The sequence below is a fragment of the Antechinus flavipes genome, chromosome 3, assembly GCF_016432865.1.
Source record: "Antechinus flavipes isolate AdamAnt ecotype Samford, QLD, Australia chromosome 3, AdamAnt_v2, whole genome shotgun sequence".
Classification (NCBI taxonomy): domain Eukaryota; kingdom Metazoa; phylum Chordata; class Mammalia; order Dasyuromorphia; family Dasyuridae; genus Antechinus; species Antechinus flavipes.
In genome coordinates, this window is record NC_067400.1 from 345,582,253 (window position 1) to 345,870,610 (window position 288,358).

The 288,358-nt window shown below is 33.6% G+C and overlaps 1 protein-coding gene across 1 annotated transcript; it reads left to right on the forward strand.

Annotated features, from left to right (window-relative positions):
• Positions 1 to 46,345: 46,345 nt before the first annotated feature.
• LOC127557230 (sorting nexin-29-like) lies at positions 46,346 to 207,052 on the forward strand. The gene is given in 3 exon segments (XM_051990627.1): positions 46,346 to 46,465; positions 205,699 to 206,319; positions 206,321 to 207,052. Coding segments are annotated over 3 exon segments (1,473 nt in total).
• Positions 207,053 to 288,358: the final 81,306 nt, after the last annotated feature.

Genomic DNA, 288,358 nt, shown 5'->3' on the forward strand with positions numbered 1-288,358 from the left:
CTCTTCTCCAAATTATATTGTTCTAGTTAGAAATGAGCTGGAGAGATCACACTATTATAGTCCCCACTTCAAACAGCCAGAAAGACATGAGGAGCTGTTCAAAATATGCAGTATGAGGAGCCTTCTAACAACACTGACAATTCCTAGATAAATGGTATACTAGAATCAGAAATCAAAAGCTTGGAAGCTGTCTGGATCAAATTCCACATTTATAGATGAATAGACTGAGGCCAATAGAGGTTGACTCATCCATCCTAATATTTGAGGTTAAACTCATGCTGTTCCAAATATTTATTTGTAAACTTGTTGCATTGGCAAATATGCTTGGAAAAATCAAATTTTTTCTGCCTTCTACATTTCTAGATTACAGTTTAGTATTCAAAAAGCTCTTAGAGACTATACTTTAATGGTAAAATAATATTAAATACCAAAAGAAAATACAAAATTACATGAGAAATGTATTTGTTACAAAACAAAAAATATACATATATATATATATATTAAATGAAAGCAGGGAGGTTATTACTTTCTTTCTTTTCTTTTTTTCTTTCTTTCTTTCTTTCTTTCTTTTTTTTTTTTTTTTTTTTTTTTTTTGGTGAGGCAATTTGGGTTAAGTGACTTACCCAGGGTCACATCTCTAGGAAGTATTAAGTGTCTGAGGTAGGATTTGAATCAGGTTCTCATGAATTCAGTGCCAGTGTTTTATCCACTCTACTTTCTAGCTGCTTCAAGGGAAGGTTATTATTGACCAGGTAGTGTTATTATATGTGTAGTACATTATGTATTTATCACATTTGTCCATTTAAACAACTCTTTTAAATACCTGCTGATCTGTAAAATAGGGAAACTGGGGGAAAATGTCATATACTTTATCAATGGCAAGTTTTGAATTCAAGTCTTTTTGATTCAAGACTGCTTGATTCTTTAAATCACCTAGCTGCCCCTTCTCAGAATATGCTATGTCAAAAAGGTGGCATGTAAATTGAACTTTAAAAATTAGAACTCAATAGGTGAATTAGCTAGGATTGCCATGGATAAAGGATTAAAAGCTCTCTTTGGAAAGTATAAAATTGTTCTGTTTGTCTAGGGCCTAAAATAATCATAGATGGTAAAATAATATGGAATAAGTTAGGTAAGTAGAGTGATACCAGATTATAGAGAGCATTGATCATTATGTAGATAATATTGAACTCCATTTATTAAGCAAAGATTGTCAAGTATTTGAATAGCTATTTTGTTGATGACTAAATTAATTTGTTCTGTATTGCTGCTACCTGTAGAATTAAGATGGGTAGACATTATATGTAAAATGATTTCAGCTAAGTATAAATCTGAACTTACTAACAATTAGAACTATTCTTCATCAAAAAAGAACTATATCATAAAAAAAGTAATTTCTCTGATATATACAACTATCTTAATAACAGATGGATGATAATCTGGCAGAAATGTCACAGAATAAACTTCTTCACTGAATGAGTGTTGAACTTCTGAAGAGATATTCAGCTTAAAGAATAATAACATGTGCTCTTTATATACTACATTAAGGTTTATCAAATACTTTCTTTACAACAACCTTGTGAAGAATGTCTGCAAATGTTAATTATCCCTATTTTCAAGTGAGGAAATTGAGTCTCAGAAAATTTTGGTGACATACCCATGGCTTACATAGCAAAAGAATTTCAGATCCATAGTTTTTATTTTCTACTACACCTTAAGATTCTATCATTTTAAGAATTAAATTCACTTGAGTTTAATAATTCAATTTAACAAGCCTTTACTGAGACTAATTTTTTTTTTGATATACATGAGGCAATCAATCAATCACTAAACATTTATTATATGTCAATAATATTCCAGGTATCATGCTAGGCAGTGGAGCTAAAAAGATAAAAATAATATAGGATGTGCCCTGCAAGAGGTTTCTATTCTATTGTAGTGATAATTCAAAGATATTCTGACATAAGTACATTTTTGAATAGGACATCTCATCTCAAATTTAAAATAACTCATTTTATTTCTTAATGATGACTATAAATATTTACAAAACTAAAATCTTCTTAAATTATCTATTATGACTAAAATTTTAGAATATTGACCTTTTCATCTCCACCAATGTGACTCTCTTACAGCTTTTCTATCAGAAAGTCTTAAGTAGGCTTAAGTTATTTCTAACTCTCCCCAGGTTAATTTGCTTTTGAGAACCACCTGGAATCAAATATGCAAGATCAATCTCTATTCAACAATAGAATTCTATTCAAGTATTTCAGGAAATACTTTTCTATCTCAATGAAATAAAGGAAAGTAAAAGGATTATTTTATTTATAGGATACAACATTTTTTTTATTTAAAACTTTAATTTTCAAAGATATACATGGATAATTTTTTAACATTAACCTTTGCAAAACCTTGTGTTCCAATTTTACTCCCTTTTCTCTACTCCCTCCCCCTAGAAAGCAAGCAATCCAATATATGTTAAACTTGGTAAAAATATATGTTAAATCCAATATATGCATACATGTTTGCAGCATACATGCTGCAAAAGAAAAATCAAATCCAAAAAGGGAAAGAGAGGAGAAAAAAAATAATAAAATGCAAGCAAACAACAACAAAAAGAGCAAAAAAAGTGCTATGTTGTGATCCACATTCAGATCCCACCATCATCTCTCTGGGAGTAGATGGCTCTCTTCATCACTGAACAATTGGAACTGGTTTAAATCATTGAAGAGAGCCATGTCCATCAGAATTGATCATTGTGTAATTTTGTTATTGCCATGTATAATCATCTCCTGATTCTGCTCATTTCACTTAGCATAAATTCATGTAGGTCTCTCCAGGTCTTTGTGAAATCATCCTGTTGATTGTTTTTATAGAACAATAATATTCCATAACATTCATACACCAAAACTTATTCAGCCATTCTCCAACTGATGGACATCCACTCAGTTTCCAGTTTCTTGTCACTACAAAAAGGGTTACCATAAACATTTTTGCATATGTGGATTTCTTTCCCATCTTTAATATCTCTTTGGAACTTCCAGCCAAGATGGTGAAGAGGACACACACATCTACTTAATCTCCATTTTACTCTCAGAATCTATTTCATGACAAGCCTCAGAATTAGTGCTTGACTGGGGAAAAAAACCCACAAATAATTACAAACAGAAGACATCCTTGAAATTTGCCAGAAAAGGTCTGTTTTTGTTCAAGGGCAGGCATGGTTAGATCGGGCACAGGCTGAGGGTATGTAGCAGTAATGGCAGCAAGAGCACGGCTCACACTGAGCAGACCAGAGGAGGGTGGGGTGTGATCTCAGCCATTTCTACAGAAAGAACTTTAACACAGTGTGGCCATTTTGTCTTGGTGACAAGCCTGTAGACCAGCAGAGAAGCTGTAAACACAGGAGGTAAAGAAAAAGCTAGGGTTTCTCAGGACCTGGCTACACCTACCTAGAGTGTCTCAGCATGCTCTCAGAGTCTCAGAGCCTCAGCACACAGACACAGTGTAGCCACTGCTGTTCTGCCAGTGCTTCACTGCTGCCCCCCATACTCTGTAGAGAAAGTTTGGTAATACCATCCAGCTCCCCTTCCCCCCCCCAAAAAAAAATCAGACTTCATTTGTTTTTTGTTTTTTGTTTTTGCTAGTTTGTCTTCTTTGTATCTTCTCTGACAAAATGAGCAAAAAAAAAAAAATTAAATGTACTCTAACCATTAATAGCTTCTATATGGATAGAGAGCAGACTTTAAACCTTGAGGAGACTAAAAACAGACTGTCTCCAGATGAATCCCCAAAAGGGGATATTATCTGGTCCTCAACACACAAGACTCTTGTAGAAGAAATTTAAAAGGCTCTCACAAGAGAGCTAGAAGAAAAATGAGAAAAGGAAAGGGAAGCCTGGCAAGAGAATCTGGATAAGTCTTCCCACTCATTTAAAGATAGATTGGATAAAGAAATCAAATCCTTGAAAAACAGAATTAGTGAATTGGAAAAAGAAAATAGCTCTTTAAAAAATAAAATTGGCAAAACGGAAAAAAAATTCCATAGAACAAAACAACTCACTTAAGAACTCAATTGGACAATTAGAAAAAGATATTAAAAAGTGAGTGAAGAAAATAATTTATTGAAAATCAGAATTAAACAAATGGAATTGAATGTCTTGAGGAGACACCAAGAATCAGTCAAGCAAAACCAAAAACAAAATGAAACAATGGAAAAAATGTCAAATACCTTCTTGGGAAAACAAGAGACCTGGAAAATAGATCTAGGAGAGACAATCTGAGAATTATTGGACTCCCTGAAAAATATGATGAAAAAAAGAGCCTGGACACTATTTTCCAGGAAATTATCAAAGAGAACTGCCCAGAAGTTATAGAAACAGAGGGTAAAATAGACATTGAAAGAATTCCTCCATCACCTATTGAAAGAGATCTCAAAATCAAAACTCCAAGAAATATTGTGGCTAAATTCCAGAACTATCAGACCAAGGAAAAATACTACAAGCATCTAGGAAAAAAAAAATTCAAATACAGAGGAACCACAATAAGGATTACTCAGGATCTAGCAGCATCCATATTAAAGCATTGAAGGGCCTGGAATATTACATTCCAAAAGGCTAAGGAAGTTGGTATGCAGCCAGAATAACTTATCCAGCCAAAATGAGCATTTTTTGGTCCATGGAAGAAGATGGACATTCAATGACATGAGTGTAAAATGTTTGCATTTTTGTTTTTATTCCCAGGTTATTTTTACCTTCTATATCCAATTCTCCCTGTGCAACAAGAGAACTGTTCAGTTCTGCACACATATATTGTATCTAGGATATACAATAACATATTTAACATATATAAGACTGCTTGCCATCTAGGAGAGGGGGTGGAGAGAGGGAAGGGAAAAATTGGAACAGAAGTGAGTTCAAGGATAATGTTGTAAAAAATTATCCATGCATATGTACTCTCAATAAAAAGTTATAATTATGAAAAAAAGAAAAAAAAGATCTCTTTGGAGTATAAGCCCAGTAGAAACACTGCTAGATCAAAGAATATGGACAATTTGATAGCCCTTTGGGGATAGTTCCAAATTGCTCTCCAAAATGGTTGAATTACTTCACAACTCTACCAACAATGTATCAGTGTCCCAGTTTTCCCACACTCCCTCCAGCACTCAGCATAATCTTTTCCTGTCATCTTAGCCAATCTGACAGGTGTGTAGTGGTATCTCAAAGTTGTATTAATTTGCATTTCTCTGATTAATAATGACTTGGAATATCTTTTCCTATGGCTAGAAATAGTTTCAATTTCTTCATCTGAGAATTGTCTGTTCATATCCTTTGAACATTTATCAATTGGAGAATGGCTTGATTTCTTATAAATTAGAGTCAATTATCTATATATCTTGGAAATGAGGCCTTTATCAGAATCTTTGACTATAAAAATGTTTTCCCAGTTCATTGCTTCTTTTCTAATCTTGCCTGCATTAGTTTTGTCTGTACAAAACCTTTTAAAACTTAATATAATCAAAATTATTTATTTTTTTGTTAAATAAAGATTTCCAGTTCTTATTTGGCCACAAATTAAAAGGATTATTATTTTTTTTTAATGACACTAAAAAGATTAAGATCTTATAGAGTCTGTAGAATTGCAGCAGATGTATAACACAGGAAGAGTCTATTCGCTGTATTATACAATTTTCTGGGTAGTTAAAAAAGAGGTTTTAAGTTTATTTAAATAGATTTTTTTCTTTCCCTTTATGAACAAAAGAGATCTAATTCTAGTTTGCATAATGTCTCTGTATGTATGTGTGCATTCTCTGGTGCATATATGTTTTTGGAAAGACTAAATGAGAGAATGTTGAAATACTCATGATAGTTACCTGGATTGGGTTTAAGACTACCCATAACCAACCTTCTAAGAGGAATTTAAAAAATGAATAGTTCTGAATGAAATACATGTTAAAAGAAAATAATGGAAGATTAGCTTATCTGTATGGGTTGATATAGAACAGTTATTTATTTCCTAAACACAAGAGAAATGTTTAAGATGCAAAAAAAAAAAAAAAAAATAGAAGTGATTGACAAAGTACTATAAAATGAAACATTAACCTATAACTCCCATTGTACTTTACTGTGTGATTTATAATTAAAAAACATTAAAACATGGGTTATATAATGAGTCTGTCAAATAGGCATTCCACCTTCTCAGCCTGAACAACTCTGACTGAATTTATGCCTTTTGGAAAACCAGACTTGGGTTCATTCATCTGTGAGTGGTCAGTTCCTTCTCTAAGGAATGTTCTAGTATACAAGGAGCACCTTTAACAGTATAGTTGCTACCTACTAAAAGACCCAGGAATTCTTCCTGCCCTACACCCACCAAAGAAAGGAAGAAAAAATAAAAGAGGAATAAAAAGGCCCCTTTAACAAAATTGCTCTTTACTCACCAATATTTAGGGAAAGAAACACAAAGCAGAAGAGGCAGCCTGAAATCCAAGGCCCAAATTCAAGCCTACCCCATAAAGGTAAATTCTAATTGCTATTTTTAAATAGCTACAATAGTCAACAAGAGGAAAGGTTTTCCTGAAAAGCCTCAGAATGAAGTCCTATGCAACATGTTTTGGAAAGAAGAAAAAAATGAGAACAAGATTTTCTGTATCTTAAAATCAACCAAATGGTCAATTCTTCCTGCATCAGTGCCAATTCTCTTTTGACCCTTAACACTCCCCCTCTTCTATTAAATCGAATCAAGGGATTTCTGTATAATTCTACAGAATTAAGTTCTACAACATAAAGCCCAAGAACATATATGTCTCAATAGAAGTAGCCTGCTAAGTCCAAATCACCCAGTATGATCCAGTGGCCTATACTCTATTCCAATCTCCCCTGTACACTTGCATCTAAGTCAAAATAATTTCATAGAATTGTATTCTAGGAGTCAGATACAACAATGGATGACATAGTCAAAGTTCTGTGGTAATGATGCATTAGCGGGGAAAAACCCCTAATTAATTGAAATTAGGCTAGGTTTGGCTATTAGTACAATTTCATTTCTATCTAGTTAATTATTTCATACAATGATTCTTGCTTTTTCCAGAAGTACATAAAGAGAGTTTTAATTCTTAAGTTTGAATGTATCCAACCCTCTCTCTTTCTTTCAATACTTAAAGCCACTGGAATTGCTTTCATTAAAGAATATTTGCATATAAAGAACAAGTATTATCTAAGGGATTAGAGATGAATGCAAATCTTAAAGAAAAGTAAATGCTTCTCATTAGGCCTTCTAGCAGGCTTTTTGTTAGGCTTTTTATCATAATAAGTCTTTTAACAAATATACTCAAAAAGGGGAAAAACACAACAGGAAAAAAATACTTTTTTATAAAAATAGTACGAAAACTTTCTTACAAGAGCATTCCCAGAGAATAGTTTCTTGTAAGGAGGGAGAAGAAAGAACATCAAGAAGAGAAGAAAATAGTCAGTTGGTTTCCAAAAGATTAGAAAAACTGATATAGGCCAAACCACTGAATTTTGGAAGTGGCTGAAGGAAAACGAAGCAATTCCAAGTAAATGGAATAGTAGCTTATTTATTTGGCATGAAGAAGAGGAGAGGGAGAGATTTAAAAAAAAAAAATCTGAGTGTATGTTCCAGATAAGTGAACAAAACCATCTGTTCCTAATTTTGTATTTGTAATGAAAATCTTTCTAAAATACAATTCACAATTTCTTGCCTTCCTAAACAAAAGCTATTGAGCAACATTTCATCTTTTATTGAAAACTCACATTTACTGAGTGACTACCTATAGAAAATTTTTCCCACTTATATAATTGACTACCTATATAATTCTTTTAGCAATCATGCTTGGCCTGTTGAATTCTCTTTACTGGTGCTATAAATGCCTTATTATAATAATGTCTCTTTAAGTGTCTTATGTCTTGCTTCTACCACCAGATAAATGCTCCTTGAGGACAAGTACCCATTCTAATATCACTGGAGCACCAAGTTGGAATGTTGGGGTACAGAAGCACTGAATCCCCAAAATATATTGGAGTCTCAGTGCTCTTCCCACACAGTCCATCTGTTGAAGGATAAAACATCTTAACAGCATTTGGGGGTCCCCAGGCTGGTGTGCAGGTTTTGTGAAAGAATTTGCAGTTGCAGCCTCCAAGTTAACATTAGCAAAGAGTGTCTATTGATACTGAGTGATTCTCAGTAGCCTAGGAGCCTGATTAAGAAGACAGCAGAGCTTTGAGACAGAGTTCAATCTTATTTGGTCTCCTGTAGCTCAGAGCCAGGGAATGATCTGCAGAAGAACCAAGGGTGGTGGTCTAGGTGGTGTGGTTTGAATGCTTTCAATCCCTGGTGGTCATGGGGTTAGTGGCAATAAGACAGCTGTTACAATCCCCTTAATCGGTGCAGGTTTACAAGTGAAAGAATTCACTTATTCATGAATTATTAATTGCAAAATGAAAGTTTATTGTTGGATAGAAATCTGTTTTTAAGGGGACTGACTTCTACAGTGGCAGAGTTATATTTGGAAATTTAGTTTTGGCACTGAGAGAATGCTCAGTGGGTAGGGTCCTAGCAAAGTGCATGGGCCATCTGTGTAGCAGCTTAGCTCTAGGAAGCTGTTGTATTGGGTATCTTGGTAGGGGCTGGGACAGCCTGAAAGGATCAGATCAGGATTTTTCAATTGAATGAGAATTTAAAATTTCTATGAGAGTTGATTTGCCCCTGAATAGTATTGCTTCTCTTATCCTGGGAGGATGGGGTCTGTCTCTAGATTTCTTACAGTCTGAGAGATCCTGATCTCTGAGATCAGAAAATCTCTAAAATAATAATCTTAAAAGGAATAGTTTCCCTCTCTCTTCATATGGAGTAATTTCCAGATGAACTAAGGGTGGAAGCTGGTGGCCTAAAGAGTAATCTCCAGGTTAATTAAGGGTGGTGAATATTTTAGGAGTTCCTGGAGGCTAAAAACTAAAGAGTGATATCCAGGCGAATTAAGGGTAGAAGTGGGGGTGAGCCAGAACTAGAAGATTCAGGGTTTTCTGATCCAGACCTCCCACAAAGATCAAGGGACCAAAGAGTCCTAATATAGCACATGGAATGTTCAAAAGCAGGAGTTGATTTCCAGACAGTGTCATGAGGTGTCTCAAAAGAATTTGAAGGCTTAGACTATCTTTAAATCAAAAGGTAAAGATTTTATTTTGCTGCCTATAACAGGTAATTTCCAAAAGGGCATTTTAGTAAGGGAGGACTAAGTTCCCTAGCAGAACTTACCATTAACAAGAGGGAAGACATTATAATAAGTTAGGGCTGAATTCCAAATAAACTAGAGACCCCATAAGGTGGTTTTTTTTTTAATTTTTAAATTTAAATTTAATTACTTAAAATTTAAAAAAAAATAAAAGTAATTAAAAAATAATTTTTAAAGTTAGTCATTTTGATGCTGAGTAAGTGGGCTAACCTTAAAAGGAGTTAGCAAAAATAAATAAATAAATAAATAAATGAAGTAAGTTATTTTACAGGAGAAAAATAATCTTTGGGGTTGACATAACTTGGTCATTGTGACTGGGTACAGTAATTATGGGTATAATGCCGGAGAAACTGAGCAAGATAGAGATTAGAGAACAATTTAATAGTTTATTAAATGGAGAGATTTATTGGGACCAAATGGATCCATGGTTTGGTCCCAGGGCTGAATGAAACTATTGTCTCAAAGAATCCAGCCCTGAATGTAAGAATCAAGATTCTTTTATAGGGGTAACAAGAACAATGACATAATGGGGGAGGTACCTGGATGGGGATGATCTAATGGGGGGAGGAACCTAGGATGAGGATGACATAATGGAGGCAGGCATAATGGAGGGAGGTACTGGAGAGGCTCCTGATATTCTAATGATGTTTAAAATGGATAAAGACCTTTATCCTATTAAGCATTAAGAGGGAATAATTATAGCCTAAGGTCTCAGATATAAGACCTTTATCCTATCAAGCATTAAGAGGGAATGGTTATAACCTGAGGCAGAGGAACTAAATAGAACAATTAGGGAAACTGGGTCAGGACATTAAAAGAGAACTGTGGCACAACATTCCACACTCTCTCTCTCTCTTCTAACTATTCACATCTTTGAATTACCTTCCTCTATAAAGTCTTATCGTAATTTTGACCAACCCTATGTGAAGTAAATAGACCAAATAAAAAGCAAAATCCAGCTAGAACAATGCAAGGACTTATGGCAAGGACAAGTCTCTCCCTGATAACCCCAGAATAAATCAGCAATACACAAAGCTCCTTATTTCAATCATATCAGGTCCTCTGCAGTTGGGGAGCATATGGACAGTTCCCTGTGAGTTAGGTCTATGGTTATTTGTGCCTGATTCAGCCTCTGGTTACAGAACAGCAGGGCTCAAGACAATTGTGCTGCCCAGTTAGAGGGGCAACCCACTCCAGGGAAGAAGGGTGAGGCTTGGAGTAGCTCCACCTGTCCCCTACCAGAGGAACAGGCAGGGTTGCAGAAAGGATCAGATTTCTGAGCAAATTATGCAGTTAGACCAAGGCAGGCAAACCCCAAACTTTTAGAGGCCTAATACAAAATTTCAAGGTCCTTTTAAATATACTGAAATACTAATTAAGGACCTGGGGTAACAGGAGTGGAGAAACAGATCAGAGAGACTGTGAGTTCCAAGATAGGTATCTGATATCTGGTTATTTCTAAAATATAATACCAAAAACTGAGTCTGCCAGGGCAATTCAAACAGAATAAGGAATTTCAAAGTTAAAGCATAACTAGCAAATCATAGTCTAGTAAATTTAAGCAAGGAATGAAAAATAAAAAGAACTGCTTAAAGGACTTCCAATTAAATCTGAACTAGTAAAATAGGGGGGTGGGGCAGAAGTACCTAAGAAAATACACCAGTTTCCCCAATTTCCTATTTCTTCCCCCCCCTTTTTTTTTATGGAAAGGAATTATCAAATAACCATCCCACATATACATCATATACATATACATATACATAGCAGACTAAAACTCTCAAACATAACAGCAATAATGACACAACTTCAACAATTTTCATCCCAAGTCTTAAACACAACAATACAGTTAAAATTTTAACAATTCAGCCACTTTTCCACTCCCCCATATCAGTCTAAATTACATCAGGAGCAGGGGCGATGATTTTCTCAAAAACTGCTTCCTGCTGAAGATGGGCAGAGATGCTCTGTCCAAGGAGAGGGATGAGCATAGTGTGGCATGCTGATAATCAAAGCTTGATCTAGGTCCTAGAAACAAGTCAGTGTATCTGTAATTTGTCTAAATATAGAAACAAAAACAAATCTAATAAAGAAAGGTTAGAACAGTCTGGGATAGAAAGACTGGTGCACAAGGACTACTACAAGATGTGGCCTCTCATTAGTTATAAACCTTAAAAAAAGTTGAATATCAAGACACAATATCTAGTAACTGATAGATGACCAGACTAAATACTTATTTGGTCAAGTATTTAGGATATAATGATTACAGATAACCAGGTATAACATTTAACCAGATTGGAAATAGCAAGGTATGACATAATTGAATTGCATTAACAGTTTCTTATTGACCATTGCTCTAATTATAGAAATCAGTTCCAGGAGGAAACAATGCAGTGACATATTAACTACAAACCCAAGAAATTTTACCTCCAATAACAAATCCCATTAACCAAAGTTTTGGATAAATCCTAACCAGATATTTACCATAACCTTATATTTATACAAATCGGTTAGCTACTTTTAGCCAAGAACCACGTGGCTACAACATTATTAAGAAATGGCTGGAACAGTTGCGGGGCGGGAGAGGATTCCACATGGCCATCCTTCCCCCCACTCTACCTCCAAAGAGGCAGGGGAAGGGAAGGTGAACTAAACTGCAGCCCAGGCTAACTAGATGCTCCATACCTGAAGTAGCAGAGAGCAGTGGAGGGATGGGAGGAGAAGATTCCATAAAACTCACATGGATTTAAAGCATAACTTACAATGTTATAATATAGGTAACAAACTCTGAACCAAAATACAGCTTTAAATTCCCAATAATATAAAACTGCTTTTCCTATCTCATTGCAAATAATGAAACAGCAGTTTCTTTCTCTTCCTCTGGCCCCATGTGGCCATTATTCCCAATGGATTTATCCTAAGCTCCAACTTGGCCAGAGTTGGAGCCTTCAGAAAAGTCAGATCCTTTTTGCTGCATGCTTTACCTAATTAGAGGCACATGACCGCTTTCAGGCAAGTTAACAGTACTTCTTTAACAAGCTCTTGTTCTTTTGAGATGTTATACTTAAAGATAAATGAATCTAACCTGAATAGGCAACAGTAAAATTATTTCCCACAATTTTAAAACTGCCAAAAAGAATACTCAGAACAAATCTGGCATGCAAAGGCAAACTAGTAAATTTCCCGAATTTAGAATCATCCTAAAATTCCTAATCAAATATTTTCTCCAGCTGGAGTTCAGTATTGAAATAACCAATTCCCAAACTTGATCATTGTTCTTAAATTTAACAGGGCTCTTAAATTAACAAAACAGACAAACAAATCACACAGAACACAGAATACACATAGACTGCACAGTAAAAACATTTAACACAGACCAGGGGCTATCTGGAAAGAATAGCCCTGAGGGAAGTTGTCAGCTCCAGTCTTCCCTCCCATAAATCCACAAGGAGCCTTTTTTTTTTTTTTTTTTTTTTTTTTTTGCCAGATGGTGTCTTAATAAGACAGCCAGATTAATACTCTGGAATGCCCAGAGTTGTGCCAACTGGCACACAGATGTGTCTTAGACACCCAGGTAGGGTCCCCTGCATCCAGAAGACACTACTCCCAAAATTTATGCCCTTCTATATTTCATAATTCTGGGAATACAGATGCTAGCATACAGAACAGAATACAACAGGTCTTATACAGACAGAACAGAGCAAGTCTTAAGACTTAACCAGATGGTACCTCAGAAGGTACCCAGACAGACTTACTATCCTGTGGGCAAAATGGAGGTGTCTACCATCAGGCTGTTGTAGCTGGAAACTGCTCTTTTTCCCAGAGACTCTGGGAGCCCAGCCTCTCCAGGCCAAGAATTCAGCCACCTCTGCCCAAGGCAGAGACCAAAAAGTCTCTTATCTCTAACATCTCAGTGGGGCCTTCAAAATGTAACATTGGAGAAACTGAGCAAGATAGAGATTAGAGAACAATTTAATAGTTTATTAAATGGAAAGATTTACCGGGACCAAACAAATCCATGGTTTGGTCCCAGAACTAAATGAAACTACCATCTCAAAGAATCCAGCCCTGAATGTGGGAATCAGGATTCTTTCATAGGGGTAACAAGAACAATGATATAATTTGGGAGGTATCTGGATGGGGATGACCTAATGGAGATAGGCATAATGGAGAGAGGTACTGGAGAGGCTCCTGATATTCTAATGATGTCTAAAATGGATAAAGACCTTTATCCCATTAAACATTAAGAGGGAATACGTATAGCCTAAAGTCTAAGATATAAGACCATTATCCTATCAGACATTAAGAGGGAATGGTTATAACCTGAGGCAGAGTAACTAAATAGGACAATTAGGGAAACTGGGTCAGGACATTAAAAGAGAACTGTGGCACAACATGGGGTCATGAAAATTTTGTCAATGCAATGAATTTGATAAGGAATTTAACAACAGCCTATTGCAACAAGGACAAGATAATCAATGCCTCTCCTTGCTTGTCTCAGGGAATAATTATGGGAATTCAACTAGAGCCCACTGCAACAAAAACCCACTTAAATTCCATTTAAATTCAACAAAAACCTTCTGTCAACATCTCTCCCTTTGATACACACACACACACACACACACAAACACACACACACACACACATATTGCCAGTTAATCAGCAAATAAACGTTTATTAAGGGCTTATTATCTTTTAGGCATTGTATTTTGTAAGTCTTGAAGATGTAATTAGAAGCAGAAGTCCATCCTCAAGGCACTTACAAACTAATGGGGGAATAACTTTATGCAAGAACAACAAAAACTTAATCCAGAATAAATAGGAAATGGTAGAGGAAAAGCAATAGAATTAAAAACGATTGAGAAAGAATTTCTGTAGAAAACAGAATTTCAGTTGGGAATTAATGGAAGTCAGGGAAATTAATATATGTAGTTAAAGAGATTAGAGTGTTCCGGGTGTGCCACAGTTTCCTTTTATTGTTCTGCCTCAGTTTCCCCAAAATGTTCTCTCTCAATCCCCCTGATTGCAACCCCCCTTCCTAACCATTAGGACTGAGATACTAGGGCTTAGTATGCCTTAGTATACCTTAGATACTAAGCCATAAATTGCAGATAATTTACCTAGAGATATGTAAGAATATCTCTTGTTCCAGACTTTCTGTCTCTAGTTTGAATACCCTCTTCACTCCCAATGTATCAGAATTTGTGGACCTACTCCAATCCTGTCAGAACTGAATTGATGATCCCTTCCTGGAAATTCCTGCACTCAACAGTGTTCAGACTTCTCCCCTTGCTTTTTTCTCCCCTGATTGTTAGAGCCATATAAAAATCATTGGAAAATCACATGTGATACTGAATTCTTTGAGACAAAAGTCCAATTCAGCCCTAGGGGGAGGAATGGATTCTGATCTGCCCTTCAGAAAATCTCTTCCTCTCAGAAATTCAAATAAAATATTTTTAAAAATCTCTAATCTCTATTTTTCCTCAGTTTCTCTGGCTTTACATTCCAATTATGAAGGACAGAGGAAATTATCAGAGCTGAGAGATGGAGTGACTTATACATAGAATAGCAAGAATGGACTCAAAGAGGATGGGGTAAGAAGTAATTTATAAGAAAGCTGGACAAGTATGACAAGGATTATAAAAGACTTTAAATTTTAAACCAAGATTTTGTACTTAACCTTGGAGGTGATAGGAAGCCAGTGGAGGTTATTGAGTATAATTCATATGGTCAGACCTACACTTTAAGGAAATTTCTTTGATAACTCATTGAAAGATGAGATGGAATGGAAGGAGACTTGGGGCAGACGTATTCATCATTAGTCTTTTTAGTCCATGTATAAAAATAAAATTAAAGGATAGATTAATAAAATTGAAAAGTAAGAAAACCATTGAACTAAATAATAAAACCAAGAGATGGTCTTACCAAAAATCCAACAGAATACATAAGCCTTTGGGTCATTTGATTAGAAAAAGGAAAGAAAAAACAAGATTACCACCAGCAAAAATGAAAAGGATGAATTTATCACCAATGAAAAAGAAATTAGAGCAATAATTAGGAGCAATTTTGTCCAACTTTATGCTAATATATCTGACAATCTAATCAAAATGGATGAATATTTACAAAAAAATATAAATTGCTTAGATTAACAGAAGAGGAAATAAATTACTTAGTGACATTTTTAGAAAAACAAATTGAAAAAGCCATCAATGAACTTCTCTTTCCCCTTTATAAACCCATCTTCTTAATGTTTTTTTTTTTTTTTTGTTTTGTTTTTTTTAATATAGCTTTTTATTTACAAGACAAATGCATGGATAATTGTTCAGCATTGACAATTGCAATACCTTTTGTTCCATTTTTCCCCTCCTTCCCCCTGCTCCCTCCCCCAGATGGCAGGTAGACCAATACATGTTAAATATGTTAAACTATATGTTAAATACAATATATGAATACATTTCCATACAGTTATTTTGCTGTACAAGAAGAATCAGACTTTGAAATAATGTACAATTAACCTGTGAAGGAAATCAAACATGCAAGCACACAAAAACAGAGGGATTGGGAATGTGATGCAGTGGTTCACATTCATTTCCCAGAGTTCTTTCCTTGGGTGTAGCTGGTCCTATTCATTACTGAACAATTGGAACTGATTTGGTTCATTTCATTGTTGAAGAGAGCCATGTCCATCAGAATTGATCATCATATAGGACTGTTGTTCTAGTGTATAATGATCTACTGGTCCTGCTCATTTCACTCAGCATAAGTTCATGTAAGTGTCTCCAGGCCTTTCTGAAACCATCCTGGTAGTCATTTCTTACAAAACAATAACATTCCATACCACAATATATTCTCCAATTGATAGGCATCCACTCAGTTTCCAGTTTTTTGGCCACTACAAAGAGGGTTGCCACAAACATTTTTACACATACAGATCCCTTTTCCTTCTTTAAGATGTCTTTGGGATATAGGACCAGTAGTAACACTGCTGAATCAAAGGGTATGTACAGTTTGATAGCTTTTTGAGCATAGTTCCAAATTGCTCTCTAGAATGGCTGGATGTATTCACAATTCCACTAACAATGTATCAGTGTCTCGGTTTTCCCACATCTCCTCCAACATTCAGCATAATCTTTTCCTGTCATCTTAGCCAATCTGATAGGTGTATAGCAGTATCTCAGAGTTATATTAATTGCATTTCTCTGATTAATAATGACTTGGAGCATCTTTTCCTATGGCTAGAAATAGTTTCAATTTCTTCATCTGAGAATTGTCTATTCATATACTTTGCCCACTTATCAATTGGAAAATGGTTTGATTGCTTATAAATTAGTCAATTATCTATATATCTTGGAAATGAGGCCTTTATTAAAACCTTTGACTGTAAAAATGTTTTCCCAGTGTATTGCTTCCCTTCTAATCTTGCCTGCATTAATTTTATTTGTACAAAAACTTTTCAATTTGATATAATCAAAATTTTCTATTTTGGGATCAATAATGATCTCTAGTTCTACTTTGGCCACAAATTCCTTTCTCCTCCACAGGTCTGAGAGGTAAACTATCCTATGCTCTTCTAGTTTATTTATAATCTCATTCTTTATGCCTAGATCATGAACCCATTTTGACCTTATCTTGGTGTATGGTGTTAAGTGTGGGTCAATGCCCACACGTAGAGTTTCTGCCATACTAATCTCCAATTTTCCCAGCAGTTTTTGTCAAATAAGAATTCACCCAAAAGCTGGGGTCTTTGGATTTGTCAAACACTAGATTATTAAAGTTATTGACTATTTTGTCCTTTGAGCCTAAACTGTTCCACTGATAACTGATTAATCTATTTCTTAGCCAATACTAAATGGTTTTGGTAACCACTACTTTATAATATAATTTTATATCTGGTATAGCTAGGGCATCTTCATTTTATTTTATTTTTTTCATTAGTTCCCTTGAAAGTCTTGACCTTTTATTCTTCCAGATGGATTTTGTTATTTTTTCTAGGTCATTAAAATAGTTTTTTAGTCTGATTGGTATAGCACTAAATAAATAGATTAGTTTAGATAGTATTTGCATCTTTATTTGCTTGCCCTACCCAAGAGCACTTAATATTTTTTCAACAGGTTAGATCTGACTTTATTTGAGTGGAAAGTGTTTTGTAATTTTTCTCATGTAGTTCCTGATTTTTCCTTGGCAGATAGATTCCCAAATATTTTATACTATTGGTAGTTACTTTAAATGGAATTTCTCTTTGTAACTCTAACTGTTGGATTTTGTTAGTGATATATAAGAATGCTGATGACTTATGTGGGTTTATTTTGTATCCTGCAACTTTGCTAAAGGTGTAGATTATTTCTAACAGCTTTTTAGTACAATCTCTGGGGTTCTCTGAGTATATCATCATATCATCAGCAAAGAGTGATAATTTGGTTTCTTCATTACCTACTCTAATTCATTTAATCTCTTTCTCAACACTTATTGCTGAAGCTAGTATTTCTAATACAATATTGAATAGTAATGTTTATAGTGGGCAACCTTGTTTCACTCCTGATCTTATTGGGAATGGTTCCAGTTTATCCCCATTACATATGATGCTTACTGATGGTTTTAAATAGATGCTACTGATTATTTTAAGAAAAACTCCATTTATTCCTATATTCTCAAGTATTTTTAATAAAAATGGATGTTGGATTTTATCAAATGTTTTGTCTGCATCTATTGAGATGATCATATGTGTTTTGTTAATTTAATTATTGATATAGTCAATAATGCTAATAGTTTTCCTAATATTGAACCAGCCCTGCATTCCTGGTATAAATCCGACTTGATCATGGTGTATTATCCTGGGGATGATTTCCTGTAGTCTTTTTGCTTGTATTTTATTTAAGATTTTAGCATAAATATTCATTAGGGAGTTTGGTCTATAGTTTTCTTTCTATATTTTCAACCTGCCCGATTTAGGTATCAGTACCTAAGTACCTATGGTACTGATACCTAAATTCAGGAAGAGCCACAACAGAGAAAAAAAAAATTACAGATCAATCTCCCTAAAGAATATCAGTAGAAAAATTTTAAATAAAATGTATGTATATATATTACAGCAACTCACAAGCAGAATAATAGAGAAATTTATGCCAGGAATGAAGGAATCTACTTCAATATCAGGAGAACTATTGCTATAACAGACCATGTCAATAATAAAATCATAGAAATCAAATGATAATCTCAATAGATTCAGAAAAGCCTTTTTAACAAAATTCCTATTTAAAACACTAGAGAACATAGGGAGTTTTCCTTATAATACTAAGCAACATCTACCTAAAAACCACAACAAGAATTATTTGTAATGAAAAGAAACTGGAGGCATTCTCAATAAGATCAGGGATGAAATAAAGATGCCAATTATCACCACTATAATTCAATATCATACTAAAAGTGTTGACTTGAACAATAAGAAAAGAAAAAATAAATTAAAGGAATTAGATAGAATGTTCTGGTTTAGGTTTCTGGAGGTTTCAGGACCAGCCTTGTTTTTAGCAGAATAATCAACATGAGAACAGTCTGTCTCCTTCACCTGGGGGCCGGGCTATCTTTCTGGAGGCCCTCTGGAATGAGTCTTGCATTCAGTGGAGGCATGCAGGAGGCAGGAGAACCACCACAAAGGTTTCTATCTTGAAGTCTCTCTGAGTCCAAGAGCTTGAGCTCTTAGTGCTGAAGAAAGAGCCTTGGCTGGGAATCTGATGACTTCTCTTGATATTTGCCTCTGTAGCCTCAAGCAATTTGTTCATTTCCCTACATCTGTTTTTTTCTTTCTTTCTTTCTTTTTTTTTTTTTTTGAATAAAATAAGGTATTTTGGATTTGTTATTCTCTTCCAGCTCTAAATTTATGATTCTATGATTTTCTAAATGACATAAGTCCTTTCAATCTTTAGATGTAGGATCTTATGTAGTTATAATCTTTAGTGATGGGGGTAAAACACCTGACTACACTACAAACTAGAGCATAAGTGAATACAATTTAAGTGGAGGTATTTATTATACAACTACTGTGTGCAAAAATAAAATAAAAGATATTATTGGTGGGAAAATAAAATCACCTTGACAAGGTCAGTCTTAGGGGGGGCAGGTATTGAAACAAGAAGTGATAAGTAAAGGTTGATAATGATGCTCTAAAAGACTTGTCTGCATGTGAGCCTTAGAACACTTTTAGCATCTTCTGAGAAGAGGTACTTAGCTTCTAGCTGAAGCATATTCTGTTCTTTACTCTTTCCTGTAGTCATTGTTCAGCCATCAGCAACTCTCTCTGTATGTTTATAATATTATTTTACATTTATTTTAAAATTTACCATTTTTAGATAAATGCTATATTGGAGATAGACAAAGAATCACAAATCAGGACTTGAGAATTCTACTTCTACTAATTCTTATGAATTGGAACCATGAAATAGTATTGAGACAAGGAACAGGAAAGATAAGAAGTATAAGAACTGTCCATCTGAAAAGACTTCAGGAAATATTTGTTTTTTAGTTCCATGACCCCATTTGGGGATTTCTTGGCCAACATACTGGAGTAGTTTGCCATATCCTACTCCAGTTTATTTTATAAATGAAGAAACTAAGATTCAAGTGATTTTTCCAGGGTCACAAAGCTTATCTGAAACTGAGATTTATGCTGAGTAATTTTATTTATTTATGAATTATCTTTTGTTCATCAGGACCCTAGTTATTTGCTAGATAGTGAGCTAGTGATGAATCCTAGGCATAGTAATAGACCAAAATTGAATACAGCTCTTGCAACTGCAATTTCAGCAGGTATTTCTTCTATATCATATGCTTCCTTGCCTGAATCTGATCCCCTACATTCAGGGAAAATTTTTCAATTAAAAATCTCCCTCACCCATCTCCACAAACTCTAGTTTGCATGTTGACTTAGAACTAGGGATCTTATTTGGTATCAGCTCTTTCTTATTTTGAATTTTTAAAATATTAATTTTTAGTTTCAAATTCTTTTCCTCCATCTATCCCTCCTTCACCCAATGAGAAAACAAGAATACTAAAGTATTGTTCAAATGAACTCAAGCAAAACATAAGTAACAGTATTTTTTTTAAATAGCTTTTAACTGAACTCTACCTTATAAAGTTTTAAAAATGTCTATGATTATTAGCCTGGCAAATTATAGAAGACATAGAAATGTTATTCATTTTCTTTTTAGTTTTTAATTAAAGCTTTTTATTTACAAAACATATGCATGGTTAATTTTTTGACACTGGCCCTGACAAAACCTTTTGTTCCAGATTTTCCCCTCTGTCCCCCCACCCTCTGCTCTAACTGGAAGATAGTCCAATATATGTTAAATATGTTAAAATATTATTAAATTTAATACATGTACACATATTTATACAGTTATCTTGCTGCACAAGAAAAATCAGATCAAGAAGAAAGAAAAGGAAACAGAGAAAGAAAACAAAATGCAAGCAAACAACAACAGAGAGAGTGAGAATGCTATGTTGTGGTCTACACTCAGTTCCCATGGTCCTCTTTCTGAGTGTAGATGGTTCTCTAAACCACTGAACACGTGGCACTGATTTGAATCAGCTCATTGTTGAAGAGAGGCACGTCTGAGCACAATGATCTCCTGGTTCTATTTATTTCACTTAACATCAGTTCATGTAAGTCTCTCCAGGCCTCTCTGAAATAATCCTGGTGGTCATTTCTTATAGAACAATAATATTCCATAACATTGATGTGCCATAATTTATTCAGCCATTCTCCAAGTGAGGGACATCCACTCAGTTTCCAGTTTCTAGCCACTATGAAAAGGATTGCCACAAACATTTTTGCCCGTGAGGATTTCTTTCCTTCCTTTATGATCTCTTTGGTATATAATCCCAGGAGAAACACTACTGCATCAAAGGGTATACAAAGTTTGATAACTTTTTGAGCATAGTTTCAAATTGTTCTCTAGCATGGTTGGATCTGTTCATGGTTCCACCAACAATGTATTAGTTTACCAATTTTCCCACATCCCCTCTAATATTGGTCTTTATCATTTCCTATTATCTTAGCCAATCTGACAGAGAGTGGTATCTCAGAGTTGTCTTAATTTGCATTTCTCTGATCAATAGTGATTTGGACACCTTTTCAAATGACTACAAACACTTTCAATTTCTTCATCTGAAAATTGTCTGTTCATTTTCTTTGACTATTTATCAGTTAGAGAATGGCTTGAAATATTTGAAATTTGAGTCAATTCTCTGTCTATTTTAAAAACAAGGCCTTTATCAGAACCTTTCAATGTAAAAATGTTTTCCCAGTTCATTGCTTCCCTTCTAATCTTGTCTGCATTAATTTTGTTTGTACAAAAACTTTTTAACTTCATATAATCAAAATTATCTATTCTGTGATCAATAATGATCTCAAGTTCTTCTTTGGTCCCAAATTCCTTTCTTCTCCACAGATCTGAGAGGTAAATTATCCTAAGTTCTTCTAATAATGTTTCTCATTTTCAGAGTCTGTTTCTGTTACTACTAATGCTTAATTAATTTAAAAGAATAGAAAGAGCTGCTCATTATCCTTTGTCTTGCCACAACATATTTAATCTGAAGACAAATTCCAGATAGTATGACCTCTCTAGATGAGCCTGGATCAGTAAGTCTACATTGAAAACTAAATGACTGGAAGAAAGATTTAGAATCTTGGTAGTAATGGTCTAAATTACTAAGAATTACAGGATGGGAACATAGTTCTATCGGTGATTTATAATCTAAATGCTCTGTTGTAAATCTAAATGGACTGAGTTCTAATATGGAATTGTGCAGGGTGGAAGGGAGAAGGTGAATCAGAATAATCTGTTCTTTTTCTTATTGTAGGAATACAAATGGTAATATCTGGCTTCTAGAAAAAAGTGAGAAGGATTGGTGCAAAGTTTACCAAAGGCTCACACACACACACACACACACACACACACACACACACACACACTGTTTTTGTTTTTGTTTTGTAGCATTTATTTTTTTAAATAACTTTTTATTGACAGAACCCATGCCAGGATAATTTTTTTACAACATGATCCCTTGCATTCACTTCTGTTCCGATTTTTCCCCTTCCTCCCTCCAACCCCTCCCCCAGATGGCAAGGAGTCCTACACATGTTAAATAGGTTACAATATATCCTAGATACAATATATGTATGCAGAACCAAACAGTTCTCTTGTTGCATAGGGAGAATTTAATTCAGAAGGTATAAATAACCCGGGAAGAAAAACAAAAATGCAAGCAGCTTACATTCATTTCCCAGTGTTCTTTCTTTGGGTGTAGCTGCTTCTGTCCATCCTTGATCAATTGAAACTGAGTTAGATCTCTTTGTCAAAGAAATCCACTTCCATTAGAATAGATCCTCATATAGTGTCATTGTCGAGTTATATAATGGTCTCCTGGTTCTGCTCATTTCACTTAGCATCAGTTCATGTAAGTCTCGCCAATCTTCTCTGTATTCATCCTGCTGGTCATTTTTTATAGAACAATAATATTCCATAACGTTCATATACCACAATTTATTTAACCATTCTCCAGTTGACGGGCATCCATTCATTTTCCAGCTTCTAGCCACTACAAACAGGGCTGCCACAAACATTTTGGCACATACAGGTCCCTTTCCTTTCTTTAGTATTTCTTTGGGGTATAAGCCCAGTAGAAACACTGCTGGATCAAAGGGTATGCACAGCTTGATAACTTTTTGAGCATAGTTCCAAATTGCTCTCCAGAATGGCTGGATGTGTTCACAATTCCACCAATAATGTATCAGTGTCCCTGTTTTCCCACATCCTCTCCAACATTCCACATTATCTTTCCCTGTCACTCTAGCCAATCTGACAGGTGTGTAGTGGTATCTCAGAATTGTCTTAATTTGCATTTCTCTGATTAATAATGATTTGGAGCATATTTTCCTAAGGCTAGAACTAGTTTCAATTTCTTAATCTGAGAATTGTCTGTTCATATCCTTTAACCATTTATTAATTGGAGAATGGCTTGATTTCTTATAAATTAGAGTCAATTCTCTATATATTTTGGAAATGAGGCCTTTATTAGAACCTTTGACTGTAAAAATGTTTTCCCAGTTTATTGTTTTCCTTCTAATCTTGTTTGCATCAGTTTTGTTTTTCAATTTCAATATAATCAAAATTTTCTATTTTGTAGTCAATAGTGATCTCTAGTTCTTCTATGGTCATAAATTCCTTCCTCTTCCACAGGTCTGAGAGATAAACTATCCTATGCTCTTCCAATTTATTTATAATCTCATTCTTATGCCTAGGTCATGAACTCATTTTGATCTTATCTTGATGTATGGTGTTAAGTGTGGGTCAATGCCTAGTTTCTGCCATACCAATTTCCAATTTTCCCAGCATTTTTTGTCAAATACTGCATTCTTATCCCAAAAACTGGGGTCTTTGGGTTTGTCAAACACTAAATTATTAAAGTTATTGGCTGTTTTGTCCTTTGAACCTAACCTATTCTATTTATCAACTAGTCTATTTCTTAGTCAATATCAGATAGTTTTAGTAACCGCTGCTTTATAATATAATTTTAGATCTGGTACTGCTAGGCCACCTTCATTTGATTTTTTTTTTTCAATAATTCCCAAAGGCTGATATATTGGAGTTTGTGATTTGCAGTTTGATCTATAAATAGTGTGGCATAATAAAAAACAAACAAACAAACAAATAAACCACTAGGTTTGAAGTAAGAAGACTTAAATTTGTTTATATATTTTTCCTTGTTACCTGTGTGAGTTTGAACAAGGTATTTAACTTCTTTGCTCCTAAATTTCATATCTGAAAAATAAAGGAGACAGATTAAATATTGCTTAATATTAATCTATTCTTAAATTCTATAACAAATTTTTATGGAAGTCTCGTCATACTATTTGTTTCAGTAGATCTATAATCATATTCATGTTGGGGTACAAGTTATTTTCAATTACTTTAAAATTGGGTGGACAAAACAGTGCAAAATCTAGCTCCACATTTGACATTCAATTCTTTACATTGCCATATTTTATCTTCCAAGTACCAATGAGGGAATAAATTCCTATTGATCTCTTCACATTCAACTTTAGTTCCCCAGATATTTCAATAGGGAAAACCTTTTCCCAGCTTTGCAGGAATCTCCAAATTTCTAAATTATCTGCATTTTTTTGCAGTCCAATTCATAGTCAAAACAACTAAAACATGTATTCTATGTAGCAGAAATAGAAACAACAAAAGTACATATCTAATTTTTGCAGTTCCTATATACAACTACAAATGAGAGAAGTGTTTTATAATAGCAAGGGACTACAGTTAATACATCAATAAGACTGAGTGTAGAAGCAGATTTGTTGTTGAAGAATTGAATACCGATTTAATCATCTAGAATATGTGTAACAGAATTGTTAAATGTTCATGTTTAAGAACTGAAACTGGGGAAAGCATTAGAGTAGGCTATGAAGACAACATGGCAGACTCACAAATAAGCCAGATCCAATGGACTGGATAATCAGCATTTTAGTTTCTTCAGTTCCTGCCATTGTGAAAATGGCAGAGTCATTGACGTGGCCAGAAGATTAAATGAAAGAGAAACATGAGCAATGAAGGAAAGTAGTTCCTTATTTGCTAAGTCAGTGATAATAATTAAAGAATAAAAATGTATAAAGGATGATCGGTCAAGATCATAACAAGTAAGCTTGACATCAGCCCAAGGAGGAGAGATAGTTTTGGGTAGTGGAACTGAATTGAAAATAATAGCTCTTGTAAACATTTGTCTAGAAAGGGAAAGTAAGGCAGTTAATTCCTTATTTAAAAGGTTGACAATGAGTTTTGGTAACTTCTTATGGGACCAATTGTTAGGGGACGATTTTTAAGTAGTTAAAGTTAATTCCTGAACCTTGAGCAAGATGGCTGAATTAAGTCAGGAAGCTGCTTGGGCCTTCCCAGATTACCTCATAAACCACATGAAATCAAGTCTCTGAACAAAGTCTGATGGAATGAAATCACTGGAACTCAAGATATATTGGAAAGACTTCAATAAATGTCAGTGTCATTGGGATAAAAAGGGGTTGTTCAGGCCAGCTCAGAAAATATCCAAGAAAGCCAAAGAGAGAGTAATCACAAAAGATCAGCAACTGAGATCCTCATTCCTGGCTCAGTAGCAATTCAGACCAATTGGATAGCCTCTAGTTCCAGTAGGTCTATCACCTCTTTTAACAAAATAATAAACAAAAAAAAAGGGCCCTGTGCTCAAAGACAAAGTGCAGAGCCACACAAGAAGTTTAGGAAAGTCTTTCCCCCTTCTCCCTCACCCCACCCCGCTCAAGGAGCAGAACTTGTCTTTAGGAGTTAACAATAGGGAAAAAAAAGAAAAAAAAATGAGAAAGTAATAGAAAAGTACCCTAATCATAGAAAGCAATGGTGACAGGAAAGACCTAAACACTAACTCATACGAGAACAAAATGCTTACATGGGAAATCTCAAAGGGTGATGTGAATTAATCTCAAGCCCAAGAAGCTTGAGAAGCTTGAGAAAGCAAGAGGCTTTTTGAAAGCACTTATAAAGGATTTTAAAAGAAGCTTCTTGAAAGCACTTATAAAGGATTTTAAAAGCAAAATAAGAGAGATAGAAGAAAAATTGGGGAAAACAAACAAAACAAAACAATACAACAAGAGGTATGCAAGAGAAAGTCAACTGCTTGGAAAAGAAAGCACAGAAATTGACCAAAGAAAACAACTTCTTAAAAATAAATTTGATGAAATGGATAAAAAAATTTACTGAAGAAAATGATTCCGTAAAAATATAATTGGTGATGGGGCAGCTAGATGTTGCAGTGAATAGAGCACCAACCCTGAAATCAGAAGAACCTGAGTTCAAATCTGGCCTCAGTCACTTAACACATCTTACCTGTGTGACCCTGGGCAAGTCACTTAACCTCAATTGTCTCAGCAATATATTTGGGGGAAAAAAAATCCAGTGAACTACTCCTTTAAAAGGCCAATTGACTAAATGCAAAAGGAGGTTTAAAAAAGCTAAGTGAAGCTAATATTTCACTAACAATTAGAATTGGAGAAATAGAAGTGAATGACAATGAAAATTCAAAAATCAGTCAAACAATTTTTAAAAATGAAAAAAAAAAAATACAAGAAACTGTAAAATACCTCATTGTAAAAACAGTTGACTTGGAAAATAGATTCAGGAGAAAGACTACCTAGACTACCTGAAAATCATGATGGGGAAAAAAAAAGAGCTAGAAAACATTTTTCAAGAAATCATCAAGGAAAACTCCCCTGATATATTAAACCCAGAGGGCAAAATTGTCGTTTAAAGAATCTACCAATCACTTCCTTAAAGAGGTCCCAAAATACAAATGCTAAGGACTATTGTAGATAAATTCCAGAATTTTCAGATCAAGCAGAAAATAGTGCAAGGAGCCAGAAAGAAACAATTCAAATATCAAGAAAGCACACTTGGGATTATCCAAGACTTAGCAACTTCCACATTAGAGTATCAGAGAGCCTGGAATATGGTATTCTGGAAGTCAAAGGAGTCTAGACTACAACCAAGAATCAACTCCCCAGCAAAATTAAGCATTATCTTTCAGGGGAAAAGAAGAGATTTTCAAACATTTCTGATGAAAAGACCAGAGCAGAACAAAAAATTTTATCTCCAAATAAAAGACTCAAGTGAAGCATAACAAGGTAAACAGAAGAAAAATGTTTTTTTAAGGTTAATATGTTTACATATTTATATGGGAAGAAGATACCTGTAATTATTGAGTATTGTATCTTTGTCAGAGCATTTTGAAGGGCATATACTTAGAGGGTATAGTTATAAGGTGACTTTAAATGTGATGATTTAAAAATAGAAATTAGGGCATTATATTAAGAGAAGAGGAAAAGAGAGGGAAGATGTTGTAAATTATGCCACAGGGAGAGCCATAAAGCACCTATTGTAGTTGATGAAAATAAAATAAGCAGATGAACATTCTTTAAACTTTAATCTCATCAGATTTAGCTCAAAGAGTAAATAACATACATATTTAGTTTGGTATAGAAATTTGTTTCATCTTATAGAGTAGTAAGAGGGGGAAAGGAAAAGGAAAGGGGAAGACTAATAAAAGAGAGAGCAGACATAAAAGGCAAAAGGGATAAGAAAAGTGAGGCTGGGAAAGATTAACAGAGTAAAGGAGGTGGTGGGATCATAAGCAATATGAGAAGGAAAATGAGAGAAAAAATATAATTTGTAGAAAAATAAGATAGTATAAAATACAGAATTAATACTTTTAACTATGAATGTGAATGTCATGAAGTCTCCCATAAAAAGAAAACAGGTAGCAGACTGGATTAAAGCCAGAATCCTACAATATGTTGTTTACAATAGACATATTTGAAACAGAAATAAACATTCAGGGTAAAGGTAAAATACTGGAGCAAAATCTAGTATTTTTCTTTTCTTTTTTAAAATATTTTATTTTCTGTTGTAATAACTTTATATTGACAGAATCCATGCCAGGGTAATTTTTTTACAACATTATCCCTTGCACTAGCTTCTGTTCCGATTTTTCCCCTCCCTCCCTCCACCCCTCCCCTAGATGGCAAGCAGTCCTATATATGTTAGATATGTTGCAGTATATCCTAGATACAATATATGTTTGCAGAACCAAACAATTCCCTTGTTACACAGGGAGAATTGGATTCAGAAGGTAAAAATAACCCAGGAAGAAAAAAAAATGCAAATCGTTCACATTTGTTTCCCAGTGTTCTTTCTTTGGGTGTAGCTGCTTCTGTCTATCATTTATCAATTGAAACTCAGTTAGGTCTCTTTGTCAAAGAAATCCACTTCCAGCAGAATACATCCTCATACAGTATCGTTGTCGAAGTATATAATGATCTCCTGGTTCTGCTCATTTCACTTAGCATCAGTTCATGTAAGTCTCTCCAAGCCTCTCTGTATTCATCCTGCTGGTCATTTTTTACAGAACAATAATATTCCATAATATTCATATACCACAATTTACCCAGCCATTCTCCAATTGATGGGCATCCATTCAATTTCCAGTTTCTAGCCACTATAAACAGGGCTGCCACAAACATTTTGGCACATACAGGTCCCTTTCCCTTCTTTAGTATTTCTTTGGGATATAAGCCCAATAGAAACACTGCTGGATCAAAGGGTATGCACAATTTGATAAGTTTTTGGGCATAATTCCAGATTCCTCTCCAGAATGGTTGGATTCGTTCACAATTCCACCAACAATGCATCAGTATCCCAATTTTCCCACATCCCCTCCAACATTCATCATCTTTTCCTGTCATCTTAGCCGATCTGACAGGTGTGTATTGGTATCTCAGAGTTGTCTTAATTTGCATTTCTCTCATCAATAGTGATTTGGAATACCCTTTCATATGAGTAGAAACAGTTTCATTTTCATCATTTGGAAATTGTCTCTTCACATCCTTTGACCATTTATCAATTGGAGAATGGCTTGATTTCTTATAAATTGAGTCAATTCTTTATATATTTTGGAAATGAGGCCTTTATCAAAAACCTTTACCTGTAAAAATATTTTCCCAGTATATTGCTTCCCTTCTAATCTTGTTTGCATTAGTTTTATTTGTACAAAAGCTTTCTAACTTAATATAATCACCATTTTCTATTTTATGATCAATAATGATCTCTAGTTCTTCTTTGGTGACAAATTCTTTCCTCCTCCACAAGTCTGAGAGATAAAGTATCCTATGTTCCTCTAATTTATTTATAATCTCATTCTTTATGCCTAAATCATGAATCCATTTTGATCATACCTTGGTGTATGGTGTTAAGTATGAATCCATGTCTAGTTTCTGCCAAACTAATTTCCAGTTTTCCCAGCAGTTTTTGGCAAATAGTGAATTCTTATTCCAAAAGTTGGGATCTTTGGGTTTGTCAAACACTAGATTGTGACAGTTATTGACTATTTTGTCCTTTGAACCTATCCAATTCCACTGATCAACTAATCTATTTCTTAGCCAATACCAAATGGTTTTGATGACTGGTGCTGTATAATATAATTTTAGATCAGGTACAGCTAGGCCACCTTTATTTGTTTTTTTTTTTTTTTTTCATTAATTCCCTTGAGATTCTCAACTTTTTGTTCTTCCATATGAATTTTGTTGTTATTTTTTCTAGATCATTATATATTTGTATGGAAAGTGTTTTATAGTTTTGTTCATATACTTCCTTACTTTTCTTTGGCAGATAGATTCCCAAATATTTCATGCTATTTTAAATGAAATTTCTCTTTGTTTCTCTTGCTGTTGGATGTTGTTGGTGATATATAAAAATGTTTCTGATTTATGTGGATTTATTTTGTATCTTGCAACTTTACTAAAGTTGTGGATTATTTCTAATAGCTTTTTAGTAGATTCTTTGGGATTCTTTAAGTATACCATTATATCACTTAACACCACATACCAAGATAAGATCAAAATGGGTCCATGACCTAGGCATAAAGAACGAGATTATAAATAAATTAGAGGAACATAGGATAGTTTATCTCGCAGACTTGTGGAGGAGAAAGAAATTTGTGACCAAAGATGAACTAGAGACCATTACCGATCACAAAATAGAAAATTTTGATTTTATCAAATTAAAAAGCCTTTGTACAAACAAAACTAATGCAAACAAGATTAGTAGGGAAGCAACAAACTGGGAAAACATCTTTACAATTAAAGGTTCTGATAAAGGTCTCATTTCCAAAATATATAGAGAACTGACTCAAATTTATAAAAAATCAAGCCATTCTCCAATTGATAAATGGTCAAAGGATATGAACAGACAATTTTCAGATGAAGAAATTGAAACTATTACCACTCACATGAAAGAGTGTTCCAAATCAATATTTATCAGAGAAATGCAAATTAAGACAACTCTGAGATATCACTACACATCTGTCAGATTGGCTAAGATGACAGGAAATAATGATGAATGTTGGAGGGGATGTGGGAAAACAGGGACACTGATGCATTGTTGGTGGAGTTGTGAACGAATTCAGCCATTCTGGAGAGCAATCTGGAATTATGCCCAAAAAGTTATCAAACTGTGCATACCCTTTGATCCAGCAGTGTTTCTGTTGGGCTTATACCCCAAAGAGATACTAAAAAAGGGAAAGGGGCCTGTATGTGCCAAAATGTTTGTAGCAGCCCTGTTTGTAGTGGCTAGAAACTGGAAAATGAATGGATGCCCATCAATTGGAGAATGGCTGGGTAAATTGTGGTATATGAATGTTATGGAATATTATTGCTCTGTAAGGAATGACCAGCAGGATGAATACAGAGAGGCTTGGAGAGACCTACATGGATTGATGCTAAGTGAGATGAGCAGAACCAGGAGATCATTATATACTTCGACAACGATATTGTATGGGGATGTATTCTGATGGAAGTGGATTTCTCTGACAAAGAGACTTAACTGAGTTTCATTGGATAAATGATGGACAGAAACAGCTACACCCAAAGAAGGAATACTGGGAAATGAATGTGAACTATTTGATTTTTGATTTTCTTCCCGAGTTATTTTTACCCTCTGAATCCAATTCTCCCTGTGCAGCGGGAGAACTGTTCGGTTCTGCAAATATGTATTGTATCTAGGATATACTGCAACATACCTAACATATATAGGACTGCTTGCCATCTGGGGGGGGGGGGAGGAGGGAGGGAGGGGAAAAAGCGAAACATAAGTGATTGCAAGGGATAATGCTGTGTAAAAATTATCCTGGCATGGATTCTGTCAATACAAAGTTATTATTAAATAAAATTAAATTAAAAAAAAAAAGTATACCATTATATCATCTACAAAGAGTGTGCACAGTAGTCCACATTCATTTCCCAGTGAAATAGAACTGGTGACATAGGAAAAGATGAGAACTCCCTAAAAAATAGAAATGATGAAATGGAAAAAAAATCCAATGAGCAAAGCAACTCCTTTAAAAGTATGGTGGAGTGGAGTTGAGATAAAGGAGAGGAGATATGTCTTTTTCTGAGCTCTCCCCACATCCTTCACACTAACAGCAAATCGATCTTCTGAATTAATTTTAGAGTGACAGAACCCAGGAATAGTGGGAGTGTAAGAAATTACTAGCAGAAGATTATTTTAAAGATCTCCAGAAAAGGTCTGTTTCAATTGGGCACAGAGGAGCGTAGGCCAAGTGCAAGCAGGCTGAGCACAGATGCCAAGTGCAGGCAGTGCACAGTCTTGGGGCAGTATGGGCTCTACACACTGGAGAATTTATGGAAAGGAATCTACAGCAGTGTTGACTACTCTGACCTGGTTTCAAGCCAATAGATAAGCAGATTAGTTATAAGAAATTTAACACAAATACAAAAGATGAATAATGAAATGCCAGAATTACACAGAATCTGGTTGTTTTGTTTTTGCTTATTGATATAGACAATAATAGTAATAGTTTTCTTAATATTTCCTAATATTGAAGCAGGCCTGCATTCCTGGTACAAATACTACTTGGTCATGGTGTATTATCCTAGGGATTACTTTCTGGAATCTTTTTTTCTAATATTTTATTTAAAATTTTAGCATCAATATTCATTAGGGAAATTGGTCTATAATTTTTTTCATCCTACCTTGTTTAAGTATCAGTACCATGTCTGTGTCATAAAAGGAATTTGATAGGAGTCCTTTGTTCTCTATTTTTTCAAATAGTTTATATAGTATTGGAGTTCATTGTTCTTTAAATGTTTGGTAGAATTCACATGTAAAACCATCTGGTCCTGGGAATTTTTTCTTAGAGAGTTGATTAATAGCTTGTTCTATTTCTTTTTCTGAAATAGAAGTAAACAATTTATTTCTTCCATCAATCGATATTTTTGTAGGTATTTTTCCATTTCACTTAGGTTATCAAATTTATTGGCATAAAGTAGGGCAAAATAATTCCTAATTATTGATCAAATTACCTCTTTATTAATGGTAAGTTCTACTTTTTCATTTTTAAGACTAACAATTTGATTTTCCTCTTTCCTTTTTCTAATCAAATTTACTGTGTTTATCTATTTTGTTGTTGTTTTTTCATAGAGCTAAAGCTTAGTTTTATTTATTAATTCAATAGTGTTTTTTTTTTTTTTTTTTTAGTTTCAATTTTATTCATCTCTCTTTTTATTTTTGGAATTTCAACTTTAGTGTTTGACTGGAGGTTTTTAATTTGTTCCTTTTCTAGCATTTTTAGTTACAAGCCCAATTCATTGACCTTGTCTTCCTCTATTTTATTCAAGTAGGCCTCTAGAGATATAAAATTTCCCCTTTTACCACTTTGGCTGCATCCCAAACATTTTGGTATGATGTCTCATTATTGTCATTTTCTTGGGTGAAATTATTACTTGTGTCTATAATTTGCTGTTTCATCCAATCATTCTTTAGGATGAAATTATTTAGTTTCCAATGATGTTTTGGTCTATTTTCCCCTGGCTTTTTATTGAATGTAATTTTTATTGCATCATGATCTGAAAAGAAAGCTTTTACTATTTCTGCCTTTCTGCATTTGAATTTGAGGATTTTGTCCTAATATATGGTCAATTTTTGTATAGGTTCCATGAACTGCTGAGAAGACAGTGTACTCCTTTCTGTCTCCATTTAGTTTTCTCTAAAGATCTATCATATATAACTTTTTTAATATTCTATTTACCTTTTTGAATTCTTTCTTATTTATTCTGTAGTTTGATTTATCTAATGCTGAGAGTGCAAGGTTGAGATGTCCCACTATTACACTTTTGCTATCTATTTCTTCTTGCATCTCTCTTAATTTCTTCTTTAAGAATTTAGATGTTAGGTGGGTGGAGCCAAGATGGCAGAGAAGGCACACACAACTTTCTAAGCTCCTTTTATTCCCCTCATAACCAACTATTAAATTCAGCATCAAAAATAGCTTCTCACTGCTTAAATTCATGAAGATTAAAATCACACAACTTACCAACTGAAGATAATCTGGAAGATCCCCAGGAAAGGTTTGTCCTGAGGGGCCAGGAACAGACTAGCGCTGTCAGCAAGAAACTAGCTTCCTGAGCAGACCATGGGCAGGGGTGATCTCTGTGGCTAGAGAAGTTATAGAGATGACTCTGCTTAAGCTAACAGCTCTGCCTTGATTACAAAGCAGTAAACTGGCAGAGAAATTAAAGCTTAAAACAGGGGGTACTCTAAAAAATGCCAGAACCTAACAAGATCTGGCTGTAACCACTCAAACCCGGAAGTGACCCAGGCAGACCCTTAATACAGCCCTGCAGCCACATCCCATAGTTTGGGGCTTTTGCAGGGGCAATTACAAAGCTGTACTGCAAGGGGGTACAGCCTTAGCAGCCTCTAATCTGCACAGTGGGGGGCTCAGCCTGAAGCAATAGAACTTCCCCAGCAGACTGTGCTTTCTGGGTCAGAGACACAACTGGTCCCTGCAGGGCCATTCAATGCTCAGCTGTTAATACCCATAGCCCCAGGATAGGCTTTGGCTTGGGATAGTAAAACTCTCACTGCTCAGCCTCTAGCCCCAGGGCAGTCATTATCCCACACAGTGGGAGTTCTTTGCAGGGGACTTTCCCAATCAGCTCTGCAGGCCTGAGTTACTTCCTTTCCAGTACCTCGCTGCTTTTTGTAGCTGGCTGGCAGGACAGCTACCGTCCATACATCTATCACTGCTTTACAGAGGAAGCTGTTAAACTTCTTGCTCTGAAGGCAGACCCTACAGGCTTTAACAAAATGAGTAAAAAAATCAAAAGGACAATTGATAGTTTCTATACAGAAAAGAGCAGCTTTTCAACCTCGAAGAGACTAATAGCAGTCTCCAGACAATTGTTGGATCCCAATACAAAAGGCTCTCCTAGAAGAGACTATTAAAAGTCTTAAAAGAGAACTGGAAGAAAAATGGAGAAAGTAAAGAGAAGCTATGCAAGAAGCAACAACTTCCTAAAATGTGAATTGGAAAAAGTAAAAAAAAAAAAAACAAAAACAAAAAAAACAAAAAAAAAACAAAAAAAACTCCCAAGAATTACAGGGAAACAAAATTTGTGAATTGGAAAAAGAAAATAACTCACTAAATAAATAAATAAATAATTAAATTAAATTAAATTAATGAAATGGAAAAAAAAATTCCATAGAGCAAAACAATTCATTTAAAAACTCAATTGGACATATACAAAAAGAAGTAAAAAAAAAGCTAATGAAGAAAATAACTCACTAAAAATCAGAACTGAATAAATAGAAATGACTGATTCATTGAAACATCAAGAATAAGTCAAGCAAAACCAAAAAAAAAAATTAAAGATTGGAAAAAAATGTCAATTATTTACTTGGAAAAACAACAGACCTGGAAAATAGATCTAGGAGAGATAGCCTGAGGATCATTGGCTTACCTGAAAATTATGATGAAAAAAAGAGCCTACGTACTATTTTACAAGAAATCATCGAAGAGAACTGCCCAGATGTAATAGAACTAGAAGGTAAAATAGGCATTGAAAGAATTCATTGAACACATTCTGAAAAATACCCTAAAATAAAGACTTCAAGGAATATTTTGGCCAAATTTCAGAAGTTTCAGACTAAAGAAAAAATATTATAAGCAGTCAGGAAAAAACAATTCAAATACTGAGGTGCCACAACCAGGGTCACGCAAGATCTGGCTGCCTCAACATTAAAGGATTGAAGGGCCTGGAATCTGATATTTTGAAAAGCAAAAGAACTTGGAATGCCGCCAAGAATAAACTACCCAGCTAAGCTGAGCATTTTTTTTTTCCCCATGGAAGAAGATGGACATTTAATGAAACAGAGGAATCCCATTTGTTTCTAAGGAAAAAATAGACTTAAACAAAAAATTGACCTCCAACAACAGGACTCAAGAGAAGTAGAAAAAGATAAAAGTAACTCATGAAAACTGTATTGCTATTGTGGATATACATTAAAAACTACATGTATAATTTGATTTTACTGATACAACATGAAAAAAAGGAAATAGAAATGGAAAGGGGATAGTGTCAGAAAAAGGGAAAGGGGAGATAAAAAGAGGAAAACTACATGTGATGATGAGGCAAATGAAACCTATCATATCTGAGGGAATTTAGAGAGAGGGAGGAACATTGTGTGAATCCTCCTCTTATCGGAGTTGGCTCAAGAGGAAATAATTGACATTTTTTTTTTAACAGAGAATCTCCTCTCATCTCATTAAAAAGTGGGAGAGGAAAAGGGAAAAGAAAAAAGAGTATTAAGAGAAGGATACAAGAAAGGGGAAGGCATTCGAAGGGAGGAGGAAGGGATCCTAAAGAGGGAGAGCTGCATGATGTAAGTTTAATACTAGGGAAGGGTGGAAGTGGGGCAAGAAAGATAAAAGCATAATCTGGGGATATTAGGATGGCAGGAAATACAGAATTAGTCATTTTAACCATAAATGTGAATGGGAAGAACTCTCCCATAAAGAGGAGGCAGATAGCAGACTGGATCAAGAGTCAGACCCTACAATATGTTGTTTACAGGAAACACATTTAAAACAGGGAGATACATACAGAATAAAGATAAAAGGCTGGAGCAGAAACTATTATACTTCAGGTGAGGTCAAAAAAGCAGGCATAGCCATCCTTATCTCATATCAAGCAAAAGCAAAAATTGATCTAATCAAAAGAGATAAGGAAGAAAACTATATCTTGCTAAAGGGTACTATAGACAATGAAGCAATATCAGTATTAAACATATATGTACCAAGTGATATAGCATATAACTTCCTAAAGGAGAAGTTAAGAGAGTTGCAAGAAGAAATAGACAGCAAAACTATAACAGTGGGAGATTTCAATCTTGCACTCTCAGCTTTAGATAAATCAAATCACAAAACAAATAAGAAAGAAATTAAAGAGGTAAATAGAATATTAGAAAAAAATTAGGTATAGATCTCTGGAGAAAACTGAATGGTGACAGAAAGGAGTATACTTTCTTCTCAGCAGTTCATGGAACCTACTCCAAAATTGACCATATATTAAGACATAAAGACCTCAAAATTAAATGCAGGAAGGCAGAAATAGTAAATGCTTCCTTTTCAGATCTCAAGGCAATAAAGACTACATTCAACAAAAAGTTAGGTGTAAATAGACCAAAAAGTAACTGGAAACTAAATAATCTCAACTTAAAGAATAATTGGGTGAAACAGCAAATTATAAACACAATTAATAATTTCACTCAAGATAATGACAAGGATGAGACATACCAAAATTTGTGGAATGCATCCAAAGCAGTAATAAGGGGAAATTTTATATCCTTAGAGGCTTACTTGAATAAAATAGAGAAAGAGACAATCAATGAATTGGGCTTGGAATTTAAAAAGCTATAAAAAGATCAAATTAAAAAGCTCCAATCAATTACTAAACTTGAAATTCTAAAATTAAAAGGAAAAATAAATAATATTGAAAGTAAAAAAAAAAAAACAAAAAAAACAAAAAAACTATTGAACTAATAAATAAAACTAAGAGTTGTTTTTATGAAAAAAACAATAAAACTGATAAACCTTTGGTAAATCTAATTAGAAAAAGGAAAGAGGAAATCAGATTAGTAATCTTAAAAATGAAAAGGGAGAACTTTCCACCAATGAAGAGGTAATTTAAGAAATAATAAGGGGTTACTTTGCCCAACTTTATGCCAATAAATTTGATAACCTAAGCGAAATGGATGACTACCTCCAAAACTATAGGCTTCCCAGATTAATAGAGGAGGAAGTAAATTGCTTAAATAGTCCCATTACAGAAAAAGAAATAGAAGAAGCTATTAATCAACTCTCAAAAAAAAAAATCCCCAGGACCAGATGGATTTACATGTGAATTCTACCAAACATTCAAAGAACAATTAGCCCCAATGCTTTATAAACTATTTGAAAAAATAGGGAATGAAGGAGTCCTACCAAATTCCTTTTATGACACAGACATGGTACTGATACCTAAACCAGGTAGGTTGAAAACAGAGAAAGAAAATTATAGACCAATCTCCCTAATGAATATTGATGCTAAAATCTTAAATAAGATATTAGCAAGAAGACTACAGAAAATCGTCACCAGGATAATACACTATGACCAAGTAGGATTTATACCAGGAATGCAGGGCTGGTTCAATATTAGGAAAACTATTAGCATAATTGACTATATCAATAACCAAACAAACAAAAACCATATGATCATCTCAATAGATGCGGAAAAAGCATTTGATAAAATCCAACATCCATTCCTAATAAAAACACTTGAGAGCATAGGAATAAATGGACTTTTCCTTAAAATAGTCAGGAGCATATATTTAAAACCATCAGTAAGCATCATATGCAATGGGGAAAAACTGGAACCTTTCCCAGTAAGATCTGGAGTGAAGCAAGGTTGCCCACTATCACCATTATTATTTAATATCGTATTAGAAACACTAGCCTCGGCAATAAGAGTCGAGAAAGATATTAAAGGAATTAGAGTAGGCAATGAGGAAACCAAACTATCACTCTTTGCAGATGATATGATGGTATACCTAGAAAACCCCAGAGATTCTACTAAAAAGCTATTAGAAATAATTCATAATTTTAGTAAAGTAGCTGGCTACAAAATAAATCCCCATAAATCCTCAGCATTTTTATACATCACCAACAAAACCCAACAGCAAGAGATGCAAAGAGAAATTCCATTCAGAATAACTGTTGATACCATAAAATATTTGGGAATCTATCTACCAAAGGAAAGTCAGGAATTATATGAGCAAAATTGTAAAAAAGTCTCCACACAAATAAAGTCAGACTTAAATAATTGGAAAAATATTAAGTGCTCTTGGATCGGCCGAGCGAACATAATAAAGATGACAATACTCCCTAAACTAATCTATTTATTTAGTGCTATACCAATCAGACTTCCAAGAAAATATTTTATTGATCTAGAAAAAATAACAACAAAATTCATATGGAACAATAAAAAGTCGAGAATCTCAAGGGAATTAATGAAAAAAAAAATCAAATGAAGGTGGCCTAGCTGTACCTGATCTAAAATTATATTATAAAGCAGCAGTCACCAAAACCATTTGGTATTGGCTAAGAAATAGATTAGTGGATCAGTGGAAAAGGCTAGGTTCACAAGACAGAGTAGTCAACTATAGCAATCTAGGGTTGACAAACCCAAAGCCCCTAACTTCTGGGAAAAGAATTCATTATTTGATAAAAACTGCTGGGATAATTGGAAATTAGTATGGCAGAAATTAGGCATGGACCCACACTTAACACCATATACCAAGATAAGATCAAAATGGGTCTATGACCTAGGCATAAAGAACGAGATTATAAATAAATTAGAGGAACATAGAATAGTTTATCTCTCAGACTTGTGGAGGAGAAAGAAATTTGTGACCAAAGATGAACTAGAGACCATTACTGATCACAAAATAGAAAATTTTGATTACATCAAATTAAAAAGCCTTTGTACAAATAAAACTAATGCAAACAAGATTAGAAGGGAAGCAACAAACTGGGAAAACATTTTCACAGTTAAAGGTTCTGATAAAGGCCTCATTTCCAAAATATATAGAGAACTGACTCAAATTTATAAGAAATCAAGCCATTCTCCAATTGATAAATGGTCAAAGGATATGAACAGACAATTTTCAGAGGATGAAATTGAAACTATTACTACTCATATGAAAGAGTGTTCCAAATCATTATTGATCAGAGAAATGCAAATTAAGACAACTCTGAGATACCACTACACACCTGTCAGATTGGCTAAGATGACAGGAAAAAATAATGATGAATGTTGGAGGGGATGTGGGAAAACTGGGACACTAATGCATTGTTGGTGGAGTTGTGAACGAATCCAACCATTCTGGAGAGCAATCTTGAATTATGCCCAAAAAATTATCAAATTGTGCATACCCTTTGATCCAGCAGTGTTTCTATTGGGCTTATATCCCAAAGAAATACTAAAGAAGGGAAAGGGACCTGTATGTGCCAAAATGTTTGTAGCAGCCCTGTTTGTAGTGGCTAGAAACTGGAAAATGAATGGATGCCCATCAATTGGAGAATGGCTGAGTAAATTGTGGTATATGAATGTTATGGAATATTATTGTTCTGTAAGAAATGACCAGCAGGATGAATACAGAGAGGACTGGCGAGACTTACATGAACTGATGCTAAGTGAAATGAGCAGAACCAGGAGATCATTATACACTTCGACAACGATATTGTATGAGGACATATTTTGATGGAAGTGGATTTCTTTGACAAAGAGACCTGAGTTTCAATTGATAAATGACGGACAAAAGCTGCTACACCCAAAGAAAGAACACTGGGAAATAAATGTGAACTATCTGCATTTTTGTTTTTCTTCCCGGGTTATTTATACCTTCTGAATCCAATTCTCCCTATGCAACAAGAGAACTGTTCAGTTCTACAAACATATATTGTATCTAGGATATACTGCAACATATGCAACCTATAAAGTACTGCTTGCCATCGAGGGGCGGCGGTGGAGGGAGGGAGGGAGGGAAAAAAAAATCGGAACAGAAACGAGGGTCAATATAAAGTAATTATTAAATAAAAATTAAATTAAAAAAAAAAAAAGAAAAGAAAATCATCCCCAGGATTATATACCACGATCAAGTAGGATTTATACCAGGAATGCAGGGCTGGTTCAATATTAGGAAAACTATCAGTATAATTGGTCATATTAATAACCAAATTAACAAAAACCATATGATCATCTCAATAGATGCAGAAAAAGCATTTGATAAAATCCAACATCCATTCCTATTAAAATCACTTGAGAATATAGGAATAAATCAGCAGCATCTATTTAAAACCACCAGTAAGCATCATATGTAATGGGGAAAAACTGCAACCATTCCCAATAAGATTAGGAGTGAAACAAGGTTGCCCACTATCACCATTACTATTTAATATTGGATTAGAAATGCTAGCTTTGGCAATAAGAGTGGAGAAAGAGATTAAAGGAATAAGAATAGGCAATGAGTTAACCAAATTATCACTCTTTGCTGATGATATGATGGTATACTTAGAGAACCCCAGAGATGCTACTAAAAAGTTATTAGAAACAATCCATATCTTTAGCAAAGTTTCAGGATACAAAATAAACCCACATAAGTCATCAGCATTCTTATATATCATTAACAAAACCCAACAGTTACAGTTACAGAGAAATTCCATTTAAAGTAACTACTGATTGTATAAAATATTTAGGAATCTATCTGCCAAGGGAAAATCAGAAACTTTATGAGCAAAACTATAATACACTTTCCACACAAATTAAGTCTGATCTAACCAACTGGGAAAATATTAAATGCTCTTGGATTGGGTGAGCAAATATAATAAAGATGACAATACTACCTAAAATAATCTATTTATTTAATGGTATAACAATCAGACTCCCAAAAAAACTATTTTAATGACCTAGAACAAATAACAGCAAAGTTCAGATGGAAAAACAAAAGGTCAAGAATTTCAAGGGAATTAATGAAAAAAAAAAATCAAATGAAGGTACCCTAGCTGTACCAGATCTAAAATTATATTATAATGCAGCAGTTACTAAAATCATCTGGTATTGACTAAGAAATAGACTAGTTGATCAATGGAATAGGTTAGGTTCAAAAGACAAAACAGTCAATAACTTTAATAATCTAGTGTTTGACAACCCCAAAGACCCCAGTTTTTGGGATAAGAATGAAGTATTTGACAAAAATTGCTGGGAAAATTGGAAATTAGTATGGCAGAAACTAGGCATTGACCCACACATAACATCGTGCACTAAGATAAGGTCAAAATGGGTTCATGACCTAGGCATAAAGAATGAGATTATAAATAAATTGGAAGAGCATAGGATAGTTTATCTCTCAGACCTGTGGAAGAGGAAGGAATTTATGACCATAGAAGAACTAGAGATCACTACTGACTACAAAATAGAAAATTTTGATTATATGAAATTGAAAAGTTTTTGTACAAACAAAACTAATGCAGACAAGATTAGAAGGGAAACAATAAACTGGGAGAACATTTTTACAATCAAAGGTTCTGATAAAGGACTCATTTCTAAAATATATAGAGAACTGACTCTAATTTATAAGAAATCAAGCCATTCTCCAATTGATAAATGGTCAAAGGACATGAACAGACAATTCTCAGATGAATAAATTGAAACTATTTCTAGCCATATGAAAATATACTCCAAATCATTATTAATCAGAGAAATGCAAATTAAGACAACTCTGAGATACCACTACACACCTGTCAGATTGGCTAGAATGACGGGGAAAGATAATATGAAATGTTGGAGGGGGTGTGGGAAAATAGGGACACTGATACATTGTTGGTGAAATTTTGAATACATCCAACCATTCTGGAGAGCAATTTGGAGCTATGCTCAAAAAGTTATCAAACTGTGCATACCCTTTGAGCCAGCAGTGTTTCTTTTTTTCTTTCTTTTTTTTTTTTTTTTTTTAATAATTTTTTATTGATAGAACGCATGCCAGGGTAATTTTTTACAGCATTATCCCTTGCATTCACTTCTGTTCCGATTTTTCCCCTCCCTACCTCCACCCCTTCCCCCAGATGGCAAGAGTCCTTTACATGTTGAATGGGTTGCAGTATATCCTAGATACAATATATGTGTGCAGAACCAAACAGTTTTCTTGTTGCACAGGGAGTATTGAATTCAGAAGGTATAAATAACCTGGGAAGAAAAACATAAATGCAAGCAGTTTATATTCATTTCCAGTGTTCTTTCTCTGGGTGTAGCTGCTTCTGTCCATCTTTGATCAATTAAGGCTCTCTTTATCAAAGAGGTCCACTTCCATCAGAATACATCCTCAAATAGTATCGTTGTTGAGGTATATAATGATCTCTTGGTTCTGCTCATTTCACTCAGCATCAGTTCATGTAAGTCTCACCAGTCCTCTCTGTATTCATCCTGCTGGTCGTTCCTTACAGAACAGTAATATTCCATAACGTTCATATACCACAATTTACTCAACCATTCTCCAATTGATGGACATCCTTTCATTTTCCAGCTTCTAGCCACTACAAACAGGGCTGCCACAAACATTTTGGCACATACAGGTCCCTTTCCTTTCTTTAGAATCTCTTTGAGGTATAAGCCCAGTAGAAACACTGCTGGCAATTTGGAATTATGCTCAAAAAGTTATCAAGCTGTGCATACTCTTTGATCCAGCAGTGTTACTACTGGGCTTATACCTCAAAGAGATTCTAAAGAAAGGTAAGAGACCTGTACATGCCTAAATGTTTGTGGCAGCCCTGTTTGTAATGGCTAGAAGATGGAAAATGAATGGATACCCATCAATTGGAGAATGTTTGAGCAAATTCTGGTATATGAATGTTTTGGAATATTATTGCTCTGTAAGCAATGACCAACAGGATGAATACAGAGAGGATTGGCGAGACTTACATGAACTGATGCTGAGTGAAATGAGCAGAACCAGGAGATCATTATATTCCTTAACAATGATACTATATGAGGATGTATACTGATGGAAGGGGATTTCTTCGACAAAGAGATCTAACTCAGTTTCAATTGATCAAGGATGGATAGAAGTAGCTATACCCAAAGAAAGAACACTGGGAAATGTATGTAAACTGCTTGCATTTTTGTTTTTCTTCCCAGGTTATTTTTACCTTCTGAATCCAATTCTTCCTGTGCAACAAGAGAACTGTTCAGTTCTGTACACATATGTTGTATCTAGGATACACTGTGACATATTTAACTTGTATAGGACTGCTTGCCTTCTGGGGGAGGGGGTGAAGGGAAAGAGGGGAAAAGTCAGAACAGAAGTAAGTGCAAGGGATAATGTTGTAAAAAAAAAATTACCCAGGCATGTGTTCTGTCAATAAAAAGTTATAATAATAATAATAATAATAATAAAGAATTTAGATGCTATACCACTTGGTGCACATATGTTTAATATTGATATTGATTCATTATCTATCCTACCCTTTAGCAAGATATAGTTTCCTTTCTTATTTCTTTTAATTAGATCAGTTTCTGCTTTTGCTTGATCTAAGATGAGGATGGCTACTTCTGTTTTTTTTGTTTTGTTTTGTTTTGTTTTGACTTTCCCTGAAGCATAGTAGATTATGGTACAGCCATTTACCTTTATGTTGTAAGTATTGCCCTGCCTCAATTGTGTTTCATGTAAACAACATATTGTAGTATTCTGGATTTTAATCCAGTCTGCTATTCGCCTCCACTTTATGGAGCAGTTTATCCCACTCACATTTTTGGGTAAAATTACTAATTCTTATTTCCTGCTATCTTGTTAACCCCAGCTTATCCTTTTATCCTTTCCTTCCCCATTACCCTCTCCCCTGTATTAAACTTGTGAGTACCACTTGCCTCACACAGTGTCCCCTTTTTAGGATTCCCCCCCCCACCTTAGAATTCCTCCCTTTTTCTTATCTCTTTTCCTCAAAATCTCTGTATTCCCTTCCACTTAGCTGACTCCTTCCCTTTTGACTTTCCCCCTTTTACTTTTCAATGAAGTGGGAAAAGTTTCTCTGTAAACTGAATGTGTCTAATATATTTTTTTCTCTTTAAGCCAATTCTAATGAGAGTAAGATACACTTCCTTCTTTCCCTCAGATATAATAGGTTTCCTTTGCCTCTTTGTAAGATGTAGTACACCCACTTTACCTTTCTTCTGGTACAATTTCCTTTCCACTTCTACTTTTTTTTTTTAATATTATATCAGTAAAACCAAATTATATATGTATTCCTTATCTATACTCATAACAGAAATATAGTTTGAAAGATTTCTCTTTTTACTTTTTTATGTTTCTCTTGAGTCTTATATTTGGAGATCAAACTTTTTTTTAGTTCCTTTTTTTTTTTCATCAGAAATTGATGAAATTCACCTATTTCATTGAATGTCTATCTTCTTCCCTGTACAAAAAAAGAAAATGCTCATTTTGGCTGGGTAAGTTATTGTGGCTGCATACCAAGTTCTTTAGACTTGGGAATATCAGATTCCAGGCCCTTCAGTCCCTTAATATGGATGCTGCTAGATCCTGAGTAATCCTTATTGTGGCTCCTCTGTATTTGAATTTTTTTTTCCTAGCTGCTTGTAGTATTTTTTCCTTGGTCTGATAGTGCTGAAAATTAGCCACAGTATTTCTTGGAGTTTTGATGTTGGGATCTCTTTCAGTACGTGATGGAGGGATTCTTTCAATGTGTATTTTATCCTCTGTTTCTATAACTTCTGGGCAGTTCTCTTTGATAATTTCCTAGAAAATAGTGTCCAGGCTTTTCTTCATCATATTTTTCAGGGTGTCCAATAATTATCAGATTGTCTCTCCTAGATCTATTTTCCAGGTCTGTTGTTTTTCCAAAAAGGTATTTGACTTTTTTCCCCATTGTTTTATTTATTTATTTATTTTTTTTGGTTTTGCTTGACTCATTCTTGGTGTCTCCTCAAGTCATTCAATTCCATTTGTTCAATTCTGATTTTCAATGAATTATTTTCTTCACTCACTTTTTTATAACTTTTTCTAATTGTCCAACTGAATTTTTAAGTGAGTTGTTTAGTTCTATGGAATTTTTTTTCCCATTTTGCCAATTTTATTTTTTAGAGAGCTATTTACTTTTTCCAATTCACTAGTTCTGTTTTTCAAGGAATTGATTTCTTTATCCACTCTACATTTTATTGAGTAGGATGACTCATCTAGACCCTCTTGCCAAGATTCCCTTTCCTTTCCCCATTTTTCTTCTAGCTCTCTTGTAAGAGCCTTTTTAATTTCTTCTATGAGAGTCTTGTGTTGTGGGGACCTGATCATATCCCCCTTTGGGGTTTCATCTAGAGACAATCTGTTTTTATTCTCCTCAGAGTTTGAAGTCTAATCTCTATCCATATAGAAACTATCTATAGTTAGATCTCACTTTAATTTTTTACTCATTTAAAAAAAAAAAAAAACAAAGAAAACTAACAAAAAAACAAAAAGCAAGTGTGGTCTGCTTTTTGGGGGCAATATGGTATCACCAAGTTTCCTCTACAGACAACAGGAAGTAGCAGTGAAGCAGTAGTGGAACAGCAATGGCTGTACTACACCTGTACAGCGGTTGTACTCTGAGATTCTGAGACTGTGCTGAGTCTCTCCAGATGCTGGGTTGTGGTGATCTAGATCAGATGGATCTGAATCGGTCCCTGTTCGGGCGCCAAAATGTGGTAAGTTTTTTCTTCTCAAAATGCAGGCAGGTGATAAAAGTTCAGATCTTTTATTATCTCCAATATAGCCCGGTTAGCTTAGAGGCCTATCTCTCTGCTTGGTTCCAAGAGCTCTTGCCACTTTGTCCTTTGCTTCTGCCTCTGCTTTCTTCAGCCTCCAGAGCCAGCACCACTCTTCATGTCGTTCTGGTGAAATCTCGACTTGTAGCTTCTTCCTCTGAAGAACTTCCTTGACTGGCCCATTGAAGCTCTATTTATGCTCCCAAAGAGCTTCAAGGGAGGTGTGAACTCATTGAACTCCAATCAGTAAAGGTGTGAACACAAGCCTTGTATTAATTAGTTCTACTTAGTACCTTGTTTCAGGTTCTGCCCAAAACATCTTCTTGTAAGATTAGATCAACTCTAATTAGTTAGCAGTTAGTAAGGATTCCAACACTGGGTGGGTGTGGCCAAGTCCAGAGAGACCATAGCCTTTTGGGGTTATAGTTTTTACCTACTGTGTTTGTAGGTTCTCTGCTGATCTACTGGCTTGCTGCTAGGGAAGAGTAGCTCACTCTGTGGTAAAGTTCTCCCCACAAATTTTCCACTGGCTGAGACCATACCCCGCCCCACTCTGGTCTTTTCAGTGTTAGCTGCCTTCCATGCTCTTGCTGCCTGCCTGAGGTCTGTGCCTGCTCTAATCATTTCAGCCCGTGAACAAAAACAGACATTTTCTAGCAAATTTGGGGCTATCTTCTGTTGTAATGTGTTATATTCCCAATATTTGTGGGGGGTTTTCAGTCAAGCACTACGAATATTGATTTTTAATGATATATTACAACTTAGACACAAGGCAGATAATGGAAGGAGTTGAATAGTCTGTTGGCTTACATCATCATAATGGTCTGCTTAGGGACTGGAGCTTTGGGCTCAATGCCAGATCTTGGCAAGAAGCCCTTGGCTTTGGGGACTGGTGATCTGGGAGGGCAGCAGGACATTGTTGTGGGTGAACAAGATGATGTGAGAACTCTCAGGACAGTTGTGAAAATCAAGTAAGGCTTCATCTACTTCAGAATTGAAGTAGGCCTTAAAATCCTTGAACATTGACTCAAGAGCATTCCTAAGTCCCTTTCATTCTATCCTCCCATGACATCATTATCTCCCTACTTCAATAAAATATGGGCAACTATGTACTTATTGGCCAAGTTAAATTTCTTGAGTAGTTCCCACATTTAGAATGTAAGACCCTCAGCCAATGAGGATGATGGTCAGTGGTGGGAGGAGTATTTGCAGGATGATTTAAGTGTCAAACCTGTCCTAAGAGGTGCCTCCTCCCTTTAATTGTCTGCTCATTGGGTAGGATGCCCAATTCTTGGGAGAACATACAATAAACTTTTGCTTTGCTCCTGGATATCTCTCCAGTTTTTTTTTTTTTTTGGTTGTTGTTGTTGTTGTTGTTGTTGTTGTTTGTTTTGTTTTGTTTTTTAATGGTGACCCCTCACCATTTCTGAGCCACACAGTTTTGAGGACTAGGCTGAATCATATTACTCGGTGAGTAGACAAACTCTTGGGTGCTAGTGGGATGGCACCCTGTTCTGATTTAGGCAGGCCACCAGCATTGAGAGGCTTCTCCTTGCAATACAAGGTAAAATGGGCCCAAAGTGGAGAAACTCAGGGCAAAGCAAAAGGGTGAGGACAGATCAGTCAAGCCAGAGGTAAGCCCCCTGTGAGTCCCTTGAGTAGAGTTGCAGACTCTGGAGGGGTGCTCTGGTCAGGGTAGGATAGGCCTTGCCTTGTGGGGTGACTATGATCAATTGACAACAATTGATGTGTTTGGGCATTTTAGAATTTAAATTCCATCCAAATTTGATGGGTGTGGCCAAGTCCCAGCCATGCATCTCAGAGAGAAATGAGGAAGAGGAAAAAAAAAAAAAAAGATCAGAAAATACCGATAGATGGTCCCTTGGGAAATAAATTAAAAATCGGAACAAACTGCCAAAATATCAAGGAAAAAGCAGAAAAAAAAATGATGATAAGGTATTGTTGTTTTGTCTGGGGTAAAAAAGATATTGGTGGAGGCACTATTTGACCTAAGTATGGCTCCCCTGAAGACTAGGTGTGCCAAAAACTAAATTTGTATGTTAATAGTAAAGAATCTGTTAACCCAGAGGAGGCAGTAGATGTTGGAATATAGCTTTTCAAGGGTCCAATAATGTTGAGTAAGAATCAAAGTGAAAATGGCATAAAAGAGGGGACTTTAAAGACATAGCAATGGGACCCATTGTTATCTCTCCCTCCTCCATACTTAGCCTCACTTCAGGACTTAATTCAGTCAGTCCCTCCAAGGGCTGTAAGGTTACAGGAGGACTTAATTTAATTAACCATCCCCCACGGTCCCCACCCCTTCACTGTCCCTCTTTGGACATAGTTTGAGATTGCACTCCAGAAAGGTTGAATCATTTAACATTCATGAATATAATTTTTCTGCTATTATATATGCTTTCTTGAAATGTAAATTTATTGTTATATGTTTTGAATCCTCCCTGATATTCTGCTGGACATATGACAATGTTTTATTGCTGTTGTTATTTTGTTGTTATTTTTTATTTTTCCTTTTCTGTTTTTCTTTTTTTTTTTTTTTCTTATTTTGTGTTACTGTAATAAATAATTAAAAAAAAGAAAAAAAAATCTATCATTACAAGAAATGTCACATAGTTGCTAGAATAAGTTTTAAAACTAGGAAGATCTAGATTCACATTCTGCCTGTAAAATATACTAGGTATATGATCCTGAGTAAATAAATCAAACTTAATTTTCTAAGTCAATGATGTTAATGGTGTCCAAATCAAATAGAAATGTGGGCCATTAAGGCATACATAGGAGGCAGCTGGGTGGCACCATAGTGCATAGATTTCCTTGCCTGGAGCCCAGAAGATGAAGATATCTTCCTGAGTTCCAACATTGCAGTCCCCCCCAAAAAAAAATTCTAAGTGAGAAGCAAACTTTCATGGAGTCTTTGCAAATATTGAGAGACATTGTTTGAGGGTAGGAGAAATGTAGAGGGAAGAGCAGACATAAAGATTTTTTTAAAAAGTTAGCCTTCTGACATTCCTTTTGGTTATTGTACTTCATTGCCAAAGAGTACCAATATGACACTATTATGTAGAGTCAAGTTACAGCATGTTTTATTGTGTCTGATCAAACCAATAAAAGCTGAGATTGCTTTGTCACAGGTTGAGCACAAATAGTCCATGTGAACATTTGGGATAGATTACTTAAATTTGTGCATCTCAATATTTCTTTTGAACTAATTCAATTCTGTTTTGTTCATAAAGCACAGCCCTCCTTCTCTGAAGTAGACACTCCATGCTCAACAGTCTTGTGCCAGTGACTGCCATATCACACAATCCCAACATTTTTAAGAGAGCCTTTGAAAAAGTAGGGTTCTTTTTGTGGTTGTTGTTGATAACTTTCTTTTTGGAAGAGCTTGCTCTGTTATTAGTTCTTCATAAAAGTCTTTTTTGACAAGTGTATGTTAGATACTTCAACAATATGAGCAGCCCAACAGACCTGTGCTGTTTTCAGTATAGTTTGAATGCCTGGCAGTTTAGTTCAAGAAAGGACCTCAATGTTTGATATCTTGTCCTGCCATCTTTAGATTCTTTCTAAAACAATCCAAATGAAAGCCAAAGAAGCTTCCTGCTGCAATGCTGGCATACTCTTCAGGTTTCACAAGCATACACAATGATGTAAGCACAATGACTCTGTAAATCTTCAGTTTGGTGTGTTAATCTAATACCTTTTTTTTTCCTCACACATTCCTTCAGATTCTCCCAAACACTAAGCTAGCTCTAGAAATGCATGTGTGAACCTTATCAATGTATACATCTTTAGAATGTATACTACCAACGTAAGAAAACTTATCCACAGCATTCAAACCTTCTCCATTTGCTGTAACTGATGGTTCCATATATGGGTAATATGGTGTTGGCTAAGTATAGAATACTTATGTTTTCTTGGTTTTAATTGTTAAATCAAATGCAGCAAAAGCAGTGGAGAATTGATCCATATATTTTTGCATCTCAGCTTTACAAGCTGCATCGGGTGCACAGTTAGCTGTAAACAAAAATCATGTGCCAACATTCCTTCCACTTTAGTTTTGGCATGTATCCTTTTTAAGTTGAAGAATTTACTCTCAGTATGGTAGCTGACCTTGATGCCATGTTCATATACTTTAGGGGCATTCAATAATGTGGCTGAAAAATAATGTTAAAAAGCACAGGAACAAGCACATCACCCTGTTTCAGTCCACTGATGCCTGGGAAATGATGAGAGCTTTATCCATTGTCCAGAATGTAGGCAAGCATGACATTGTGAAATGGATGTAGAATACTGATGAACTTTTCTGGGCAACTAAATTTTGACGTGATTTTCCATAAGCTGTCATGAAATGACAGTATCTAAAGCCTTGGTTAGATCTACAAACATTGTGTATATGTCTCTCTTCGGCTCCTCAAATTTCTCCTGGACTTATTAGGTAGCAAATACCATATCAACTATTTCTTTACCCTTTTTGAAGCTCTACTGGTTCTTGGATGGATAACCATCTTCTAAGTGAAGACTCTGACAAGAATCTTCTCAACAATGATCCTCTGTCATTGTCACAGGGCAATTTATTCCCTTTCCCCTTTTTTTTTTAAAGATGGATAATGAAGGCATCCTAAAGTCCTGGGGGATAACCACCTCTTGCCACATAACCCAGAAAATTTCAGGCAACTTTTGTATGAGCAATGAATCCCCCCAAGCTGTAAATTTCAGCAGGTATAGAATCATCACCATAGGATTTTCCAATGGAAAGGAATCTAATTACATTCAAAATCTCTACTCTACTTTAGGAATTATTTTATTATCTATAAATGTAATGTGAAAAAGACTTAATTCTTCAGGAAGATTTTTTTTCTTCCCAAGGCCTTCTAATCTTATTTTGAAATGGGTGAGATGAAAGGCAGTATTTCATTATAGAAACCCCCCTAGGAAGATATTTTGGTTTGCCTAGTAAATTGCAAGTGTCATGTTGCAGATATCTGTACCGATACTTACAGCAGGATGCTTATAGTAAGCACTTACTCAATATGATTAATGAGATAATAGTTCTCTAATTCACATATACTTAGTACTTAGTGTAATATGATGATGTAATGGTTCTACAGTTGACACATGCTCAATGTGCTATAGTGATGTAATTGTACTAAGGTATTTAAAGGCTGAGAGGACTTGAAAAAAGCAGAATCCAGGATGTGTGTGAGAGTGCTTGAGCTCAAACTCCAGACTCCCAACTCCAGACTCTATCCCTCACCATCCTTGTGGTGACTCTCCTGCTAAGACCAAGGCCCATCCAGAGATCCTCCAGAAAGCTAGCCCACACATTACAGTTCATCTTTGAGGTCTATTGGACTTTGCATTTTCTATAAGTGCACACCTCCCATGTACCTATGGTGAATGAAATTATCTTTGCAGAAATTTATTTTATTTTATTTTTTTTGTGTGTGTTTTAATGTCAGGATATGATCCTCACTTTTCATGATTATCAGGCTAGGACTGGGTAAGCAAACAGTTTTTAAGACACATTTTTTAGCCCCTTATTCACACCAGGAGATGACCAGTGTGGTCCTCAAAACTTGATCAGATGTCAAAGGGTTATCCAAATCCCACTGTTGCTTTCATTTAGAAAAAAAAACAAAACACTATGACCTGGGCTGCCTGCAGGCAGGATTGTGACTATAACTCCCAATGTATTCTCACCTACTCTTTGTCACTTCCCTGTACCATGGAAGTTTGGGATAGATAAAAATGGTTAATTGGTATAGAGGATGTCTTTTGTTTTATGTATAAATTGGATTAAATGAGGCAGAATCACAAAAAGTTGTTGATTTCACTCTCTTCCAGAATCATCACATACAGTGGCAGGATAGATTAAAAAAGAATACTTCAGGGTTAGTATTTGTACAGAAATTTGTTGTCTGCTAGGACATCAAGGATTGCATTTTTCTGCCTCTTCTTTCTACCTGTTCTGGTAGCTGCTATTATTTTTGCAACCTGAAAAAATACAATATTAAAAATTTCCTCCATTTCTCAATAAATTTTGGACTCTTAAAAGATATCTCCTGAAATTTCTGGAGGCAAAGCTCTCACTTTAATTAATATCATAAACCTGCCTTTTATTTCTAAAATTAAGTCCACATGACCTTGAATTTTGTCTAAAGTGTCTTTGTTGACTCTATTGATAGGGTTAATAGAATATAACCTACAAAAAGCTTTTAGATTCACTCTGGGACTTAGACATTTTTTAGATTCTGGTTGGAAGTAAATAATTGGTGTATTAGACAAGTTTATTGTTAACTTTCACTATTGCTTATGTGTCTTTTTTCTTATTTTTATAAAGTTAAAATATTTCTCTTAAGAAATTAAAGGCAAGTATTCTGAGAGAAAATTTTGAAAATTATTTTGTACAGCAATTATGAAATATCCTATCACATAACCCATGAAAGTACCCATAAAACTGCTTCCCTAAAATGAAAAAAAAATTCATTAGAAGCAGGAATCCAAACCATATGGAGAGAAAGATCAATTATCTCACTATTGGAGTGCAAAACACTTTCTAAATAGATCTAGGAAGAAATAAATTAAAAGAATTTGAACTTGGATCTCTTAGGGCTCATGGCAATTTACCATTTCTCTAACCATGTACCCTTTTACATGACACGCAGAAGAAAAAACTCTACTTTAGGAATTATTTTATTATCTATAAATATAATGTGAAAAAGAGTTAATTCTTCAGGAAGATTTTTTTCCTTCCCAAGGCCTTCTAATCTTATTTTGAAATGGGTGAGATGAAAGGCAGTATTTCATTATAGAAACCCCCCTAGGAAGATATTTTGGTTTGCCTAGTAAATTGCAAGTGTCATGTTGATTTTCTTTTTATTACATCATTAAAGAATGGGATTGGCTTGTTCTGAAAATTGATAAAAGGGGGAAAAAAGTCTATGAAATTCCTGCTTCGTTAATCAGGTTCTCTTTTCTCTAACAAAAGACAGAATGAAGAAAAAAAGTATATATAGCTAAATTCAGAGTTGTTGCTGTTGTCATTGTCTGTCCTTTGTTTGTAAAGAGGACTGCTGACATTACAGGGTATTATTTTGACTAGTTTGGAAACAGGATGTAAATAAGGCTTCGTTTTACAAAATCATCAGCCTTACACTGTTCCAAAGGCATGAAAGTCTAGTGACAAGATACAATTCAAGACAACTGCTCAGGATGCAATGGATGATCTTGTTTTGAGGTCTGATCAAGTTCTAAGTGCTCCAAAGTGCCTGTTTCAATTTCCTTCATTTCCACTGAAACATATTGTTCTCATCTACCTATTCTGCAGAGAAAGCCTTCATGTATCTGGGAAAGATATCTTACTAAACATTTAGGGTCTGACTAACTTCAGGGTCTATATCATGCTCCAAGATTCTACCAGCCTTGTTACTCATTCACATCCTATCAATAGCTTTTGTACTGAGAATCACTTGGAAAGCACAATGAATGGAGACCTCCTCTCAGAAAATTCATTCATTCAAAGAAGATATCCAAGCCAGTCATATTTCCATTTCCCACCAGTATATACTTCTTTGAACTTCTTCTTCATGCAGTATTCCAGATATCTTTTGTCTCACCACCCTTTTCAGCTTTTTTTTCTGTGTTGCCTTTCCTAATAGAATATAAGGTCTGATAGAAAGGATTGTCTTCTTTTATATATATTTGTGTCTGAAGATCTTAGCATAGTGCCTGAAACATAAGTGTTTAAGAAATGTTTATTGACTATGTGTTTCTATATATTCACATGTTTTGAGATATGTATTTACAATAATAAGGATATAAATAGTATAAAGAAGACAGAAAAGTTGCATTACCTAGTGGATACAATGCTAATTTTGAAGCCAGAGAGACTTAGATTGAGTCTTACTTGAGTCTCTCTCTCTCTCTCTCATAAAGAGAGAGAGAAAAGGAGGGAGAGAGGAAGAGAGAGAGGCAGAGACAGACTATATGATCTTGGGCAAGTCACTCTTACTTCTCTAGGAAATTTCCTAAGACTTTATGTTGAAGAGATGATGATGGTTTAAAATAATAGAGAGCTTTCTCCTCTGACAGTTCTCTGAACACATACAATCACAGGTCTATCTATGAGCTTAACATTATAATAAACTTTTATCGCATTTGATTTTTATAATAACCAAGTCTGAGAGATAGGCCAGCAATTATATATTTTAACATATTTCAAAAAAATTGCTGAACTTTGTATTGGAAAGATCTAGTTTCAAATCATAATTCTTGACACTTACCAGTGAGCAAATCATATTACATCTTTCAGTCTCGGTATCCTCATCTGTCAAATAGTGATGATAACAATAATACCTATCCAATAGGGTGATTGTGCTGGTCAAACAATTTATGTCAAAGTATTTGCAAACTTTAAAGCTCTATAAACATATTTTTATTATTATTTTTATTGTTGAATCATTTTTAGTTTTGGCCAATTGACCCCATTGGAATTTTCTTGGCAAGGAGGTGGTTTGCCAATGTTTTTCTCCAGCTCAGTTTAGAGATGAAAACACTGAGGCAAACAAGGTTAAGTGACTTCCCCAGGCTCACATAGTTAGTAAGTATCAAAGGCTGGGTTTGGACTCAGGTTTTTCTGACTCTGGAGCCAGTGACCTATTCACTGTGATATCTAACTGGCCACATTATTATATACATTTTACTAATGAGAAGTAACAGGAAGCTCAGATGATTTGCCAAGTTGATGTTGTCCCTTGGTAGAATTCAGGCCAGAGTCAAGTTTACCTACAGCTCTTTCCATCAAACCATGAAATCAGAAATCCTAGACATATTTTTGAAAATTAAAGAATTACCTTCAGAAGAAAGAAAAAAATCTCAGACTGAACTCTACTTACACAAGATGACTTAATAATGGTGGTGACAGCAATAGAAAGTATTTGAGAGACATGTTTATGGCAGGAACTTGGTTGTACTGAATAAGTTTAGAGCCAATTAATTTAAGTAATTTTTAAAAATGCATTGTCAAAATTATCCTTTAAGTGACTCTGCTAGGAGTATGGCAATCTTTCTCTATTTCATTTGTCACATGCTTCCCATGTTCATACTCATTTATTCCCATTTTTAAGCTTTGTACATCATCATTATAATCATATATATATTTCAAAGAGCAGTGGATTGGTGAGTCATGATATTTTTAAAAAAGCACATAATGTTAGCTTTCATTCTAAACTTCTAAAAAAATTGCAGTGAGGGGATTTTCGTCATGCTCCCATGCCACCAAATCAATATAACAGCAGAAGAATATCCAGAGATTAGAAGTGAAATTGTTACCTACACTTTTACAACTCCCCTGTGTTGATTTAAAGTTTTAAACAATTTCCATATGAGAAAGTTGTATCTCAAAAATGCAAGGAATACTCAACTGTTCTAAAAGGCTGATTTCTGTCTAATTGGGAGACACAAAAGTACAACCACAATCACTAGAATGGAAATAAAAACTAGAATCCAAGGGAAAGCCTGTAACTATTCTACAAAAGTATTCAATATTTCCTAGATCACACTGTCTCAATATTAATCAGAGAATATTTGAATAGAAAGACCCTCATAGCTCAACTAGTCCAATTGTAGGGATCCACATGAACACTTTTTTTTTCATCCTTGCTAATTGTTATCATCCTTATTTTCTGCCCTAAACTCTTCAAAGATGCTTTTTACAATAAATGCATTTCTTTTCTCTTAGTCTCTTCTTAATCCCTTACAATCTGACTTTATCATCACTCCAAAACCAGTCTCTAATGTTAATAATGGTCTTTTTAGTTGCCAAATTCAATGGTCTTTTCTAAATCCTCATTCTTTCTGACTTACCTGGGGCCTTTGACACTGTTGATCTCCCTCCCCACTTTGTGGTCAACTAGATTCTGGGTTACTCTATAAGTAACTGAAACTTTCACAAAGCTCCAAAATCAAGATGAATCTATTATTATAAAATTAGGCTCCGTTCTCATAACAAAGGTTTAATGGTGACCAGAGCTTTGCATCTGAGTTCTAAAAATATTAAACTTCTTTCTTATTTTGGATTCTTCCTCCCCATCATGATTCAGAGACCACCATCCTTGATACTATATACAAATTATGATATTTAGCAAATATTGCGCTCTTTCTCTCCCTTTCCCTCCTTCCTTCCTATCTCTTTCTCTCTCTCTCCTCCTCTCCCTTTTGTTCCCTCCCTTTCTGTCTCCTTTCCTCCCTCCCTCCCTTTCTCCTTCCCTCTTTTTCTCCCTTCCTTCCCTTCCTCCCTCTCTCCCCTTCCTTTCCTCCATCTCTCTCTCTCTCTCTCTAAAGTTTGTCAAAGTTGCTCTTCTCTGAAGTTAACATTTCACTAAAATCTTTGACTATTTCCCTCCAGCCTTTGATATTTTCTTTAGCATGGGATATAGAGCCTCAGATATCTCAAATATATTCAGAAAACAGTTAAGTTGCCTAGTAAGCAATCAATTAACTGGTCAACAAACATTTATTAAGCATCTATTAGGTGCCAGGGACTATACTAAATACTAGCAATACAAAAAGAGGTAAAAACAGTCACCACACTCAAGGAACTTATATTCAAATATGAAAGACAACAAGCAAACAGATATATACAAAGCAAATTATATATATACATATGTGTATATATATATATACATATGTATATATATATACATATGTATATATATGTACATATGTATATATATATACATATGTACATATATATACATATGTATATATATATACATATATATATATATATGAATGTATGTATGTATTATGTGGGATAAAAAGGAAATAATGAGGCAAAGCACTATAATTAAGAGGGATTAGGGAAGGCTTCCAGTAGAATATGAGATTTTAGTTAGAATTTAAAAGGAGCCAGAATTTCTAGAAGTCAGAGTAAAGAAGGAAGAGTATTTCAGTTATGAGGAGAAATTATATAAAATTCCCAAAGATAAGAGATAGCATTTTCCTCATGGGGCAACAAGGAGACCAAAGTTACTTGACTGAAAAATACTTGTCAGGGAATAAAAAAAAAAGAGTCACAAAATAGGAGGGCCTAAAGAGATTATGAGGAAAGGAAAAGGACCCACATGAGCAGGGATGTTTGTAGCAGCCCTTTTTGCAGTGGCAAAGAATTGGAAATTGAGTGGATACCCATCAGTTGGAGAATGGCTCAATAAGTTATGGTATTTGAATGTTATGGAATGTTACTGTTTTGAAAGAAAAAATCAGTGGAATGATTTCTTAAAGCCTGGAGAGACTTAAACGTACACAGGCTAGGTGAGATGAATGGAACTGGGATAACATTGTGCAGAGTATAAACAAGATTTGGTGATGATGAACTCTGATAGACTTGGCTCTCTTCAACAATGAGGTGATTCAAACCAATTCTGATACACTTGTGATGGAGAGAGCCATTTGCATTCAGAAGGAGGACTGTGAAGATTGACTGTGGGTCAGAACATGATATTTTTGTCATTTTCTTGTTGTTTGCTTGCTTTTTTTCCCCCTTTATTTCTCATTTTTTTTCCTTTTTGGTCTGGTTTTTCTTGAATAGCATGATTGATTTGAAGGTGTGTGTAGAGGAATATTTGGCATATATTGGAATGGTTGCTGTCTGGGGCAGGAGGTCTAAGAGGAAGGGAGGAGTCATGGTTTTATTCTTATGAATTGATAGTTTGATAGAACTATTAATCAGTCCAAAAAAAAATCATCACTTTGTTATTAATCTAGTAAGGAGCATCTTCACACTTATAGTGAAACTGATTATTAGACTTCTATAGTCTTTCTTACAAGAAAAACTGAACATCTGGTAGAGTTCTACCATGAGAATCTAATTTTATGTCATAATGAATTATTAGAAAAAAGAGAAAAAGACTACATCAGATACATAATTATTTATTATTGTCAACAGAAAAAGTGATGAATCTAGTGATAGAGAATAATAATTTAATATCTTTTACCTATGTGACCTTGGACCAGACACTTAATCTCCCTGGTCTTCAGTTTTCTTCTCTGTAAAAGGAGGGGATTCTCCTGAAATACAAAGTCCTTTCTATCTCTTTACCTATGATTTTATGATTCCAATGTTTTTTTAAGCATCACAATAATTTCACAAAATATACTCAACTTTTATTTTACCTTCATTTATAAAAAAGAAAAGCAGTTAACCCAAATTGGCCCAATAAAATACCTGGTATAAAATTTATGCATTTTTTAATTCTTGTAATGTCTAATGAGATGAAAGGAGTTTCACCATTTGTTCTTCTGACCCAATCATTCTAAAAATGTTTCATTCCTATTACTGTGACAGGAACAGCAAGGAATCTAAATGCAAAGAGCAAAAGAAGAATAAAGATTGATCATTGTACTTGGACATCACATAACATGAACCTGACATTATTTTTTGTTTTCATTTAAATGATTATACTAATATCTGTTTAAGTTCTGCATCTTCCACATAGAATGATTTTGAAATAACATGCTCAAACTATGCATAACAATATATAACATATCTTTCTCTGAGAATTTTTAAAACATGTTAAAGACCTTTTTTATTAAAAAAGCAAATGTCTAAGATGCCTGTCATAAGTTATCCAATGCAGAAACTTTTATCTCAGCAAAGAAATTCCATTTGTTATAATGTCTGTTTCTATTAATATAAGCAATATATAGCCAAGGTTTCCAAGTAAATCTCCCTATGAAAAGAGATGATCATCAGGTTTGAATCAGAAACATGAGGCCTACAGCTTTGCTTCTCTTCTTCTTCTTGGTCCAAATGGAAAACTAAGTCAAAAAGGTTTGTTGTTGGTTGTGAGGATGATTATGTTCAGTTATGCCAATCATGTCTACTCTACATATTCTGTTGGGGTTTTTTTTGGCAAAGACATTGATGTGATTTGTCATTTCCTTCTTCATTTCAATTTACAAATGAGGAAACTAAGAAACAATCTGAGAACTTTCCATAGAGCAAAGGCTAAGAGATAAGTGAAAAAAATAATAGAAGAGAATTTTTATAAAAGAAAATATTATATAGGAAAAGAAGTGTTATTATTGTTAGTAATAATGATGATCATTATTTATCATTTTATGATCAGTGAGCACTTTATATATGTCATCTAATTTAATCCTTTAAAATACCCTGAAAGATAGACATTACCATCAATTTACAAATAATGAAATTGAGGCAAATGACCTGCCCCGAATCATACAGCTAGTACTTATCTGAAGGCAGGATTTAAAAACAAGTCTTCTGAATTTAAAGTGGAACAGTTTAACCACTTCACCAACCAGCTACCTCAAATAATATGTCATCTCAGAAGAATCACGTACTGTATGTTGTCTTTTTTGTTATAAGCCACTTAAAAATCTTCAAATCCAAAAGCATACTGGAGGCATCCAGGTGACAGTAAAAAGAGTTAACATTGAAATATAATTATTTAAGTTTTGCAAGGTACTCTACATATTGATAGCACTTTAGCCTCTCAAAAACCATGAGAAATAGATACTGCAGATGTTGTTTCGATTTAAAGATAAAACATTGAGTTTCACAGAATTTAGGTGATTTGTCAATGGCTATTCAATTTCACCAACTTTAGAAAAGGGAATTCAAAACTACATTTTTCTAATTCCAAATCCTGGCTTTTACATTCTGCCAATATGCCTCTCATGAAGTCTCCAAAAGTCTATGACAAGGATGAACATGATATCAAAAGAAAGTAAAAATAAAGATTTTTCTTGTAGTAAATACATAAAAATAATAGTTGAACATTGGCAGCCTTCTTCAAACCTTTATATTGAAAAGCAGTGTGGTATATGGGGGAAAACTAATTAGATATGAAACCACAAATAACAACATTCAAGAGTTAACTTTGACAGATATTAGTGTGGGACCTGGAAAAATTGCCTGCTTACTCAAGTCTTCCTTTGGAGAAGGAAGACATTCATTCATTTTTGTCATTTCTGACTTTTTGTGAATCCATTTGGGGTTTTTCTTGGCAAAGATATTGGTATCCTTTGCCATTTTCTTCTTCAGTTCATTTTATAGATGAGAAAATTGAGATAAACAAGGTTAAATGACTTGCTCATAGCCAAACAGGTAATAAATATCTAGATTTGAATTCAGAAAGATGAGTCTTCCTGAGTCCAGGACTGGCATTCTATCCATTTACTGTCCAATTTCTAATTTACTCATTTCTAAAATGGTGTTTTATAAATGTGTTACGTTACACTAGACTTGTTCATAAACATGTGCTAATAATTAAGTCATTTTTAAATAGAAAATACACAATTATCTGTGTGAAGTATGGTTTGCATTATTTCTCATAAATCTGCACCTATGTCATGTGTTGTTTGTCCTTCATTTTCAAAGAGGACCAGTGACAACATGGGACAATACCTTAGCTTGAGTCTGAATTGGATTTAAGGAAACAGAGTTGCACAGTTTTTAGCCTTATTCACTCTTCCAGAGTCACTGATATCCAGTGGCAAGACAAAACACAGAATAACTTTTGATGGACTAGGATACAGTGGAGGACCTCAGCATCTTCAATGTCTGACCAAGTTCTAAGCTGTCCACAATCCTTGCTTCATCTATCTTCATGGCCGTTGGAACAAGTTGTTCTGTTCTGCCCATTCTGCTATGGGAAGTCTTTATAAACTTAATGGAAACATTCCCTGACCTCATCATTAGATTGGAGACTTGCCAGTTACCCTCAACCTGGTTTAACCTATCTGCAGAAATGTTTTCCTGAAGTGTGGCTATTATGCATGCTACAGTTTCTTGGAGTCACAGGTGAGAGTTGGATGAAAGGTAGACACCAAAGGTGGAAGAGTAGCCCTTAAATGGACTTGGCAAGCCATCATGCCAAAGATGCCAAGTTCTACTTGAACACCTCAGAGAGCTTCCTATGTCATATAAGTACAAGTAGAACTAGCTGTCTTCTTTGGCCTCTTCCAATTAATGAAATTTTGTGCTTGATTCTTGGGGGAGTTCAGCTATTGAAACTATTAAAAACAAATAAAGAAATAAATAAAAAGTCAAAGTATTGTTCACTTTGTATCAATAGATAGATTGGCAAATCTAGTTTCTAAGAAGAAACAAGCAAGATGTTGTAGACTATATTTTTCAGACTCAATTCTATAACAAAATGACATGTTTCAGTTATGCTTTGCAATATCTAAGCATGCATATGCCCACTTACATGTAAATTACACATGAATACACAATCATTCTTAATTTAAGCAATCAAAAATCATTTATTAAGTCCTAACTATTATTCAGCATTTTACTATTAGAGTATAGTTTGCAGTTCTGCTATGAAAATAAAGTCCTTAGATTGTAATGCATAAACAATATACATAAATATGTAAGTTTCTAACTTGATATTCACTGAAAGTTTTTAAAATGCATATTTATAACATTTTAATATAATTGATTTTCTTTATCATTCTGTACATTTTTATTTATATATTTAAAACATTATTGTGGGGAAAAACAGATCCATAAACAAACTTCCAAAAGCTTATATGAATCAAAAAGGTTGAGAACTCCTCATAGAGACTACATCTTCCTAAGCATTATTATTGTGTGATATATATATATATTTCCATGAATGTGTACATGCAGATAAGTATGTTTCTTTTCATTTATAAATAGTATAAAAAATGAAGTCTTCAGAGTAAGGAATGTTAGGGTTTAGATCCCATCTCTGACACATTACTGTCTCAGCAAGTAATTTTAGCCTCCCAAAGACCTGAAAGCTCTGAAAGACTGTAAGGGGAATATGGGTTATTGATCTGAATTCCTCCTTTACCCCTCTTCCCCCATCCCAGGAATATCCTACAACAATATATCACACTTCTGGCTAAATATATCAAGAACAATTTAGCAACACTTTAAGTGCTTACTATGTGCCAGGTGTTATGTTAAGCATGAATAATACAAATACAGGACAAAAGATAGTCTCTGCCCTTAAGATGCTTTTATTCTAATATGAAAAGAGAGTATATTAAAAGTAATTAAAATAGTAGAGAGAAAATAAAGAAACAGTTTATTCATGATGAAGGTAGTTCAGAGAAAGTCAAAAAGAGTTAGCAGTACAGCTAGAAAAGAATGAAGAAATAGCTTCACAGAGTGGATGATATTTCTAATATGCAGAAATCTAGAAGTGAGGGAAACCTCCAAGATAATCAGGAATTTGGGGCTTTTACAGAAAGTCACTGAAAGTGAGCCATGCAGTATGGATCTATACACACACACACATACACACACACACACACACACACAAACACACACACATATATAAACAAATATGTATCTGTATATAAAATGCATATATTTGTACATATTGTATCTTTGTACACATATGTTATCTATTTATGTATGTAGCTATAATTCTTGGACTCTATTTCATTTCTTGATGGTTACAAGTACAGCCTTGTTAATGGCTGACTGTGCTCTAGCAGTTTTACATTACACTAAAGTCAAGTTCCTATAAGGGCACAGCTCCATCATTGTACCATGAAAAACAATCTGTCCCTTTTTCCTGCTAAGAAAGTTCATTAAAGGCGAACAATATACTTCCCCCCTTGTTTCTTCTCCTGAATTTTCATTCTGTTAGTAAAAATTTGTCAAAATATTGACTTGAGCCTGGATTAACAAATATTTCAAGTATTTACAAAAACTCTAGAAGTTAATTTACTCCTCCTGAACACTGAAACAGTGACCTATCACTCATAGTACAGAAGAGAAGACTTTTTATAATAAAGGGATCTTTGCCTACCATATTAGGAGTTAGAAGATTTAGGAGGGTGTCTGCCCATTCTATTAAAATAATATTAAGAAAAAAATAGATTTAAACTATAGTTGTTTTCGTTTGTTTGTTTGTTGTGTGTGTGTGTGTGTGTGTGTGTGTGTTTTAATGAGTCTTTTTTTTTTTTCTCTAGGGAGTGGGGAGACTGGGGAAGCATTCAGATTTGTGCTTGGATGATAAGGAAAACTCCTGGTATGAAATCCCATCTAGTGCATAGCAGCATCTTATTTTCAATTATAATCTTGGAGTATTTATCTAGTGCATCTAGAAATTAAGTGACTAGAACATGGTGACCAACTATTGTATGATAGAAGCAGAGTTGATCCCAGGTCTTCAAGAACCCAAGCTGAACCTTCTATTTATCATGCTGCCAATCAAAGCACCTATATTAAATCTTATAACATTTAGTGGTGAAATACAATCATAGTATAAATGTCATCAACATCAACAATAATCTACTAATTTGCCAATAATATCTATACTAAGCATGAGTAAGTATTCTAAGGAACTTTAAGGAAGAGAAAATATATGTCTTTGAGAAGAAAAACATATTTATATACATATTAACATAGAGTGATTATTTATATGTACTTATTCATGTAAATATTATTTTCATACATATGCAAATAATTATTAATCATTAAGGAATAAAAAGTATTAAATAAAATATTTGTTATGGAGGAGAATATTTTCAAAGGAAATTTTCCTCATACTTCTCTCATTTTATTTTTAATGTATCCCTAATATTTTAAAGTTTTATTCATTTTAGCATATGAGACTCTGTTGTAAAAGATTAATAATGGGGTAAGTAAGTAAGTAATTGGGAAGAATGTCATCTGCCTTCCCCTTAGAATGGGATTACTAGAAAACCACCTCAAAAATATCAGCATTCCTTGCAATATATACTTTATTTAAAGGCATCTGTGAACTTCACAGTAGCCATTTGCCTAAAGCAACATAACTCTGGCCACATAGATTATCTTACTTGATCCTCACAAAACCCTTGTGATATAAGAATATAGAAACCTATCTGTCCAAGATGAGGTGCTCTTCCAAAAGGAGGCAGGCGGAGAGACAAGATAACAGGAAAAGTGAATTCCAAGCTGAACAGCCTCGAATTCTGATTAAGATAAGGACATTCTTACATTGAATTTGAGGTTGCATTACCAGGCCAGCCTGTCTTTGGTTCTCTCTGGCATTGGGCTTTGTGATACAAATCTAAGAAATCCAACTTCCTATTCTCTGTCTGTCTTCTCTTTGCAGAATAGGCAGGGAAGCAGAGAAGCCATTTCATTTCTTTTATTCCCTGAATTTATGGGGTTGTTGTCTATCCCAAAAGTATAATGTCTATAACTGAGGATTCTAGAAAGGGAGAAACTTAGTCAAAAGAACAGGTACAACATGATCTATAGGATGAGAGAGTCTTTCTGGGTATGAGAATACGGAACATTTCAGAGAGCATTTGATAAAAGGAATTGTTAGACTGATATATTGCTAACTTGATTTAACCACTATCTCTAAAATAACTTTAGCTTTTTTTTTTTTTTTTAAGCTGTCAGGACAAAAAGAGACTCCAAGATGTGGGTGCAGATGTAGCAAAAAACATTGATTTCTAAAAATTTATTTCAAATGAATATTAGGAAGAATTACACCACACACACACACACACACACACACACACACACACACTTTTTATGGTAACATGTGCATAGGAGAACAAAAGAGATAATATAGAGAAAACTAAAACAAAAACCCTCAATCATTGTTACTTTCTAAATATAAGCTTGATTTCTTAGAGAAACTCAATACAATTTAATTCAATAACTATGTATCAAACTCTTTATGTGAAGAGCAATTAGGTGGCACAATGGATAGCATGCTAGGATTGGAGGCAGGAAGACCTGAATTCAAATGTAGCTTCAGACATTACTAGTCAAGTGACTCTAAGGAAGTCACTTCACCCTACTTGCTGCCTCAGTTTCCTCAACTGTAAAATGAACTGGAAAGGAGATGGTAAACCATTTCAGTATTTTTGCTAACAAAGTCTATCTAAATAAAGATCCCAGAACATGACTGAACAACAAGAAGTAACTCATTATATGAGAAATCCTGAGCTAGTCATTATGGGTAAAAAATACAAAACAATATATTTCCCAATTTTAAGGACTTTATCTTCTGTTTAAAAAATAAATTGTATTGATATTATTTGTCTTTACTTCTAGATTTTCTTCTATAGTTCTCATTGTATTCTTCCAGAGAGCCTTACTTTTTAATGTTTTTTTTTAAGAAAAAAAAGAAAAACTCAGCAAAATTGATCAGCACATTGAAAAATTATAGCATATATAATATTCTACATCCATGCACTCAGAAAAAAATTCAAAGCCAGGGAGTAAGGGAAAGGTGTCTCTCTCCTCATTCAGTAACAGATTTGTTCTCTATAATTTTACAAAAGTCATTTTAAATCCTTTTGTGACGTCCTTTTCATTAAAATTGTTGTAGTCACTATATGTGTGTATATATATAACTGTGTGTGTGTGTGTGTATTCTCTACCTATATTATATTGCATTCTTGGCTTTCCTTCTCTTTGTATCAATTCATCTATCTTTTATGAATCTCTGTACTCATACTCATGGTTTCTTAGAGTAATCAATAGGCAATTAAATTTACATACTGCAGTTTTTCCCCCTATGTTCTAATCCATAGGCAACTACTTTGTTTCTAGTTATTTGTTACTACATTTTAAAAAGTGTTTCTATATTTTGTTATGTAAGATGATTTTTTGCTTCTGATCTCCATATTCCTAGAAGTTGAATCTCTGGATCAAGGGGTATGTACATTTTAGTTACTTCAAATAACAAAGAGTTTATATCTATTTTATGGAGAGGAGATGCAACATATACATCAGTATAATATAGTACAAGAGAAGTGGAAAAAAATATAGCATTAACAACTGAGAGGATTAGGAAGGTTAAGGGTTTGTTCAATACTTTGTTTCTTTGATAATGGAATTGTATAGACTTGTAATGGATTTCCATAAAAAAGATTTATGAGCTTGGAAAAAAAGTGAAAGTGGACAGTTGTTGGGACCTTCTGTGGAAAAAAAAAAGTATTTTTTAAAACTTTTATATAATGAGTCTCTAATAAGAGAGTAGCCATGTAAGAATATTCAGTTTAGCTCACAATTTTCATTAGATAATAAAATGTTTTTTTGAAAGAATAGAAAGTTAGTTTCTTTATGACTTTGAAAGATATGTGACTTTATCAAAGTCAGCCTGTCCCTAATATAAAGATTGTAATATGTCCTTGCCATAAAAACCTCTGTGTTTTACCCCCATTCTCCTGTAAATACATCATAGGAGGTATACCCAGAATTCTGGGGACATTTTTTCAATTATATTGCTATTGTAAAAATACCAATTATTCAGATATCTCTCACTCTTTTTTGATGAACTACCTGTTTGTTAGTTTGTTTGTTTGGGAGAAGTGTTATACTTTTTTAATCACTGGCATATTTTATGCTACGTCTCCTTAGCAATGACTCATTTGTAAGGTGTAGCAAGTAGTCCTCTGCTATATCCACCAGATAACCTTCCATTGCCTTTTGGGTAATCTTCAACTTTCGTTCTTCATAGATTGTTGACTTATAACTTTTCATTTATCATCAGAATCACCAAAAAATTGGGCTTTCATTCAGTTCAATTTAAAACTTGTTAGAACAGTTATACGGGTTTCCCTGACTTTAAAGTAGCATCATATGCTACACATTTGAACTCACTGAAGAGACATTTATTGCCTTTTGTTTATTTGTTTTATATATATATATATATATATATGTATATATGCATATATACATATATATGTGTGTGTGTGTGTGTGTGTGTATACATATATATGAAACTTTTTTCTTTTTTTCTTACTGTAAATTACTGTTTCCATATCTGATAAAATAATTACATGACAAAATTGCCTAACATGTTTCTTAAAAGTAGGACATGTGTATTATATGGCTATTATCTTCACTTGGCTTGAATATGAGAAAAATAGTTTTTTACTACATAACAAATACTGAAGATATTTAGCCTATCAGTTGCAACCCTCTAGCCAAGATCAAATGGCAAAAAATAATGCCTACTTATAAATTAACCTGGAAAAATTCAGAGAATACAGTTTGTTGGAATAGTTGACACCATTAAAAAAAAAAAAAAAAAAAAAAAAAACTTCCTTCATCTCTGTCATTGGATCTATTCAACTTTTATATCTGTTTATCAAAGAGAATTAAAAAATATTTGATTACAGTTGCACAAATATAACTTTTGATTGTTTAGTTCAAGGCCTGGCTAGAAGAAAATGTTGCTAGCAATTTATCTCGCCTTTAATTATGAAGTATTTATATGTAAGGGATGTATTTTATGAAGCTCTAGATCCAAGGCTATATATTTGGTCTCAAGGACAGGTGACTATACAAAACAATTTAAAGAATGCTGTAAAAATACAGGTATCTGACCCAAAAGTCTGCAACATTTTTTATGTTTCATACATGAAAACATTTCTTTAGTTAAAAACAGGAGCTCCACTCTTTATGAATGTAAAGGGCCCATTTCGGGGCCTTAAGGTAAACTAAAAAAGAATTGGTGATCATTCACATGAAAGTAGTTTTATCATTTTCATAGTCTGTTTAAGAAATTCAATGTACAAAAAATGTTAAGAAATTAATAAGAATTTTTAATGGCATTATTTTAATCTTATAGCATTTATATACTTTATGCTACATCTCCTATGTATTTGAAAAATAGTGCATCTATGTTATATAGTATATTATTTGATCAATGAATAGAAGACATATTTGCTTATTGATTATCTTGAGCCATTTAATGAGATGTCTGTTGAAAAAAAATATATTAACAGATTTCTTGCAATTAGGATCCACTGACCACAGGTTGAAACCAATCTCTTTTTTATCCCATCCCTTCCACCACCACACATAGATACACACATCTTAGTCACGTTTTTCAAGTTAAGATTTTTCTTCGGTAAAATGAGGGGAACTGGATTTTATATCTTCTGAAATTTTTCTCTAGCTTTAGACTTTTTGGTCCTGAGATTATTGTCTGTTATTCATTTTTGAAGAGGACTAATAACATTATAGGGATAATATCTTGTCTTTTATGTGAAAGGGATTTATGTGAGACAAAGTTGCACAAAGTCATTAGCTTTACTCCCTTTTCCAATCATTGAAGTACATTGACAAGACAAGAAAGTCTTCACATGGTTCAAGTAGATATTCCTCTAACTTGCTGACAGTTGTGAGCCTTGTCAGATACTCTCAACCTACTTTAACTGGTCTGGGAAGATGGTTTACCAAGGTATTGTTACTGCACATGCACAGCTTCTTGAAGCCATAAGTGAGAATGACTGCCAGGTGGATAACAAAAATGGATAAACTGTGATGAAAGGGGATTGGCAACCCATCACAGAACAGATTTTAATCCTTCTTTAATATTCTATCCATCCTTAAAGTTAGAAAGTCCTGAGTTACTTTGTTCCCATGAATTTTTTTTTTCAAAATTTATTGTTTAATGAAGGAACTGGTCACTTGTTGAGACTGAGTGATAAAAGAAGAAAGAATTGTCAGAGAGAGGGGAGTAATGACATTAAGAAAGAGAAAAGAATAATTCTATCTTTATCTTTCAAAGAAAGGTGTGGTACCACATAGAGAACATGAATAAAGATAAAATTGCAGTGTCTGAAAATCACCTAGTCTCTTTGTGCAAGAGTCATCTCAGAGAGATTGGAAGCTCCTATGGATATGGATCATATTTGCCTGTGTCTGACATTCTATTTTGCACATGATAGGCTCTTAATTAAAACCTGTTGATTTATGAGAAGGTTCTTTTTTGTTTTCCATGAACATTCTTTTTTCACTATGTTAACAAAATTTATCTCATTTAATGCTATAGAATGAATGTTAGCATAATGGAGATGAAAATAACTGGTTCAAGTAAATTGTGATTTTTTTTTTCAGATTTTCTTAAGCAGGAAATAAGCCAGCAAACGAAAAGAAAATAATCCAAATTCTACTAGGAAAATTCATGTCATGAAAGCTGATATAAAGTTAATCAAGAGCAGCATTGTATTAGGAGGAGTAAAGGGGTCAATAGGGAGAATAGCAGAGGATTTTGTTTCAAATCCCATTTCTGATACTACCTTTGTAACTTTTAGCAATTCACATTGCCTCCATGACCTTTAGTTACATCTTCTATCAAACAAAAAGGATTAAAGTGAATGGTTTTTGACCTTTCAGCTATGTATCTATGGTAATATAATTCTATGCTCTATTTTTGGTTTCAATTTATGATCTAGAACTGAAAGTATATTATTTTCAAAAGCTAATAAATTCAAATATTGAATTATTGATTTTTCGAAGAAAAGAACCTTGAAAAAATAGAATCTAGAATGAGATTTACTGGGTTGATCTGCCTACTATACTAACTTAAGTAAGACCTCATGGGGGGAAAAAGTACTTATTAGAGAAAGAGGTGTGGGGAAGAATCTTTGGGAACTGATGTTTCTGGATAAAGTATGAACAGCTAAGATGTTATACAAGAAGAAAAGAGTAGATGGCTTGAGATATCATGAGAATACTGTATAACTGAAATGGGCAGCCAAAAAAGGGGAAATAATTGATAATCATCTGCACTTGGTTCGCATTTTTCCATAAGATGATGAGTAATCATTATTATGTATAAATGAGGAGGTCTAATAATTTCTTCTTGGGAATATCAATCAATTATTGCTAATAACATGAAAGACCCTTTAAGGACTGTATCCAAGCTAGTACCACTCAAATTTTTATAAAGCTAATTGTGTTTTGCCTCAAGTCAGGTAGAGATAAGGGAGTAATTTATTTGTTCAATGACCATATCTCAATTCTGTCATATACAGTGTGCTGCATTCTGAAAGTCCAGGGGCCTTCCTGCCAATGTCCCTCAGGTTCAAAATGACTCCCTCTATCAAAGTACCTATGAGTGACATTGTCTGTTGCTCCCCAGCCTCTCCCACAGCCAAATGGATTTGTTTAGTTGTGGCTTTTTATAACTAGCTTCAAATGGAAATTTGTCTAAGATGATAAACTTTCAGATTCCATAAATCTTTTGTTCTGTATGATTTCTGAGCCTGTTTTTCCCCATATTTCAGATCAAATTGAAAAAAAAATCATTGATGTTAATAGTCATATGTGAGGAAAAACATTTATGTTTTGTCAGACAGACAAGCAAGATACCGATGAAAGAAATGAAGTCAAAAGACACAAATTCAAATCCTGCTGGTCATGCCCACTACCTGTATGTCCTTGGGCAAATCATTAACCTTTATTAAGCCTCAGCTTCTTCATTGGTAAAAGACTGATGACTGAATGATGTTAAGTATCACGCTTAAGTGAAGTGGCAGATCAATTATTTGAGAGTTCTGCAGCTGTGGATTATAACACTTGAAGGAGTTGCTGAGCAGCTTTTTGGGATGCAGGTATTCTTTGTGGATTGGGAATGAAATAAATTGGAGGCAAGAGGGAAGAGGAGAGAGGACAGAGAACAGTAACTGCCTCTCAGTCTCTTTGTATCATTATCATCACATGAAAAGAACCATTCTATAGGCCTGAGTTAGACCTCCAGCAGCCACTGGCAGGTGGCTCCCATATCACAACAGAATGAGGTGTCCTCTAAGGTTCTTTCCAATTTTAAACCTATTATATTATGTGTTGAAATAGTATAAAGACAGCCTTATAATTTTTTAAATCCTTCTGTAAAATGAAATAGAGCATTTTAATTCAGCTGGAATTTAGTGGATAGACTAGTTCTTGAGCTCCTGAAAGTCACCATTAGAGAGTTGTACATTAGGTTATATTTATTGATGTCAAACTAGTTGCTCAAGTATTAAAACGGGTTTTCTTGTTAGGTATAAATTATTTCTTTTGAGAAAATCCCCACTGTATATATGGACAAAATAGGCCTATAAAATCCTTGAGCTCACAGAATCTCTAGAAATTCTCATCTTTAGGCATATTACATTAAAAACTAAACTCAATTAAAAAAAATTGATGTGTTATCTAAAGAACTTGTAAAAAAAAAAAGAAAGCAATGATAGCAGAAATTTAACAAAAAGAAAAAAAAATGTTGACAGTCTAAAACCCTGCTATTAAACATAGAAAAAGATCTTAAAGATTTCTTTTTAGATTACATTTTCGCATAGCATCTTTTTAGGCTTTATAAAGAGAGAAAATTTAGAAAAAATAAAATCCCATATATTATCTATATTATGACATATTTAACATGTATAGGGCTGCTTGCCATCTGGGGGAGGGAGTGGAGGGAGAGAGGGGAAAAATCAGAACAGAAGTGAGTGCAAGGGATAATGTTGTAAAAAAAATTACCCAGGCATGGGTTCTGTCAATAAAAAAAATTATTATAATTAAAAAAATAATAATTTAATTTTTAAAAAAGATCAGCAGCATGTAATTTATATCTATAGACATTTACAAAGCATCTTTTAAAAATCCCAGTGTTAATAATATATTAATATATACTATTTCATATAGATGTGTGTGTATATGTGTGTTCATAATCACTTCCTTTGTAATATTATATTTTCTATACTCTGTTAAACTACTGGTAGTAGACTAAGACATGCATTGAAATTGGTCGTGTCATTTTTTAATGTTCACATTGAATTAGAGATTCTATTTTAGCTATTTCTTAAGATTTTATCATTTGAATTAGCAAAATTAACCATTTTTCCCCATTCAGACTGTTGTTTCTGTTTTGAAAAATTGAAAAATATGCCACAACTATAACATCTTCCCTTCTGACATTCTTTTTTGTTCGATGGTGCTTTAATTTTAGAACTTCCTATGAAATCCTTTATCCCAGATTATTTTCAGTGTTAAACTTAATGTAAAATAAAATAGATTACAGAGAAAATACTTGCTTTCAAAGTGCTTGAAAGGGACATCAAACAAAAATTTTTGAATTGTGGGTTTGACCATCTCACTCTCCTATTTAAAAATTCTGATCGTTTTTGATTGCTTCTAGAATAAAACACAGTCTTCTTCCTTTTGCCCTTTGCTATCTATAACTAATCTACTTTTTAAGCTTCACTGTGTATTTTTCTCAATCACTCTGTTCCAGAAAAACTGGCCTAATCACTCATCTTCATATATTGTATTCCATTCATCATCTCTGAACCTTTGCACAATCTTCCTCATTTGCCTATATTGCACCCTTTCCTTATCTTGACCTTACAGAATCTCTAGTTTCTTCAGTTTAGCTCATGTACCACATCTAATACCTCTTCTGAATCCCTTACTTTAACCACCTCCTCTCTAGTTCCTGTGTAAATTACTCGATGCTTACCTATTTTTGTGTTTTTCCCTGTGTCCCCATCCCCTCCCAAAAAAATAAGAATGTAAATTACTTGAGAGGAAAGATTATTTTTTTCTTTGTTTTTGTATCACAAGTGCCTATTGTGCTACAGACATTGCAGTGTGTACAAAATAAATTAGTATGTACAGAGTAAAGAATAAATAAATAAATTTAGTCTGTTTTCCAGATAAAAGCAGAGGCAGTGAAGTGCAGTGATAAGAGTGCTTGTTTATATTACCAAAAGACCTGGGTTCAAATCTAATATAAGATGTTACCTCATCTTTTTGGTTCTCATTTCCATTATCTATAAAATAATTAATTGGACTTGTTTATTTCTAAGATGACTTCAAATCTATGATCCTATCTCCTTTTATAGAAAAATATGTGCTTTATTGAAATTGCTGATAAAATTGTTTGGTTTCTTCCTCTGTTCATCTTCATCAAATGTCCTCCACTGTGCTTCTCTTTGGTTCCATTTGGAATATGTCAGCAAGTGACCATAGTGAATCTTCATTTATATAGAATGAACACATCAGATATATGAATGCTACAATTATCATATTCACCTATGAATATATCAGAGGTTGTTAATGATTTTTTGGACAATAGACTAGGTTTTGATGTCAAAGACTTTAAATGTAAAGTCAATACTTCTTCAATGAAACTTCAGGATAAACTATAGAAGAATAATGTCTATTAAACTCATTATATAGAATTTTCTACAATGCAGGTAGGTATATGAATGATTATTCCCAAATTCTCTTTAGTTATATTTTAAAAGTTATATATTTTAAATTTGGTCTTTGGTTAAATTACCTCATATAATATAATATGACATATATTATATTACATATGATATATTTTTATATATAATATATATTTATATATATATATAATATAACATAAACAGATATTTAATGTGATACTGCTTATGATGCAAAGGCATTTATCCAACAATCCTCAAACATGTGGATCCCCATTCTTAGAAATACTGTGGCTATAGCTTTTGATGTCGCCCTCATTTTCTGATTCATTGAAAAAACCACTTCATAACAAATGGATCCTTAAATAAGTGACTAAATAAGGCAAATAGAAGCAGACATTGAAGCAAGCATTTAAATTTTTTTTTTCTAACATATAAGTGGATCTGAAAATCCTATTCCTATTTATATTCCATAATCTTGATGTGATTAAATGAATTACTTTGAGGATATTCAGGTCTGTCTTGATATCCAAGCAAAAACATCTTTTTGTACAACCAAGAAAGCCATATAATTATGTTCTTAAAAATAACTGATACTGCTCAGGGTTCAAATGATAGCACCACAATAGTCTCCATGGCAATATGGGATTTATTGAAATGGCAATGGAATGGCAGAAGCTGTGCCACTTGGATAGTTTCCTAATGCCCACAGCTGACTTTTCATTAAATTTTGCTTATACACAGTGTTGTTATGTAGACATATTTATTTATATTGTCTAGATGTTTCAATCATGTCTGACTCTTTGTGACTCCAGTTTTTTTGTTTTTTTGGTTTTTTTTGGACAAAGATGCTGAAATAGTTTGCCATTTCTTTCTCAAGCTCATTTTACAAATGAGGAAAGTGAGGCAAACAGAACTGTGAGTTGACTGGGTCATAAGATTGTAAATGTTTGAATTCAGATTTGAATTCAGAAAGATGAGTCTGACTTTAGTCCTAGCACTTCATACACTTCACCTACCTACCTTTCAATGCTAATTTTCAGCAATCCAGCTAAATACTTATGATCCAGCTGCCCAACAGAAAATGTTCAGATAACTTGTAACAAAAAAGTTGTGTAGGCTGCCCACCATCTCAGTCAATACAATGAAGATTCAGAGATTCAAATTTCTAAAGTTATTGTATTGGTCAAGTCACTCAACATTTCTGATTTTTAATCTTTATAAAGTAATTGGATCCCTTGTGTCTCTAAATTATACATGAAAACATTTCAAAGGAACCACTTTTTGGATAAAATGAATTACTGTGAAAGGAGAGTTAACAGAAAATGTAAGCATATTCATATCAATTGATTCCTAACCTCTGAATTTTGAATATTTTTATAAAATGATTGCAAAACTTAGGACATAACTCTTTCACTTTTTGTCTTTTCATTTTCTCATATCGGGCTTATTTATCTAAAACTAATATATAATGATCTCTAGAGTGTTTATGATACTTTATATTCTTCAAATTGCTTTCATAACTGTCTTTACTCTCATGATAGTCTTTTGATATAATAAGATTGGTACATTTGCCCCCATTTTATAGATGGAGAAAATAAGATACAGAGAAATTATATAACTTGTCAGTCCTTGTTTCTAGCAAAACAATTTCATACTAGTCCTAGAATTACATTATATATCTAGTCTTATCTTTTTTTTTTTTTTTTTTATGTTGTTCCACACATAATGGCCTGTTCCAGATACCATGTGCAAAGACCTGAGTTTGACTCCTAGCTCTGGTGTTGGCTAAAAAAATGTGATTTGAAGAAAATCATTTAACCTCCAAGGATTCCTATTCTGGAATCTGTAAAAAAATAAGGCTTCAAGTATAAGATATGAGATGTGGTAAAGTGGAAAAGAAGCTCAAATTTGGAATAAGTGGATCTGATATCTAGTTCTAATCTTTATTACCCTTGTTGCATGTGATCTTGGTCAAGTCACTCATTTTCTATGTTCCTCTATCTCTTCAACTAAAGTGAAAGCATTAGATAAGAAGATTTCTTAGTAGCCATCCAGTTGTAAATCCTATAATCCTGTGATCTCCAAGGTTAATTACAACTATATATCATGAGATAAAGAATTCTCATTCCCTTTACCTGCTGAATATGGTTCTATTTATGTGAAGTAGCTAAGTGGTGGTTTTTAACTAGAAGAGGACTAAAATGACATCATTATGTTAGAGTAAAAATGATGGGTTTGACTAGGTGATCAGATCAATATGAGGTCAGAATGTTCTATCATAAATCAAACACACATAATACTCATGAACATTTGGGATGCATTCTCTAATTGTGTAAATCTAAGTGATACAGTGAACTAAACTTTGGATGTGGAGTCAGGATGACCTGAATTAAAAGCTGACTTCAGACACTTACTAATTGTGTGACTGAAAAAGTCACTAAACTTCTATGTGCCCCAGTTTCTTCATTTGCAAAATGGGGATCATAATAGCATCTAAAATCCAGAGTTGTTGTAAGGATACAATGAGGTAACATTTTTAATGTACTTAACACAGTTTCTGAAAAATAGTAGGTGATAAATAAATGCTTATTAATTTTTAAAATTAATTTTAAAGGTGACTTTCAAGGTTGTGTAATGAGATTAATTATACAAAGGTTAACACAATATTTTGAACATAATAGGCATTTCTTAAATGCTTATAAAATTGCATTTAACTGAACTGAATTGAATAAAAGAAAGAGCATAGAAAGTGAATTATGTCATAAATAGCATCAACATTTGGAAGAATTTAATTGAATTAGAATAGTTAGGATAAAGAAATTCACCTGTTTCAGTAAATTGGCAATAACTATGAAATATTATCAAATTGCATAATCCATTTTGTGCTGTATGAGGAATCTTCAGAGTTTCCATGGTCATGATATTTTAGGTAATTACATAATGAAGGATTAGTTATGTTGTATAGTGGATAGAGGGCTAAGCCAGGAGTCCTAACTCAGCTCTGACTTCAGACACTTACTAGTTGTATAAACCTTGCCAAATCACTCAATCCTATTTGTCTCAGTTCTTTTATCAGTAAAATAAAACTCATTTTAAGTGAGGAAATTGAGGCAAATAGAATTAAGTGATCAGGCCAGATTTATACAGCTAGTAAAGGGAAAATGGCAAAGCATTTTAGTATCTTTGTCAAGTAACACTTAAATGGGATTACAAAGAACTGCACATGACTGAACAGCAGCAAAATAGTGGCTATAGTACTGGATTTGGAGTCAGAAAGATCTGAGATTAAAATTGTCCTCAGACACTTATTAGCTGGATAACTCTGGACAAGTCATTTAACTTCTGTTTGTCTCAATTTACTCATATAAAAATTGAGGATAATAATTGTACCTACTTCACCAAGTCATTATATGGAACAAATGAGATAATGATTGTAAAATGCTTACATGGTGTCTGACACATAGTAAATACTAAATAAATGTTAGCTATTGCTTCTATTACTACTACTACCACCACCACTACCACCAAAAATACAGGAAAAGAACTGTACAGGATCAGAAATCTTAGGGATTTTGAAGTCTATAATACTGGTAACAGTTCTCACATCTCAAAGTGATCATAAGTCAATAGAAAAAGTAAATCAGTGATCCTAAAAGAGAAGCTATTTTTTAATAAAATTATAAGTCATTCTAGTCTTATCTGACTCAAGTTTTCAGTATATAGATTAAAACCACAATCTAACTAACCCTTCTGAGGAGTATGGTTTAATGGCTTTCTAAGTAAATCTGGAAGCCAGGATACCTGGGTTCAAATTCTACTTTTAGCATAATACTATTACTATGTGATCCTGATCAAGACATTAACTTAGGAAATTCTCCAAGATTATAAACTGAAATGAAGGTGTCTATCTGTCTTGGTAGAGAGCCCTCCCTTTGTGGTGAGAATTCTAAACCAAGGAAAATACAGCCTACTTCCTATCTCTGTTCCCTAACTATCCCATGGTTTCTGATTATTAAGAGACATGAATAAAAATAAGCATTTTAAAAGTATTAAGAGTTTCAGCTGTGGATATGCTAAAATAACATGCTAATTCAATTCAACAACATATGAAAATAAAGGCATTTTTCTTATTTAGTGACATTCTCCTGAAAATTCTTATGTTTGCTTTGTGGTTGCCATAATAATTCTTTGCAAAAAGTCTGTGAAAATAGCATATGGACTTCTGTTGTATTTTTGTTGTTTCACTTTCATTATTCTTTTTTTCAATCTTACCTCTCTAGGGTTTAGATTTTTTTAAATAAATTTAAATAAGAAACCTATGATAGCTCTTCTTTTTTCCCTTTATAAAAATGTTATTGATATCTGTTGTTTTTACAGGGACAGGGACTAGACTTGTAATTTCATTGTTATAGGAGACTAAAGAAACTCCTATTACCAATAAAGGTCACCATCTTCTCTTTGGAGAATAGTATAGTACATTGAAAGGTTAAGTAAAATTTCAGTGTTAATCTGTTTTCTTTGAACCTTTTAATTTTTTTTTTTGAGTCTCTTCTGATTCAACAATCTATTTGAGTGTTTTGGCTTCCATTTTTGAGAGGATATGGATAATGCAAATCTTACTTCAGGTTGCTGCTGAGTGGAGAAGAATACTCCAACAAGAAGCTGACATGAGTAGAGTTGACACATTCCATCATGCTCCTGTATTGAGTAGAGTTTGTTTTCTCCAAACAGGAGTGCTTTTTCTCTCTTTACTGTTTGATTATATTCCCTATACATAGTTCTGGTTTGCAGTTTCAGAGCAAGGAAGAACTCTAGCAAGATCAGGCATTCTGCTTACAATTCCAAGGCAAAAAAATGTTTTTGTAGTCACCCACAGATCAGAATATAAGCCAGGAGAGCAGTCTCTCCTTATATTATAGTACCTTGAAAGAAATGAAACTTACAAACCTTCATAATTAGAGACAGGGAGATTTAAAGCTAAGATCAAATAGGTACATGACTTTTACATAAAGGATGATATAAAGATGGGAGAGCATAGAATCATTTCCCTTCAGATCTATGGGCAAGGGAAGGATATATAATCAAATGAGAGCATTAAAAGAATGTAAAAATGTATAATGTTGATTATATGAAATTAAATAAGGTTTGGCATAAATTAAAACCTATTGAATCAAGATGAGAAGGAAAACAAAAACTGGGGGGGGCAAAATTTACAGTAAGTTTTTCTGATAAAGGTTTCTTTCTCAAATATATAGAAAACTAAATCAAAATTATATATATATATATATATGAAACATTCACCAATTGTTAAGTGATCAAAAGATATGATTAGGCAATTTTAGGTGAAATAATCAAATAGAGTGGTATAATTTTTTTATCAAAATATCCAAGAAGGCAAATATGAACTAGATGTATCACTGAGAATTAATGAAATGAACTTCATGATTTAAATTTAGCTCCATGATGGTATATATTTCTTATTTAAATGAAATATTCTAGATTTTAAAAGACAAAGAGGGAAAGTAGGATAACATTGTACAATGGTATGTACAATTACAGGACTTAGAATCAAGCTAACTTCACACTTTGCTTTCTCAAACAGGAAAATATTCACATAACTTTTATCCTGCCCATGGAGAAGCATGTTCTTTAAACATGTTTATTCTCTTTTTTATCTATCATTTTGACATATGTATTTTAAGTGATTTCCATAAAAAGTTAAAAAGAAAAAGTACTTAAACTTGACCTAGCCTTCAGTTAAGAAGATCATTATATAAACCATCTCATTCTTTGAGCACCCTGTTTGATGTTTAGATTATTTGCCTATTGCCAACTGATAATAGATCATGTAAAACACTTGTCTCACTAAATTTTAATCTTCCGTTAAAATAGCATTAAGCAACAAACTAAAAATTCACTGTTCGAGTATTGTGATCCAAATAGGCCAAAGAATTCGCAAGCATAGGCACCATGTGAAATATTCATTGATCCTTACTCTTGGAAAACTTTAAGAAATTTGTTCTTTTTTTCTGGGCTAGCAAAATCCTAGAATTAATTAAAATTTTCACTTGAATTCATGTGCTGTCTTTTCTGAGAATTACAATTTCCAAATGATTTTGTTGCTTCCAAATTTTCTCTAAATATTGTATATAAGACAGAAGAAAATTAAACAGACTGGGGTGGGGGGGTTAGGGGGAGAAGGTCCTCTTTTAGAAGTATACAACACAAAGTCACTCTTTAACAATTCACAGCAGGAAACTCAGTAAAAATTATTTAAAGCACATTAATTCAAATCAGCATAGCCTACCTCAGTGCAAAAGTTGTTGCATAAAAGGAACAGTTCCTCTAATTAAATCTAAAAACTCTACAGCTGTGAAACTATAAATTTTTATCTATGCTAGCAGTAGCAGTAAAAGTGATTTTAAATTAAAATATTAACTTTTTCCCCTCTACATGCAATAAAAGACTTAAAACTTCTATAAAATGGTTCAACAAGTGGTAAGTTTTTTTTTTTTTTTTTTTTTAAACAAATGCCCTGGTTTCCATTAACTCTTTCTCATCACAAAGTTTGCTGTCTTTATTATATTCCATAAAGTCTCTTTGGGGGAAAGGGTTGTTATTGTTGACTATGATAACTATAAAGACATGCATACTGTTCTTTTGTCTTATCTTTTTTTCATTAAAAAAAATATATTATTCTTCCTGATCTGCCAGTTGGAACAAGCAACAACATCTGGCATATTGTTGGTTTTAAAATTAAAATTCTCTTAGATCCCGAAGGATTGGATGTTCACATACTTTTACACACAAAGATATCTAAAAATCATCTTGCAAATCTCTGAAATAAAGGGTCAGAAAAATTGGTTTTCAGAAAATCATTGGTGAAAATAAGAAATTCTTATTTTCCACCATAAAAATCCAGGGACAAACATCTTAGAAAATGACGATTTTAGAGTTAAGTTTTTTTCTGCATTATTTGAAGTTAGATAATTTTGTTTTTATCTCTGAAATCAATTAGCTTTTATTTGTTTGCACATTGCTGTGTATTTGTAGAAAGCAGGTGAAATCTGAGCAAGCAGTTTAGTCCCTTATCAACATCAATCTAGCTATATTCTACCTGATACCTAAATCTTATTACTTTGGAAGTAATCTAGTCCTTATAAACCAAATTGGAAATGTGTGTGTGTGTGTGTGTGATCTCTCTCTCTCTCTCTGTCTCTCTTTTTCCCCCCTCCATTACACACACATACACACACGCACACACACAAGTACATTCATCTCTATTTATCTATCTACCTATCTACCTGTTTGTCTGCCTATCTGCTTATTATATTGTTGTCTTTTATATGTTTAGTAGCCTAGCCTTTAATATGATGCTTGTATTAGAAACAAAAGTTATAACAGAAACTTGATAAGCATATGACTGAGGAGCCAGCCACATGGGTAATTCATCCATATTTGCTTGCTAATTATTCCACCTATATATGACCCTCTATCTCCTGTCTCCATGCCTTAACACTAGCTGTCTTTCACATTTAGAATGCACTGCCTCCTCACTTCTTTCATTTTCCCTTTGTTTCCTCCAAGTTTTAACTCAGCTTCACCCTCTAGATTAAGTATATTCTGATCTCCTTAGTTGCTAGTGCAGTTTCTTCCCCCAAACTACCTTGTAGTCATTTTGCATTTCTCTACATTTAGTCAACCTTGGTTGTTATCTTCCTCAGGACAGATATTATTTCCTTTTTGTCCTTTTACTCTAGAGTTTAACACAAGATTCAATACAAGTTGATTTGGTTGAGAAACTGAACCAGAGTCCAAATAGCTTGAGGACATTGTATTGGATCTCTTGTCAAATCTTTGTCTGAAGTGAAAACTCAGGAATAAAGCCTCAGCATGTTATGCAAGAAATGAAAAAAAGTATATTTTTAACCTTAAGTAAAGAACTATTTAATTATATCATTACTACACCATCTGTGTCTTATCAAAATATGGCTTTAAATTTATGTAAATTCCAGAATACTATCCCCAATTATATTCATTCTGATTTTGATCACTCTTTCATTGTCATTTTGTGTCACCCATCATATAATCCATTTTAGTAGCATATTTATCTGTTAATATGTCACTTTTGACTTCTTAAATTATCTTCTTTTATATATGTTATATCTCTCTTTCTAAGTAGGGGACCACATCTTCTATTTCAACTCCCAACAATTCTACAAATATTACATAGAGGTCAAATAAGTACATAAAAAACCAAAATGCATTAAAATCTCAAACTCCAAGGCTTTTTTATCCAATAATTTTTTCTACCTAGAATATAGAGTAGAGTCATTAAATGAACAAATAGTAATCAAAAGGACAAAAGATAGTAAATACTTCCCATCTAATACAACTCATGTACCTCAAAATAGGATGAATCTTCATTCTGACAACGTGTATTTTTGTTTTATTTAATATACTAATAGGCTTGGTTTTCTGGTTCTCCAAACCATAGAAGATAGATATTCTAGTTAAGGTATGAGCCAGAAAAATATGTCAGTTTTTCAGTGAAAAAAGACACAGGAAAATAGCATAAAACACCTTAATAAGAAGCAAAACCAAATCATAACCATCTGGGTGTCATTTAGTGTTGGGACAAATATAGTGGAAAATATAATGGGTACCTCTACACTAAGGCTTCTTAAACTTTTTTCCACTTGTGGTCCTGTTGTTTCCTGAGAAATTTTTGCATGACCCTTTCTTAAATCTGAGCCAAGATGTTTCTAGCAGCATTCATGCAGGCACAATGAAAAACCTACATGTTGTGTGCAGTGGCGTCATAGGATGCAACACAGGCACATACTGCTAGAAACACATCAAAATTATTATGCATTTGATTTTAATTAATTTTTGGTTATTGTGTTCAGAAATCTTTTGCTGTTGTCAAATTCAGATACACAATCTGTGATCCATAGTTTAAGAAGCTTTGCTCTATACTGTATCTAAGGATAATATTCATGTTCAAAATAATTAATATGAAATAATTTAATTCATATCAATGATTTTTTTAAAAAAAACATTTTGTATTATGTGAAAATCACTATAATAGGTTCTGAAAGAGAAATAAAAAATATATTAAGAAACAGTCTCTGAAATCATGATGATGCTAACTCAAAGCACAATGGGAAAGTAAAGGTATCACAATGTAGAGATCATGAAATGATAGAATAATTATTTTAAAAGATTTTTCAATTATTGATTACAGTGATATTTTAGCAACATTTTCATTTATTCTATCACACTAGCATCTAGCTAGTAAGAATAATGAGTAGCTTCTTTTCTTTTGGGAATTTACACACTACATGGTCTCCTCTCTGGCCTAGGCCCATCCTACTGTCCTTCATCATGGCAGCCTCCTGATCTCTTGAAATTTTCCCAGATTAGGTGCTGCCTTTGTTTCTCTATCACAAAATAATAGATTAGGTTTCCCTTCCTTTCACTAAATTATAACTGTTCCTTGTGATATTTTTACATTATAAAATGCAAAGTTATTTGAGAGCATGTTTTATGCTGTCTGCCCTGGATGCCAAAATTTCTAGTTATAGATTTGCCTGATAATAATTTCTTTATTAACCCTTTCTGGGTTAATTATATTCATTATGCTTAATTAGCATTACAAAGAAGCAATACATTTTAGAATGATTTCCATTGAAATGATTTATATAATAATAATTTTTAAGTATTGGCACCCAAAGCAGTAATCCTCAGAGCTCTGGGAAATTCACTTTACTGGAACAGATCATTTTGAGGAAAATTTGGGTAAATGAATAGTTATTATGTACACTTAATGAAAGAAAAAGAGATGATTGTTACCAGAGTTTATTCTGAATACCTATAAATGAAACAATATCTGCTATATATCTGGTCATTGTTTTCCTATATTGTTGGAGCTAAGTTTTCAGTGACAAGGACACCTTTTTGTTAATGGGCAAAAGTCTAAAATGCAAAATAACTGTGCTGCTCTCAGTCTTCAATATTTGGCTAACTTCATTTCACAAATATGAATCATGCTTTGATATGAGTGTGAATACATGCTTTGAGATAACCAGACAAAATATAGTGCCATGGTGGCTAACTACTGTATTCTGTGTAACTACCTGTATAAAAGTTATATATATTGTGCCTTGTTATAAGGCCACCTGCCAGGGTTAGCATAAAGAATGTGCCAAAAAAACATAAAAAGGATAGGAAACCACATAAAGAAGATGAGAGCTCTTTCTGGGGCAAGATCCTAAAGGTACTAAAGAAACCGAAATGTATATTTCCTTTATTATAGTAAAGATATTAAATATGAAATAAGTATTGCCTTAGGGAGACAAGTGGTAGAGTAAAAACAGAACAGGCCTTGCAGTTACAGGACCTGAGCTGGATATTCATATCTATCACTTATGACTCACATTGGTCAAGTTGCTAGAATTGTTGAGGTCTTAGTTTCCTCATCCATAAAATTAAGTGATTGGGTGAGATGACTTTAATTTCCTTCCAACTCAAAAATATTTATCTACTTCCTAAAATTTAACTGTACATATAACTCAATTATCAAAGATGTTGGAGATAATACTATATTACTAAATGATTAATTTCCATTTTTGTTTCAAATCCTTTTAAATGGACAGTTAGATAAAATACACCATAAATCCCTGAACATTAGCATAAAGAATGTCTTCCTTTAAAGAATATCCTCCTTTTCTTGATGACTTAGGAAGAAAAAAAATGATTCAAGTTTGTTTTATTCTCGGTTTTCTCATCCATAAAATGAGAGAATTGGACCAAATAATCCAGATAATCTTTAAGGCCTGTTTCAGTTCTAAATCTATGATGTTATTAATCTGCTGATATGCTTACTATGCTAGAAAAAGATATTTTTTGACAGTGGGATGATTTTACTCTAACTCGAAGAATGTATCTATGAGAAATTTGCAATGTCTTGGAGGTATAATTTCTGGAGGAATCAGAATTTGGAATTCAATACTCACATGTCCCTTATTCATTCCATGCAGTAACCCCAAATGAAGACTATTCTCCAAGTTTACAAACAAAAATAAGGGTCATTTACCCTTTTGCTTCATTTATTTATTCATCCAATAATTTTTTGAATTCCTACTAAATGCAAAACACTATGCAAACAATTTTGATCATTAGACAACATAACAATTTTATTAAATTCAACAAATGCTTATTAGGCACCTGATATGTATCAGATAACATGGTTAAATACTAGCCAAAGATTCCTTGATTTATTTAGTGCTTGCAATAGAATATTGGCCCTCCTCATTTTATTTTTCCAAAACAAAAATACATTTATTTTTGTTAGTGAAAAAATAATTCCTAGATTTTCTAAAAATTCATCTTATATCATAGAATTTCATAAATTGTGTATTATTTCTTTGCATCATTTTTCTAACTTAGTGTTTTCAACTTCTCTGGTGTACATAATATAATACATACAAAAATAATAACGTATATCTTTCCACTACTATGTTGTAAACTATGAAATCAGGAACTTGTGTTTTATCTAAAACTTTTACTAGTAGAGGCAGTCAATAAAGATTTATTAAACTGCAAGGAACTGTTCTAAGCACTGGGGATGAAAAGAATGGCAAAAGACAGTCTCTTAATGGAGCTCATTAATGAGAGAGAACTTTCAAATAATTATGTACAAACATGCAGTTGTAGCATAAATTGAAGAGAATTAACACAATGAAAGTACTATAGTATTTTGTACATAATAGGCTCTTAATAAGTGTTTATTGAATAATTGAAATGGAAAAATAAATAAATATGGAGACAGGTTGTCACTTGATTGAATCACAAACAGCTTATGTCTTATAGTTTTCCCTTTAATTCTCTAGCCTCCATATTGAATCAGTTTTCAGATCTTGCTAATACTATCATTTCCAATCTAGGCAGTACTTCATTATTTGATCACATGCACTGTGGGAATAACCTCCTAACCACATTTCCTCAGTCTCTTCACTCCACAATCCATCTATTTAGTAGTTAAATTGGTATATTCTTAAAGAATATATCTGATCATGTAACTTCTCTGTCAAAGAAGCTTCAAGGACTTCCTATAACCTATAGGAGGCAATATAAAATCCTTTACTAGATATCTAAAATCTTCCACAATCTGGGTACAATCTATCTTTGAAGATTAATTGTATACTTCTTCTCCTTATTCACTTTGTATCCTAGTCAAACCACTCAGATTGCTATTTTTTCATACATGGTATTCCATCTCCATTTCTTTGTCTTTATAAATCCTCTGTCTGAGATTTGTTACATCTTTACTTCTGACTCATTAAAATATTAATTTTTCTCAAGATTCAGTTCATTTCTACACAAAGGTTTTCTCAGTACCCAAATTGTTAGTATCTCACCCCCAAATCTCTCTTCTTTATTTCTCCCTCTTTCTCTCCTCTCTCTTCTCAATATATACAGATATATGCATATGTCTTTATATATATATATACATATATATACACACACAAACATATATGCGTGTATTATATTTACCTTAATCTATGTACCTGCTATTCCCTCTACCTCACAAAAATAAATTCATTAAAAAATAGGAACTTTCATTATGCATTAAACATACTGAATAATTAGCTGTTGAATGAATAGAATGCTACAGTTGAACAGATCCTACAGGTCAATATCTTCTCCAAGGTAGAAATCTTTTCTACAAGAAAAGATGCTTGAGTGCTTCCAATATTACTTTTTCTTACTTATTTCCTATTCAGATGTAGAAATCATCATCTTGGCTTAAGGAAACGTTCTCTCTCTCTCTTTCTGTATATATATATATATATATTTTTTTTTTTTTCCTGGACAAATTCAAATAGAACAACAGGGTCCTGTCTTTTGGTTTGCGGAAATTCCTGTTTATGTCATGAATCTGACAGTTATTTCTATTGTGTTTAGACATTCTCAGGACCCTGTTCTGCCTGAGATCAGATTAATACATAGGAGCCGTCCAAAGAGCCTATATATCAATGTCATCATAGTTGGAACTTCTCTGATCTTCAGTGGAGATGGTGGATCTAAGGGAACTAATTCCTCATTACCACTCTGAATCAAGTCTTCAATGGAAATAGATTTATCTAGCTATAGGGCTAGTGTAGGATCACAGAAACTATAATTCAATGCAAAGAATTTGTACAAGGATAAGGAAATTAAATTAGATGATGCTTAAGGTCTATTTCAACTCTAAAATGTTAGATCTCTATAAATTCCAAAATACATAGATACATATAGATATTTATAAACCTATATATATAGATAGATATAAATATATTGATACACACACATACACACACACACACACACACACACACACACACACATATATATATATATATATATGTATATAAAATGATAGTACTAAAATCTTCCACAATCTGGGTCCAATCTATCTTTGAAGATTAATTGTATACTTCTTCTCCTTATTCACTTTGTATCCTAGTCAAACCACTCAGATTGCTATTTTTTCATACATGGTATTCCATCTCCATTTCTTTGTCTTTATAAATAGTATGTATATAAAATGATAGTACTATGCTGATTTTCACTTGTCATCTGTTTCTCTGAAGGTAGGTAGTATCTTCCTTCATAAGTCTAATTCTTTTCAAGATTTTCTAAATTAACCAGTATATCATATTCTGTTTCACAGAGATATTTCAACCCAATAGGATACTGGTTATATAAAATTTCCCCAATTTTCTGCATTCCTTCTCTTCTTGAGTACATAGGATTTATACAAGAAAATTTTAATTGAAAGTAATTGAAATTATTTTCTACTTCAACAATGCTCTCCTCTTATAGTATAGTTTAAGGTCTGATACAGTTAAATCTATTTACTTTATCTTTTCCCCTGTTTTTTTTTTTTAATTCCTTATCTTTTATTCTTCCAAAAGAACTTTGTTATTACATAAGCATATATATAAGCATATTACATTTAAAAATATTGGCTTTACCTACCCATGAACAATAAATAATATTTCAATTATTTAGATCTGACTTTATTTTAAGAAAATGCTTTATGTTTAGATTCATATAGTTACTGTTCTTGTTTTGGCAAGTATACTCTAAGGTATTTTATACTATTTAAAAATTTTTTAATGGTCTAAAAAACATTGAATAATTTTGCTGATAAATAATATAGTTTCCCTATTTTCTGATTAAAATTTTTTAAGCTTTAACTTTGTTTGAGATCAATATTACTATCCCTCCTTCTATTTAATAAATTCTACTCCTAACTTTTATTTTATCTTTTTGTGTATATCTAATTCAATTGCCTTTCCTAAAAGCAACATATTATTGAATTGAAACTTTTATCAGTTTCTGTTTTATCGGTAAATTCATCCCATTCACATTCTAATTTACACTACTTTCTATTTTTATTTACTGTCCTCACCATATTCCTATCATTTTCACATCTCTGCTTTGCTTCTATCTTGCTCTCTTATTCCATAACCTATCCATACTTCCAAGAGTCCCTCTCTTATCATTTCTTCCTACCCCATTCATCCCTTTGCCTTATTTCTTTCTGAATTAAGATTTTCATATGCACATATACATATATGTATGTATGTATGTATGTATGTATATTGTTCTCTCTAACCTATTTCCAATGAGAGTAAAGTTTTAGAACTACTCACCCCCATTGGCTTGTTCTGAATCATTTTTTTATATCTCATTTATATGATATAATTACTCACTATATAGTTTTTTTTTTAAGATTCATTTCATCATTCTCAGTGCAACTTTTTTCCAACTATCCAAATAATAATTACAGCCACAAGAGTACTGTTATTTTCTTTCTTTCTTTTTTTTTTTTTATTTAATGATTACTTTATATTGACAACATTATTCCTTGCACTCCTTTCTTTTCCGATTTTTTCCCCCTCCCTCCCTCCACCCCCTCCCCTAGATGGCAAGCAGTCCTTTATATGTTGGATATGTTGCAGTATATCCTAGATACAATATATGTTTGCAGAACCGAACAGTTCTCTTGTTGCATAGGGAGAATTGGATTCAGAAGGTATAAATGACCCGGGAAGAAAAACTAAAATGCAGATAGTTCACATTCGTTTCCCAGTGTTCGTTCTTTGGGTGTAGCTGCTTATGTCCGTCATTTATCAATTGAAACTTAGTTAGGTCTCTTTGTCAAAGAAATCCACTTCCATCAAAATATGTCCTCATACAATATCGTTGTCGAAGTGTATAATGATCTCCTGGTTCTGCTCATTTCACTTAGCATCAGTTCATGTAAGTCTCGCCAGTCCTCTCTGTATTCATCCTGCTGGTCATTTCTTACAGAACAATAATATTCCATAACATTCATATACCACAATTTACCCAGCCATTCTCCAATTGATGGGCATCCATTCATTTTCCAGTTTCTAGCCACTACAAATAGGGCTGCTACAAACATTTTGGCACATACAGGTCCCTTTCCCTTCTTTAGTATTTCTTTGGGATATAAGCCAAATAGAAACACTGCTGGATCAAAGGGTATGCACAATTTGATAATTTTTTGGGCATAATTCCAGATTGCTCTCCAGAATGGTTGGATTCGTTCACAACTCCACCAACAATGCATCAGTGTCCCAGTTTTCCCGCATCCCCTCCAACATTCATCATTATTTTTTCCTGTCATCTTAGCCAATCTGACAGGTGTGTAGTGATATCTCAGAGTTGTCTTAATTTGCATTTCTCTGATCAATAATGATTTGGAACACTCTTTCATATGAGTGGTAATAGTTTCAATTTCATCCTCTGAAAATTGTCTGTTCATATCCTTTGACCATTTATCAATTGGAGAATGGCTTGATTTCTTATAAATTTGAGTCAGTTCTCTATATATTTTAGAAATGAGGCCTTTATCAGAACCTTTAACTGTGAAGATGTTTTCCCAGTTTGTTGCTTCCCTTCTAATCTTGTTTGCATTAGTTTTATTTGTACAAAGGCTTTTTAATTTGATGTAATCAAAATTTTCTATTTTGTGATCAGTAATGGTCTCTAGTTCATCTTTGGTCACAAATTTCTTTCTCCTCCACAAGTCTGAGAGATAAACTATTCTATGTTCCTCTAATTTATTTATAATCTCGTTCTTTATGCCCAGGTCATGGACCCATTTTGATCTTATCTTGATATATGGTATTAAGTGTGGGTCCATGCCTAATTTCTGCCATACTAATTTCCAATTATCCCAGCAGTTTTTATCAAATAATGAATTCTTTTCCCAGAAGTTAGGGGCTTTGGGTTTGTCAAACACTAGATTGCTATAGTTGACTATTCTGTTTTGTGAACCTAGCCTTTTCCACTGATCCACTAATCTATTTCTTAGCCAATACCAAATGGTTTTGGTGACTGCTGCTTTATAATATAGTTTTAGATCAGGTACAGCTAGGCCACCTTCATTTGATTTTTTTTTTCATTAATTCCCTTGAGATTCTCGACTTTTTATTGTTACATACGAATTTTGTTGTTATTTTTTCTAGATCATTAAAATATTTTCTTGGAAGTCTGATTGGTATAGCACTAAATAAATAGATTAGTTTAGGGAGTATTGTCATCTTTATTATGTTCGCTCGGCCAATCCAAGAGCACTTAATATTTTTCCAATTATTTAAGTCTGACTTTATTTGTGTGGAGACTTTTTTATAATTTTGCTCATATAATTCCTGACTTTCCTTTGGTAGATAGATTCCCAAATATTTTATGGTATCAACAGTTATTCTGAATGGAATTTCTCTTTGTATCTCTTGCTGTTGAGGTTTGTTGGAGATGTATAAAAATGCTGAGGATTTGTGGGGATTTATTTTGTAGCCAGCTACTTTGCTAAAATTATGAATTAATTCTAATAGCTTTTTAGTAGAATCTCTGGGGTTCTCTAGGTATACCATCATATCATCTGAAAAGAGTGATAGTTTGGTTTCTTCATTGCCTACTCTAATTCCTTTAATATCTTTCTCGACTCTTATTGCAGAGGCTAGTGTTTCTAATACGATATTAAATAATAATGGTGATAGAGGGCAACCTTGCTTCACTCCAGATCTTACTGGGAAAGGTTCCAGTTTTTCTCCATTGCATATGATGCTTACTGATGGTTTTAAATATATGCTCCTGACTATTTTAAGGAAAAGTCCATTTATTCCTATGCTCTCAAGTGTTTTTATTAGGAATGGATGTTGGATTTTATCAAATGCTTTTTCTGCATCTATTGAGATGATCATATGGTTTTTTATTGTTTGGTTATTGATATAGTCAATTATGCTAATAGTTTTCCTAATATTTAACCAGCCCTGCATTCCTGGTATAAATCCTACTTGGTCATAGTGTATTATCCTGGTGATGATTTTCTGTAATCTTTTTGCTAATATTTTATTTAAGATTTTAGCATCAATATTCATTAGGGAGATTGGTCTATAATTTTCTTTCTCTGTTTTCAGCCTACCTGGTTTAGGTATCAGTACCATGTCTGTGTCATAAAAGGAGTTTGGTAGGACTCCTTCAATCCCTATTTTTTCAAATAGTTTATTTAGCATTGGAGTTAATTGTTCTTTAAATGTTTGGTAGAATTCACATGTAAATCCATCTGGTCCTGGGGATTTTTTCTTAGGGAGTTGATTGATAGTTTGTTCTATTTCTTTTTCTGAGATGGGACTGTTTAGGATATTTACTTCTTCCTCTGTTAGTTTGGGCAAGCTATATTTTTGGAGGTATTTTTCTATTTCATTTAAGTTGTCGAATTTATTGGCATAAAGTTGGGCAAAGTAACTCCTAATTATTGCTCTAATTTCCTCTTCGTTAGTGGTGAGTTCTCCCTTTTCATTTTTAAGACTAACAATTTGATTTTCCTCTTTCCTTTTTTTAATCAGATTTACTAAGGGTTTGTCTATTTTGTTGGTTTTTTCATAGAACCAACTCTTAGTTTTATTAATCAATTCAATAGTTTTTTTACTTTCAATTTTATTGATCTCTCCTTTTATTTTTAGAATTTCAAGTTTAGTGTTTGACTGGGGGTTTTTAATTTGTTCCTTTTCTAGCATTTTTAGTTGCAAACCCAATTCATTGATCTTCTCTTTCTCTATTTTATACAAATAGGCCTCTAGAGATATGAAATTTCCCTTTATTACCGCTTTGGCTGCATCCCATACATTTTGGTATGATGTCTCATTATTATCGTTTTCTTGGGTGAAGTTATTAATTATGTCTATGATTTGCTGTTTCACCCAATCATTCTTTAGTATGAGATTATTTAGTTTCCAATTATTTTTTGGTCTACTTCCCCCTGGTTTTTTGTTGAATGTAATTTTCATTGCATCGTGGTCTGAAAAGGATGCATTTACTATTTCTGCCTTACTGCATTTGAGTTTGAGGTTTTTATGTCCTAATATATGGTCAATTTTTGTATAGGTTCCATGAACTGCTGAAAAGAAAGTGTATTCCTTTCTGTCTCCATTACATTTTCTCCAGAGATCTATCATATCTAACTTTTCTAGTATTCTGTTTACCTCTTTGACTTCTTTCTTATTTATTTTGTGGTTTGATTTATCTAATTCTGAGAGTGCAAGGTTAAGATCTCCCACTATTATAGTTTTACTGTCTATTTCTTCTTGCAGCTCTCTTAGTTTCTCTTTTAAGAATTTAGATGCTACCCCACTTGGTGCATATATGTTTAATATAGATAGTGCTTCATTATCCATGCTGCCCTTTTAGCAAGATATAGTGCCCTTCCTTATCTCTTTTAATTAGATCAATTTTTGTTTTAGCTTGATCTGAGATCAGGATGGCTACCCCTGCTTTTTTTACTTCACCTGAAGCATAGTAGATTTTGCTCCAACCTTTTACCTTTAACCTGCATGTATCTCCCCACTTCAGGTGTGTTTCCTGTAAACAACATATTGTAGGATTCTGGCTTTTAATCCATTCTGCTAACTGCTTCCTCTTTATGGGGGAGTTTACCCCGTTCACATTTATGGTTAGAATGACCAATTCTGTATTGCTTGCCATCTTGTTAACCCCGGTTTATGCTTTTCTCCCTTCTTTCCCCTTTCCCCCCCTCCCCAGTATTAAGCTTGTGAGCACCACTTGCTTCTCACAGCCTTCCCTTTTTAGTATCCCTCCCCCCGCCTTAGAGTTCTTCCCCCTATTTTACCCTTTTCCCTCCCAGTTCCCGTATTCCCTTCCGCTTAGCTTATTCCTTCCCTTTTCACTTTTCCCTTCTCACTTTTCAATGAGGTGGGAGAAGTTTCACCATAGATTGAATATGTCTTAAGATTTTTCACTTAAAGCCAATTCTGAAGGCAGTAAGATACCCACTATATTCATCCCCCTCCCTTCTTTCTCTCAGATATAATAGGTTTCCTATGCCTCTTCATGAGATGTACTATCCCCACTTTACCCTTTTTCTGGTACAATGTCCTTTCCACATCAATTTCTAGAACAAGGTATACATGTATTCTTTATACATCTATATAGTCAAAATATAGTTCCCAAGATTAATCTTTACCTTTTAAGATTTCTCTTGAGTTCTATTTTTCATCAGAAATAGATGAAATTCGCTTACTTCGTTGAATGTCCATCTTCTTCCCTGGAAAAAGATGCTCATTCTTGCTGGGTAAGTTATTTTTGGTTGCATACCAAGTTCCTTAGCCTTTCTGAATATCATATTCCAGGCCCTTCGATCTTTTAATGTGGATGCTGCCAGATCCTGGGTGATCCTTATTGTGGCTCCTCGATACTTGAATTGGATTTTTCTAGCCGCTTGCAATATTTTTTCCTTCATCTGAGGGTTCTGGCATTTGGCCACTATATTCCTTGGTGTTTTGATTTTAGGATCCCTTTCAGTGGGTGATCGATGAATCCTTTCAATTTTTATTTTTTCCTCTGTTCCTATGACTTCTGGGCAGTTCTCTTTGATAATTTCCTGGAAAATAGTGTCCAGGCTCTTTTTTTCATCATTCTTTTCTGGAAGTCCAATGATTCTCAGATTGTCTCTCCTGGATCTGTTTTCCAGGTCTGTTGTCTTCCCCAGAAGGTATTTCACATTCTTTTCCATTGTTTGATTTTTCTGGATTTGCTTGACTGATTCTTCTTGTCTCCTCGAGTCATTCAATTCCATTTGTTCGACCCTGATTTTCAGTGAAGTATTTTCTTCGCTCACTTTTTTAAGATCTTTTTCTAATTGTCCAATTGAGTTCTTTTGTTCTGTGGAATTTTTTTCCATTTCGCCAATTTTGTTTTTTAGAGAGCTATTTTCTGTTTCCAGTTCACCAATCCTATTTTTCAAGGATTTTACTTCTTTATCCACTCTCTCTTTAACTGACTTCTCCAGGCTCTTTTGCCAAGCCTCACTCTGCTTTTCCCATTTTTCTTCTAGCTCCCTTGTGAGAGCTTTTTAAATTACTTCTATGAGGTTCATCTGTGCTGAGGAACAGATGATCTCCTCCTTTGGGGATTCACCTGGAGACTGTCTGTTTTTAGTCTCCTCAGGATTTAGAGTCTGCTCTCTATCTGTATAGAAGCTGTCAAGGGTTAACCTCCTCTTCAGCTTCTTGCTCATTCTGTCTAATAATCAGAGACAAACTAGCAAAGAAAAACAGAAAAAACTGGAGTCTTTCTTTGGGGGAGGGGCTGGGTGTGTTATCGAGCTTCCTCTCCAGACTGTGGGTGGCAGCAGTGAGGCACTAGCAGGACTGTGTTGCGCCTGCGCTCTGAGATCCCAGAGCGTGTTGAGTCACTGTGGGGGGGGGGGGAGGGGAGGGCGGCCAGGTCCCGAGAGACTCCAGCTGTTTGGGGTTGTATTCTTCAGCCCCGGTGTTTTTAGCTTCTCTGCTGGGCTGCTGACTTGCTGCCAGAGCAAAGTATTCAAACCTGTAGCGAAGCTCTCCCCGCAGAGACAGCTGCAATCACTCCCCACCTCCTCTCCTGTCTGCTCCCGTGCTCTCACTGCCGCTGCCCCCAGCCTGCTACTGATCTAAAACCATCCCAGCCCTCCAGTAAAGACAGACTTTTCTTGGCGAATCTCAAGGATGGCTTCTCTTGGTAACTATATGTGGGTTTTTTTTCAGTCAAGCATTGATTCAGAGGCTTGTAATGAAATGGATAGTGAGAGAAAGTGCGGAGCTTATGCAGCTGTGAGCCTCCTCTCCTCCATCTTAACCGGAAGTCCAATATTTTCTAATATAAGAAGTAAACAATCGAACTTTATTGAGTCCCTGATATGGCCTTTACGATTTGGCTTATATTTCAACATAGAAACTGCTTGCTTTTGTATAATCTTTATGTAGTTCCAGGATATTCAAATTGTATATTTTTCCTTATTCCAATATTTTCTCCTTAATTTAAGAGCATTAAAACTTGAATATGATATTCCTGTACATTTTCCCTTAGAATTTTTTTTTTCAGGCAGTAATCAGTAAATATTTTTTCATTTCTGCTTTTTTGTTCTTTAATGTCAGGGTAATTTTCCTTGATATTTTCTTGTTCTAATGTTTCAAGATTCCTTATCCTAAGTTTCATGTAGTCTGTTTTTTTTTTTTTTTTCATTTTCATTTATTTAGTATATGATCTTTCTACAGTTTTTTTTTTTAACTTTGAGTTCCAGATTCTTTTTTTTTTTTTCTTCCCTCCACAGACATAAAAAAATTACTATGGTGTGACAAGGGATCTCAAAGTACACACTCAGAAAAAGCTATCAAAGTCAAAGTTCTTATATCCAAAGAAAATATAAATTGGTCTCAAGCCATGTAAGAGCTCAAAAAAGAATTTTGAAAAGCAACTAAGAGGAAAAATTGGGAAGAGAAATGAAAGTGGTGAAAGAAAACCATGCAAGTCAAGTCAACATCTTGGTAAAGGAAACACACAAAAATACTAAAAAAAAAATTCTTAAAAAGTAGAATTGGTCAAATGGAAAAGGAGGTATAAAAGTTTGCTGTGCATACCCTTTGATCCAGCAGTGCTACTACTGGGCTTATATCCCAAAGAAATACTAAAGAAGGGAAAGGGACCTGTACATGCCAAAATGTTTGTGGCATCCCTTTTTGTAGTGGCTAGAAACTGGAAAATGAATGAATTAGAGAATTTATCAATTGAGAATGGTTGGGTAAACTGTGACATATGAATGTTATAGAATATTATTCTTCTGTAAGAAATGACCAGCAGGATGAATACAGAGAGCCTTGGAGAGACTTACATGAACTGAAGCTAAGTGAAATGAGCAGAACCAGGAGATCATTATATACTTCAACAACAATACTGTATGAAGATGTATTCTAATGGAAGTAGATATCTTCGACAAAGAGAAGATCTAATTCAATTCCAATTGATCAATGATGTACAGAAGCAGCTACACTCAGAGAAGGAACACTGAAAAATGAGTGTAAACTGTTTGCATTTTTGTTTTTCTTCCTAGGTTATTTTTATCAATCCAATTCTCCCTGTGCAACAAGAGAACTGTTTGGTTCTGCACACATATATTGTATCTAGGGTATACCATAACATATTTAACATATATAAGACTGCTTGCCATCTAGGGGAGAGGGTGGAGGGAGGGAAGGGAAAAGCTGGAACAAAAGTGAGTGCAAGGGATAATGTAAAAAAAATTACCCAGGGATATGTTCTGTCAATAAAAAGTTATAATAATAATAATAAAAGAAAATAATTCCTTAATAATTAGAATTGACCAAATGAAAGCTTATAAATTTATGAGAAATCAAAAAACAATAAAACAGAACCAAAAGAATGAAAAAAATAGAAGAAATTTTTGAAATATCTAAATGAAAAAACAATTGACTTGTAAAATAATTGTAGTAAATTATCCAATAATAATTCTAGGAAATTATCCAATAAAGCTAGTGTACTATCTGAAAGCTCTGATCATAGAAAGAATCTTAATATTATCTTTCAAGAATTTATCAAGGAAAACTGTCTTGATATTCTAGAACCAGAGGGGGAAACAGATATTAAAAAAGAATTCACCAATCCTAAAAGATATCACAAAATGTAAACTCCCAGGAATGTCATAGCCAAATTCCAGAGCTCACAGTTCAAAGAGAAAATATTGCAAGTATCCAGAAAGAAACAAAATATCATGGAGTCACAATCAAGATAACACCAGATTTAGCACATTCTACAAAGGATCATAGGGCTTGAAATATGATATTCCAGAGTGAAAAGGAGCTAGTATTAAAACCCTGGTTTACCTTTCCAGCCAAAAAGTATAAACCTTCAGGGAAAAATATGGTTATTCAATGAGACAGAGTATCTTTAAGCATTCTTGATGCAGAGTTCATAGCTAAAAAGAAAATTTGACTTTCAAATATAAGATTCAGGAGAAGCAAAAAAAAAAGGGCAAGCAGGAAAGGGAAATCATAAGGGCATCATTAAGATTAAATGCTTTACAATCTTGCATTGGGAAAATTATACTTGTAACTCATAAGTACTTTCTCAGTATTAGAACATTTATAAGGAGTGTGTAAATAGAGAGCACAGGTGTAAGTTGAATAGGAAGGGATGTTATCTATATTTAAATAAAATTAGAGGGTGAGAGAGGAATGTCTTGGGAGAAAAAGAAAGGGATAGGGTAGAATATTGAGTACATTATCTCACATAAAGTAGGCAAGCAAAAGATTTTACGTTATAGGTAAGAGGATGAAGGTGAAGGTTAGTGAATGAACCTTACTCTTATCAGAATTGGCTTAAAGAACAAATAATATAAGCACTCAATTGGATATACAAATCTATTTTAATCTATGAGGTAAGAGAGAGTGAAAGGGATAAGAGAAGAGTCAGGGGAGATCATAGAAGGTAGGGCATAATGAGGGGAAAGGTAGTCAGAAGCAAAGCACTTTTGAAGAGGAGGTGAAATGAAAGAAAAAAAAAGAAATGAGGGAAAGCGTTAGATACAGTTAACAATAATAATTGTTGGAAAAAATTAAAACAAGTTTCTCTGATAAAGGCCTCATTTCTCATATATATGGGAAATGGAGTCAAATTTATAAAAAAATAAGAGCCACCTCCAATTCATAATGATCAAAAGAAATGAACAGTTTTCATATTATATAATCAAAGCTACTTATAGCTTGAGGAAACAATGCTCTAAATCACATTGATTGGAGAAATACAGGTCAAAACAATTCTGAGGAACTACTTCATTCTTATTAGACTGGCTAATAGGACAGAAAAGGAAAATGATAAATAGTGAAGAAAATGTGAGAAAAAGTGAGATATTGATACACTACTGGTAGAGCTCTGAACTGATTCAAGCATTCTGTAAAGCAATTTCAAACTAAATGGCTATAAAAACCATGCCCTTTAATCTAGAATATGCATATGTTAGACCACTACTAGTTCTATATCCAAAAAGAAATATATATATATATATATATATATATATAATATATATATATATATATATATATATATATCGAAAAAAGACATATATGTACAAAAATATTTATAACAGCTCTTTCTGGGGACAAAAATTGGAAATTGAGGGAATTTCCATTAATTGGGGAATGACTGAACAAATTATGGTATGTGATTAACATGAAATACTATTGTGATATTAAAAAATGATGAGCACAATGCACTCAGAAAAATCTGGAAAAGATTCTTGAGCTGTTGCAAAGTGAAATGTACTTATACAAAGTAGTGACAATATTTTCAGCAACACAATGATCCAAAATAACCCTGAAGGATTTATGATGAAAACTGTGATCCAACCTCAGAGTAAGAACTAATGGTGTTTGAATACAAATTGAAGTACACTTTTTTGGTTTTATTTTTCTTGAGGGTTTTTTATCTATTTCCTTTTACAACATAACTATTATAGAAATGTTTTGCATGCCTACACATCTATAACCAATATTGAATTACTTGCCCTCAGGAGGCAGAAAATAAAGAAAAGGAAGAATTTTAAGCTCAGACTTTTAAGAATGAATATTAAAATTGTATTTACATGTAACTGAGGTAAAATGTAATGATAAATTTAAAAAAAAAATAAAAGAAAAAATGCTTAAATTGGGCATAATATTTTACAGTATTCTAAGTTGCCTATACCTTAATATTTTGGAGATTTTTTTCAAGGTGGCATGATTCAAGGAGAGATATTTGTTACTCTCCTGGGCTATGGCTCTGGTCTGTGAGTGACCACAAATTCTTGAATTGTGATGAGGGTTCCTGCTCCACTGTAGCTACAAGCTGTACTGTGCTAGCACTCCTCCTCAACTTAGAGCTGCCACACAGGACTGAGACCAGGAATCCATTTATGGGTAAAGCGACAGTCCTTCTTAGTGCTAGCAAAGAGATGTCTGTAGTCTTCTTTGACCAGCTGCTCAACCCTTTATACATATGTGGGTTCAGAGCTCCTGAAGTAGCTTCTGCTGCTTCTAATTCACTTGCTCCCAAGGCCTGTTCCTAGTTTGCCAAGAAAAGGAATGTGGAGGAAATTCCAGCCTACTCTGGACTGAACTCCACTTTCACCCTAATATCACATACCTTTCCTGCTAACTTTCAAGATTGTCTTGGGTTGGAAAACGGTTTCACTCCAGAATTTGTTTATAGTCATTATTTAAAGATATTTGATGGGGTTTGGGAAGAGCTCAGGCAAATCCCTGCCTTAATTCTACTATCTTGGCTCTGCCTTCCTTCACCTATATTTGTATTATTGTTTCTTGTCCTTCTCTCCACAAATGATCTTGCTCCATTCAGTCTTTCTGGTGGCTGCAAAATACAGCTGTCCTCTACCCTGGAGATAAAACTAGAAATTTTGCTTTCCTCCAAGTGCCCACAGGCAACAGGGGCCCCACTATTCTGCTATTGTATTCATAGTATGTATTGACTCTTCCACCCACTCAGTCAGAGTCCTGGACATCAAGTCAGTATATTTGTGTTTTGTTTAAGTAGTGGAAGTTATTTAATTAGATTCCCACAGTCTCTATCCTCCATCTCCTGGGCTTCCTGTTTGTTGATTCCTGAGATTAGAAGGAGACATTTGCATTTTAGTCAGGTTAAACCTCTACTTCTGAAGTTTGGGTCTTCTCCAGGATCTTTTCAAGGTGTCTTTAGAGATCAAGTGTTTCACCCTGATTTTTATTTCAGATGTTCTACTATTTCTTCTGAAGCAGTGCTGTCTTTTATTTTCTTGAAGGAAATTAGGAAAGCCAACATTTTTCTGACCTACTCTGCCATCTTCCCATATCCCCATACACAAATAATTATGCTAGTTGTTGAATGAGATGAAAAAAAATAGCAAATTTTAGATCACAAAATGGTTCTTACTATCTAAACTGTAGTGCTGGACACACTGAGGAAAGATGGAAATTAGAGGGGTTTTAATATTCTATTTGGATTTCTGAGAGTGAAAGATTGTGCTGGGGGCATGTTGCCTCCAGGGCTGATTTGCAAAGCATCCAGTGAGATGTGAGTTCTCAATCACACACACACACACACACACACACACACACACACACACACACACACATAAACTCAGGTAGATAAAGGCAGGGGCGGAGTCAGAACACTGAGAGTGGGAATCTACAGGCAGGGCCCTTCAATCCAGTTCTGACAGATTAAGGGGAGGGTGCGGGGAGGGGGGAGGTGTTTAGCACCATAAATTCTTACAAACTGTTTAGCTAGTGTTCAGGAAGTGTTCAGCTAGAGTCAGGAAGTCTGAAACTTAGAGTTATAAACAATGCCAATTAGGTATCTGAGATAGGACATCTGCAGTTTTTATCTTTTGGAATGTCAGATGTCCACAGCCCTAATTATCTCAGTTCTAATGGGCAAAAAAGGGGGGGTTGCAACCAGGGAAACTGAGGCAGAAAAATTCAAGGAAAACTGAGGCAGGACAATTAGGAAAATTGTGGCACAACAAAATAGCTTGCCATCAAAAGATAAATAATATATAAAAAAATCACAATATATAGTACAGAAGTGTATCATAGAAGAACCAAGGAAATTTATATATAAAGTCCTAAGGGGATTCATTCAGGGGAATGAACGTGGAAAGAATTCTAAAGTTTTAAAGGAGGACGTAATATTTAAGAATTTTTTTTTTCAATCTGAATCAGTATTAAATAGGAAAGGAAAGAGAAAAAGAATATTCTAAGTTCCAGGTACAATATGAGCAAAAGTATGGACACTTGGAGGAAAAAAAAAAACAAGAAAGGATATAGAGGCAGGAAAGCCCTTTACATGTTCAGAATGAAGTAAGGGGGTCAGTTTGTAGTTTATATATATATATATATATATATATATATATATATATATATATATATATATATATAGTTACTTCTAGATATTTAGATTAGACTTGATTAAGGTTGTTCTTCAAGATAAGGAGTTTGTCCTGAGAGCAATGAAGAGGAAAATACTTAAGACATCTCTATGTTCTGTCTTTATTAGAAAGATAATAGAAGTAACTAATTTTATATTCAGAGACCATTAACCAAAAAAAAAAAAATTCTGCATCCTACACTAATAGAGATGTTTACTAGCTTATATGCAAAGCAAAGAGGAAGAAGGGCTAGGTGCTTTTGTAGTTGAATTAATTATAAGTTGCAGTTCTGGGAGCTTCATATACCTTTAGTTCTATCATGATTTTGTATATATTAAAGAGAGGTTGCACTAAAATTCATGCATTAAACTGAGACTTAAGTGTTTTAACTTCTCTTGCCCTTAACCCATCTATATTCTAGTTCCTGATTACAATCATTAAGAGTATTTATTATTGACTGTCTATTCATGGTACAATATCAGTTATCTACCTATATACTATAAATTTCTTAAGTTTAACAGTCAGGGTTTTAAATTTATATTTATATGTTATATCCAGTCTAACTCTTTGGAGGTCCTCTGGATGGGCATTGGTCTCAGCAGGATAGTCACCACGAGGATGGTCAGGAATAGAGTCTAAAGTCTTTATTGTCTCCTTCACAGTCTGTCTCATACACTGTCTGTTCACTCTGACTGACTGTGTCCCCAGTTCTCTCAGTGCTTAAAGACCCTATTACAATTACATCATTACAGCATACTGAGTGTGTATGAACTAGAGAACCATTACATCACCATACTAAGTACTAAGGATATGAAAACTTAGAGAACCATCATCTCATCAATCACACTAAGTTAATACTTTGTTGTAAGTATCCTCCCTGACTTCTCAGAAAGGGAGGTAAGAACACCAAAGGGAAATGGGGAGTCAAATCAGATATTGTTAGCAGATTTCCTCTGGGCTGAAGGACTTACTTAAAATAGGTATTCATAAATCCATCAGCATGGAAGGTATTACACAAACACATAGTAGTATAACACAGGCTAATAGTGATGTAACAGACACCCTGAATCAACATGAGGAATTATACATATCTATATGTCCTAGAAGAAGGGTATATAAATAACAATCACATATACACTTCCTTTCGCAGCCAAGAAATAGTCCAAAACCAATCGATTGCCTGTTACTTCATATGTCAGGGAATCCAATGATTCCTGCAAGTTTTTGAAGTCTTGCAACAGTCTCATCATGTATCAGGGGATCCAATGATTCCTGCAGATTTTGAAATCCTGCAAAAGTCTCATCAACAATTTTTGATGTTTATGAGTCAATTGTGATATTCATAGGGTTAACAGTCATGCTTTTTCAGTGACACTTGTATTCAGAGATGGAAAGATCTGATGTTTCTTGGGTCTTTTCCTTTGTTTCAAGGGTCTTCTCCAGCTCTTTCTGATGGACAAGGCAAATACAGCTCGTTGGCACCCATCTGATTCCTTCTTCATCTGTAAAGATACAAGTAAACCATCTCCCCAAAATAGTTAATCTATATGGTCCCTTCCATTCACCACTTTCAAGATCTCTCCTTATCACCTGACAATTATCTGAAGATAGTGGAGCTACTCACACTGGACACTGCCTTTCCTGTGGGTTATAAAACCTGTCTGCCAGAGCAAGTGCATCTTCATCAAAAATCAAAAAGTTAATAGTATAAAAAGCTAAATTTAAAAGTTCTCTAGGGTAACTTGTGGCTTCCCCCCCTTTTTTTTTTGTTTTTGGAGAGCATCTTAATGTTTCTGTTTCTCCTCTCTACTGTTTCCAATTCTTGAGGATTAAAAAATATGCAAGTGGTGTGTAAAATCTGATATTGTGCACAAAAGTCTGCAAAATGTTTAGAGGTATATGCAGGTCCATTATCTGTTTATATTGCTTGTTGATTGCAAAAGCTTATATAAGGAATTCAGTGACCACTCTGGCTGTCTCTTTTGCTGCTGGTACTGCCAAAGTAAATCTTGAAAAGGTGTCTACTACAACAAGGATAAAAAACAGATGAACCAAACAGTTGTAGTCTAGAATATTCCTGGATTCTGTTGCAGGAGTCAAAATCTGTATAAATATCACCAAATTGCCATCAGGAATGTGTATCAGTAACCCTGAAACTACTAGTTCTCCTGCAAAATAGACCACACATTGTGTTATGTGTTAGTGACTGGGATATTAGCTACACAATCTTCAGTTTCCCAAATCAGCATATGGATAGACATTATTTTGTAAGCACTCTCAGGAGGTGATATGGTTAAGCTGCCCAGAGGCAAAGGATCTATAGGCTGGACAGGGACAGATTTCACCTGTCCAGAGGACAGCTCTGTAACCCCAGATGCATACAACTCTATTCTCCCCAAATGTAATGTCTTTCCCCCATTAAGTTGCTGCTCGGCTGATTGATCACATCAGAGTACTGAACTTCTAGAGACTCTCTGGATATAACATAGAGTAAATCATGCCCCAAGTATTTTTTGCCTAGGTCCCCAGAGCCAAGTGCCACTTCCCATTTCCCTGAGTCAATCTACATTCTGATATGTGATGGAAGTCTGTTGCATTTTGGAGAAAAGGTTTGGTGTCTTGTTCTCCCAGCCTGTCTTCTATGCCAGCAATGAGTAGATGCACTACTTTACCACATTGAAAACATTGACAGGTCTCTCTGGAAGTCTCTTGCCAAAAGGAACTCTGTCTTCCCTTGTTCATCATAGCCTGGGTATAAAAGGTATCCGTGCCCACTATGGCACAGCATCTTATGATCTCATCTAAAGGATTATCTTTATGTACTCCTAGTACAATTCTTTTAGAAACCTCATTAGCATTTTCTCTAGCAAGCTGTCTTATCATAATTTCTGTTGCTGTATTTTCACCAATAGTTTGTATGACAGCTATCTTGCCAACGTACCATGAAATAAGCAAAGAGTTCATTTGGACCTTGTGCTATTTTCATGAAGGCTTCCCATCTATGCTGTTTTTCTGGGAGGTTGCCCCATGCTTTAGTAACTAATCTGTGTTAAAGTGTTTGCATGAGGACCTAAACCTGCTAGTTGATCAAAAGTGCCTGGTGTATTAACTCCAGATTGTCTATTTCACTGGGCTTGTATTCTAGAGTTCATTATACTCAGAAAGCCACAACAGGCTTTGTCCAGGTTCTAAACATGTCTTTGCTATAGATTTCCAATCACTAGGGGTTAAAATTTCATAAGCCAAATTCTCTAATGCCATCTTAACATAAGATGATATAGACCCATAAAGAGTACAATCCTTTTTCAGATTTTTGATAATTTCCAAATTAAAAGGAATGTATCTTGTCCTGGTTTGACCTGAAGAGTCAAACTCTTCAATCATAGAGTATGCTTTTATTCTCAAATCAGATGTATCCTGTCCTTCCTCTTTAGCTTTAACTAATGCCTTTTGTCATAGGGAGTGGACAAAGCTGCTGCATGGGTGGTGCTGATAGTATGTCCCTCCCACTCTTCCTCTTTCCTTCACTCATGAAGGTGAAATTGAGGGAGGAGGGCTATAAGATAGGGAATGCACTAAGGGATCCTGCTAAGAAGCACCACACTCTTTAATTTCATCAGCAATGAACTTAACTCTTTTCTTGTCTAATTCATCATGCATCTCTCTTCTGCTCTTTCTCTTTTTTCCTTATTTTAAAACTTGTGGGATTCCTTAAAGCCAATTGTATTATGCTGCATACAGAGAATGTTTCCTCAGGAATTGAATCAGAACCATTATCTTCATAATATTCAAATAGTTGCTCCCCGACTAGTTTCCACATATCTGGCGCTAATTTTTCTTCCTTAGAGAACCAAGGAGACGTGCACTCTAATATTTCTAAGAGTCCAATGATCTGTTTCTAAGTTACCAACAAATCTTGCTTCTTTATTTACCTACTATGCATTCTACACACTATGGATATTTACTTTGTATACTATATTTATTCTATTGAATATACTATATCTTAGCTAGTACCAGATTGTTATTAGCATTACCTCTTGAAATAATTTTAAGATCTGATCCTTCTCTGGCACCATCTTTCACTTTTTTTTTTTATTAATTCTTTTGAGATCCTTCACCTTTTGTTCTTCTAAATTCTGTTTTGTTTTGTTTTGTTTGTTTGTTTTTGATAGCTTTAGAAAATGTTTTCTTTTTGGTAGTTTGTTTGGTGGACATTCAATAAGTAAATTGATTTAAATAGAATTGTCATTTATATTATATTTTCTCAGCCTGTGAATGAGCATTTAGTGTTTGTCCAGCTGTTTAGGTCTGTCATTATTCATGAAAAAAAATCTCCTAATTGTATTCATATTATTCCTGAGTATTGTCTTAACAGGTAGGTTCCCAAATATACTGTCTGCTACATTTTTAAATGGAATTTCTCTTTTTACCTCTTGATATTGTACTTTGTTAGTAATATATAGAAAAATTGATCACTTACATGGGTTTATTTTATATGTTTCATCTTTATAGAAGTTATTAATTGATTCAAGCAGATTTTTTTTACCTAATTCTCCAGGATTCTCTATTCTATTATCAGTAATAATAGTTTTATTTTTTTCATTGTCTATTGTAATTCCTTCCATTTCTCTTTCTTGTCTTTATAGCTAGCATTTCTAGTACCTTATGGAATAATAATGGTGATAATGGGAATCCTTGCTTCACATCTGATGTTATTGGGAAATCTTATAGCTTGTCCCTATTACAGATAATATTTGCTGATGGTTTTAGATAGATATTACTAGTTGTTTTAAGAAAAGTGAAATTCATCCACATGTTTTTTCTTGTTTTAATAGGATTGCATTTTGCAAAAAAAAAAAAAAATCTATATTTACTGAAATAAGCATGTGATTTGTGTTGTTTTGGTTATTGATATGGCTAATAAAGATGATAATTTGCTTAATATTGAACCAGCCCCAAATTTCTGCTATAAATTCCTTTTGGTCACAGTGTACAATTCTTGTGATATATTGCTATAATCTCTTTACTAATATTTTACTTAAAATGTTTGCATCAATATTCATTATGGAAATTGCTCTATGTTTTTCATTCTCTGTTTCTGCTCTTTCTGGTTTATGTATCAATACCATATTGATATCACAAAAGGAAATTAGTGGGACTCCTTTTTTGATTAATTTTCAAATATCATGCATAGAATTAGAATAAATTATTCTTTAAATGTCTGATAGAAGGAACTTGTCAAGTTTTGAATGTTTCAGAAACACTCGTGGATTGGCTCTCTGGATCTAGCAACATAACAACTCCTACTATTGAAACCCAGTACCTAGATCTTTAGGAACCTCTAAATGCCTGTTAATTGAAGTACACTTGAAGCTGTTAAGGTTTAAATATCTGAAAAAAAAAGTAAAATTACTCAGCTGGAAGATGATGAATACTATGAAACCAAATTTCTTTCAGAAGGATATGCTTGGGCTAAGTAAGCATTTAGTTGAGTTGAAGTGAAATTATGATTGATGAAATTTCTTATAGGATGCCTGATAAGTGCTAAGGAGACCAAACCTACTTGACCCATCAAGGTGTCTTAAATCTTTGGAAGTTTAAGGGCTATGTGATTCATTCAGACTATCAGTCTACATATATACACTCACCTTCTTGATTTCATATTCTGTAATGGATTTAAAAAATGAGATAGATAAAATAAGTAGGAATTAATAATAGTAGTATCTCTCTTAACAATAACAACACTAATAATTAAGTTTTATGACTCTTTAAATTTCCCAAAGTATTTTAAATGATAATCTGTAAGTCAAATACAAATTATACATACATACATGTGTATATATATATATATATATATATATATATATACACACACTCATACACACACACACACACACACACACATATATATATATATACACACACACACATATTCATATACATACATGTTTGTCTGTGTATACACAGGACCAAGACTAAGCAGTTTTGTAAATTAAATCAACTTAGTCTCTCTGTGTATGCATGGATATCCCTAGATACTATGTTCTCTTAGTTGCTACTTTCCTTTAGTTTCAGTCTATGGTTAACAGTTATTTCATACAAAAACCATAGAAAGTACCTACCTTTGGTATGAACAAAATAATTATTTCTTTGTAAGTTGAATGGCATTTAAATTTTAAATAAATCAATGTAAAAGAATATACATCTTTATTATGACAACTTTTATTCCTGAAAATTATGAATTATCAACTTTTTTTTAACCTTCTCTTTAGTATCATTGTTTTTGTTTCTCAGAACAACTGTCTTTTGCTACTTAGTATTATAATCCCAAAGAGAGTTGATAAAACTATATTACTGATGTTTTATTTCAGCTTAATGATTGTTCTGGCATAGATGCCTCCTAAATCCTAATCATAGATCGGTTTCAGGTGTTGCTCCCCATCCCAGAAACTATTCTGCTTCAGATGAAGAAAAAAAAAGTAGAGGAAGCAATCATGACTTCATACAAAGCAAAAACAAAAATTAAATTTAAAGTAAAAGGGATAAACAGAGAAACTATATTTTGCCAAAAAAACAATAAATAATGAAGCAATATAAAAGAAATATTTGTTCAAAAATATTTATAACAGTTCTTTTTGCATTGGCGAAGAATAGGAAATTAAAGGGATATCCATCAATTGGAGAGTACTTGAACAAGTAATGGCATATTATCTTAATGGAATACTATCATGGTATACAAATTATGAGCAGAATGATTTCAGAAATACCTGGAAAAACTCAGATAAACATGCAAAATTCAATGAGAAGAATTGGGAGAAACATTGTACATAATAACAAAATAATGTAGTGTTAAACCATAAGTGACTTAGTCTTAGCAATAGAAAGATCCAAAACAATTCCAAAGGAGTCAAGTCAAAAAATGCTATCCTCCTGAAGAGAACTAGTAGAGTCTGAATGCAGATTGCAGCATTTTTTTTCACTACTTTTATCTTTATTTATTTATTTTTTGTCTATGCTTTCTTTTACAAGATAAGTAATATGGAAATATGCTTTGAATAATCACACATCCACAATCCATATCAAATTTTTACCATCTCAGAAAAAGGGAAATAATTTTGAATAAAAAATAACCACATATTAAAAATATTTTTGTATGTGATTAGGAAAAATATTATTTATTGGAGTATTTATTCATGTACCAGATCCTTCTTTAGATATTAAAGATACAAAGACAACACAAAGAAAAATCAGAAATAAAATGCTACAAAAAATCCTAAAATATCTATTCTATATAGCCTCTAACAGTCTGTATTTTGGAAATAAAAATTGTGTAATTATTATAATAAGGTTGTTTAATTAATTTGTTGTTTTTGTTAAACACACATTTCTTTTAAATATTTTACAATACTAAAAATGTTAGGATTAAATTTATTTTATGTATTCATTTTACTTGTGGTTTTTAGCTGAGGTGAAGTAACTTACTAGAGGTCAGACAGCTACTTGGCAAAACTATATATTAGACTATGGTCTTCTGATTTCAAAATTTTTCCAATAAAATATGATTTCTCAGCTCCCACAATCTCTTTTGTGGTACATATTTCCTAGGCATGACCTGTTTTTCATAGATAATGCAAAGGCTAAATTCAGATTGATACTAACAAAAAGGGGGGGCAGAATTTTGAGTCAGAAAACATGGATTTGGTTCCATCATTTCGTTATTTGTGTAACTTGGGACAGTTCCCTTCTCTGAATTTCTGTTTCCTAATCTATAAAATGAATAGGACAGACTCTATTATTCTTAAGGTACTTTGTTTCTACAATTTATAACTTAATAATTCTAGTGTCTGTCCAATTTGTTACAAATTATGACTTGGTAAACTACCAAAACCAAATACATTGTCTTTCCTCCAAATCCAGCTGTTTCTCAACTTCCTTTAATTTCTGTCATTTATAATTTTCATCCTTCAGTTACCCAAGTAAGAAAGCATTGAATCTTTGATCCTTTGCTTTCTATCATCCTCTGAATATAATGACATTTACCTTTGTTATTTCCACCTTCTATACATAGTTTGTATTCATTTCTTCCTCCTTATTTCAACTGCTAGAGCTTTAAACTCAGCCTTTTTCACCTTACTTTTGATTTATAGTGACATTCTCCAAATCTCCAATGCTTCTATCCTCCCAAACAGACTGACAATCTGATGTTTTATAAATATCACATTCATTATGTCACTACTTTGATGAAATACCTGTCATGATTATAAACTATTAGTGCTTAAATATAAACATATGTGCATGGATTCTGTGACTGTTTTGACCCTATTCTGTTTATCTTATATCCTACAGCACACTTTATTGCAGTCAACTTGGTCTGTTATATGTATATATAGATATAGATATATCATATGTATATATCATATTCATTTCTCCTTTCTTATGTTGGTTCCCTTATTTTATATATTTAAGTATCCACTCTTCTACTCTCTGAATCTGAATGCTTACCCATCCTCCAATGCCAGCATCAGCCATACATTTTTAGCCTTTCTCCTCTCACATCATGCTACTTTCAGTTCTCTGAACTATTTTTGTTCTTAAAATCAGGACCATACAGCTCAATGATTAATTACATACTACTTTGTATTGTTCTCTGTATATTAAACTTTTTTTTCTCAGACTAGATTGTAAACTTTTTGAGAACAAGTAGTGTACCTTACACTTCTGTGTACTCCACCAAGTCTAACATAATATAAGTGCTTTCTAAGTGCATAATATTGATTAGTTGATTTTTTCTACTGAAAATTTTGATGAAATTCATAGAGAACTCCCAAACTCAATATTGAAAGCTATGGAGATTTTAAAACTATTATTTCAGTTATTCAGAAAATGGTTTGGAACTTTATTTTGTTCCCCTATCAGCATTATATTAAGAATACTCTAGAGGCAGATAGATGACACAGTAAATAAGAGTATCAACCCTGAAATCAGGAGAAGCCGAGTTAAAATCTGGACTTGGACACTTAACACTTTCTAGCTGTGTAATCCTGGGCAAGTCCCAATTGCTTGAGAAAATATATATAGAGAGGGTACTCTATATTACTTCACAAAATGGCCTCATGAAATAATTTCTCAAAAGTGGATTGAGTTGGGGTTTCTGAAAGACAGAAGTGACAGGATTTGGTCCTAAAGAAACATCTTCAACTATCTAAAAATTCTCTGTGCTGAATAGGCAGGCCTTAGTAAGAAATATGAGTTTGCAATAAAGTATAACTAGGTTGTTGAATGTAACCTGGTCAATAGTAACTATTTTCTATCAGTTATTAACTTGTAACTAAGTTCTTTAGATTTTGTAATACATTGAATGAGACTTAATTGTGGAATATGAGAGGTGCTCCAATTGTGAAAAAAAAAAAAAAAACAATTACTAACATATTAGGAAGGAAATGTATTTGCAGGTTTGACAAAGAGAATGTTTATTCCATTAAAAAAAACTCAACAACCTGTTTTTTAAAATTTAAAATAAATAATAGCATTAATTCAAACATAGAGAATAGTAGTAGTAAAAATAACCAACATTTATATAGCACTTAAAAGTTTTCAAAGCATTTTATAAATAGTATATTATTTTATCTTCATAATAACCCTTAGAGGTAAGAGCTATATCCTTATTTATAGGTGAAGAAACTGAGGCAGAGAAGGGTTAAGTGATTGCCCTATGGTTACACATCTCATACAGGCTTGAATCTGAATTTGAACTCAGGATTTTTTCATGCCAACTCTAACACTCCATCCTAACTGCATCATTATAATGAATAATTACAAATGATTAAATATACTCATTAAAATATGTCTATAAAATATGTCCAGAGTTTGTAATGAATGATGCTCTGTTAGTTTGTCAACATATGTTTAGAAGAAATATCATTTTATTATTTCTCATGTTTAATATTGAACAATTTAGTCTATAATTAGTGTTACATAAAATAAAATTCAAACTGACCTAATCTTAAGTAAATCTGATTTCATGTTATTTGTCTGGATGAGGCAATTTTTAATTAAATTCTGCCAAATTTGTCAAGTCTTTCTTAAGGACCTCAGCTATAGTGACATCATCTGCTTTGGGATTGTACTATTATATACTATCTATGTTATTCAGTTGACCTTCCTCTTACTCTGTATAATTTTGTTGTTTAACTATCTGTGTGTGTATGCACCTGAATTAGTATATACCTTACCTGGACAAACTTATAATTTTTTGAAGGCTCAGACTATGGATTTTTCCTTTGGGTATTCATTACAACTCTCAGTGTAGGATCTTATCTATGTTAAGTATTCAATATATTCTTGATGTCAGAATCATCAATTAATACAGTGTATAAGCCAGAAGTCATCTTGGTTCACTAATTAAAGCGATCTTTATATCTTTAGCATTTCTACTTCACATATCCATTATTCTGACTCATAATATAGTTGAATGCTTTTGCTAGTATTATTTCTTACTGCATTTGAAATAATTTCATATATGTGCGTATATATGTATATACATATACATATGTGCACATACATGTTCATACATACATATTTTTCTCCTTTAAGAAAATTGTGTTTGAATGGTCTGAGTAATTTAATGCTAACACAACCAGAGTATGATTTTGACTTTGCTTCCCAAGGCAGCTGTAAGCAAGTCACTTAACCTTGGGTTTCAGTTTTCTCATCTATAAAATTGGGATAAAAACACTCACCTGCCCTGTAGGAAATGTGGAGATTTCAGAAAGTTAATGTTTTATAAAATGCTTTGAATGTGAACAGGCATATAGAAATACTGACAACAAGAACATTTATTTTCCTCATCACTTAATTCTTCACTTACCTTCAGGATAGCCATGTATTTTTATCCTGCAATGAATAAACTTTAAAATTATACAATAAAAACCAACACAGAAGTCTCATAATAAGGTACAGAAGTTCAATTTCTTATTTGAATCAAAGAATTTGAAGGAAAACTTTAGAGGTTAGTTGACCTATCTTTTTGTCTCTACATAGGAACAAATCTGAAACATCTAACTTCAACAAATAAAGATTTAACCCATTTTTCAGCATCCCAGAGGCCATTCTACTTCTACCTTGTGTCATATAGTGAAGTACTGCTATAAAATGCTCACTGCTTAAGTTAAAAAAGTTAGATTTAGAAAATATCAGATTATTTTTGTAATCTGATAGACTGACACCACATTTACAAGACCATTGGAAACTAAAGTTTAGGTATGGAACATTCACATTCATTTGGTTCAGCATCTAAGACAGTACCTAGCTATAGGTTAGTAATAAATTAATAGTGATGATAGCACTGAATAGTTTTAAAGTTTTCAAAATGTTTTATATAGTATCTAATTTTGTCTCCATAATAACTCTTTCAAACAGTTCCTACCTTTGCTCCTACAACCAAAAATACAAGTTTGTTTCATTTACTCTTGTGCAAAGATTATCTGGGTAAGCCCTTGAGCAGGTTTAAGGGCATGTCCAGTCTCTTGATTATTGGTTGCAGCCCCAACTCATGGTTTTCTTCCAATATTAGAAGACACTTTCTACCCAGTTTTATCTCACACTTAATAGATGGATTAGATTTTACAGAAAATATCTTTTGAAGACATAGCAATAATAAACATACAAACATCTCCCATTCTCATATTATTTCAGTCTGTGAGAAGGGAAATAGGACTAGGTACACCGCTTAGCTCAGTTCCTATATTGTATCATCTCACAAATTGCAAGTCTAAAATTCCTTTTGGCTTGCTTCTAAGATTTTTTCTGCTGTCCTGGCTACAGCATCTGGCTTGGAGTTCTGACTTAAAGGTTTGTGTAATTCAATTCAGGATCAGGGAATTTCAATACCTTTAACTACAACTGAAAACAAATGTGAACAAAACCTCAAGCCAAGTTTTCAAAGTCACAGAGGAAAAAAAAAGGTGGTGGTGGTGGTGATGATGGTGGATAGAATGAGAGGAAAATAGCCTTCTGTACTCACCACAGTAAACATGGTATGATTAAAAAGGAACTTTTCTCTTCCTGAATGTCATGTGGAAATAGAAAGTATCAGTGTGATCATTTAAAAGAAATAGCCTGTTCCAGATACATAATCAATGGAGATTATTAACACTGTAGTTTTAGAACATAGGGTGTTTTCTTCCAGAAAAGAGGCGTACCTCCTGTTAGGTGATTTGGACATGTGCAGCAATACCTCCATTACATTTGGGATAAAGATGCTATTATTATCTACATTTTCAAAATGAGAGTCTTTCTGACTCCAGGTTCAAAACTTTATCTACTGGATCACTTTGTCACCTAATCATAAATGATTATTGATTGATTGATTGATTCATTCATTCATTCACTCATTTTAATTCTTTGTAACCCAGACAATGCAGATTCTTACATATAGTACATGTACTTAAAAAAATAAAAACTTTATTCATGAATAGGCTTGAGCAGGTTTAACAGACTCCTATCTAAGCAATTCAAATCATTTGAAATCATCAAATATTTGTTGTATGTCTTGATATGGTAGGCTTTATATGAAATAAGATGATACATTACTATCCTTGTTCTCATGGATTTGGCAATCTAGTAACCAAGATATAATTATACATTAAAAAAATTAAAATGCACTGTGGGGAACAATAAATGCATAAGTCATGACATTTTCAAAGTTCAGGAGGAGATAATGTTTTGATAGTGATGGGAGAGCATTTAGGAAATGCATCATGGTGGACGTGGCATTTAAGCTGCAAGATGGATAGAAATACAATCATAGAAATGTTGGGGAATGGAGGTGGATGAAGAGCATTTATAACAAAAGAAATAATTTAAGCAATAGATAAACTCAGGAGACTGATTCTAGGGATAACTAAGTGGGATAGTTTGAAACATAGGTTTTAGAAAGTTAATAATATGAGATATATCAGGAAATATAACCTTGAATAACATTGGGGTGATTCTTGACTGATGACTGAGGAGTTTAAATTTATTTCAGTAACAATAGCAGGAGCTAACACTTTCTTATTGTTTGATTATTATTATAATAGTTTGAAAAGCTCTTTACTAAAAACAATTCAATGAGGTTGGTGGAGTCAATATTAAAATTTACAAGTGTAAAAATTGAATCTCTGAAAAATTAAGTGATTTATCCAGTACCCACAGGTAGGGGGAGTCAAGTCTGAAATCCTCACCTTCCATTTTGACTTTTGACTTGCCTTACAAATGATGTACTCTTCCCATTGCAGTATGCTAACTGAATGGAGAGTTACTAAAAGCTTTTTTTTTCAATAGTAGTACCTAAAATAATGTAAATGGGAAAAATAAATTTAAAAATAATCTCATATTTAAAACTGCCATCACTATCTTGGCCTTCAAAGTAAAGAAGAAATTACATGAATTGCATATCTCTTGTACTTTCAGACTTCTTTAAAGAGTTGGTTGATATTAAGTATATTTTCTCTTTTCTTTTTTATAAGCAATAATTTTGCATAGAGCCAAAGGAAGGAATATTTTTAGAAATAAAAAAAATGTATAAACAAAAGATATCAAATTTTTAAAAGAAAAAAATCATATTTCTTCCCCCTCTTTTTTTCCTCTTTGTTTCATCTGTGTGGGGAGGGGCAAGTTTACCTATAATTTCACTGGTTCAGGGAATTATCAGAAAGAATACTTTTCTTTCAAATATGGATCAAAAACTCATTTGTAACCTATTGACTTAGAATTTCTTGAAGCACTAAGAGGTTATGACTTGCCAGTAGTAACCAGCTAGTGTAATATCAAAGGAATGGCTAGATACTAAATCTACTTCATATTAAAATCATGACTCTATCCACTACTGCACATTGCTTTTCATTTCTTTCAAATATACATACATACATGCATATATATGGCATGGTGGGCAGAAGATTGATTTTTAGGAAAAAATAAGCTCATTTCCTGCCTCTGACAAAATTTCTGCGTCTTACTTGCTCATGACTCTGGGCAAGTAAATCATTTTACTATTTAGAGAGTAACTTATGTGCCCTAAGGAAAGGAGTTTCCACACTGGAAATTTCTTAAAAAAAAAGATGAAATCAAAGGTCTGGACAAAAGGAAAATTATTTAAAATATTTTTCTTCAGATTGGAAATATAATTCTGATTATACAATGTGGATAAGACCTGGAAAATGCTGATGGTTTCCTCAGGAGAAGCGAATTTAAAGTTTTGAAGCTTTGTGAATTACAAAAGAAAATTTCCTCTTGGTGGTTATTTAAGAATTTAGCATGCTACATTTCTAAAGCTCAGTGCTATGGAACCCTTAGTGTCTTTGATACTTTAATTATTTAGGCGGTACTGCTGATATATTCTGTAAAGAAAGGGTAGTTTAGGAAATCTCCAACTGACTATAATGGTGAAGCACTAGCTGAGATACTGGAAAAAAAAGATATTGTTGAAGCTGAATTAAGTGAAATTGAAAACGTTTTTATGTTCAGCTTTACTTCTGTGAAGATTTAGCCAAATTAGGAGAAAAAGAAAAAAAAATTATTAAAATCTTTGACCTAAAAGGCAACCATATCCTATAAGCCCTTATTTTTCCATTTTGCATTTCCATATTGTTCATTCTAACATTTCCACAAAATTGTTTTTAGAAGTGTTTGTTTTATCATGAAATCTATACCTCAATTTTTTGAGTTTTATAAAACTTTATTAAAAAAGGGGGAAAGACAAGTATTTTTATTCTAATGTTAACATAAATGTTAAGCATGTAGTGCCACTTGTTGTGAGATTTTCTCCCTCTGCATATTAAGAAGAGTACAGTGGTATAGCTATATTGAGAGAAAACACCTTTAATATAAAAATATTTATTTATTTCTTAGTTTGAAAAATAGAATATCATTTTTCTCTTATTTTCTTTTTGTGTCTGTTCTATAATAAAAACATGACCTTTTTCTGACTACCTTGTATGTACCCAAAGTTTGTAATGGAAAGTAATAAAGAATCATAAAATTTTCAATTTAGAAAGGACATTAGGGATCATCCCCTCTGCTCTGGAAGTTGTCCATGATAGGTCAATCATGATTATTTCATATTATAGGCCATTCTATTTTTGATTCTAATTCATAAGAACTTTCTCCTTATGTGAAGCTGAAATACATTGGTTCTGGTTTTGTTCTGTGGAGCTGAGTCTTCTTTTTTGTGGGTTAAACAAATTATGCTTTTTGATTGATTCTTATATGGAATGGTTTTAATTGTCTTCACAATCTTGATCATCCTTCTCTAGATGTTTTTCAGTTTATTAAGGTCCTTCCTTAAATGTCATTCTGATAACTGGACTTTTTTTGGTTTGAGCAAGGCAGGCCATAGAGAATGAAATTAAGAGATTTGGGTTCCAACTGTATCTCTAGCAATGACTCTCTGTGTGATCATGGGTAAATCAATTAACCTCTGTATTCCTCAGTTCCTCATCTATAAAATGGTGGGGTGTGACTAAATGATATCTGATATTCTTTTCATATCTATCCTCCATGCCTATTTTTCTAGTTCCCTTCTTCTTCAATAGCCCTTTGATCAATTAGACCCTAAAGGAAAGGTTTTGATGAAAAACTAATTTCAAGTAATGCCCTGGCAAGAGAAAAAGAATAGTAGTTCAAATCTATTAGATCCATTGTATTTTCTGAATCTGAGGCAAAAATCTTCTCAAGTCAATTCTCTCAGTGTTATCACATTTGTCTTAATTTTAGGTCAGCTTGATCACATGATCAGAAATTCTCATATTGTTCTCAGGTATACAAACACACACACACACACACACAAACACACAAGATCTAACTTCCTATCTGTTCTTCTAAGAAAAAAAGATAATATCAGAGGGAGTGTGATATTATAGAATTGTACTGCATCTGCATCAGAAGAGCTTTGCTTTGAACCTTGTCTCTGATACTTACAACCACTTACTGGACAATTTACTTTTATTTTTCTGGGTCTTAATATCTTTATCTATAAATTGGGGAGAATAAATTTAAAAAAGCATTCTCAAGTTACCAAAACCATTTGGTATTGGCTAAGAAATAGATTAGTTGATCAGTGGAATAGGTTAGGTTCAAAGGACAAAACAGTCAATAACTAATACTCTAGTGTTTGACAAACCCAAAGACCCCAGCTTTTGGGATAAGAACTCACTGTTTGACAATAATTGCCGAGAAAATTGGGAATTAGTATGGCAGAAATTAGGCATTTTCCCACACTTAACACCATACACTAAGATAAAGTCCAAATGAGTTCATAACCTAGGCAAAAAGAATGAGATTATAAATAAATTAAAGGAACACATGATGGTTTACCTCTCAGACCTGTGGAAGAGGAAGGCATTTATGACCAAAGAAGAACTAGAGATCATTACTGATCACAAAATTGAAAATTTCAATTGTTTCAAATTGAAAAGTTTTTGTACAAACAAAACCAATACAGACAAGATTAGAAGGGAAGCAATAAACTGGGAAAACATTTTTATAGTCAAAGGTTCTGATAAAGGCCTCATTTCCAAAATATATAGAGAATTGACTCTAATTTATAAGAAATCAAGCCATTCTCCAATTGATAAATGGTCAAAGGATATGAACAGAGAATTCTCAGACAAAGAAATTGAAACTATTTTTAGCCATATGAAAAGATGCTCCAAGTCATTATTAATCAGAGAAATGCAAATTAAGACAACTCTGAGATACCATTACATACCTGTCAGATTGGCTAGAATGACAGGGAAAGATAATGTGGAATGTGGGAGAGGATGTGAGAAAACAGAGACACTAATACATTGTTGGTGGAATTGTGAATGCATCCAACTATTCTGAAGAGCAATTTAGAACTATGCTCAGAAAGTTATCAAACTATGCCTACATTTTGATCCAGCAGTGTTACTACTGGGCTTATATCCCAAAGTGATCTTAAAGAAGGGAAAGGGATCTGCAATTGGAGAATATTATTTGGTAAGAAATGACCAACAGGATGATTTCAGAAAGGCCTGGAGAGACATATGTGAACTGATGCTGAGTGAAATTAGCAGGACCAGAAAATCATTATATACTTCAACAACAATACTATATGAGGATCAATTCTGATGGACCTGGCCATCTTCAGCAATGAGATGAACCAAATCAGTTCTAAGGGAGCAGTAATGAACTGAACCAACTACACCCAACAAAAGAACTCTGGGAAATGACTAAGAACCATTACATTGAATTCCCAGTCCCTATATTTTTGCCTATCTGCATTTTTTTATTTCCTTCACAGGCTAATTGTACAATATTTCAGAGTCTGATTCTTTTTGTACAGCAAAATAATGGTTTGGACATGTATATGTATTTTGTATTTAATTTATACTTTAAACATGTATTGTCATCCTGCCATCTAGGGGAGGGAATGGGGGGAAGGAGGGGAAAAATTGGAACAAAAGGTTGGTAATTGTCAATGCTATAAAATTACCCATGCATATAACTTGTAAATAAAAGCTATTAAAATTTTAAAAAATAACATTCTCATATTCCTTCTAAATCCAAATCTGTGTAAAGCTTATTTGCAAGGCTGGAGACAATGAAGAATTATCACCAGCGTGTTCATAAGATGAAGGAAAAGATGGGACACAGCATCATTAGACAAAGGAGCATCTATACCACTCATCTGATCCAAAGGCAATTTGTCCTTTAGTTCCTGTATAGTCTATAACTATAGACAAAACTAAAGACAAAAACTTCTAGATAAAAATTGACTGGCTTGTAATAACCACTATCAATCTCTGATTTCAGATGTAGTTCATTATATGCAATACTAATTTTCCCTTAGCATAGGATTAGTAATAGCTGACTTTTCTTCATTGTTATATGGGGACGGGACTATCACTGACTATGAGCTGCACAAACATATATTTGATTTTATGTGTTACATAAGTATATATAAACACATAAATATACACATACATACATTATACATACACAAAAATATATATATGTACATACATGTACACATGTGTGGATATGAATATGAGCTCACTTCTCATCTGAATTTTGATATGTTTAGACCAAGAATTAAGCAAGTCTATTTAACTCCTGCCTCAGATACTTTGTTAGTTAAGTGACCCTGTGAAACTCATTGAGATTCTCTTGGTCCCAGGTTCCTAATGTATAAAAAAAGATAATGGCCTCTTGGTTTCCATATATATATATATATATATATGAGATAATGGCCTTTAACAGATTTTTTATAATGACTAAATTTAAAAAATACATGTAAAATCTTTTTTTTTTTTTGTAAACCTTAAGCTGCTGTACAAATCTTCATTATAATTACAATTATATTATTTATTATGGTTTGTTTTGTTATTATTAATTCCCTTAAAAAAAGAAAAAGCCTATTTATGAAGTGATGATTTCCTGATTTCCTTATTACTCCAACTAATCTCCCTTAATAGATTTACTATGATACAATCTCTGCTGTCTTATACTTACTGAAAACAGTATATTATTATTATTCAACCCTCTTTGGGGCCTCATTCTTTAGCCAGTTTTGAATCCATCTATCCACAACAACCATCCATTCCTCTTATTTTCGGGTTGTTAATAAGGACATCATAAGAGATTTTTTTCATTTAGAGGTAGAATGTGCAGAGTACTTTAAAGTTTGTTAACTACTTTATAGATATTACTTTATTTGATAAAAACAACTCTGTAAGTAGGTACTATTATTATCTCTATTTTATATTTGCAGAAATTACAGCAGATTCTCAGAAGTTGAGAGATTTCCAGAGTTACCCAGTTAATAAGGCTTTGGGACAGGATTCAAACAGTACTTCCGGAATTTAAGTCCAGACCTTTCCCTTATAGAACAGCTAGCAAGAAAGGAAATGAATCTACTTTTGTTCTGAGTGAACAGTGGAAATTCCTTATTCTTTTTTGAAGGGCTCACAAATCATTCCTTTAGAAATTCTTCTCAGCATTTTGTCAGAAATTGACATCAAACTGACTAGAGTAAGCATAATGAACATCAACTCTTTATTTATTTCTTTGTGTGGGGGAAATTGAGATATTTGCCACACCCATTTACCAAAATTCCTTGAACTTTATTGAAAGGTACAGTGACAGGGAAAGTTAATTTAGTAAAAGTGATTAAAGCCATGATAATTTATTTTGCCCTCTTTTCATTTCTTCTTCTTCTTCATTGTTGTTGTTGTTGTTGTTCCCACATGCATGGTTTCTCCTCCATGAGGATATAAAATCCCTTGTGACCTGATCTAACCACTCTGGAGAGCAATTTGGAAATAAGGCCAAAGGGCTATAAAACCATGCATACTCCTTGATCCAGTGCTTTCACTACTGGGTCTGTATCCCAAAGATGAAATAAGAAAGAAAATAAAAGAGAGTAAAAGACCTAAATGTGGAAAAATGTTTGTAACAGCTCTTGCTGTAGTGGCAAAGAACTGGAAACTGAGCGGTTGCCCATCAATTGGGAAACAATTGCATAAGAATACAGAGGTAAGAGAATATTATTCCGAGCATGCTGATTTTAGAAAGACTAAACTGATGCTGAGTGATGTGAGTAATACCAGGGGGATATTATATATATCTTGCTATTGCAAGATTATTCATCTCAATAGACTTGGGAAGAAAAATGCCATTTGCATCCAGATATAAGAACAATGGAGACTGAGTACAGGTCTTCACTTTTTTTGTTTGCTTTTTCTTTCTCATGTTCCCCCCCCCCCCCTTTTGGTGATTCTTTCACAGAATGACTAATATGTACATACTTTTAAAATGATTGTACATATATAATCTATAATAGATTGTGGGTTATTTTGGGAAGCAGGAAGAGAAGGAAGGAGAAAAATATAGAACTCAAAATTTTACAAGAATGAATGTTAAAAATTTTTTTATTTAAAGGGGGCCTGAAGTTTTTGAGAGCAGGGACTTGCTTACTTTTCTTTCTTTTTTCTTTTCTTTTCTTTCTTTTTTTTTTTTAGCTTGTTCAATTTCTTTTTCTTTTTCCTTTTTCTAATTAAAGCTTTTAATGCACAAGATATATGCATGGATAATTTTTCAGCATTGACGATTGCAAAACCTTTTGTTCCAATTTTTTTCCCTCCTTCCCTCCACCCTCTCCTCCAGATGGCAGGTTGAGCAATAGATGTTAAATATGTTGAAGTATAAGTTAAATACAATATATGTATACATGTCCATGCAGTTACTTTCTTGCTTACTTTTCTTGATATATTCCTAATTCTTAGCAAAATGTGTTGCATAAGCAAGCACTTCAGAACTGCATTATTCATTCATTTTTTGTTTTGTTTTTGCTTGTTCTATTTAATAATGCAAATGTTTTATTTAGAGTTTTCTATGTAACAGTAGAGCATCACGATGGACAATGGCTAGAGCAGTAGGCCTGGAGTCAGGAAAACTAGAGTTCCATTCTGACCTCAGGCACCTATAAGCTATGTTAGCCTGTTTGTCCAGGTTCCCCCTCTGTAAATTGTGGTAGAGAAGGAAATAGCAAACCATTTCACTGTCTTTGCCAAGAACATCCCACATGGAGTCACTGAGAGTGAGATATGAGAAAAACAGCGGAACAATAAATTATCAGACTAGGTAGTGAAAATATAAATGTTAATAGAAGTTTCTGCACTATTGTTGTTTTTATTTTAAATTTTTTTTATTATACCTTTTTATTTACAAGATATATGCATGTAATTTTTCAGCATTGACAACTGCAAAACCTTTTGTTCCATTTTTCCACTCCTTCTCCCCCACCCCCTCCCCAGATGGCAGATGGACCAATACATGTTAAATATGTTAAAGTATATGTTAAATATAATATATGTATACATATCCATACAGTTATTTTGTTGCACAAGAAGAATCAGACTTTGAAATAATGTACAATTAATTTGTGAAGGAAATTAAAAATTCAGACAGACAAAAACAGAGGGATTGGAAATACTATGTAGTGATATATACTCATTTCCCAGAGTTCTTTTTCTGGGTGTAGTTGGTTCTATTTATTATTGAACAAAGGGAACTGATTTGGTTCATCACATTGTTGAAGAAATCCATGTCTATCAGAATTGATCATCATATAGTATTGTTGTTGAAGTATATAATGATCTCCTGGTCCTGCTCATTTCACTCAATGTCAGTTCATGTAAGTCTCTCCAGACCTTTCTGAAATCGTCCTGCTAATTATTTCTTATAGAACAATAATATTCCATAACATTCATATATCACAATTTATTTATTCAGCTATTCTCCAATTGATGAATATGCACTCAGTTTCCAGTTTCTGGCCACTACAAAGAGACCTGCCACGAACATTCATTCACTCTTATTTTTCACATGTATATTAACTTTATTTAATATACATTTCTTTATGAATCATGTTGGGAGAGAAAAATCAGAACAAAAGGGAAAAAGCCATAGGAGAGGGAAAAAAAAGCTGAAAAAGAAGTGAACATAGCATGTATTGATTTACATTCAATCTCCATAGTTGTCTCTCTGGATGTAGATAGTGTTTTATATCCAAAGTTTATTGTACTTATTTTGGATCACTGAAGCACTGAGAAGAACCAAATCTTTCATAGTTGATCATCACACAGTATTTCTGTTATTGTGTACTATGTTCAACTTATTGCTGGTTCTACTTGTTTCACTCTGAATCAGTTCATATAAATCTTTTCAGCCCTTTCTATAATCAGCTTGTTCATCACTTTTTACATAACAATAATATTCCATTATTTTTACATACCGCAGCTTATTCAGCTATTCCCCAATAGATGGGCATCTACTCATTTTCCATTTCTTTGATTCCACAAAAAGAGCTGCTACATTTTTGCACATGTGGGTCCTTTTCCATCCTTTATGATTTTTTGGGGATCATTTCATAACTTCATTTCATAACTCCATTTACAATGCACTAGTGTCCCAGTTTTTCCACATTCTTTCCAACATTTCTCATGATCTTTTCCTGTCATGTTAGCCAATCAGAGAAGTATGAAGTAGTATAAAACAGTTGTTTTAATTTGTATTTCTCTAATCACTCTTTGCAGATGATATGATAATATACTTAACAGAATTTTAGAAAATTGCCTTCTCAAAAACTTCTCAAAATAATTAACAGCTTTTAAAAATTTTAAATTTAATTTCTTTTTCTTTTCTTATTGCTAAGCCAATATTTCTGGTACAATGTTGAATAATAGTAGTGATAATGGGCATCCTTTAATTAGGGCATGCCTAATCTTATTGGAAATGCCTCCAGCATATCTCCATTAATAATAATGCTTGCTCTTGGTTTTAGAGAGATGCTATTTATTATTTCAAGGAAAACTACTATTATTCCTATGCTCTTTGGTGTTTTTAAATAGGAATGGATGCTGTATTTTATCAGAAGATTTTTCAGGATCTTTTGACATCATCACATGATTTTTATTGGTTTTGTTACAAATATGTTCCATTATGGCAATAGTTTTTCTGATATTAAACCAGCCCTGCATTGCTGGTGTAAATCTTATTTGGTCATAGTGTATTATCCTGATGATAAGTTGTTGTAATCTCTTTGCTAATATTTTATTAAAAATTTTCGCACAAAAATTCACAAGGGAACTTGGTATATAATTTTCTTTCTCTATTTTGGTTTTTCCTCATTTAGGTATCAGTACCATATTAATGTCATAGAAGAAATTCGACAGGAATTCTTCTTTGCCTGTTTTTACAAATGCTTTATGTAGTACTTAAACTAATTTTTCTTTAGATGTTTGGTAGAATTCATATGTAAATCCCTTAGGCCCTGGGAATATTTTCTTAGGGAGTTCATTCATGGCTTGTTCAATTTCCTTTTCCCAAATGAAAATATTAATTTTTTTTCCTATTCTGTATATCTGGGCAATTTATATTTTTTGTAAATATTCATTCATTTCAATTAGATTGTCAGACTTGTTGGCCTTCAATAGGGCAAAGTTTTTCCTAATTACTGCTTTAATTTCTTTCATTGGTGATGAAATTCACTCTTTTCATTTTTGTGCTGGTAATTAATTTCTTTCTTTCCTTTTTCTAATCAAATTAACCAAAGGCTTATCTATTTTGTTTTTTTTTTCCCCCCAGAAAACCAACTTTTAGTTGTATTAATTAGTTCAATAGTTTTCTTGGTTTTGAATGGGATCAGATGAAGCTTTCTCAAAAAAAAAAAAAATATGAAATATAGTAGGTCAAATCTTAGGCCTGACTCACATGATTCCTATTCCCTGAGGTCTGCAGAGTAGAAGATCAGGATTTGGGCCCTAGATTGCAGGATCTCTAGGCCTAGAGGTCTCTAAAGGTCAGACCCTAAGTCAGTTATAGGAAATGATGTGACCCACAGAAAGCAGACAACATTGGTGACCATCAGTCAATGTTGGTTATTTCCCTTTAGTCTATCCAATGAAAAGACTTCTGCTATTTAACCAGTTTTCCTGTTTCCGGCTTGTCAGGTTGGGTACATGTTGGAAGCTGAGATGTTTCCTAGTTGTGCTGGGCCTCTCCCTGCAGGGACTAAATAAATTTCTCTTTGTAGGTACAGAGATGTCTCTGATTAGTTAATTTGGGGAAGGCTGTCTAGCACCTGTCCCACACAGTTTAGGGGGGCTGGGTCCAGGATCTGTGACTTCCCAGAGAGCTGTCTGATTCAAGGGAGGAGGGAGGTTGAGTTTTCTCTGACCATCCTTGAGATCAGATTTTCAGCCTCCCTCTCTGTAAACTTATGGGCCTGAAAGAGACACTCAGATACAAACAGAAGTACAAAACTCTGAAGGAGAAGAAGCTTGAGAGTAAGAGTGAGCCAGGTAACTTATGCATGCATAATCTAAGGGGGCACTGTCTGTGTCCTTGGGTTGTCCTTAGACATCAGTAAGACCTGGATAATAAAGGATTGATGATTCAGTGACAAAGGGTGTGACAGGAAGGAAGTCCTGTTAAAGACACAGGGTAGGGACACTTTGGATGACCTGAAAAGGTAGGCAACTCCTTCCAAACTTGATGATCTGAGTTGAGAGGTCAACTCTGTGTGTTACAGGAGGTAAGCTATGAGATTGCATGCTCTCCCCAGAGAGATTTGGTGATCCAGGATAAAGGGTGGACCTAATGGGGGACTAGGATCATCAAAGGAAGGGAGCAGTCTGACTCAAATCTTCAGAGCAAAAATAAAAAGTGAACTTGATGGGATGTATCTGTTGTGTGTGGGGAAAGGATAGCCCTCTTTCATGTAATTTTTGTCTATATGTATCTCTTTGTGCAGAATGTCTTTGTCATGTCTGTACTGTGAGCTAGAATTTGTTAAAAAAAAAAGAAAAAAAGGCCTGACTTTCCTGTAGATTTCAACTCTGGCCAAATTTGGAGCTGCAGTAAAACTGTTGAGAGTAATGATTTTGGAATTTGGCAATTGGTCATTTCAAGATTCCAAAGTACTTAGTATAAAGCAAATAACATGGGTGTTAACTTCTTTATTGGACTTAATTGCTTCATATTTGGTACCTTTATATGGGTTTTTCGATGTGACCAACATACAATACCAATGTTGAGATAAGTGAATTATGTGTATGTTAAAGTAATTTGGAAAATGGGGCCTCCTGAAGGAGGATAGTACATAGAGTAAAGGGAGTCTCTTTTTTCCCCCTCCCCTATTCCTTGCAGAGACATGGGGGATGTGAGAGAGAGAGAGAGAGAGAGAGAGAGAGAGAGAGAGAGAGAGAGAGAGAGAGAAAGAAACTATACTCAATCAATTCAAAGAAATTTGCTATTTGAAATATGATAGTAAAAGCAGTTTTACTCTGACACTTACAAGTGGATACTGATGACACTCCCTACAAGTCACTTGTCTCCCTTCTTGTCTGGAACTCCTTAGGTAGGCCCAGCTATATGCCCCTTGTCAGCTTGAATTAGTTCCAGAAGATGTCCCTCTGTCCCAAATGAATCTGAGTCTGGACTGCTTGAAATGGGAATGATGTAACAATGGCCCTGAGGCTTCTGGGCCTTCACAGTGTTATAGTTCTATGGAGAACTGGCTGCTAGATGCCAATCTTTTAGTCTGTGTGATTGGGTTCCCAAGATGGATAGTTGAAGTTGGTGGAAGTGGAATCTCTGATTCCTGCTCATTGTTTTAAGCAGCACTGTGCATTTAATCATCAGAATAGTTCAATATTTCTTAGCTAAAGTGGTTCATGAAAGCTTCCACTGATCTATGATTGTTGGTTCTGAATGGTAAAGGGGGGATTACAGTTAGTACTGAAGAAGACAAGCCTAAATGCCTAGGTAACAAAGATGCCCTAGTGGAAGAAATATGTCAGGATTGGTATGAGAAATCTTCAAATGTATGAAAAAGAGGGGGGACTGAATGGAATCAGATGAAGCTTTCTCAAAATAAAAATCTATGAAATAGATTATAGTTAAAACCTTAGGCCTGAGTCATATGATCCTTATTCCCAGAGGTCTGCAGAGTCACAAAATTAGTTATTAGGCCCAAGTTGCAAGAAGTCACATGATCTCTAGGCCTAGAAGTCTCTAAAAGTCAGACCCTAAGTCACTACAGGAAGTGATGTGACCCATGGAAGCAGACAACATTGGTGACTATTGATCAATGATGGTTACTTCCTTTTAGTTCATCCAATGAAAAGGCTTGGCTCTTTTTGTTATTGAACCAGCTTTCCTGTTTCTGACTTGTCAAGTCAGTCACATGTTGGGAGCTGAGATGCTTCCCAGGTGTGATGGGCCTCTCCCTGCAGGGAACTAAATAAATGTTTTCTCTTTCTAATCTTTGTAATCATATATCTCTGATTAATTAATTTGGGGAAGGGGGTCTAGCACCTATCCCACACAGTTTCAATTTTATCACTCTGTTCTTTGAGTTTCAGAATTTCTAATTTGATATTTAATTGGGAATTTTTAATTTATGCTTTTATTCGCTTTTTTAGTTGAATGCTCAGTTAATTGATCTTTTCATTCTCTATTTTATTCATTTAACTATTTATAGATATAAAATTTCCCCTAAGTACTGCTTTGACTGCATCCCATAGATTTTGATATATTGTCTCATTATTGTAATTCTATAAAATGAAATTATGGATAATTTCTGTGATTTGGTGTTTGATCTACTCACTCTTTAGAATTAGATCATTTCCAATTTGTTTTTAGTGAATATTTCATTGGCTCTTTATTGAATATAATTTGTATTGTATTGTATTATGGTCTGAAAATGAAGTATTTGCTATTCTTGCCTTTTTCTTTTTTCTTTTTTTTTTTCTTTTTTGCTGTGGCGATTGGGATTAAGTGACATGAGCAGGGTCACACAGCTAGGAAGTGTTAAGTGTCTGAGACCAGATTTGAACTCAGGTCCTCCTGATTTCAGGGCTGATCCTCTATCTACTGCACCACTTAGCTGCCCCTGCCTTTCATATTCCCCCCCCAAAAAAAAAAAAAAAACATTGTGAGGTTTTTATGCCCTAATAAATAGTCAGTTTTGTGTAGATGCCATGTATTGTCCCTATTTAATTTTCTCAAGAGGTTTATCTATCACATGTAGGTTTTCTAGGATTCTATTAACCTACCTAGTATGTTTGTTATTTATTTTGTGGTTAGATTTGTCTGATTCTGAGAGGGGAAGGTTGAGTTCCCCCAATAGTATAGTTTTATAGTATATATTTTCCTGTAACTGGCTTAATATATTCTCCAGGAATTTGCATGCTCTGCGACTTGGTACATATGCATTTAGTATCATTACTATTTTATTGTTTATGGTAAACTTTAACAAGATGCACTTTTCTTCCTTTTCTCTTTTAATTATATCTATTTTTACTTTTGCTTTATCTGAGATTAGAATTGCTACCTCTGATTTTATTTGCTTTGACTGAAGTATAATAAATTCTGCTCCAGCCTTTTATCTTTATTCTGCATATATTTTCTCTGTGTCAAAAGCTTCCTTGTAAATAACATATTATAGAATTCTGTTTTTAATTCACTCTGCTATTTGCTTTTGTTTTATGGGTGAGTTCATCCCATTCACATTCACAGTTATGATTACCAGTTCTTTATTTCCCTCCATTCTATTTTCTCCCCTGTTTATATTTTTGTTCTCTCTTTCCACCCTATCTCTCCTTACTAGTGTTTTGTGTTTAACCGATTCCACCTACTACTCATCTGATCTTGTGATTATCCCTCCACCATTCTCTTACCTTTTTTCCTAATATTTCTGCTCTCCCTCCTTTCTAGCCCCTCCTTTTCTTTTCTCTTTCTCCTCCTACTTCTTTATAGGGTTGGATAAATTTATATACCCAATTGAATGATTAAATTATTCTCTCTTTGAGCCAAAACTGATGAGATCAAGCTTCAGACATTGCTCATCTTACTCCTTTCTTTCTCTTAATTGTAATAATTATTAGATCCATGTGATCAAATTTGTCCCATTATACCTTCTCTTTCTTCTTCACTCAGTACAGTTTTTTCCCCATGTCTTAATCTCTTTATCTCTGATATTATCAAATTACAGTCCATTCACAACTAATACCTCCATCCATGTGATTCCCCTCTCTACGTGCCCTATAACAGTGCTCATGATGTACAAGTATCATTTTCCTTTGAGATTATAGTTCTGTAGTTTTGCCATAATGTTCTTTCATGTTTTCCTCATGGGATCTCTTTCTCTAGGTGACTAATGAATTTTTTTCAATGTCTATCTCTACCTCTATTTCTACTATATCAGGCCACTCTTTTTGATGATCTCTTCAAAAATGGTATCAAGTGTCTTTTTTTTTTTTTGGGGGGGGGTTATGGCTTTAGGTATACCAATGATTTTTAAACGGGCTCCTCCAAATCTATTTTCCAGGTTGACTTCATTTTCCAATGAAGTATTTTACATTGTCTTCCATTTTATAATTGTTTTTAATCTGATTGACTGATTTTTGATGTTTCATAGAGTCATTAGCTTCCATTTGTCCTATTCTCATTTTTAAACTGAAATTTTCTTCAGTTAGCTTTTGTATCTTTTTTTCCATTTGATTAAATCTTGCAAGATATTATTTTCTTCAATGGGTTTGTATTTGTATTTTTTTTTTTTTAGCTTTTGTCCAGTTATACTTTTTAAGGAATGGTCTTCTTTCCCAAGCTGTTGACTCTCTCGCATATCTTTCATTTATTTTCTCATTTTTTTTCTTCTACCTCTCTTATTTGTCTTTTGAAATCTTTTATGATTACTTCCAAGAAGTCTCTTTGGGTTTGAGACCAATTCATGTCAGTCCACATTTTCTCTGTAGACATTTTGCCTTGTCTGAGTTGGTGTTTCAGTATTTGCTGTCACCATGGTAGTTTGTGCTATGGTCAGAGTTGTTTTTTTTTTTTTTTTTTTTTTTTTTTTTAACTTTCATGGTTGAGCTCTGCTCCTGGCATAAAGAAGTAACTGTCCCCAGACTTCACATGAAGCTATGAGCTGTGGCTTTGAGTACAGGGTCCCCTTGTGTATGCAGGGGGTAGCTTTGCCTGATTTGCCAAAGAGGCTGGTTTCCAAATTACCTTTAGAGTTAGGACTGGCCTCTGCCTCCCTGCCAGCTCTGCTACTGAGTCAGGACCAAAGGTCGCAGTTGCTTATCTGCTATAATTAACTATCTTTTAATGGTTTTCCTAGACTCTGTCAGAATTTAACTAAACACTACTTTTTGCATCAGTGAGATTGACCTTACTTGAAGTTTTTTCCAATCTTTCTTGTGCTGGAAAATTTTTTATTCTGTCAGACTCTGTTCAGAGGCCTGGTTTCATGTAGTTTTGAAGGAAAACTGGGAGAGCTCGAGCAGCTTCCTGACTTTACTCTGCCATCTTGGCTCTACCACTTGGAAGTCCCATCATTTTTCTTAATATATATGTGCTTCAGTCAAATTATTTCTTTACTTGACTCATTTGTTTACAAGTTATCTTCCATACCAAGATGGGCTCCTTCTTTATCTCATCCTCTTTGAATCCTTTTTTCTTTCAAAAGGCAGCTCAATTACTACATTTTCAATGAAATTGTTTTTGTTCTTCAATCCACTGAATGTTACTGTTCTTTCATTCCATAGATTGCCAAATATTCACGTATTTGTATTTAAGTAATATTTTAATAGAAGGGAATTTTCTTAGGGTCAAAGGTAATTTTTTATTTTTTTTTTGCATTTCCCAAAAGCCAATATTCAATCTAATGGAATAGGATAGTAAAATCTATATTTTCAAAGGTCTAATTCTGCTATGAATTCCATGGACAGCTGGGCGGCAAAGTGCATAGAACATTAAGCCTGGAATCAAGAGGACCCAGATTTAAGCTAGCTTCACATGTCTAATAGCTGTGTGACCCTGGCTAAGTCACTTAACCTTGTTTACCTCTCTTTTTAATTTATAAAATGAACTGCAGAAAAAAAAAATGGCAAGCCTCTTTATTACCTCTTCCAAGAAAACCCTAATGGAATCATGGATAGTTGAACATATTTGAAAAATGATGTAATAATATGAATTCATTATTGGATCATAACATGATTGGTAGGTTTTCTAGGTCTCTTTGGTTCTCAGATTCTTCTTCTCTATTCTTTCTTGGTAGTCCTCAGTTCCTTCTATCATTGGAACAGCTGCTTCTTCCAGTTTCTTCTCCCTACATAGAATGACTGGTATGTCCTTTGGAAGCTGAACTAGACACTAAAGCTATTTAGCATATTTGTTTATATTGCTTTGTCCAAACAATGCCATGGCAGGTAGTGACTACTAGAGGAAAGAAAGTTCTCATTTTAAACAAGACCCTTTTTCAGCTGTCAGTTAAAGAACCAGAAGATGGTGAAAGCTGGAAGGCTAATTGCCAATTAGTTCTTGTCCATCTTGTCTCAGAACTCATTTATATTTTAGCAGCTATTGAAGGAATTTGGCTTTCAGCTTTGTTAACTAATGTTCATGTTAATATACCATTATTTCTTATATCCTCTTTGGCCCTGTATTAGTTCTTTAGATAATACTCTAATCTTAAAATCATAGAACATAAAGATTCAAATTACTTTAGAGAAAAAGTTCATCAAATTAATTATTTTTATATTATATAAATATATTATATTTATATGTAATATATATGAAATAATTCATTACATATTATAATTATTTTACTGAAGGATGGAAATGATAAGAGATTCCAAGATGGAGTACTTATAGAGTTAGGATTAGAATTCAACTTTCTTGATTCTAAAATTTGTATTCTCAAAAGACTACTTCCTTATTTTACCCACCTCCTGTTTTGCTCACCTTATATTTTGCCAACTATAGGTATAGCTCTACTCAAAGAACTATACTTTGAAAATTAACTTGGAAAAATATAAATTGTGACTTTTTCAAACAAACAAACAAAACCTCAATAGACATAAGACCCAAATTAGTTTATGCAAAAAATCAATGTTTTATATCTATTTCAATATTTCAGAATTTAAAGATATTTTTCCATTGTTTACTTTATTCATTAAAGTAGATGATAATCCTTTGGGATTCTGTAGTTGGACTTTAAGTATACAGACAGAAACAGAATTAAGAGCTCTATGGTCATCCTCTTGATTAATATTACCGAACATGTAAAACCTTGGTCTGATCCTCATATGTTAGACATATTAATCATCATTTTATGTATACCCTGAGTATTTCTAGCTCATAAGATATGTCCAGAAAAGGGGATTGACTGTCATAAGAATCCAAGTTGCCCTTATGCTAGAATAAATGTTTAAGAAAGGCTTGAGTAGAAGCTGCTTATTAAAAAGTGTATGTATTTGTGTGTGGATGTGTGTGTGTGAGTTTTCAGAAAGCATTAATCAATTTAACATGGAATAATTTACCTGTTTAGATTACCTTTGAAATGGCTAAGTATCATAAATATTCATAATTACATGCATTCTTAATCACAGGATACTGAAGGACCTATTTAACATTTAACTAATATCTGAATCCACAACAATATAATGCCATTGCATATATCTGTTCTTACTTGTGTACTCTTTTCTGAATAAAACATATAAACTTTGTCCACTTCCACTTACATCCTCATTTCTTAAACATCTGCCCTCCTCATCTCATCCTCTTAGAGTCCTTAGCTTTCAACAAGGCTTAGCATAGGTGCCACTTCCTGCAGAAAGTTTTTCCTGATGTGCTGGATTGACAGAACTCTTTCTTTCTTAGTTTTTCTCTTACATGTATAATTGACATATCCTTCCAAAAGAATATCTTTTCCAAGGGCAGATATTACTTTTGATTTTTGTCTTTGTATCCTTAGTAGCTACCACAGTACTGCTCATCTAGAAAGCTTTAAATGTTTGACTAGTGGAATAGTTCAATTTTGAAAAATTCAAATTATTTTTTGAAAAAGTAACTATTGGTAATACTAAACTATTAAGCAAAGTAAGTTGTATTCTTTCCATTCAATGACCTAGATGTTTTGTTTTTATTTTCCCCCTTAAAACAGTCATATATCATCACTGTGCTCTAGCACAGTGTCTTGCATGTTTCATGTTTCTACAGATTTATCCATGTATAAGAAGTTAATGTGTAGCATTTTTTTTTTAAAAAGTAATATTTTCCTTTGGCGGAAAAAAAAATCATTATAGCTAATAATGATAAAGAATTGTCCCATTGAATAAAGATATTTCTATGTCCTGGTGAATGGCCTAGAGCAACCATGGGTTCTTGATCTAATGGTAAATGACCTACTCACACTAATCATGTGATATATGGAATTTCTCTAGTCTATTCTGTATTAGGAAAGTTCCTAATTAACATTATTTTTTATAATACATAAAATGTAAATAACATTTCTCTTAGTCATTATGAGAGAGTAGAACTATATCTGAGCTCTTCACAATTCTTTTGTCCTATTAGCAATGGGAATTTATTTTTAAAACTCCTTACTGCTCCCAACTAAATCACCATAACAACTTACACACACACACACACACGCATGCATGCATGCATACACACCCACCCACTGGATAGATCTCAAAATTGACAAAAATATCTGGGAGTTTGTGAGAAGTAAACATATGTATATGAAATTTCCTTTTTACCATTTTAGATTCAAATATTTTGACTTTCAGCTCCATTTTATGTATCCTAAAGAGGGAGATTGTGGTATCTAACAAGGCAATTATTTAAATACTAATCCAATAAAATTAAAAGAGAATCCTATTAGTTTTGGCATGTGGGATAGATAGTAAGACAAATGATCCCACAGAGAGTCATATGAGCTTCCCTTTGTCAACTTTATAATTCATGATATGAAAATCATAAAAGGATTAATAAAGAAAAAAATCAGTCATGGAGGTTATGGTGATTGTGGGAAGTGGTGAAGGAGCTGTTTGGGGGCAAAGAGTTTCTGACTATCTAGAATGCTTGAAGTCACAGCACAGTACAAGGTAGGGAGGAATCAGGATGACTAATTTAATCCTATTCTGGTAGATCCAGAAATAGCACATTCTGGTAACCTTCATTTTGACTAATTACACTTGATTATCTTGCCCAAGTTAAATTTTGACTCAACATATTGGAGTTTCCATGGAGTTTGTTACAGTAGTCCTATATACTCTTACAAATATAGCATGTTTTCTGTCATTTGCTTTTGAGAAAATTAAAGGAATTTGTTTCCCAAGCTACAATGGGGAACTTTTTTTTTCTTTTTTTTCTGAAATGGAAAAATACTGTTAATTTAAAATTAAAGAGAACACCTTTTCATTCAATACTTTTTACTTAACCATAAAAAAATTCATCTTGTTTATAATCATGGTAAGTCCTTTGATCCAGATTTCTCTCAGTTTTCTCATCTGTAAAAAGAGGATAATAAAATCATCTACTAGTAGAGTAGAAGTGATGATCAAAAGTGATAATAATTTTAAAGTCCTTACCCAATAGTAAGTGCAACATGAAGACTATCATGATGATGATAATGATAATTTCCAATACTTAACAGAATTATTGTCATATATTAGGTGCTTAAAATATTTAGTGAGTATTCAGCCTATTTTACTGTGTTCCTTCCCCATATTTTGAGCAGCTCCCCTTTTACAATGGCCTACCTGGGCACATCCCCTAACATGTCAGGTATGTTGTTCTCTCCTCCTAATATATTATTCTTATAAAATGAATTGAGCGCCTGTTATAAATTATTTATCCCTCAGTAGCTCTTTCAATTTGTCATTCTCTTGGAGTAAGGAATTAATTCTACCATGAAAAAGATTTTTTTTTTTTTTTTTTAGTGAACAAACTGGGGAAAGATTCCTTGAAGACAAGATGGGGAAAGGAAGGTTTTGTTTTGGGTTTTTTTTTTTTTTTTTTTTTTTTTTTGATATCTTTGAGATCACACCAAGTACATAGCTATCTAGTTTGCTTATATGTAGTGTAGGGTGTGTTCAAGGAAGACTAGTGCCTCTGATGTGAGGACTCTGATCTTTTTTCAGGGCTGCCTTCTAATTGAATGTACATCCAATACATCCAGCTCTTATTAATGGCTCCAAGAAGGTGAAACATGTTCAGCCATGTAAATGGTTTTGGCAGATACGCTAACCAGATTGAGGGTAACTGAGAAATGGTTGAGGATAACTGAGAACTCTCAAATCTGTCAATGTGTTAGGGAGTGTGGAGTATCAACTCCAAGCATGTAAACACTTTCCCCAGTGAAATGGGTAGATGAGAACAGTTTGTTTGAACAGATATGAAGGTGTAAAGGAAACAATACAGAGCACTAAGAGCCTGGTTAGACACTGAAGATACCAAAGTCATCTACTACATCTAGAGGTATCACTAGTCACTTTGACTTCATTTTACCATTGAACTTTGATGACACTGGAAGAGATTGTGGGGCTGATGACTTTGTACAAATCTGGCTCACCTAAGCCCAATTTATGTTTGAATCAAAAGATTGTACCAATCTCAAAGTCCTCTGGTGACAGGAAACTGATGAAGCAGCAGCTGGAAGTATAGTGGTATTGTAGTCACAGCTCTGCATGTTATTGGCCCAGATGATAGGGTCATTTTCTTGATGGAAAGAGCAATAGCATTTGGCATCCCCTGAATGTCTGGGCAATCTGTATAGGACCAGAGTGCTTGGTCCTTGTGTTCTGGCATAAGGAAAAGATCTCCCCCAAAATTCTCTGTTTCAGTCAATTCTGGATTTTTTTTATTCAGGCAGGGATCCCACCATGTAGTCAAACCATGCAAAAAATGTAATAAACTTTTGTGAAATTGATTTTATTCACTATCAGTTCATCTAATGTGCACATACTTATTGACAACACAAAATTCAATATATTCAAAAGACTAGAAGATCTTTTAAGAAAAGTCAGCAAATATGACATCTAAAAAGCAGCACTGAGTAAAATGGGGCTGTAAAATGAAGTCTGACTTATCTAAGTTTGAGCTGAATACATGGTTTTCTGGTGTATCTGCAGTGAAAAGGAATGTCATGAAGCTGGCATAGGCATTGCAATAAAAAATAATCTAGTCAACAAGCTTGTATGCCTATCAAAAGGAGTAAACAGCAGATTCTTGACAAAGCAATTGCCATTTGCAGAAAGTATTATGTTATCATTATCAGTGCATAGGATCCCATCATGATAAACCCTGATGAGGTAAAAAAAAAATTTCTGAAGATCATCATCAATGTGCTAGAAAAGAAAGCTTATGATCTGGGTGACTTTTATGCAAGAGTAGGCTTGTCAGACATAGCTGGGAGTTCTTGGGAAGAATGAAATCAAGAACAGCAATGGTCTTTTGTTACTGAACATTCATATCCTTCTCATCATCAACACTGTAGTCAATCTAAGGACAATAAAACTTTGTGGATGCTCTTTCACAGCAAACATTGCATTTAATAGATTATGTCATTGGAAAGAGAAGAAATGGGATGTGAGAGTGACAAAGATGATGCATTGTGCAGAGTGCTAGATGGATCATAGATTCATTCTCTTTAGGCTAAATATTTTCATTCAAAAGAAACAGCAGTCCCAAAGCAAGATGACAATCTCAGTGGGTTAGAGAATTCACAACAGGGAATGGTGAGTTTCTAACTTGGAGGAAAAGTTGAGCCAACACACATTTGGCAACAGTGTAGCAGAAAATGAAAGAGCAACTTTCAGAGATATAGTGTACAAGATAGTATTTGCTTTTTTGGGCTAGAATACCCACAAAACAAGACTGGTTTGATGAAAATGAAGGGGAAATTCAGTAGTTGCTAAACAAAGACATGAGAATTCTAGAGAGTTTACCAGAAGGACAGTTCATCCATGACCAAAAATGTACCAATTAACCCCATCAGAAACAAAGTGAAAGCAAATCTTAGAGATATTCAGGACTCTTGGATCAGTAAGAAGGCAAATAAAATTCAGTTTTAAACTTATAATAACAATTCAAAACACTTTTATGATGCTTGATGATGCTGATTAGAAGGCTATTTATGGGCCAAAGGTCTATGGTGCTTCTCAACCACTCAGGGTTTCAGGAGTCATTAACGACATAATCCTGTAAATATGGATTGAACATTTTTATACAGTTCTCAATAAATCATCATTGACCAATGCTGAAATCACAGATCAAATATTTCAGGTGGTAGTCTATCCATCTCTAGCCAAATTTCCAACTAAAGAAGAGGCTTTGAATGTCATTAGGCTCTTCTCATACAGCAAAGTATTTGGTTGATATTGACAATGTAGAAGGTCCAATGCTCATACAAAAATTGACTGAAATTTTCTGGATTATATGACAAAAGGAAGTTATCTTCCAGAAATTCAAGGATGTCTCTCTTGTTCTTCTCTATAAAAATAAATGGAATAGATTGTCCTGTGATGTGTTCCTTCCCCACTTCTCTCTCTCTGTCTCTCTGTCTCTCTCTCTGTCTCTCTCTCTCTCTCTCTCTCTCTCTCTCTCAGTCTCTCTCAATATACCAATGCTATGCCTAGAAACTAAATTGTTTCTATGTGATTTCTCTTAGGAAAATTTTGAAGATCATTTGTCAGGACAAGATACCAGCCCTGGTTACATCCATTGGTCCTTTCTTGAATTAACCTGCTATGCATTCAAACTTTACTGGAGAGCAAGGAACTTCAATGAACTAGCCACATTGTTCTAATGTACATTTTCCCGAAGATGACATTTACATGGCTATCTTAAGTGATGCAAGAACACTCTTAAGGCCTCTCTGAAGAATTGTGGATTTGATTGTGTGACATGGGAGACACTGGCATAGAATCATCTGGCATCATCCGGTAACGAAATCAAAGAAAGCACTCTATTCTATTAGTGAAGCAGAATTGTGATGTTCAAAAGAAACACAGGATATAAAAATTTGGTGACATCTCCAATCCAAAAAATGGTCATATGGACTATTTGTGCTCAATCTGGGGTAGAGCTTTCTGAGCTTGTGGTATTCTGATCAGCCACAGTTGCAAAAACCATACTTTGAATCCAACATAGTGATGTCATTTTAGTGCTCTTGGAGAATGAAGGACAACTATAGTACGACCAGCCATGTATGTGAGCTTTGTTTCAAATAAGACATTATTTGGAATGAACTCATTGTTACATTCAAATCTACCCATTTATCCATCCATCAATCTATCCACCCATTCATATTTTTTGAGTGTCTATAATGGACCAAGGTACCAGGATGAGGTTTAGATCATGATTAAAAAAAAAAAAAAACAGTAAAATGTGATGACATATCTCTTGTCCTGAAAGATCTATACAGTATAGTACAATGGTATAATTTGGCACAATAAAATGCATACAAAAATTATTTCTTAATTCATTGGAACAAACATAATTATACATGCTAAATTTAACATATGAACATAAATTCAATTTCATCATAAACTGAAAGCTGCACATAATATAGGTGAAGATCAATCAGGCTGAATGTTATATTTTTTAAAGAAATTATTTTAGTGATAGTATTTCTAGGAGAGCAAAGGTTCTTCAAAAATCAAAAATGATTTACCACACAAAATGGCTTTACTAACTGACTTATGAGCTATATGAATATAACTATCCTATATTTTAATATTTATCATATGTAATATATACATTATAGTGTATGTGTGATAAACATTAAAAATGAAGAATTGAGGAAATAGATGAAAACTTGTATGAGCTGATGGAGAATGAAGTAAGCAGAAACAGGATAATATATCAAATCATTACAATAATGTAAATGAAAACATTATAAGGCATTTGAATTCATATAAATTAATTCTATTGTTATTTTTAGTTGATGATAAAACATATTTTCCTTTTTTCCCAATAGATATAGTGTTTTAGATAGAGTGGCTACAGTCCAAAAGGATTGGATTCAACACTTAATAACATTGTTAGGGAGTTATTTCACTTTTCTTCACCTCAGTTTCTAATCTAATGAGGAATTAGATTTAGGTGATCCCTAAGATCCTTTTAAGCTTTAAATCAGTGATTCTATTTCTTTCAGTACATAATGCTGCATATATCCTCAGATGTATTTTTCTAGGTTAATTTTATGTGACTTTTTCTTTATTTTAAAGGAGGTATGAAACAAAAGTCATCAAGAAAAGGGATAAAACACTGATTCACCTAGACAGAGAGCCCTGACCAAAGAAACCTTCACTGAAACTTTAGTATTGTGAGGCATGTAGAAGATCCTTACCCAAAATGACTACTCAGAGATCATTCAGTAGAAGGCAGAAAAGTTGTTTATTGAAAACCTCTGGAGGATGAGCTGTCCCATCATGAGATAAAAAAGAGAAAGCTCATGGTAGGAGGACTCATCCCCTAGGGGAAACAGAAAATCAGGCCTTCGGGCTTAATCAAGCAGATAATGGTCCAGCTAATAGACTAAATATCCATAAATGACAAATACCAATAAATGTTATCAGCTCAGGTTAAGTAAATATGTTTTATAGCTGGCCAAGGCTCAAGTAAACATGAGTTTGCACATATTATATAGGTTATAGGGGAAACACAGAAATAATGAAAATAAAATACAGGAAAAGAATTCATACATTCCTGTAAGTTCTTCACCTTGTCTCTCTTTATTCCATACAGTACCAAATGACTTGAAGTTATTACTGTCCCCCATGTCTTATTCCAACCCTATGAAAAGAAAACAATATTTATTTTTCTTATCCAACTTTTCTTTTGTGACTAAATTAATTTGTTTAGTTTTTTAAATTGTTCTTAGATATTTTTAGATTTTTAGTACCCTAACAGCAAATCGTAACAATAATGATGACTCTGCTGTTCTTGAGACATCAGTTTCATGAAAACAAATTGAATCAAAAACATACAAACTGTAGTCATAGACTAAGCTCTGCTTGGAAACTAAAACTAACAAAAGGGAGGGAAAGATGCATAAATAAAGAAAAAATATAATTTTAAGCAGATATTTTATAGAATTGCTTTGTTGTTTCCTTTAAAGCCCCTCAAGTGATTTCAGACTCTTTGCTGGTGCTATTTTTTTCTCTTTATTCTGACAAATGTCTCTTGCTGACATTTATTCTGACTCAGCAAAAGTTAAATTCTTCCCAGGGCAGAAACTTAATATGCCATACAATAACTTCTCAATGATGTAAAATTTTGTATCATTTCTGTGGATGATTGGCCTTACAGTTGCTTGGGATTTATGATAGTGCTAATGGAAGATGTGGAATATGCCATAGTACTCAACAATTCCACTCCAGGGCAACTCAGCCAGGCTCTATTTGAGTTGATTGTTTAGTAGCTGTAAAATCCCCAAATATTTTTCTTGCCATTTATGTGCTCCTGTGTTCTCTTCAACACTGTATATCACATTCCTTCTTAGTTGTTTCCATAGGAGCAGCCCTATGAATGAAAATGTTATGTCAAGTATGTCAATAATCATTTGTTTTTAAGTTCCAACTACATGATAAACTTTGTGCTAAGACCTGGGGATTAAAAAAAAATTAAGTGAGGGAAACAAAAACACTCCCTGACCTCAAGAAATTTCTAATCTAATGAGGGAAAGACAACACAAAAATGAAGCTAAAAATGAAGATATATCCAATGTAGGGACATGATGAATTCAGAGAAAGGTAGCAAGTAGTACATAAATACATGGCTGCCCTATGTATTCTCTATAATGGGAAAATCTGGGCAGAACTCTCTATTGTCCACCTACCACCCACTTCAATATTAGAGAAGGAGGATTCTAAGTTTGGGAAGAATTAACTGAGTATTAGTTTCAGGGATGATGTGATCCTGTAAGCATAATAAGTATGAGAAATCTCACAGGAGGGAAGCGAGGGGGGAACTGAAGATATGTGATGTGATTTTTACATATACACAAAATGCTACCCATCTCAGACCAAAAACATCCCCTCCTTAGTCTTACTTTGAGTTTGAAAATTCCTAGGAAATGTTTTTTAGAGAAATTTGTATATATCAGCACTGTAATCAAATGGCATGCATAGAGTCAGGAGAGCACAGTGTTAAACTGCTACACAACATAAGGAAGGATAGAGTTCAAGATTGTCTCTGACAGTAGCTCTGTGATTTACCAAATCATATTACCTATATGTGGCTGATGCAGCTTCCTAGAATATATCAATCAATAAGTCAACAAACATTTATTAAGTGCTTACTGTATGCCAGATATTGAGACAGGAATAGAAATAAAAACAAAAACAAAAACAATGTCTAACAATTCCAGCTCTCAAGAACCATACTAATTAGGAGAGACATTATGCAGATATATAATTATATATGAGCTATAATGAAAAAGTGAAATCAGGGTTATTTGGGGAGGGAGCTGCTGAGGAGATTGTGAAAGACTTTATGGAGAGGATCTCAGGGATTGAAGTGAATCTTGATAAAAGTGAGATAGTAGTGAGATGGAATGTCTTCAGATTTAAGATGTAACTTTTAAGTGACATATTTTCAAGACTTTCCTACATAGACACAACAAAATCACAAATACTTCATGATGTTTGGAGAAAAGGAGGAAACACTGCAGTGTCCTACTATAGGAATCATTATCTAATTAAAGTCTTTTAACAATAATCACCCGAAAGAAAGAATTATGAAGGAATAGAAAGCATAAAAATGGTAAACCACTTTAAATTCCTTTAAAAATGACTCTAAACAAATTTTAGAGCATCAGAATGCTCAAAAAAAGATGGAATAGAGCATTTTCCAGTTGAAGACAACTTGGAAGGTCAGCAGAAAAAGTCTGCAAGTATCTAGAAAAAAACAATTATAGTGGAGCCACAGTTAAGATAAGATAAAATTTAGCACTTTCTATTTTGAAGGACTGGAAAATGGTATTTTGGAAGTGGTCATTCAATGAAAGAAAAGAATTTCCAAGCAGTGGAGCTTGAGTATATAAAAAGATTAGAGCTGAATGGAAATTCTGATTTTCAAACACAGGACTCTGGAGAAGCATAAGGAAGTAATCAGGAAAATGATATCATAAAGGCTTTAATAAAATTTGTCTGCTTGCATTTCTACATGGGAGGATGATACTTTTAACTCATTAGAATTCATTGTTATGGCAGTTAGAAGTATAGAAGTTAGAAGTATATATAGACATAGGGCACAGGTGTAAGTTGAATATGAAGGAATAATATCTTATGAAATGATGAAATTAAGGAGTGAGAGAGGAATATATTGGAAGAAAGAGAAAAGGAGAATTAGATTGATGTAAATTATCTGCTATAAAAAGTGGCAAGAAGCAGATTTTATAGTGAAGAGAAAGGGGGGAGGAGAGAGAGAGTAAGTGAACCTTACTCTCATCAAAATTAGCTCAAAGAAAAAACAACATACACTCCCAATATGGTTGTGGAAATCTTTCTTACTCTGAAAAAAAATAGGAGGTGAATGGGATATGAGAAGGGGAAATGTGAAAAGAAAAGGCACAATGGGGTGAGAGAGTAGTTAGTAGCAAAATACTTTTGAGGAGGGACAGGATAAAAGGAGAGGGAGAATAAATGGGGATGAAATAACAATAATAACAATAACAGTTGTGAAAATAATTTTGAAACAAGTTTCTCTGAAAACATTTCTCAACTGTACAAGAAACTGAGTCAAATGTATAAAAAAATTAAGAGCCATACCTCAATCGATAAATAATTAAAATATATTATCTATACCCAAAGGGTTATAAATTCATACACATCCTTTGATCTAACAAGACTACTACTAAGTATGAATACCAAAAGAAATTTTTAAAAAAATTTAAAAAGGGAAAGGACCTATATGTCCAAAAATATTTATTCTAGTTCTCTACCTAAAACAAAAAATGAAAATTGAGGAGATTCCTATCAATTGGGCAATGGCTGAATAAATTGTGATATGTGTTTGTGGTGGAATATTATTGTTCTATGGGAAATGATGATCAGGATGCTCTCAGAAAAAAAATCTAGAAAGTACTCCATGAACTCAAGCAAAGTAAAATGTACTGTATACAAAGTAATAGCAATGTTCTCAGTTGACCAGCTGTAAATTTGCTATTTTTAATAATAGTGTATCACTCTTACTCTGAAAGACTTACAATGAAAAATCTTATCCATACCCAGAAAAGGAACTGAGTATAACTGAATACAAATTGAAATATTCTCCCTCCCCCTCTCATTCTCATTTTCTCTCTCTCTCTCTCTCTCTCTCTCTCTCTCTCTCTCTCTCTCTCTCTCTCTCTTTTTCGCTTTCTCTCTGTGTTTCTGACTTATTTTTCTTGAGTTTTTTTTTTTTCCCTATTAGGTTGGCAGATCTATGTTTTCTTTCACAATATGATTTTTATGGAAATGTTTTATATGTAATTTCTTAATTGGCAGTGGAGTAAGGAACTCAAAAGTTTTAAAAACTAATGTGAAAAAAAGTTTTAAATGTTACTGGAGGAAAACATTTAATCAATTAATTAAAGTTTTGAAAACTATATTATGTTCTCTTGAATTAATAAAATTCAATCAACAAGAATTCATTAAGCACTTTAGTCACTGAAGAACTACAAAAAGCTGGAGATGACAGAAATTGTACCTAAAAGAACTTTCATCTCTATATCATTAACATACAAATATGTGGATATATGTGTGTCTTTACACAGGAGACCTTCCTCATTTTGGTCACAGTTAATTTTGCATCTAAGCTGTTAGTATATTTGATACCTTTTCCACCTAAAAAAGCCTCTAAACAAATAGAAATAATAAACAATGTTAAAATAGAGGTCTGAAGGTAACACTAATTCGAACTTGTGAAGTAGAAAAATTATTCTGTCATTAGCCTCTTTGATTATTTATTTACTTATGAGTCATCAATTATATTTTAAAACAGTTAAGTAGTGATCTCTATCTAATAGTTGTTGATGTGCTATATGTTACTAAGCACTTAGAGATAAATTATCACACTACTTTTACTATTAAGAGCTAGCATAATGAATGAATTTCATTTTTTTTCTTTCCTACAACATTAGTTATAGCTTAGTGGTCAGAAAGATGAGGACTTAATGTATTCCATAAACTAGAGAGAAAATGTGCGAAAAATCTCCTGGGAAACTTGGAAGAATTGTAGGTTTTAATGAGTGTAAGCTGCCAGAACTCAATTCCAACTAGAGATTATTTTTTCAACTTCATGCAACATCATCGTTCATATGAGATGTCCCAGTATTTTTATGTCTAGCATTTATTTATGTATTTTATGAATGTGTCACTGCTGAAGCCATACGGCAGTAAATAAACCTGGCTTGACATGAAATGCTAATAGGATGAGGAGGATATAATGGGAAATTGCTACCATGATAAAGCCTCCCCATCTTTTCTCAGTCCTAATAGAATTATCATCAATCCAACTGTGGCTTCCTATACTTAATAGTATGGATTTAACAGAAAGGTGTGCTGACAGCTTGTCTATTGTATAAGGTCAAAAGTGCATTCTCTATATGATATCCAAGAATCTTTTCAAACTATGAGTCAATATCAAATGGATAAAGTATTATTGGTTTTGTGGGACACTCTTCCCTCAATTCATTTTTAGAGGTATTTCATTTCAGTGGCATAAAAAATTAAAGGTGTGAAGATTACCTTTTCCTAGTAAAAGGCAGAGGAAGAACCATCCATAAATACCCACTTGAAGGAAGAAATAGTCCCTAGTTCCTCATTTGCAAAATTAAATGATCTATTAGAGTTAAAATTATTTTTTTGAGCTCATTTACCTCTGGTGACAATGGAATGATATGCCATCAAAAATCATTCTTGCTTGAGGTGTCTTCTATAGACAAGCCCCAAATCATTTAGAATTATTACAGAGACATATTTGGTATTCAGATTCTATAATGGGATTGATCACTGAAATGGTGTGTTTTAACCAAGAAAAAAGTCTGAAAGGATTTTTGAAATCCTTATGAAGTAATTGCAAACCATGCGAAAGGATGTAGCCTTTATATACATCTTGGATATCTAGCCTGGAAAAAAGAACCCTTAGGGGAAACATCAAAGATGCCTTAAGTATATGAAGGACTATCCAGTTTAAAAAGGGACAAGAGAGAAATAGGTGCATTATGTTGGGAATTACAGGACACCCCATTTCAAATAGATGTAAAGAATGACTTTTAAAAATGATTATAACTATTTAAAAATAAAATCTACTGCTATGGGAAATAATACATTTATTTTATTGAAATAACTAATATAAGTATTGAAAGTATTTCTAGATCATGTGAATAGTTGGGTTAGGAGATCTCAGAGATTCTTGTTGGATTTTATGATTCTATGTCATGATTATTTTTGAAGAATAGAAAAGAAATCTTAAAATGAACTAAAAACAGTAAGTCCTCAAATATCTAGGAGGGATCAGCTATGTTTCTTGCTTTCTTTCTTCACCATTTATATGGATCTCCTAATAATAGGAGTAGAAAAAATGGGAATCCAGTTAATAAGCTATGATTAATTAATGGTCTATTATATGTCAGGTACTATATATTACTTAGGATTCAAAGAATGAGGTGAAACAGCCCTACTCTCAAAGAGTTTCCATTTTAATGGTAGAGACATCAAAGACATAATTACATTTATATAAACATGCATAATATTTGTAAATTATCATGAGGGAGAAGACAAAAGTAGCTGAGGAATAAACTAAGAAAGATCTCATGTAGTAAATGTCTGAGAACTGAGTCTTGAAGGAAATCAGGGATTCAAGGGATTCAAAAGAAGAGATATAGACCAATCATTTTCAAAATGTGGTCCAGAGAATCTTCGGAGAGTCTCTGGCCTTTCAGGAGGTCTACAAATTAAAAATTAATTTTTATTACTAATAGCTATATTATTAACAAAAAAATCTATATTTATCTATATCTATATTAAATATCTATAAATATAGCTCTTTTTATATCTATATTTACATATCTATAAAATATATACAATATTATATCTATCTATTCATAAATATCTATAAATATAGCTCACAAGAATAAAAACTCTTTGGACTGATTCTCAATAATTTTTACTAGTATAAAGAGATATTGAGGGAAAAAATTGGTATAGAGCATAAGGAAGAAAAGAAAGAGAAGGAGGTTTTTATATGTACTTTCAAATAATGCATAAACACACACATACATGTTTTTATATGGGCTAAAAATGATTTTATATTCTAAAGCAAAACAAAATTACACTGTTCAGATTTTAATATTATTTCCAATATTATTCAATTTTTTTATTAATGAATAATAAAGTTGATCATCAATAAACCACAAAGTGACATTGTAAACCTCAAATCAAAAAAGCCATTTTAAAGCTTTAAGATGATTCACTGCTTATTTAATTAAGATTCAACATAAAATTCTTTTCCTGTTTGATTGAAAGCATTATTCATTGAGTAAAAGATGATCCCTTCACCATTCCCATGTGCAAAAGTAACTACCTCTCTTCCTTTATGAATGTATTTTGAGCTACAATGATTTCTATTTCAAAACTTGTGAAGTTATCTCATCAATCTCATATGTTTTCATCACCACATGTCATAAACCTGTGGATTGATACAAAAATGGCATAGTTTAAAAAAAGATGATCCTTAATTTCTGTTCCCTACTGTGTCTAAATTATGTATATTTAAATGAAGAAGCAGGAGGCAGGGACAAAATCATTCTGTTCATAAGTAATTGCAATATTGGTCAAGATTACAGGACATATGCATATCTATTTTCCTTAAACAAAAGATAAATTCATACAATAGCTTCTGCTAAACAACTGAAGCCATTATCATCTTTTCTTCTATTTGTTTAGTAGTTTAAGAGGTACAAAATGTATTCCTATGTAATATCGTATTTGAATATCACAATAACTATGTTGAATCTGTAGTGCAAACACAAAAATTATGTAGAATTTATATAATAGATATTCATTATACTACCACTTTATAGATGAAAATATTGATGTAATAGAGACTAAATGATTTTCCTAAACTACTAAGTGGCAATACATGAATTTGAATTCTTGCCTTTTAATTCCAAACTTAGTTATGTTTATTAATATACCACAAACATTTCAGGAGGACATTTATATTTAATATATGACTTTTTTTTCTTTAAGTGCCCTAATCATTACCATATATCAGGCCTTTAGTGTCACAGTAATTTCTTAACCCTATTCCTTATCAAAGCCTGATATCAGCTTTTTGTTATAGAATAGAATAGAATGTATTAGCCTGGGAGAGATTACAGAGAACATTTAATACAATTATATCATTTTGTAGATAAGAAAATGGGAGTTTAACAAAGCAAGATGACTCATCTAAATTAACAAAGATATTAAAGGCAAAGCAGATGTTCAATATTGGTTTTCTGGATCTCAAACCATCACTTTTTTTTCCATTATATTTTGAGCTGCAATATATTTTTCTTCAAAACATACTAATTTATTGAATCAATTTTGTATATTTTCACATTGAATGGCAGAATGTTGCAGACAAAACCATCTAGATAAAACTTTGTCTTGATATATGAGAGTTTCATTCACTATGAAATGAAATGATTGATGACAAGAGCCTTTTGTATGAGCAAGTAAATGTATTTCAAATGGGAATAATGTCAAGATGGCTGAAAGAAACCAGAAAGTTACCTGAACTCTTGCTAGTTTTCACCAGAAACAACTTTAAATCAAGGCTCTACTTGGATTCTGGAGTGGCAGAATCCACAAAAAGATGGGGAAAAACATTTTTTCTAGGTTAAGTCAATTTAGAAGGCCTTCAAGAAAGGTCTCATTTATGTAAAAGGGAAGTACAGAATAGATATTGTCAAAGCAAGCCAGTAGAAGGCTCTTAGGCAAAGCAGGGCAGCCACCAAGCCCCCTTAGTCCTAATTCAGAAGACTAATGATATAGCAGGCCGGGTATGAGTCCTCCAAACTCAGCACAGAAGACAAACTGTTAGCCACAGAACCCCAGTACATCGGCAATGTTAGGCTGGGCCGTCTCAACACAGTAGGCAAGACAGAAGTAGTTAAAGCCTTGGCACAGAAATAGTGATCAGGACCATCTCCCAGCAAAGGAAACATGGGAGAGTGCTCTTTTAGCTACATAAGGAGGCTTATTATTATTTTTTTTAATGATCAAAAAGCCAAAAAGAGTCCTAAATATAGAAAGTGGCTTTGGCAACAAGGTACATAAAAAACACAAATTCAGGAGAAGACAGCAATGTGAACATGCCTACATTCAAAAGGACATATGAATCGGTCTCATCCAAGGAGTCCTCTAGGAAGAGTTCAAAAATAATTTTAAAAATTAAAAAAAGAATGGTAGAAAAAATTCTGGGAGGGGTGATTTATAAAGCAAAATAAACAAAAAAATTAAATTTAAAAAATGTGAGGGGGATAAGTCACACAAGAGAATTATGAAAAAAATGCTAACAGTTTGAAAAAGGAAGCACAAAAATTGAAGAAAACAACTCCTTCAACAATAGAATTATTCAAACTGGGGGAAAATCCATTGAAGAAAACAACTCCTTTAAAAGTAAAATTGACCAAATGGAAAAGAAGATACAAATGTTAACTTAAATAAATAATAACTTAAAAATTAGAATTGATGGGGCAGGGCCAAGATGGTAGAGAGTACACAGATCTTTGAGCTTTTCCTGGCTTCACTGAAGATAAACACCAGATCAAGTCTCCAAATGAGTTTTGGAGTGACAGAACCTACAACTATTTGGAGTGTAATAAATTTCCAGCAGGAGATATTTTGGAAGAACTTCAGGAAAGGTCTGTCTCAATTAAGCAGAGGAGGTTGCAGTCCAGCCAGGTGCAATGCAACACAGTTCAGTGCAGAGAAACTCAGGGCAGAGAGGTTTCCAAGGCCTGGGGGAATCTACTAAAAGGCTTGCAGCCAAAAATAGCAGTGATTGCTATACTATACTAGTTCAGAAGCCTGTGGATCAGCAGACTAACTGTTAGCCCTGCAACAAAACTTCAGAAGGCAAACAATGAGCTCATGAATTGAGCATTATCTTTCAGGGAAAAAGATAAACATTCAAAGAAATATGGAATTTTCATTTATTTTTGATAGAAGGACCAGAGCTGAATGGAAGAGAAGCATAAAAAGGTAAAAGAGGATAAAAATAACAATGTTATTTAATGGTTAGAATGTTTATACCCCGATATGAAAAGATGATATGTTTAACTCTTGAGAACTGTATCTTTGTTAAGGGTATACTTATAAGGTGTAGGTATCATTTGATTTTACAGTGATGACAAAGAAACTGGGGGAGGGGGAATTGTACTGGAAGAAGAGGGAAGGAGAGGTAAAATGATCTCAAAGAGACAATATCAGAAATATTAGATTAATACAAAATCTTGTCTTATCATACAGGGAAGTAGGAGAATAAAGAGGAAAAGAAAGGAGGAGGTAATAGAAGTGAGAACAGAAGTAGAAGAAAAAAGGGATGAGAAAAGGGGGTAGCTGTATAAATGGGGAGGGCATATTGAGGGAGGTGCTAGTCAGAAGCAAAACACTGGTGAGCAGGAAAAGGGACAAAGGAAAGTAAAAACATAACTTAGGGAAAATAAGATGGTGAGATATACAAAGTTAACAATTTTAAATGTGAATTTAAATCGGATGAACCCACCCATAAAACAAAGGCAGCAGACTGGATTAAAAATCAGAATCCTGAAATATGTGGTTTTCAAGAATCGCATTTAAAGCAGAGAAATATGTACAGAGTAAAAGTACAGGGCTGGAACAGAATCTACTATTCTTCAGCTGAAGAAAACAAAACAAAATCTCAGAGAAAGCAAAAGCAAGAATAGATTTAATTAAAAGAGATAAGGAAGAAAACTATTTTGATGGTCTCCTGGACTTTAGTGGGCCACAGTCTGTCTCTGTTGGCCCTGCTGGAACTCTAAACAGTCAACAGTCACATGTGTCTGGCCTGAATTGGCATTTCTCCTGATGGTGTACCCTCCTTGATGCTCTTAGTTGGAGCATCCTGCCTCTGGGAATTCCAGTTTGGAAGATAGAAGCCCTCTCCCTCACCACAGGCATAGACACAAGAAGCCTGGGTCAGTTTTTCAACAGCCACTAGAAGGAGAGGGACATTGGGGTTGGCCCTCAATATACCTCCCCAAAGGCTCTGAGACAACTGTTGCTTCAGTCCAGCACAGCTTGTACTTTCTGCTTTAGTAATTGGGGCATTGGGAGGTTTCAAGAGCAAATAATGGTGATTCTCAAAAAAGGAGATGCTGTTTTTGTGTTGAGGGAGCCAAGGATAAAGACATAGATCTGGCTTCAGATGCTTCTGAGAGGGGTCAGTCAGCTGTTCTGATTATGCTGTTTTTCAAGGAGTGAGTGCAGGAAGTACTTCTCATGGATACTTCCACAACATTCCAAAGATTGTTTCTCCAGTGCCATATGATCCTTTTTTAAAAATTATTTTAGTCCATCAGCCACCAAGACATGGAAGGCAGGGTATAATGTTGTCAACATTAGATGTCCCAAATGAGGGCTCAATCAGCAATTCCCCATATGGGCCTTCTGAACCAGATTCTTGATTGCCTCAAAATGAGAGATGATTTTGTCTACTGACATACTAAGTGCAATCAGGAGTCCTTTCTTCTCCTCTTGCAGCTGGCCAGATACCTGCTTGGCTCTAACATCCACAACCACTGGCCAAAAGACCAGGAACTCCAAACTGGTGGAGATTGCTGGGCACATAGAAAAAGGATTTAATTCAAGAACTGTTATTAACCAATTACTGTCCACATAGTCTTAATTAGAGCCTGCTCTAGACAAAGGTAAAACCAGAAGAACCTAACTAAGAGAATTATCTTCCAGATGAATTAAATTCCCCCCAGAAAACAAGATCTAAGACATGTCAGAAACTGGAGAAGGGCAGAGCTATGGAACCAGCAGGACAAGGGTAGCTTGAGGAGCAATCTCAGAAGATGGGCGCTACACCTCATCCTTAAATCCTGGTAAACCCCATCAAAATTATTACTCTTTGCAGATGAAATAATGGTCTACTTAAAGAATTCTATAGAATCAAATAAAAATCTACTTGAAACAATTAATACCATTAGTAAAGTTGAAGGATTCAAAATAAACCCCCATAAACCATAGATATTTCTATATATTACTGATAAAGTCCAGCAGGAAGAGATAGAAAGAGATATGATATTTAAAATTATTGTAGACAATATAAAATATTTGAAAGTCTACCTCCCGAGACAAAATCAGAAACTATCTAAACACAATAACAAAACACTTTTCACATATATAAACTTTAAACAATTTAAATTTAAACAATTTATTTATTCAGTGCTGTCAAATCACACTAATAAAAAATATTTGATAGAACTAGAAAAAATAACAAAATTCATCTGGAATAAAAAAGAAAATTAATAGGAGGAAAATGCAAACAAAGATAGCCTATTCATATCATATATGAAACATATTATAAAGTGTCAATTTTTGGTACTGGCTATGAAATAGAATGGTGGAACAGTGGACTAGATTTGATACACAATACACAATAGAGAATAACAATAGTAATCCGTTGTTTGATAAGCATAAAGACATAGCTTCTGCAATACGAACTTATATATGAGTTGTATTATAAAAATTGCTGGGAAAACTGGAAAATAGGATGGCAGAAAAATTAGGCATCCATGAACGTTTTTATACCCTACACCAAGACAAGATCAAAATGGCTACATGATTTAGAAATAAAGGTTAATACCATAAGTAAATCAGGAGAGCAAGGAATAGTTTATCTTTCAGTTCTATGAGGACAGGAAGAATTGATAGCCAAACAAGTGGTAAAAACATTATGAAATGTGAAATGGATAATTTTGGTTACATTAAACTTATAAAAACTTTTTCATAAATAATACTAATATGATCAATATTAGACATTAAACAGAAACTTGGAAAACAAATTTTAGAGCCAGTTTTTTTTCTGATAAAGTCCTCATTTCTAAAATATATAGATAACTGAGTTAAATGTATAAGAATACAAATAATTCTCCAATTGATAAATGGTCAAAGGATATGAACAGGTAATTTTGATGAAGAGATTAAATCTATCTATAGTCAAATGTAAAAATCTTCTAAACAACTATTGAGTAAAGAAATGCAAGTTTAAAAATTTTACTGGATTGCCTAATATGAGAGAAAAGGAAAATGATAAATGTTGGATAAGACGTTGGAAAATTGGAACACTAATATGGTGTTGTGAACTGGTCCAAACATTCTGGAACACAATTTGAAACTATGCCAAAGGACTATAAAATTGGTTATATCTGTTGATCCAGCAATTCCTCTACTTGGTCTGTATTCCAAAGAAATCATTAAAAAGGATAAAAGAACCCACATGTACAAAAAAAAAATATAGCAGCTCTTTTTTGTGGTGATGAAGAATTCAACATTGATGAGATCCCTATTGCTTGGGTAATGTGTCTTCCAAGTTGTGACATTCTACACATTAACAACAATAGTCTAAAGATAATCAATTGTGGAAGATTTGATAACTTCAATCAATGGAGTAATCTATTCACAACTTCTAAAGACTCATCATATAAAATGCTCTTTTCCTTCAGATACAGAACTGATAGTTTCAGAGAGCAAATTAAATATATATATATATATATATATATATATGTATATATATATACATATATATATATATATATATATATATATAATTTTCTTTAATTTGGGGGTATCATAACTAAGGCAGAAATATCTTCTGTCTGACTTTGTATGTATAATGGGTATCATACCTTTGCATCTTAGTGGGTTGAAGGAGAGGGGATCGGTGAAAGCATTTGGAGAGTGGAACTTCTTGAGGATTATGCTGTGACAAGAAAGATTATTTTGAAAAAGGCCATACTAGTGGGTGGAATGAAGAATGATATCTTTAGAGTATAGCAGATAGAAGAATTATGTGGTTAAATTTGAGAGGTTTTGCCAACAAAAGTACTAAAGTTCTTAAGAATTTTGGAAAGGGATCAAAGGGAAAGGGAAAGACTATAATACAGAAATTAATATTCTTGAAAAATTAGACGAGTGACAATGTCCTTTTAAGATATATGTAGTTCTATAGTTGAAAACAGTTGAATTGCTTTTCTTTAAAGCATTTCACAAATTCAGGTTGACCTTGTTCTCATCCCATAGGACTCTTCCGAGCCATGGAAAGAGTTTTTTTTTTTTTTTTTTTTTTTTTTTTGAATAAGAAAAAGGCGGGGGTGAGGGAAAGGGGCCAAGTTCAAGGTCTTTTTCTATTATGTACTTCTTTTAACTGGGACATTCTCCAAGTCAGCCCTCAAAAGAAATTTTTCAGAGTCATAGATATTCAAAATTCACAAACTTTTGATATTTTGCTCTTTAAATGTACTCTTTTGTGCAAAATACTAACATATGTAGCACTTACCTAAAGTATAAGTATCTTCAAAATATTATTTAATATCACATTTCAAGGTCAGAATTAGATCAAGTAGTAAATCCTTGCAGATCTGTTTATCAATGTGCTTGACTATAAGTACTAAATGTAAAGTTTTATTTCATACCATCTATAGAACTACTTAAGTTTTTCTAGGCTGTATTCAGAGGAGAATGGGTCACCAAGTCTCCAGAACTCTTCCCTATATTTTGCCACATGAACTTATTTAAAAGCTTAATTTGCTTTGCTTTTCTTTGCAGTGAAAATCTGATCACAGTCCCCAAACCTCTAAATTAGACTTTCCTAGCATGATTAAATTATATCTTAAAAAAAATAACTCTGCAAAACATTTGTCTGACCTGACTTGCACTAGCTTTTATTTGCCCTTGAAATCACTTTTTCTTTTACAAAGAAAATTTTAATAATAAAAAAATAAGAGTTGCCAGAGGAAGCAATGGAGGGGGAAGGACTAACTTCTCTCCATTTCCCCCCTTTTTTTCTACTGTTTTCCCTTAACCCATCTTAAACTTTCTCTTTCCCTGGATATATTTGCATTCTATCCTTCAATATGGCATCCCAATCTCTTCTCTTATGTGAAGCATGCCTTCCTGAACACTCCCAGTTTGAAATGTTCACACACTGTCAAAGTTTTGATCATTATAAAAACCACTTAAGTTTGCAACTGTGGTTTTAGGATGGAAAATGAACTGGAGCTGTCATTTAAATTGTGGGTATTGAGGTAAAGGAAAAGTCTAAGCAAAATCATATTACATTATGTTATATCATATTACATACAGATAGACACAAACATACAATTATACAATGATAATATATACACACAGATATATATGTATGTGTATATATAAACAATATTTGGAATAGTGTCAAAAAAGCACCAAAGAAATAAAATATTATTTTACAAGAAAATGAAAGTTTCCCTAAATAATAATAAATACCAACTATTAAGACAAAAATATTTCATCTGTGACATACATTTATTTATTTATTTATTTTTTAGGATTAAAAATCATATATTTGCATTCACAAAGTTATAATCCTATTGAGAAACTATGGCTCCAAGCCAACTATGCCAGACTCTCATTAAAATGATCAATATTTGTTGAATGAAGTTCTAGATGACCACATTGGTAAATATAATCACTCAATTTTTTCCTTCTACCTCTGCAGGATTTGACAACATGCCCTAAGAATTGGAGAGAGAAGAATTTTTTTTTTTTCATTTTGTTCACAAAGGAGGGAATGAAGGCAGATTGTAAAGGGAAAGCAATGGATTCAAAATCGTAAGACCTATACTCAACTACTACATCTGCAGCCCACATATCCTTGGGCAGATCACTTTCCTAGGGCTTCATTTTTCATTGATATAATGAAGATTTGAACTAAATTTCTTTCTAAATACATTAAAGTTTCTAACCCTATAATACCATGTACTTTCTGATTTTCAGATTCCTCAGCATTAAATTTGGGGAAAGGCTGAAAAGGAAAAAAGGAAAGAAGGAAGGAAGGAAGAAAAGAAAAAAGGAAGGAAGGGTGAAAGAAAGGAAGGAAGGAAGGAAGGAAGGAAGGAAGGAAAGATGAAAGAAAGAAAGAAAGAAAGAAAGAAAGAAAGAAAGAAAGAAAGAAAGAAAGAAAGAAAGGATGAAAGGGAGGAAGGAAGGAAGGAAATACAGAAAATGCTTTTTAAATAGTGGTAGGCATTGAGCTAAGAATATTTTCTCATTTAGTCCTCCTGATAACTCTGAGAAGCAGGTGTCCCAATCTTATTCATTTTACTGTTGAGGAAATAGAGGCAGAGATTGACACAGCTAGTAAGTCTCTGAGATAAGATTTGAATTTAGGTCTTCTGGATTCTAGGCCAAGCACTCTATTGTTAGTTCCAACTAGCTCCCTCAAAGTGGAGAACTAGGAAAATGATTCCTTTTTTCCAGTTCTGATATTATGGTTTCAAATTTTAGTCTATGCAGATATGCTTATAGAAAGTTTCTCATTGGCTAATACATCTATCATAGTTCTACATTATAAATGCAATTCAATCATTTTATAAAATAAAGAAAAATATAAATTACAATCCTGTTGCAATATTTTTGGAGAAGATTCACATCTCCTAGTACTAGGTACTATTTATTCAGAACAAGATGGACTTCTTTGGATAGTTGATATTTGAATAGCCTAGGAACAACCATTGTTGTAAAATTGTAAATGTGTTTTACCACTATTAGATGTCTCACAAATACTGCCATCTTTAGGGAAAAACTAGTAAGTAGAAAAGTGAATTACATTTCAAATGATGGTGGTTTTGCCTTAAAAAATCCACAAGGTAAATATTAACAGATTGCTTAAATGAAGCAAATCATTTTCATATTGTCTTTCCAAAAATGTCTTTCCAATTGTCTCTGAGCCTTTCTGATTACCTAAATTATTCAGATACTGTACATATTAGCTTTGGCAAGCCCAACCAGAGTTTGATTTTTTTCCTTGTTGCACAATTTCATGAGGATAAATTCATCAAGGGTAAATTACCTGTCAATGTAATTTTATGACACCCATTATCCCTTAGTGTAAGTAGCTCTTTGAATTTTACATGAACTAAAATCAGAACTTAACAGAATGAATATAAAAAAAGTCATACACTTTCTATTCCCTAAAGGAAATATAAACTCTGAGTCTACACAAAGAGTTTTGGCTAAAAACTCAATTTTACCCACAAAAAATGTTTTTATAAAAGTTTTACTGACAAAATACATTTTTTAGATCAATTCAGTTTCAGTCAAAAATAGTTTTCACGTGTGATCACAGTCGCCATGTGAGTGCCTTTGCCTTTTTAGAAACATTGCCAAACAAGTCTTCCTGCATGTTCTTGAAAAAGTCATGTGTTGGCACAGTGACACCCAAATTACCTCATTGAATTTTGAAATTTGGCAGATGAAATTATTATTTTTTTTTTTTTGTGATGCCCTACTTAACTTTTTCTTTGAGGAGTGGTTTATTATAGGTCTGCCTTGGTTCTTCTTAGGATATTTAAGTAACAGCCATCCACCAAGAAGAGGTACAATTCGACTGACTTAAATTGGAAATAGGATATAGCTATTGTAGACAGCATTGTTTTTACAATTAAAGGGCCTAGTTTTAATTTTGTGGCTCTGTCATATATTCCTTGTATTTAGTAAGGTAACCAAGCTGTCAGGGCATCTATTTCTATGTCATAGTCAGTTGGACTATGTGACCTGCAAGTTATAGTCCAGTTTTAAATGTATAATCCCATGGAAAGTTCAGACATTACAGATGACTTTTTGGATTTCGATTGTCAAGATTTCTGAAGTTCAGTGAGTGCTATTGTAACAGTTAAAAATGTTAATAATGACAAACAAATTAAAAAGAGGGAAAACATTACCAAAATTTTTTTTAAAAGCATAGTTAATCATGCATGTATGTAAATATTTTATAAGCACTTTAAGGTAAGAAACCTGCCTTTTTATTGTGATCCCTCCATTTTCCCCTCACCCAGATCCTGATAAGTACCCTCCCACACACATAGTAAAGCCTCATTCAGTGATGCTTTATTCTCATGATACATCTCATTGCATATTTTTCCTTTTCACCATTGCTGAGGCATAGTAGCAAATTGCAGTCTTTTTTATGATAACAAACATTTCACTATTGTCTTTATATCCATAGCACTTAACCCATTGCCATCAGTGTAATAAGTGCTTAATAAATGATTACCCAATTTAAATAATTTTGCCTAGACTGACAGAAAATGTATTGCTTAGTCACTGCCCCCTTGAGAAGCTAAATTGTTTTTTTTCCAAAATGTGCAAGGTAGCTGGGGAAACTTCTTATAGAAGCTTATTGCTTGAATAGTTATCATCATTTATTGGGTTTTAAAGAATGTTTTCAGGTTGGATTTTTGCATCTGAATGAGAATAGATCATAATAGCCAAAATTTTATAAATTCTCAAAATATAGAAGTAGAAATATTGTACTAATACAACCATGACACTACATAATTAACTAACTTTCTTAATAGCATTTTATATTCTTCAAATGGGGTAGTTTAAAATGAAGGAGTATTAAAATGTTGAAGGGAAAGTTATTTTTAAGGAGGGTTGCACTTTCCTTCTGTTTTCTGGGAATAAGAGCAAAAAAGGTATTTTCTGGGAATATGATGGAGTAGGTTGGTAAATTTCAAGCTCTTCCTATTTCCTCCACAAATAGAACAATTTTGTGCCTCAGGGCAAACATAGGCTTGTGGAAAGTATATAATTCATGGGACAGAACAGAGGTTCTCCTGGCACAACCTAAGAAGGTAAGAAGACCCTAGGTTGGACATCAACTAATATGAAGTGCAAACACCTCCAGGCAAGCTCCACAGAAACACCAAGTGGGGATCCCTGTGGCTAACTGGGTTTTCCTGGAGCCTCTGCAGGAGCCACAGAAACTTCCACCTCCTGGAATGTATTTGCAGAGTTGTGGGTATGAGTTTGGAAAGATTGAGGGAATTGTTAGTTGGTTGTGAATGCCAGGGCCAGTTGTACTGCAGAGATGTGGTCCTGGGTGACAAGGAACTAGAAACCCTGTGAGTGAAGATGCAGTGGGGCAGGGATACTGATTGTGAAAACCTGTATGAGTCTGGAACTCTTTGTTTGGGGTCCCAAGTCAGAGCAGAAAGCTGAAGTGAAGCTGGAGGCACTATCCTCCCACATAACAATTAGAGGTTCTTATACCAATACCTCTTATTAAAAAAGAAAGAACCAGCAAAGAAGAAAGAACCTAACCATAGAAATATACTATGAGAAAGGGAAAACCAGAGTTCATCTTTAGAGGAGGACATTGAAGTAAAAAAAAAAAAAAAAAAAGCTTTGCCCTTAAAAAATAATGTAAAATGGCTTCCTGCCCAGAGAGAATTTGTAGAACAACTCAAAAAAAATTCAAATATCAAATGAGAGACATTAAGGGAAAACTAAAAAGATAATTTAAGAAAAACAAGAAAATTATGAAAATAAGTTAGTCCACTAAAAAAGGAGATAAAGAGTCTTAAAGATGAAATTAATTCTTTGAAAATTAGAATTGGGCAAGGGGAAGCCAGGGAAGCTATGAGAGACCAAGAAGTAACAAACATATTATAAAGAATAAAAAAGTAGAATAGAATGTAAAACATAAGAAAAATAACACATCTGAAAAATAGATCAAGAAAAGAAAAATATGAGAATAATTGGACTACCTGAAAATTGTGATTAAAGAAAGAACCTTGTCACAATAACGCAAGAAATAATCCAATAAAATTGTCCTGGAGTGACAGAACATGAGGGAAAGTAGAAATAGGAAAAAAAAATCCACTAATCAACACCTCAATGAGATCCTTGCAAGAAACAAGAAAAAAAATTCAAATACACTTGAGCTACAATTAGAGTTGTACAGGACTTACCAGTAGCCACAATAAAAGACCGCAGCTCCTAGAATCATATACACATATATACATACAACTAAAAGAACTAGGACTACTGCCAAAATACCCCTAATATTGAATGAGAAAAGTTGAACAATAAATGAACTTGCAGATTTTCAGGACTTTATATCAGCCAAACTCAAACTTAATAGAAAATTTTACATAAGAGTCATATCAAAGATCAATTTTAAAGAACTCAATATGGACAAAAATTATGTTTTTTTTTAAATATGAGTAATATACACAACATGGTTAAAGTTAGCATTAACAATAGGGTAGCTCAAAAGAAAGGCTGGGGTAGAGTTAAGATAAAAATAATAATTATCTCATATACATGAGATGCAGAGCAAGAATAGTCACAGAGACATTAAAGTGGGGAGGAGGCTCATAGTTCTAAAAACATATTCACATTGGGAATGAATTAAATAAGCAACACTACATATATACCATGAAAAGTATAGCATCTCCAAATCTGTAAAGCAAGGCAAGTTAAGGAGTAGAATTTAAACAAAGAGTCAACTGGGTTAGGAAAAATATGTATATGTATATATGTGGAGGGGGAGGTGAAACGTGTGTGTATGTATGTGTGTGTGTGTATGTATATATATATGTATATATATACATACACACACACACAAAAATACATCCTTCCTTAACTATAGCCTGCTTAGCAGAGATAAGGGGGATGGCAGGGGGAAAAAATAAAGCAAAAAGAGTGTTCAGGGGAGAACAAAAGAACAAATTACAAGGATGTAAAGAAAAGATGGACACTCATGAATATACTTTCTTGGATTGGTAATTTGTTATTATATATTTTCATTTCTTTCTTTTCCTTCCATCCGTCCGTCCGTCCTTTCTTCCTGTTAAGTGACTTTCCCAGGATCACATAGCTAGAAGGTGTTAAGTATCTGAGACCAGATTTGAACTTAGGTCCTTCTGACTTCAGGGCTGGTGCTCTATCCACTGTGCCACTGAACTGCCCTATTATTATGTAGTTTGAATCATCCCTAATGTCCTGCTAGGTACATGACAGTATTCTCTTGTTTTTTTCTTATGTTTTAAATAAAATAATTTTTTAAAAAATAAATTTAAATTAATTTTTTTAAACAAAATAAGAATAAATAATATCATGGATAGGAGGAGGAACAAGAGGTTAAAAAGACGATTAGCCTTCGGATCAAAAACATTTGGATTCAAATACTGCCTCTATCATGTGCTGCCTGTTGTCCATAAGCACATAACTTGCCTATAGACAAAACTTTGAGATAACTATTTCAATAGAATAATGGGTTTTCATAATAGAATGAGTTTTCCCATTCAGTTTCAATGTAACTGAAATCACAGGTGCCCAATAAAACTATATCAAAGATTGTAAAATGGTATGGTTAGAGTTTAAATAGAATATGTTGCACAGTTCAGAATATCTAGGAAAGCTGCCAGGAGTCAGGCCCAGGCTGAAGTGTACTTTCCATTATTAATACCAGAACAAAAATTGGTATCTTATTACAATATGCAATAAATGAGATATCAATCTGATTAAGGCCTAGAAGGAATTGAAAGAAAGATGACTATAATTACAGGCTGTCAGAGTTCGAAGATACCTCAGAGTTCATCTAATACAACTCTTATTATAAAAGAAATTTCATCTTCAACATTGTTAACAATATAGCTCCACCTGAAGATCTTTGGTAATTAAAAATCTATTCCATTTTCTAAGGCAGCTTTTCCATTTTATGACAATTTTAATTGACAAAATGAAGTATTAATGGATGAAGGTATCTAAGGCATTTGATGTTTAACAACAACAAAAAAAGTAAAAAAATCATTGAGTTTCACTGTGAAGAAATCTGATCAACATCTACTTGATAACTTGATGGAAAATGAACGGTATCAAGGAGAACAAAGATTTTATCCAAATCAGACAATGTCTAAGGTTACCCTGTCTGGGCAAAATTAGGAGATTACAGAATGAGGAAAGAAGCAGAGGAAAAAGACAAAACATGAAAAAGGAGTAAAAGAACATGGAAAGAAAAGATAGAACTTTTTTTGCATTAGTTTCTTGAATTGATCTGTATCCAAAACCACTAAATCTTTGGCATTTAATTTGCTCTCCAGATGGATGCTGAATGTTGTGGGACACACAAAGCTTCTCCTACATACAGGTGCATCACTTACTTTGGCTGGCACTCATAAACACACAGAACCTACTTTTGGGAAAAAGTATGTAGTGTGTGTGTGAAAGAGCAAGCAATTCTCTTTTCACTTCAAGTTCAGCTTTCCCTTTCTGTAGCTTCATGGGGCAATCTATTTTGTTGTATAAATTAAAAGAGCATCCTCAGGCTAAAGCAAATACTACTCATGGAATAAGAGCTAGATATGAAATCTGTCAAGTATCAGATGAATTTCTCTGTATGCCTGTGTATCCTTCACCAACAATAAAGGGAAATTATTTGATTTTGAGGATTCCTAATATGTCCCAGTATGGTGGTAATCTGGAAACAGACAAGTATATCAGCATCAGCATCATCATCACCATCACCACCACCACCACCACCATCATCATCATTCTTATCTTCTTCTTCCTCCAGTAATAAAATGATCTGTGATTAACAAAGCACACACACACACACACACACACACACACACACACACACACACATATATATATGTATATAAAATCATATTTGATGACCACTATATATTTACAAGGCAGGTAGTGTAATGTAATATTTTCTCCATTTTAGATAATAGGAAACAACTTTAATAGACTAAAGTACTTTGGCCCAAAGCTATATAATATAAAAAGAAATTTAAATGCATTCAAATATAATGTATGTAGAATAAACACAAGCCAAGAATGAAGTTTGAAACAGGCTATTCTGAGAGCTATGAATGTTAAATGTTAAATAAGAAATATTTAAGTAAAAAATAAGTAGGAAATATTTAAGACCTAATGATCTGTGTAATTAATACAGAGAAAAGCTATATAAAGAGATGCAGAGTGAAGTAAATAAAGCCAAGAAAACATTATGTAGTAAGTACAAAATGTGTATAGAATGACACACATGCAAAATCAAAATTAATTCTAATAAAATTATAAAGATTTAGTCTTGAATGAAGTAATAGGAAATATAATCCTATCCTGTTGGCGTTCAAATGTTGGAGTTCTTGTTCTCAAAACACAGTCGGTTTAGCTTAGAGCCCTCCAAATATCTCCAAATCCAAAGGTTCTGTCCTTTAGCCTCTGCCTCTGCTTTCTTCAGCCTCCAACCAGCACAAAGATGGAATGGATCTCTTGTCTCCTTCACTTGGGGCTCAGCTAGCTTTCTGGTGAGTCTTTCAGACCAGCTTGGTCTCAGTGGGGGAAGTGCAGGAGCCCAGCCACCAACTACAGTGGTGTAAGATGAAGATGAATCTGGTTGTCCGCTGAACTCTCGACTCATAGCTTTTTCCTCTGAAAACTCTTCTTCTGCCACCAGCCAGCCAAATGGAATATATTCTCTCTTGCCTCGGAGAGAGGGCTTCTGGAGTAATTTCGCTGAAATCTCCCAAAGTGCTCTGTGTCTGCACCAGAGTGCTCCTCTCCAATGCAGCTGAACTCTCTTCTGCGACCAGCCAGCCAAGTGGAATATATTCTGGAATAGATCTCTCATCACTGGCCTTATATCTGACTCTTCTGAGAGAATGGGATTATGGATTTTTTCCCATAGTGCTCTCTGGCCCTAAGAGCTTTAAGGGAGGTGTGAATTCACCAAGTTACAAAGGTTACTTTGTGAATCTGGCATACTTGTGAACTCCAATGAGTAAAGGTGTAAACACAAGCATTGTACTAATTAGTTCTACTTAGTACCTTGTTTCAGGTTCTGGCCCAAAACATCTTCTTGTAAGATCAGATCAACAATCTATCAACTCTAATGAGTTAGCAGTTTGTAAGGATTCCAACACTATCCCTTTGTGAAAATTGAAGGTCCCTAATCTTACATATTGCACACATAATTTCAGACTTTCTCAATTTAATCGATCAGTTCTGTTGATTATTTCTCTCTTAAAACACTATTTGTAATATGGGAAAGAGCTCTTGGAATGAGAGAAGAGGGATGACATATGAAATATTGTGATGGTGTAAAAACAAGAAAACATTAATAAAATGATTTTTATAAAAGTCTAAATAGGAAGAGAAGGCATCTATACAAATATCCCTAATGTAAAACAGAACATGATTAAGTCAATTAGACAGGCAACAAATAAGGCTATATGGAATTTGGGAAGGCATCTGTTATGGTCCATTGTGTAGATGAAGGTTAATGGTTAAACTTTGAAAATATAATGTAAACATTAATATAAAAAACTGCTGACATTATCCTGAGAAACAAATAACACTGGTCTACCTCAGTTCTGCACACATATATTGTATCTAGGATATACTGCAACATATTTAACATATATAGGACTGCTTGCCATCTAGGGGAGGGGAAAAATCGGAACAGAAGCGAGTGCAAGGGATAATGTTGTAAAAAAAAAAAATTACCCTTGCATGGATTCTGTCAATATAAAGTTATAATAAATAAAATAAAATATTAAAAAATAAAATAACTTTACAGGTATGGGTAGAAATATATAGTCATTGAGACATTTTCTAAATCTGAAACTTTGTGCTTTTGTGATTTTACAGTCAAAAACTTTTATAAAATCATAACCATTTCTGCATTAAATCAACCATACCCCCCAAATAATCTAATTCTAATTGAAGGATTCCTAAATGTGTTGTAAAAAGTAGAAAAGTCATATAGAGAATTGCTCTTCTCTTGAATGCATTTTTAAAAATGTGACTTTTGTGCAAATCTGTAGACAATTTCCTTCCCTTGGGTTACAAATGCTTTTCCTATAATGCAAAGATAAGAGAGCTAGGTTGGGAAAGTAGGTGGCAGACTGAAGAGAGTGTTGGATCTAGAATCAAGAAGACTCTTTTTCCTGAGTTCCAAATTGATCTCAGATACGTATTAGCTGTGTGACTCTAGGAAAGTCATTTAACTGTTTACCTCAGTTTCGTTGTTGTTGTTGTTGTTTGTTTGTTTGTAAGCTGTAAAATGAATTGGAGAAGGAAATGGCAAACTTCTCTACCATCTTCGAAAAGAAAATTTCTAATGGGGTCAAAAAAGAGTCAGACACAATTGAAAAATGACTGAAGAAAAACAAAAGCATCTCTTCATTAACCATTATATGATAATAATATTACTTGATCTGCTGTGGGATTACATTTGAATTTGTTTTCCTCCTTACTTATGGTCCAAGATTATTATTTCTTTACTGGGAGAAGTATATTCCCTTTTAAGCCAGTACTATTAGAATCAACAAAATAATACTTATACTGGAAGAATTAACATCAGTGGAAATCAGCATTATTTTTTTTCATATTGACTGAGTTTTCATCATACTCCTGGCATTAAATTAGACAACTTGAGAAATGCATAATTAGAATAAAGATTAGGACACGACCCAGTTCTAAAAAAAAAAAAAAAAAAAAAAAAAAGTGACATTGATATTAACACTGTGTTGAAATACAGCCAATACTGTAACAATAAAAGCACAAAGCACCTCTAAACACAGAAAACTTAATGATAAGTTGATGATAGACAAAATAAAAGTAATTAGAATTAGAATTCATTATTTAATAACAATAGCTAACATTTCCAAATTTACAACTGTGGAAGTTTTCAAATGTTTCACTTGTTATATCATTTGATTCTCACTACAACTTTTGGAATTAATGCTGTTATCCTCATTTTGCAGATGAAGAAACTGAAACAGAGAGGTAAGGTGACTTTCTAGGGTCACAAAGATAGTAAATGTCAGAAAATGAATACGAATATTCATCTTCCTGATTACAATTCCAATTGCTGAATTCTTTTTAAAACTATTTCAAGTGAGCTACAAATTTGGATCAACTAAAACCTTCTTATCTCCAACTCCAAATTCTCCCTAAAACTCAAGTTCAATTTTTTTTTCTGATATATACATCTGAACATTCTATCAACACTCACTTAACATTTTGGAAATGGACTCTTTATCTTTTTACCTAAATCTGACTCTTTATTCAATTTTTTCCACCAACATCCAACTTATCTCATCTTGCAATTTTTAAATTGGTTTTGGATACTTATTTGCACTACCACAGCCAAGTAGAAAGACTGGAGATAGGATGAATATGTTTGAAAATTGATTTCTCATATGAAATCATCTCCCAGGTACTAAACATTAACATTTACTTCTTTCAAATTTTTTTTTCTTAATTCTGTCCATGTAGTTCAATACATTTAGAACTGGAAGCGACCTTTAATACCATTTAAGAACTCTTCATTCTTTTTCCACTGGGCTTTGGATCTTCTTTTTTTCTTCTTTCATTTTGAAGCAATTCCGAACTTCTTGTCTGATCCTCTCCAATACTTTTTTCTTGGAATTTTTATTTACTTTGACCTTTTAAAACTTTCTCTTTGTATATTTGATTCTTATTTTCATATTATGCCCTTTATTCTATCTGAATTTACCTCCAAGGATGGTCAACTTTTCCTCCAAACCAGTATATTGTAGTATTTTATTATTTTCCCTCCCTAAATGAAATAGCATTATATATAATCACTTCACAGGTTTTCAAGCATAATTCTGAAATATAACACACATCTTTTTTTCCCTCTTCCATTTCCATTGTAACCACTGTACTTCAAGTTCTCATCTCTTCTCAAAGAAACTATTTTAATTGCTTTCTAATTGGCCTGCCTCCAGTATTCCATTCTCATCCCCTCCCCCCGACCCATCCCTTCTGCCTAATAATGTATTATATATATTTTCTTATTCATAATTCTGAACACATTGATTCTCTATTTGGAAATGATATCTTACTATTGCTTACAAAATGATTGATAAACCCCTGACCTTTCAAATAAGACAATTTATTTTCTAGCTTTCATCTATATCTTCAAACTTATCTCATACCTATATATCTTTCATAGAGTCTATATTTTATACAAACAGCTCTTCTTTGTCCCTAATTCACATCCTATTTTCTAGTCGTTGTTATTTTTTTCAACCCTTTCCTCAAGGTTTAGCATTATCTCATTCCATGTATTGAAATTTCTCTCCCTTTTCTAGTTCTGATTCAGGTATCCAATCTTCTCTTTTTTAAGCCTTTGCCCTTTGCTTCCCTTAATCTGAAAGTGATTTTTTCTTCCTTAAATTTCTCAGAGCAGTAAGTTCAATCTTCCTCTTCACTTCTCACATTCTCTTATATGATAATTATATACTGGCCTCCTCCTTATCCTCACTACCATCCCTTTTAGCATACCCCTATTGGAGCACAATTTTTTTGTTATTGTTTTTTGTTTTGTTTTGTTGTTGAGAACAGACTCTACATTGTATTTATCTTTGAATCCCCCTGTTCTTTGCTTTGTAATAGGCACCTATTCAAGTTGGATGAAATGCAATAAAACATATATCTAACAAAGTACAAAAGAGAAGAAAATGCAAGCCCTAGGGCTTGCATTAGAGGCCAATAAATTCTAACCCTCATTGGATACCACTTCCTCATCTTAAACAGAAAAATTAAAGTAGAACTCCTAAATGTCATTTCACAGGAGTCTTTTTTTCAGATTTGGCAAACCTCACAATCAAGAACCAGTTCTCACATCTGAGATCATTTCAAAGGAGAAAGAATTATTTCTTCCTTATACTTCTAAACTCTGTAGACTTTAACATGGTATTTTTGCCAGACTGTCTTACTTATCAAGTTTTAGGGACATACTTCTCATTCAGAATGTATTGTTGAACCATTATTTGAAAATTAACTAGTCATTTCATCTGCTTCTTCACCCTTAAAATTTTATACCATATTTTTTGTAATGATTTTCTTAATATATCAAAAGAAATGAATGAAATTTATTGATAGAACTTATAAGCCAGAAATGATGAAATGCCCAAGGGAAGATATTTTTAAGTGACTAAAAGTCAACAAGAAGAAGTTATGATCAGAACTATAAATATCCATTTTTATACTATACTCAAATAAGAAATACTACTACAATAATATCACCAAAAAGAAATATTAAATTCTTCAATGTTCTCTTATTAATTCACTGAAGTCTTTATTTTTCTTGAAAAAAGTTATATATTTCTCTTCCCTCTTAATTCTCATATTTATCAGCTTAGTTTAATGCCTTTCTATCTATATTATTACAGCAGCTTTTTAGCTCATTCCATTACTTTTTTCCCTATTCCCTTGTGTAGACCACACTAGAATGACTTTTCTCCAATATTTCATCAAATCTAGTTTCAATAAAATGAATATTTTCATTAATGAAATGAATATTTTCAATAAAATGAAAGCTCTTTTAGATTCTTGAACTAAATGATTTTCATATTGCTTAATCTCCTTTAGTGATTCCAAAAACTCACTCGTGGGTTTGGGTCCTCTCAGTTACTCTCAACTTGGTTTAGCCCATCTGCTGAGATGTTTTTATCAGTGTGTAGCCATAGTGTATATTATAGTTTGTTAGAACCAAAGGTAGTTATGAGTTAGGTGACAGGTGAACACAGATAAACATTCCAGAAAATAACTTGGCAAGCTCTTTTACTAATTCTCTAGGAATATTTCAAAAACACTCAAGAATTTTCTTTTAGTTACTGTCTTCACAACTGACAAGGTAAGTAACCACAATAATAGTCTATCAGTACTTATTAATAGCTCAACTGAAATAAATTCATTTCATTAGCTTCAAACCAAGAAAAAATATCATTGAAAGAAGGGGAGCATGAAAGAAAAGAGCCTGGGTGGAAAGGGACACAGATTGAAATTTGTTGATGAGAAAATAAGAAAGAAAAAAGCATTCATTTTGGGACATGTTCTGGTGAATTATCATATCAAGGATTCTTAGCAACTAGAATTTGGGATGAAGATGCTATAGACCTGGATCAGCAGTTGTAAAATAAAGACAGAAGAACGTCAAGTATTGTGAAAAAGTCATTGGAAATGAACTTCTTCACTTTATTTAACTTAGGGTAAACCTTTTGTTTTCTTTAGCTACAGGACTTTATGGTGTGTTATATAAGCATCATTGAGCAGTATTATTTTCACAGTATACAATATTTCTCAACAAGAATGAAAATATTAACCCAAGTGAATAGTTTCTAAAAGGTTCTTTTAAAAAAAATCACAATATGGCCAAAGCATCACCATGGATTCCCTCAGATAACAGCATCTGTTCCATGCCTCATTGGAGTATAATAAGTACTTTTCAAATACACAAATCCTTAGAGCTCTCCATTTGGACATGATGCTTCTCCAGGGAGTCACCGAACTTCTCATTAGCATCTGTGCATCATAACAGGGGCAGTTTTGCTTGGTTGTATTTAAGAGTTTTGAAATTATTGATTTTTTCTTTTACTCTTTCCCTAGTCAAGAAGCTAAGGCAACAGATTCTTTGTCCCTTTTAATCTTTAAGCTTGAGTTTGGAATTCTAGAAATATAAAAGTTAGGAGGAAAAGAGTCACTAACTTTTGAGTCCGAACCATGGCAAATTAGATTGGGCATATAAATTATTTTCAGAATGAGACCTCAAATTCAAGTTGTAACACATGAAACTGAACAGTTTAAGAATAAGAATATTAACAACAACAATAACTAAGTGGAAATAAGATTAAGCATATATCATTTCTCTATAGTAGATTTTTTAATTTTAATTAATTATTTAATATTTTACCCAATGACATTCAAAAATTTTTTTTTAATTTATTTTTAAGATTTTTGAGTTCTAGGTTCTATTCCCTTATCCCCATCCACAATTAAGAAATCACATGTGAAATTATGCAAAGCATTTTCATAAAAATCAAGTTGTAAAAGAAAACATAGCTCTACTATTCTAATGAAAATAAAAACACTCAAAAAATTAAGTTAAAAACAAAGAGAGAGAGAGAGAGAAGAGAGAGAGAGAGAGAGAGAGAGAGAGAGAGAAATAGAAAATGCTTTGATTTCTATTCCCAGACTCAATCAGTTCCTTCTCTTTGTATGGATAGGATTTTTCATCATAAGTCCTTCAGAATAGTTGTGAATGATTGTACTACTGAGAATAATGAAGTCATTTACAGCTGGACATCTCAGAATATTGCTATTGCTTTGTATACAGTACATTTCATTTTGTTCATGGAGGACTTTCCAGGTTTTTTTTTTCCCCTGAGACTATTCTGCTCATCACTTCCCAGAGAACAATAATATTCCATCAGAGACTGCTTAGAATTTTTTTTAAATTACTATTGCTAATTGTATTTTCTCCCATATATTCTCGCTTTCTCTCTTTTCTTTCTTTCTTTTTTTTTAATATTTTATTTTATTTTATAATAACTTTATATTGACAGAATCCATGCCAGGGTAATTTTTTTTTTACAACATTATCCCTTGCACTCGCTTCTGTTCCGATTTTTCCCCTCCCTCCCTCCTCCCCCTCCCCTAGATGGCAAGCAGTCCTATATATGTTAAATATGTTGCAGTATATCCTAGATACAATATATGTGTGCAGAACCGAGCAGTTCTCTTGTTGCACAGGGAGAATTGGATTCAGAAGGTAAAAAACAACTGGGAAGGAAAAACAAAAATGCAAATAGTTCACATTCGTTTCCCAGAGTTCTTTCTTTGGGTGTAGCTGCTTCTGTCCATCATTTATCAATTGAAACTGATTCTTTGTTAAAGAAATCCACTTCCATCAGAATACATCCTCATACAATATTGTTGTCGAAGTGTAAAGTGATCTCCTGGTTCTGCTCATTTCACTTAGCATCAGTTCATGTAAGTCTCTCCAAGCCTCTCTATATTCATCCTGCTGGTCATTTCTTACAGAACAATAATATTCCATAACATTCATATACCACAATTTACCCAGCCATACTCCAATTGATGGGCATCCATTCAATTTCCAGTTTCTAGCCACTACAAACAGGGATGCCACAAACATTTTAGCACATACAGGTCCCTTTCCCTTCTTTAGTATTTCTTTGGGCTATAAGCCCAATAGAAACACTGCTGGATCAAAGGGTATGCACAATTTGGTAACTTTTTGGGCATAATTCCAGATTGCTCTCCAGAATGGTTGGATTCGTTCACAGTTCCACCAACAGTGCATCAGTGTCCCAGTTTTCCCGCATCCCCTCCAACATTCATCATTATTTTTTCCTGTCATCTTAGCCAATCTGACAGGTGTGCAGTGGTATCTCAGAGTTCTCTTAATTTGCATTTCTCTGATCAATAGTGATTTGGAACACTCTTTCATATGAGTGGTAATAGTTTCAATTTCATCATCTGAAAATTGTCTGTTCATATTCTTTGACCATTTATCAATTGGAGAATGGCTTGATTTCTTATAAATTTGAGACAGTTCTCTATATATTTTGGAAATGAGGCCTTTATCAGAACCTTTAACTGTAAAGATGTTTTCCCAATTTGTTGCTTCCCTTCTAATCTTGTTTGCATTAGTTTTGTTTGTACAAAGGCTTTTTAATTTGATATAATCAAAATTTTCTATTTTGTGATCAGTAATATTTCTTTCTCCTCCACAAGTCTGAGAGATAAATTATCCTATGTTTCTCCAATTTATTTATAATCTCGTTCTTTATGCTAAGTCATGGACCCATTTCGATCTTATATTGGTATATGGTGTTAAGTGTGGGTCCATGACTAATTTCTGCCATACTAATTTCCAGTTATCCCAGCAGTTTTTATCGAATAATAGATTCTTATCCCAAAATTTAGGATCTTTGGGTTTGTCAAACACTAGATTGCTATAGTTGACTATTCTGTCTTGTGAACCTTACATTTTCCATTGATCAACTAATCTATTTCTTAGCTAATACCAAATGGTTTTGGTGACTGCTGCTTTATACTACAATTTTAGATCAGGTACAGCTAGGCCACCTTCATTTGATTTTTTTTTTCATTAATTCCCTTGAGAGACTCGACTTTTTATTGTTCCATATGAATTTTGTTGTTATTTTTTCTAGATCATTAAAATATTTTCTTGGAAGTCTGATTGGTATAGCACTAAATAAATAGATTAGTTTAGGGAGTATTGTCATCTTTATTATATTTGCTCGGCCTATCCAAGAGCACTTAATATTTTTCCAATTATTTAAGTCTGACTTTATTTTTGTGAAAACTTTTTTGTAATTTTGTTCATATAATTCCTGACTTTCCTTTGGTAGATAGATTCCCACATATTTTATGTTATCAATAGTTATTCTGAATGGAATTGCTCTTTGTATCTCTTACTGTTGGATTTTCTTGGTTATAAAAATGCTGAGGATTTATGGGGATTTATTTTGTATCCAGCTACTTTGCTAAAATTGTGAATTATTTTTAATAGCTTTTTAGTAGAATCTCTGGGGTTCTCTAGGTATACCATCATATCATCTGCAAAGAGTGATAGTTTGGTTTCCTCATTGCCTACTTAATTCCTTTAATATCTTTCTCGACTCTTATTGCAGAGGCTAGTGTTTCTAATACGATATTAAATAATAATGGTGATAGTGGGCAACCTTGCTTCACTCCAGATCTTACTGGGAAAGATTCCAGTTTTTCCCCATTTCATATGATGCTTACTGATGGTTTTAAATATATGCTCCTGACTATTTTAAGGAAAAGTCCATTTATTGCTATGCTCTCAAGTGTTTTTATTAGGAATGGATGTTGGATTTTATCAAATGCTTTTTCTGCATCTATTGAGATGATCATATGGTTTTTGTTTGGTTGGTTATTGATATAGTCAATTATGCTAATAGTTTTCCTAATACTGAACCAGCCCTGCATTCCTGGTATAAATCCTACTTGGTCATAGTGTATTATCCTGGGGATGATTTTCTGTAATCTTTTTGCTAATATTTTATTTAAGATTTTAGCATCAATATTCATTAAGGAGATTGGTCTATAATTTTCTTTCTCTGTTTTCAACCTACCTGGTTTAGGTATCAGTACCATGTCTGTGTCATAAAAGGAGTTTGGTAGGACTCCTTCAATCCCTATTTTTTTCAAATAGTTTATTTAGCATTGGAGTTAATTATTCTTTAAATGTTTGGTACAATTCACATGTAAATCCATCTGGTTCTGGGGATTTTTTCTTAGGGAGTTGTTTGATAGTTTGTTCTATTTCTTTTTCTGAGATGGGACTGTTTAGGATAGTTACTTCTTCCTCTGTTAGTTTGGGCAAGATATATTTTTGGAGGTATTCTTATATTTCATTTAAGTTGTCAAATTTATTGGCATAAAGTTGGGCAAAGTAACTCCCAATTATTGCTCTAATTTCCTCTTCGTTAGTGGCGAGTTCTCCCTTTTCATTTTTAAGACTAACAATTTGATTTTCCTCTTTCCTTTTTTTTAATCAGATTTACTAAGAGTTTGTCTATTTTATTTGTTTTTTCATAGAACCAACTCTTAGTTTTATTAATTAATTCAATAGTTTTTTAACTTTCAATTTTATTGATCTCTCCTTTTATTTTTAGAATTTCAAGTTTAGTGTTTGACTGGGGGTTTTTAATTTGTAACTTTTCTAGCATTTTTAGTTGCAAGCCCAATTCATTGAGCTTCTCTTTCTCTATTTTATACAAATAGGCCTCTAGAGATATGAAATTTCCCCTTATTACTGCTTTGGCTGTATCCCATACATTTTGGTATGATGTCTCATTATTATCGTTTTCTTGGGTGAAATTATTAATTATGTCTATGATTTGCTGTTTCACTCAATCATTCTTTAGTATAAGATTATTTAGTTTCCAACTATTTTTTGGTCTACTTTCCCCTGGATTTTTGTTGAGTGTAATTTTCATTGCATCGTGGTCTGAAAAGGATGCATTTACTATTTCTGCCTTACTGCATTTGAATTTGAAGTTTTTATGTCCTAATATATGGTCAATTTTTGTATAGGTTCCATGAACTGCTGAAAAGAAAGTGTACTCCTTTCTGTCTCCATTACATTTTCTCCAGAGATCTATCATATCTAACTTTTCTAGTTTTCTATTTACCTCTTTGACTTCTTTCTTATTTATTTTGTGGTTTGATTTATCTAATTCTGAGAGTGCAAGGTTGAGATCTCCCACTATTATAGTTTTGCTGTCTATTTCTTCTTGCAGCTCTCTTAATTTTTCTTTTAAGAAATAAGATGCTACACCACTTGGTGCATATATGTTTAATAGTGATATTGCTTCATTATCCATGCTACCCTTTAGCAAGATATAGTGCCCTTCCTTATCTCTTTTAATTAGATCAATTTTTGCTTTAGCTTGATCTGAGATCAGGATGGCTACCCCTGCTTTTTTGACTTCACCTGAAGCATAGTAGATTTTGCTCCAACCTTTTACCTTTAACCTGCATGTATCTCCCTGCTTCAGGTGTGTTTCCTGTAAACAACATATTGTAGGATTCTGGCTTTTAATCCATTCTGCTAACTGCTTCCTCTTTATGGGGGAGTTTACCCCCGTTCACATTTATGGTTAAAATAACCAATTCTGTATTACTTGCTATCTTGTTAACCCCTGTTTATGCTTTTCTCCCTTCTTTCCCCCTTCCCCCCCTTCCCAGTATTAAGCTTGTGAGCACCACTTGCTTCTCACACCCCTCCCTTTTTAGTACCCCCCCATCTTAGATTTCCCCCCCTATCTTACCCCTTTCCCTCCCCGTTTCTGTATTCCCTTCCACTTAGCTTATTCCTTCCCTTTTCACTTTTCCCTTCTCACTTCTCAATGAGGTGGGAGAAGTTTCACCATAAATTAAATATGTCTAAAATTTTTCTCTTAAAGCCAATTCTGAAGGCAGTAAGATACCCACTATATTCATCCCCCTCCATTCTTTCTCTCAGATATAATAGGTTTCCTTTGCCTCTTCATGAGATGTAGTACTCCCACTTTACTCTTTTTCTGGTGCAATGTCCTTTCCACATCTACTTTCTAGAACAAGGTATACATGTATTCTTTATACCTCTTTATATCAGAAATATAGTTCCCAAGATTAATCTTTACCTTTTAAGATTTCTCTTGAGTTCTATATTTGTAGATCAAACTTTTTGTTAAGTTCTGGCTTTTTCATCTAAAATAGGTGAAATTCGCTTACTTCGTTGAATGTCCATCTTCTTCCCTGGATAAAGATGCTCATTGTAGCTGGGCAAGTTATTTTTGGTTGCATACCAAGTTCTTTAGCCTTTCAGAATATTATATTCCAGGCCCTTCGATCCTTTAATGTGGATGCTGCCAGGTCCTGGGTGATCCTTGTTGTGGCTCCTCGATACTTGAATTGGGTTTTTCTAGCCTCTTGCAATATTTTTTCCTTTGTCTGAGGGTTCTGGCATTTGGCCACTATATTCCTTGGTGTTTTGATTTTAGGATCCCTTTCAGTGGGTGATCGATGAATTCTTTCAATGTCTATTTTATCCTCTGTTTCTATGACTTCTGGGCAGTTCTCTTTGATAATTTCCTGGAAAATAGTGTCCAGGCTCTTTTTTTCATCATGCTTTTCTTGGAGTCCAATGATTCTCAGATTGTCTCTCCTGGATCTGTTTTCCAGGTCTGTTGTCTTCCCCAGAAGGTATTTCACATTCTTTTCCATTGTTTGATTTTTTTTTTGGATTTGCTTGACTGATTCTTCTTGTCTCCTCGAGTCATTCAATTCCAATTGTTCGATTCTGATTTTTAATGAAGTTTTCTTCACTCATTCTTTTAAAATCTTTTTCTAATTGTCCCATTGAGTTTTTTTGTTCTGTGGAATTTTTTTCCATTTTGCCAATTTTGTTTTTTAGAGAGCTGTTTTCTGTTTCCAGTTCACCAATCCTATTTTTCAAGGATTTGGTTTCTTTATCCACTCTCTCTTTAAATGAGTGGGATGACTTCTCCAGACTCTCTTGCCAAGCCTCCCTCTCCTTTTCCCATTTTTCTTCTAGCTCCCTTGTGAGAGTCTTTTTAATTACTTCTATGAGGTTCGTCTATGCTGAGGAACAGATGATCTCCTCCTTTGGGGATTCACCTGGGGACTGTCTGTTTTTAGTCTCCTCAGGATTTGGAGTCTGCTCTCTTTCTATATAGAAGCTGTCAAGGGTTAAAGTCCTCTTCAGTTTTTTGCTCATTATGTCAAAGAATCAAAGACAAACTAGCAAAAAGAGAAAAAGAAATCACCCCCAATTTGGAGTCTGCTTTTTGGGGGGAGGGGCTGAGTGGCATTATGGAGCTTCCTCTACAGACTGTGGGGGCAGCACCGAGGCACTAGCCCTACTGTGCTGGGCCTGCGCTCTGAGATCCCAGAGCATGCTGAGTCACTGTGGGGGGGAGGAGGGGGTGGCCAGGTCCCGAGAGACTCCAGCTGTTTGGGGTTGTATTCTTCGCCCAGGTGTTTTTAGCTTCTCTGCTGGGCTGCTGGCTTGCTGCTGGAGCAAAGTATCCAAACCTGTAGCAAAGCTCTCTTCACAGAGACGGCTGCGATCATACCCCACCCCCTCTCCAGTCTGCTCGGCTGTGACCTCCTTCCGTGCTCTCAGCTGCCTGCCTGCACCCTGCGCCTGATCCAAAACTGTCCCAGCCCTCATACAAAAACAGACCTTTCTTGGCGAATCTCAAGGATGGCTTTTCTTGGTAACTATTTGTGGGTTTTTTTTCAGTCAAGCATCAATTCAGAGGCTTGTAATGAAATGAATAGTGAGAGAAAAACGTGGAGCTACACAGCTATGTGCCTCCTCTCTGCCATCTTGACTGGAAGTCCTCACTTTCTCTCTTTTCATTCTGTCCCTTGTCAAAAGTGTTTTACTGAACACTCTCTCCCCCAAAATGCCTTCTCTTCAATACCCTCCTTCCTTCCCATATCACATTCCCCTCACATTTTCCTGCAGGGTAAGATATATTTCTGTATCTCTATTGAGTATGTGTTATTTCTTATTTGAACCAGTTCTGATGAGAGTAAGGTTCATTCTTTCATCCTCTCCTTCCCCTTCTTTCCTTCCCTGTAAACGCGCTTTTTTTTTTTTTACCTCTTTTTTATAGTAGATAATTGGCACTATTCTATTTCTCCCTTTTCCTTTATACCAATACATTGTTCTCTTACCCCTTAATTTCATCTTTTTTTTAAAAGATAGTATCCCTTCATATTCAATTCACATCCATATATACTCCTTCTAATTGTCATAATAATGAGAACATTCTAATAAGTTACAAGTATCATCTTCCCCTGTAGAAATGTAAACAGATAATCCTTATTAAATCCCTGATGATATTGTTTTCCTGATTTCCTCCTTATGCTTCTCCAGAATCTTGTGCTTGAAAATCAAATTTTCCATTCAACTCTGGTCTTTTTTTAAATCACAAAATACTTAAAGATCCTGTTTCACTGAATGACCACCTTTTCCTTTGAAGGATTATACTCACTTTTGTTAGGTAGACTTCATAGCTTCCCAGAATTTCAAATTCCAAACTGACTAGTTCTTTAATGTAGAAGCTTCTAAATCTTATGTTATGCTGACTGAGGATGCTTTTCTGGATGCTTGCAATATTTTCTCCTTAACCTGGGAGTTCTAAAATTTGGCTAAAATGTTTCTAGTAGTTTTAATTGTGGGATCACTTCAGGAGGTGATCAGTGGATTCTTTCAATTTCTATCTTATCCTCTAGTTTTCTTTGATAATTTCTTAAAAGATGATGTCCAGGTTTTTTTTTTTTTTTAATATGACATTTAGGCAAACCAATAATTAAAAAAAATTATCTCTCCTGATCTGTGACCAAAGAAGAAATGGGGATCATTTTTGATTACAAAATATATAATTTTGATTTTATTAAGTTAAAAATGTTTTGTACAAACAAAACTAATGCAGACAAGATTAGAAGTGATGCAATAAAGTGGGAATACATTTTTACATTCAAAGGTTCTGATAAAGACATTATTTCTAAAATATATAGAGAATTGACTGAAATTTATATAAATTAAAGATATTCTCCAATTGATAAATTGTCAAAGGATATGAACAGATATTTTTCAGAGAAAGAATTGAAATTATTTCTAATCATCTGAAAAGGTGCTCTATTGATCAGGAAATGTAAATTAAGACAACTCTGAGATACCACTACACACTTCTCAGATTGTCTAAAATGACAGGAAAAGATAATGACTAATGTTGAAAGAGATATAGAAAAAACTAATACATTGCTGGTGGAACTGAGAACAGATCCAGTCATTCTGGAGAGCAGTTTGGAACTATGCTCAAAAAGTCATCAAAATGTGTATACTCTTTCTTCCAGGAGTGTTTCTTTTGGGCTTATATCCCAAAGAAATCTTAAAGGAAGGAAAGGGACCCAGATGTGCAAAAATGTTTGTGGCAGCCCTTTTTGTAGTGACTAGAAACTGGAAACAGAATAGATGCCCATCAATTGGAGAATGTCTGAATAAATTATGTTGCATGAATGTTATGGGATATTATTATTCTATAAGAAATGACTAGCAGAATGATTTCAGAAAGCCCCTGAGAGACCTACATGAACTGATGCTAAATGTAACGAGCAGAACCAGGAGGTCATTATACAGGGCAACAACAAGACTCTAAGATGATCAATTCTGATGGATATGGCTCTCTTCAACAATAAGATGATATAAACCAGTTCTTATTGTTCAGTGATAAAAAGAGTCATCTACACCCAGAGAAAGGATCTGGGAACTGAGTGTGGTTCATAACATAGCATTTTTACTCTTTTGGTTGTTGTTTGCTTGCATTTTATTTTGCTTCTCTCTCTTTTTATTTACTGTTTTGATTTGATTTTTCTTATGCAGCACTACAATTGTATAAACATGTATGCATATATTGGATTTAATATATATTTCTGCCATGTTTAACAATGATTGGACATGTATAAATTATATATTGGACTTATCCAATATATGTTGAACTAATTGCCATATAGGGGAGGGTGTGGAGGAATGATGGGGGGGGGAGATTTGGAACACAAGGTTTTGCAAGGGCTAACATTGAAGAATTGTCCACACATATGCTTTAAAAAATAAAAAAGCTTTAATTTAAATAAAAAAATCTCTCCTGGATCTATTTTCCAAGTTAGTTGTTTTTACAATGAGATATTTCACCTTTTTCTCATTTTTTCTTATTTTTTTTTTAATTTTGCTTTATTGTATCTTGATTTCTTATGAAGTCATTACCTTCAGTTTGTCCACTTAATAATTAACTCAAATTTATATGAACTCAAGCTATTCTCCAATTGATAAATAATCAAAGGATATGAACAGACAATTTTCAGATGAAGAAATTAAAACCATTTCTAGTCAAATGAAAAGGTGCTCTAAATCACTATTGATCAGGAAATGTAAATTAAGACAACTCTGAGATACCACTACACACCTCTAATATTGTCTAAAATGATAGGAAAAGATAATGACTAATGTTGGAAGAGATGTGGAAAAAACTAATACTATTGTTGGTGGAACTGAGAACAGATCCAGCCATTCTGGAGAGCAATTTGGAACTATGTCAAAAAGTCATCAAAATGTGTATACTCTTTCTCCCAGGAGTGTTTCTTTTGGACTTATATCCCAAAGAAATCTTAAAAGAAGGAAAAGGACCCAGATGTGCAAAAATGTTTGTGGCAGCCCTTTGTTAGTGGCTAGAAATTGAATGGATGCCCAACGGTTGGAGAATGGCTGAATAAGTTACATATACTAATGTTATTGAATATCATTTTTCTGTAAGAAATGATCAGGAGGATGATTTCAGAGAGGCCTGGAGAGACTACCACGAACTGATGCTGAGTGAAATGAGTAGAACCAGGAGATCACTGTACACAGCAACAACAATATTATGCAATGATCAGTTCTGGTGAACGCAACTCTTTCCGACAATGAGATGACTCGTGCCAGTTCCAATGATCTTGTGATGAGGAGAGACTTCCCTAACCAGAGAGAGAACTGTGGGAACTGAATATGGATCACAACATAATACTTTCACTCCTTTTGTTGTTTGCTTGCATTTTGTTTTCTTACTCATTTACTTTCCTTTGTGATTTGATTTTTTTATAGCATGATAATTGTATAAATAGGTATACGTATATTGCATTTAACATGTATTTTAGTATGGATAACATATATTGGATTGCTTGCCATTTAGGGGAGGGGATGGGGAAGAAAGGAGAGGAATATCTGAAACACAAGGCTTTACAAGGGCCAATGTTGAAAAATTATCCATGCATATATTTTGAAAATAAAAGACTTTAAAAATAGGAATTATTTTCCTTGGTGAGCTTTTATACCTTCATTCCCAATTGGCCAATTTTGTTTTTTAAGGCACTGTTGTCCTCATTACCTTTCTGTATTTCCTTTTGCACCTCTCAATTCTTTCCCTAATTTTTCCTCTATATCTCTTACTTGATTTTCGAAGTCTCTTTTGCTCTTCCATGGTCTGAGCCCAATACTTATTTTTCTTGAAGTCTTTGGATCTAGGACCTTTGACTTTGTTATCATCTTCTGAAGGTGTGTTTTGATCTTCTTTGTCATCATAATAACTTTCAATGGTCAGAAACTTTTTTTTTAATGTTTCTGCTTATTTCCCTAGCCTATTACTCAGGTTTTAACTCTTTGTTAAAGTAGAGGAAATTGGGGTTAAGTGACTTAACCAAGGTCACCCAGCTGGGAAGTGTTAAATGTCCAAATCACATTTGAATTCAGGTTTTCTTGACTTCAGGGCTGGTCCTTTATTCACTGTGCCACCTAGTTGCCCCCACACTCCTATTTTTACTAAATCACAAACAACAGTTATTTTTATCTACCCATGCAATAGTTTATAGAACTTTATATGTGAAAAGAATGACAGGATAACAATTTGTTCTGTAATATTTTTATATTAAATCTTTTGCAGAAAAAATTAAAAAATTTAAAATGATGATGATGATGATGGTGATGGTGATGATGGTACTAATGATAATGGTGCTGATGATGTAAACCTCTATCTACAGGAGAAGAGGAGCAGTGGCAGAAAGTACAAGCTAGAATGATATGAATGGGATACTCTGAATTTCCTCAAACTACTTTATTGTCTGTGAGGACCATCAGGGAATGTAAAAATCTAACTGATTTCTGAAGTATAAATGAGATGAATACTGTGCTATAAGGAATGAGGAATAGAACAGTTTCAGAGAAAGCTGGGAGGATTTGTATGACCTCATACAAAGGAAAATAAAGGGAATCTAGAAAATAGTTTGTACAACAAAGTATTGTAAAGACAAGCATCTTTGAAAGATTGAAAGTCCAATTTACCACAATGACTAAACACACTTCTAGAGAACCAATGAGGTAATATGATAAATGTTGTGACAGAGAGTTGATGGACTCAGGGTGCAAAATGAGAATTTCTTGATGTGCTTAATGCGAGGATTTATTTTTTTATTTTTTTTATTTGAATACTTGTTACATTTTTAATGGACAAATTGAAATTTGTATTAAGTGGAAGAGAAATAAAAATTTTAAGAAAATACATTGATTGGAGGTAGCACATTAGTAAGTGTCATGCATTTGTTCTCAGGCTCTTAGGCAACAACATGATGCAATAGAGAGAAAGCTGGGTCTAGTCAGGAAGACCTGAGTTCAAATCCCTCTTCAGCCACTTAAAATAAACAAGTCACTTAGCTTTCATATGCCTGCTTCTTTAGCTGTAAAATGCAGAAAATTAGCATAACTTACATTAGAGTTGTCATGAGGATTAAGTGAGATAATGTGTAAGGTCTCAGCACAATGCTTAGCACAGAACAAATGTCATATTCTTCTGAATTTACTTCTCTCCTTAAGATTCAAAGATATAGACTGGATGGCATATAATTAATTGCAGGCTGCTCTATACAAAACACCTATGAACATGAATATTATATAGAGGACTGCTGAGTCAGTGTTGATCCCTTGTGTTCTGATTCCATAATATATAGCAGAACAAATGGAAAATACCAAGCATTAACTTCCTGAAAATATTTTGATTTGATGGGAACTGTGTACTGAAGAAGGAAAACAATAAGGATACATGAAGGGAGGTCACTGTGAATGCTGTCCTAAAGTATTATGCCATAATAAAACTGGAAATAAATATTGCTGGTTACAGGTAGGGACTTGAAAGTATTTTTTTTTTTAATCAATGACATCCTCAGTGCCAAGTCACGAATAATGCATTACAAGACAATCTAATTGCAAGAAATAACTTTATCCCCAGAGAACATATTAGTTAAAATAAGAGCTAAAGTCAAGGAACTATTAAAATCTGAAAAGCAAAAAGATAAAAACTGCTGAATTCATCAACTAATCTAAAATGGAATGGAGCCGCAATCATATACATATTGTTCACAATTGTCCAGAACAAATATTAATCTAATAATTTTTAATGTTATAATTGATGTGGTTGTGTCAAATATTCACAAATGACTTAAAAATAAGGATTTTGAAATGTTGTGAGAGAAGAAAGTTAAATCCTGAGAGAATGTCACGAATCCTATCCATCCAGCTTACTACTGGAATTATCCTGAAAATGCTTTCAGTGAACCTATACAAGATAAACCTATGTTCCATTAATTTCATTCAGTTACAAAAAGTAGTTATATTATCTGGATACATATATATGTATGTGTGTGTGTGTTTATATATATCTAAAATAATATTCTAGGATAATCTTTAAATAATTTAGCAGTAAATAATAATCACAGGATAGTGATTTGCTTTAGCAATATTTCTATTCACTCTATCCAAAAAAGAGACTAAAAAATTTCTTATTTTTACTTAATTATAAGTAATGTACAGTATATATTATGCTGCAAATAATATGACAAAATACAATAAATACAATAATAATATAAACAAAGTAGGAGTGAAAGAGATCTGGCAGGAAAACTATCCTTCATAAAAAAAAAAGCTGTTTTAAAATATTCATTTCTAAAATTCAAAATATAAAAGCAATAAAATTAATATACTACATTAAATTAATAAACTAATATTGTATTAAAATATATATATAACAAGATTTTACTCCCAGTATATTGCATCAGAGTTTAGTTTATTGCTTGAATATAGAAAATAATAGATGCATCTCTATCATTTCTTCCTCTCACCTTTTTCCAAGGAAGATTTTCATTCCTGCCAGGGGGTGAAATGGAAGGTTGGAGCTGCCAGAGACTGGCTTCTCAGCTCTCCTCAGAGAGATATACTGATTAAAAAGTATAATTCCATGTAAGTATTAATACTAGAGAAGACTTAATGTAAAGGTGCAAATTAAACCCCTTTATCCTCGTCTCTTCCAGAATGATTAAAGTTCAGTGGTATGACAAAAGTCAAGATTACTGGCAATGGCCTAGGATAAGGTGAACAACATTATCACCTGATGGAACAAACTGTTCTTATCTGTATCTCATATTATATTTTTACTCAAAGAAAAGTCTTCACCTAATTGGGGTAGACACCCCTCCCTCCTAACTTATTAATGGGTTTGAGACTCATTAGCTATTCTCAACTAAGTTTAGCCTATCTGCTGAAACAATTTGCACACACAATGGGATGTGGCCATTGCACATGGTACAGCTTCTTTGAACCAGAGGTGAGAGTTGGGGGGAGGGGGGCAGGGGCTGGTAAACACCAGAAGTGGAAAGCAGCTCTGAAAATGGCTCAGGAGCCTTCCCATCTCCCATCTGAGATAGTAATGAGAACATCTAAAAAGCTAAATTAAAAAATAGGCATTCTTTTCTTTTCTTTTCTTTTTTTTAAGTAAAAGGCCTTTTCCAATTTGAAAATACATTATGTTTTTCTATAATCTCATTATCTCAAGTCTGTCTTCTTTTCTTTAGAATAAATACTCTTTTTTTTCCCCCCATACATGTTATACTATTTCTAGACCCTTCCTAGTGAAAGGTCATCTTTCTCTTCTTATATTCCAGTTGCTGAATGTGATATCCATTCTTAAAATGTGATACCCAGTAATACAGTTCTCATTTAAATGGATTAACTTGTACAAAACAATGGAGGGTAAATATCCTCTTTAATGTATACTTTAGAATCTATTAATGTAGACTTAAGTTATCATAGCTTTTGGCAGACTGATTTCATTGCTGGCAAAAATTGAATTTTTCATTAACTAAAAAAAATAGTTATTAAATATCTAATTGTTAATATTAGGAAGACACAAGATTTATTCCTTTCTGAAACCTTATCTCTATGTTGTTGTCAGTATCTGAAAAGCATTGCTGATAATGAGAATTAATTAATTTTTTTTTTCCATTTTCTTCAGACCCAATTGATGTGGGGAAATCATTTTGTCTGACTAAGGTTTAGGTGGAGATAAATTCATTGATTTCCCTAGGCTGAGAGTGAATTGGAAGCAGTTGACATAATCAAAGCTATATACCCTAGTCCCTTATTAAAATAGGACCATCTCTCATAATATTCTCTCTCTCCTTTTTGTTAACCAATCAAAGTTACCCTCAATAACATCCACTCTTCCAAGACTACATAAGATTGAATGGGGTGCATGTTGACAAGTTATTATTTGGGGCATACTACTTTACTACCCTTATAAAATACATTGTTATTTTTTTCCCATGAATTCTATAAATTTACACTTCCATTAAGGGGAGACTTTTGGTCTAATGTCAAGATAATTAGGTCAGATCTTATAATGACAAATGTTTATATGTTTTAAGTGTGTTTTTGTTGTTAAATATATTAGCTATTCCTTTGTATTTTATTATTTACAATTTTAAAGCACTATTTTCACCAGGGCTCCACAGAACCTACTTCAGTTGTCTTCATGAATATTGGAACAAATTGTACCCATATCCACTGGAGCAAGTCTTCACATGCTTGGGGTAGACATCTCCCCAACTCACCAAAGGTTCATTAGTTAGCTTCAATCTAGTTTAATTCCACTGCCAAGACAATTTTTACCAAGGTCTGACTGTGATACATTCTACAGTTCTTGGAGTCACAGGTTAAGAATTATGTGAGAGGTCGGATAATTCACCAAAGATAGATAATCAGCCTTTAAAAGGGATCAGTAAGCACTGCCCCAAGAGGTGTTAGTTCTTCCTGAATTCCCTAGAAATCCTATCTTAGACATCATCTCAAAGCATTAATTTTAAAATTTAAGATGAGAGGCAGCTATGTGATTCAGTGGATAGAGCACCAGCTTTGAATTCAGGAGGACCTGAGTTCAAATCTGACCTTAAACATTTAATACTTCCTAGTTATATCACCCTTGGCAAGTCACTTAACCCCAATTGCCTCTGGAAAAAAAAAAATAGATGCCTAGAAATGTCCAAGGTTCATAGCTAGAAAGCAGTAGAACCAGGAAGTTGAATAAAAAGTTCTATTCTTTGGACAAGGAACTAATATTGGATCATTATTTCTTTTTCCAAGTTTTCCTAAAATATCTACATGCTATTCAATTCTAGAAATTTGCTGGGGTTTAACACCTCATGTATCCAGCTATCATTTTCTTAATCATTTCCTCTTTCCAAAAGTAGAATATTTGACCATTTTCTGACTTTCTTTAGATTTCCCATAATTTCAAACAATATATACAATGGTCCCATGATTGTATTAACAAATTCTTCTCAAAAAGTTACAAAAACTGATTAATCATTGAGTTGTACAGCCTTACTGAACTGAATCAGAAGACAGCCTTAATCAACTAGTTATTTGCTCAAAGTCAACTGAAATATTTGCAACCATGTAGACAAGAGCAAACTATTCAACTTTTTAAAGACATTTGGGAGATATATTTTTTTTATTCTAGAATTTTATATTAATAGAATTTTAAGTGACAAAAAGTTACATTTATTTTGTCTAGACTTCATTACCTCAAGTTTAATATTTCAACTTTTGGTAGTCCCAAACTCCAGGGGTAAGAGATTTATATTTTGGTGGGGTTAGGGATTGTTTATTTTTATTTTTATATTCACATCTTTGTTTCTTATATTCCATATTCTTGCCTGACCTAGACTGCTCTAGAGCTTCAGGCTATTCATGTATTTTATTTACCCAAACCTAAGGACCATGAAACACCATTTATCTAGACATCTATTTATGATATTAATAACACTTACCAAACAATTCTCTCATTATAAAAAGAACTGGGCCCAGAAGATTTATCCCTTTCTTAAAGATGAAGAAGATATAAAAGCTAAATATTGTGAGAGGTAAAAAAGCTACTATGTCTTAATCTATTCATTTAATAAATACTTAGAACAGGTGAAACACTGTTTTAGATCCAGGAAATCAAGGGGAAAAAATTTTTCCCTCCTCATATATGAATTTATGGTAAAGGCTTCTGATTTACAATCCATGAATTTGTGGGTTTTTTAAAATTTTGTTAACTTCATTTCAGTATTATTTTATTTATTAAAAACATTTTTGTTTTATTAAATTGGGTTTCATCAAACTGTTAATTGGCTCAATGTTAAGAACACTCGATTTAGAATAAAATAATATCTAAATAGATAAATAAACAGAGTTTATTTTGAGGGGAGAAGAGTTCCAAAAGTTAGAGGGCTCAGGGAAAGTCATGAGAAATGATGCCTAATTTCCACTTTAAAGGGTGCTAAGATTTCTAAAAGCAAAGAATTAAGAGGGAATCTTCCAGTTACAAGAAACATGCACAGGAGATGGAGTACCAAATTTGGAAATCCCAAAATAAGCCAATTTGGTTAAAAGAGCAAAAAGAGTTTGGAAAAAATTCTCAGAAAGGTTGGCTTGAGCCAGTCTATGAAGAATATCAATTTCTAAGGCTGATTGTCCACATTTTACTTTTGGAAATATAGGGTAAAAATAAGATTTTTTTTTTTTTTGATGAAAGAGGAAACATGTGCAGATTTGAGTTTTATGAAGATGTTTTGGGGAGCTATGTTTATAATAGATTGAAGATGAAAGACTGGATGAAAGATAAGGAGAACAATTAGAAGAATATTATGATATTCAAAATGAATAGCGAGGAGAATCTAAACTGGCCCTTTAGTCACATATCTTTGTAAAAAAAGTGGAAATGAAAGGATGTGAGGGATGTTTTGAAGTTAAAAGAGTCAAGATTAATTAAAGGATGTGGGTCAGATGAGGAAATGCATAGAACTTTAAAAACAATGAACTTGGAATACTGATAGGATGAAGGTGCAATCAACATAAATAGGCATGTTTGGAAGAGGCATTCCTCCTGGACCCTGCTCCAGGACTAGATAATAAGACATATTTTGAACACATGGACATATTAAATTTACAGATAGAATATCAAGCATAGATGGTAGTTGGTGATAAGAGACTAGTATGCTACAGAAATTAGGAGTGGATAAATAAATTGGCAAATTTATATAGAGATGATAATTGAAGTCATAGTAACTGGTGAGCCCAAAAGAGTATAGAAGGATATTCCAAATGGTTTGTTATTATCAAAGATTTGAAAAGCATTTCACATAACATATTTCATTTTAGCCTCATAACCACAGGAGGGAGGTACTATTATGGTTACAGTTTTACTGAATTAAAAAACAAAATGAAGCAGATGGGAGTTAGGTGAGATGACCAAGGTCACTTAAACTAGTGTTTGAGGCAGGATTCAAACGCACTTCTTCCTCTATACATAATACCAAGCTGCCTTTGTATCATCTAAATATAAAAGTACCAACTTCCAGTTAAGATGGTGGGGAGGAGGCTCACAGCTGCATAAGCTCCACGCTTTCTCTCACTATCCACTTCATTACAAGCCTCTGAATCAATGCTTGACTGAAAAAAACCCACATATAGTTACCAAGAGAAGCCATCCTTGAGATTCGCCAAGAAAGGTCTGTCTTTACTGGAGGGCTGGGATGGTTTTAGATCGGGCGCAGGCTGAGGGCAGAGGCAGTGAGAGCACGGGAGCAGACTGGAGAGGGGGTGGGGAGTGATTGCAGCCGTCTCTGCGGGGAGAGCTTCGCTACAGGTTTGGATACTTTGCTCCAGCAGCAAGTCAGCAGCCCAGCAGAGAAGCTAAAAACACCGGGGCTGAAGAATACAACCCCAAACAGCTGGAGTCTCTCGGGACCTGGCCGCCGCCCCCCTCGCCCCTTTCCCCCCCACAGTGACTCAACACGCTCTGGGATCTCAGAGCGCAGGCGTAGCACAGTCCTGCTAGTGCCTCACTGCTGCCCCCTGCAGTCTGTAGAGGAAGCTCGATAACATACCCAACCCCTCCCCCAAAGAAAGACTCCAGTTTTTTCTGTTTTTCTTTGGTAGTTTGTCTCTGATTAATAGACAGAATGAGCAAGAAGCTGAAGAGGACGTTAACCCTTGACAGATTCTACACAGATAGAGAGCAGACTCTAAATCCTGAGGAGACTAAAAACAGGCAGTCCCCAGGTGAATCCCCAAAGGAGGAGATCATCTGTTCCTCAGCACAGATGAACCTCATAGAAGTGATTAAAAAGGCTCTCACAAGGGAGCTAGAAGAAAAATGGGGAAAGCAGAGTGAGGCTTGGCAAAAGGAGAGGGAAGCTTGGGAAAAGGAGAGGGAGGCTTGGCAAAAGAGCCTGGAGAAGTCAGTTAAAGAGAGAGTGGATAAAGAAGTAAAATCCTTGAAAAATAGGATTGGTGAACTGGAAAACAAAATTGGCGAAATGGAAAAAAATTCCACAGAACAAAAGAACTCAATTGGACAATTAGAAAAAGATTTTAAAAAAGTGAGTGAAGAGAATACTTCACTGAAAATCAGACTTGAACAAGTGGAATTGAATGACTCGAGGAGACAAGAAGAATCAGTCAAGCAAATCCAAAAAAATCAAACAATGGAGAAAAATGTGAAATACCTTCTGGGGAAGACAACAGACCTGGAAAACAGATCCAGGAGAGACAATCTGAGAATCATTGGACTTCCAGAAAAACATGATGAAAAAAAGAGCCTGGACACTATTTTCCAGGAAATTATCAAAGAGAACTGCCCAGAAGTCATAGGAACAGAGGAAAAAATAAACATTGAAAGGATTCATCGATCACCCACTGAAAGGGATCCTAAAATCAAAACACCAAGGAATATAGTGGCCAAATGCCAGAAGCCTCAGATGAAGGAAAAAATATTGCAAGCGGCTAGAAAAACCCAATTCAAGTATCAAGGAGCCACAATAAGGATCACCCAGGATCTGGCAGCATGCACATTAAAAGATCGAAGGGCCTGGAATATGATATTCCGAAAGGCTAAGGAACTTGGTATGCAACCAAAAATAACTTACCCAGCGAGAATGAGCATCTTTTTCCAGGGAAGAAGATGGACATTCAACGAAGTAAGTGAATTTCATCTATTTCTGATGAAAAAACCAGAACTTAACAAAAAGTTTGATCTACAAATATAGAACTTAAGAGAAATCTAAAAAGGTAAAGATTAATCTTGGGAACTATATTTTGACTATATAGATGTATAAAGAATACATGTATATCTTGTTCTAGAAATTGATGTGGAAAGGACATTGTATCAGAAAAAGGGTAAAGTGGGGGTAGTACATCTCATGAAGAGGCATAGGAAACCTATTATATCTGAGAGAAAGAATGGAGGGGGATGAATATAGTGGGTATCTTACTGCCTTCAGAATTGGCTTTTAGTGAAAAATCTTAAGACATATTCAATCTATGGTGAAGCTTCTCCCATCTCATTGAAAAGTGAGAAGGGAAAAGTGGAAAGGGAAGGAATAAGCTAAGCGGAAGGGAATACGGGAACTGGGAGGGAAAGGGGTAAGATAGGGGGAGGAACTCTAAGGCGGGGGGAGGGATACTAAAAAGGGAGGGCTGTGAGAAGCAAGTGGTGCTCACAAGCTTAATACTGGGAAGGGGGGGAAAGGGGAAAGAAGGGAGAAAAGCATAAACCGGGGTTAACAAGATAGCAAGTAATACAGAATTGGTTATTTTAACCATAAATGTGAACGGGGGTAAACTCCCCCATAAAGAGGAAGTGGTTAGCAGAATGGATTAAAAGCCAGAATCCTACAATATGTTGTTTACAGGAAACACACCTGAAGCGGGGAGATACATGCAGGTTAAAGGTAAAAGGTTGGAGCAAAATCTACTATGCTTCAGGTGAAGTCAAAAAAGCAGGGGTAGCCATCCTGATCTCAGATCAAGCTAAAGCAAAAATTGACCTAATTAAAAGAGATAAGGAAGGACACTATATCTTGCTAAAGGGTAGCATGGATAATGAAGCACTATCTATATTAAACATATATGCACCAAGTGGGGTAGCATCTAAATTCTTAAAAGAGAAACTAAGAGAGCTGCAAGAAGAAATAGACAGTAAAACTATAATAGTGGGAGATCTTAACCTTGCACTCTCAGAATTAGATAAATCAAACCACAAAATAAATAAGAAAGAAGTCAAAGAGGTAAATAGAATACTAGAAAAGTTAGATATGATAGATCTCTGGAGAAAATGTTATGGAGACAGAAAGGAATACACTTTCTTTTCAGCAGTTCATGGAACCTATACAAAAATTGACCATATATCAGGACATAAAAACCTCAAACTCAAATGCAGTAAGGCAGAAATAGTAAATGCATCCTTTTCAGACCACGATGCAATGAAAATTACATTCAACAAAAAACCAGGGGGAAATAGACCAAAAAATAATTGGAAACTAAATAATCTCATACTAAAGAATGATTGGGTGAAACAGCAAATCATAGACATAATTAATAACTTCACCCAAAAAAACGATAATAATGAGACATCATACCAAAATGTATGGGATGCAGCCAAAGTGGTAATAAGGGGAAATTTCATATCTCTAGAGGCCTATTTGTATAAAATAGAGAAAGAGAAGGTCAATGCATTGGGTTTGCAATTAAAAATGCTAGAAAAGGAACAAATTAAAAACCCCCAGTCAAACACTAAACTTGAAATTCTAAAAATAAAAGGTGAGATCAATAAAATTGAAAGTAAAAAAACTATTGAATTGATTAATAAAACTAAGAGTTGGTTCTATGAAAAAACCAACAAAATAGACAAACCCTTAGTAAATCTGATTAAAAAAAGGAAAGAGGAAAATCAAATTGTTAGTCTTAAAAATGAAAAGGGAGAACTCGCCACTAACGAAGAGGAAATTAGAGCAATAATCAGGAGTTATTTTGCCCAACTTTATGCCAATAAATTCGACAACTTAAATGAAATAGAAAAATACCTCCAAAAATATAGCTTGCCCAAACTAACAGAGGAAGAAGTAAATATCCTAAACAGTCCCATCTCAGAAAAAGAAATAGAACAAACTATCAATCAACTCCCTAAGAAAAAATCCCCAGGACCAGATGGATTTACATGTGAATTCTACCAAACATTTAAAGAACAATTAACTCCAATGTTATATAAACTATTTGAAAAAATAGGGATTGAAGGAGTCCTACCAAACTCCTTTTATGACACAGACATGGTACTGATACCTAAACCAGGTAGGCTGAAAACATAGAAAGAAAATTATAGACCAATCTCCCTAATGAATATTGATGCTAAAATCTTAAATAAAATATTAGCAAAAAGATTACAGAAAATCATCCCCAGGATAATACACTATGACCAAGTAGGATTTATACCAGGAATGCAGGGCTGGTTCAATATTAGGAAAACTATTAACATAATTGACTATATCAACAACCAACCAAACAAAAACCATATGATCATCTCAATAGATGCAGAAAAAGCATTTGATAAAATCCAACATCCATTCCTAATAAAAACACTTGAGAGCATAGGAATAAATGGACTTTTCCTTAAAATAGTCAGGATCATATATTTAAAACCATCAGTAAGCATCATATGCAATGGGGAAAAACTGGAACCTTTCCCAGTAAGATCTGGAGTGAAGCAAGGTTGCCCACTATCACCATTATTATTTAATATCGTATTAGAAACACTAGCCTCGGCAATAAGAGTCGAGAAAGATATTAAAGGAATTAGAGTAGGCAATGAGGAAACCAAACTATCACTCTTTGCAGATGATATGATGGTATACCTAGAGAACCCCAGAGATTCTACTAAAAAGCTATTGGAAATAATTCATAATTTTAGCAAAGTAGCTGGCTACAAAATAAATCCCCATAAATCCTCAGCATTTTTATACATCACCAACAAAACCCAACAGCAAGAGATACAAAGAGAAATTCCATTCAGAATAACTGTTGATACCATAAAATATTTGGGAATCTATCTACCAAGGGAAAGTCAGGAATTATATGAGCAAAATTATAAAAAAGTCTCCACACAAATAAAGTCAGACTTAAATAATTGGAAAAATATTAAGTGCTCTTGGATCGGCCGAGCGAACATAATAAAGATGACAATACTCCCTAAACTAATCTATTTATTTAGTGCTATACCAATCAGACTTCCAAGAAAATATTTTACTGATCTAGAAAAAATAACAACAAAATTCATATGGAACAATAAAAAGTCGAGAATCTCAAGGGAATTAATGAAAAAAAAATCAAATGAAGGTGGCGTAGCTGTACCTGATCTAAAATTATATTATAAAGCAGCAGTCACCAAAACCATTTGGTATTGGCTAAGAAATAGATTAGTGGATCAGTGGAAAAGGCTAGGTTCACAAGACAGAATAGTCAACTATAGCAATCTAGTGTTTGACAAACTCAAAGCCCCTAACTTCTGGGAAAAGAATTCATTATTTGATAAAAACTGCTGGGATAATTGGAAATTAGTATGGCAGAAATTAGGCATGGACCCACACTTAACACCATATACCAAGATAAGATCAAAATGGGTCTATGACCTAGGCATAAAGAACGAGATTATAAATAAATTAGAGGAACATAGAATAGTTTATCTCTCAGACTTGTGGAGGAGAAAGAAATTTGGGACCAAAGATGAACTAGAGACCATTACTGATCACAAAATAGAAAATTTCGATTACATCAAATTAAAAAGCCTTTGTACAAATAAAACTAATGCAAACAAGATTAGAAGGGAAGCAACAAACTGGGAAAACATTTTCACAGTTAAAGGTTCTGATAAAGGCCTCATTTCCAAAATATATAGAGAACTGACTCAAATTTATAAGAAATCAAGCCATTCTCCAATTGATAAATGGTCAAAGGATATGAACAGACAATTTTCAGAGGATGAAATTGAAACTATTACCACTCATATGAAAGAGTGTTCCAAATCATTATTGATCAGAGAAATGCAAATTAAGACAACTCTGAGATACCACTACACACCTGTCAGATTGGCTAAGATGACAGGAAAAAATAATGATGAATGTTGGAGGGGATGCGTGAAAACTGGGACACTATTGCATTGTTGGTTGAGTTGTGAACGAATCCAACCATTCTGGAGAGCGATCTGGAATTATGCCCAAAAAATTATCAAATTGTGCATACCCTTTGACCCAGCAGTATTTCTATTGGGCTTATATCCCAAAGAAACAGTAAAGAAGGGAATGGGACCTGTATGTGCCAAAATGTTTGTAGCAGCCCTGTTTGTAGTGGCTAGAAACTGGAAAATGAATGGATGCCCATCAATTGGAGAATGGCTGGGTAAATTGTGGTATATGAACGTTATGGAATATTATTGTTCTGTAAGAAATGACCAGCAGGATGAATACAGAGAGGACTGGCAAGACTTACATGAACTGATGCTAAGTGAAATGAGCAGAACCAGGAGATCATTATACACTTCGACAACGATATTGTATGAGGACATATTTTGATGGAAGTGGATTTCTTTGACAAAGAGACCTGAGTTTCAATTGATAAATGACGGACAAAAGCAGCTACACCCAAAGAAAGAACACTGGGAAACGAATGTGAACTATCTGCATTTTTGTTTTTCTTCCCGGGTTATTTATACCTTCTGAATCCAATTCTCCCTATGCAACAAGAGAACTGTTCGGTTCTGCAAACATATATTGTATCTAGGATATACTGCAACATATCCAACATATAAAGGACTGCTTGCCATCTAGGGAAGGGGGTGGAGGGAGGGAGGGAAAAAAAATTTGGAACAGAAACGAGTGTCAATATAAAGTAATTATTAAATAAAAATTAAAAAAAAAAGAATGTAATACCATTTAATTCCAATAGACTTGTGGTGGAAAAAGTCATCTGCATCAGATAAAGAACTATGGAGAGTAAAAAAAAAAAAAAATAAATATTAAATTACCCATTTAAAGGCAAAACAAAGAAACAAAAAACACAAGATCAGATCTATTTTGTAACTATGGCTAAGAACTGAATTCTTAATGAAAATAATAATAGAAGAATCATAAAATAACCATTAAACTATGTAAAATGAAAAGTGAGCCATATGAAAAAAATCATTGAAGAGAAAATATGAAAAAAGACCTTTGTATAAGAACTTCATGTCACATTTGTAATCTTCATCATTCCCACGTTTATGCTCTTACATTTGGACTGTTAGGAAAGAAAAAACAAATTCTTGACTGAGTCTGATTAATTTGGGGTGGATAAAGTACAATACAATAGGGCTTTAAATAAGTATAAATATGCTATCTAAAAACTGGAACATTTAGAAAATGTCACCATTCACCTAAACATTTTTGTCAACATGGACTTTGCTGAGTTTCTTGATTGATGGTCATCCCTCTTCATTTCTAATTCCTTGCCCCAAAAGAGTTGCTATAAATATTTTTTGTATGTACAGGTCCTTTTACTTTGATTTTTTTTTTTTGTCTCTTTTGGGATACAGACCTAATGGTATCATTGCTAGTATGTATTGGGAATAGTTCCAAATATTGAGTTAATTAATTAACATTAAATATAAAGTGTCTAAAATATAGAAATAAAGAAATTGAGAGTCTCAGGAAAGACACACCCTCCAGGGACTGAGGTTTGATCTTATTGAAGTACAAACACCTTTAGAGAGATTATATTGACTTAACCAATAACAAGCCTGGCAGCAGCTAGGCTGGGACTTTCACCTCACATTCTTAGGAATTCACATCTAGCAGACTTTCACTTCAAAAACTTTCAATTGAGATTTATGTGGAGATCAGACAACTGAGGAAGAGAATATTTGAAGGACCCTCTACTCTCTCCCTGTGCCAGACTTAGAACTCTTAACCAGAAGTGATCCTAGCCTGTGACTGTGAGTGAGGAGAGTAAGCACACACCCAGTGAGCCCAATGAGTCCACCACCACAAAGAGCAAAGAACTTTGGGATCAGTGTAGGTGGGGTCTTAGATGTAGCATAAGGGAGAATATGAATGCCCAAAGCCCTCGACAGAATTCAGAAAATAACAGTAAAGAACCTAAGTCAAGGGTGGAAAATATTTTTTTTTGTCAAAGGCCATCTTTACACACACACACACACACACACACACACACACACACACACACATATATGTGTGTGTGTGTGTGTGTGTGTGTGTATGTGTATATAACATCATTCACAGACAAAATTATCAACTCATAGAATTCAAGCAATGGAAGGTTGCTGTATCTAGCTTTTAGCTCATCTTCACCTAAAATTGCCTTAGCAAATTATTTCATGGGGTCTGCAGGCCATCCATTCCTCACCCCTGACCTAAGTTCTGGGGAATCATTACCCAGAACTCAGGATTAAAACCTGAATACAATAATAACCTGCTAAAAACAAAATAAAAATGAGTAAGCAAAGGAGAAAAAAAAACTAACTATAGAAAGATAGCTATTATCTGTAAATGATACAAATAACATTTGTATTATCTGAATTCACAAATCTGTATATGTAAAAGAAGATTTGAGCTCATATTTAGTGGAAGACAGTGAAGTTTTAAAAAGCCACTTCTATCTCAAAAAGCAATGTAAATGCATGTATACATATATTGTATTTAACTTATACTTCAACATATTTAACATGTATTGGTAAACCTGCCATCTGGGGGAAGAGGTGGGGGGAAAGAGGGGAAAAGTTGGAACTAAAGGTTTTGCAATTATTAATGCTGAAAAATTACCCATGCATATATCGTGTAAATAAAAAGCTATAATAATAATAATAATAATAATAATAAAGAGCAATGTCAGTGGTCACAAGTCCCCCCAAAAAGAGTTATTGAAAGAACTTAAAAAAGACTTCAAAAATCATATAAGAGAAATCAATGAAAATATAAGGAGAAAAAGCAATTTAAGAAAATCAAGAAAATTATGAAAAGACAATCAACAAAGTCAACTGGGAAAATTTTCCAAAATCCTAAGAAAGAAAATAACTCCTTATAAACTAAAATTGGTTAAGGCAAATTGAATGATATTATAATTTGCCAAAATGTAATAAAACAAAATTACTAGAATGAAAAAAAAATAGAAAAAAGAAATATCTCATTAGAAAACTACTGATCTGAAGACAGAAAGTGGAGAGACAATATTAGAATTGTGTGATTATATAGACATATACATAGCATAATGTTTGTAGCTAGGTAAAAGTATATGACAATAATTCTAAGACAGAAACTATTATTTGCCCTTCTATTCCCAATGTGATTTCTTAATTTTGGGATATAACATGGATGTGTTTCTTTTAGTGGGGCATATGGAAGCAAATTACAGAATTAAATGAAAACTATCAATAGGTCAGAATGAAGAGCTAAGTGGTAGGTATCCATGTCATCATGAATGAGCATCATTGTTATCATAATGGGATCATAATAATTTGTGAGCCTGTGGGATTATTGAACTTCAACTTTACTAAAAATACTTTATAAATTCTCCTCTCTCTCCTGTTAAACAGAAAGATTCTTTTTTTTTCCCTGAGATGGGAAATTAAGGGTTAGGTATTGGTGACACTTCCCTTCTGATAATGCAGCTATTTGTAAATCAGTTTAGTTGTCTATTTATTGGTTTATAGGCAAAATGAATAATGTATATATTTCTAAAGTCTACCAGCCAGAGGCTATATGAAAAGATTATATCCAAGTCAAGTAATGCTCACTTTGAACAGTTCTCCTATTCTTCTCTGTGTCAAGGAAGGCATCCTAGTTATAAGTGTCTCCTTTGCTTGATGGTGAATGTTGAAGATGGATAACGATGAGATCTGACAACATTTCCATTTCCTCAGTAAGTATCACTTATGAAGTGTCTTTAATCATTTATGAGCAAGTTTCATTTTCTATTTGCTGCAAATAGTTTGATTCTGCTGGCTTTGACAGCTTTCTGACATCCTCCAAACTCCAGCAATAATAGCCCTGACAATGTCATTTAGAAATCAACCACACACAGTATGAAGAAAGTTACTGATCTACTATAAATAATATGATAATGGAATAGCAAGTGGTGGTATAGTAAACAAGATTGAAATAAGATTATATAGCCTTGTAAGAGAACACTTATTTCTAGATGGAGCAAAGAGTATTTCAAATACTTTGCTTTCAATCTACTAATTACCATCTTTGCCAACATTTTATACAAAGAGACTTGGTTTTGGACTCACTGGGTACTTTTTGCTCTTTATCATCCATCTTCCTATTGCTCCATGACTCACAAGGCTCCATTTATACCTGAAAATATATATGTGCTGTGTCCCATTAATTCCTCTTTCCCCCACTATTATCACCATTGAATTTGTACATGGCTGTTATGCCAAAGATTATCAGATGATCAGCAAGTAGGAGAAGATCAACAAAGATTAAGGAATGAGGCACTCAGAATTTTATTATAATGCCCTATTCTTAGGATAAAGGGAGGAAATGGTAGCACATTGCAAAGAGCAAAGGCAGAAAATTGGGCTATACCAGGTGTGGCAGAAAGAAAGAAAAACATGGAATGAAAAGGGGAAAGGGGGGATTTAGAGAACAATAAAATATGAAAATTTATGAGGGCTTTGTTTTGTTTTGGTTTGGTTTGGTTTGGTTTTTGGTGAAACAATTTGTTTAAGGTGACAATCAGATGGAATGATTTATGGAAGATAGGTACTACTCAAATATCACAACTCCCGTGTCAACCCTCACCCCTCTTCCCCTCCCCCCCATATACTTGTATAGTCTAAGGCTCTCTCACTGATAATACTGTCTTTCTGAGATACTCCATTTACATTTTCATGGTTTATCCTACAAGCTTGGAATAATCCTTTATTATTCCTGCTTCTTACCTTGAGTGGCTTCTTTCAAGTCTCAGTTAAAATCCCATTTTTTAAAGAAGCCTTTCCCTGTGGAGTTGGAGACAATATGGCTGAGAGTAGACACATCTCCATCTGAGCTACTCCTAGTGTCCCTCAGATCAACACCAATCAAGCCTATAAACTGGTTTTGGATTGACAGAATCTACAAATATTTGGAGTGTAACAAATTTCCAGCAAAAGATATTTTAGAAGAATTTCAGAAAAGGTCTGTTTCAATCAGGTAAGGAGGAAGACAGCTAAGCACAGCACATGGAACCAGAGGCAAGAAGGCAGGACATTGCAGTGTCCATGTACCAGGGAATAAATATGCTGTGAGCCTCTTAGTCTACTCTGTCCTGGTTACAAGCCAATGGTTCAATAGATTAACTGTGAGACAATCAAAGAAAAGACAAAAGGCAAATTGGGAGCATCTGAACCCCAGAAACCCAGAAAAAAATGGGACTTGGACCTGCCTATCCAGCACTGGAAGTCAATCTCCTGCATCAGCCCCAGGGCTTGCCTTAAGAGAAGACCTCAACCTTAAAAAAAAAAAAAAAAGAACAACAAAAAGCAAAAAGAACTCTTACTATAGACAGCTTTTATGGAGAAAGAGAAAAAGAGAACTTAAATCCTAAGGATCTTAAAGACAAATCTCCAAATGAAGCTTCAAAAGGTGATGAGTTGGTCCCCTTTTCATAAGGCTCTCTTGGAAAAATTCTAAAAGGATCCTAAAAGAAAGTTAGGAAAAAAATTGAGAAAAGGAAATGAGATCTGTGCAAGAGAGTTTGAACAAAGAAACAAAAATTATCTGAAGAAAACTCCTTAAAAATAGATTTGATGAAATGACAAACCAATTCAATGAAAAACACAATCTGTGAAATGGAAAAAAAAAATGCAATGAACAAAACACCTCATTTAAAAGTTCAATTGGCCCAATATAAAAGGAGATTAGAAAAGGTAACTGAAAAAAATAATTCACTAAAAATTAGAATTCGACAAAGGAAAATGAATAACTCCAGAATTCAAGAATTAGTCAAACAAAATTTAAAAAAAATTGAAAAATAGAATAAAATGTAAAATACCTCATTGGAAATAAGGTCTAGGAAATAGATCTAGGAAAGACAATCTAAGAATTATTGGACTTCCTGAAAACCATGAAGAAAAAAAAAAGAGCCTAGCCATCATCTTTCAGGAAATTATCAAGGAGTTGTCCTAGAATGATAGGGTAAAGTAGCAATTGAAAACATTTCCTGATCACATCCTGAAAGAGACTCCAAAATGAAAACTCCAAGAAATATAATGGCTACATTCCAGAATTATCAAATCAAGGAGAAAATATTGCAAGCAGCTAGAAGGAAATAATTAAAATATCAAGGAGCTACAATCAGCATTACCCAGGAACTAACAGTTTCCACTTTAAAGGATCAAAGGGCATGGAATCTGAATTTTGTATTGCAGCCAAGAATCAACTATCCAGAAAAAAAAAGCATCATTTTTACAGGGAAAATGATGGACATTCAATGAAACAGGTGAATTCCATTTATTTCTGATGAAAAAAAAAACAGTGCTGAATACAAAATGTAATCTTCAAATACAGAAGTCAAGAGAAGCATAAAAAACTAAAAAGGAAAGAAAAAAATAACTTTCTTTTAAAAGTTAAAGACCTTATATCCCTATAGGTAAAGATGATATGTTTAATTCCTGAGATCTGTATCTCTAATATGGGTATGCTTAGAGAGTGCAGATATAATTCATTTATTGTGATGATATAAAAAAGAAACTAGAAGAGGAAAGATGATTCTACTGGAAGAAGAGCTAAATGGAGTTAAAATGGGGTAATTATATTTCACACAAAGGCAAAAAAAAAAAAGATTTAATACAATTGAGAGAACGATAGGAGTAGGATGAGCATTGTGTGAATCTTACTCTCAACAGATTTGGCTCAAAGAGAAAATATCAGACATATTTAGCTTCACACAGAAACTTGTCTGACTATATTGGGAAGTGGGATGGGAAAGGGAAACGAAAACAAAGGGGGAGGCTAATAGAAGGGAGAAGGAAGTAAAGGGAAAAAGCATGAGAAAGAGGGAAGGCCTGCAAAATGGGAGGGCTGTTTGGGGGAGGGGGGTGAAGCGAACTACTGGAGAGAGATAAAGGGGATAAAGGAATAAAAAAATATATAACTGGAGAGAAACAAGATGGTAGGAAAACAGAATTAGTAATTTTATTTGTGAATGTGACTGAGAGAAACTCTCCCATAAAATGGAAGCAAATAGCAGACTGGCTTAAAAGGCAGAATCCTACTTTTTTTTTTTTTTTTTTTTTTTTTTTTTTACAAGAAACGCACTTAAAGCAGAGTGATACATTTACAGTAAAGGTAAAAGGCAGGAGCAGAATCATTTATGCTTTATCTGAGATAAAAAAAGCAAAGGTAAGGATAGATACTGATTTCAGATCAAGCAAAAGCAAAAATGGACCTAGTTTAAAGGGACAAGGAAAGAAACTGTATCCTACTAAAATGTACCATAGATAATGTAGTAAACATACCTGCACTAAGCAGTATAGCATCCAAATTCCTGGATGAGAAGCTAAGAGAGCTGCAAGAATTAGACTGCAAAACAATACTGGTGAAGGATCTCAACCTTGATCTCTCAGAACTAGATAGATCAAACCACAAAATAAATCAGAAAGAAGTCAAGATGATAGATGAAATCCTAGAAAAGTTAGGGATGATAGACCTTTGGAGAAAACTGAATGAAGACAGAAAGTATATACCAGTTTTTCTTGGGAGTACATGGAATCTTTACGAAAATTGGCCATATATTAGGGCATAAAAACCTCAGAATCAAATGCAGAAAGGTAGAAATGGTAAATGCATTTTTTTTCAAATCATTATACATTAAACAAACAAACAAACAAACCAAAAAACAAAACAAAACAAAACAAAACAAAACAAAAAACAAAAACAAAAACAAAAACAAAAAAAAAAAACAAAAACAAAAACAAAAACAAAAACAAACAAACAACAACAACAACAAAAAAAAAAAAAACGCCATAAAAGGCCAGGGGAAAATAGACCAAAAATTAAGTGGAAACTAAATGATCTAATCCTAAGGAATGAGTGGCTGAAACAACAAATCATAGACACAATTAACAATTTCATCCAAGAGAATGACAATAATGAGATAACATACCAAAATTTGTGAGATGCAGCCAAAGCAATTCTTAGGGGAAATTTTGTATTTCTAGAAGCTTACTTGCAGAAAATAAAGAGAAGATTCATGAACTGGGTTTGCAACTCAAAAAAGTTAGAAAAGGAACAAATTAAAAACCCTCAATTAAATGCCAAATTTAAAATTCTGAAAGTTAAAAGGGAGATTAATAAAGCTGAAAGTAAGAAATATTGAATTAATAAATAAAACTAATGGTTTTATTAAATAAAGCTTTAGTTAATTTGATTAGAAAAATGAAAGAAAAAAATCAAATTATTAGTATCAAAAATTAAAAGGAAGACCTTTTCATCAATGAAGAGGAAATTAGAGTAATAATTAGGAGTTATTTTGCCTAACTTTATGTCAATAAATCTGGAAATCTAAGTGAAATGGAAGAATACTTAAAAAGACATAGATTGCCCAGTTTAAGAGAAGGGGAAATAAATTACTTAAATTGTTCCATTTTAGAAAAAGAAAATAAACTATTAATCATCTTCCTAAGAAAAAATCACCAGGGCCAGATGGATTTATATGTGAATTCTACCAAACATTTAAAGAACAATTCATTCCTATACTATGCAAACTTTTTTGGGAAAATAGGGAAAGGAGTCCTATGAAATTCCTTTTATGCCAGAGATATGGTGCTGATACCTAAACCAAGTAGGGTGAAAACAGAGAAAAAAATTAGAGACCAATTTCCCTAATGAATATTGGTGCAAAAATCTTAAACAAAAGAATAGCAAAGAGATTACAAAAAATCATTCCCAGGGGAGGAAAAAAAAAAACAGTCATTGTTTTTATGTTATGTCCTCAAGTTGGATGTGAACGCCTTGAGAGCACAAGGGTTGCATTTTTGCCTTTCCCAGTATCCCCATTGATTAGTAGGACAATTGACACATATTAAGTGTTTGATAAATACGTGTTGAATGATCAACAGATTAACTTTCAGCTGAAAACAATGTTTTTGTAGTTTTGAATACCTTTTTTTGTCACCATAGGCTTTTAAGTCACCAAAGGTTAGACATCCCAGATTTCATTTCTTCATACCATGGAAATCTGTTTGATAAGTACATAATCCATATTCACTTCTACATCATGGTGCAAAAGTTGAGAGAATCTTTATTTACAAGGAAGCAGGAACTCTGAGAAACAATCATTCAAGGTCCCAAGAAACAAGGGGCACTAAGGATCAGTATCAGGATCAATAACAATCCCAAGAAACCAAGGGCTCTTCCTGAAGTCAAATTGAGAAGATAGATTAAAAACAAAAGTGATATATAATAGGTAAAATCATCTCTCCCACAGTATACCACTTTGGAAGCACTGAAAACTTCAAGCCTCCCAAAATACCTCACCAAAACAATCAGTTCTAGCATTTTACAATATATATTGGACCAATCTCTACATTAAACAGCTAATTTCTACCTTATTTAAGGTTTATTTGCTAATAGTACTGGTACAAGCCTATGAACTTTTGACAATACCTACTGGCTTTACTGCCTCCCTCCCTCTTCAATTTCAGCAAGTTATACCACCTTCTCAACTTCTTTATTTCACTATTTGGAATACTTCTCTCTCACTTCTACAGTGAAATATTTGTTCTTCATTTTCCAAGAAAATAATTTCCCCGTAGGAGAATGGAAATAATAGACTTACTGTGCCATCTTCTTCCTCAGGGTAATTTCCAATGATGTAGTTTTTTTATGTAAATTTTTGAGCAATAAAATCTTCCTTTTTTGAACAATTTTGGGAAATGAGGCGTAGTGTATGTGGATTTGAACAATTTTGGAAAAAAGGAATGGAATAAGAAAAGGGAAAGGGGAAAGATTACTAACTTGTTTTAGATCATCTAGCAGAAAAAAGAAGAATTTGAACTTCTTGAAGACAGGATTGATTCATTTTTTTCTTTATGGTCCCTTCACCTAACAATGCCTAGGATATGGAAGACAGTTGATAAATGTTTGTTGTATGAGTAAAAAAAAAATGGGTCTATCTGCTGCAGCATTACTCTACAGTATCAGGATTCTAACAAATTAACATCACTTACAAATGAGCCAACTGCCTCTGGCAAGTTCGTTAATTTCAGTGGTGCCTTTATATGTGGAACAAGTAGATAATAATACTACCATCACTCACAGGGATGTTGTATGGATTAACTAGATAACTCTGAAGTGCTTTGAAAACATTAAGCACAGCATAAATGTTAAAGTAATACTAATTGCAGTGATATGCAATGTAATTGCCGTTAGCATTTAAATGGAAAAGGAGAGGGTCAACATTAAAAACTGTTATCATCTACTAAGCACTTCTACACTTCTCATCTTCATGAGCTGTGGTGGAATTATAGGATAATAAAAATAAAATATGAGGGACTAGGAAGCTCTGTGAGAGAAAGCAGTCTCTCTAGCACTACATGGCAAAGGAGGGAAAAGCTTTTCAACAACAATCAAAAGCCTTACTTCTTATCCTTTCTCCATCATTCCCTAGTTGCATGGCAACTTAGGCCAGGCTCTTAATTTTCCTGGACCTGTTTCCTCCTGTGTCAAATGAGAATAATGGTGTTCTATCTCCCATGAAGATGCTGTGAGATTAAGATGGTATGCAAGCAAGTATTTTCAGAAGCAGAGTGAGATAAAGTGTGGGGGGGGGTGAGGAGGAATTACCTAAATATCTTATTAGCTAGGTAGGGTGACACCATAATTCTGAAGGGACTACTGCAAGGTAGTTATAGGAGACAAGCATTTTCTCATGGAAGATGGTGGCAGATTCTTTTGAGAACCTATAAACTACCATGCATAGAATCCTTACAGTATCACAGGATTTAGAAAAAGAAAGATTTTAAAATTGTAACTATTTCATGTTTTACTTTACATACAAGAGAATTGAGGTCAAAAGAGAAGGATATTTTTCTTTAGATGATACAAATAGAGAGAATGTAAACTCCTTGGTGGGAAGATCTCATCCAATCCCTTTAAATATAATTATTCCTAGTTCTTAATATAGTCAAGCAAAACAAACTCAGTTTCTTTTTTATTAGATTTTCAAATAAAAGTCCTATTTGAAGAGAAATGAGCAGAAATGCAGAGGAAAGTGAGCAGAAAAGTGAATAGAGATGAGAGTACTTACAGGGACTGCTATAGGAGCAACATATGGAAAGTCTGGTTGTATTAACAGAATAAGTTTAATTTTTCACAAAGAGAAGTAGTGCTAAAATTATTGTAATGTTAAAATTATAGCTCACATAGTCCTTTACTTGAAAGCTAGATGTATTTGTATATTATTACTTTAGGCTTACATCTCCTTGGGTCTGTTTCTTGATCTGTTAAAATGAAGGAAGTAGATTATAAGGCTTCTAAGTTCCCTTTAACATACTATGATTTTATAAACTTTCCTAGCTCATAGTTTCTTCATTCAGAAAATAAAGAGATTTGACTAGATTGCTAAAGTTACTCCCAATTCTAAATCAGTGATTCTCTTGTGGAATCACACTAAGTAATTGATAGATTTTCTTTGTTCTTTTCTCTGGGCCATTTACACAATATCTTCCTCTGATATTGGGTAAGATATGCTTGCAAGGGTGAAATTGTGCATTATGGTAAATTTTCCACAGGCTTCAACATGAAGACACTGATCACAACATAAAACATTTATGTGACCCATATCCTTATTGACACAAGGTGGTCAGAACAAGAACTATCATTATGTTACAAATAAATTTAAGGGATGCAGGATAATGTAAAAATCTCAGAATTTGGAATAAAAAAAATTCTAGCTTTGCTACTTCCCATTATGACCTTGACCAAATCAGCTAACCCTTATGGGAGCTCAAAATAGTAAAGAAGGATGACTTTTAAGATCTTTTGCACTTCTAAAACTCTGATTCCATCTGAACACTGAAGATTACAGGCCTTTTCCACTCCTGGTGAAATATTTCTATTAATATTAGGATATTATGAAGGAACATTTTAATTCAAAAATGCAATCTGTATGTTTAAATAGTGAACATGGAAACAGTGGTAATTCCACATTAGCCTCCAATTAGTTTTGCATTTCAATTTTCATAGCAAATGAGAGGCAGTTGGGGAATGCAATGCACACAAATGGAAATGGGAAGGATACTGTGTAAAACCATAATTACATTACTTAAAAAAATATCTCCTCCCTGCATTTAGGGAAATTATGGGATATAGCAGGTGATTATCAGTTTATGATCTGAACCTACAATATGTCTCCATGCATTCTTCTCACATTCTCTAGGCAGCTTTTGTAATTACACCAAGGAAAGAAAAATGCTGAGTTAGCAGAACAGGGAAGTTTAGGTATTGGGTGATTGTGAAATCTAAAAGCATTAAGATGTTAGTAAACTATATTGTTTGATTGCTTTGGGTAGTAGAAGTAAGAATATCTGTACCACATTTACATGCTAATCAATATTTGTAACATGTCTTATACACTACAAGAAGGAATGCAGTAAACTGTATTCATAGTTATTAAAAAAAAAAAAAAACAGAGCACCATACGTTGAGTTTAAATAACATCTCTCATTTTTTTTCTTTTGTTTGTTTTTTTCCAAATGAGTTTAAACCAAATTACAAAAAGCTTTCTCCTTAATCTAATCAAAACCACTATAAGGTAAGCAGATATAGTAGAATAATGCAGTGGAAATAAGTTAAAAGACCAGAGTTCATTCAATATTAATTCATTCAATACATTTCCATTAAGTGTACAATAGATACTGAATTAGGGGAAGTAGTGTCCAAGGGTTAGAGGTTTCTCTCAGAGTCAGGAAGATTTGGATTCAAACTCTATTCTGCCAAATGCTGGGTGGAGAATGGAATTCTGGGAAAGTTAACATAATTTTTAATATATCAGTGTACTATATCAATGAAGTCTTAGGCCTAGCCCCAACCTTTAATGTTTGCAAAGCACTTTACTTAAAATAAGCCTGTGCCATAGGTAGTTCTCATTTTTCAGGTAAAGAAATTGAGGTGCAGGGACTTTAAGTGACCTCTCTGGAATCATAAATATAGTATGTGTCAGAAAGGGTATTCAAACCCCACTCTTAACTCAAAATCCAGTTCTTTCCCTCCAAATAAAGTCTTGCTTTCTAAAAACACATAACAAAGGACAATCAGAATGTATTTTAATCTTAGCTTGTTGGGCTCCAAAATCTGTGTGTGGGGGGGGTATTGTTTTCTTGTTGGTTTTGGATTTTACAATACTATTCCACCTCTGTATTCATTATCTCTATTTATGTTTGTGTGTGTATTTATGTCTGTTTGGGTCTAATACTGACTCTGTTAGAATTGGCTCCTCAAAGTCTGCTAATATTGTATACTGATGTCTTTTATCATCGTTACTATTGGTATCTGAACATCATATTTTATGTGTATAATTCTTTCCTTAATTTCTCTGTCTCCTAATTCTCCTAGTTCAACTTAACCAGAACTTCTCAGGTATACCACCATGCCACAGCTACTATATCTGTCATCTGAGACTTCATCAATAGTTTGTACAGAAAAATTAGGGACAGTGATCTTCTTAGGAATAGCACTAAAGCTACTTCTACTGGATCCTAAAAATCCTTCTATTCAATCCTTTGCTGAAGAAGACTGAAAAGATTTTCATTTGGGGTTTGCAGATTTTATCTTAGTGACATTGATACCATGCTCTTAAGTAACCACCCTCACTTCCAAAGCATCTATAAACTAAATCTATCTTTAAATCAACTTATTTTAGTCTCTATTTCTGTTGTAGTCCTTTTGAGTTCCAGATTTTTTTATATCACAAGTAAATTCAAGACTACTCCTGGTTTGGAGTCACACACTCCTTTTTCTAAGGATCCATTCCTCTGCCTTTTTATCTCACCATAATTCAGAGATGCTTAACCTGAATCTGTCAGTGTTCTAAAAGAGGAAATAAGACATTGAATTAGAAGATCTAGTTTAGATATCTGTTGGAATCCTTACTAACTGCTAACTAATTAGAGTTGATCTAATCTTACAAGAAGATGTTTTGGGCAGAACCTGAAACAAGGTACTAAGTAGAACTAATTAATACAAGGCTTGTGTTCACACCTTTACTCATTGAAGTTCAATGAGTTCACACCTCCCTTGAAGCTCGTTGGGCCAGAGAGCACTATGGGAGAAAACCCATAATCCCTCTCTCTCGTATCCCACAATTCCTCCCTCTTGGATAAAAGAAACAGACAGAAGCTCTCGGTCAGATTTCAGTAGAGTTACGCCAGAAGCCCTCTCTCCGAGGCAAGGCAGAATATTTTCCACTTGGCTGGCTGGTGGCAGAAGAGTTCTTCGGAGAGGAAGACGCTACAAGTCGAGATTTCAGCGGAATGACATGAAGAGTTGGAGCTGGCTGGAGGCTGAAGAAAGCAGAGGCAGAGGCTGAAGGACCAGACCTTTGGATTTGGTGACATTCGGAGAGAGCTCTTGGAACCAAGCAGAGAGATAGGCCTCTAAGCTAACCGGGATATATTGGGATAATAAAAGATCTGAACTTTCATCACCTGGCTGCGTTTTGAGAAGAAAAAGATCACAACAGATATCTGCTTTGTTAATTAGTTCTGTGCTTTGGGAAAAGTTACAATATCTTTGCATTTATGTTTTATTATTTGTTGAGTGAACATAAAAACAATCAGGGTACAGGACATCAGAGGGTCATTAGAAGTAACAAATGAAAATAATATAAAATTATTTATAATAGCAAAATTTCAATAGAAATGTATCAATACTGTTATTATTAAGGATTATTACAATAACATGTAAGCATCAGGTGATTGCCACCCAAAAGGGTACTGAACATTGAACAATATATTGTTATTATTGTCCTTCATAGTTGAAGTGGTCCAAAACAATATCATGATGTAATGGGTCAAAATAAGCATGTCAGACTATGGCTAACGAGGCTAATATAAGGTTAGAATGCTCTGCTACAGGTCCAGTATACTAAATGTATATTATGCGAGGAAAAAAAAAAGTTGAAAACTGAGCAATTGCTTGTTTTAGGATGAAACAATTTAGAATATTTATAATGAATATTTACAAGACATAACCCATTTCCCAGAAAGAAAAACTGTTTTTTTTTTCAAAATTTAACTGATAAACAGGCAGCAGGATTCTCTAGCAAGACAGAGACAGGTCATGTCTGTGCTTCCCAACATAGTTCAAGATTTTGGAATCTTTCTCAGCATTGTGAACCTGTGTTCTGGTACTATGTGAAGGAAGTCCTGAATAAGCATGAACTGCAATGCTTTTACTCCCTTAGAAACATCAGCACAGATGTGGGAAGAGGGTGAGCTTGGCTGCATTGTGCCCTCAATGAACACTCCTTGGAGCGCTACATCCACATGCTGTTGGTAGACAAAATTAGACTGGGCATTTTCTATGAAGATTGGGCCTTTGTGATGGATGAAGAACGGTCTAGTATGCTCCCTACCATGGCAGTTGGTCTGAATTCTATACTCTTTGCAGTCAATATTGACAACAAAGACCTGAATGGGCAGAGTAAGTATCTTACTGTCTCTTACCTCCTAAAGGAGTCTACTCAAAGTATGACCTCTTTGCTGAAAGAATCCACTCAAGGTATCAGCAGCCTTCTTCGAGAGATCACAGCATCTTCTGCTGTCTCCATCCTAATCAAATGGGATCAGGAATCTGATACTTTACCAGTTGTTTCTAGAATTGTCAATACTGATTCAAAATATAAAAAGGATAGAAAAAAGGAAAAACAAGGTGACTAATATAATTTCATTTGATGATGAGGAAGATGAGCAAAACTTTGGGGACATTTTAAAAAAGACAGGTGGAACAGGAGAAAGTTCAGAAGAGAATTTGGATCGATCATCAGTTAATATCATATCCACTTTTGAAAGTCCCTTTGGGCCAAATTCTAATGGAAGCCAGAGTAGCAACTCCTGGAAAATTGATTCGATATCTTGTAATGGGGAATATGGATACCAGAAGCTGGATGTGAAGAGCATTGATGATGAAGATATTGATGAAAATGAAGATGAAGTTTATGGAAAACTACTTGGGCAAAAAAGCATGGAATATCACGCAGAAGTTTCTGAGCAGCCCCAGGATGGTAACACCTGTCTTTCACAAATGCACAGCTGGGCCCCCTTGAAGGTGCTTCATGGTTATTCTGATGTTCTTTTTCCTCTCAGTGGAGTGGGATCTTATTCTCCAGCAGATGCCACCTTAAATAATCTGAAAAATGGCAATGGACCCCACAGCAGCATTCTCACTAGGTCTGAACATCAATATAGTGTAGAAGCCAGTCCTCCAGTCCAAGGAAGTCCTTTAAGCAGCCTCTTGTCTACCACACCTATGCCAGAATCAATGACAATTAGTGAATTGCATCAAGCTATTGTGGCTATGATGAATAGAAAGGATGAATTGGAAGAAAAAAACAGATCATTACAGAACCTGCTTGATGGAGAGATGGAACATTCTGCTTAGGCAAGAAATTGACAACTTGAAATGAAAAGTGTACAGGAGGAACGACATGTAGCAAAGATACAGGCATTGGCAAGATGACTCTCTTCAAAAATCTGTTATAGAAATCAAATTATTCTATAGAATTCAACAAATAAACTATACAGAACATATGTATGTCTCTTGCCTGGGCTATTGCAGTAGCTTTCTAATTAGTCTTCTAAAATCCATTATCTCTCCTCACTAATCCATTGTTAATTGCCAAAATAATATTTGTAAATTTTGTGGCTCCTCGTTGTTTTCCCACAAAAATAAAGACGCTGTCTTGATATTGAAGCCCTTCATAATCTGGCTCCATACTTTTCTTGTAGGCTAATTATAGATTAATTTTTCCCCTTCACTAATTCTATATTCTAACCAAATATGCCAATTTGGCTTCATTTAAACATTATATCCTATGCATTAATATTTTGTAAAGGTCATTCCTTTGTGAATGGAATTTTTTTGCCCCTAGCCTCTATATTTTGGGACAATTTGCTCCTTTCAAAACTGAAGAGACATTTCCTTTAAGAGTCTTTCAGATCCTTCCAAGTTGATAGCATCTGCTATCACAAAATAGTGAATAATTTTCACAAAATACTTCACAAAATAAAGAAAATTACTCTGAATTTGTCATATATCTCATATTTATTGACTTATTTAGGAATATGACATAGCCATCAAGGAGAATACAAGCTCCTTGATTTTAGTGATTATCTTATTTTTATATTTGTACCCATGGTGCCTATCATATAGACTGACCAAAAAAAAAACCAAAAAAGAAAAGAAAATAGAATGCCTATTTATTGGTTCCCCTTCTGGCTTCTAGCCAAGCTAGATTATAAATAGTCCCTTTTATGTTTCTAACCATCCTCTATTTTGATCCATTTCATGAGGCATTATCCCTTGCCTACAATGCATCTTACCATTTCTTGGTCTGTTCTTGGTCTTTTCTTCTTCCAGGAAACAATTCAGATGATAATATTTTCATGTTTGGTAAAGCTTTTTGTAGATTCCTCCCTTGTAACTTTTACCCCCCCACTACCATTTTTTTTTTTAGCACACTGAGACCATATTTCTCCTTTGTTCTCACCATATTCAGCTTTACACCATACATCTGAATTCATGTGTGAACTATTCACTTAGAAGGTATTTCGGTGAAAGGAATGACATACTTCATCTTTATATTCCTAACATTTGGTATAGTATCTTGTACATATCAGATAATAAGCCTTTGTAGAAGTGGATTGAAAGAATGTTCCCTTGCCATTCACCTTTATTACTCTCTAAAGGATTTGTTGGAAAGATTTCGGTCTTTTCACGGTTAAAATATATAAATATGTCCATGAGATTTTCCCTCATGCACATATCTTGTTTTCTTGGATTTTCCTCTACTTGGAATCAGGCATAATTAATTGCTGACAGTGGGCATCATAATAGAATCCAGTGCTCTGAAATATCGAAATACCTTTCTGTGCAAAGATTCATTCTGTGCATGATTTATAACTTGCCACTGGACCCAGATGGGAGAGGGAGAGGGAGAAGGAAAGGGAGAGAGAGAGAGAGAGAGAGAGAGAGAGAGAGAGAGAGAAAGAGAGAGAGAGAGGGAGAAAAGTTTTCACAGCCTTCCTCACTTAAATCCAATTACCTTGCAAGACATGACATGACCTTCTTGTTGTCATGACCATCTTCAAGAAGGAAGGACAAATAACAATGTGTGAGTAGTAGCTGCTCCCAAAATGCAGCTCTGTCTTCCTTCCTTCCTTCTTCACTCCCTTCTATCCTCCCTTCCTTCCCTTTTTCCTTCTTTCCTTTCTTCCTCCCTGCCTCTCACTCTGCCTTCTTTCCTTGTTTATTTCTTCCATTCTTTCTTCCCTCTTTCCTTCTTCTCCCTCTGTCCTCATATAAAACAAAGCCCACATTTGTGTATTCTAACTAAAGAAATATAAAGGAATATGAATGTTGATTGCTGAAACCTAAAAAGATATCTTGAGTTTTATGGGCCATGCCAGGGATACAAATCATCTGGCTCACATTGACTGGCCAACAATTTGATCCCACCTTAAACCTCACTGGCCATTGTTTGGATTCTAATGGCTCAAAGTAAATTTAAACAGCAATTGTTTCTATTTTGGCCAGGAATCCTGAGAGTCTTTCCTTCCCAGATTGACTTTATTTATTTATTTTTGGACTAGGTAAAACAGGGTATTTTTTTACCTAAAATTACCTAGTCGTAATTTCTGATTGGGTCTTTGCTCAAACAAAATGAGACCTGGGAAATACCTTAATTTAAACAATCCAAGACCTCCCAGTACATCCTGGTCTATCTCCAATTCTCCTAATATATATCTTGCCATTGGATGCAGATGGCTCCAGAGAAAAGAGTAAGGCTGATGATTTTGCACAGCCTTCCCTCACATAAGTCCAAATTCACTTATAAATCATGACTTCTCCCTTCCCGTGTCATGGTTCTCTCAAAAATGAAAAACAACCAACAACAGTATGCTGTTGGAAGATCAGTCCCTCAGAACTCTTCTGGTTTCTTTGTATTTTTGTACCCTATTCTCTACACTAATGTATAAAACTCTTCTGGGAGCTGACATAAGGGCCTGGCCCAGAGTAACCAAATCGTGCAGCTTCTCTTGGGGTTTGGCCTTAATCTCTCACAGCTGGTTCTTTATCAAATTGATTAGTTGTGGCACAAATTCTTCAGAGATTCTCTTTAGAGTGTTTTGCAGAAGGTGGAACATTCCTTCTCATATACTCTTGGTCATAATTAAACATGTCCTAGAATACATATGGTACCTTATAATATTTAGCTCAGATCACTGCCACCTTTTTCTACCTGCCAGTCAATATTTCTGTCTCCAGAATATTTTCCATCCCCTACTGTTTTAAAGATACAAAATGATAGCTTCTTCAATCACAATATCCACAGTTTATTAGAATCTTCTGAATAGATAACACTGGTTTGTTTTCTAACATTTCAAAGACAATTGCTTTTATTTCTTAATTATGGGAAACTTGGGAGCAGATGTTCTCAGGATAGTTTTATATAAGGACTTTCATTTCTTTATATTTGTGCTAAACCCTTGAACTTTCTAATTTCTATTGTTCAAAAGTGTCCTGCTCCTCACCTGGATTTATTCTGTCCAATATTTTACTCAAAAAATCTGAAAGTCTCCTTTTAGGGGGTGGAGTCAAGGTGGCAAAATAAAGCCAAGAAGCTGCTGGAGCTTTCCAAATTTCTCTCTAAAACACATGAAATCAAGCCTCTGAACAAAGTATGATGGAATTAAACCTCTGTTCAGCTCAAGATAGATTGAAAGGACTTGAAAAAAAGGTCAGTCTCAGTAGGGTGAAAGGCATGTCCAGGCCAGTTCAGATGGAATCTGGAAAAACCAGTGAGGGAATTTTAAACATAGCAGATTAGCAACTGAGACCCTTGGTCCTAGTTCCAAAGTGGAGTAGAACAATGAATCAGCTCCGAGTATGAGCTCAGAAGGAAAATTCTGGGAAATCAGTGTGCTTTCTGGAAAAAGCAATCCCTGCTGGGAACAAAATACTGAACACAAGGGGCCCCTGTGCACAAAACCAAGGCTCAGAGCTTCACAGAAAACTTGGGACACACCACCTTTACCCTAGGAGCACAGCTGGATCATCAAAGTTAAAAAGAGGAAATACAAAAAAGAAAAGGAAATGAAATGAGCAAGAAACAGAAAAGAACTTTAATCCTAAAATAACAAACAAACAAACAAACCAAAAAAAAAAAAAAAAAAACCTACTATGGTGACAAGGAAAACCAAAACACTAACTCATTTGAGGTCAAAATGTTCACAGAGGAAATCTCAAAGAGTGAAATGAATTGGTCTCAAACCCAAAAAGACTTCTTGGAAGTACTCAAAAAAGTGCTTCAAAAGGCAAATAAAAGAGGTAGAAGGGGAAAAAAAAAAGAAAGGACATGAGAGATTTACAAGAGGAAGTCACCAGGAAGAAAAGGAAGGCAATTCCTTAAAATAGTACAATTTCCCAAATGCAAAAAGAAATCCACTGAAGAAAACAAGACTTTGAAAAGTGGAACTGATAATCAAATGGAAAAAGAGATAGATACACAAGATAACTCAAGAAAATCACACATTAAAAATCAGAATGGGGCAAATTGAAGTTAATGAACCTATGAAACATCAAAAATCTATTAAGTAAACTAAAAACTTGAAGTGGAAGAAAATGTAAAATACCTCATTAGAAAAAAAAAAAAAACCAGCCAATCTGGAAAATAGATCCAGATGAGACAATTTAAAAATTATTGGTCTACTTAAGGTCATGACCAAAAAAAGAGCCTGCATATCATTCTTCAAGAGATCATCAAAGAAAACTGCTTTGATATTCTAGAGATACAGCAAGAAATAATAACTGAAAAATCCATCAATTACTTTTTGAAAGAGATCCCAAAAGCAAAACCCCAAGGAACATTATTGCAAAACTCCAGAACTACATTCTCAAAGAAAAAAAAATACTGTAAACTGCTATACAAAAGCAATTCAAGTATCAAGGGGGCAATAGTCAGGATAACCCAGGATCTGGCAGCATCTACAATAGGACCTCGGGCATCATATTCTAGAAGGCAAAGAATCATAACCAAGAATTAACTATCCAGAGATGCTGAGCATCATCTTTCAGGGGAGGGGATGGATCTTCAATGAAGTAAGAGACTTTGAATCATTTCTATTGGGAAAAAATATCTTTAAACATTGGATTAAAGAGAAGCATCAAAAGGGAAACAGAGGAAAATATATATTATTTAAGGGCTAAACTGTTTACATACTTAGATGGGAAAATATCTGTAACTACTGAGAATTGTATGTGTTACTGGGGCAGTTACAGGTAGCATCACATGGACAGAGGGTATAATTGTGAATGAACTCTGATGTGATAATATCAAAGAAAAAGATATTAAAAGGTGAAAAATAGATTGTCCTGGGAAAAGAGAAAAGGGGAGATATGATGGGACAAATTAGATCACACGAAGAGGCAGAAAAGATCTATTAAAAAAGAGGGGAAAAAGAAATGGGATGAGCATTGTCTAAAACTCATCACTTTTAGCTCAAAGAGGGAATAAGTTAAGCATCAATGGCTTATAGAAATTTATTTTATTATAAAAAGAAGAGGAGAAAGAGGAAATAAAAGGGAGGGGCTGGATAGAAGGGAGAGCAGAAACTCTGGGATAAAAAAAGTAAGAGAAGGTAGGGTGAAAATAGGAGGTAAGTAGGTAGAGTTTGGGGTTGGTTAAAAGCAAAGCACTATATCCCTAGATGGGAAAATGATATCTGTTACATTTGAGAACTGTATCTGTCACTGGGGCAGACAGAGGAGGGCATCACATAGACTACAGATATGGGTGTATCTGTGTGATGATATCAAAGAAAAATACATCATGAGATGGAAAAAGGTCTGTACTGGAAGAAGAGAAATGGGGAGATATAATGGGACAAACCAGATCATATGAAGAGGCTCAAAAGAATTATTACAATTAGAAGGGAAAAAAGGAGCAATATGAGCATTATCTGAAGCTTGATCTCATCAGTTTTGTCCCTAAGAGGGAATAATTCAATCATTCAGTTGAGTATAGAAATTTATCTAAACCTGTAAAGAAGTAGGAGAAGAAAGAGGGAAATAAAAGGGAGGGACAGAATAAAAGGGAGCACAGAAAAACTAATAAGAGAAGAGAAGAGAGTAATAGAAGATAAAGTAGTGAGTAGGGTGGGTAAAAAAGAAACACTACTCTGGACAGGATATAAAGAAAAAAGAAAAATAAATACAGAGGAGAAAATGGGATGAAGGGAAATACAGAGCTAGTAATCATAACTATGAATGTGAATGGGATGAAGTCTCCCAGAAAATAGAGGCAAATAGCAGAGTGGATTAAAAAACAGAATGTTATAATAATTTCTTTACAAGAAACACATTTTTAACAGAGAGACACAGTAAAAGTTAAATACTGGAACTGAATTTATTATGCTTCAGCTGAAGTAAAAAATGCTGGGATAGCAATTCTGGTCTCAGGTAAAGAAAAAGTAAAAATAGAAATTATTAAAAGAGATAAGTAAGGAAAGTACATCTTGATAAAAGGTATATTAAATAATGAAGTAGTGATGATACTAAATGTATATGTACCAAGTAGTAGAGCAACCAAATCCCTAGAGAAGATTTTAAGCCAATTGCAAGAAGAAATAGACAGCAAAACTATTGTATTGGAGGACTTCATCCTTCCCCCTCTCAGAATCAGACAAATCTTAATATAAAATAAATAAGAAAGAAACTTAGAAGTTTAATAGCATCCCAGAAAACCTAGATATGAAAATTGAATAGGGACAGAAAGGCAGTACACAAAAATTGACCATGTATTAGGACATAAAAATGTCACAATCAAATACATAAAGGCAGAAATAGTAAATGCTTCTTTTTCAGAGTACTATGCAATAAAAATTATATTTAATAAAAGACCAAGGAATTAAAGAATAAAAACCAATTAAATAATCAGATTCTAAGAAATGAGTGGGTCAAACAACAAATCATAGAAACAATCCATAATTTCATGCAAGAATGAATATAATGAGACAACATACCAAAACCTATGGGATGTAGTCAACATAGTTATTAGGGAAAATTTTATATCTCTAAATAGTTATGTGAATAAAATAGAGAAAGAGGAACTCAATGAATTGAGCATGCAATGAAAAATCTAGAAAAGGTACAACTTAAAAATCCTCAAATAAATGCCAAATAAGAAATTTTGAAAATCCAAGGACAGATTAATAAAATTGAAACTAAGAAAACTACTGAACTAATTAAGAAAACTAAGAGTTGGTTTTATGAAAAAAGCACAAAATAAAGTTTTGATTTATTTGATTTTTAAAATGAAATAAAAAAAACACATATCACAAGCATCAAAAATGAAAAGGGTAATTCTAGAGAGCAATTTGGAACTATGTCCAAAGAGTTATCAAACTGTGCATACCCTTTAATCCAGCAGTGTTGGTACTGGGCTTATATCCCAAAGAGATCTTAAAGGAGGGAAAGGGACCCACATATGCAAAAATGTTTGTGGCAGCCCTTTTTGTAGTGGCAAGAAACTGAAAATGGAGTGGATGACCATCAGTTGGAGAATGGCTGAATAAATTATAATAAATGAATGTTATGGAATATTAATGTTCTGTGAGAAATGATAAGTCAAATGATTTAAAAGAAGACTAGAGAGACTTAAATGAACTGATTCTAAGTGAAATGAGCAGAACGAGCAGATCACTGTACATAACAATGAGAAGATAATATGATCAATTCTGATGCATGTGACATTTTTCAATAATGAGATGATTTAGATCAATTCCAATGATCTTGTGATGAAGAAACTCATCTACACCCAAAGAGAGGAACTGAGTATGGTTCACAACATAGCATTTTCAATCTATTTGTTGTTGTTTGCTTGCATTTTATTTTCATTCTCATTTTTTTCTGGCTTGATTAGATTTTTCTTGTGCAGCAAGATCATTATCTTAATGTGTATGTATATATTAGATTTAACATATTTTTCTACCATATTTAACATATATTGGACTACTTCACATCTAGGGGAGGGGTAAAGAAAGGGGGGGAATTGGAACATAAGTTTTGCAAGGGTTAATTGAAGAATTATCCATGCATATGTTTTGAAAACAAAAATTTTTCTTTAATTAAGAAGAGAAAAGGGTAAACTTTTATCACAAATGAAAAACTAAAGCCATAATTAGGAGCTATTTTGCCCAGTTGAATGCCAGCAAGTCTGATAATCTAACTAAAATAGATGAATATTTTTAAAAAGTATAAATTGCCCAGATTAACAAAAGAGGAAATAAATTACATAAATAGTCCCATTTTAGAAAAAAGAAATTGAACAAGTTATCAATGAACTCCATAAGAAAAAAATCCCCAGATCCTGATGGATTCACAAGTGAATTCTACTAAACATTTCAAGAACAATTAGTTCCAATGCTATGCAAACTATTTGGAAAAATAGGTAAAGAAGGAGACATACTAAATTCCATCTATGACACACACATGATACTGATACCTAAACCATGAGGGAAACAGGAAGAGCTCAAACAGCTTTCTAGTTTTGCTCTGCTATCTTGACTCCAGCCCTGAAGTCCTGAACCTGCACTTTAGAAAAATTACTTTGGCAACTAAGAGGAAGATATGTTAGAGGAGAGAGAATTTTGGTGGCAACTTTATGAATTAGAAAGCTGTAGTAAGAATCCATATGAGAGATTATGATATTTTATATTAGCCTTGTGGTCTTATGAATGGAGAGAAAAGAATGAAGGAAAGGAAATTAGAGATTTTGTGAAGATAGAAATGGCAAGATTTGACAACAAACTAGATTTGTATATTTGTGTGTGGAGATACTACAATTGAAGGGTGAAGAATAACAATGAGATGACAACTTTGAATTTTTTTTTAGGATTTATTGATTTATTTTTAATATATATATATATATATATATATATTAAAAATAAATAAATATATATATATATATATATATATATATATATCTTGATGAATCACGTTGGAAGAGAAAAATCAGAATAAATGGGAAACACCTTGGGAGAGAAAAAAATAACAGAAAAAAAAAAAGAAATAAAGACAGCATGTGATGGTTTACATTCAATCCCCAAAGTTCTTTTTCTGGATGTAGATGGCATATTCTATCCCAACTTTATTGGGATTGCTTTAGATGACTCAACTACTAAGAACTAATCTTTCATAGTTGATCAACACATATTCTTGCTGTTATCACATACAGTGTATTCCTGATATTGCTTGTTTTTCTCAGCATCAGTTCATGTAAATATTTCCAGCCCTTTCTAAAAACAGTTTGTTCATCTTCTTTTTTTTTAATAGAACAATACTATTCTATTAACCTCACAACTTTTTAAACCATTCCCCAACTGATGGGCATTATTCATTTTCCAATTCTTTCCTACTGCAAAAAAAGCTGCTACAAACATTTCTGCACATTTGGGTCATTTCTCTCCTTTATGATTTCCTTGGCATACAGACCCATTACTGACACTAGTGGATTAAAGGGTATGCACAGTTTGATAGAATTGCTCTCCAGAATGGTTGGCTCATATCACAACGTCATCAACAATACATTAGTGTTGCAGTTTTCCCACATTCCCACCAAAATTTATAATTTTCTTTTTCTATCAGCTAATCTGAGATATCTGAGTGGTACCTCAGAGTTGTGTCAATTTGCACTTCTCTAATCAATAGGAATTTAGAGTATTTTTCATATGACTATAGATGGCTTTAATTTCATTATCTGAAAATTGTCTGTTCACATCCTTTGACCATTTATCAGCTGGGGAATGACTTGTATTCTTATAAATTTGAAACAGTTCCTTATATATTTTATAATTGAGACCTTTATCAGAATCACAATTTTTTTTTCTATTTAATGCAATCAATATTGTCTATTTTGCTTTTCATGATGTTCTCTAGTTCTTTGGTCAGAAATTCCTCTCTTCTCCAAAGATCTGATAGGTAAATTATCACTTGCTCTTCTAACTTGCTTATGGTATCACTCTTTATGCTCAACTCATGTACCCATTTTGACCTTATTTTGGTATGGGATAGATTAAGTATGTGTTGACTTTCTGACTTTATTTTCCAGTTTTCCCAGCAATTTGGTGAAATAGTGAACTCTTATATGGGGGTCTATCAAATAATAGATTATTATAGTCCTTGATTATTTTGTACTGTGTAGCTAACCTATTCCACTTATCTACCACTCTATTTCTTAGCCAATACCAAATAGTTTTGATGACTGCTGCTTTATAATATGATTTTAGGTGCAACTTTGGATTAACAGGAGAGTGGTTTGACTTCAACAGTAATAAGAGTATGTAGAAGAGGGAAGATGATTATTATAAAAGGATGAGAATTGAGAAAAGGCAATTCAATTTGGCCATTATTGTATATCACTGGTAACTTTGGAAAGACCATATTCAATTGTATGGTGATGTTAGAATCCACACTGTAGTGGGATTAGAAGCAAATGACACAAAGAGAGGAGAGAGTGTATATGGCTTTTTCAAGGAGTTTGAGAAAAGAAGGACAAATATTAGAATCTCTATTAAATATAATTGAGTAGAGTAAGCATTTTTTTAAGCTATGGGAGACATGATCATGTTTATAGAGATTTTGGAGACAATGAAGAGTAGTTGAGAATGGAGCAGTAATAGGCTGTAGAAAATTGAAAGGTTTCAGAGTGAATAGAGATGAATTTGCTTTGGCAAGAAGAGCCACCTTTTCATCTGATATGGGTGTATAAGAAAAGATAATGAGAGAAGATACCTAAGTTGTGATATGAGGAGGTAAGAATTAATTTTCAGTGAGTGGTTCCAGTTTTGGGGTGAAGTATGAGGCAAAATACTTAGCTGAGAATGTGTGAAGGGAGGTGGTACTGAAGAGGGTTGAGGGATGACAAGATTTGGGATGATTGCTATTAGTGAGTGGACTAACATTTTGATTGGAGAAATAGAAAAGAATTGCTTTGTGCTAATGAGGGCTCAATTAAACTTAAATAAGAGAACTTCATAATAGAACATTTGACCCAGTCAGCAGTTTCATGCAGTAAACATTTAGCAACATTTAACATATAACCATATGTTGTTGCATCCAGAGGGACCTTATTTCAGTCTAAATAAATGAAAAGATCATGAGCAAGTTGAGTGAAGAGCAATTGAGAAAAATATAATGTTTCCAGAGAAGAGATCATAAAATATAGCTAACTTCTCAAGCAGAATATTATTTGCTAAGATATTCTATACAATATCAAATATCTTCATTGTTTTGTTTATGCACAGTTGTTTTTCTTTATTACAAAGGAAGATCTGGGTTGGTGAAGGGGAGGATTATGAGGAAATAATCCCCCCCCAAAAAAAAAAAAACTATGGAGAGGAAAAAAAGGCACAAATAAGGATGTAAGTAAGCATTTATTAAACACCCATTATTAACCATGTATTGTGCTAGGTGCTTCAAAATATTACCTCATATAATTCTCACAAAAAGCTTTGTGATTAGGCACTATTATTATCCCCAATTTACAGGTAAAGAAACTAAGGCAAAGAGATGTTAAAAATCTTGTCTAGGGTCACATAAATAGTAAAGGGTCTGAATCTGGCTCTAAAGTCAGGTCTTTCTGATTCCAAGTCCAATTCTTTATCCACTGTGCCAGCTTCATTTCCTATAGGTATTGGATATCCACAGGACTCAAAACTATCTTCTCAATTTAGAGACTCTCCCACTAATCATCCCAATAATTTGTGAAACGAACTACAGTTGTAGTGGGAACAACTTTAATGGCAATGTAACCTATAATCCATAGGATTACAATATGAAGTACTCAGTCAAAATAAGCACTATTAAAAGAAGTGCTACAGCAAGGAGAGGATTTTGGCTAAGTGATGCATTATTTAAAAGAACATTAAAAATTTCAGAATGTTAAGTGAGTCATGGCTCACAATTATGAAATCAAAGTACAATGTAGTCATAACTTTTCTACTATTAGTGGAAATGATACATAAGTTTTTCTTTTCCCCTTTTGTAAACACACATATTCTTAGAATTGAATGTAGAATTTTGTATAGATTGATTACTGAGGAGGAAGTGAATTATGAGAGAGAGGATTAGCATGACCTTAGAGTCAGGTTTCACTTGGACCAACGCTCCATTAATTCAAATTATATAGAGAGATGAAATGAGACATACCTTGGTCCTTGAACAGTTGCCCAAAATAAGTTTACTCCTACCACAATAAGGATATTCAAATAGGATACAGTAGCACTTAGCTTAATAACATGTAACCCTCCCAGCCCCTCATCTAGTCAGTAGGGCAAGATGTAGTGACCTGGATAGACTTGGGATATATATATACAGTGTAAAGGTCACTTTACCCTTTTAAAATATAGGCTTTTGTGTTGTTAGGCAAAAAGTTAACCAGGTCAATGCTACCAAGAAGCTATACCCAGGGAGGACCAAATTCAGCCTTATTCCAACTCTGGGGCAATCAGATCTTAGAATTATCACCTAGGAAATACTGCCTTAATCAAAAATTGAAGATTATTGGGTTGGGGAAATACCTATTGGTTTTATAATATCAGCTAGGCACAGTGAGAGGGTAGAAGTTAATATTTTAGGTCAAAAGCCAAAAAACAATGAAAGCACCTGCCTGACTGGAAGAACAGAATAGTTGATTTTTCTTTTCTTTTTTTTAAATTTTTTAATAACTTTTTATTGATAGAACGCATGCCAGGGTAATTTTTTACAGAATTATCCCTTGCATTCACTTCTGTTCCGATTTTTCCCCTCCCTCCCTCCACCCCTTCCCCAGATGGCAAGAGTCCTTTACATGTTGAATGGGTTGCAGTATATCCTAGATACAATATATGTGTGCAGAACTGAACAGTTTTCTTGTTGCACAGGGAGAATTGAATTCAGAAGGTATAAATAACCTGGGAAGAAAAACAAAAATGCAAGCAGTTTATATTCATTTCCCAGTGTTCTTTCTCTGGGTGTAGCTGCTTCTGTCCATCTTTGATCAATTAAGGCTCTCTTTATCGAAGAGGTCCACTTCCATCAGAATACATCCTCAAACAGTATCGTTGTTGAGGTATATAATGATCTCCTGGTTCTGCTCATTTCACTCAGCATCAGTTCATGTAAGTCTCGCCAGTCCTCTCTGTATTCATCCTGCTGGTCATTCCTTACAGAACAATAATAGAATAGTTGATTTTTCAAGACCGCTAAACTTTATGTATTTAGTGTCAAAATTTGTATCATATGGTCACTTTCACTAGTCTTTTCTCTTTATTTCCAAGTCTCCCACAATTGCATTCAGCTTCTATTTCTCTATTCACCCATTTATTCTCTTTCCTACCAATAAACCCACAAACTCTCTTACCCTTACAAAAGACTAGAAGGAAAACTATTTAGATCAGAAATACACTTGCCATCTAGGCTAGGCAGTTTTATTATTTTTCCATTTTCCTCTGAGGCAATAAAACTCTACACTTTTATTTAGCATATTCATTGTTTTATAAGGCAGAGAAAATTTCAGTAGTAAATGTAGAATAACCAGGAAGACTGACTGGAAATCTATGAGTCAATTGCTAATTATTCATTTGGATTTGGGAGATTATATATACAGTCTTTTCTGGTTGCAAATAAGTTGTAATAACATTAGTCCACCCTCTGAACACACTTTTGGAACATTCCCTGTCAATTCAACTTCACAATGGCCCTTTTGTTACTAGATTCTACATCAAAGTGCCAAAATCTTTCAGTGGACTATTCTTTCCTAAGAACTGATCTTTTCTTTACTGCCCACTCTCTCCACACATACTCTCAATCATATTATCCCACTAAAGCTCATTACTTTGTCACCATCTTTTGTGAGTCCATTCTTTTTCTTTCTCTTGTTTGCTTGCCAAGAACTCAGCAATAATCCAAGGTGGCAGAGCTTTACACCTGCCCATACTTCAAAAAGTCTCTGGGGGAGGCATATATAGTTAAAACCTAGGGCCAAACACAGAAGACTTAGTATGTTTGAAGGTAGAGTACCATGTGTTCTAGGAGAAAGTTTTAAGATATTATTTTATTTTAATAGATAAGGAAAGGTAAATATTGTTTCCCTAGATATCAATTCAATTCGATTCAATTATCAACAACCATTATTAAGCAGAAAGTAATACATAGCAATATATTAAGATATGAAAGCAAAAAAAAAAAGTCCTTTAAGAAGTTCATATTTTCAGGGAGGAGGGATAGGTATAAATTAGAAAATACAACATATGTAAAAACAAATTAAAGATAAATTCAGGGAAGGACAGGTTGGTAAATAACTAGAGAAATCAGGAAAGATCTGTTGTCGGAAGTGACACTTGAACTGATACTTGTAGGATTCTCAGAGGTAAAGGTAAAGGTAAAGAGAGGAAACATACCAGAAATCTTGATGATAAGCATTTATTCAAAGGTAAAGAGATGAAAGATGGAATGTCAGGAAGGGGAGCCATATACAAAGCCTCTTTCATGGTAATACATAGTGTATGGGGTTGAGGAAGCATAAATTAGTGTTCCCTAAGACAAGTTGACATCATATTGCCAAAGGTTATAAAGGCAAACTGAGGAAGATTTTTAAAAATGTTATCCTAAGTAATTGGGATTCAGTGAAATTTATATGAGTAGTAAAGAGATATAGTAAGGCTAGTGCCCTGAGAATATCAATCTGATTGTGATATGAAGGATGAATTGGAGAAGAGAGAGGCTCTATGGAGGGAAACCGGTTAGATAACCATTCAAAACTTGTCTCCTATAGTGTCCCCAATACATACCCTCTGCTCCAGTTAGGTGTGCCTCTTTATTATTTTCTGTACATAATTAAGTCATCCTTTACTCCCTTTAAACATGTATTTTTTTTTCTTGACTAGAAAATACTTCATATTCACTTTAATTCAACAACATTTCTCTTCCAATTATACTAAGCATTCTTTGAGGCTTCCAGGAATGTTTAGTCATTATTCCAGACTGTACTCAATTCCCTCTGAATGTCTATTGCAACTAATAGTCATTACCATAAAATTTGTCATTCAGTTGTCTTGTAATTGTTTTAAATAAATCAATTTTCTCCCCTAGAATAATTATTCATTTTGTGTTCTTATGGCACAGTAAAACGGGTATTGGGTCTCAAGACAGGAAGACCTAGGTTCAAATCCTTTGTTCCTGCACTGTCAGTGAATAGCATTTCAACTAATTGAGAGAGTAATGTGGAGTTATATGACTTATCCCATGTTTGTACAATTAGTATTTGTGAGAGGTAGGACTTGAACCAAGTTTTCTTGACTTTTAAGGCTAGCTGTCTAGCTATTATGCTATCTGACATCCCACCTCTATCCATACATTGATAGAAATCTAAGATCTTAAATTTAGAAGGAATACCAGGGGTCATCCAGTTGAATTCATATCTAAGATTAAGTCCATCTATCACATTTATCCAAAGTTGTCATCTAATCTCTTCTTGTCATCTAGTCTCTTCTTTAAGACTTCCAGTGATGGAAGCTAACTGTACCTTCTAGATTCTCATTCCATATTGGCACAGCTCTAAGATGTCACTGTAAGTTTTGTCTTATATGTGTTGAGTCAATTCTCTCCCCCTGTTTCTTTGTACTTAAGGAAGGTGAGCTAAAGTATAGATGATCGGAAATGAGATGCCATATTTTATCAAGAAATAAATCTTTTCTCTGTGCAAACAGAATACCTTGACTTTTGGCAGGGATTCAGAAGAAATGATGGAAATTCTTGTTAATTCTCCTTCCTATAATGCTCAAGTTACTACCCTTGCTATTCCTTGGAAGGCCAAAGGCAACAGAAAACTGATTTGGCTGAGAAGGAAGAATGATAGCCCAAACTAGTCCATCTACTTTTCCTTTGCATTCCCAGAAGCTATATGGGAAAGAGTATTAATTTCAATAAAAATGACATGTAAAACTACATCTAGTGTTGGAGTCAGATGACCTGATTTCAAGGGCAGACTTTGCCACTTAGTAGTATGACATTGTGTCCATTATTTAACTTCTCTAGGCCATGGTTTGATTATCTGTAAAAGGAGGCAAATATTAGAAAAAGCCTAAGTTTAAATATCACATTGAAGTATTTGCCCTGAGTTGAGAAGGCCAGCTCTTCTTCTTAACACCTATGTGAATTTGGGCAAATGCCTTAATCTGGAATTCTGGTTCTCATGAGTTTTCTCATCTATAAAATGAGAGTATTGGAACAAGATCAATTAGAGATGTAGATCTGTAATTGTATGACCTCTAAAGTTACTTTCAGCTCTGCTATTTAAATTTTTTTTAATTTAATTTTTTTTTAAAAGTTGTACATGTACATTCATTTTTAACATATTTCCATATGAGTCATGTTGGGGTAGGAACATCAGAGTAAAAGGGAAAAACCATGAGAAAGAAAAAAAAGATTAAAATAATGTGTTTTGATTTGCATTCAGTCCCACAGTTTTCTTTCTGGATATAGATGGCATTTTTCCATTCAACATTTTTTTTTTTTGGAATTATCTTGGGTCAGTGAGTTGTTGAGAAGAGCTAACTTGATCACATAAAATCTTGCTATTGCTATGTACAAAGTTTTCCCAGTTCTGACTATTGTACTGACCACCAACTTGATGTAAATGCTTTCAGGATTTTCTGAAATCAGCCTGTGTTCATCATTTCTGATAGCACTTTTGGAAAGTGTTCTTTAGAGATATGTTTTATAACAAAGATTTTATGTAGTCTTGAGGATTTTTCATTTCCTTGTTTAAGATTTGCATTTTTCTCTCTTCCAGAGGAACTTAATAAAGGTTCAGAATTAAAATCCAATGCAAAATGAGACATTAAAGACAAAATATAAAAGAATCCATCTGCAGAAAGTAGAAAGGGCAAACAATTAAGGATACCTGAGTAGAGCAAATTATCAAAGTTATTATTTTTTTTCCAACAAAAGCTGAGAGATTGAGGTTAAAGAAAAGCAGCAGATGTGTTTAAAAATAAACCCAAGTGGGGATGGAGCCAAGATGGTGGAGAAGGCACACACGACTTTCTAAGCTCCTCTCATAACTTCATGACAAATTATTGAGTTCAACCTCAAAAATAGCCCTTGACTGGTAAAACCCAAGAGGATTAGAAGTATAACAACTCACCAGCCGAAGATAATCTGGAAGATTGGCAGGAGAGGTTTGTCCTGAGAGGTAGGAACAGACCAGCACAGGCAGGGAAGTAGGAAAGGCTAGCAAACAGAGCTGATGGGAAAGGGGGTGACATCTGTGGTTGGTTCCAAAACCGGAAGTGGGAGGACTTAGCGCAGACCATAACACAGCTCAGCAGCCACATTCTACAGTACAGGGCTTGGTGGGGCAGTTACAAATCTGCACAGCAAGGGGGCACAGCCTGGGGCATCCTCTAATTTGCACAGTATGGGGCTTGGCTTGGGGCAATAAAACTTCCACAGTGCAACTGTGTTTCCCTGGGCAGAGACATTTCTCGTCCCTGTGGGGCTATTTGCTGGTCAGCTGCTAATACCTACAGCCTTCCAGTGGGCTTTGGCCTGGGGTAGTGACATTTTCAATGCTCAGCCTCGAGCCTCAGGGCAGTCACTAATCTGTATAGTAGGGTTCTTCACTGGGAATTTCCACAGCTAGGCGATGCTAACCAGATCTGAATCACTTTTGGTGGTGGTGGGGGGAACTTTTTTCCAGAACACTCCCATACCTTGCTGCTCTTTGCAACCCATTTATACCTATCCCTGCATTTCAGAGGAAGCTGGTAACTTCCTTGCCCTAAAGGCAGAGCCCAAATGCTTTAAAAAATGAGTAAAAACATCAAAAAAGATGATCAATAGCTTCTATGCAGAAAGAGAGCAGGTTTGCAACCCCGAGGAGAGTAATAGCAAACAGTCTCCAGACAATACCCCAAAGGGGAATGTTATCTGGCCCCCATCACATAATGCTCTCCTAGAAGAATCTTTAAAGTCTTAAAAGAGAGTTAGAAGTAAGATGGGGAAAGAAAGAGAAGCTATGCAAGAAAGTAACAACTTCTTGAAATGTGAATTGGAAAAGGTAAAGAATTCCCAGGAAGTTCAGGAAAACAGAATTTGTGAATTGGAAAAGATAAAGAATTCCCAAGAAAGTGGGATTTGTGAATTGGAAAAAGAAAATAACTCACTTAAAAACAATTAGTGAAGTGGAAAAAAAATTCCATAGAGAAAAATAACTCGTTTAAAAACTCAATTGGACATATATAAAAATAAATAAAAAAGCTAATGAAGAAAATAACTCATTAACAATCAGAACTGAACAAATAGAAACCGATGATTCATTGAGACAGCAAGAATCAGTCAAGCAAAACAAAAAAAAAAATGATAAATTAGGAAAAAAGCATTAAATATCTTCTTAGGAAAATGTCAGGTCTGGAAAATAAATCTAGGAGAGAGAATCTGAGGATTAGTGGACTTCCTGAAAATTATGATGAAAAAAAAGAGCCTAGATACTATTTCACAGGAAATCATCAAAGAGAATTGTCCAGATGTAATATAATCAGAAGGTAAAATAGGCATTGAAAGAAATCATTAAACACCTTAGGAAAAAGACCCTAAAATAAAAACTCCAAGGAATATTGTGCCCAAATTTCAGAACTATCAGATTAAGGAAAAAAATATTACCAGCAGCCAGAAAAAAACAATTCAAATACCGAGAGGCCACAATAAGGATCACCCAAGTTCTAGCTGCTTCCACATTAAAGGATCGAAGTGCCTAGAATCTGATATTGTTAAAGGTAAAATAACTTGGAATGCAGCCAAGAATAAACTACCCAGCCAAGCTGAGCATTTTCTTCCAGGGAAGAAGATGGACATTTAATGAAACAGATGAATTCCATTTGTTTCTAAAGAAAAAAATAGAACTAAAGAAAAAAAATTGATCTCCAACCATAGGACTCAAGAGAAGCAAAAAAGGTAAAAGAAACTCTTGAGAATTCTATTTCTGTTGTGGATATATATAAAGACTACCTGTATAATTTGATTTTACTGATGTAACATAAAAAAAAGGAAGTAGAAATGGAAAGGGGAGTGTCAGAAAAAGGGAAAAGGGGAGATAAAAAGAGTGAAACTACATGCAACGAAGAGGCAAAGGAAACCTTTCATATCTGAGGGAACTTAGAGGGAGGAGGAACATTGTGTGAATCTTACTTTCATCAGAGTTGGCTCAAAAGAAAATAATTGACATATTTGTTTTTACAGAGAATCTTCTCTCACCTCATTAAAAAGAGGAAGAGAAAAAAGGAAAAGGAAAAAAGTACTAAGGGAAGGGTACAAGAAAGGGGAAGAGATTCCAAGGGGGGAGGGAGGGATCCTAAAGAGGGTGAGTGGCATGATATAAATGGAGCCCATAAGTTTACAACCGGGAAAGAGGGTTAGTGGGGGCAAGAAAAAGAAAAGCATAATCTGAGGAAAATAAGATGTCAGAAAATACAGAATTAGTAATTTTAACTGTATATGTGAATGGGATGAAATATCCTACTAAGTGGAGGTGGATAGCAGACTGGATCAAAAGTCAGAACCCTACAATATGTTGTTTACAGGAAACACATTTAAAGCAGCGAGACACATACAGAGTAAAGGTAAAAGGCTGGAGTAGAATCTATTATGCTTCAGGTGAAGCCAAAAAAGCAGGGGTAGCCATTCTTATCTCAGATCAAGCAAAAGCAAAAATTGAGCCAATTAAGAGACATAAAGAAGGAAACTATATCTTGCTAAAGGGTAGCATAGACAATGAAGCAATATCAATACTAAACATATATGCACCAAGTGGTATAGCATCTAACTTCCTAAAGGAGAAGTTTAAAGAGTTGCAAGAATAGACAGTAAAACAATAATGGTGGGAGATCTCAATCTTGCATTCTCAGATTTAGATAAATCAAATCACAAAACAAATAAGAAAGAAAGAAATTAAAGAGGTAAATAGAATATTAGAAAAAATTAGATATGGTAAATCACTGGAGAAAACTGAATGGTGACAGAAAGGAGTATACTTTCTTCTCAGCAGTTCATGGAACCTATACAAAAATTGATCATATATTAGGTCATAAAGACTTCAAAATTAAATGCAGGAAAGCAGAAATAGTAAATGCTTTCTTTTCAGATCACAAGGCAATTAAAAACTACATTCAACAAAAAGTTAGGTGTAAATAGACCAAAAAGTAATTGTAAACTAAATAATCTCATCTTAAAGAATGATTGGGTGAAGCAGCAAATTATAGACACAATGAATAATTTCACTAAGATAATGAGAAGGATGAGACATCACACCAAAATTTGTGGGATACAGCCAATGCAGTAATAACGGGAAATTTTATATCCGTAGAGGCTTACTTGAATAAAATAGAGAAAGAGAAGATCAATAAACTGTGCTTGCAACTTAAAAAGCTAGAAAAAGACAAAATTAAAAATCCCCAATCAAATACTAAGCTTGAAATTATAAAATTCAAAGGAAAAATTAATAATATTGAAAGTAAAAAAAAATCTATTGAAATCATAAATAAACTAAGAGTTGGTTTTATGAAAAAAACAAATAAAATTGATAAACCTTTGATGAATTTGATAGAAAAAACGAAAGAGGAAATTCAAATTGTTAGTCTTAAAAATGAAAAGGGAGAACTTTCCACCAATGAAGAAGAAATTACAGCAATGATAAAGAGTTACTTTATCCAAATTTATGCCAATAAGTTTGGTAACCTAAGTGAAATGGATGACTACCTCCAAAAATATAGGTCCCAGATTAACAGAGGAGTAAGTAAATTGCTTAAATAGTCCCATTTCAGAAAAATAAATAGAACAAGCTATTAATCAACTCCCTAAAAAAAATCCCCAGCACCAAGTGGATTTACATGTGAACTATACCAAACATTTAAAAACAATTAGCCCCAGTGCTGTATAAGCTATTTGAAAAAAATAGGGAATGAAGGAGTCCTACCAAATTCCTTTTATGGCACAGACATGGTATTGATACCTAAATTAGGTAGGTTGAAGACAGAGAAAGAAAATTATAGACCAATCTCCCTAATGAATATGGATGCTAAAATCTTAAATAAGATATTAGCAAAAAGAAGACAGAAAATCATCCTAAGGATAATACACCATGATTAAGTAGGATTTATACCAGGAATGCAGGGCTGGTTCAATGTTAGGAAAACTCTCAGTATAATTGGCCATATTAATAACCAAATTAACAAAAACCATATGATCATCATGATACAGAAAAAGCATTTGATAAAATCCTACATCCATTCCTATTAAAAACACTTGAGAGTATAGGAATAAATGGAATTTTCCTTATGATAATTAGTAGCATCTATTTAAAACCATCAGTAAGCATCATATGTAATGGGGACAAACTGCAACCATTCCCAATAAGATCAGGAATGAAGCAAGGTTGCCCACTATCACCATTCCTATTCAATATTGTATTAAAAATGCTAGCTTTGGAAATAAGAGTTGAGAAAGAGACTAAAGGATTTAGAATAGGCAATAAGGAAAACAATTATCACTCTTTGCTGATGATATGATGGTATACTTAGAGAACCCTAGAGATTCTACTAAAAAGTTATTAGAAACAAACAACACCTTTAGCAAAGTTTCAGGATACAAAATAAACCCACACAAGTCATCAGCATTCTTATATATCACTAACAAAATCCAACAATTAGAGTTACAAAGAAAAATTCCATTTAAAGTAACTATTGATTGTACAAAATAATTAGGAATCTATCTGCCAAGGGAAAATCAGAATGCTATGAACAAAACTCCAAAACACTTTCCATACAAATTAAGTCTGATCTAACCAACTGGAAAAATATTAAATGCTCTTGAATAGGGTGAGCAAATATAATAAAGATGACAATACTACCTAAACTAATCTGTTTATTTAGAGCTATATCAAACTCCCAGGGAACTATTTTAATGACCTAGAAAAAATGACAACAAAGTTCATATGGAAAAACAAAAGGTCAAGAATTTTAAGGGAATTAATGGGAAAAAAATCAAATGAAAGTGGCGTAGCTGTACCACATCTAAAATTATGTTATAAAGCAGCGGTTACCAAAAGTATTTGGTATTGTCTAAGAAATTGACTAGTTGATAAGTGGAATATGTTCAAAAGACAAAACAGTTAACAACTTTAATACTCTAATGTTTGATAAACCCAAAGACCCCAGCTTTTGGGATAAGAACTCACTATTTGACAAAAATTGCTGGGAAATTTGGAAATTAGTATGGCAGAAATGAGGCATTGACTCACACTTAACACCATACACCAAGATAAGGTCAAAATGGGTTCATGACCTAGGCATAAAGAATGAGATTATAAATAAATTGGAAGAGCATAGCATAGTTTACCTCCAAGAGCTGTGGAAGAGGAAGGAATTTATGACCAAAGAAGAACTAGAGATCATTATTGATCACAAAATAGAAAAAAATTGATTGTATCAAATTTAAAAGTTTCTGTACAAACAAAACTAATGCAGACAAGATTAGAAGGGAAGCAATAAACTGGGAAAACATTTTTACAGTTAAAGGTTCTGATAAAGGTCTCTTTTCCAAAATATATAGAGAATTGACTCTAATTTATAAGAAATCAAGCCATTCTCCAATTGATAAATGGTCAAAGGATATGAACAGACAATTCTCAGATGAAGAAATTAAAACTATTTCTAGCCATATGAAAAGATGCTCCAAGTCATTATTAATCAGAGAAATGCAAATTAAGACAACTCTAAGTTACCACTACACACCTGTCAGATTGGCTAGAATGATAAAGCGGAATGTTGGAGGGGATGTGGGAAAACAGGGACACAGATACATTGTTGGTGGAATTATGAATACATCCAGCCATTCTGGAGAGCAGTTTGGAACTATGCTCAAAAAGTTATCAAACTGTGCATACCCTTTGATCCAGCTGTATTACTATTGGGCTAATATCCCAAAGAAATCTTAAAGAAGGGAAAGGGACCTGTATGCACACAAATGTTTGTGTCAGGTGTCTTTGTAGTGGCCAGAAACTGGAAACTGAATGGATGCCCATCAATTGGAGAATGGCTGAATAAATTGAGGTAATATGAATGTTATGGAATAGTATTGTTCGGTAAGAAATGACCAGCATGATGATTTCATCAAGGCCTGGAGAAACTTATATGAACTGATGCTGAGTGAAATGAGCAGGACCAGGAGATCATTATATATTTCCACAACAATACTATATGATGATCAATTCTGTTGGACATGTTCATCTCTAGCAATGAGATGAACCAAATCAGTTCCAATAGAGCAGTAATGAAGTGAACCACCTACACCCAGCAAAAGAACTCTGGGAGATGAATATGAACCATTACATTGAATTCCCAATCCCTCTTTTTTGTCCACCTGCATTTTTGATTTCCTTCACAGGCTAATAGTACACTATTTCAAAGTCTGATTTTTTTTTTGTACAGCAAAATAACTGTTTGGACATGCATACTTAATATTGTATTTAATTTATACTTTAACATAATTAACATGTATTGGTCAACCTGCCATCTGGGGGAGGGGATGGGAGAAAGAGATGAAAAATTGGAACAAAAAGTTTGGCAATCATCAATGCTGTAAAATTACCCATGCATATAACTTGTAAATTAAAGCTATAACAAAATAAACAAAAAAAAAAAACAAACAAACAAACAAACAGACAGATAGATAGATAAATGAATAGATAGATAGATAGATAGATAGATAGATAGATAGATAGATAGATAAACCCAGATTCTTGCTTTAAGTTAACTGGTATTCATGGAAACTGTGGCATCTTGTAATATGCAAATTTTTTTTCTCAAAATGAACTGAAAGCCACAAAGAATGAAAGAAAGTTATCATAATATTGAGGATGTCATAAGTTGGAAAATTAGAGAGCAAAAAGAATCATAGAAAAATTTGAGTAGTGGAAACAAATTTCTCTTCCCTCCATCATCAGATAGGCAATAATTCCTAAAGAGTAAATATATATTTTTTCTTTTACATGTAAATCCCCCTTATGTGAATAAAATTCTGCAAGTCACTCCCAGGTAATTTGGCTAATCTTACTCAATTGACTCTAGAGGGACTCTCAGGTCATTTTTTATTTTTGTCAAGTTTTGGAGATACCATGGTCTTGTCTAGGACAATTATAGAAAATGATTTGAAGATGGTTCAAAGATCCTGTTCCTGAGAAAAGGAAGTGACCAAGTTGAAGGAGTGAGGCAGATTGCAATGTAAAACTGAAGTAAAAGTGAAAGAGTCAAGATGAGATGACCCTTTGTCTGGTACTGAGTTCCAAATATACCTAGAGAGAACTGAGTTTCATATCAAGTCAAAGAAATTATGGACCTTTTTTCTTTTTTTTTAAACTTGGATAACATCTTTTTTAAAAAAAATATCTCTTTTTTATTAAAAATGTTTTCAAAGAAAATTAGTTTGCTGCCTCAGAGCAGTGTGCTGAGCATAATTAAATTGATGACTAAAATAGAATAATTTAAGAAAGAAATATCTTCTCTCACAGAGGACTACTGAGAACTATGAAAGTCTTCAGGAAAGGCTCTAAGAGTTATGGGGCTCCAGACTGTAAATAATTGGTACTATGCATGTCTCTGGACAAGAAATACATGTTGGATGTTATGATTTCCAGTGAATTTTGTTATGAGTTTTCAATTGTTTTTTTTTCCCCAAAAAAGCAAACAACTTTGTTTCTTTGAGCTTTTTGAATTGTATACTTACAAGGGTAGTAGGTGCCCTATCTATATGCTCTGGATAGTTCCATTTAATGAGGTTTCAAGATTTTTGGGTAGGTACAGCAAATCAGAAAAGTAAGAAATCTCCTAAGATATATCTATATTCTTTTTATCATATAGGAATATTCAATGCAAGAATTAAAATAACATGTTAGAAATAGAGGAAAGATTAAAAAGCATATAGTCAGTGTTAAAAGGTGATAAAACAAAAGTTGGAGATGATGGAGAAGTAAAAAAAAACTGTTATCCAAAAACAAAGGACTTGATCTTTCAAATAAGAAATAAGTTGTGCAAACATATGCTATAGTAAATAAAGTAATTACTAAGATCTAGAGGAAAGACTGAATTAATTTTTTTCTAAGGCCCTAGACTTGACTCCATAAACTATATTAGTTTTTTCACTGAAAGACAGATAAGCTGATAGAAAGTAGATTTGTCAAAGGAATTAATTTTCAAGATGTTCACTCTTGGTCACTTAATTTATAAAAAGGCCTGCTCATGAGGAAATGATGTGTGCATGAATGTTAGAATGAATGTATGCATATACACATATATGTATGCATACATATGCATACATATATGTGTATCTATATATATGTATATTATGTATATAGATGAGACATATCAACCTGAATAGATGTAGTACTCTTATTAGGGATCTTTTTCTTTCTATCATGAGAAAATACATTTAATCATAAACTTGAATTGTTGAATAATCCTATGGTATACATCCTGAATTTAATTGTGCCATTTCATTTCAAAATGATGTTTGAGTGACTCTCAACTCTGATTCTTTGACAATTGATGTATTTCATAACTTCTAAACTTACAACATAACCAGAAGACTGTTGTTATTAAAAACATGTGATTTTGTTTCAAGGAAAATTTGAGATAATTAATATGTTGTACAATTTCCTTTAAAAATCTGATGTGCTCTTCTTATTTAATATTGGGAGAAATTAATCACAAATATATAATGCCTATTCAAGATATATAAATTGATAGGCTAGTGATATAAGCTCTCCATCTGATACAATAGTATTTTCAACAAGTATTCCATATGAACTTCAATTTTAAATTTTTTTTGGTATAAGTTGCTGATCCATATTCTTAACTGGTATAAAAGACATCTTAGTACCTCAGGATTTAAATTAATCAGCTCGGTTAGGCACTTCCAATTGAATTTCTAGTATTCATATCAAACACAATACATCCAAAAAGAAGTAATTTCCTTTACCTCAAATTGTACCTTTTTTCTTAATCTTTTCCCAATTCTAGCTGGTCAATCCTAAGCTTCCATGATATGAAAAAAGTAAATGTCTAAATAAAAAGGTAAATGTGGGAAATGAAGTGTGGGGCAGGGAGGAAGTGTGGAGAATGCTTGTTGAATTGAACTGAATAGCATAAAATTGAGCTGAATTCAGAGATATTCATTCAAAGGAAGAGTATAAATCATAACATTTTCTTGAGAAATATTCAGTAAATCAATGTAGGGCAAACCCATTCTGTGGACAAAATCCTTGAGTCCATAAGTGTTTGGGGAAGATGGCATGGCAAGCTAGCATTTTTCTGAAAAAAAGATCTGAGGGTTATAGTGAACTGCAAACTCAACATTTCAGCTCTTGGACATGTCAATAAAAAAAATCACAATAAGGTCTGGGACTTCATAGTCATAGAAATTTTCATTGTTTTCTGTCCTCACCAAATCTCACCTGGAATATTGTGCTTAATTTGGAACGACATTTTAAGAACATTGTCAAGCCAGAGAATTGAGAGGAAAGTAATCATAATGTTGAAAGGGTTTAACTCTATTCAAGGGGAATAGTTGAAGGAATTAGAACTCTTTGGTCAGAAAAAGAGAAATGTTGAGAGGTTGAGGGAAAGAACATGACAGTTGTCATAAAGTATTTGAAATTATGTTAAAAATAAGAGATATTCTATTTGTTCTATTTGGTATCAGAGGGTAGGAACATGAGTTATGGATAAAAGTTGCAAAGAAACAAAATTAGGAGGAATTTGCTGACAATTAGAGTTTTATAATATGGAATGTGTTGCTAAGGCAGGTGGATGGTTCTCCCCATTTGTATATCTTTAAGCAGAATTTGAACCACAACGTGTGGGGAATATAATGATGAAGATTTCTTTTACATATGGGTTGGACTAGATTACCAATAAAGCTCTTCCTATTCTGATTTTATGTGACTCTGTAAAGGCAATGGGTTTGAGCTGGGGTCTGGTAAGATGAATAGGAATAAAAGACACTCTGGAAGGTATAAGAAGAAATGAACAAAGGAAATTCTGCACAAAAAAGCAAAGTATAATTTTTGAGAGATAATAATAATGCTAATTCACATTTCCATTTAAATAATTTTAGTTATAATAATTTTATATTTATTTATATTATAATTTAATTTAAATTTATTAATTTATAATAATTTCATTTTTACCACATCTTCATTTATCTGTATATATCCTTACCTGTTTGTTCATAATAACATATCTTTGAAACAAAGAATAAAATGAAAGACAAAAACAGTGTTAATCAAAAATTATCAGTGTTTTATATACATTGGTATTTTTATTTTTATTATTAAAATAATTTTTATTATTTAGTAACTAGTAATTACTAGTTAATTGCTAGTAGTAACTAGTAAATACCGGATATTAATAACAATAGTACATTGTTACTAAAAGTGTCTGACTTATTTAGAGAAGGAAGATCCATTTTCTCATCTTTTCTTGGGTGACAAATTAGTCCATAATAATTACATACTATTTAATTTCATTTATTTTGTTAACTGTTCTTCACATTTAGCTTGTTGTAGTCATTAACAGCTCATATTTCTAGAGTACTGTAAGTCTTACGTTTCAATACTTCAGCCTAGGAAGCAGTTAGTTCTAGTATTGTGATCTCCTTTTTACAATAAAGAAACTGAACTTGAATAGTTTTAAGTGACTTGTCCATGGCCCGACAAACAATAAGGGTCAGGGAGGATTCTAATTTGTCCCCATTATTTAAGATCTGATAATCTTTTTTATTATGCTATTGTATATCTCTGGGAAGCTTGTAGTGATAAAGTCAAAGGGCCTTACTATATAGGAAAAGAAGTTTGAAATTATATAGTAATAGGAAATGAAGTTATGAGGGGGAAAGCCCTGTGCTCATTCCTAGGATTAAAATGAAAGGTCTTAATATTATATGAATGAAAGTGTCTCTTTTTTCTATTACCAATAGGGAATGTAAGTAAAACATCAAATAAAATATAAGAACAGCAATATTTTGAAAAAGAGGATTTCTCAAGATGACCTTTTTCTTTCTCTCTGTCATATCACTAGAGAAAATAAAAGTGGAAAATAGTAGTGGTTCTAACTAATATTCCTTGAGTGATCACAAATACTGAAATTACTTCAACATTCATATAATCTAATATTCAATGCAAAGTCATTGTTGTTAAATATCACATTTGTACCAACATAGGTCATTTTCATGGTCTAAAAGGCAAGCAGTTAGATTTTTTCCTTCATTTCACCCAGATTCATTAGCTAATTGGACACGTGTTGTTTTATTCAAAAATTCAATCATCTTGACAAGAACAGAGGTTTTCCTAGGAGCATTTTAAGTTATTTTTAGACTATCAGTCACTCAATGTTACTGAGATGGATTTTGTTTTTATTGAATACAGAAACATTTTCATTAATTATTGTGTTGGGGGCTTTGAAATTAATTTAATTGAGGATAATTCATTTAATAGTTATATGGGGAGAATGACAATAGATGCACCATAGAGATTAAAGCTAAGGTTAAAAATTACCAGTGACTAAATTCCAGTCCTGAACTTAATCTAATTAGCTGATTCACTATGCTTATTTTAAATCATTTGTTTATTTTGAGGTCATTTTCATAATTAACATTGTAAAGTGATTTAGCATTTTTTAAACCTTTTCAAATATGACCAAAAAAAAAAATTTGTTAATTTAATTTGATTCTCCACTCTGTGATCAGATGGACTAAAATTAGGATGTATCTTGTGACAAATTACTTTTTTCTGTAATGAATCTGAATTTGAGCCTAATCAATTGTGCCCTATGATAACAGGTAATTTGGTAAGACATGATTGGTCTCCACATGTAGAGGCCATGTTGTATGTTAGAATTTCAGATTGTCACTAAAAGAAGCCCTGTCAGTTCCAGTTTGGGTATTTAGTGTATGGAATGAACTTAGTGTCTTCTTCATTCTATGCCTCAATTTTTCCAATCTGTGAAATTGGGGGATTATCACTTTTTACATTCCTTTCTAGCATACTAGAATGGCAGTGTTAATCATTGGTTTCCAAAGAAAAAGTATTTGCTCAAACAGTGCAGAAAACAACAGAATATTATGTTATGTAAAAGGATTATTGTCCTTTTCCATATATTAATGTTACACACAAGGCAACTTTAATTAGGGGGAAAATTTTTAATGTCATTTCATAAGTACTCTGAAAGAGTTCCATTTCAAACCAGTTTGCTAATCCATAATTTGGAATTCACTCTTTAACTTCAAGTTTTATTCCTTTTGAAATCTAAGTAAGATTCCTTCACTGTCTCTGAGGAAGTGAGTTACACAAACCTGGAGGTTTTCAAGCAGTAGCTGAATTATCACTTTTCAAAATTGTTATAAAAGAGTTTCCTTCTTCTGATAAGAATTAAACTCAATAACCTCAGGCCTCTTCCAACTTTGAAATTCACTATTACTTCCTGCTGAGATTTTCAAAGAATTGCTCTATATTAGAGTTGGAAAAGACCTCAGAGATTATCTTTCCAGAGAATACATGAATAAGAATTCCTTCTGTTTACCCCAAACCTGAGATGTAAAGCAAGGTCTCAAGAATAAATTGCTTACATTCAAATATAGGGAGATGATTCATGTTCCAGTCTCGAGTTCTACCATCATCAGGAATCATAGAGGGAGCTCGTTTACTCAAATTCTGCCGGTGCATCTGTATTGTTCTGATGATCTTAATAGAATTCCAGGAGTGGAGCAAAGATGGGAAAGTAGTCAAGAGGCTGCTCCCAAGTTCTCCCAATTTCCATGGAAAACCACATGAAACCACTCCTCTGAACAGAGTCTGACAGAATGAAACCTCTCTCTAGTTCAAGACAGACTGAACAACTTCAAGAAAGGTCAGTCTCACTGGGATGAAAAGGGTGTTTAGCCCAACTGACTCAGGGAAAGTCAGTAAGAGGTTCGTAATCACAGCAAATCAGCAAGTAAGACCCTCAGTCTTGAGTCAGTAGAGGAGTACATGGAGTGGGGAGCAGCTTCCAGTCCCAGATCAGAAGGCAAACTCTGGGAAACCAGATTGTTTCCTGAACAGAGTAGCAAAGCTACCCTTGCAAACACAAGGGGGCGCTGTGCTCAAAGTCCGGGCTCAGAGCTGCACAAGAAGCTTGGGATAGCAGCCCCTTTACCCCAGGATTAGAACTGAACATTAAAATTTTATAAAAAGGAATTACCAAAAGAAAATGATCAAGAAACAAAAGAACCTTGACCATAGAAAGCTACTATGGCAACAGGGAAGATCAAAACAAACTCAGATAAGGACAAAATTTCCACAGAAGAAATCTCAAAGAATGATATGAAGCCCAAAGAGGCTAATTGGAAGTGTTCATACAAGACTTCCAAAGGCAGATAAGTGAATACAGAAGGAAAAATAAGAAATAAAAGAGAGATATGAATGTGAGAGTCAATAGTTTGGAAAAGGGAGGAAAAATTGTTTGAAGAAAACAATTCCTTAAATGTTAGAATAAAGCAAATGGAAAAAGAGATGCAAAAGCTAACTGAAGAAAATAACACATTAAAAACTAAAACAGAGGGGACTTCCGGCCAAGATGGCGGAGAGGAGGCACACTGCTGTGTAACCTCCGCATTTTTCTCTCACTATCCATTTCATTTCATGCCTCTGAATTAATGCTCGACTGAAAAAAAAACATACAATTACTTACCAAGAGAAACCATCCTTGAGACTCATCAAGAAAGGTCTGTTTTTGCGTGAGGGCGGGGACGGTTATTAGATCGGAAGCAGTCTGCGCGCAGCAGCTGCAGCGAGAGCAAGGAAGCCGGCTCAGAACCGAGCAGAGCGGAGAGGGGGTGGGGCTCTGCGGGGAGAGCTTTGCCACAGGATTAGATACTTTGCTCCGTCAGCACGCTCTCGGATCTCAGAGCACAGGCGCAGCACAGCCATTGCTGTCCTGTTAGGGCCTCACTACTGCCGACAGTCTGTAGAAAAAGCTCGGCAACACCACCCAGCCCCTCTCCCAAAGAAAGCAGCCTCCACTCAAGGGTTTTTTTTTTCTTCTGTTTCTTTGATAGTTTGTCTTTGATTATTAGACAGAATGAGCAAGAAACTGAAAAAGACTTTAACCCTTGACAGCTTCTATACAGATAAAGAGCAGACTCCAAATCCTGAGGAGACTAAAAATAAACAGTCCCCAGGTGAATCCCCAAAGGAGGAGATCATATGTTCTTCAGCACAGATGAATCTCATGGAGGAAATTAAAAAGGCTCTCACAAGAGAGCTACAAGAAAAATGGGAAAAGGAGAGGGAGGCTTTGCAAAAGGAGAGGGAGACTTGGCAAAAGGAGAGGGAGGCTTGGCAAAAGGAGAGGGAGACTTGGCAAAAGGAGAGGGAGGCTTGGCAAAAGAGTCTGGAGAAGTCATCCCACTCAGTTAAAGAGAGAGTGGATAAAGAAATCAAATCTTGGAAAAATAGGATTGGTGAACTGGAAACAGAAAATAGCTCTCTAAAAAACAAAATTGGCGAAATGGAAAAAAAATTCCACAGAACAAAAGAACTCAATTGGACAATTAGAAAAAGATCTTTAAAAAGTGAGTGAAGAAAATACTTCACTGAAAATCAGGGTCGAACAAATGGAATTGAATGACTCGAGGAGACAAGAAGAATCAGTCAAGCAAATCCAAAAAAATCAAACAATGGAAAAGAGTGTGAAATACCTTCTGGGGAAGACAACAGACCTGGAAAACAGATCCAGGAGAGACAACCTGAGAATCATCGGACTCCCAGAAAAGTATGATGAAAAAAAGAGCCTGGACACTATTTTCCAGGAAATTATCAAAGAGAACTGCCCAGAAGTCATAGAAACAGAGGGTAAAATAGACATTGAAAGAATTCATCGATCCTCTACTGAAAGGGATCCTAAAATCAAAACACCAAGAAATATAGTGGCCAAATGCCAGAACCCTCAGACGAAGGAAAAAATACTGCAAGCAGCTAGAAAAACCCAATTCAAGTATCAAGGAGCCACAATAAGGATCACTCAGAATCTGGCAGCATCCACATTAAAGGATCGAAGGGCCTGGAATATGATATTCCAAAAGGCTAAGGAACTTGGGATGCAACCAAAAATAACTTACCCAGCGAGAATGAGCATCTTTTTCCAGGGAAGAAGATGGACATTCAACGAAGTAAGCAAATTTCACCTACTTTTGATGAAAAAGCCAGAACTTAACAAAAAATTTGATCTACAAGTACAGAACTCAAGAGAAATCTAAAAAGGTAAAGATTAATCTTGGGAACTATATTTCGGCTATAAAGATGTATAAAGAATACAGATATACCTTGTTCTAGAAACTAGATGTGGAAAGGACATTGTACCAGAAAAAGGGGAAAGTGTGGGTAGTACATCTCATGAAGAGGCAAAGAAAACCTATTATATCTGAGAGAAAGAATGGAGAGGGATGAATATAGTGAGTATTTTACTGCTTTCAGAATTGGCATTAAGAGAAAAATTTTAGACATATTCAATCTATGGTGAAACTTCTCCCATCTCATTGAAAAGTGGGAAGGGAAAAGTGAAAAGGGAAGGAATAAGCTAAGTGGAAGGGAATACGGTAACTGGGAGGGAAAGGGGTAAGATAGGGGGAGGAACTCTAAGGGTGGGGGAGGGATACTAAAAAAGGGGGGCTGTGAGAAGCAAGTGGTGCTCACAAGCTTAATACTGGGAAGGGGGGTAAGGGAGTAAGAAGGGAGAAAAGTATAAACCGGGGTTACCAAGATGGCAAGTAATACAGAATTGGTCATTTTAACCATAAATGTGAACGGGGTAAACTCCTCTATAAAGAGGAAGCGGTTAGCAGAATGGATTAAAAGCCAGAATCCTACAATATGTTGTTTACAGGAAACATACCTGAAGCGGGGTGATACATGCAGGTTAAAGGTAAAAGGTTGGAGCAAAATCTACTATGCTTCAGGTGAAGTCAAAAAAGCAGGAGTAGCCATTCTGATCTCAGATCAAGCTAAAGCAAAAATTGATCTAATTAAAAGAGATAAGGAAGGACACTATATCTTGCTAAAGGGTAGAATGAATAATGAAGCAGTATCTATATTAAACATATATGCACCAAGTAGTGTAGCATCTAAATTCTTAAAAGAGAAATTAAGAGAGCTGCAAGAAGAAATAGACAGTAAAACTATAATAGTGGGAGATCTCAACCTTGCACTCTCAGAATTAGATAAATCAAACCACAAAATAAATAAGAAAGAAGTCAAAGAGATAAATAGTATACTAGAAAAATTAGATATGATAGATCTCTGGAGAAAATGTAATGGGGACAGAAAGGAGTACACCTTCTTTTCAGCAGTTCATGGAACTTATACAAAAATTGACCATATATTAGGACATAAAAACCTCAAACTCAAATGCAGTAAGGTAGAAATAGTGAATGCATCCTTTTCAGACCATGATGCATTGAAAATTACATTCAATAAAAAGCCACGGGAAAGTAGACCAAAAAATAATTGGAAACTAAATAATCTCATACTAAAGAATGATTGGGTGAAACAGCAAATCATAGACATAATTAATAACTTCACCCAAGAAAACGATAATAATGAGACATCATACCAAAATGTATGGGATACAGCCAAAGCAGTAATAAGGGGAAATTTCATATCTCTAGAGGCCTATTTATATAAAATAGAGAAAGAGAAGGTCAATGAATTGGGCTTGCAACTAAAAATGCTAGAAAAGGAACAAATTAAAAACCCCCAGTCAAACACTAAACTTGAAATTCAAAAAATAAAGGAGAGATCAATAAAATTGAAAGTTAAAAAACTATTGAATTAATTAATAAAACTAAGAGTTGGTTCTATGAAAAAACCAACAAAATAGACAAACCCTTAGTAAATCTGATTAAAAACAGGAAAGAGGAAAATCAAATTGTTAGTCTTAAAAATGAAAAGGGAGAACTCGCCACTAACGAAGAGGAAATTAGAGCAATAATTAGGAGTTACTTTGCCCAACTTTACGCCAATAAATTCGACAACTTAAGTGAAATAGAAGAATACCTCCAAAAATATAGCTTGCCTAAACTAACAGAGGAAGAAGTAAATATCCTAAACACTCCTATCTCAGAAAAAGAAATAGAACAAACTATCAATCAACTCCCTAAGAAAAAAATCCCCAGGACCAGATGGATTTACATCTGAATTCTATCAAACATTTAAAGATCAATTAACTCCAATGCTAAATAAACTATTTGAAAAAGTAGGGATTGAAGTAGTCCTACCAAACTCCTTTTATGACACAGATATGGTACTGATACCTAAACCAGGTAGGCTGAAAAAAGAGAAAGAAAATTATAGACCAATCTCCCTAATGAATATTGATGCTAAAATCTTAAATAAAATATTAGCAAAAAGATTACAGAAAATCATCCCCAGGATAATACACTATGACCAAGTAGGATTTATACCAGGAATGCAGGGCTGGTTCAATATTAGGAAAACTATTAACATAATTGACTATATCAACAACCAACCAAACAAAAAACATATGATCATCTCAATCGATGCAGAAAAAGCATTTGATAAAATCCAACAGCCATTCCTTTTTTTAAAAAAATTTTATTTTATTTAATAATAACTTTGTATTGACAGAATCCATGCCAGGGTAATTTTTTACAACATTATCCCTTGCACTCGCTTTTGTTTCGTTTTTTCCCCTCCCGCCCTCCACCCCCCCCCCAAGATGGCAAGCAGTCCTATATATGTTAAATATGTTACAGTATATCCTAGATATAATACATATTTGCAGAACCAAACAGTTCTCCTCTTGCACAGGGAGAATTGGATTCAGAAGGTAAAAATAACTCGGGAAGAAAATCAAAAATGCAAATAGTTCACATTCGTTTCCCAGTGTTCCTTCTTTGGGTGTAGCTGTTTCTGTCCATCATTTATCCATTGAAACTCAGTTAGGTCTCTTTGTCATAGAAATCCACTTCCATCAGAATACATCCTCATACAATATCCCAACAGCCATTCCTAATAAAAACACTTGAGAGCATAGGAATAAAAAGACTTTTCCTTAAAATAGTTAGGAGCATATATTTAAAACCTTCAGTAAGCATCATATGCAATGGGGAAAAACTGGAACCTTTCCCAGTAAGATCTGGAGTGAAGCAAGCTTGCCCACTATCACCATTATTATTCAATATTGTATTAGAACCACTAGCCTCTGCAATAAGAGTCGAGAAAGAGATTAAAGGAATTAGAGTAGGTAATGAGGAAACCAAACTATCACTCTTTGCAGATGATATGATGGTATACCTAGAAAACCCCAGAGATTCTACTAAAAAGCTGTTAGAAATAATTCATAATTTTAGCAAAGTAGCAGGATACAAAATAAATCCCCATAAATCCTCAGCATTTTTATACACCACCAACAAAATCCAAGAGCAAGAGATACAAAGAGAAATTCCATTCAAAATAACTGTTGATAGCATAAAATATTTGGGAATCTACCTACCAAAGGAAAGTCAGGAATTATTTGAGCAAAATTACAAAAAAGTTTCCACACAAATAAAGTCAGACTTAAATAATTGGAAAAATATTAAGTGCTCTTGGATAGGCCGAGCAAATATAATAAAGATGACAATACTCCCTAAACTAATCTATTTATTTAGTGCTATACCAATCAGACTTCCAAGAAAATATTTTAATGATTTAGAAAAAATAACAACAAAATTCATATGGAACAATAAAAAGTCGAGAATCTCAAGGGAATTAATGAAAAAAAAATCAAATGAAGGTGGTCTAGCTGTACCTGATCTAAAATTATATTATAAAGCAACAGTCACCAAAACCATTTGGTATTGGCTTAGAAATAGATTAGTTGATCAGTGGAAAAGGTTAGGTTCACAAGACAGAATAGTCAACTATAGCAATCTAGTGTTTGACAAACCCAAAGATTCTAACTTTTGGGATAAGATTTCATTATTTGATAAAAACTGCTGGGATAACTGGAAATTAGTATGGCAGAAATTAGGCAAGGACCCACACTTAACACCATATACCAAGATAAGATCAAAATGGGTCCATGACCTAGGCATAAAGAACGAGATTATAAATAAATTAGAGGAACATAGGATAGTTTATCTCTCAGACTTGTGAAGAAGAAAGAAATTTGTGACCAAAGATGAACTAGAGACCATTACTGATCACAAAATAGAAAATTTTGATTATATCAAATTAAAAAGCCTTTGTACAAACAGAACGAATGCAAACAAGATTAGTAGGGAAGCAACAAACTGGGAAAACATCTTTACAATTAAAGGTTCTGATAAAGGCCTCATTTCCAAAATATATAGAGAACTGACTCAAATTTATAAGTAATCAAGCCATTCTCCAATTGATAAATGGTCAAAGGATATGAACAGACAATTTTCAGATGAAGAAATTGAGACTATTACCACTCACTTGAAAGAGTGTTCCAAATCACTAGTGATCAGAGAAATGCAAATTAAGACAACTGTGAGATATCACAACACACCTGTCAGATTGGCTAAGATGACAGGAAATAATAATCATGAATGTTTGAGGGGATGTGGGAAAACGGGGACACTGATGCATTGTTGGTGGAGTTGTGAACAAATCCAGCCATTCTGGAGAGCAATCTGGAATTATGCCCCAAAAGTTATCAAACTGTGCATACCCTTTGATCCAGCAGTGTTTCTATTGGGCTTATACCCCACAGAGATACTAAAAAAGGTAAATGGACCTGTATGTGCCAAAATGTTTGTAGCAGCCCTGTTTGTAGTGGCTAGAAACTGGAAAATGAATGGATGCCCATCAATTGGAGAATGGCTGGGTAAATTGTGGTATATGAATGTTATGGAATGTTATTGCTCTGTAAGGAATGACCAGCAGGATGAATACAGAGAGGCTTGGAGAGACCTACATGGACTGATGCTAAGTGAGATGAGCAGAACCAGGAGATCATTATACACTTCGACAACAATATTGTATGAGGATGTATTCTGATGGAAGTGGATTCTATGACAAAGAGACCTAACTGAGTTTCAATGGATAAATGATGGACAGAAACAGCTACACCCAAAGAAGGAACACTGGGAAACGAATGTGAACTATTTGCATTTTTGATTTTCTTCCCGAGTTATTTTTACCTTCTGAATCCAATTCTCCCTGTGCAACAGGAGAACTGTTCGGTTCTGCAAATATGTATTGTATCTAGGATATACTGCAACATATTTAACATATATAGGACTGCTTGCCATCTTGGGGGGGGGGAGGGAGGGAGGGGAAAAAACGAAACATAAGCGAGTGCAAGGGATAATGTTGTAAAAAAAAATTATCCTGGCATGGATTCTGTCAACACAAAGTTATTATTAAATAAAATAAAATTTAAATTAAAAAAAAAAACTAAAACAGAGCAAATGGAAGTTAATGACCTTGTAAGAGAGCACGAATCAGTCAAACAAACTAAAAAGAATGAAAAAATGGAAGAAAATGTGAAATACCTCATTGGCAAAATAGCCAATCTGAAAAATAGATCCAAAAAAGACATTTTAAAAACCATTGTTCTACCTGCAGGCCATGAACAAAACAAGAGACTGACTAGCATTCTACAAGAGATCATTAAGGAAATCTGCCCCAATATTCTAGAAATAAAGGGGGAGAAAAACTCATTGAAAGAATCCCTCAATCACCTCTGGAAAGAGATCCCATAAGAAAAACACTCCCAAAATATAATCTCAAAGAAAAAATACTGCAAACTGTCAGACAAAAACAATTCAAATATCAAGGAGCAACAGTCAGGATTACCTAGGATGTGGCAGCTTCTGCAAAAAAAAACCTGAGTGACTGGAATACCATATTCCAGAAAGAAAGGACCTAGGGTTACACTTAAGAAATAACTACCCAGTGTGACTCAGAATCATTGGAATGGGAAAAGAAAGAAATATATAATTTTCTCAACAATACATGGCACATACACAAAAATTGACCATGTATTAGAATAGAAAAAACTTACAATCAAATGCAAATGCAAATATTGTAAATGCTTTCTTTTCAGACCACAACATAATAATAATTATATTCAATAAAGGATGAAGGAATGATCGACTGAAAAACAATTGGAAATTAAATAATCTAATTGTAAAGAATGATTGGGCCAAAAAACAAATCACAAAAGCAATAATAATTTCATCTAAGAGAATGACAACAATGAAGCAATATATGAAAAGCTATGGGATGCATTCAAAGCAGTTCTAAGGGGAAATTTTATTTTATTTTATTTTATTTTTATAACTTTTTATTGACAGAGCCCATGCCTGTATATATTTTTTTACATTATCCCTTGCACTCACTTCTGTTCCGACTTTTCCCCTCCCTCCCTTCACCCCCTCCCCCAGATGGCAAGCAGACCTATACAAGTTAAATATCTCACAGTGTATCCTAGATACAATATATGTGTGCAGAACCAAACAGTTCTCTTGTTGCATAGGAAGAATTGGATTCAAAAGGTTAAAAATAACCTGGGAAGAAAGACAAAAATGCAAACAGTTTATATTCATTTCCTAGTGTTCTTTTTGGACGTAGCTGCTTCTGTCCATCCTTGATCAATTGAAACTGAGTTAGATCTTCTCTTTGTCAAAGAAATCAACTTCCATCAAAATACATCCTCATACAGTATCATTCTTGAGGTATATAATGATCTCCTGGTTCTGCTTATTTCACTTAGCATAAGTTCATGTAAGTCTTGTCAATCCTCTCTGTATTCATCCTGCTGGTCATTTCTTACAGAAAAATAATATTCTATAACATTCATATACCACAATTTATTCATTTCTCCAATTGATGGGCATCCATTAATTTTCCAGCTTTTACCCAATACAAATAGGGCTGCCACAAACAATTTGGCATATACAGGTCCCTTTCCCTTCTTTAGTATCTCTTTGGGGTATAAGCCTAGTAGTAGCACTATTGGATCAAAGGGTATGCACAGTTTGATAACTTTTTGAGTATACTTCCAAATTGCTCTCCAGAATGGCTGGATCTATTATTCCACCAAAAATGTATCAGTGCCCCGGTTTTCCCACAACCCCTCCAACATTCCACATTAACTTTCCCTGACATTCTAGCCAATCTGACAGGTGTGTAGTGGTATCTCAGATGCTTAATTTGCATTTTGCTGATTAATAATGACTTGGAGCATATTTTCATATGGCTAGAAATAGTTTCAATTTCTTCATCTGAGAATTGTCTGTTCATATCCTTTAACCATTTATCAATTGAAGAATGGCTTGATTTCTTATAAATTAGAGTCAATTCTCTATATATTTTGGAAAAGAGGCCTTTATCAGAACCATTGAATGTAAAAATGTTTTCCCAGTTTATTGTTTCCCTTCTAATTTTGTCTGCATTAGTTTTGTTTGTACAAAAACTTTTCAATTTGATATAATCAAAATTTTCTCTTTTGTGATCAATTATGATATCTAGTTCTTCTTTGGTCATAAATTCCTTCTCCTTCCACAGGTCTGAAAGGTAAACTATCCTATGTTCTTCCAATTTATTTATAATCTCATTCTTTATGTCTAGGTCATGAACTCATTTTGACCTTATCTTGGTATATGGTGTTAAGTGTAGGTCAATGCCTAGTTTCTGCCATACTAATTTCCAATTTTCCCAGCAATTTTTGTCAAATAGTGTGTTCTTATCCCAAAAACTGGGGTCTTTGGTATCTTAACCAATACCAGATGATTTTAGTAACTCCTGTTTTATAATATAATTTTAGATCTGGTACAGCTAAGCAACCTTCATTTGATTCTTTTTTCATTAATTCCTTTGAAATTCTTGACCTTTTGTTTTTCCATATGAATTTTGTTGTTATTTTTTCTAGGTCATTAAAATAGTTTTTTGGGAGTCTGATTGGTATTGCTCTTAATAAATAGATTAGTTTAGATAGTATTGTCATTTTTATTATATTTGCTCACCCAATCCAAGACCATTTAATATTTTTCCAGTTGGTTAGATCAGATTTAATTTGTGTGGAAAGTGTTTTGGAGTTGTGCTCATAAAGTTTCTGATTTTCCCTTGGCAGATAGATTCCTGAATATTTTGTACAATCAGTAGTTACTTTAAATGGAATTTCTCTTTGTAACTCTAACTGTTGGGTTTTGTTAGTGATATATAAGAATGCTGATGACTTATGTGGGTTTATTTTGTATCCTGCAACTTTGCTAAAGGTGTGGATTATTTCTAATAACTTTTTTAGTAGAATCTCTGGGTTTCTCTAAGTATACCATCATATTATCAGCAAAGAGTGATAATTTGGTTTCTTCATTGCCTAATCTTATTCCTTTAATCTCTTTCTCAACTCTTATTGCCAAATCTAGCATTTCTAATACAATATTAAATAGTAACGGTGATAGTGGGCAACCTTGTTTCACTTCTGATCTTATTGGGAATGGTTTACTTACTGCTGGTTTTAAATAGATGCTACTGATTATTTTAAGGAAAAGTCCATTTATCCCTATACTCTCAAGAGTTTTTAATAGAAATGGATGTTGGATTTTATCAAATGCTTTTTCTGCATCTATAGAGGTAATCATATGGTTTTTGTTAATTTGATTATTAATATAGCAAATTATACTGAGAGTTTTCCTAATATTGAACCAGCCCTGCATTCCTGGTATAAATACTACTTGATTGTGGTGTATTATCCTAGGGAATGATTTTCTGTAGTTTTTTTGCTAATATCTTATTTAAGATTTTAGCATCGATATTCATTAGGGAGATTGGTCTATAATTTTCTTTCTCTGTTTTCAACCTACTTAGTTTAGGTATCAGTACCATGTCTGTGTCATAAAAAGAATTTGGTAGGACTCCTTCATTCCCTATTTTTTTCAAACAGTTTCTAAAGCATTGGGGCTAATTTTTCTTTCACTGTTTAGTAGAATTCACATATAAATCCATCTGGTCCTGGGAATTTTTTTTTTTTTTTTAGGGAGTTGATTAATGACTTGTTCTATTTCTTTTTCTGAAATGGGACTATTTAAGCAATTTACTTCCTCCTCTGATAATCCTCTGAATCCTATATTTTTGGAGGTAGTCATCCATTTCACTTAGATTGTCAAATTTATTGGCATAAAATTGGGCAAAGTAACCCCTTATTATTTCTTTAATTTCCTCTTCATTGGTAGAACGTTCTCCCTTTTCATTTTTAAGATTAACAATTTGATTTTCCTCTTTTTCCTTTTTCTAATCAGATTTACCAAAGGTTTATCAATTTTATTGGTTTTTTCATAAAACCAAATCTTAGTTTTATTTATTAGTTCAATAGTTTTTTTTGACTTTCAATATTATTAATTTGTCCTTTTAATTTTAGAATTTCAATTCTAAATTGATTGGGGGTTTTTAATTTGGTCTTTTTCTAGCCTTTTAAGTTTCAGGCCCAATTCATTGATCTTCTCTTTCTCTATTTTATTCAAGTAAGCCTCTAAGGATATAAAATTTCCCTTTATTACTGCTTTGGCTGCATCCCGTAAATTTTGGTATGATGTCTCACTGTTGTCAATATCTTGAGTGAAATTATTAATTGTGTCTATAATTTGCTGTTTCACCCAATCATTCTTTAAGATGAGATTATTTAGTTTCCAATTACTTTTTGGTCTATTTACACCTAACTTTTCGTTGAATGTAGTTTTTATTGCATTGTGATCTGAAAAGAAAGCATTTACTATTTCTGCCTTCCAGCATTTGAGTTTGAGGTTTTTATGTCTTAATATATAGTCAATTTTTGTATAGGTTCCATTAACTGCTGAGAAGAAAGTATACTCCTTTCAGTCACCATTCAGTTTTCTCCAGTGATTTATCATACCTAATTTTTCTAATATCCTATTTACCTCTTTAATTTCTTTCTTGTTTTGTGATTTGATTTATCTAAATCTGAGAGTGCAAGATTGAGATCTCCCGCTATTATAGTTTTGCTGTCTATTTCTTCTTGCAACTCTCTTAATTTCTCCTTTAGGAAGTTAGATGCTATACCACTTGGGGCATATATGATTAATATTAATATTGCTTCCTTATCTATAGTACTCTTTAGCAAGATATAGTTTCCTTCCTTATCTCTTTTAATTAGGTCAATTTTTGCTTTTGCTTGATCTGAGATAAGGTTGGCTACCCCTGCTTTTTTGACTTCTCCTGAAGCATAATAGATTCTGCTCCAGGCTTTTACCTTTACTCTGTATGTATCTCCCTATTTTAAATGTGTTTCCTATAAACAACATATTGTAGTTTTCTGACTTTTGATCCAGTCTGCTATCTCCCTCCACTTTATGGGAGAGTTCATCCCATTCACATTTACAGTTAAGATTACTAATTCTGTATTTCCTGCCATCCTAATATCCCCAGATTATGCTTTTCTTTTTCTTGTCCCCCTTTCCCCCTTACCTAGTATTAAACTTATTGGTCCCACTTGTGTCATGCAGCTCTCCCTCTTTAGGATCCCTCCCTCCTCCCTTCAAATCCCTTCCCCTTTCTTATACCCTTCCCTTATTACTCGTTTTCCTTTTCCCTTTTCCTCTCCCACTTTTTAATGAGGTGAGAGAAGATTCTCTGTAAAACAAATATGTCAATTATTTCCTCTTTGAGCTGACTCTGATGAGAGTAGGATTCACACAATGTTCCTCCCCCCTCTTAAGTTCCCTCAGATATGATAGGTTTCCTTTGCCTCTTCGTCACATGTAGTTTCACTCTTTTTATCTCCCCTTTTCCCTTTTTCTGACACTCCCCTTTCCATTTCTACTTCCCTTTTTTATGTTATGTCAGTAAAATCAAATTATACATATGGTTTTTATGTATATCCACAACAGAAATACAGTTCTCAAGAGTTCCTTTTACCTTTTTCTACTTCTCTTGAGTCCTATTGTTGGAGATCAAATTTTTTGTTTAGATCTAGTTTTTTCCTTAGAACAAATGAAATTCCTCTGTTTCATTAAATGTCCATCTTCTTCCATGAAAAAAAAATGCTCAACTTGCCTGGGTCGTTTTTTTCTTGGCTGCATTCCAAGTTCTTTTGCCTTTCAGAATATCAGATTCCTGCCTCTTTGATCCTCTAATGTTGAGGCAGCAAGATCTTGTGTGACCCTTATTGTGGCACCTCGGCATTTGAATTGTTTTTTTCCTGGCTGCTTGTAATACTTTTTTCTTTAGTCTGGAAATTCTGAAAATTGGCCACAATATTCCTCGGAGTCTTTATTTTAGGGTCTTTTTCAGAAGGTGTTCGATGAATTCTTTCAATGCCTATTTTACCTTCTGGTTCTATTACTTCTGGGCAGTTCTCTTTGATGGTTTCTTGTAAAATAGTACATAGGCTCTTTTTTTCATCATAATTTTCAGGTAAGCCAATGATCCTCAGGTTATCTCTCCTAGATCTATTTTCCAGGTCTGTTGTTTTTCCAAGTAAATATTTGATATTTTTTCCAATCTTTCATTTTTTTGGTTTTGCTTGATTGATTCTTGATATCTCAATGAATTAGTCATTTATATTTGTTCAGTTATGATTTTTAGTGAGTTATTTTCTTCATTAGTTTTGTTCACTTCTTTTTGTATGTGTCCAATTGAGTTTTTAAATGAGTTGTTTTGCTCTATTGAATTTTTTTCCATTTCACTACTTTTTTTTTTTTTTTTTTTTTTTTTTTTTTTTTTTTTTTTTTTTTTTTTAGTGAGTTATTTTCTTTTTCTAATTCACAAATCCTACTTTCTTGGGAATTCTTAACCTTTTTTCAATTCATAAATTCTGTTTCCCTGCACTTCTTGTGTTTTTTGTTTTTTTTTTTTTTTTTGTTTTATCTTTTCCAATTCCCATTTCAGGAAGTTGTTGCTCACTTGCATAGCTTCACTTTCCTTTCCCCATTTTACTTCTAGTTCTCTTTTAAGGTTTTTAATAGTTTCTTCTAGGAAAGCCTTTTGTATTGGGGACCAACAATTGTCTGGAGTCTGTCTGCTATTAGTCTCTTCCGAGTTGAAAAGCTGCTTTCTTTCCGTATAGAAACTATTAATCATACTTTTGATTTTTTTTTTTACTCATTTTTTAAAGCCTGTAGGGTCTGCCTTTAGGGCCAGGAGGTTACCAGCTTCCTCTGCAGAGTAGTGATAGGTGTATGGACCGTTAGCTGTCCTGCCAGCTGGCTATAAAAAGCAGTGAGGTACTGGAGTGTTCTGGGAAAGAGTCCCCCACCTGGAAGTAACTCAAGCTTGCAGGCTTGATATCAGCTGAGCTGATAAAGTGCCCTGCAAAGAACCCCACTGTGTGGGATAATGACTGCCCTGGAGCTAGATGTTGAGCAATGAAAATTTTACTACCCCAAGCCAAAGCCTGCCCTGGGGCTATGGGTATTAGCAGCTGAACCGTGAATGGCCCTGCAGGGACTAGATGTATCTCTGCCCGGGGAAGCACAGTCTGCTGGGGAAGTTCTATTGCATAGCCCCACAATGTGCACATTAGAGGCTGCCCAGGCTGTGCTCTCCTGTAGTACAGCTTTGTAACTGCCCCTGCAAAAGCCCGGAACTACAGGATGTGACTGTAGGGCTGTTAAGGTTATGCCTAGGTCATTTCTGGGTTCGAGTGGTTACAGCCAGATCTTGTTAGGTTTTGGCATTTTTTAGAGTACCCTCTGTTTTAGGCTTTAATTTCTCTGCCAGTTTATTGCTTTGTAATCAAGGCAGGGCAGTTAGCCAATAGCAGAGTCATCTCTATAACTTCTCTTGTCACAGAGATCACCCCCGCCCCTGGTCTGCTCAGGATGCCAGCCTCTAGCTAATGCTGGTCTGTTCCTGGCCCCTCAGGACAAACCTTTCCTGGGGATCTTCCAGATTATCTTCGGCTGGTAAACTGTGTGCTTCTAATCTTTATGAATTTAAGCAGTGAAGAGTTATTTTTGAGGCTGAATTTAATAGTTGGTTATGAGGGGAATGAGAGGAGCTTAGAAAGTCTCATCTTGGCTCTGCCCCCAGAGAAATTTTATATCTCTAAATAGTTACATGAATAAAATAGAGAAAGAGAAGATCAATGACTTAGTCATGCAACTAAAAAAAAATTAGAAAAGGCACAATTTAAAACCCCCAATTAAATATCAAATTACAAATTTTGAAACTCAAAGGAGAGATTAATGAAATAGAAACTAAGAAAATTTTTGAACTAATAATCAAAACTAAGAGTTTTATGAAAAAAAGTAACAAAATAGATAAATATTTGGCTTATTTGATCAGAAAAAGGAAAGAAAAAAAAAAAACAACAACAAATCTTTAGCATCAAAAATGAAAGGATTGAACTTACCACTAATGAAAGAGAAATGAAAGCAAGAATTATAAGGTATTTTGCTCAGCTCTCTGGGAGCAAGTCTATCTAATTGAAATGGACGAATATTTACAAAAAATATAAATTGCTCAGGTTAACAGAAGTGTAAATAACATAATTAGTCCCATTTTAGAAAAATAAATTGAATAAGTCATTAATGAACTCCTTAAGAAAAAATCTCCGGGGACAGATGGATTTACCAAGAGAATTCTACCAGACATTTAAAGAACAATTAATTCCAATACTATGTAAATTATTTGGAAAAATACTTAAAGGAAGAGTACTGCCAAGCTTCTTCTGTATATATATAGTATAGTATATATATATATAGATATATATAGTATATATCTGCATATATATATATATATATATATATATATATATATATATATATATATATAATAGTAATGCTTAAACCAGGAAAAGCCAAAACAGAGAGAGAAAATTACAGACTAATTTACCTAATGAACATTGATGCAAAATTTTACGTAAAATATTAGCAAAGAGGATACAACAAATCACCAGCAGGATAATAAACTATGACAAAGTGGTATTTATTTATACCAAGAATGCATGGTTTGTTCTATATCTGGAAAACTATTACCATAATTGACCATATCAATACCAAAACCAACATAAATCACTTGATAATCTCAATAGATGCAAATTTTTTTTTCAAAAAAATACAGTATCAGTTTCTACTAAAAACCCTAGAGAGCATGGGAATCAAGGGAACTTTCCTTAAAATAATAAGAAGTATCTGTCTAAAACCTGGAAAGAAGGTGAATGTATTCCCAATAGGATCAGAAGTAAAATAAGGAGGCCCATTATCACATTATCAATACTGTAGTAGAAATGCTGGCTTTAGCAATAAGAAAAGAAAAAGAAATTAAAATAATCAGTGAAGAAATAAAACTATCACTCTTTACAAATGGTATGATGATATACTTAGAGAATCCTAGAAAACCATACAAAAACTTATTGGAAACAATTCTTAGCTTCACCAAAGTTGCAGGATATAAAATAAACCCATAGAAATCATCAGCATTTCTATATGTTACTGACAAGGTCCATCAGCAAAAAAATAGAAAGAAAAATTTCACTTAAAGTTACTGTAGACAAAATAAAATACTTGGGGGTCTTACCTGCCAAGACTAAGCCAAGAACTATATGAACACAATTTCAAAACATTTCTCACTTAAATAAAATCAGATCTAAACAATTGGAAAAGTGTCAATTTTTCATAACTAGACCAAGTTAAATAAAAAAATTACACTTCTGCCTAAATTGATTTACTTGTTCAGTACCACACCAAACTGCCAAAATATTATTTTTAGGCTTAGAAAAATAATAACAAAATTCATCTGAAAGAACAAAAGGTCAAGAATATCAAGGATTTAAATGAAAAAAAAAAGAATACAAAGAATATTGGTTTAACAATACCAAGCCTAAAACTATATTATAAAACATCAGCAATCAAAAACATTTGGTACTAGGTAGGAAATAGAGTGGTGGATCAGTAGAATAGATTAGATACATATGAAACAATAATCAAAGCCTATATCAATCTAATATTTGATAAAGGCCCGAACTCCAGCTTCTGGAATAAGAACTCAGAATTTGACAAAAATTGCAGGGAAAATTGGAAAATAGTGTCAGAAACTTGGCACAGATCTATATCTCATGTTCCATATGAAAATAAGATTAAAATGGATACATGCTTTGGGTATAAAAGATGCTGCCATAAACAAATGAGGAGAAGGGATAATTTATCTATCAGTTCTTTGGAAATGGGAGAAATTTATAACGAAAAAAGAATTAGAGAACCTTATGAATGGCACAATGGATAACTTTGATTACATTAAATTAAAAAGTTTTGCATAAAAAAAACCTACACAAACAAGATTAAAAAGCAAGTACAAAGCTGAAAAAAATTACAACCAGTATTTCAAATAAAGGTCTCATTTCTAAAATATATGAAGAACTGTGTCAAATTTGTAAAAATACAAATCATTCCCCAATTGACAAATAGTCAAAGAATATGAACAGACAATTTTTAGATGAAGAAATTAAAGCCATTTATAGTTATATGAAATATATTCAAAATCATTGTTGATTAGAAATACAAATTAAAACAATTGTTAGGTACAACCTCACACCTTTCAGATTGGCTAAAATGACAGGAAAAGATAATGATAAATATTAGAAGGGATATGGGAAAACTGAGACACCAATACATTGCTAATGGAGTTGTGAAATGATCCCACTGTTCTGAAAACCAATTTGGAACTATGCCCAAAGAGTCTAAAACTGTGCATGCTCTTTGACTTAGCAGTTCCATTACTAGATATGTATCCCAGGAAAATCATAAAAGAGGAAAAAGGATCTATGTGGGAAAAAATGTTGTAGAAGCTTTTTTTTATGATAACAAAAAATTGAAAAATGAGTAGATGTCTATCAAATGGGGAATCACTGAACAAGTGGTATATGAAGGTAATGGAATATTATTGTTCTATTAAAAAATATGAACAAGCTGATTATAGGTAGGACTGAAAAAATTTACATGAACTGACACTAAGCAAAACAAGCAGAACCAAGAATATATTATACACTATAATAGCAAAAATGTGCAATGATCAACTATTAAAGATGTGGTTTTTCTCAGAAATTTATCCAAAGCAATCCCAATAGATTTTGGACAGAAAATACTATCTGCATCCAGAAAAAGATCTAAGAAGACTGAATGTAAATCAACACATACTATTTTTTTTCTTTTTTATGCCTCCTATGGTTTTTCTCTTTTACCCTGATTTTTCTTTCCCAACATAATGTAGAAAGCAATTTATATTAAAAATAAATAAATGTATTACATACATTCAAAATAATACAAGTATTTATAGTTATTTTTGAGATGAAGAAGATTGGGATGTTAAGGGGTACTTAAAATGAGGCATGAATAAAGAAAGCATAGCATACAAATGTGATAGAATAATATCATGATGAACGCGTATCATTATAGTAGCCAATCATAATTCCAGATAATGTATTAAACTTCCTATTCACTTTCTGCTAGAGAAACAAAAAACTTTGGAATTAGGAATGAGACACATAATACTTAAGGGTTTAGAGAATGTGTTTTGTTTTTTAAAAGTACTATAAAGCTATATAATAAATTTTCTTTTTTTCATTTTCTCAGTGATAGTAATGATAGGAGAATAAAAGTCAGATCTGAGTTATTAAAACCTAGAGCGAGATAGACAGAGAAAAAAGGATACACTGATATGTGATTCATGTATACATGTATGATATAGAGATATATATATATACACACACATATATATGTAGTATGTATATCTATCTCTATGTAAGAACACATATGTGCATATATGTACATATACGCATACATATGCACAGACATATGTGTATATATTATATATGTATTACATATTTATGTATACTCACACAAATACACACATACACACACTCGAGAAAATTAACCTACACCATGAGTAATCATAATTTCTGAGGATGCTACCATGAATTGACAGATAAATGATAGATTTATACATTTTGTTACTAATGACCAATGAGAAATTCAATTTTGCTTGACTATTCATGCTTTTAATAGGGATTTCTATTTTTTTTTTCTATCTCAATGGATTAGGGACATCTTTCAAATAATGCTCATATACCAAGACCTCAAGACACTTAATTATCATTTTATTCTTTTGTATTCTTCCCCTATGTCCAATGAGTTTTCAAACACATCATTCCTAAAATAGAACATAATATAACAAAATTGGTCTAAATGCAAAAAACAACATGAAAATCACTTTCCTAGTTTTGGGTGTTTTGTACTCCTAATATAAGCTAAGATATGTTAACTTTTTTTATTTGCCATCATATTGATGAGTCACATTGAACTGAATAGCTATTAAATGAATATTTGCTAAAACTTAAATGGTATTTTAGAAAAACTGATATTTTTTAAAGTTTCTTCAGACTTGTTCATTTGAAGTTGATTTTAAAATGCAAAACAAAAGGCATTTTATTTATTTTTATTGAATTCTACTGTTCTATTTTATTCAATATTTTAACTTATTATAATCCTTTTTTTTTTTTTGATCTTGGCACTGCTGTTCAGAGTGTTAGCTATCCCTCTAAACTTTGTATTGTTTACAAATTTTAAAAATAAATACTACTTATACTTTTATTCATATAATTGACAAAAAATTAATAAACTACTCCATTACTTTCCTACCACAACATTAACTTTCACCAAGTTAACATTAAACCACTAACACTTGAATGCAGCCCATCAATCATTTCTAATTCAAACTATTGTTTCTTATTCCACATCTATCTAAGTTTTTTTTTCAAAAACAATGTGAAAGATATTTTCATATGTACTTCTAAAATGCAATTAAATTATATTTATTCACAATATATGACAATATAATAATCACACTTTTTCAAAATGTATTTATTTAAAGAAACAAAATTAAAAAAGAAAAATAGCAAAGGAATGCAAAGAATAGAGAACATTGTCATGTGTGCAGCAGAATATCAGGGAAGATTCAAAATATGTGACAACAAATATCAGTTCAAGAAAGTATATGTATGTGTGTGTGTGTGTATATATATATATATATATATATATATATATGTAGTAAAAATTATATTCATGAGTATGATCATCTTTTCTTTATTTCCTTGTAAATTGTTCTTTTGTTCTCTGCTAAGCATCTTTTTTACTTTATTCTTTTTTCCTCCTTTCATTCCCCACCCCCAAATAAGTTATATTTAAAAAGGATATATTTGTAGATATAGATATATACATGTACATAAATGCACACACATACCCACACATAGGCACACACATATTTTTCATATTCCTGCTTTAATTCTGCTCCTAACTTGCCTTGTTATTACTTAACCTCCTACTCATAAATCCCTCTCTTGTCTTCTTCCCTCATTCTTTGATTTGCTGTTTACCCATTCCTTCCCTTTATTTCTTTAAAGATTTTGGAGGAAACCATATCCTTCATAGTATATATGTAGTGTTACCTATTTAATCCATTCCCAATGTGAGTAGATTTTTACAATTATGAGCCCTTCTCCCCTTTATAATGCCTCTGTCTATTCTTCCTCTGTACTTCATTTGCATGAAATAATTGCTATTTGTACCTTAACTCTGACCCAATCTTTTTTTTTTGAACTATCGTATTGTTGATGTCAATCTTAAATATATGGCATGAATTTCCCACATTAAAAATATATAACAACTTATCCATTTTGAGTTTCTTGAAAGGGATCTTTGATATTGGCTCTTATATGTTATGGGCCAGAACTCTGAACTTGAAACAAAGGATTCTTATAAGGTACTAAGTCAGTGGAATTGATAGAGACAATAGTTATCTAATTTATCATTGTTCAGTATGATTGACTTAATCCTACAAGGATATGTTATGGGCCAGAACTTGAAATAAGGTACTAAGTTGAATTAAGGACACAATAGTTAAATCTAGTTTGCACTGATTTAATCCTACAACAAATAATGGTTTCATTTTGGAGAGCAATTTGGAACTATGCTCAAAAGTTATCAAACTGTGCATACCCTTTCATCCAGCAATGTTACTACTGGGTTTATATCCCCAAGATATTATAAAGAAGGGAAAGGGATCTATATGTTCATGAATGTCTATGGCATCCCTCTTTGTAGTGGCCAGAAACTGGAAACTGAGTAGATGCCCATCATTGGAGAATGGCTGAATAAATTGTGGTATATGAATATTATGGAATATCATTGTTCGTTAAGAAATGACCAACAGGATGATTTCAGAAAGGCCTGGAGAGACTTACATGAACTAATGCTGAGTGAAACAAGCAGGGCCAAGAGATCATTATATACTTCAACAACAATACTGTATGATGATCAATTCTGATGGACCTGGCCATCCTCAGCAATGAGATGAACCAAATCAATTCCAATGGAGCAGTAATGAACCGACCCAGCTACATCCAGTGAAAGAACTCTGGGAGAAGACTAAGAACCATTACATTGAATTCCCAATCCCTATATTTTTGCCTGCCTGAATTTTGGATTTCCTTCACAGGCTAATTGTACAATATTTCAGAGTCCAATTCTTTTTGTACAGTAAAATAACAGTCTGGTCATGTATACTTATTGGGTATCTAATTTATACTTTAATATATTTAACATCTACTGATCATCCTGCCATCTAGGGGAGAGGGTGGGGGGGAAGGAGGGGAAAAATTGGAATAAAAGATTTGGCAATTGTCAATGCTGTAAAATTACCCAAACATATAACTTGTAAATAAAAAACTATTTAAAAAAATAATGGTTTCCTGATGATATAATGATTAATTTGTACTCAGTGTGGAGCTTATAAGCTAGAAGCCTCAGCCAGAGAGATTCAGAGATAAGTGGACAGAAGGCTAGAGGCTAAAGGCTGGAGTATAAGCCCTTGGACTCATACAGATTCATCCCAACTCTCACCATCTTGGTAGCAGGCTCTCCTCCTTCACTTCTCCACTGAAACCAAGCTGAGGAAGGCCTCCATAAAACTAGCTGAACCCCAAGTGAAGGAGATAAGACTTTGAAAGAGATAATCAAGGATTTGGACTTTAACACCTGGCTGTACTTGTGTAAGTATTTACTCGTGTGATCACTCTTGTGAGTAATTACTGAACTGAAATGAAGGCTGCCTCCCAAGAAAACCTCAACAGAGAACATTACATTTTAGAGAGAGCTTTTCACTTATATGTTAAAATTTTCTATTAAATTTGGGTTTGGTTAATAGAAAGTTCTGAAAATTGGCAAGTTCATTAAATGTCCATTTTTTTCTCATTCAATATTTATGATATTTTTAGCCATAGGCCTACTTCTTTTGATCACGAGTCCTACGTGGAGGTGGGGCTTATCCTCAGGAGGTGGTGTCTGATCTCAGGTACCACATCTCCCTCCTTAGTGCTCTCAAAGCCTAGCAAGCCTCCCTCCTTCTTCTCGGGCCAATCCCATTATGCCAGGTTCCTAGAGAACCTTCCCTTCCCCCAGATCTTCAGGGGGATATAAATATGTGCTATCTAAGAATAAAGTTTTCTTTCACTTCACCCCTACCTACTGGTGGTCTTTCTCTATGGGATCCGGGTTGGTGCCCGAAGACGGGTAAGTGTGGCCTAGCTGTGCCATTGAGGAACGGGCATTAAGAGTAGCTCAAAGAGGAGGTACCAGGTTAGAGTAGTCCATTGGGGCGTAACAGTTCCCAGAGTCCTCTCTCTGGGTGTAGATGGCTGTCTTAATCACCAAACAATTGGAACTGCTTCGAATCATCTCATTGTTGAAAAGGGCCACATCCATCAGAATTGATCCTTGTATAAGTTTGTAGTAATCACATTTAAAAAAATTGTATTCGTCAGACATAGCTTATTCATGAATCATTCTTTCCTGAAAAACTATATAATTTTAGCAGGAGTAAAAATTAAGCCTTCTGTCCTAACGTTTTTATCTTCCTTGTTTTGAAAATTGGAACATTACACTTTGTTTCTTGGTTTATCTTCCATACTTCATGATTTTCCCAATTCCTTGACATTATTAGCAATTACACCTATCAATTGTTTCTTTATTCCTAGATGAAATGTTTCTAAAATCTAATAACTTCAATTTATATAGGGTAGCTAAGTGTTTTGTTTTGTTTTTTTTTTTTTTTTTTTTTTTTTTACTAAGTACATATTTATCTTCTTTCAAATCTCAGTTACTTATGTGTGTGTGTGTTTTTTTTTTTTTTCTTGTTGTTCTCTTACAGAAGAAGAAGCTTCTAGGTTTCCAAAGTTCTATGTATAATATAAATGTTGACTACTCCAACATATCGCATGATCTTCTATACATTGTAATACTTAACAACTTTCTGTATTTTTCCAGTAATTTTTTCACTCAATCATATTTTCTTCCAAATGTAAATAAATGAATAGGGCAATTGGTCAAAGTTCAGAATGTTAATATAGTTACTCAACACAAGTTCTTTCAATTTGTATCTTTTAGGCTAAAGAATATTTTACTTGCTAGAGGGAAAAAAAGTAAGAGTTGAGTTATTCTATCTTTTCTTTCCATCAATTTTTATCATAACCCTGTCTACCCTAAGCAGCCTTTTTTTAGTCTCAAGCAAAACTAAAACAAAGGAAAACTTTAGCACCAACAAGTAGATGAAAGAGACAGAGATAGATATCTTTTAATAGGGATGGAAAACAATATGACTCACTCAAATGGTTTTTCATTTTCTAACACAGGAAAATGTGGAGAATATTGAAATTCGCATAAGAAGTCTGTCATCACTGGAAATAAACTGAAGACCTGTGAGCCCTAATTAAGCAGGCATACTTGACAATAGGTTCTGTTTCAACATGATAGCATATGAGTTATATTTCTGGATTAAGTGAAAAATAATGACATGTAACATATATATATATATATATATATATATATATATATAAAACATGTCATTACTTTTGTAGTATACATATTATATATATATATATTTATATAATATTACATATATATATATACATGTTTATATAATATTATATAAATATATATATACTACAAAAGTGCAGAAAGTAGAACATATTAGAAGACTATGAGGAATATCTTGGCCTAGTGGGATAGGAGTGTATCTTTGAAGAAAATAAAAGCTACATTTAAGTGACTTAGATTATATGCATGTCCATGGATAAATCCTGTCATTTTTCAGTTCTTTGGGTAAACCTTTAAGAGTATAGACTGCATTTTTTAAAAAAAGTTGATCAGGTTCTGTGGAAAAAAATTTGTACAATGAGAGTTTCCTTTAACAAACTAAAGGAGGAAGAAAGGGAAAGAAAGGATAAGAAAAAAGTTTGATGTAAAAAGAAGGAGAAATTAGAATAATATAGTAATAGACCCCATGAAATAAAAGGAGGTAATTTGTGCTACCTCCAAAAGATTCTGGATCCATAATTATTAAAGACCTTTGGAATTTGTATAAAATAAAACTCTAGATATGATATCAATTAAATTCATTTTATATTGAATCATAATTGTTGAAACTTAAAGAAAACATGTGGTATTTATTTTTATTCTTAAAAAGTATTTTATTTTTCCAAATAAATACAAAGTTAGTTTTTAACATTCACCTCCACAAAACCTTGTGTTCTAAATTTTTCTACCTCTTTTCCCCTTCTCCTTCCCATAGAGAGGAAGCAATCTGATATAGGTTTAATGTGTAATTTTTCTAAATGTGGTCCCATACTCATCATGTTGCTTAAGAAAAAAAAAATCATATCTCAAGGGATAAAAACATGAGAAACAAAGGAAAAAATAAGCATGCAGATAATAACAAGAATAAAAAGGTGAAAATACTATGTTTTGATACATATTCAATCTCCATAATTCTCTCTGGAAGTGGATGGCTCTTCTCATCACAAGTTTATTGGAATTACTTTGAATAAACTCATTGCTGAAAAGAGAAAGGTCCATTACAGTTGATTGTAACACAATCTTGTTATATTCTTTGTTCTGTTCATGTCACTTAGCATCACTTCATGTAAATCTTTCCAGGCTTTTCTGAAATCAGCCTGCTCATTTCTTATAGAAAAATAATATTCCATTACATTCATATACTATAACTTATTCAGCCATTACCCAAATAGTGGTCATCAATTCAGTTTCACTTTATTGCCACCATAAAAAGCTACTAAAAAAAATTTGCACTTGTGTGTCTTTTTCTTTCTTTTATGATCTTTTTGACATAGAGAACAAGTAGAGATACTGATGGATCAAATACAATGCACAGAATAGAATAGTTCCAAATTGCTTTCCAGAATGGTTGGATCATTTCACAATTCCACCAATAATGTATTAGTATTACAGTTTTCCCACATCTCCTATAATATTTATTATTATCTTTTTCCTGTCATCTTAGCCAATCTAAGAAGCATGATATGGTACCTCAAAGTTGTCTTAATTTGCATATCTCTAAGCAATAGTGATTTAGAATTTTTTTTTCTTTAGAGCATGAAATTTTTAGCAAGGTATTACTACCTTGAGCTACTTAACGTTAGCATATTAAAAACAGCTAAGTTTTGCATCGGGTATGTAATAGCTTTCATATCTTTGGAATATATGATATGGAAGATCTGATTTAGTTTACAAAGACTTTCTTATCTGTGCTAAAACTGTAGTTCATGGCATGTGTTTCTATAACTACCTTGAGTGAACTTATAGAACTTATAGAACATGACAACCACCTTGCCATGATTTAGATAAATGAATTTCTATTCTAAAATAAAATACATCTCCCTGCTTGCTGAGGTTTACATTATTATAGAAAATGTTTGCCTTAAGCAATTGACCCATTGGTTTCAAAGATCTATCATGTATACATGGCAACAAGAAGACTATATGATGATCAATTCTGATGGATGTGACTCTCTTCAACAATGAGATGATTCAGACCAGTTCCAAAAGTCCTGTGATCAAAAAAGCCATTTAGGGTTAGGGTTTGCCCAGAGAGGGCAATAACCAATTTCTCATTTCTTGCCCTGAGTTTATGGAAGGTTAAAAGCATGATAGCAGGTATGCTTAGAAGAAGGACAGAAGGGTAGAGCAGAGGAAAGGAACTGGCATTTGGTGTGGAAAAATGAAGAAAAGGGAGAATTATCCAAAACTTGCAAGCAATAGCTTCAATAAAATAAGGTTAATTTTAAAGAACTTTTATAATTTCCTGTTGTCTAGTTTCATTTGCTTTATGAATAAAACAAGTCAATGAAAACCAAAGTATAACATAAAATGAATACACACAAAAAAGTATAAGTTGTTGTTTCCATGGAAATGTAGGTGCTGAGATAATTAAATTTCAGTTCATAAGAACTTAGAAGACTTTATTGATCTTGTTTCAGAAGATATAAAGAAGGAAAAAGAAATGAAGTTGAGAGAGTCATAATAAATTACAAGAAAGATAATCCTATCCAACCATTGTGGAGAGAAATTTGGAATTATGCCCCAAGAGTTACCAAATTGTGCATACCCTTTGACCCAGCAAGGTTTTTCCTGGACTAATAGATCTTAAAGGAGGGAAAAGGGACTCACATGTGCAAAAATATTTGTGGCAGCGCTTTTTGTAGTGTCTAGAAACTGGAAACTGGGTGGATGTCCATCAGTTGGAAAATGGCTGAATAAGTTATGGTATATGAATATTAAGGAATATTATTGTTCTACAAGAGACAACCTGCAGAATGATTTCAGAGATACCTGAAGAGACCTAAATGAACTGATGCTAAGTGAAATGAGCAGAACCAGATTATTATACATGGCAACAAGAAGACTATATGATGATCAATTCTGATGGATGTGACTCTCTTCAACAATGAGATGATTCAGACCAGTTCCAAAAGTCCTGTGATCAAAAAAGCCATTTAGGGTTAGGGTTTGCCCAGAGAGGGCAGTGTGAACTGAATATGGTTCACAACATAGCATATTCACCCTTTTTGTTGTTGTTTGTTTGCATTTTATTTTCTTCATCATTTTCTTTTCTGGTTTCATTTGATTTTTCTTGTATAGCAAGATAATTGTGTAAATAAGTATGCATACATTAGATTTAACATATATTTGTACCATGTTTAACATATATTGGACTACTTGCCATCTAGGGAGGGACGTGGAAGAAAGTGGGGAAACTGGAAAACAAGGTTTTGCAAAGGCTAATGTTGCAGAATTATCTATGTTTTGAAAAATAAAAAGCTTTAATAAAAATAAAGAAATAAAAATTAAAAAAAGAGAGTCCTACCCCTTCTCCTGCATTTAAACTCTTTTACAGTAATACATATAAGCACACTTATACACATATATACACACATACAACACTTCCTAAACATTTGTAAATGTAACCAATGAAAGGATATGTGAGAATAGTTATTTAGAGAAGTCCTTAAGTTTGAATTATAAATAAATTTGGGGACATACATAGATCTTTGAAACCAATGGGTCAATTGCTTAAGGCAAACATTTTCTATAATAATGTAAACCTCAGCAAGCAGGGAGATGTATTTTATTTTAGAATAGAAATTCATTTATCTAAATCATGGCAAGGTGGTTGTCATGTTCTATAAGTTCTATAAGTTCACTCAAGGTAGTTATAGAAACACATACCAGGCAATAAAGAGTCAAAAAGCTCTCCTATTAGAGCAAAATAATTCAGCTCAAACAAGAGAGGATCATGGATCTCACTAAGGGGAAACTCCTCAAAGCCTACAGAGTGGCAAATCCTAACTTAGAAGTAGAAATCATATATAATGGATATTTCCCATTTTTCTCATGCTTTCCAATAATTTTCTCCTTCAGTAAGCTGAGGTACTATTGTCTCTCAATACTGGAAGTCAACAAGATGCTACTCAAAAAAGAGTCTAGTTTAAAGAATTTTGAATAGGTCCTCCCAACCAGAATCTTCAATGGAGGAACTAAGAAAGGTGCATTTTGACAATAGTAGAAACCCTCTTTTAAAAACTAATTAAGGCTGGCTTTGTAACTGATACTGAAAATCATGATACAGAAAAAAAGATAGGTAAAATCTCAAACACCATACCTCTAAAAAGATAGTTTCAATTCCTCAGAGTGAATCATAGAGTCCTGGAGGGATGTAGTTAGTATATTTTGGCAACCCACTTCATTAGTACAACTAGGCATAGCTCCAAAGCATGTGCTGTATCAGTATCCTGCATGGAAAAACTCAATTTACATGATATATATGTATATATGTATAAAATTGATATATACCTACACACACACACACACACACACACAGACACACACATACACACTACTAAAGTTTTTTTTTTTTTTTTTTTTTTTTTCCAAATGGATGTCACTTAAGCTAAAAGAAGTAAGAAAAAGTCCTGAGTGCATCCAGGCTTCCACATTGTTAAAATCTCCAATATATAGGTTACATCTATATTTTGAATTCTCCTTAGACTGAATGAGTTTTCAAGATTCTTTTTTAAGATTAAAATGTGATTGGAAAAGGAAAAGGGAGTATAAGGATACTGAGTGCCTATGAAGAAGGAGGGACTGGAGGCTTACGTTTAGAATAAGGAAAAAAAATCTGGTTTTCAAGACAAACTTTGGGTAACAAAGGCAAACTTTATTGATCTTAGAACTTTGCCTAGGGCAGGATCTATTTGCACTTTTAGTTTTATCTATTTTCTGAGATAAATAATGAATGACTGAACATTCTTACAACTCTTGGTTCAACATTTCATTAATGCAAATACATTTTTCCCACTGTCAAAGTATTTGGATTTCTTCACAGAGTAAAAATGGAAATATGGAGCTTTTGCATGTATCTCAGAAAAGTAGCTATGGGTTAGAGATTTGGGGAATGGTGTGGCACAAGACCATCATTTTGCGTTTATTTTATTTTCAGTAAAATACAACCTTTGAGTTGCCAAGGTGAATTATGTCAGATGCAAAGTACTGTCACAATGAAAGTCTCTCCCAAACACTAGGCTCAAATGTTATAGAATTAGTAATGAGATATGTGGGGTAACCATGATGCCATCAGTCTTATCTGTATACTTATCATTGACAAAATAGGCAGTGGAGGAGGAGATGGGTCTGAACAATAGTGAAGAATTGATACAGGAGTTTTGAGCTATTCAGTGCCATAAAAGCTGTTTTTTTTTTTTTTACATCAATATTCTCTCACTAATGCTATGTCAGAAAGTCTTATGTCATGATAATCAGAATTTCTGATGACCAGAAGGTCAATGAGAAGACATATCCTAGACATAAGGAATTTATCACCATTAATGATGTTACACTAGAGAAGTATAGCATTATGATATAATCAAGGATAAGTGAGTGGAAAAAGAGGAAGGCCAAGTATGCAGCAATAGTAAGGATTTTTTTTTTTTTGAGGGAAAGATCTATGATTTAATCATGCTAGCAAGTTAACAATATGGAAACTACTGAATCAGACCAGCAATGATTCTGCAATTTTTTGTCTAAGAGAATTTCTTGGGGGCAATGAGAAGAAACTAATTGTCCGGTTATTAATGATTAGGATATATCAGAAGTAGTACATCAATCTAAGCTGTTCTCACTCTGAGACTGACTCACTAACCATTACACCATGCTGCCTTTCTGAAGGATTTTTTTTTTTAAATCAAGTAGTACCAGCAAAAATCAAGTAGTACCAGCAAAATCAAAAACAACCAACACCATCACCACCAGAATTTATTATATTTTCATCACGACTATGAAATAAACAACAAACACCAATAGACGTACATCATACAGCCATTTCCACTGACAAATCATGATAACAGACCTCTATAAAACATGTTAAGGTTTATACAGAGCTTTTTACAAATCATCTCATTTGAGTTTCATAAAAACTGTAATAGATAGTATAATAGGATTGATTTTACATATAAAAAAGTTGAGGTCCCTAGAAGTTAAGTGACACATCCATGGAGGAAACATGCTAGAAAATATTAGAAAATGGATTTTAATCTAGGTGTCTGATTCATTGTTCTGACTTCAAATATGTTTTTCTTTCTGTGGATTTACCATGTATTTCTCCATGAAATCTCCCATATTATTTGTCTTTCTAGTGCTTAGGATAGGTCTTGCTTAATAGCAAATGCTGAATAAATGTTATCTTTCTTTCTTATATTCATACATATATTTATGTCTATATATTATGCATACATACATGTCAATATACATATATGTATATATGCCTATAGACAAGTACATTTACATGACCATATATGTACCTATTTATATTTAACATTTAAAACTGTGCATACTGTGTGTTGTATGCATATGTTTATATGTACATATACCTACACCCATGCCCACACATATATATAAAAACTTCTAAAGTTACAGAGATTATGAGTGAAGCCTTAGGGCAGAAAAGAGACAGTTTTTTAGTGATATACTTGATTTTATTATCATTTCAGACCTGCAAATTGTGTGTGGGATGGAGAGAGAAATTCTGAGAAAAGAAAGGGTATGCAAATGGCATGATAGTATTAAGACATTAGTCAGGGAGTGAAAAGAGCTGAGTCTAGATGAAGTAGGCAGCCAACACAATCACCAATCAAGACAACAGGGCTTTAGGACAAAATTTCTGGATTGAATGTTATTTAATATCTATAATACTTTCAGCATGTTGGCTACCTTCTCTAGAGAGAATGTTTGGAATGATAGTGACAACAAAACTACTTTGGAATACTCACAACAATGTGACCCCAGGTTCTTAAAAGTGATTTCCTCAGCACTGATAGTATTGAAGATGCTGTTCTTTTATTGCCTTCCATTTCAAAACAGCCAAAGTAAGCTGATTCTCATATCCTAATTGTACCCCTCTTACTCTCTTATACAATATATACAGCTGAACACACATAACACAAACACACATATATATGCGCACACAAAATCATATATGTGTTTATAAATGTATATGCACATAAATATATATTTTATAATGCATGTTTATAATTCAGTTTATTAATAACTGAATGCCTGTAACACAAGACCAATACCAAGGGAAGGACATGAAAATGCAAATAAAATATAAAAATAATGATCATTGTGTCTGGCTTATAATCAGATTTATGTAGTAGAGTTTAATACAAGTCAATTAATAATAGAAGACTTGATATTTTAGCCAATATGTTGATTTGGTCTTTGTTCTAACAAAACAAAACACAAATGGAATTTAAGGAAATTGGTAATAAAAATCTGTAAGTTTCATTCCAAGACACAAGCAAATACTAAATTGCTTTACACAGCTAGAAAAATAATAAAATTCACTGGAAGGAAAAAAGGTCAACAATTTCAAGGGAATTGATGAAAAAAAGTAAAAATGTGGCTTTGTTGTGCCAGATGTAAAACAGTATTATAAAGCAATGGTTATCAAAATCTTTTGGTACTGGCTAACAATTGAATAGTTGATCATTGGAATAGGTTAGGTCACAAGACACAATAGTCATAAACTATAGTTGTCTAGTATTTGATAAACCCAAAGAGTCCAGCTTGTGGGGCGAGAACTCACTGTTTGACAAAAATTGCTGGGAAGATTGGAAAATAGTATTGCAGAAACAAGACACAGAGAAACATGAGAACATAAATGTCTGGCTCATGCCTCACCTACAAAGGAAAGCTGAGTTTCCCTGGACGCACTCAAGATAACAATATATCAAATACAGGGCAAGTTTTATTGTTGTTATTGTTGTTTTAGCTTGACCAAAAATGCCCAATGGAAATTTGCTTGAAACACTCAACTATCAAGAAAATTTATATTGCTTTTCTAGAGGAACTCAAGCAATTCTTCTCTTTAATATCATTATCCATAAGTTGTACAAAATGTAAGAAACATTTGCAGTGACTGTGCAAGCAAAGTTTCAGGTTTCTCATTTGCACAAATGGTTCTTTCCTGAACTTATTTCTCTCATAGTGATACGTTCCTAAATAGAGTTGTCATTCTTCTTAAGGTTCTATCACCACTTGGTTCCCTGTAAGTTTTTTTTTTTTTTTTTTTTTTTAATAACATGAAGTCATCTCCTTCTCTTAGAGTATGAGCATTCATTTTATGTTGGGAAGCAAATCCTTTCTTCTGTAAATATCCCAGATATCTTTCACCTATACAATATAATTAGGTAAAAGATTAGTGTGGTGGGAAAAAGATTAGGCTTACCTTGATTTGAACCTATAAGGTAGAACAAGAATACTGTATATTTAGAAGTATCAAAGAGCTAAATTTAGTCGAGAAAAGGAAACAAAAACTTGCTAATAATCATATATTTCCAAATATAGAATGGACATATTCAAGGACCAATAGACTTTCCATTGCTAGAAGACTTTAGGCAGAGCCTGGATGACATTTTATCATATATGTTGTAGAGGGGAGCATGTTCAGTGATGTGTAGAATGAGATGGTTTCTGAAGTCCCTTCCAAATTTTAACTTTTTAACCTTTTCTATCTTTTTTTTTTTACTTATTCAGGAGATATTCCTTGGAAAGTCCAATTGAAATATTATTTTTACTGATTGAAACTGCTCTATGTATATGTTTCTTCATCACTGAAATGACTATAATATTGACAAATATTATAGTGGTCAAATGGGACAGTGCATATATAAATTTTTAAATGCATAAAATATTTTCCAAATAAAAATGTCAGTCCTATTTCTTCTCCTATTAATCTATAGATCTTTTCACTGATTGAGGCTTTTGGTAATGAGAGTCAGAATTATCTCAAATGTTCAATGAAAAGTGAAATTTTTTTCAACTCCTTCTTCTCAACCACAAAGTAACATAATAGTTCCCTAACTCCTTGTGCATAATTTGCTAAGACAGTAGAGAAACAATGATGACTTTTCCCTACTGATTTTAAAATATTTTCAAAGTAATATGTCCTATGCTTTAGGAAATTATGCTCTCTATTTGGCAGTTCTCAGTCCATAATAATTGCTTGGGAGTTTCTCCTAAGGCCATCATGGAAAGCCACCCCATGATAGGGAGTAATTCAGCAGCTGGGATTGAATGATATGGCCAGTTGGCATGATAAACCACCAGCTCCTTTCTGAGTTTCCAGTGAAGTTCTTCCATGGCAAACATTATGGGCATCTGGAAATAATACTGCTTCTCACTCATTGAATGCAGAATGCCTTGTTCTCCTGGGTATATTCAAGCAAAGAGTTCTCCTTCATGGCTATGTATGCCCTTTATTTTTATCCACCACTGTGAAGACAGGGTTGTGCTTTTTTTTTAATCCCATCTGGGTTCCTTTCAAATTTTTCCTCACACCTTGTACCTGGCATTTCTCTAAGAGTCGTGCCTTTCCCTATTATACTTCCCAGCATTACAATATTTGCCAGAAAGATGGAGTATTCTTTCTAAACAGGGAAAATCAGAATCTTTGTGAGTAAAACTACAAAACACTTTTCACACAAATTAAGTCTGATCTGATCAACTGGAAAAAAATATTAAATGCTCTTGGATAGAGTGAGCAAATATAATAAAGATGACAATACTACCTAAACTAATCTATTTATTTAGTGCTATACCAATCAGACTCCCAGAAAACTATTTTAAGGACCTAGAAAAAAATAACAACAAAGTTCATATGGAAAAGCAAAAGGTCAAGAATTTCAAGGGAATTAATGAAAAAAGAATCAAATGAAGGTGGCTTAGCTGTACCAGATCTAAAATTATATTATAAAGCAGCAGTTACTAAAACCATCTAGTATTGGCTAAGAAATAGACTAGTTGATCAATGGAATAGGTTAGGTTCAAAGGACAAAACAGTCAATAACTTTAATCCTCTAGTGTTTGACAAACACAAAGACCCCAGCTTTTGGGATAAGAACTCAGTGTTTGACAACAATTGCTGGGAAAATTGGAAATTAATATGACAGAAACCAGGCATTGACCCACACTTAACACTGAACACCAAGATCTCTTTGATCCATCAGTGTTTCTACTGGACTTATATCCCAAAGAAATCTTAAAGAAGGGAAAGTGACCTGTATGCACACGGATGTTTGTGTCAGGTGTCTTTGTAGTGGCCAGAAACTGGAAACTAATTGGATGCCCATCAATTGGAGAATGGCTCAATAAATTGTGGTTTGTGAATATTATGGGATAGTATTGTTCTGTAAGAAATAACCAGCAGTATGATTTCAGAAAGGCCTGGAGAGACTTACATGAATTGATGCTGAGTGAAATGAGCAGGACCAGGAGATCATTATATACTTCAACAACAATATTATATGATGACCAAAGCTGATGGACGTGGCCCTCTTCAACAATGAGATGAACCAAATCATCTCCAATGGAGCAGTAATGGATTGAACCAGCTATACCCAGCAAAAGAACTCTGGGAGATGACTATGAACCATTATATAGAATTCCCAATCCCTATATTTTTATCCACCTGCATTTTTTATTTCTTTCATAGGTTAATAGTACACTATTTCAAACTCCGATTCTTTTTGTACAGCAAAATAACTGTTAGGACATGTATGCTTATATTGTATTTAATTTATACTTTAACATATTTAACATATATTGGTTCACCTGCCATCGGGGGAAGAAGATGGGGGAAAGAGTGGAAAGACTGGAACAAAAGGTTTGCAATTGTCAATGCTGTAAAATTACTCATGCATATAACTTATAAATAAAAAGCTGTATTAAAAAGAGAGAGAGAGAGAGGGAAAACAAATGAAAGAAATTAAATTAGGTAATGAGGAATCAAAATTATCATTTCTTGCAGATATGATATACTTAGAGATTCCTAGAGAATCAACTAAAAATCTACCTGAAACAATTCACAACTTTAGCAAAGACGCAGGATACAAAATAAATACACACAAATCATCATCATTTCTATGTTACCAATAAAGACATGCAAAGAGTAATTTCATTTAAATAACTATGTTTCATATAAAGTATTTGGCAGTATACCTGTCAAGACCAAGTCAGGAACCACATAAACACAATTACAAAGCAAATAAAATCAGATCTAAACAAGTGGAAGAATATTAAGTGCTCATGGTTAGAACAAGCTAATATAATAAAATGACAATTATGCCTAAATTAATCTACTTATTCAGTGCCATAGCAGGGTTTTTAAGTAAAATTACATAGCTAAAAAAAAAAAAAAACAAAGTTCATCTGAAAGAACAAAAGGTCAAATGGAGCAAAAATGGAGGTATTAATAGCATCAACCTCACAAGGTTATTATAGAGATCATTTGAGATAATGTTTGAAAAATATTTCATAAACCTTAAAGTAATATATAAATGTGAGCTGCTATGATATAAATCACTTCTCCATGAACCTCACTATCCTTATCTGTAAAATTAAGGATGTTGGGGTAGATCAGTTTTCTTTTTTTAGAGGACATGACCCTTTATTATGCCACAAAGCTTTTACAATTATGCCAAAGTGAGAATAGATAGGAATCCTCTGTTTATATTTATATAATGGCTTTGACTAATGATTATCAGAGAATATGGCTATTAATAGCAAAAATTATGATCTCTTCTAGAGTTAATAAAGATCCAACACTAACAAATGAAAAAGAATTTATATAATACCTCTTAAATTCCAAACAAAATAAAGCAAAGTAAAACGTTAGGAAGTGTAATGGGCTGAGGCTTGAGTTGATGCACTGAGGTCCCAAGCACATGAGGCTAAATAGTAATTGGACCATACTCTATTAATATATAAGCTTGGAGAAAGAATGGCCCCCGCCCACTCTTTGTGCAAGTCCTGATGTGTTGTATAGGAAATAACGATTTTGGTGGGTGGAGGCAGGGGAGTGGAAAAGAAAGGAGAAGGAGAGACTTTTGGGATGGCCATTGCCACGGTTTGCTCAGCTCACATCTCTCTCTGTTAGCTGGCTTCCTGTCGCAACTGCCCATATTTGCTATCGCAATCTTTATTCACCTCTTCACTTCAATAAATATTGAAGATTTTCCCCTTAACCTGAATTCCTGACTCCGGCTGATTTTAAATACGTGGTCATTACAAGGAAGATGTTCAACAACTGAAGAAAACTCTTATCTCAACTAAACTTTCCTAAAGTTGTCTTTAAGATTCTCAGTGAACACAATCATTGCCATATGAAGTATACTTTCATAGAGTGAGCACTGAGCAATTAGGTCATATTATATGAAACTGAATTGTTTTGCCATTTTCTAGAATTATGATCTTGATTAAATTACTTCAGCTTTGCAAACTTTACTTCCTTCTCCTCTATAAAAGTGAACTAGTTGAAGAAACTTATAGGATTAAATAGGACTTGGAATCATATCCTACCCCTGACTACATTTTAGACACTGAGAAAGTCATGATCTGCCAAGGGAAAATCAGAAAATTTATGAGCAAAACTACAAAACACTTTCCACACAAATTAAGTCTGATCTAACCAACTGGAAAAATATTAAATGCTCTTGGATTGGGTGAGCAAATATAATAAAGATGACAATACTACCTAAATTGACCTACTTATTTAGCACTATACCAATCAGACTCCAAAAAAACTACTTTGATGAATTAGAAAAAATAACAACAAAGTTCATATGGAAAAACAAAAGGTCAAGAGAAAGTCATGTAACTTTTCCAACCCTCAATTTCTTCATCCAGAAAATGGTGTTGGATTAGATAGCTACTGAGATTTCTTCTAACTCTGGAGCCATGATAACATTATCAAGTATATTGGTCAGAGTAAAAAAGATTATGGTTTTAAATAATGCCTCTTATCTGATACATTATGAGTATGTCCCTGAGCAAGTCAATTGAACTATGCATGGCTCAGGGAATTCCTTATATTTATATTTAAAGTTTGTAATCTGCAGTACAAGAAGAACCAAAATCATGACACAAGTGGGACCAATGAGTTTAATACTAGGGAAGAAGGGAAGGAGGGCAAGAAAAAGAAAAGTATAACTTGGGGATATTAGGATGGCAGGAAATACAGAATTAGTCATTTTAACCATAAATGTGAATGGGATGAACTCTCCCCTAAAGAGGAGGCAGACAGCAGATTGGATCAAAAGTCAGAACCCTACAATCTGTTGTTTACAGGAAACACATTTAAAACATGGAGATACATACAGAGTAAAGGTAAAAGGCTGGAGCAGAATCTATTATGCTTCAGGTGAAGTCAAAAAAACAGGATAGCCATCCTTATCTCAGATCAAGCAAAAGCAAAAATTGGTCTAATTAAAAGACATAAGAAAGGAAACTATATCTTGCTAAAAGGTACTATAGACAATGAAGCAATATCAGTATTAAACATATCTGCACTAAGTGGTATAGCATCTAACTTCCTAAAGGAGAAGTTAAGAGAGTTGCGAGAAGAAATAGACAGCAAAACTATAATAGTGAGAGATCTCATTCTTGCACTTTCAGATTTAGATAAATCAAATCGCAAAACAAATAAGAAAGAAATTAAAGCGATAAATAGAATATTAGAAAAAATAGGTATGATAGATCTTTGGAGAAAACTGAATGGTGACAGAAAGGAGTATACTTTCTTCTCAGTAGTTCATGGAATCTACACAAAAATTGACCATATATTAGGACATAAAGACCTCAAAATTAAATGCAGGAAGACAGATATAGCAAATGCTTTCTCTTCAGATCACAATGTAATAAAAACTACATTCAACAAAAAGTTAAGTGTAAATAGACCAAAAAGTAATTGGAAACTAAATAATCTCATCTTAAAGAATGATTGGATGAAACAGCAAATTATAGACACAACTAATAATTTCACTCAAGATACTGACAATGGTGAGACATCATACCAAAATTTATGGGATGCAGTCAGAGTGGTAATAAGGGAAAATTTTATATCCTTAGAGGCTTACTTGAATAAAATAGAGAAAGAGAAGATCAATGAATTGGGCCTGCAACTTAAAAAGCTAGAAAAAGACCAAATTGAAAACCCCCAACAAATTACTAAACTTGAAATCCTAAAATTAAAAGGCCAAATTAATAATATTGAAAGTCAAAAAACTATTGAACTAATAAATAAAACTAAGATTTGGTTTTATGAAAAAACCAATAAAATTGATAAGCCTTTGGTAAATCTGATTAGAAAAAGGAAAAGAGGAAAATCAAATTGTTAGTCTTAAAAATGAAAAAGGAGAACTTTCCACTGATGAAGAGGAAATTAAAGAGATAATAAGGGGTTACTTTGCTCGACTTTATGCCAATAAATTTGATAACCTAAGTGAAATGGATGACTACCTCCAAAAATATAGGATTCCCAGATTATCAGAGGAGGAAGTAAATTGCTTAAATAGTCCCATTTCAGAAAAATAAATAGAATAAGCTATTAACCAACTCCCTAAAAAAAAAAAAAAAATCCCCGGGACCAGATGGATTTACATGTGAATTCTACCAAACATTCACAGAACAATTAGCCCCAATGCTTTATAAACTATTTGAAAAAATAGGGAACGAAGGAGTCCTACCAAATTCCTTTTATGACACACATGGTACTGATACTTAAACCAGGTAGGTTGAAAACAGAGAAAGAAAATTATAGACCAATCTCCCTAATGAATATGGATGCTAAAATCTTAAATAAGATATTAGCAAAAAGACTACAGAAAACCATCCCCAGGAAAATACACCACAATCAAATAGGATTTATACCAGGAATACAGGGGTAGTTCAATATTAGGAAAACTGTCAGTATAATTGGCCATATTATTAATCAAATTAACAAAAACCATATGATTATCTCCATAGATGCAGAAAAAGCATTTGATAAAATCCAACATCCATTCTTATTAAAAACTCTTGAGAGTATAGGAATAAATGGACTTTTCCTTAAAATAATCAGTAGCATCTATTTAAAACCAGCATTAAGTAAACCATTCCTAATAAGATCAGTAGTGAAACAAGGTTGCCCACTATCACCGTTACTATTTAATATTGTATTAGAAATGCTAGCTTTGGCAATAAGAGTTGAGAAAGAGATTAAAGGAATAAGAATAGGCAATGAGGAAATCAAATTATTACTCTTTGCTGATGATATGATGGTATACTTAGAGAACCCCAGAGATTCTACTAAAAAGTTATTAGAAATAATTCACACATTTAGCAAAGTTGCAGGATACAAAATAAACTCACATAAGTCATCAGCATTCTTATATATCACTAACAAAACCCAACAGTTAGAGTTACAAAGAGAAATTCCATTTAAAGTAACTATTGATTGTACAAAATATTTAGGAATCTATCTGCCAAGGGAAAATCAGAAACTTTATGAGCACAACTCCAAAACACTTTCCACACAAATTAAGTCTGATCTAACCAACTAGAAAAATATTAAATGCTCTTGGATTGGATGAGCAAATATAATAAAAATTACAATATTTCCTAAACTAATCTATTTATTTAGCACTATACTAATCAGGCTCCCAAAAAACTATTTTGATGACCTAGAAAAAATAACAACAAAGTTCATATGGAAAAATGAAAGGTCAAGAATTTCAAAGGAATTAATGAAAAAAAAATCAAATGAAGGTGGCCTAGCTGTACCAGATCTAAAGTTATATTATAAAGCAGCGGTTACTAAAACCTTCTGGTATTGACTAAAAAGTAGACTAATTGATCAATGGAACAGGTTAGGTTCAAAGGACAAAACAGTCAATAACTTTAGTACTCTAGTGTTTGACAAACCCAAAGACCCCAGTTTTGGGCATAAGAATGCATTATTTGACAAAAATTGCTGGGAAAATTGGAAATTAGTATGACAGAAAATAGGCATGGAACCACACTTAACACAGAACACCAACATAAGATCAAAATGGGTTCATGACCTAGGCATAATGAATGAGATTATAAATAAATTGGAAGAGGATAGGATAGTTTACCTCTCAGACCTGTGGAAGAGGAAGGAATTTATGACCAAAGAAGAACTAGAGATCACTATTGACCACAAAAGAGAAAAATTTGATTATATCAAATTGAAAAGTTTTTGTACAAACAAAACTAATGCAGACAAGATAAGAAGGGAAACAATAAACTGGGAAAACATTTTTACAATCGAAAGTTGTGATAAAGGCCTCATTTCCAAAACATATAGAGAATTGACTTTAATTTTTAAGAAATCAAACCATTCTCCAATTGATAAATGGTCAAAGGATATGAACAGACAATTCTCAGAGGAAGAAATCAAAACTATTTATAGCCATATGAAAATATGCTCCAATCATTATGAATCAGAAAAATGCAAATTAAGACAACTCTGAGATACCACTACACACCTGTCCGATTGGCTAGCATGACAGGGAAAGATAATGCAGAATGTTAGAGGGGATGTGGGAAAACAGGGACACTGATACATTGTTGGTGGAATTGTGAACACATCCAGCCATTCTGAAGAGCAATTTGGAATTATATTCAAAAAGTTATTAAACTGTGCATACCCTTTGATCCAGCAGTGTTTCTCCTGGGGTTATACCCCAAAGAGATACTAAAGAAGGGAAAGGGACCTGTACGTGCCCAGATGTTTGTGGCAGCCCTGTTTGTAGTCACTAGAAGCTTGAAAATGAATGGATGCCCATCAATTGGAGAATGGTTGAGTAAATTGTGGTATATGAACCTTATGGAATATTATTGTTCTGTAAGAAATGACCAGCAGGATGAATACAGAGAGGATTGGTGAGACTTACATGAACTGATGCTAAGTGAAATGAGCAGAACCAGGAGATCATTATATACCTCAACAACAATACTCTATGAGGATGTATTCTGATGGAAGTGGATCTCTTCAATAAAGAGATCTAAATCAGTTTTAATTGATCAAGGATGGACAGAAGCAGTTACACTCAAAGAAAGAATACTGGGAAATTATTATAAACTTCTTGCATTTTTGTTTTTCTTCCCGGGTTATTTATACCTTCTGAATCCAATTCTCCCTGTGCAACAAGAGAACTGGTCAGTTCTGCACACATATATTGTATCTAGGATATACTGTAACCTATTTAGCATATAAAGGACTGCTTGCCATCTGGGGGAGGGGGTGGAGAGAGGGAGGGGAAAAATCGGAACAGAAGTGAGTGCAAAGGATAATGTTGTAAAAAATTACCCTGGCATGGTTTCTGTCAATAAAAACTTATTTAAAAATAAATAAATACATATTTACATATGTGTATATACATATATATATATATATATATATATATATATATATACACACACATACATATATATATGATGTATGTATATACATATGTGTATATATATACACATATGTATATACATACATCATATATATATGTATGTGTGTATATATATATATATATATATATATAATATATATATATGATAAAAAATAAAATAAAATAAAAAAGACCTGCTGGTATTTGAATAAAATAATGTTAATAATGACTGTATTATCTGACTTATAAAAATGTTGTGAAGAAAACTCTTTGTAAAATTTTAAATGAAATAGATACATATGTATCATTATCGTTTTTACTATCAAATTTTAACTTGGTACCTACTTACCACACAGATTTAAGATGCTTTACCAATGTCCCATTAATCAGGACATAGTTATAGCTAAAGCTATCAGTACACTTATGCATCTTAAATGACAACTTTTATTTGATATATACCAGTCATTGCTTAATTATAGCACAATGGGCAAGTCGATTTGAGGACTTAACCAACATTCATGATGATGCAATAAATATTTCATTACATAGGCCATCAGCTCAGAGAGGAAGCAGTCAAGGGACCTCCAAATGACCATCAGACTGCTCTTTTACAAAGAAATGTTTGCAGTGTATTAAGTGTATATATGTATTCTGAGTACAAATCAATTCATATTTAATAAATTCAAACATTATTTCTTTAGTCTTATAAAAACTAATTCTTTTTTTCATTCCACTAATATACCTAATGCATCAGATATCTTGCTCTTTCCAAATCCTTTCTTTCAAGGGCACCCAGTCCTCCTCAATGAATTCTGTGTATTGCCCAGATGAATGCAATGCCCTTGGATGCTCATACCATTTCAATCATTCTTGACTTTTTTTGATAAATTTATTAATTTGTTTCCAATACACTTGTTTCAAGACACTGAGGAAATAGAAGTTTTGCTCAGAAGGAAGAAGCAATGGAAAATTTTGGTTCATAGGACATTGTTTTCCAGGGGTGGGGGGGAGGAGAAACAATATTGAAAGAGCAAACTAGCAGCAGAATACAGGAATTAAGGAGATATGTGAAAATAAATAATACAACAAAAGAATCACCTTTTTCGGGACTGAAGGTATTTGATTGTATTGTAGTTCTACAACCTTTCTCCTTAGTAAAGCTAATGATAGGGCATTCCAGTATCCACTGCTGATGAGTCAAGTCCCATCCCATGGATGCTAAGGTAATTTTATCAATCCTTATGATCAGCCATATTTATCCTATTTGATGAATTATTTCAAATGTGGCTGGGGTTTCATATTAGATTGGTACGTTTATAAAGGGCTCCAACTTTCATTTGTCTTATGAGTTTAAAGATATATCCAATTTGATCTTTGTGATATATTCAATTCCTGTCTATATTTCTAGGCAAGCTTATTCCTTTGGGGAAATGGTTGATTCCCTCAGAGCCATCATCTAAATAAAAACTCAGTGTGTCAATGACACAGACACTTCATACTTTCATGCATCTTGCCTTTGATGCCTAGTATATGTGTAAACTTGGGCAAGTCACCTCATCTCCATGAATCTCATTATTCTAATCTGTAAAATTAGGGATTTTGGGGTAGATGAAGTTTCTTCTATTAGAGGATATGATCCTTTATTAATTGATTTTTTCTGGTTATACAAGAATTTTAATTTTTTTTTTACTTATTTTGTAGGAATTATTTTGGGAGAAAAAATTATAAAGAAAGGGAAAAAAACTACAGGAGAGGAAAAAATAACAGAAACAACATGTGATTTACATTCAACATCCAAAGTTCTTATTGTGGATGCAGATGGCACTTTCTATCCAAAGTTTATTTCAATTGCCATGGATCAATGAAACACTGAAAAGACCCAAGTCTTTCAAAGTTACTCATTGGACAATCTTGCTGTTACAGTGTACAATTTTTTGTATCTCTGGTTCTGCTTGTTTGCCTCAACATCAGTTCACGTAAATCTTTCCAGACCTTTCTAAAATCAACTTGCTCATCATTTTTTATAGAACAATAGTATTTGATTACCATCATATACCACAACTTGTTCAGTCCTTCCCCAGTTGATGGGCATCTACACATTTTCCAATTCTTTTCTACTTCAAAAGGAGCTGCTACAAACATTGTGGGTATTTTCCCCTCCTTTATGATTTCCTTGGAATATAGACCCAGTAATGGCACTGCTGGGTCAAAAGGTATGCACAGTTTGCTAACCTTTGAGCATAGCTCCATATTGCTCTCCAGAATGGTTAAATCATTTCACAACTCCATCAAAAATGCATTAGAGTCCTGCATCCCCTCCAACATTTATCAATACCTTTTCCTGTCATTTTAGCCATTCTGAGAGGTATGAGGTGGTACCATAGAGTTTTTTTTTCATTTCCATTTCTCTAATCAATAGGGTTATTTAAAGCATTTTCTCACATGATTATAGATGACTCTAAGTTAGTGACCTGAAAATTATCTGTTCATATCATTTCACTATTTATCAATTGGGGAATGACTTGTATTCTTATAAATTTAACGCATTTCTTTTTATATTTTAGAAATGAGACAATTACTGGCCATAAAATTATTTCCCCAGGTTTTTTTTTTTACTTCCCTTTTAATCTTGTTTATGTTGGTTTTGTTTGTGCAAAACTTTTAATTTAATGTAATCAAAGTTGTCCATTTTCCATTTCAAAATGTTCTCCAGTTCTTCTTTAGTTATAAATTCCTCCCCTCTCCAAACATTGGATAGGTAAATTAGTCCTTGTTCTCCTAATTTGCTTATGTAATCACTTTTTATGCCCAAATCATTTGCCCATCTTGAACTTATTTTGTTATGGGATGTGAGATTTAGGTATATACCAAGTTTCTAACATATTATTTTCCAGTTTTCCCAGAAATTTTTGTGAAATAGTGAATTTCTATCCCAGAAGCTAAAATATGAGGATTTATCAAATACTACATCACTACAGTCATTGATTATTGTGCCATGTGGATCTAACCTCTCTCTACTTCTTAATCAGTACCAAATGGTTTTAATGACTGCTCCTTTATGATATGATTTTAGATCTGGTACTGCTAGGCCATCATCTTTTGTATTTTTTTCCATTAATTCCCTTAATATTCTTGATCTTTTGTTCTTCCAGATTAATTTTGTTATTATTTTTCTAGATATATACTTTTTTTGCAATTTAATTAGTATGGCACTGAATAAGTAGATCAATTTAGTTAGAATTATTATTTTTCTTATATTAACTAGATCTATTCAAAAGCAATTGATATTTTTCCAACTTTTTTTAGACTTATCTTTATTTCTGTGAGAAGTGTTATGTTATTGTGTTCATATGGTTCCTGGGTTTGTCTTTGCAGGAAGACACTAAAATATTTTATTTTTTCTACAGTTATTTTAAATGAAAATATTCTATTTCTTGTTTCTGGGTTTTTCAGTGATATAAAAAAATGGTGATTATTTGTGCATATTTATTTTATATCCTGCAACTTTGCTAAAGCATTTAATTGTTTCAAGTAGGTTTTTGGATGATTTTCTAGGATTTTCTAAGTATATTACCTGCAAAAAGTGATAGTTTTAGCCTTCTTTGTGTCGTGGGGCCTTTTAAAATTCTGGTTAAGTACTATGAACTCCTTTTCAGTATGTTTTAAAATGCATAAAATTAAATATAAAGTAATAAAAAGAAATAAGCTATATTGAAACATATGTGTATATAATGCACTCATATGTGTGTATGAATCTGCATGTATTTCAAAGAACAAGGATCCTGTTTTTTATATAGTTGTACATACATACACAATGCACACACATATATATAGATATGTATGTACATACATACTCATTTTTTTTGTGTGTGCTGACTGCACATACATACATGTTTGTACATATAGACATACCTGTAGCAGAGAATTCCAAGCTCATATTGTTCTGATCAGCCACAGTCAGACACAGTATAACTTGACTTTAACAGAGTAATGTAATTTTGGTTCTCCTTGAGTAGGAAGGACAACAGCCATCCAAACAACTTACATACATACATATACGTGTGTCTGTGTATTTTAGTGTTCCTGAAAACAAGAACCTTGGTTTCTATATAGTTGTACATGAATACATACACACATGCACAAACACACATAGATTATTTTGTGATTGTATACACACACGTGTGTGTATAAGATTTTTTGATTGTATGTTTGTGTTTCATTGTTACAAATAACAAGAATCCTGATTCTAGGATATACACATGCACAATATGTACACATGTGTTGTAGAATGGTTGTGTAAATATGCTTGCACAAATGCTCCTATGGATTCCAAAGAACAATAATCCTGAATTCTATAATTTTGTTTCGTCTTTGAAATCATCTCCACCTCTCTATCTTTGATGTTATGATCTCTTTGTGTTTATTTTAGGCCACTCTTTAAAGTTTCAAATATAATATTCAAATGAATGAAGTATAGTTGTGTCTCTGTCCTTTGAACAATATAAGATTAAACAAAGAGGAGTCAGGTTTAAGGAGTGTACTTCAAGAAGTGTAACCTAGTGAAAGGCGCTATGGACTCAGAATCAAAAGATCTGGGTTCAAATATGTATCTTCACATTATATTTATTTTTACATTTTACCTGAAAGTTTATTTATTTATCTATAAAATGAAAATAAAAATATTTATACTATATAAGTCTCAGGTTGATGCCAAGAAAGAAATTTATTTAAATATATTTGTATATTATCTGAAATACATGCTCCAAATCTTCTTATATTTACTATATTATTTAAGACTGGCTTTTGTTGAAATTGAAGTACATAAAGTGTTTCTGTCACATTTCTTTTAGGCCCTGTTTTTTGACATCATTCCTGAGCCTTTGTTGTCTATACTTCTTTTACATAAACTAATGCCTTACAGGGTAAACTGTGGTTTCTCACCTAGACCAAAATAGTTATCTCTAGACAGGACTCTAGCTTGTAAAAATCTACCTCTTCTTTCCATTATTCCTTCAACAAAACTTTCATTATTTCAAAACTCTTTGTTCAAATTGAAAAACTAATTCACATGGCAATAAATGAAAATAATATGACTTTCTTATGGTATTTGGATTTTAAAGGAAGAAGCTTAAATTGCACAGTTAATGACCATCCACAACCTAGTGTGAATTAATTTATATAACTCTGATTTGTAGTAATTTTCATGTAGAAATTTTTCTGAATAAAGTCATAGGTATAAAATATTTACCACTATACTGCCGTTCCTTCTTCCTCCATGTTATATTCTTATCAAGAATGGACCTCCAAAAGCATAATACAGGAGGAGAGGATTCTGCAAACTTTCCCTTTCTGCTAACTTTCTTTAGATATTAATATTCATCAAATATTAAGAATGCATTAAGTGAGATAATACCAAGATGTCCGAGTCGAGGCAGGAACTTGCCCACCTCTCGCACAAACTGCTCCAAATTCCTTTAAATAATGACTCTAAACAAATTTTAGAGCATCAGAAACACCCAAAATGATGGAGAACATTCTTTAGCCTAAGACAATGTAGAAGTTCAGCAGAAAAGGTCTGTGACACCAGGTTGGGAGTCTAGCCTACAGTCTCCAGTGCAGCTCTGGATCCAGCCCCAACCCTGGGTCAGCCAAACTGCTGAATCTGCAGCAACACTGGTGGCTTCCAGACTTCTCAGTCCAGAGATACCCAAGAGGACCTTGAAGATCAGAAAAAAAAAAAGAGGGCATTATCAATTGAGACAAAGATCAAAACACACAAACATAGACACAGACAAACACACACACACACACACACACACACACACACACACACACACATTCTTGCTATGTAGAGAGCCCTGAAGGAAATAAAAATGCCTAGGAAATATAAAATGTTCCATCAAGGGAAACATAAAACTCAATAAGAGACTTTATGAAGTCTATATTTACTAATGTAACTGAGGAGAACTAATATTTGTGGTTTAAGGATCTTTCAATTTTTTTAAAATTCAAAAACATTTATTAAATGCCTACTATTTACATAAACCTGAGCTTTAAGTATAAAGTACTTTAAATGCAAGAAATTATCATTATTACTAAATCAGAGACAAAGAATTCTGAGATTGGGGTAGAAACTGTTGAATTTAGGAATGACAAAGGGCTTGTCTTGAAAAAGAAGAAGGTAAATATCATGGCTTTTGCTGTGGTATATTAGAGACAAACAGGAAAATTGTGGATCATGGGGAGAGTAGGATATTCAGAGAAGGAAGGGGTTGGACTAAGTGCCAGGTCTTGAAATTTTTGGGAAGGAGACAGAGTAACTTAAAAGCCCATACAGGATAACAATATAGATCTAGACAAGATGAACTGAATTGTTTAATGAGACAAGTTTAAAAAGTGATGGTGGTAGATAGTATGAAGGTGAAAATAGTCAAATTCCTTGCTCAGACTCATAGCATATAAGAGAAGAAACAGTTATTATGACAGAAGCTTCTAAGAGATATTATCTCTTTAACACAAAGGTTTCAGTGATCATCAAAAGGAACATTGAGAGGAAACAATCTAAAATGATAGCTAGAAATATATTTATAGAACAAATTCAAAGTCTTATTTTGTACATAAGAAAATTCAGCCCCAAAAGATGAATTAACTTCCCTAGGATTACATATACAGTTACAGAGCCAGGATATGAACTCAAGTTCCTTACTCCTAAATATGTCTCTTTATAATATCAGAACAGAGACATATTCTCAGAAGGCATAATGGAAAAGAAGATGTAAATAGGATAGAGACTAGAAGAGGGCTAGGAATAAGTATTTTATGAGCAATGATGGTGGCAAGAGCACTAGCATGAGAAAGGAAGAGTGAGATTCTTCTTTTATTTTCCCAACAGTCCACACATCATACACAGCTAAATGGTATATTAGAACAGTATTTAGGGAGAAATAGTGTTTGCATCTACTTTCCTCAGTGGAAAAATACCACTGGAAAAGCATGTTGTATCTAAAGAAGGCGACAGGATATCAACATGGAAAACGTGCAAGACAATCCAGAAGTTGGTATCTGGACGAGGTTGGGAACAGGAAGTACATCTACCACAGGAGAAGACATGCCTTATAAAATGTGAGCATTTGGGACATTTTTCCTTGTTATTTACAGTTTTGATTATCTCCACCATTAATGATATGTTTTGAAGGCTCTGGCCTGGAAATTAAAAAGCCTGGGATTCTTCACAGTTTGTTGTTCTGCCAATTATTAGTGACATGATCCTGAGGATATCATTCAGTTTTCCTGGGTCTAGTGTCCTCATTTGTAAGATAAAAGAGTTGAACTAGATCTGTCACCAATGTTTCTTCTTGCTCTGACATTCTATGATTCTATTGAGATACTGTTTTTCCTGCCAAAATAGCTTAGCGCCTAAGAAACTGTCACAGCTGTAACAACCCAAAAGTTTAGTGCTAGAGACACAGCTGTGCGGAAGTCAATACTCCATGAGCTCAGGCTAAACAATATCCCATTAATGACAACAGCAATGACAGGCTGTTTACTAACAAGAAGGACTTCAGAAAAAAAAAAGGGGGGGGGGCTATGGAATAAGAATTTTCTGATAGATTCACTCACTTTGTATTGATTGACTCAGTTCTCAAACACTGTGGTGGCTTCAAGAAATATAAAAGGAATCTTGGAAAAGGATAAACCAAAGTGGCAGAAAAAGCATCTCAATGAAAAGCAATTTTAAAAGCAATGACTACAATTTATCAACAGAACACAACCTAAGTTGTCCATATTCCCTCAGCAATCCTGTTACGATGCTTTGATGAAGACTTCTTTGGAAAATTTGGAAGTGTGATCCAATCAGATCCTTCATTTGGATTGAGTGCATAAAATCACAGAATGCCAGACTTGAAAGGGATTTCTGAGATGATATGGTTTATTCCTCATTTGCAGGGAAAATATCTACAATATCTGTAGCCTCTACTACCCTGATAGTAAATTCCCTAACAATACTGCTTATATATACTTTTGAATAAATACAATAACTAAGAAATTATTGTTTTATAGTGAAGCAAAATCTGACATTATTTTTACTTTTTAATCCTCTTTTTTCCCCAGGGGCTGAGTTTTTATCACACTTTCATATGAAATCAGTTCAAATATTTGAACATACCCACAAAATTAATTAATTTCCAGAAAAAAAAATCTGCATGCATCCTTAAGTCATTCTTATGTAGCATGATATTTAGGCTCCTTATCTTGTTTATTGTCCTCTGGAAGGATTCCAATTTGCCAATATTCTTCCTAAAATGGTCCACTCATTTTTCTAACTATATCTTAACATTTGAGGGGCTTATTTATCCCATAACTTATTTTTATTAACCTCATAATCATAAAAAAAAAACTGAGGGGGACAGAGCCAAGATGGCAGAGAGACAAGTCTTGGTCTGATCTCCCTCATATGAACACCAGATCAAGCCTCTAAAATGGTAATATTTGGAGTATAACAAATTTCCAGCAGAAGATATTTTGGGAGAACTTTTGAAAGGATCTGTTTCAACTGAGCATGAGGAGGCAGCCTGAGCACAGGTGCACTGGAGGGACCCAGGATGATGTGGTATCTGTCTGCTGGGGGAATATAATAGGAGGCTCTTAGACAAAATACAGTAGTGCTGGCTACTGTGTCCTGGTTTAGAAGCAAGTAGATCAGCAAACTACCTGTGAGATCTCCAATACAACTACAAAAGGCATATGTGAGCATGTGAAACACAGAAAAACTCGATACCAATCAAACTTCAAAGAAATTATTTTATAGAACTAGAAAAATAATAAGAAAATTCATCTGGAAGAACAAAAGGTCAAGGATTTCAAGAGAATTAATAAAAAAAGATGCAAATGAAGGTGGCCTAGCTGTATCAGACATAAAACTATATTATAAAGCGGTAGTCATCAAAACCATTTGGTACTGTCTAAGAAATATAGTAGTTGATCAGTGGAATAGTTTATGTTTACAAGACCCAGTAGTAGATGACTATAGTAATCTAGTGTTTGATAATCCAAAGATCCCAGCTTCTGTGATAAGAATTCACTATTTTACAAAAATGACTGGGAAAATTGGAAATTATTTTGGCAGAAACTAGACATTGACCCACACCTAACATCCTGTACTAGGATCAAGTCAAATTGAATTCATGATTTAGACATAAAGAATGATACTATAAACAACATAGGAGAACAAAGGGTAGTCTACCTCTTGAAATCTGTGGGAAGGAATTTGTGGTCAAAGAATAACTAGAGTGTGTTATTAGAATGCAAATTGAATAATTTTTATTATAATAAGTTAAAAAGGTTTTTTGTTTGTTTGTTTGTTTTTACAAACAAAACCAACATAGACAAGATTGAAAGGGAAGCAATAAACTAGAGAAAACATTTACATGTGTGGATTCTGGTAAAGACCTCATTTCTAAGATATATAGAAAATTGACTCAAATTTATAAAAATTCAGGTCATTCTCCAAATGATAAATGGTCAAAGGATATGAACAGAAAATTTTCAGATGAAGAAATTATGACTATTTACAGTTAGGTGAAAACATGCTCTAAATCAGAGTATTGATCAGAAAAATATAAATAAAAAAATGAGGTACCACTACATACCTCTCAGATTGGCTAAGATGACAGGAAAAGATTGATGATTATTAGAGGGGATGTGGGAAAACGGAGACACTTGTTTTTTGTAAGCAGAATTGTGAACTAATCCAACTATTATGGAAAGTAATTTGGTACTATGCCCAAAGGGCTATCAAAGCATATATATCTTTTAATTCAACAATACCTTTACTTGTATCCCAAAAAGATAATAAGGAAGGGAAAAGGACCCACATGGGCAAAAATGTTTGTAGCAACTTTTTTTATTGTGACAAATAATTGGAAACTAAGTAGATCCCCATGAGTTAGAAAATGGTTGAATAAGTTATGGTAAATGAATGTTATGGAATATTATAAATCTATAAGAACCAATCAGCAGAATGATTTCAGAGAATCCTGAAGAAACTTACATGAATTGCTGCTGAGTGAAATGAGTAGAACTAAGAGAACATTGTACATACCAACAGCAAGATTATGCAATGGATTGGCTCATTGAGAGTGAGGTGATTCAACTCAGTTCCAAAGTTCTTCTGATGAAAAGAGTCATTTGCACCCATAGAGAGGACTGTGGGTACTGAGTGTGGATCAAAACATATTTCCACTTTTTTTGTTGTTTGTTTACATTTTCTTTTCTTTCTCATTTTCTCCCTTTTGATCTGATTTTTCTTGTATAGCATCATAATTGTGAAAATATTTATGGAAGAATTCCACATTTAACAAATATTGGATTACTTGCTATCTATAGGAAAGGGTGGGAGGAGGGAGGGAAAAAATTTATAACACAAGATTTTGCTAGGGTGAATGTTGAA